Source organism: Ochotona curzoniae, unplaced genomic scaffold, assembly GCF_017591425.1.
Source record: "Ochotona curzoniae isolate NIBS_2020 unplaced genomic scaffold, NIBS_Ocur_1.0 contig_2210, whole genome shotgun sequence".
NCBI lineage: Eukaryota > Metazoa > Chordata > Mammalia > Lagomorpha > Ochotonidae > Ochotona > Ochotona curzoniae.
The window spans coordinates 21,665,988-21,908,325 of NW_024465369.1; the positions used below are offsets into that span (position 1 = coordinate 21,665,988).

Sequence of the window (242,338 nt, forward strand, 5' to 3'; positions counted from 1 at the left end):
GGAAAGAGCCTTTTCTTTAGAAAGCACAAGTGACTAAATTTCCTTCTAGAAATCTTTGATTCTTTTAAGGAAATGCATTTTGAGAAGGCTGGTTATTTCTTTTAATTTCAACATTTACAAAGCTGGCTGAGGAATTATTACCAATTGAACCTGAGTCTAAGAGGTTGCAGTAATTCCTTTGTATTTCCTTAGGGCAGGTCTTGTTGAGACGCATCCCAACCCACCTCCCTCTGACTGGATTCTGCCTGGAGGCTCTTCTTAATTTGACACCCTTAGGAGGTAGAACAAACAGGTGGTAGATGACTTGTATAGGATGTAACATCATTTACATATAACCATATGGTTGTGATGGAAATAAATTACAATTCCAACTTGAAACATGTTGTGTGTATCCTGAAACCAGCCGTTATTGCCTGTGGCTGAATAGGCAGGATTTTTCTCTGATGGTCAACAGGCCCTGGGTTGGTAAGGTGTTGTCCAGTCTCTGTGCAAAGAAGTCACAAAACAACAATAAACAATAATTGCTGCATGCTTGTGGACTTTGTCTTTGAAGGTGTTTGGAATGCAATTTAAGATGTATCTCAATAACTGACCATCAAAGGATCAGAGCTCAAAGTAAGATGGAATAGCATTCATTTTCTGGAAGAGTTTAAATTTTGTTTCTTTTTTATTAGACTAAGTGGAAACCACTTCAGTGTGGTTCCATAAGCTTTTGACTTTAATACTTACCCATCTAGTCCTGGAAAGTAATTTATTTCCCTTCCCATTACGGGAAGAGAGAAGAAAGGAGATGGTGGACTATGAAAGTGAGAGAAGACTGAAAAAGTCAACCCTCTCCTCAACTGACGTAGAAAGTGTGTGTGTGTGTGTGTGTGTTTCCTTCACTTGAATAAATGGCATCAAGGTGCACATGCTTGAAATCTTTCTAGCAATCCTTTCTTCTTCATCCTCACTCTCAACACATTGCTAAGGCCTAGGAATTGGCTCCCCTGAAGCATCTCCCCTTCTGTCCACCTCTTTCCAGTTCCTGTGCATACCTCCTAACCCAGGCCACCGCTGCCTCTTCTGCAGATCACTGCACTGGCCTCATGCCTGGGCACCTTGCCTGTATTTCTGAAGTTTCAGTGGGTTATTCTCCGGCTCTGATGTTCTTCTGCAGGTCTTTGAGTAAGGACCAGAGTCCTCAGCATAGTTTGTGAACCCCTTCATTTGCTACTGGACCTCCAGCCCACTGCTAGCCCTTGTTACAGTTATCCTGTATCATCATGTGTGGTTCCTCAGTTACACTAGGGCACAAAGTGGAAAGGCACAGTTCTTTGTAAAGTCTAGTGAAGGCGCTTAACTGAAGGCACAGGTGGGGCTGAGATCCACCCTGGCCATCTAGTTGTGTGTTGTGTCCATGCACCATGGGCAGCTATGAGCCTTTTTCTGGTTTATGTTGTGGTACCATAAAGGATCATGGAATGTTTTCATGCTCTTTTCCCTTCTAATTTCAGGGTCTTTTGCTATCCACTCTCTCCAAAACCCTCTTTCCCCTAAACTTCACTCTTACTCATAGTTCAAATCTCAAGCCAAATTACCCTTCATCTGGAAAGACTTCCTCTTCATCTTCAAACCAGATTTCTCCCAGTGTTTCTCCTGTGGCCTCCCAGAGCACCCTACACTGCCCCTTCAAAGTAATCGCCACATCTTGTAATTATGTCACGATTTGGGTTATTATTTAAATAATCCCTAATGCCTAGATTGAAAGAATTTTTAAAAAGATATATTTATTTCTATTGGAGAGGCAGATATACAGAGAGGAGAATCTTCCACCTGTTGATTCACTCCCCAAGTGGCTGCAACGGCTGGAGTTGAGTCAATCCAAAGCCAAGAGCCAGGAGCTTCTTCTAGGACTACCATATGGATGCAGGATCCCAAAGCTTTGGGCTGTTCTAAACTTCTTTCCCAGGCCACAAGCAGGGAGCTGAAAGGAAAGTGGAGCTGGCGGGATTAGAACCGGCGCCCATATGAGATCCAGACACGTTCATTGTGAGGACTTCAGGTGCTATACAATCGCACCGGAATCACCTGAAAGGATCCTAAGGGCAAAGACTGTACCTGTCCTAGTTACTGATATGTCACCTGAAACAGCACTAGTCCTCCTAGTTGTTCAATAAATACCAAAAGAAGAATAAACCCTCTACCAAGCGTTTTCCCTGTCCACCATCACTGAAACACCTGCAGGCTTTATTTAGTCATTTTTCAGCACAGAGTTCCCTGTCTTCCTACCCTATCTTTGCGGGGAGGAAAGTCTTCTCTTTCCCCCATAAACAGCTATTATTCAGCCAGAATCTCATATTCTCTCCATAGCTTTACCCTTAGTCAGAGCCAAAGCCCTTTAGATTTGTATCTAGATTTAATTTTGCCCTCATCATTCCTTAATTTTTTTCTTTAGAACTAGAGTTGTCCTAGGAAGAGACGAATGTGTTCTCACTCATTCTCTGTGTTGAGAATGTTTGTCCTTGATGGTGTGGGGTTATGTCAGTCCAGCTCATCCTCATTTAGGACACAAGTCTCCTTTATTCTCATGGCGGTTTGTCCTCTGCAGGTACTTACTGACTGCCGCCCCTACATTCTGAGTCTGGGCATGTGCTTATTGCTTCACTTATAACCTCCCTTCTCTGCTCACAGGATCTTTTTTTTTAAGATTTTTATTTTTATTATTTTTTCATTGGAAAGGCGGATATACAGAGAGGAGAGACAGAGAGGAAGATCTTCCATCCGATGATTCACTCCCCAAGTGAGCGCAACGGGTCGATGCTATGCTGATCCGAAGCCAGGAGCCTCTTCCGGGTCTCCCACGCGGGTGCAGGTTCCCAAAGCTTTGGGCTGTCCTCGACTGCTTTCCCGGGCCACAGGCAGGGAGCTGGAAGGGAAGCGGGGCTGCCGGGATTAGAACCGGCGCCCATATGGGATCCCGGGCGTGCAAGGCGAGGACCTTTAACCACTTGCGCCACCGCGCCGGGCCCTGCTCACAGGATCTTATCCTCCATGAAAAATCCTCAAGACCTGGATGGTCTTGCAAAACTGTCTACTGGTCATCTGTCTGTGTATAAGTAGACAGACATGTGTATGTTGGTATGTTTTGCCTTTGTTCAAGCCTTCATTACAAACATACACGTGTGCCTGTTCTTCCCAAAAGGATCACAGAGGACTTACAAATATAAATAAAAGCACATCAGCATAGTCAAAGTTAGTATACTAAGTGTGAAAGAAAATGGGAAAGCAAAAGAATGAGGCACCAGATGGTGAAAGCCTGAGCTGGCCCTGAGATGAATTCCATAGAGTTCTATGTATTAGCAGTCGGTGGGTCATCAGATGGCTTTAAGCTGCCTAATGAATGCTTCATGAAGAGAAGAAAAGTACAGTGTCTCTAAGGTAAAGCTGTGGCCTGACATCTTGATTCTGAGAGGTTATGGTGTACAGAGTTGAGCCTTGGTCCCAGGAGCACTCTGTCTGGGCAGAAGGTGGGGGATGGACCTTGAGGGGGTATCTCCTGTGTTTTTCTTCTTGTGCTTCTCAACACCACACACATTAGGACCGCCAGTGAGTGCAGTCTTGCAAAAAACACAACTTGAAATGCTGTCTACCTCAGCAGAAGCTCTATTTTAAAAACACCCCTGTTGATGTGTAGCCTGAGCCAGGAGTAACTGATTTAAAAGGACTGGGTGATTTGTGAATCCAGCAGGTGCTCTTCTAGATAAATTTGTAGACTTTTCCTACTAAAAAAGTCACATAAAGATCAAGTGCTGTTACTTTTATACCTCAATGCCAAGAACATGTCTTAATCCTTAAATACCCCCTTCAGATTTCTTGGCACACAGTAAGATTAATAAATTATATTCATATAAATGTATGTATAATCATATATACATTTATAGGATATATTAGAAATCATGTGCAATTATACCTGAATGATTTGGAAAAAATCTAATAGAATACTTTTCAAGTGAGGTTCCTCTTTACAAGATGTTTTCTTATATTTGCACATGCTCATGAACTACCCAGGACATAGAGATTGAGAAACATGGTGCTCAACTTACTTTCCTAGCTGATTCTTCACATCACATATGTGATGGAATCAAACACTTAAGGTCAGATAAGCATTCTTTCCTGCTCGCCTCCAACACCCTAGTCCTGTCATCCGGCCACGGAAGAAAATTAAAACTGTCAGACACATATTGAGTTTCATAAAGCCATGCTGTTTCTTTCCAGAATCCTGTGTGCCTCTAGATATATTGTAAGTAGATTTTTTTGAGGGTTTGATCTATAATCTGCACCTCAGGGTTGAAACTAAGTAAAGTCATCTTTAATTGTTAAGCTTTCCCTTTGTCCCTTTTAAAAGAAAATAAACCATATTTTTTCCTTCCTCAAATCCTCTAGGACTTGCTCTATCTTTTAAAGAGTCTTCACATAATAGCCAGTATCTTGGCAGGCTAATTCCTCCCAAAACTAATAACTAAGGGGAAAAAAACCCTAGATTTACAATCGACTTCATTACTCACTGCTCAAAAAATTCCCCTCATTTATAATTTGCTTTCCTACTGCTCCCAAACAGTAGTCATTCAATCTACATTTGATTTAACACTTAGTTTTCTAAAAATTGAGCCTAGCAATTTTCCCTCAAGAACAAAAGCCCACTTTTAAATAGTCACCTTTTTTTCTCCTGAAACCCTAGATATGGCTTAAATATTATTTTTTGTAACTCTAAAGTAGTTTAAAAATTACTAGGCAAACACCCCAGAATTCCAGTAGCGTATGTTTTGTAGAAGATTTGGCCTAGAATTACCACAACAAAATATAGTAATTTAGGATGGTGTCTACTTGTGCTTTTCTATATTTGTAAAATTTCTCAGAAAACCTATCATCTTTCATGTAGCTTAATCATAAAGATCATGAGATATTGTAAGTATTCCTTTCTTACGTAAATCACTTGGGTCATCTCATTGTTGCCCATCCTCTGTGAACATGGGAAGAATACAACTTAAACATCCGGGCAACTGTTTGGTGTAGAGTTAAGTTACTGGTTGGAATGTCTGTAACCCACATGAGAGTGTATAGGTTTAAGTGCTGGATTTTTAAAATCTATTCCAGTTTACTGTTCATGCACACCCGTGATGGTTCAAGTCGTTTGGTTCCTGCCAGCCACCTGTGGGATCTGGACTGCACCCCTGGTTTTGATCTGTCCCAGCCCCAGCTACTGTGGACCTTTAGGAGTGAAGCAGTAGATGAGAGTTTTCTCTTTCCTGTTCTCTCTCAAATAAATAAAATCTGAATTCTTATTTTTTACTTTGGGATCACTTTTTTTTCTAGTTTTTTTTTTTTTTTTAATATAAGTTCCTTCTGTTTACATTTGGTCCCAACATGGGAAAGCAGAGGAGGATGGCTCAAGTCCTTGGGCCCCGCACTGATGTGAGTGACCTAAAAAGAGTTCCTGACTCCAAATTTTGGAACAGCCAGCTTTGGCCATTGTGACCATTTGGGGAATGAACCTGTGAACTTAAGACCTTCTCTCTGTCTCTGCCGTTCTATAGCTCTGACTTTCAAGTATAATAAATAAATCTTTAAAAAAAAGAAAAAAAGGAAAGCAGGCTGTTAGTTACAAGAGGCTGGTGAAAAGCTGAAAGCTGTAGAAGGCATTGCTTAACTAGATAGAATTTCCATTTTGCATAATGAATAAGTTCTGGAGATGGACAGTGGTGATGGTTGTATAATAATGTGAACATATTTATTGCCACTGAATTATGTGTGCAAAAAGGAGAATATGGTCAATGTTGTGTATTTTTTTTACTACAACAACTTTTATAATTTATTTTAAACGTACAGATATGGAGGAGATAAAGTTGTGGGGGCAGATTTCTTATTTCCTTATTCACTCCCCAAGTGCCTGCAACAGACAGGAGGATGGAGCCAGGCCCTAACCAGGAGCTTGGAACTCTATCTGTGACTGGTACCATCACATGCTGTGCCATTCCATCCCCACACTCTCCAGGATTACAGTTAGCAGGAAACTGGAATCAAATCAGAAGTAAAAGTAGATACTGGATGTGGCATCTGAATAAGAATCTTAATTGTGATGCCAAACTGCTCTGCTACAGTAGTTTTTGTTGTATTATTTTTACAAAGCTCAGTGAGGTGCGGTTTGTGGTTTTTATAATATCAAATTCAAATTTACTAATTTCCCTCAAATTTTGGAAAGATAGATGTTGATTCATCCAAGTCATATAACACATCTATTATTAGTATATTAAAAAAACAGATTCACTATCAAACAAAATTATGCATGGGCCCAGTATAGTAACATAGTGGCTAAAGTCCTTGCCTTTTATTTGCCACCAGAATCCCATATGGGTGGCAGTTCATATCCTCACTGCTCTACTTCCCATCCAGTTCCCTGCTTATGGCCTGGGAAAGCAGTCAAGGATGGCCCAAAGCCTTGGGACTCTGCACCTGCATGGAAGATCTGGAAAAAGCTCCTGGCTTCTGATCAATTCAGCTCTGACCATTGTGACCACTTTAGGAGTGAACAAGTGGATGGAATATCTTTCTCTCTGTCTCTCCTTCTCCCTGTAAATCTTTCTCATAAAATAAATAAATCTTTAAAATATCCCTACTTCTGAGATACAATATGATTTTTTGACACATGTGTACGTTGCCTAATTTTTGCAGAGAAATTTCATGTTGTGTGGCTCATGAATACCGGTTGACATTCATATATGCAGTTCTCTTTCTAGGAATCAAATGCCAAAGAGCCTTGCTTGATGTGTGAAAAATCAGATCGTGATAGTTGGGTACTGCAGGGAGCCAGTTAGTCTAATGTTCTTATAGCACCAGCACAGGGGGAAAAAAAATCTACTAACAAGTCTTAAATCTCTGCATCAGCCAGTCCTAGCATTCTTGAACCAAACAGCACAGCTGACTAAAGTGATTTTTAAAAACACAACTTATCAGTCAGGATGAAGTGAGAAGATGTGAGCAACGCATCAAGAGCTATCAGAAGAACGATTAAATCTAAATTACTCAGTGAAGAGACACCAAAGAGTAGTTCCACCAGATTAAAGAGTATGGGTTTAAGCCAACATTTGTGTGCATCAATCTAATATGCACTGCCCTTGGTGTAAATGTTTTGGTACCTCAGTGACAGTAAAAGGCCAACGAATACAGCTATTTATCTTTTCAGGTTGTGATAGCACATATGGGACTCTACAAAGTCAAAATATGTTCTCAAAGGAGGAAACGAAGTGTTATGAAATACAAAAGACAACATATGAAAAGACTGAAAGGAAATATTGAAGTAGGAGAGAGAGTCATGTGGAAGGTAGACAAGTATGAAATTCTGTTATGAAAAGGGCTCTATGGAGGATTCTGCAAGATGGAGAGCAAATACTGTCCCCTCCCCACCATGTGACCGCATACACGTGCAAAAGTCATTTGAAATATTTTTGGAAGATAATCAAAGCATGTTAGTGCAAAAAAAGAGAGAGAAAGAATCTAAATCCCATATTGTGACCTGGGCCAATCCTTGCTGGCCTGGAGGCTTGAGTTCAAGTTTCAGGTTGACTGTGGGCCCCATGTTGGGTGAGTTGGGTGTGGGAACTGTGACCCAACGACATCTGTACTCTAGAGCAGGAGATACTCAGGAACCGGGTTTCTCTATACCTGGCAACCAGTGGGACCAAATGTGGAATTCCCTAAGAAATCTAAAATCTATGTCCAAATCAGGCTTGGAGTCTGAATTTGCATAATGTTTTGGGCATCCCTGTTTTCAAATATATACGAGACGTTTGTTCAAGGGACAGAGGTGCTTCTGGAGCTCCTGGCGTAACTAGGGTAAAACCCCGTGAGGAAACAGACATACCTATGTGGGAAGGGATTCTCACAAAACAACCAGCCTCGTTGAAGATGAATTCAGGGCAGGAAGTCACGGAAAATAAGCAAGTCACAACTACTGCGTGAAGCACTGGTAAAGTGTCACAAGGCATTGGCAAGATTGTAACCAAGAGTGCGAGTTTATCAGAAAAGGACTAAGAATGCAACAAGCAAAGAAACACTTAAAATAAATGCTTAAAAATTATGAGCGCTATAACAAAAGAATGAGAAATGACAAAATTGTCAGTTTGAATAATTATGATGACAGCACAGCACTAACCACATACAAGGCTCTCTTCCAAGTACCTTGTCAGTTCACTGCAACACTGGCATCAGCATACTGGGAATTATTATTTTCCCATTTTGTAGATGAGGAAACTGGAAACACAGAGAAGTTCAGTAACTTGTCTCTGCCATAAGAGTGACAGAATTTAGTTTTACATAAGAGAATTCTTTCACAAGAAGACAGGGTTTTAAGCCCCCTGTGACACTAAGAACCAAGTTTTATTTTCAAGTTCAATTTCAAATCTTCCAACTGAAATTTTAAATTAATAATAAAAAAAAAAAACCCAGATTCAGTGGCAGATGTCTGGCACGTCAAAGTGCCTGAGTTTAATTCCAAATTCCACTCTTGACTCCAGCTTCCAGTGAAGCGTACCCTGAGAGGCACTTGTGATGACTCAAGTGGATCACTGCCACTCATAGAGAAATTAAAATTGAGTTTATGGTCCCTGGTTTCAGTTTGGTCCAGATTAAGATGTTCTAGGTATTTGGAGAGTGAAGAAGCAAATGGAGGGCTCTTTATTTCTGCTGTCTGACTGTTTCTTTGCCTTTCAGATAAATAATACAATTTTTTTTGGGGGGGGGGAGGCTGATGTGGCACGGCCAAATACAGGCCAACCTCCTGTTTTTGTTGTTTTATTGGAACACAGCCATGCCCACAAGTGCACCTGTTATCCCTGACACACTTCATGTCATGAGAGCAGAGTTGTGTAGCTGCAACAGACAAAATGTCCTTGAGAGCTAAAGTATTTACTGTGCAGTTCTTCACAGAAAAAGTTGTTGATCTGGAGCTCTGGAGGCTCCAAGGCATGATTGACTGACACAGGGTGAAGATCAGACAGAGAAGCACCTGGAGTCTGGAGAGTGAGGAAGGTGAATGGAGAGGCCTCAGAAAAGCTACGACTACAAACAGTTCACATTCTACTTAAATGATGGCTTGTATGTAGGTCCTGGGCCTCGAGGCATAGACCACACCAGAGTGCCTGGGTTCAAGTTTCAACACTGGCTCCTAATTCCAGATTCCAACCACTACAGATCCTGGAAGAAGGCCTTGAGGACTCACGTGACTGTGTTCCTGCCACTCAAGTAGGAGACCTGGGTGGAACACTCAGCTCCAAGGATTAGCCAGGCTCAATCCTGTGTTCACAACATTTTCTTTCTTGTTTCTGCATCTCTTTTCATTCACCATCATGAACATTTACGTAGTCCAAGTTCTCGTTGATGTGACTATTCTGCTTACTGAGTTTGCTTGTATTTAGCAAGATCTTTCTCTAACCTTCTCTAACCAACCAGCTGCCTAGGCTGGTTGGTATGTATGTTTGCTTGATGCTACTTTAATGAAAAATATTGCAGACTTCATTTTTTCAGACATCCACAAACAACACACAGCATTGCTCTTTTTGGAGGATGCTTTGGGTTGAAATACTGATGCTTCATTTAGCAATGAATTTGGATATGTTTTCTAGCAAATGTGAGAAATCTAAGAACTGTTTTTTTCTAAATCTCTATTTGAACTGTCCTGTGCCCGGAAACAGTTCTTGCTCCTGGGAGCCCTGTAAGTTCTTGCTTCAGCATTGTTTATAGGAGATGTGGTCCGTAAAGGAAAGCACTGTTCATGCTGCAGAAGAGACTGAAAAGGAGCATATTTGGTTTTATGTAATGAATCCTTTGTGTATCTAACATGGTATTTGCTCAATAACAAACTATTCTGAAGTTCTATTATTTTCATCTATTTTTTGACTACCAAAAAGCATTTATATTTTTAAAAATGTTTCAATTGTCAAATAGATGAAATACATTTATGATATACAACATATCCCTTTATTCCTATAGTTGACCATTTTAAAGATAAGAAAATTTTAAATCTGCTCCCAGACATTGTAAATTGTGCTATAGGTTGTTATTAACTAAAGGACTAGTTGTGGTATTTAGCTTCTAATGGGTACTTGATAGGTATGAGGCAACATTTGTTAGATGGGTGGATTTTTTTTTTTCACTTTTCCTTAAACAACTTCCTTCCTGCCCTGTCATAAACCCCTTTTGTAGTCTAGTCTCCAAGGCTTCAATCAGTTTTGTGATACATTAGAGGCATATCATAGCTATGTCCACAGAGAACTCAAAAATCCCTTTGCGTGTTTGTTGTTCAGCCTGGAGAGAGAAGAGCATTTGCAAGAGTGAGGACAACCCTGTAATGACAAGAGATGGTCAGCAGGGCTATGGGGCTGGGCAGGAGTCACATATTGTGTTAAGAGCTTTGGGCTGGTGTGGTAGCCTAGCGGCTAAAGTCCTTTCCTTGCACCTGTTTGGCTCCCATATGGGTGCCGGTTCATATCTTGGCTGCCGTACATCCCATCCAGCTTCCTGCCTGTTGCCCAGGAAGGCAGTCGAGGACAGTCCAAGGTCTGGTGAGCCTGCACCCACGTGGAAGACCCAGAAGATGCTCAATGGTAGGAGCTGATGCCACCTGAAGAGTGAACCAGCAGATGAAAGATCTTTCTCTGTGTCCCTCCTTCTCTATGTAAATTCCACTTTCATATAAAAGTAAATAAATCTTTAAAAAAAATAAGTGTGTTTTCAGATGTGGTGAACTTTACCACAAATACAGGATGGCACTTCTGGCAGAGCAATTTGTAGGGAAAAGGAAATGACACTTTAATTTAGAGTCACTTGTTAGAAAGACATCCAGTTTGTGACTAGATCTTGAGAAGAAAGGTTCTGTAAGCCAGGCCAGGTGGAGCATGGTGAGAGTCTCCCTGGAGGGTTCACATTTTCACAAGTGTTTCCCTGTGAAAAAGGATTGACCTTCTATTCTTGAGTTGTGGGAGATATTTTGAGGGACACAGAAGATTCCCCACAGCTCTTGAATCACAGCATTACAATACTTGGATAATTCTACAACCTGATCGTGGTATTTGTCCTGCCAGGTAAGTATGATAATTCTACAACCTATGAAAAACCCAAAGAATTGCCAACACCACCTGATCCATCGAGGCATTTTCTCTTGCGTCTCCATTGGTTTCTGTGCCAACAGAATTCAAATGTGAAATATTTTGTGCTGTCTACAGGAGGCAGTTCACATATATTGAGGTGTCAATCGAATGTCCTTAGGCATATGTTTGAGAAGAATGGGGCTGGATTAGTGGGCCACAGAAACTAACATCACAGATACCATAAAGAACTGCATTCCAGCTTGATCACGCCCCAAAGGATACAAAAGCCAGCACAGTTAAGGGAGACAGCTAAATAATGCATTCTTTTATTCATCATGGGGCTAGATTGAGGAAGTGAGAATTGTTGCCAGTCTACAGGAATGAAAAATCAGCCAGGTCTGAACAGAAGAGCTCCTAGATGTTTTTGTTTGCTATGGGAAGAGTTCAACTACCACAAGAAACAATGTCAGCCACCTGGTGAAGCCACTTCACAAGCTCATCACTTAGAAGTTACCCATGCCCAGAGAAGTCTATGACCCAGGACCCTTCGTTGATGGCATCTGACAACTTTTCCTCTATGCCTGCAACCAGGTTATGTTTTTTCCTTTATCTGTGACTATGTGGAGGATGACAGATTTTTCCATTTCTCTGTATGAATTTTCATAGAATTGAATTAAACCATGGGTTTAGACTTGTAATAAAGTCGTCTTAAAATATAAAAATAAAGCAGCAGTGAGTCCAGTGAGTGTTGTACTGTCTCCCAATCCAATGTCAATCAACCATGTTATATTGATAGAACAACATGTATGAGAACGTATTCTGTTTGTGTTTCCTGGAGGTTCTCTTTCCAGAAAGCAGGACCCCAATCTGTGCAGACGTAACTTCATGTTATGCTGTTCTGGATTTCTTTTTGTCAAGCTATTTACTTTCACTTTCACATAGTTTTATTTCAGTTTAGGTTAAAATGAATATTTTAAATAATCTTTTCATACTAAGTTTGTTTATACTATTTCAATATTAACAGGACATTTTGAAGGCAGTATTTTGTTTTAAATATACTGTGAAGGTAGTCACTTGAGATTAGCACAATATTTATAAATATGTAAAGAGATGTAAGCAAATAGTTTCTGAAATTGTTTATAAATATTAGGAGATTTAAGCATATGTGGTGCTAAGTAATACTGACATATCTGAGGAAAATGCAAAAATAGAAAGAAAATGAAGCAGCTACTTTTTCACACACTTAATTCCCCGGATCTGAAATAATGAATTCTCTGACAAAAAATGATACAAATGAGATTGAGATCCACAGTCACGTTGGAAACGTGGACTTAAATACAAATTTAAATTAGGTCAATAGTAAAAAAAAAAAATGTTGCACCTTGATACCATTGAAGTCAATAAAGAAAAAGAAAATAGGTACTTGTTAGTATACAAAGAAGAATTCTTGTAGGAGCTAGAAATCATGGGGTGAGGTAGAATGGAAATTCCTGTGCCTTTGAACCTTGCATGAAAAGAAAAGAAAGAAGAGAAATGAAAAGAGTGGAGCTAAAGTGTGCCACTTCTCCCCTCTGCACAGAGGCACATCTGTTTTCCTGAGAGGCTAGGCTGTTTGTGGATTCCAATGTGGCAGTCTAGCCTGTCTAGAAGTCTTATGTTCCTGAGCTCTTTCCCCTCAGGATCTCTCTTGGTACTCAACAATAATATATCAAGTTCGCTGGCGAAGGCCTCAAGCAGACATAACCATCTTTCCAAACAAATTGATCAGATTTCAGAAACTGTGGGATTCACAAATCATTTTTCTTCTTAGATCAAATTTTATCATTTTGGGTATCTGATTATGGTCTTGGGGGGAAAAAAAAGATTGTTTTTGACTCTTCTCATGCTTTTCCCAGACAAAATTTGGATCTCAGAAATTTTCAACTTTCCCCAACTCTTCTTAAAATGTTTTACCTTCAAAACGGCTTCATATTTTACTTCTATGTCCTAGGCTTAAGAATCCAGCACACTTAGATGATGGATATATCCTAATGGGGGAAAAACAAAAACTCAAGGAAATACAGCTTTAATGAAACACACACATCTGTTTATACATGATGAATATAAGAGGCTCCATCCCCCCTTTCTATGCCTTTTAATAAAACAAGGACAAGGACTATACAATTTCTAGTGATATACCCTTTGTATAAAATTGTAATTTCAAGGGTATTGTAAAAATGTAGTTTCTGCAAAGCAGAGAATTAGTCTGTTGGGTCACTATATGGACCCCTCTGTACTCAGTTTTAAAAATACAACAAAACTTTTCACTACCTCCACTTTCCTTTCAGATCTCTCAGTTTTGGTGATGATATAATTTCAATTTATAATCACACACTTAATCCTAAATTAAATAAAGAACTCAACAACTATTAAGTAGATAGATCACTATTCCTCAGGGGCATAGTCAAGAATTGTGAATCATAATCAAATCCAAAGCTGTCAATTCACTCATATACATAACGTTTTTTGTACTTTATATATTAATTATGACAAATCAGGAAAAAACGTATTTGTCTTTTGGGGACTAGCTTATTTCATAAAGCATAATGGTCTCAGTTGCATCCCCTTTTTGGTAAAAGACATGATTTCATCCTTCATATACATTTATATGTGTATGTACCACATTTTCCTTACATATTCGTTAGTTGATGAACATCTGGGTGGATTCTATGTCTTAGCTATTATAAATTGAGCTGTTATAAAGGTGAGTGCACAGATAACTCTTTCATATGGTGATTTAATTTCCTTTGGGTAAATTCCTAAAAGTGAGTAGACTGCATTATAGAAAATCTACTTTCAGCTTTCTGGGGAATCCTGATACTGCCTTCCTTAATCATTGTAGTAGCTTACATTTCCTCCAACAGTGTTTGAGGGTACTTTTTCCTCCACATCCTTGCCAGCATTTATTATTATTACTACCTTTGAAAATAGACATTCTAACTAGAGGGATGTGCAACTTTATTGCAGTATGTATTTGCATTTCTGTGACAGCATATCATGAGCATATTTTCACATATCTTCACATATCTTCTGGTCATTTATATTACATCCTTTGAAAAAATGCTTGTTCATTCATTAGCCCATTTCTTAAATGGATTTCTTTTGTGGATATTTCTGGAGGGCTGTTCATATTCTGGATATTAACTGTGTATCAAAAACTATACAGTTTGCAAATATTTGCTCACAGCTTATCACCTGCTTCTCCACCTTGCTGAGTGCTTCCTTTGCTGTGCACAAGCTCCTTAGCTTGATTCAAAACCATTTGTCTTTCTTTACTTTAATTGTGAATGTTTCTGGGATCCTCATCCAGAAATCTTTGCCTATACCAATGTTTTGCATTGTGCTTCACATTTTCCTTTAGTAGTTTGGTGGTTTAAAATCTTAGGTTTAGGTCCTGGATCCACTATGAGTTGATTTTTGTATAGGTATAAAGTAGAGGCATTGCTTCTTCTTACTTTTACATGCAGAGATCCAATTTTCCCACCATTATTTGTTGAAGACTTTAACATTTCTCAAGGGAGTTATTTCAGCTTGTCAAAGCTCAGTTAGTTGTAGATGTACGCATTGATTTCTATGTTTTATTCATCCACGTGTCCATTGATATGTCAGTGACAGGCTGTTTTGATTGTAAGTGTCCCATAATATGTTGAAATTTAGTATTATGTTGTCTCCAGATTTATTTTTATTATTTAAGATTTCTTTAGCTACTTAAGGTCACTTCTGTTTCCATAACAAACAAAATCGATAAACTATTGGCTCAGCTATGGCAAAAAAAAGAAGACCAAAATTTTAAAATCAGAGATGAGAAAGGAGATATTACAATGAATATTATAGAAGTAAGAAAAAATTTTCAAAAATAACTTTGAAAAGCTATATGCAAACAAACGGGAAAATCTAGAAGAAACTGATATTTTATTTATTTGTTTGATTTATTTTGTCCAAGAAAAATAGATTTTTTTGGAACAAGCAACTTACCAAAATTAAGGCATGATGAAACTTAAATAGACCAATAACAATGACAGACTGAATCAGCCACAAATATTCTATCAACACGGAAAGCAAAAGACCGCAAGGCTTCACTACTGATTTCCACCAACCTTCCTAAGAAGGAATAACTGTAAATCTTCATAAACTATTCAGGACACTTGAAAAGGAGGGAATCCTTCCAAACTCCTTCCATGCAGCATCATCTTAATTCCAAAACCTCATGATACAATGGCACACTTACAGAAAAATATCTGTGACTAACATAAAAACAAAAAATCCTCAACAAAATTCTGCTAACTAAACCAACAACACATCAAAAGATCATCCACCCTGACCAAGTGAGATTTAACCCTAGGATACAAGGATGGTTCAACATGTGCAAATCAATAAATGTGATACATTACATGAAAACCTGAAGAATAAAATCACAGTGTCATCACAACAGATGCAGAAAAAGCATCTGATAGGCACATCACTTTCCTGATTCAAGTCAGCTGGGTTTCGAAGAGATATACCTCAACATAAGGTAATATTTGACAAACCAAGAGCCAGTATTATACTGAATGGAGAAAAAGTGGAAAGCATTATCACTAAGAACCAGAACCATTTCCTTCTCAAATCAGGCAAGAATACTCACTCTCACCACTACTATTCACTACAGCTCTGGAAGCAGCCAAAGCCATTAGGCTAGAAAAAGGATACAAATGGAAAAAGAAACTCAAATGATCCTGGGTTGCATATAATACAATCCTATTCACAGATAAACCCTGAAATTCTACTAAGATGCGATTGGACTGATAAGAGAATTTGGCAAAGTTGCAAGATATAAAATCAATACATAAAATAAAAAACCAATAGCTTTGCTTCTCAGCCTTTTGGCTAAGATCAAGTGTAAAAAATCAATAGCATATTTTTAAAAAGATTTACTTACTTAAAATATTTATTTATTTATTTAAATGTATCTGAGATAGAGTTAAAGGGAGAGACAGAGAAAATGATATCATCCATTACTGGTTTACGGCTGAGATGGCTGCAACAGCTAGGAATAGGCCCCGCTGAAGCCAGGAGCTTTATCAATCTCCCACACACAGAGAGGGGCCCAAGCACTTGGGACATCTTCTGTTGCTTTACCAGACCATTAGCAGGGAGGTAGGTTGGAAGTGTGGGCAGCTGAGACATATACGGGTGCCCATATGGGATGCTGGCATTGCAGATAGAAGAATTATCTACTAAGCCAAAAGGCCTAGCAACTCAATAATATTTGCACATTGAAACAATGCCGTGGCTGAGAATGAACTTTTAAGATCTCTCCCATCCACAATAGCTATAAAAGATCTCTCCCATCCACAATAGCTATAAAAATGTTTAAATGCTTAGGGAAAAATTTAACCAAGGGTATGATACTGCGGCAAAGCCCAACCAACCCTCACCCACTCAAATTTTTGCTTGCACCAGTAGGAACAGTCAGCCCAATCTGGCCCTTTGCCAATCTAGCTCACATGAGGACCACAGGTATTGCAGCCCTGCCTGGTCTGGTCAGCCCCGATCCCAGTGCTCTCCAGTGGGAGTGATTGTCCAGCAGGGGATATACAGAGAGGAGGAGAGACAAGAGAGGAAGAGCTTCCGTTCGATGATTCACTCCCCAAGTGAGCGCTACGGCCAGTACTACACCGATCCGAAGCCGGGAACCAGGAACGTCTTCCAGGTATCCCATGTGGGTGCAGGGTCCCAAAGCTTTGGGCTGTCCTCGACTGCTTTCCCAGGCCACAAGCAGATTTTAGCTGTATGGGAAGAGGAGCTGCCAGGATTAGAACCGGCACCCATATGGTATCCAGACGCGTTCAAGGCTAGGACTTTAGCCGCTAGGTCACGCTGCCAGGCCCTCCTAGTGGCAATTTTTTAAAAGTTTCTTGAGAAGAGGAACAGAGAAACATTACAGTACCTAGAGGAGATACTGGGGTTAAGGAAGATTCACTTTCAAAAAGTTTAAAAAAAAAACTGAGCTGAGGGAGAGCATGAAGATATAGCACAAGGCAGAAAATAGCTTTCTGTGGAGTTTCGAAGGTGTGAGACATGAAGCACACGTGGCAACATCTCTAGTTGAGGGAAGACTGCTCCCTCCACTAAGGAACTAAATAAAAAATGCAGAGGTGGATATACTGGCAGATTTGGTGCTAGGGAAGGGAGAAAGGGGAATTCCCACCACTTGGATTACATTCCTGCCTCTCAGCTGGAGACAATCCCATCACCCTTGTGATGTGCAGTTCAGTAAGGATATCTCATCCATAACTAATGGCATTGAAAGGAATTATTTTCTGTTTTGTTTTGTTCGAATACCACCTACTAAGAAATAATTTTTGTTATTACCACTATATACAGAGTAGAGTAACCAAAGAGAATTTAATAATTTCATGGTACATTGCTTAGTGCTATTAAGTCTGTACTCTTCAAGCCTACCAGGCAACTGGAACGGAGAAGATCCAAAGGAGACAGAGCACACATAGAGAGGAAGAAAATCAAGGGATTCTTATCACATTCCAGGGAAAATATGACTCCCACGTAGGTACCAGCATTCCTACCTCAGAAATTCCTGTAACATCGGGATATTGCACCCAAAATTGATTTAAAATATTATTTCTAAAATGTTTGAGAAACAGAGTTGCTATCTCCTGATTCATTGTCCAAGTCTGCACAATGGGTGAAGTGGACCAGGTCAAAAGCAGGAGCTAGGAATTCAGGCAGAGGGCACAATATGGATGGCAAGGACCCAATCACTGAGCTATAAGCAGTAAGGGATACAAGGGCCTCATCTGCCACTATGAATTCCTACCCCTACAATGATTTTAATATACTTTCATACTAAGAATTGTTCTTTTAACATCTTTCTCCTCTTTTTATGAGTTGCTGTAATAACGCAAAAAAAGCTGCCCTGGGAACACACTCGCATAAGTTTTGCATTGTTGCCCATAGAATGCTTTGTGAAGCTTTATTCTGAGGGACTAGACCGGCATCCCTTATTTCCACGAAATTGGGAACAACCATGAAAACATATTTTGCCACTTGCCCTGAGTTTTGTCTTTTATATGCTATTTCAATAACGGTCTATAGATTGTAACCCCTGCACTGGAAGTGGAAATATCATGGAACTGAGATGGAGAGAAAAGAGAGGATAGTCTTTAAAATAGTAACAACAGCAAATGTTAAACGACATTGATTTGATTGAGCAGCTACTTTTTCGAAATAAACATGATTTATGCTTGAATTTCATTTGAAATTTTCCTTTCTATAAAATTATCCATGTGTTTAACGATTTGGAACATTTGATAACATTCCAAATGTTACAAATTTTAAAACATTCCTTCCAAACCACACCAGTGCATTTTTTTCTCCAGACCAAGAGAGGTATTTCTCATGCTAGCAGTGCTATTTCTAATTTCTAATTTATTCTTAAGGCTAATTTGCAAAATGAAATTGTTTTGGATGATTGGTTTGCAGTAAACATGATGTACCAAATTGGTTTCTAAATTTAGAAGAAGGTTGAATCTCCTCTTATAATAATCAAGAAATAATAAAAGCATTAATGATAATGAAGCTTTCATAATTAAAAAGTCAAATTCTAAAACAACAAGTGGAAATGAATGCTAGCAGGTAGTAGCTACATATGGTATTCTCACAAATTATTATTTTAATCTCTTTCCGGAAAATAACACAACTCTAAAACGCAGTTTATTAAACGATAGTATTTGGAATGCATGTGCCATGATTGAGGTCCATAATCTTGGTGGATTTAGGACGATTTTATGTGACTTAAAGATACTTACATTTTGATATTTGATTATTATTTATAACCTTCATCTATACTCCTGCAACACAGTGGTTTATCTACTTCCTACTTCTTGAAGTCTTTATGTAGTGGAAGGTTAAGCTTCTACATTGGCAGCACATTTTACAAAAATTAATGGAAAATCAGAAAGGAGGGAGGAAGGAGGTGTGGGAGAGAGTGACAGTGATTGAGTGAGGAATCGAGGGCATACAATTAAAACTGTATGTATAAAATACATTAAATTTGTTTCTGTTATATAAATAAAAAGACATTTAGGAAAGAGTGCATATAATTGTAAAATCAAAACAGGAAAAGTTCTTTTAATAGATATCAGCACTTCTATTTTAGACATATTGTATCATTATTAGGATAGCCTCAATGATTGCTATCCATATAAATGTTTTTAAATAAAAAATTGGCTTACATCTAAGAGGATTTGAGGATAACATCTAGCTTTTAAATACAGTAGACTCCATGTCCCTTCTTGGAGGTTTTTGCGGACTGATTTTTGGCAAAATCTCTTGGGCATAACATGTGTTATGAAGTCCAGCTTCTCTAAGTGCTAATTCCACACGAAGTCTAGGATCAGAAATTATCTGTAAAATAAAATACAGTGTAAACAACAATTCATTGAACCAAAGTAAAAAACCATCACTTAGCTCCACATTTCTCTGCATAATATATTTTTGTTGGATAAACAACTAGATGACAATACTTTTTGTGAATGTGGTAACTACTTTCTGGTTATTTTTAAGAAAAATGCTTGGAGTCAGCACAGTGACATAGCCTGCTAGTGCTGGCATTCCATAAGGGTGCCAGTTCATGTCCCAGCTGCTCCAGTTCTAATCCAGTTTCCTGCTTGTGGCCTGGGCAAGCAGCAGAAGAGGACTCGAGTCCGTGGGCCTCTGCACCCTCATGGGAGGCTGAGAAGCAGCTCTTGGCTCTTGGTTTCAGATCAGTTCAACTCTGACCATTGCAGCCATTTGGGTATAAGCCAGTGGATGAGAGAGCTTGTTCTCTCTCCCCTCCCTGTAAAATCTGTATTTAAAAGAAAATATGTGACATCATCAATTATTGACATATTAGTGTTTTGCAACACAGGTTGTATAGACTTACAGGAACATTTCAAAAGCTAGCAGAAAGTGGAATTAAAGGGTAAGTTTATCTTTCAGGTAAAAAAAAAATGAAATACATGCATGGTATTTTCATATTACACATTTTCCATGAACTTTATGAGGACTCTTCATGGTATAAACTAGACAAAACATTCAAATTATTAAAAGTCAGAGTCAAAGAAGCTTACTTTCTGTACTGTCATTTATGTATTATTTCATCACTGGCTAAATTCATACAGCACAATCATTGATTGAAGAAAAAAAAAGGCTAGGCCATAGCTCTGTGCATCTGTCTTTAAACAGACACTTTAATTTCTCCACCATTTGACAATATGTAAACTAAGTTTAAACACATGGCCACCACTTGAAAAACAAAAAAATCAATAGATTTTTTTTCCCCAAAGCCAGATTTCTATTTGAAACAGAACTAGAAATGTCCCCATCAGTCTGATTCTAAGTGGGAGTAGACATATGAGTAGTTCAATTTCTGTTTTCACTGGTAGTTGAGAGGACCTTCTTCTTCCCCTCCTACAAGTATTAAATGCCAATAGACATTGCTTGGGATGATAGAAAATGACCTTGTATGGATTTTACCGATAGAAGCATTTTCTATGGACTTGAAAGTCCCTCTAGGGAATGGGATTATAAACTGTCTAAATCAGTCGCCTTTACCCCTTCCAGGAGCTCCTAAATGAACAAAAGTTATAAGAATAAAGACACATAATCACAGTTCATGGCAACAAGTGATATATACTATTTGGATAGTGGGGTGAGGATGATCTCAGTAAAGAGGATCTAACTCTAAAGTCCAACTTATTCTATTTCAAAGAGGAGGAAAGATCTAACCTGTAAAGGAGGGCACAAACCCAGAGGTGAAATAGGTCAATTTGATAAGAGCATGTGTACCATTGGGGAGTCCTGGGTACCGATGCCTCTCAGTCTGGGGAATGAACGTCAAAGGCTTGCAGTCCTTGTCAGTGCATCTTGAGAGTCACTATAGTATTTCTGCTGTTTTTAAAAATGTGGAATTAACTTTATTTATTCCAAAGACAGAGATATAGGGAGAGAGACTGGGAGAGAGAGAGAGGAGAGGGGATGGGAGGGGATGGGAGGGGAGGGGATGGGAGGAGAGAATGAGAATCTTATCAGCTGGTTGACTACCCAAAAATCCAGGGTTGTGTCACAAAATCTAGAAGGCCAGAATTCCATCAAGGTCTCCCATGCGGTTGCCAGAATGCAATACTTGAGTCATTACTTTTTGCCTCTTTAGAAGCTGGAATAGCAAGCAGAGTTGGGAATCCAGCCCAGGTACTCCAAAACTATGTGCAGTGGCTTACCTGTTGTGCCAAAATACCTACCCATGTTTTCTGTCTTCAGCATGAAAGTAACATAAACATCGTGGTTACATAGAAAAAAAATTATCTGTTCCTAATCTCAAAACAAATTATTGTGTAAGAGAAAAGATTGAGGCCAGGAGAGTAGTTAGGAGCCTCCTGTAATTATTTAGCTATGAAATAATAAATGTCTAAACTTGGCTAGCAATAAGGAAGCAATTACTATCAGGAACACTATGAAAAGAAAAATCAATAGAAATTAGTGACAGGTCAGACCTGGGGCTGAGGAAATGATGAGGATGAAGACAAGATAAACAGGATTTTGATTCTGAGAAGCAACAGCTCTGTGTTTTTGACCTGTTTCTCCTGCTCTTTCCCTAGCCACTCTCTTACACTCCCAAGGATCCATGTCCAATCTGTGTACAGGTTATCTGTAAGATCCAACTCTCTCTTCACTTCCACTGTCATAAGCTCATTTTTAAAGTTTATTCTCTTTTTCAGTAAACTTCAAGTGAAACTGAGACCTTCCTCCCATCCATATCTCTACCTCCTCAATTCTATCTAGAAGCAGTGACTTGCTTTCCTGCAAATGTACAGTATCAAATGTCACCCTAAACGTGAAACCAAAATAATCAACTTTTTCTCCCTGAGTCCTTCTGTATTGTCACATGCTTAATGGCAAGACCATGTGTAACTTATTGAATAACTAGTGTGTGCCAGGCTTTATTCTGGGCACTTGACACTGATCATCTCTGATAACAGCAAGGTCCTTGCAAATCATGCGTTTACAGATGAAGAACATAAGGATTTTAGTAGCTTACTCAAGGGCATCCAGTCAGCAGGTAATGGATGTGAATTCGAATCCAAAATACAGCTAACTTGGCACCACTGTCCCTTCTTTCATTCCCTCTGCTTCCATGCCAGAACCATTTATTGTCCTCGCTCTCCTCACTGCTCTGAAGATTCTGCCATCTTACAATGACCTCATCCCAAATCTGCTCTTACCAGGTTTTCACTCAATATACATAGTTAAAGCATAATATACCTGCTTCAGAGTCTCATGACTGCTTACAGAATAAGTACCCAACGAGTAAATAGCAAAACTTACCATGCTTTGGATTTGATGCTAATCCATGCTTCCAGTCTTACTTCCATAGATTGACTGGCCACATTACCCTTCTGTTACACTTTACACTGAAGGCTCATTCTACCCTTAAATGCTCAATAAAACTTGCTTTTTTTTTTTTTTTAACCTCAGCATTCTAAGACTTTTCCAGGTTCTGGTTTCAATCCTTCCAAACCCTAGCTTCCCTCCCTACTTCAGTATCTGGAATTTCTATACATTCTTAGAATGAATCCCTCAACAGGGCACACTCCTCAACCTTGTTTTTATTATGGTGGTGGTTGTTGTAAATCCTCTGATGTGAATTATGTTGCAGTTACCAAAAATCCTTGACTTAACACAGAGCTCAAAATTTCTTTTCTGATACTCTTGGTCAGGTAGCTCCTTTGAGCTGCCACAGCCCTTAAATCACCATGATGGAGTTCCTCAAAGTAAAATAATTTTTGTACATGCCTTTTCCCCTCTCAGAGTACTAGCTTGCCTCCTCCACAAAGCAAGGAGGTAGGCCATGTATTTCACATAAAATCAAAATACAGTGTATGTCATGACATAGTGTGTTTTCTATAAATGTTTATATGGTTAGTGAATGAATTATTCATACTTTTGTTCTTTTACAAAGTATGCAGTGCATAACAGAGGCATGATGAATCGCTTGGGCAATAGATGAATGGATGAAGTTTCCTGATTTTTAAATAAATTAAGTAAGTTTTTAGCTTCTCTTGCTATGACTTGTAAAATTAATAACTACGTTCTCCTTTCATGTCAGGAATATCCACTTATTCATCTGTCTTCCTTTCTTATTTCTACTCCTTCAACCATTCATCTAAACAATCTTTCTAAAGCCTCCTTTCAATTATAGGCACAGACTACAATGACTGCTAAGTTTCTAGAAATGGCTATGTAACTCCATAGCACCCAGAATTATTTTGTCATGAGTTCCAGTGTACTGCCTTCTGTTCATTTTCACTTCTGAAAACATGTACTTGTTTTGTCATGCCAGTATCACTGGTTGTTTAAAAGTTTTCCATTAGTTTAAATACAAATTTTAATGCAAGGGAAACTCTTAAATAATAAAACCAAAATTTTTCAAATAAAATTTTATAAAGTCTGCATTTTTTAAATTTACAAATTAGGCTCCAGCATCTCCCTATACCCCTCCCTAAATCCCTGCACCCCTCCACTAATTTTCTCCATGTCATCACAACAGTGTAGTCCTTCACAATCAGCCATAGTGCGCCATTCTACTGTTTAAGTATATCCTGATATTGTAGCAAAGAGTCTGGCATCTTATTGTCAAGATACATCCAAAAATTTCATTGGGAGTCCACCTTTGATTTGGAAGTAGAGATGCACATTATATTGTAGCTTTACATCTGTATGTGAAAGTCTCTACTACACAGTTACTATATATCTGTATCATGGAATAACAAAATAGATTTTAGAAAAAAAAAGCCTCAAAAAATTTTACAGGGAAAATAAAGGCAGGAAGTTTCTGATTTTTCACTAGTCTTCCATTAAAGTATATTCTCAGTGTGATGTCACTAACTCTCGTGTTTTAATTGTGATGTCATAAACCTATCATTGTACTTTCATAATGAATTGTGATATCATAAGAACTATCTGTGACATCTTAAGCCTATAATTGTGATGGTGGAATCAATTTTTATGATATAAACCATCATTGTGATGCTATAATCATTTGTGATTTCATAAACCCTATATTGTTTAAAGAAACTTGTGATGTCATAAACCTACCACTGTACTGTCATAAGCAATTATGAATTTGCCAACAAATGTAATAAAATTAACATTTTGATACCATAAAAAAGTAAGCTGTTTATTGCCCATTGTAATGATAGACTATTGTTACCACCAAGAATGGATAAGTTGATATTGCACACTATTAATTTACGTGTCTTTCATATATAAGGCCAGTAATAAAATTTTTCAAATGATTAAATTTAGAAATTAGTTTTCAGGGAGAGAACACTTTTAGGAAAATTGCTTTGTTCTAAAGTCACTAGCTGTAACGCAAAGTAAGAATTATATAATAATTATGTGTTATAATTTAGAAGTAAAAATGATGCTAATCAGAGTGATGCAGCAATGTGCAAATTGAAAACCCTTAGTATCTGACAACACAAACTTACGTACACTTCTTAGCATCACCGTTGTTTTTCTGTCAGTGATATGTATCCCCATAATTACCTGCTTTTCACTGTATGTGTTCAATGAGAAGAGTGGCTTTTGAAGAATAAATTCTTCCTGCATTTCAGTATCCATCCTAGCTTTGGATGCCATTGTATCTGACATCATTCTAACAGGATCGAATTCAGCGACAACAGCAACCTGGAAGATGAGAAAGCAAGGCTACTTCCAACCTGAAGTAAGCTAAACATTTCTGGACAAAATTATTAATTTGTAATCCCCACTAAAGAATGTTTTTTTTAAAGATGAAGCCTCAGAGGAAAGAGCAGAAAGAATATTAAATTCAAGCCAGATCATAGAAATCTAGTTGTAGACCAGGGAGATATACAAAGAGTTAAAACACACATGAAAGAAAATGTTAAAAGGCCATACTACAAATCTAATTGCTAATGATTGAATATTTTCATAATTTCAGATGAAAATCTATCATTCTCATAAAAATCAGAAAAAAGGTCATGAAATTTATGTTGGAGACAGAGGGAAAGACAGAACACTCCACCTGCTAGTTCACTCCCTAAATGTCTACATTGGCCAGAGCTGTGTTAGACCAAAGTTGGAAACTCAATTCAAGATTTCCACTTGGGTGGCAGGGAATTTTTTGAGCCTGTGGGTGTATCCCGGCAAAGGGCTGACATTAGGCATTAAATGCAAAAATTCTGATGTGGGACACAGATGTGTTAATCGCAATATTGACCATTAGACCAAATGACAACCCTTACAGTAAATGTTATATAGAAAATACACACACGGGCCCGGCGGCGTGGCCTAGCGGCTGAAGTCCTCACCTTGAACGCACCGGGATCCCATATGGGTGCCAGTTCTAATCCCGAGAGCTCCATTTCCCATCCAGCTCCCTGCTTGTGGCCTGGGAAAGCAGTTGAGGACGGCCCAAAGCCTTGGGACCCTGCACCCGTGTGGGATACCCGGAAGAAGTTTCTGGATCCCGGCTTCGGACAGGCATAGCATCAGCCGTTGCACTCACTTGGGGAGTGAATCATCGGACAAAAGATCTTCCTCTCTGTATATCTGACTTTCCAATAAATAAATAAATCTTAAAAAAAAAAAAAGAAAGAAAGAAAGAAAGAAATACACACACTTGGGGGCCAGTGCGATGGCTCAAATGGCTAATTCTTCACCTCCAAGTGCTGGCACCCTTATGAGCACTGGCTGTGTTCCAGTTGCTTCACTTCCCATCCAGCTCCCTGCTTTTGTGGCATGAGAAAGCAGTGGAGGATGCCTCAAAGCCTTGAGACCCTACACCCCTATGTGAGACACAGAAGAAGCTCCTGGCGCCTGACTCCTGACTTTGGATCAGCCCAGCTTCACCTGTTGCAGCCATTTGGGGAGTGACCCAGCAGATGGAAGATCTTTTTCTCTTTGTCTCTCCCTTTCTTTGTAAATCTGACTTTCCAATAACAATAAGTTAAAAAATAAAATCCACATATGCACTTATCTTGATAGTTAAGTTAAGAGCAATTATTCTCTTTAAACTCCAGTAGTTTATGGCTATGACGGGAATCCCTTTGAGCTTTCTACAAACCTATTTAATATGATTAAGCTGAGTTTAGAGTCCACGACTTTTGGGTAAGTTTGAATGTGTTGGTATTGTATCGGGCAAGAAGAATAAATTTACATTGTACCAGGAAGCTAGATTTCCAGACATTGTTATAAATTGTCATTTTTCCTGCTAATGAAAAGCTACAGTCATTTAATATCCCTGTCCTAGCCACTAATTCAAACATACATCTTAATGACAAGAAGCCACTGATTTGGTAAATTATATGCACCATTAGTAACAGTTGTCTGTCAGTTCCAAAATTTAACAATTATCATAAAGCACATGACATTTTTTAAGATCATTCAGAAAGTGTAGTGAAATAACTGGAGTTTGAATATACTGTGATGGCTTATAGACACTATGTAAATATCTTACGCTTTAATTCTAAGTATTGACCATAGACAGTTGGCAGACATTTCCTCCTGATATGGAAGGATTTCAAATCATGTGTTCTGCAGTTATCAACGACATATTTTGAGAAAAAAGCATTTTAGTAATTCTGGTATTAAGTCCTGTCCCAAAAGGCAATACTGCACAATTCTTTTCTAATGATTGGATAATTTAAATTTTGTAGCATGTAGGGTTAATAGGAATAACATTACTATGATTTTAATCTCTATAATGTATATAATCAAAGAATAAGAAATTTTAACAGTTGTGTATATATATATATATCACTATACTATCTCAAATTTACATGTTTTAAATTTTGCTTGGCATTTGCTAACTTCAGGATTTTGAGAAAGCATTTGGCAAGCATGCCTTTGTTATTGCTTTTATTAAAAAACAACTTTTATGGGCCCGGCGCGGTGGCGCAAGTGGTTAAAGGTCCTCGCCTTGCACGCCCGGGATCCCATATGGGCGCCGGTTCTAATCCCGGCAGCCCCGCTTCCCTTCCAGCTCCCTGCATGTGGCCTGGGAAAGCAGTCGAGGACAGCCCAAAGCTTTGGGAACCTGCACCCGCGTGGGAGACCCGGAAGAGGCTCCTGGCTTCGGATCGGCATAGTATCGGCCCGTTGCGCTCACTTGGGGAGTGAATCATCGGACGGAAGACCTTCCTCTCTGTCTCTCCTCTCTGTATATCCGCCTTTCCAATGAAAAAATAATAAAAATAAATCTTTAAAAAAAAAAAAAAAAAACAACTTTTATATTATGTATATTATTATTACCCATCATACATATTATATATCAATTATATTATATCTAGAATATATATAATATTGCAATATATTAATATTCAGTTCACATTTAAATATATCATATATCTATATATTTCATATTATATATTTGCAATATATAATAAAACCGTGTATTATCTTATATAAATTGTGTATAATTTGCATATTATGTTATATATAAAATTTATTGTATATAATGCACATTATATATAAAACAATTATTTATTTTTATTAACTTAAAAGGCAGAAAGAGAAAGAGAAAAAGAGAAAGCTAAAAGAGAGAGAAAAAGCCACAGTGGTCTTTAAAACTGGACCTCACACTTGGCAAATGATTGACAAACTTGAATTTGCATCACTACAAACCTATTTGGCTGTTATTTCTACTCTTCATTTGAGGAAAGCAGCTCAGAGGAGTAAATGAGAGACAAGTCTCTTCTGCTAGTGAACACCCAGCAGGTTATACTAAGGCTGAAGACTTCAGAGGACAATTCCACATTCCCTCCACTGACACGGACGCCATTCCCTAGGAGCTCGGAAAAGACTTATCAAGGGAGAGCCTTGAGCCTGTGAACTGAACTAATCGCTTTCTGATCAAGCTCTGAGAAATAAGCATGTAAAACCACTTTATCACATATCCTAAGTTCTCAGATTCCTCATTTTTACAGTCTACTTTCATATACTTTCTCCTAGTTTTACTAGGCAAGGAAATGGGAGGATTTTTTTTATCCATAAAAAGTTTTTTTTTTTTTTTTTAAAAAAAAGACTTATTTCTTTTTATTGGAAAGGCAGATACACAGAGAGGAGGAGAAACAGAGAGGAAGAGCTTCTGTTCGATGGTTCATTCCCCAAACAGCCACATTGGCTGGAGCTGAGCCAATCTGAAGTCAGGAGCCAGGAGTTCTTCCAGGTCTCCCACGCGGGTGCAGGGTCCCAAGGCTTTGGGCCGTCCTCGACTGCTTTCCCAGGCCACAAGCAGGGAGCTGGATGGGAAGTGGAGCTCTCGGGATTAGAACTGGCATCCATATGGGATCCTGGTGCGTGCAAGGCAGGGACTTAAACCACTATGCTATCACACCGGGCCCAAAAAGGGTTTTTTTTTTTTTTAAGATTTAAATATGTTTATGCACTGGGGAATACTTTCAAACAGAGTTTCCTACCCCGAGAGAATTATCTTACTCCTTCACATTCTGTGAGGCCAAGAACATCTTAGGACTAGACCTAGAGTTTCCTGTTGCAAATGGATGCAGTTCAACTCGTAAACTAGAGGTGATGTGGATATGATTAATTCTTGAGAGTTTTTTTTTTAAAAGGTGCTAATAAAGTTCTTTTAATATACTGAAAAACTGGAAATAGTTCAACATAAATCTAATTGCTCCCAGGAATCAACCTGAGTGTCTCAATTTGGAATAGTGACATTTTATGCAGCAGATGTCATGAACTAAGGCCCAGTAATAATGTTATTAAGAGCACTTAGAAACTTATTATTTTATGAACCACTCATGAAACTTTCCAAATGAAAACCACCTGTTGCCTGAGGGCCTCCAGCCGCCTTGCTCTCTCTTCTTCTTCATGTGCTTCCTGGAGGGCTGCCTCCCGTTTCTCCATCAAACGCTTTTCCAATAACTCTTGTCTATATTTGACCCTTTAAAGAGAGCACAGGGAGGTCAGCGAGGATTTGTAACAGTCCTGCAGATACCACGGGTGACGACAGAGGGAGGCACCTCAAAGGTGACATCACTGTCACACTTTAGTTTCACAGTTTGGGCTCATAGCCAAACAATAGAAGAAAAAAAACTTATATAAAATTCAATCTGCAGTCATTCAAATAACAACCAGAGACATGCAGGAAAGCATGGAGTAAAATTCAGTTCATCTGATTTCTCACTGAATTTATTAACAAAGCACCCTTGGAAGCCACCATGCAACTGACCTGTTGGCATACTCCTGGGTTAGTAAAACAATATTCTGATAAATTTTAATACATTTTAACATGCCAAAAGTCACATTACTTGTTAAACATGTATGCACTTAGATATAGAAGCTAAGCTATTATAATAAATTTTTCTTACTAAACCATGTAGATCACCACCCATTTTGTCCAGAATGCCCTGAGACGGCGTGTGTTAAGAATCTGTAAAAATTGCACTTTGACATCTGTAGATGGCAGCAAAAACATGAGTTTCTCCTAGAATTATATTTCCACCCCCTTAAAATAATAATTTTTTTTTTTTTACGAAACACTTTTAAACACTGGTTAATATCCCTCAGGTCTCTGAGATCTCTCCACTGCCTCTCTTTGGATAGTCTCCCTTCCCATCTTCTTGCCCAAATCATTCTTCAATTGTATTGTAGAAATGGGATTTATTTCCACAGGCATTCATCTTCATAGGCTCCTGGCGTATCAGGGGAGTCTGAGGCCATTGCCTCTGTCATCCATCATTACTGGCTAAAGTTGACCATTCCTTGTAGCACCCGTCACAAATGCCTTTTGCCCTTAGCATGCATACCTGCACATGCATACAAGTCATTTTGTAGACCCTTCATAGCTAGATTTTGACATTTCTTGAGTGCTTACTATCCACCTGATCTTAATTATTTTATATGCTTTTACTCATTTAGACATCACAGCACCCAGCCTTACCCTTGGTCTCCCACCCCACATGCAGTGACCCATTTTGTTCTCCTGCTTATGCTATGATTCCTCCACCTAACTCCCCATCTTTTGAATACCCATTGCATGCCAAATTCTGTGCTAGAGAACATGTTTATAGAGAAAGACTTTGCTCCTATGAAATAAACAACAAAACATGTGTAAGGACAAAACAAGATGTTTTATTTAAGGTGCCTCAAGAGAAGCACAAATAAAGTCCACTGGGAATTTGGAGATGATCACTAGATCACTAGATGGATTTTAGGAGGAACTTTCTGGACATAGCAAGAACGTCATGGAGGAGGTGGCATCTGAGCCAGATCTCCAGGTTAGTACTGGGAGAGGCAAGAAGGGCAGAGGGCAAGGAGGATGCTGTCTTCCAGGCAGAGAGCAAGTTCAGGGCTGGAATCGCACAGGCGATGCCTCCATGGCCTCACTTAGGCTCAGAGGCTTTGGGGAGGGGAAGAATTCAATGTAGCAAGAACAGAGTGAGCTTTGAACAATTATTGAAAGGCCTGGAGCAGCACTGGAGGGAAGATCCTGGCAGGCAGTTCCCTGGTTTCCTTAGGAAGATTCTCTCCTGGGGAGAAATATTCTCGGGAAACAGACTGCTGCCCAGGCTAGCAGGGAAGCAGAAGCACGAGTAGAAGTGGAGGAATAGAAGTTAGAAGGAAAACCCTCATGCCTTTTGAAGACTCTGGCCATCCTTCCAGCTGCTTCAGCATCAAAATTGGAATAGTGAAGACATAAGGTTTTCACCTGTTTTGAGAAAGAAAAATCATAGTTGTTCCAGTCAGGGAAGTCTGACTTGCAAGAAAGAAATTGTAAACAAGAGTTAGGCATTTACATCTGTGTCGGAAGGCAGACACACGGATTACTAGGAGGTTTACTCATCCAGAAGGTATTTACTGAGCACCTGCCACACACCAAGTGGTGGGCAGGGGTCTCACAGTACAACCTCAGCATCAGATACATACATGCTCCTGGCCTCACAGAACTGACAATCTAATAGTGATACAAAGACCTAGGCAATGCTAATACAGGGTAGTTGAGCTGATAACACAGTGAGGTACTTGGGGGAGGATCTAAGAGGAAGCTCTGAATTTGACACAGAAAAGGAAGTGGGAGTTCACCAGAGAGAGAGGGAGAGAGTAAAGAGAATGCTTCAGGCAGGAAAACAAAACAAACAAAAAACAACTTCCAGTGCCCTTAACACAGGCACTGGTTGGGTGGCAAGACCAGAGCAATGTTAATGGTTTCTTGACTTTGCAGTAGATATAAAGGGAGCATCAATAAAAAGTTGGAAGACATGAATGTATAAGCTGTATAGGAAATAAATAGCAAATGTTAGTCTATTGTATGGGTGAAGAGAGAAGGATTCAGTCTTGTACAGCAAACACTAGTGTTCCCACTAGTCTGGGAACTTGAGAAACAAAGCAGAGAGGGAAGTGGGTTTAGACACAGACTTGTCTTCAGCAGACCTTGAATGTTGAAATAGGCAAGTAGTCTATACTAACAGAACGGAACTGAAACCACTAAGACTGAATCCACAGTGAGAATGTGGAGGAAGAATAGAAGTGGACCTGGAAATGAATGCTAAAGAAAGACAGAAAAAGAGGAAATAATTTAGGGGAATGAGGGAGATAAATGGCCCTAGGGAACTAGAGAGAATGGCATCCAAGTGCACGGGAAAAACATGAGCTTCCCACACAGCTACTGAACTGAACAACAGGGAGTCTTTGGTGACTTAGGCAAGAATAGTAGGTAGAGTGCTTTTAGAATGAGATGTGGTTAAGGAAGGAAGCGGGCTGGAGGCAGCTCCTTTAGTAAGACTGAGCCAAGTGGGAAGCACAGACAGGGCTGTGACAGAGGAAGTGCAGAGCTCATCTGGGTGACATTCACGTCGGAGTGATGCCTAAGGTGACGTTGACGACCTTGAAGATTCGCCATTGGAAAACCAGGGAACACAGGACTCATATCCAGATTCTTCGGTCGTATACATGCTATGTTGTGAATTCAAACAATATTCCATTCACAAAGGGAAACTCTTGGTGCTTCTTTCTTCTGCTCCAGATAGAAAATATTCTCCTAAAGAGAAGTGATGCAGAAAAATTCCTGGGCAGGAGCCAAATGCTCACTTATTCATAGGGAAAGAAAACAGCTACACAGTGAAGTCAGTCATTTGGAAAAATTTCCACATAAATACTTTTAGCCATTTGAGGTAGCAGATTTTCTTCAAATTAAACTGTTGCTATGAAAGTCAATGTTGGGCAGTAGCAAAACTCAATAGTTTGAAAGCTGTGCCCTGAATTCCCAAACAGGAGCCATGGGTTCATTCCTCAGTCTCCTGTGTGCCGCCTGAATCTTCACATGTTGGAAATGCTGCAAAAGAGTCATTTTCAACTTCTCTTGGAGGAGGAGAAACATCATTTTGTGCAAAAGCAACAGCTGCTGCAGAATCAGGCACAGCATTAACAATAATCTGAGCGGGATTTTATTTAAGCCACCGGGACTGAGTGTAGTTGAAGGGACAGCAAAGCTTTCATGTAGAAACAGAATTTATATGTCACTTAGGAGACTTTTTATGTGTATACTGTGCTGCAAGAAATGAGGACCCAGACGCAAATGGTTTGGAGACATGTTGAGCCCTGGCTTTGGAGAAACTTCACTGAAGTAGTGGAACTGCAACATTATGAATGTGCCGCAGAGAATCTTGACCTTCTCAACTGGAATACAGCTCACGTTAGTCTAACCGAGAAGGTATCACTACACCAAGGACGGTGGGGTGGGCAGACTTTTGGAAAATGACACCTGGGGCAATTTCTGCAACTGAAATAATAATGATAATAATAACTTAAGCATTAAACCAAAAGACTATGAAGACATATCTTAATTAGGGTATTCTAGCCAACATCAAACTCCCTACCACCAACTACCAAATATTTTAGGGAAGCAATTTTTCCTTCCTGAATTAAAAGCATTTTACAATACACTTGCTACTTAGTGTTTAAGTCACATGGCTCACTCAAGGGAGAAAAAGAAATCATTAAAGAGGTACTTGCCAGAAGGGTTTCAGCAGCAGCCTCCTGGGAAACCTGTTTCTGCCTGTTGGAAAATTCACTTTTGGCTCAAATCCTACTCAAAAAGTTGTTCTCATCAAATTGAGGGGACCCCTCCATTAGCCTCAGGGTGCCTCAGCAGGAGAAAAATGCACAGATCAAAACAGGTGGGCCAGGTGTCAGCACCTCTCAAATGGAGAGGAAAAAGGCTGCCAGAAAATGGAAATGGCCTGAGCAGCCATTGACATCGAAGGACATCGCCCCTCTAAGAGGGGCTGGGGCTCCCCCACACCCTCACTGCCCATCTATCCCTCTCTGGTGGTGCTGGCCAAGGCCATGAGCCCTGATGCGTTTCTGCAAATAGCAATGTGAGTTCTGATACAAAACAGTAACATCCTGGTACAGACGGGCAGGGGACAAGAACAAAGAGGGCTTACAGTGCACAGAACCATGCCAGCCCCAAACAGAGGGCATTCTTCAGGTCCCGAGCACCTACTGGTTCTTTTGTGAGGATATCAGAACCCCGTTGACTGACAATGGTTATTTAAGCACCTACTACGTGCCAAACACTGTTCTAGGTGCTCAGTGGGGGAGACAGCGGGGTGGGGGGGGTAAAAGGACAACAAAGTCCTTAAGTGCTCAGGGCACAACAGTGGGGAGAGGGTCGGGAGAAGGACAACAAAGTCCCTGTTCTGTTTTTTAATATTTGTGGTTTGTGAGTGGTATAGGCATGCCTGAGTCAGCACCCCAGTAAAATGCACAAAACTGTTCTTAATAAATTACTTTTGGATTTACCGTAAGGTTACTAAATTATAAAGTCCCTTTCTAGATTGCTGTAAAATGGTGCTTAATTAATGCTTAAGTAGAGACACTGGAATTTTTAAAAAACTGGTATCAGTGGTTGGCATTTAGCCTAGAATCTAAAATGTCCATGTGCCATATCACGTCTGAGTTCAACTTGCAGCCCTAGTTCCCAGTCCCAGTGCACACCAAGGAAGGCATCAGGTGATAGCTCAAGAACTTAGTTTCCTGCCAATCCCGTGGGTATTTGAGCAGTGAGGCAGTAGATTAGAGCTCCTTGCTTTCTCGCTCACTCGTAAATAAAACAAAATAAAAAACCTGCTCTCAGGAGCTCTCCCTAGGCTAATGATTTCATAACCTGGTAGTAGGGTCCCAGTCTTGGTATATTTTTTTCAAAGTTCTGCATAATGTTTCCAATGAGTGGGCTGGGCTAAGACTCAATGCTAGTGGTTTGCAATGCTAACATCAGAATCATCTGGGGAGCTGGTTAAATGCAGACTCCCCCAGCTGCCTCCAAGGTCCCTGATTTCACTCCTAGTGAGCAAAGCAGACATCTGCATTTCCTGACTGAGCTTCCAAGTGGTGCTGATCCTGTAGCTCTGTGGACTATGAGAACAATGGCTCAGATAAATATACAGATTAGAGAAACTCCACTCGACTGTGGCTATCAACACATAACCATGTACAAATTATTACCTAGGTAGGGTGTACATCTGTGTATGCTGAATGTGAAAATTACATGTCTGGGAACGGACCCAAACTAGAAATTCCTGCTTGGTGCTATTGACATACAGGAAAAGATCATTTAACCCCCTCACCTCCCACATCCCAAGGTCCAACACATCCTAGGGCCTTCTAGGATCAGCATCACTGATGAGCAGTTACAGCAATGGCTTTTAGAAAACTGTCCTTGTGCTGGGCCAACTCTGGCTCATCCTAATGACAGAAATGACAAACCTTGGGCTACAGGCTGATGTTTAAGGGATGGCTTGAGGAAAATCAAAGGAGGAGGAAAGGAACTTAGAAATGAGGTAAGAGCCATTTTCTTTGAAAATAGTTGTTGCAGCTCTGGATATTTTGTCACAGTAGAAGCAAAAAACCCTAAATGAGAGTGAAGTACTTTCTCCTCCTGGTTGTAATCAGTTCCAATCTCACTGTCTGAGTGCACTTGAATTGGAGGTACAGAAATATCAAAGACTTGAACCTCGGACTCCGAGCCTGAAAACAGGACACAATGTGGAGAGGCAGTAGGAAAAATGCTACAACTATCATATTACCCCATCCCCCCAAATTAGCTCGAAATGCCCTGCTGCTACAATTTATCTTTTTGATCTACTGATTCCTTTCTGTCTCTATAATCATTTTATATCTTTACATATGATCAAAATCTCCCTAGGCTACTTTCTAATGACAAACTGGGGTACAGGCAGAAAGATGCGTGTTATCTAGATTGGGTTAAAAACTATACTAAAACAAACTAGAATCCTAGCCTAACGCCTTCTTTTTTTAATTACTAGCAAGTGTAAAGAATGTTAGTGTGAAAATCCTTCTTCCACTGCAGCACACACCCCACCTGATGATGCTCTTAGCTACTGCTTTCAACAGTTTTTCTTAATTGAAAACCAGTGCTCCCTAGGTGACACTACCTCTGTTGCAATCCCTTAAATACAGGATACCTGTAGAGAGGAGGCTGCCTTTTTCTACCTCCCAGGGACAATTTCAGACAAGTTTTCCCATTGATGTTGGGATGATACCAGCCTCTTCCTACTAGGATTCTTGAAATTACCTACTCAGATCAGCATTCAGCTTTAACTGAGAATTATGCAAAACTCTCCATTATCATCCATCGAGTCTGTTAAATAAGATTTAGGAGAACATGGGTTTGGACTGGACACCTGCACTGGGCCGTCCCCTTCAAACCAACACAGAATTTAATCACAGCAGCGCAGTTTCGGTTGGCTGCAGGAGACCCTGTAGCCAATTAACGGAGCTGTAAACAATTAACTAGCTTAGCTGCAACCAATTGCTAGTTGATTGACAGAGGTTGTAGCTAATTAAGTTGTTTGTTGGCGGTTTCTCTATAAATGCTTTCTGATCACGTTGTTCTGCTCACTGAAGTTCCCAGAACTTGTTTTGGTTTTGGGGGAAGCTGCCTGATGTGAGGACTATGCTGTCAGTACCTTTGCTCAAAAATTGGGGGGAGGGGGGAATGGGGAAGATCTCTTCAAAATGTAGTTTGGGTTAAGGGGGAAGATGTAGCTGGGCTAAGGAGTGAAATTGCTGGGCTAAGGAATTTCCTAAGACTTCCCTACCAGTATTCACCTCATTGTACTTCAAGAATCCCTGCTTTGACCAGACTTAGCTCAGCCTTACCTAGAGATGTTGTCCCACTAAAACCTATAACTGAAAGATCTTTCTGTGACTCCCTTCTTTAGAGCCAGCCTCTCCATGTGGAAAGGTGGAACAAGCAAAACTCTTGAGGCTTTAAAATAGAGAATGCCAGTTTCTTTAATGCTATATTTTGTTTAACCATCTTCAACCTATGACTTTAAGCTTTGACTTTTGAAGATACTTCCTAACTGAACCAAGTGTTAATATAGGGCTCATGTTTTCACCCTTGAAACTAAGGTCTTTCCACCTTTACCTTTTCTCTATGGTTAGGAAGCAAAACCGGGCTTTCCTCCATTCTCTGCCCACCTTGAGCGATTGTGTATTTCTTCATAAGGCATTGGGATGCTGTCCTTTGATTATCCTGCTTTTGTTTGTACTTATACCGACTCTAATTCCCAGTCTGTACTCCTTGGGTTCACACAGATTAAGTCAAACATTAACTGGACAGTCCAACACTGCCATGGAACCTCAGCTGCTTGGCATTCTTGCCTCTCAATAAGGAACTTTCTACTTCACTGGGAAGGCCACTAAGCATTCATTTTCTGAAAGTTATTTTATGATACAGTTCCAAAGGCACTGGGATTTCCCCTCCCTTCCTCTCATTGATTTCTCCTATTTTATCACAATAATATAGTCCTTCAGAAGACAGTCTGAAGTCCATTGCTCTGCTGTTTAAGTGTATCCTGACATTGTAGGTATGGTTAATGGCAGAGTCCAGCATTCTCTTGTCAAGATATATTTGTTTTATTAGGAAACCATCTTTGATTTGGCAGTGGAGATGCATACTGCATTGCAGCTTCACGTCTTGATAGTCTCTTATACAGTTCCTCTAGATGACTGTCTATACATTCATGTTTACCTATATATCTACTGATCTTGCATTTAAGCATTTACTTTCTCAATATGTCTTGCCCACCTCAACCTCCTCAAGACCCAAATTCACACATTCTCTGCTTTTTCAACCTGGGCTTTTTATCTGTTAAACCTAGTTGTCCCTAGACTATAGAAGAGTTCCAATACTTCTATTTCCTCACTCTTTCCAACCACCTCTCCCATAATTCTGACATTAGGTGAGACCTAACAAATAACTTAATGAGCTACAGCCTTAGTCAATCAACTAGCAATCGGTCACACCAAGACTAAATTGCTTACAGCTCCATTAGTTCATTGGGTACAGGACCTGACCTTCCACAACTTATTGAAGTTCCCTGTAACTGATCTTCAGTTTTCCTTAAATAGTGGTGGAAATGGTTCCCAACTCCAATACTATTTAAAGATGCTGTCTTTTACTAGTCCCTTTGCAGCAAAATTCCTCAGAAGCAGGACTGTCACCAAGTGCTCACTGCACCTTGATTGTAAACTCTGCTGTATTCTAGGTTATTTCTTCGTCACTGCATAGATGATGTTCCCCCTCATTTTGCCTGTGATCCCAAATAGCAGATCCAGTGTTCCTTCCAGACTTTCTCTTATGTCTGCAATAAATAACACTGAATTGCTTCCTGAACTGCTTATTTATGGGAACTGATTCTTATTATAACCAGTACACAAATATCTGCAGCCTCCACCTCCCTGAAAGCCCCAGATCTTTTGATTATCTATTTTAAGTTCAGCATTACCTTAGGACAAAACTGTCAAGTGGAACACTATTACATTGTTAGTCTACCTGCAACAGCTCCTGCATTACATATAGGGTGTATGAGTTGTATACAGATGGACTAAATGTGAAAACATAGGAGCAAACTTTATCCCAAATCTAAGCAGAAGGCTAGAAGGTTCACTCATCTGCCACTGGACTGAGCCAATGGTCTGCCTACCCAACTATTTGGGATTTGTTCTCTTCCCCCAAATGGGCAACTAACTGCAATATTTAAAATAGCTCCTAACACTGCTACAACAGTTTTTACCTCAAACACACATTTGAGCAATCCAGAACTCGCAGGGAAGCACTCAATGTGTAAATTCAAATACAGCTTTCTGGGACAAAGAAATATGTATTAAGTGATTGAAGTGACTTGTCATTTGAGACTACTAGATAAAATTTTACACACTGGGGGGAAATCTTCTAAATGTAGTGACTCTAATATTGGGAGAGCTTTTTTCTTATCCCTTTTATCTAGCAGTAACTGAATACCAGAGCCAACTGCCTACTAAAGCCAAACCTATATTTTAATAATTAAGCTGTACCATGGTAAACATGTCACTTTTAATCTCCAGCATCAACCTAGTCACATCCACCTTAATTTGCAGGATTGCCTTTCCACGTCCCATGTAGGTCTGTAGGGCTGTATTCAGGGCTCTCCCCTCCCTGGTGTGTAGGATTCAGATGTGACCAGCTACGGCACCTTTAAAAATATGACCACAGTGACTAAGGGAGTACAGGGCTTTTCAGCTGTGTCAGCTGGATACTGAAGAAAATCCATCTCTAAAATCACTGATCTAGAAAGATGTAATTAAGCCTGATGCTGCTTGTGCTGGTGCTCTGCCTCCACTACAAACACAAAGCGAATTCCTCCCAATGTTCAGGCATGTATGAGTTAAACAGGTGGAAAGGAACCTGAAGACACTGGGTTCTTTGGCTAAGACACACTCCTGGATTCACATTCTTTTTCATCAATCCTTTCCTGAACAAGTTAGAATCAGGATTTGTCAGGTGCTTCTAAGGATTCCTGAATAGCACACCAATCTTCTGTGTATAAGGCAATGTGTCTAATTATCCAAGACCTGTAGCTGCTCAGGTAGCAATTGATTGCTTTTCCAAACCAATGACCATGCAATGTTAATATCGCAATGGGTGTTAGCATGTGTGGCAGGAAGAAATGTGTTGAAGTAAGCATGGGGGAAATACTGAAAGTAAAGCAAGATGTTTTACAACAGGATCTCTCAAAAGTTTTCATAATGCAAGTATGCTTTATGAATCTGCAAAAGGAGGACTTGGTGTTGCTGTTGATCTAATTTTATCTGACAACTTAAAGCTGTTTGTTTGTTCTCAATGGAACTCGGTTTTGGAAATATTACTTGCCTTTCCGTGAATAAGCAGTAAGGTTGAAATCAACTAATGGACTAGCACAAATGCACTTATGGGTTATATCATAGTGATTTTTTTTAATGTCCTACTTCTGCTGGAATGGGCATCTTCTACATACAGTGGCCATGCCTTAGTTGCCATTCTGATCCCCCAAACTTGCAAAGTACCTAAATGAAACACTGGATAGATGATAAAATTGGAAAGCAATGGAAAACATTCCACTGATTATCATGACTTGGTGACTTTTTGGAGGCCGAGTAGAGTAGAGTAGGAATAACACATTGGCTTTCAGGAGTAAGGTTAAGAGGCCACCCATGGATATCAGCCTTTGTCCTAACTGCCACCTTAGATTCAAATGTACCAATCACACCTCTGCACTCAGAGCAACAAGAAATATGCATTTTGTACACAGTACCCACGGGGACCTTCCACTTGCCAAATGTCTTCACAGAGAAAAGACATGCCATTTGACACCTCATTGCATTGGGGCTCTTTGAACTTCTATGGCTTATGGTGCATGAACTTCAACTAATGTGTCATGCATTATAAAATCCTTCAAGATGCTACACTAACATGATCATTTTATCAACTGTGTAAGAGGATATTTCTGTTGGGCTTACTTTATAACAAAGTGTGTCTTTAAATTTTGGTTAAAATGTACGGATGAGCGTGGGTGCTTTTTTTTTTTTACTGAAGATTGTTTTAAATCCTTAAAGAATACTCATAAGATGTATAGGATTTCCAATGCTGAACATTTCAGTGTTTTTACAACTATAAATACTAAGAAGCATTTCTTTCAGCATGAAATATATATTAAAATGTGCTAATAAAATATCACTTATCAAATTGTTTAAGTGTTTAGCCTAGTTTAACACTTAGATATTGTGAGAAGTGATTTCTGTCTTTAGCTGTTTTCCTTCTCCTGGAAGCAGCCAAGTGTCTGATGCTGTTGGAATTAATTTGCCTACAGCAGTAATGTAGGGATGGCTTGGCCCCAAGATATAAAAACCCAAGCCCTCTACACCTCAAACAAATTATTTCAGTAAATACGAGTAACACAATTTGGCTTCTCTAATAATAGTGTTTGAAAGTTTTCCCTTCCATTCTCTTTCTTCTTTCTCGGGTCTCAGAACATCTGTAGAAAGCAAACATCAAAAGGACTGGAGATTTTTACAGTGACTCAGCCACCCACAGCAACAAAGTCAGCCCTGATCTTCCCCCTGCCTAGGAAGTGATTAGTGAAAAGGCTTCACAAACCACCTCTTCAACATTTGGGACTTAAAAAAACACAATGTAGCAGAAGAGTTGCTTTCATAAACACCTCTCGGATTGTGTTTCCTTTTCAAATGACCTTTTAAATCCCGACTCTAAAAGCCAAGAAAACACTTTGGCCAAAAAAAAAAAAAAAGGAAAACCATTTTTAATATGCTTTCACAAACCAAATGATAAACTACATTTATTGTGAGTGACTTTGATAATATATTTTTCCACCCTCGGCTCCCTCACACTTTCACCAGCTGGAGTGGGCGTTTTGTGGCACTCTTCTGATGCAGAAAAGTGGCTTCCCTTCGTCTCTGCCCCTTGGGAACTGAGCTCTGCAAGGGGTCTTTCCTCTAAAGAGATAGGTACCTCCAAACTGCCATGCACCCCGGAGTCCAGCCACGTGATGTTTGGATTTCCCAAGAGGGTGCCGCTGGCAGCGCCTGCTGCTCAGCTCTGAACCTAGGTTGCAGATCTTTTCCAGTGAGATGGTGCTGTTCTGGAAAGGTCAAGAATTGAAGCAATGGTGGCTTTCTCCAGAACTTATGCAAATCCATGACATGGTGTTGGTTGATGGTGGAGGAATTTCTGAGAAGTACATCCACAGATGGTGCCGTTGCATGCCTAATCACACAGCGTGCTTACACAACCCCAGCTGTGGTAGAGCTGACCACATGTGATCTGTCTGGTGTAGCCTATTGCTCCTAGGTTATAAACCATAACCATGGTACAGTCCTGGACACTGAAGACAGTTGCCACACAAATCCTTCTTGCTCTGGAAATGGAGACATAAATACGATTTTAAATAATTGGAGGAATTTTTCACCTTCATTATAACTTTGTAGGATGACTGTTGTAGAGCAGTCCTCACTGGCTGAAATGCTCTGTGGAAAATGGTCTGAGTAGTTAATCTGATCGGGAGCCAATTTGACTGCAGAAGGTAAAATGATAAGAACAGAAACCTAGATAGCTTTACAAATAATACACAGATACTGGACCCTTTAAAGGAGACATGCATCTTCTCAGAGTTACTCAAGGATGAAAAGAAACCTCCACCCACTCTGTAATTTGCCCCCTTCAGTTACAGATGTGCACACCCACATTCCATGGAATGTTTCTTTGCATGCCAAAATGGGGAAATTCATAGAGTAGGGTCATGGATCAAGTATCCATATAATAAATGTGCTTCTAACAACTCACTATCTATAAATTTAATAGTACATCTGAGTTATTACACACTATGCTTAGTGAGGGGTGGAGGAACACTGGAGAAAATGAAGGGTATGGTTCCTAAGCAAGTCAGAAATGTAAGCACAATGGACATGAGCTAACTTCCATGAAACATTACTAACAGATATACTAGCCAAGCCTTGGCCTGCCTGAACATAGCTAACAGGATGTCAAGGGTTGGGGGGAGTGTAAGGACTGTATCTTTGCTGGCATTTCTCAGACACGCCACAGCCCAAGGCTCTTCAGGACAGAGGTCTGCCTCCCTTCACAACAATTTCCCAGTAATTGAGCTCAAAATAGACCTGACTTTCCCACAGGGCCTAATCGTGGTTAGGCCCCCAATCAGCGGGGCCACAAAAAATATTTAGTCCAAGTTAAACAGAGCAATAGCCTAATGTTTCCCCTCAAAGGCAAGCAACTTATTCTATCCCAAGCTGCTAGGTGATCTCAGGGCCTGGAGAGCAAAGATGCTATTCGATTTTTTGTTAACTTTAATGTCCATAAGATTCTAATTCCTTAGTCACACTTGTCATATCTGAAAGCCAATTCAGATTTTCTCTCCAAGTAACTAAATGTTAGTCTTTGTCGTCCTCTTCCAGATGTCATCACTCCTATTTTCCAGGTTTTCCATTATTCGAGAGACATGTGAATTCCCTGAGGCTCCCTTCTGTGAATACATATCCTTCTGATGTGACATCTCTGGATTCCCTGAAGATTGCCATGTCAACAGATCTATCTTCTGCCTGTATCTTTGGTTTTGAAAATAGTTTTATCACTTTTTCCTGGCACAGACAGCTTTTCTGTTATGTGTCCTGGACTACTTCAATCCTGTGCATAAAAAAAATTCATCTGTATGCATTAGCATAATTGTAGACCAGCACAGACCTTTTGCACATAGGATGATCGCCACACATGGGCCATAGGAACAGCCTGCTTGGACCTGCTCCAACATAAAACCAGATGTGAAGTTTCAGAGAGCATGACCATGGAGCACTTTCATGAAAAGCTCCCAGCTATTTATTTTTTTCCAAAGACTTGTTCCCTCAAAAATACTGAAAAAATTCAAGTCCCCACACTCCCAGGTGGTAAGAATAATGACTACTTATTTTTTTTGAGATTTTGGAAGAACTACAAAGAAAAAAATCCACACCATTTGAAAGAATGATTCATTTTTCTGTAGGTGTAATTGATGCAAACTTCTGGACTCTCCTCTTTAACAAGACATTGTAAATGCATCAAGAACACTTCTGCATACATAGGCTTTACAGAAAAACAATAAATACATATACTTGTTATATTTAAAAATACCTACTATCATTTACTTGTATAAAGCTTCACAGTTTATGGTTACTCTGTATGTTATAAAGACCAATTCAGGATTAAAATTTCTAACCCAATATATAAAGAGCATTGCTCACTTCTGATTAAATGGCAAAGAGTATTAGCAACTAAAGTTAATTAGGATTACATCTCGCCTGTTTCCAACCAAGATTTAAAATGTAGCATTATACACAATTCACAACATTAACATCCAAAACACAAACAAGGTAAAAGAAGCATTGTTTGGAAGGACTGTGACAATTTGTCACAGTTGTACCATGAACCTGCCTTTCACAGCAGTCAGCACTGGCTTCCCAGAAGGGGTTGCTAGAACTGTGCACCTATACACATGGATGTTTCCAGCAGGATCTTTGGATTAAATAATATGATTGCATTTCTTAATGTGGTTGGTAAATCAATTACACTGGATTCTTCAGGTATGCTTTCCCCCCCCCCCCTAATGCAGACTCTTTGATCTGCCCTAGGCTCTCTGAGAGTTCTCACCAGGTGGTACTTCTGCTCTCTGAAGTTTAGAGTAACTGTCTTGTTGAGATAGGTCGTATTGCATGGAGACTACAGCAATACAGGGTATTTCTCAGTGCCCTGTTCTGGTAATACCTCCAAACTTCCCTAGCTCACTTAGTTTTGTTTTATTTACTTTGGATGACCTTAATATACTTGACCTCTGCTGACATGTTGCTCCCTTATAGTTCCCCTAGCTTGCTCATCCACTCTTGATTTCTGCTACAGACTCATGATGGTTGTGCTTGTTCCATAACCCATGGGTTGCTTCTTTTTTTTAATCTTCATTATTATTTTATGATACAGTTCCATAGGCCCCTGGGATTTCCCTTATCCCCTTGCCAATTCCTTCCCCCCTCTCTGAGTTCCCCTATATCATTAGTATAGTTCTTCATACACAGTCATATGTCCATCATTGCTGGCATGGACAATGGCAGAGAGTCCAGCATGATACTGTCATCTAGTAAACAGTTTCATTGGGAGTCCATCCTTAGTCTGGAAGTAGAGACGCATACTGCATTCATCCTCACAGCTGGATATGTTAGTCTCCATTTCTCACGATCTTCTGATAACTCTTCACTCCAGTGCAGGCCATGGCACAGGTGAGAAATCCTCTTCCAGTCTTTAGCCATGAAGACCTCCAGAGGAAGAATTACATTTTTTGCTCTTTAACGTTTCTGATTGGCTGACTTTGTTGGATTCTTCCCTGCATTTGAGGGTTACAACTTTCTCCATCCTCCAAAGGCTGTCGGTGTGCCTTCTGGCTTACGCTATTCAGGAATGCCATTTACATGACAACTGTGCATGTGGCATATCCAACACCAGGATGGTCCTAATTTCTGCACTATAATTATTCCCCAATTATGACCTTATTCCCTGTGAATGTTCACATTTCCCCTTAAAACACCACCCAATCCATTATCTTTTTTTTAAAAATTGTATTGTAAAACTGGCTAAAAGAATTTGTTTACTATCTGAGGAGTACACTTTGTCTCTAATTCAGAGCTTCTCTTTCTGGCCATCCACCAGGAAATTATTTTTCAATGATCAGCATGCTGTGAGTTTTGTAAGTTTACTGGCTTGCAAAGCTATTTGTGCTAATAAGCCACGGTGGAAACCAACCACACATCTAACCCCTTCACTCCACATATGCCTCCCAGACATATACTTCAAACTGGACACACAAGCCAGTATAAGCAGTAAGTGTCTGATGGATTTCATGAAGTTGAGATCTCATTTTTGAACTCTGGCAGTGATGAGGGGAAGGCAACTCCAGCTGATCTTGTATATCAGCGATGCACACAGGCACTCCACAGGGAATCACACTGATCTTCCCAGGAAACCTAGGCTATGTACCCTGCACACTGGAGCCACCTCTTACCACCCAGATGGAGCCAATTTTTTAATTTTTGGCATCTTGACAAACTAATTGCTAAACACAGCCATCATTAAACCTTGAATGATGTAAATTTATAATTATATTTTTACAACAAAGGTAACACACTCATTACTTCTACATATTTGTGTTCTTGATTTGTGTTCTATTTGTACGATTTGTGCTCTTGATTACATCTATCTATAGAAATATGTAATATTGTACAACTGCACGTCTCTTACTTATCACAGCAAGCAGTATAGGGCACAAATAAAAATCTGACCCAGGTCTCACTCCCAATTCTTCCCTGCCAGTTTTATTAGTACATTGTTAGCAAATGTCACTTATTAAAGAGAAATACAAACAGCTATGGGTTAAATTTTCCATCTTAAAACTTTTCTAATGTAACTACTTTTCTTTCAATGTGATTTAATGTGTCTCAAGCCAAGGCCTGTGGGAGCACAACCTATATCAAATAACTGACCTGAATAATGTTCATGTCAAGTTTTTATTGTTTCTACTCTAATATGGGGCAGACTTTTTTTTTTTTTTACATTTTCCTTATTGAAAACCCCTGCTCTTTTCCTTGTACTCTGCACTTCTGTGTCTGTGTCCATGGATACCATACAGTAACTGGATACTTAATCAACCTGGAAGTTCCTATAATTTAATCCCAGCTTAGAATCTTAAAACACTAGAAAGGGAGATCATTAAATGTCTTAAAATCGATACTTGAATTCTTAAGGAATGCATGAGGAGATCAGCAAACACTGTTATAGGATCAGAAAACTGACTCAGGAAAATTTAAATACATTAAGACTCCTCATGTGGCAATGATAAGGCTAATGGGACGCTAAAAGTGATCTTGAGAATGATGGCGCATTTCATACAGAGGAGTCATTGTTCTGTATTTCCACTCAAGATCAGTCAAAAGGGTCTCAACTTACAGCACTTTAGCGAAAGAACTCTGGGAGAATTCAGTGAAAGAAAATTATCTTAAATCCCTCCCTGCCCCAGGTGGTTCACTGTTTTAATCAATGATCCTATAGAAGTTTACTAAAGTATGCTGGACTTTATGCTTGGTAAATACTTCCAATGAAAGAACCTCAACTGAATTTAAACTGTGGTAATGCAACAAGGTGGAGAAATCCACCATGGGGAGAGGGTTCGGGGAGGGGTGTGGGGGGGAATCCCAGTGCCCATAACACTGTGTCACATAATGCAATACAATTAATAAAAAAAAAGTTCCCAAACTAGTAGAAGATGCAATGTCTCCTTACCAACCAATACAGATTACAGTCTTGAAATACTCTTCAAAGTTCTATACTCAAAGCTCTATACTCAATTGAGAATCACCTTTACCAAAGTTATCCCACACACAATGTACATATATTTAAGAGAATAGACTGAAGAAACAGGTCATCTAAAATTCTTTTCCTGATCATGCCAGTGAGATCTTACATTGGGGAACATGTAACAACTCGGATAATTTTTTTTATTAACTCATAAGGTTACTCCCACTTCAATTTTGAATCTTGGTATGTACAACTTCCTGTGAATTCCCAATTTCTAATATGACACTGATGATACAGTTGCTCTATAACATTCTAACATTCTGGAATTTTTCAATATCTGTTCATATATTACAATTGTGTGAAAATGAGTTTGGAATGGGTAGATATAAGCCACTAAATCATCTAACACAATTATAAAAAACCAATCTCAGTAGTTAGAATTAACCCTATCTGTGCCCTACAAGATTTAAGGTTCCATTTAGCCTCACATTTAATATGTGTTAATTTTTAAATTAAGTTATGGATTAGTATTAAATACCTGTACTTTCTAGAATTACTGCAATATTTCAACATATGCAGCATAAACAAATTTTACCAGGGAGCTAGCGTGTCTTCCTTTTATCACAGACTAGATACCTACTCTTAAGGTAGGAAATCAAAACAGGAACAGAAAACTAGGGGCAAGGACTTTGAGACCCAAAAAAGTTAGTTGAGTGTAATGAGGTGTATGAAAAGCTTTATGGGGAAAGTCAGGATCATGTCATGACAGGAAGGTACAAACTAAATGTCAGACTACACAAGATTTTACTAGTTCTAAGGTGTAAGATACTTTCTAAGTCTGCAAAGTACCTTCCAAATATCTTTTAATAAACATCCATGGATATGTACTTTAAACTGGTTTTCAGCTCATACGTTATTCTACATTAGAGCTCATGGTGTTACTGACATTTTCTGAAACAGTTTTAACAGCAAGCCCTGCCTCTTGGGAAAATTATGGGCAAATAATAAGGATGTCTTTATGACAATTACTGGTAAAAAACATAGTCATCTGTTTAGACTGTGACTAAGAGCAAGCACATTTTTCTCTTTCTTGGCGAACAAAAGGGTCAAATGCTACAAACCTCCTGCTTGGATTTAGGATAATTAACAGTTGGTGATTAAAGCACAGCCAGCTTGTCCTCTGTTCTCTGGTTTCATGAACTTGCTTTCATAATGACGTCTAATCAAAGGTTCATGGAAAAATATTATCGGTTTTATGTCTTGAGGCTTTGAAAAGCACCTCCAGTGGGTTGAGATGCTAACAAATCAGTCATTCTTCTAGCATCACAGATGGTTGTGATGGGAGGCGAGAACCTAACTGACAAAGTCCGCACTGCAATCCGAAAATACAGATGCCCAGGAGAAAGCTTAGAGTTACCTAGATAACTATGTCCTTTAAGCTCACACAAGAAACATTTTGTCTTTTTGTCTCCAGTTTTAGCTCCAGCTGTCCATATTTATCCCTATGAGCTGTCTGAAGCAATTTTAAAGTTATCTTTTAACGTGCTCCACATTTTGGACTTGTCTTAGTCACAAAATAGTTTTTTTTTTTATATAAATTTTAATATCTGAATGGCAGAGAGAAAGAACTCTCTTCCACCAGTTCACTCCTTCAAATGCCTGCAATGGTCTAGGTGGGGCAAGACTAGGCAGGAAGGTGGTCCAGGACTCCCAGATGGGTGGCAGGAACCAAAACACTTGAGCCATCATCTGTCTCGCAGTGTCTGCATTAGCAGGAAGCTAGAATCGAGAGCAGAGCCAGGATTCTAACACAAACCCTTGAATTGGAATGTGGCGGCCCAAACAGATACCTTCATCACCAAGCCAGCATCCATCCCTTAAAATCCAATGATTTGGCGTATTCTTTCATCCAAATTTCTTGCAAATAGATAAGGTCTCAAGTGGAGGCTGGAAGTTTATAAACTAACCTTGAGTTCAAATCCAATCAGTTGTTTACTTTTGTAAATAAAGTTGTCTTTGAAAGCAGCCACACCCACTTACAACGTGTCTGCTTTATGCTACTACACAATCATACAGTAGAACTGAACAGTCACAACAGACAATGTAACCCCAAACGCTAGGAGAATTTCAACCTATTTCTTTCCAACAGCAACAAAACCTTTCAATGCAGATAAGAAAACTGTTACTAATACAGGTAGTATGTTTTGATGAAACCAAATTCATGAGACAGAGCCAAATTGCCACTACTAGTGATGCTGATCAATTCACTTGGTGAGGGTGGTGAGTTCCAGATCTTTCCAGCATAAAAATCTATTTTACTATTTTAGTAAATAGATTTACTAAAAATCGATTTTTAGTAAAGTATGGAGTTGACAGTGGGTAAATCTCCTATTCCCCCCCAACCCCCAGAGGAAAAACCATCCTTTAAAGTTTTATTACCCATTGATGATGTTTGCCTGAATTAATACATTGGAATTGAATATGTTCTAAATTTACAAAAATTAGCTGGCATAATAAGATAGCCTAAGCTCACCTTTTAATTTCTCTGATTCAGGTCTGGAAACAGTCTTTACCCTGGCTTACCTTACTCCTCCCCAATTATCCCTGGCTTCTTTAGATGGAAAACGAGATTCAAAAATCAATATCTAGATATAGAGTATGCTCACTGCCATTAGAATATCATTGTCTCTGGACCCTTTTAGTGGTGTTGCCTAGAAAGAAAAATTAAGGCAAAAAACGCTCTTACTGACATTTTCATTTCACATTTAATTTTGCCTTTATTTGAAAAGCTGAGAGACAGACGACCCTTCTGCTGCTACAGTTCTCAAATACCTGCAACAGCTACAACTGTGCCAGATCAAGGTTCGGAGCCAGAAACTCAATCTAGCTGGCTAAAGCATGATCCAGGACCCAACCACTCGAGCCATCCAAGTTTCCTCCTAGAGATCATATTGGCAGATCACTGGGATCAAGAGCTGGAAATCCAATGCGGAAACTGATACAGCTCTCATGTACCCCAACCAGCGTGCTAACCGGGAGGTTGAATACTCACCCTTCATTTTGTATTCAATATTGCTGTTAAGACTTATCATTTAATACTGACATCTATTCTACGGAGTCGTGGTTCTGTTAACACTAATATGCTCACTTTGTTTCATTATGCCATAAATGTACAATGTTTGGGTCTCAATACCAATGAAAGTTTACGATTTCTTTCTAGTACCTTCTCTCTTTTGATATATCCAAGACATAGAATATTGTTTTTCAGAAGTTACTTGAAATATTTTGTTTCTCATTATCTTAGTTAAGTGGGGAGGGTTAAAACCTGACAATTGAGGAATTTGAATATAAAATGCATGTTAGATACTAAGGAGTTACTGCTCTGTTTTCATTGTGTAATGGTGATTATCCTTATTCTTAGCTAATTCATGACAATGATAGGCTCTCTTGATACATGCAACTTGGTTTCAAATTGCATTGTAAAACAAGAGGTATGTTTGTGTGGTATGAGACAAAGTATGTGAGTACAAATGATGACGCAAATAGAACAAAACATAAAATTGCAAATCTGAGTGGCAATTGTCATTCTTACTCTGTAAGCTTTAAAATTTACCAAAATTTAAGTGTGTGTGGGGGGTAAATACTATGAACTCAATATGTATTTAAATTTTGGTTTGTTTGCTTGTTTCTTTCTCCTTCCATCTTGGAGAAAAAGGAAGGATGTTTGCCTATTATGATTCACTCCCAATTTTTTTGCAGCAGCCAGGACTTGTCTAGATCAAAGCCACAAATCCAGAATTCCACCCGGGTCTCCCATAAGACTGGTAGGGTCCCAAGTACTTGAGCCATCTCTTGCCTCCTAGGATTCATTAGTAGAAAGTTGTATCTGAAGTGAAGCAACTAGAACTCAACCAGGCATTCTAATATGGAGTCAGACCTCTTAAAGCAGCAGTCTAGCCTGCATCACAGTGTATGCCCCCACTATGAATTTTAAGATGTGCCCCATTTTACACACTTTTCTCCAGTTAGGCCAAAACTGATGGATGTACACCTTTGGGAAAGAAACTAAAACTTCTTTCTCTGCTTTGACAGAGACCATACCCAGAGTTCAGAGCACTTCATGATGGAAGGAAATAAAGAAAAAAGGAAGTTCCATGAGGTACATGATGCATTAGGTGTGGGTATTATCAAGTCCTCTCAACCTTCCTTTATTTAAGCTTGGTTTATTTGAAAGCTAGACAGAACTCAAGTATGTAAGGATAGCTTATGTTAAATTCAGCAACTGATATATTCTAAATGACCAAAATTTTCAGTAGAGCTCACCAAAACCTTTGCAAGTTTTTGTTAGTACAGAGACTCAACTTTGCACAGCCCAGAAATGCCTTCTCCAAAAAAAAATAATTCTTATAAAAATGGCTCTTGGCTTACTGTTGGGCTCTGGTAACCATTATGACACTTACCTGGTGTCAGGTTAGTGTGACAGGCAATAAGACAGGTAGTGTAGTCTCCACAATCATGAGACTGGTATTTTTCATTGCTATTTTTAATAAACAAACGTAAATAGGTAACAGTGGGATTCCAGGTATACATAATGGTCTGGGTGTCACATGAGTCATTGGCCATAATGTGGAATTGCCCAGCATTGGATTTGGTGGAGTAGGTATGAAGACAGGTAGTTTCTCCAAATAGGTGGCTTCCCCTCCCACATGCTACACTCAGATTCTTCCTTGGCCCATTTCTAGTGGACCATGTTGCATTCCCAATGATGAGCTGGTGTGAGAAAAAGAAAAAGCCAGTTTTCCAGCTGTATGCTGGTCCCAGAGAGTGACAGAGTGCTATGGTAGATAAGCTAGCTCAGAAACACCTCTGAAAAATGGATGGAGACACTTTCCACATGAGTACAATCTCAAGAGGTATATTTCAGTGTTAATCTGATCTGAGGTAGAAGATGAGCGATGGTCAGATAAGCAATACTATAGTAACTGAATAAAAGAGATTTTGTGGACAGTAGCAAATAATACAGCCAGTTGGTTAGGGACAGGGCACTGAATAAAACTGAGGACTTGTGACAAGACCCAGGGAAGTAATTTTGGCTGAAAGTAATGTGTCCCAGTGGTTTCAGAGAATCTGGAGGAAGAGATGACCTCTGTGTGTCCTCCTCCCCAGCAGCTGGGTTAGTGCTCAATGAACTCACGATAAAATGTTCCCCTGATGGGAACAGAAGCTGTGCACTGTTCAACTACAGATTTAGCTTTAAGAAGGCTAACATGATTACTGTTTCTGAATTTTGGACAACTCTTGCTCAGTAACCTGACTGGATTGGTTGCAGCCTTCTCTTCGGCTATCTGAGGGAATATCATCTGATAGTGTGAAGTTCAGGGGATTTCACACCCAAAAGCCCTTCCCCCAGCAATATCCCAGAAAGGCTGTAGGGGGAAGAACAAATGGAAGGCCCACACCCATATCTATGCAGACTGGCCTTCAGTTCCCTATTGAGATGCCTGCCTGCCCTCTCAGGGACCTTCTCTTTGTTACTTTTCATTCTTCCTGTTGAAAACACAACTGCAACAAACAGGGCACTAGCCAGTACTAGCCAATTACAATATTATACCTTCCTGTAATGCAGAAGGTAGAGAATTTGGGGTGTCCTTTCTTGCTGCCGTGTGTTGGTGTCATATCTGTTCTCATGATACCCCACAAGAAAAGTCTTCTAAAGACTTCCCTTTCACACATGAGAAGTGAGGCAAAGAGCTGAATTGCATCAATTCACCCACCACCAGAATGCTGCTGTCCTTAGAAAATAGTGGAATTGCCAATCAGATTCAGATAGGGCAGGATCTGGGCAACACCAACAGTTTGTGGAACAGGGGATATTTTAGAGGATGTAGTTTTGTCCTGAAGCAGCGACCAAAATTTTTTTTACAAATCTAGAATGAATGCATGGGTGGGCCAATGAGACTAAAAGAGAATGGTGCTTTTCAGTTAACCCTAACAGCACTTTATTAAATTTCTGGTTCTTATTCTTGAAAGTCTAGGCTCCATTGGATTAAACCTCTATTCTTCACCAGGAAGAGAAGAATGGTTACATTTAATTAGCAACTACTGCAAATGATTGCCTTTTGTGGGTTATCATGCCACCAAGCAAATTGGCAGAATAAAGAAGAGGGTACATTTTCCTGGAACCGTTCACACCTTAGAGAGAAGTGAACCACTGTTGTTTACTAGAACTATTGAGGAGCACATGAAATTCACAAAAGTTCTAGGACACCTTCTGGTTCTGCATGGACAATGGTAAAAGTAACCATATAAATCTCTGATACCAAGGTAGCAGCAATCTATTGGATTAAGAACATCACTCAGCTTAGATGTTGACTGAAATGAACAGTGCATAGTCCTCTATATTGCGGGAGAAAATTCTTAAGTTTAAACTACCTTTGATTCCTCACTGAAGGGCCATTTAAGGAAGGGAAATATTCATTTGTTATATTTTATCTCTCTTTCACATGCAGAAACTTTGTCTTCTTCTTTAGTCCTTTCCTTATACTTTTTCATGATGTAATCTTTGTACCAACCTTTAAAATTCAATCCATAAATCATGGAGTGTTCAGGAGGGTTTCAACAGGACTGGGAGACAATAGTACAAAAAAAGGCATCACTGAGAGATCTTAGATTTGGTGTAACAGACGATCAAGTTGATTTCTCTTAGGGGAAAGCAAATCCTAGATGTAAAATGTGAAGTTACACTATTAGATGGGAAGAAATTTTAGTGGCTTAAACCTGCAAGGAAGGACAACTGGCATCTGTTGTATCTGACTTTCTTTTCTCCTACTAATTGTGTACTCTAGACGGCATTCTTTTTCTCTGTTCTCAGCTTCTGCGCTCCTATTTTTTATTTTTTAAAAGACAGATTTATTGTTTGAATGGCAGATTTTACAGAGAAGATAGATCTTCCATCTGTTGGCTCATTCCCCAAGTGGCTCAATGGCTAGAGCTGAGCCAATCCAAAGCCAGCAGCTTCTACATTTCCAACATGGATGGAGAGACCCAAGGACTTGAGGCACTATCCATTGTTTTCCAGGCTGTAAGCATGGAACTAGTTCCAGAGTGGAGCAACCAGGATGCACACCAGCATCCATATGGGATGCTAACACCACAGAGGATTAACACGTTAGGCACCAGCCTCTGTCTCTCACTTTCCTTTAAAAACATTGAGGAAGATCAAAAGTAACTACATTCCCTCCTCCAACTGTCCACATTGGGTCAGCAGGGCCCAATTTGGGAGCCTAGGACTCTAGCCAGGGCTTTTATCTGAGTTGCATGAGCCCAATTACTTGAGCCACCACTGTTGCTTCCCAGGATCTATGTCAGCAGCAAGAAAATGAAGTTAAGGTCAAGACTTGATATTGAACTCAGGTACTCTGATGGATTTTCCAGCTGATGTTTTAACCTCTTAGGTCAGCCCTGCCCTCCTTGTGTGTGCTTGCATTCCAGGTCACTCTCATATCTGCAGCTTGAGCATGGAACTGACATCAGCAGATACTTCACACAGAAACCAATGATGCTAAGTAGCAAGGCTGTGGAAAATCTGCAGTGGCCCAGGCAATGGCTGTAAGGCAGGATTATGAGTAAGGACAGGGTTGCTTGCAGAAATGCTAGAGCCCATGGACAGTGGAGAAAGAAGCAAACCATGGAGTTTACTGGTTCGTAGTAGTGCATCCTGGGATAATTTTGTGTCATCTTCCCAAACTGCATTCTTTTAAAGTTTGAGTCTGTGACATTGCTGGTCATTCTGTGAACTACCTGGGAATTTTTCCTGGAGAATCCAACTACCAATCACTCCTGCAGTTTTGCAAACTTGAACCCTTGTTAAGCAAAGTGGTTAAACTAAACATTTTTCCAAGATACCTCCCGGTTCTAAAATTGAGTCTACAATATCATTAAAATATAACAGAGAAGAATTTTGTACAGTGGTTAACCTGCTATTTGGGTGTCTGCATTCTGTATTGGAGTACCAGTTTGAATTCTGAATCTGCTTCCACTTCCGCTATCCTGCTAATCTACATTATGGGGTGCAACAGGTAATGGCTCAGCAGTTGAGACGATACTGTCCACCAGTGAGACCTGGACTGTTTCTGGCTCCTGCCTTTGGCCTTCTTTTGCCCCCTGGCTGATGCACGGGCATTTGGGCAGAGAACCAGTGTGTGGAGGCACTTTCACTCTCATCCTCTATCTCCCTCACACTCATAACTTGTTCATAATTTTTATTTCATTTAGTAAAAAACCCTTAATCCATGAATTTTTTTCCATAATAGACATTTTCAGGAATGCTTTTAAGATTCCCCTGCACAGCATCTGTGGTCACTTCACTGACACATTTGAAACAACATAATGATGAGCACTAAAGGGATGTAATACTCTTAATAAAAAAACACACTATAAAGCATTTCTGAATATTGCGCAAATTCACACTCAAATTCCATTTTATGACCTGAACAATTAACTGCAACAGATGGATGAACTGGTGTATAGTAGAAATCTTTCTGTAGTGAATCAAGATTTCTAAAAATCGGTTATAAACAATAGTGAAAGCTATTAAACAATACTTTTAAACAATGGGCACTATTCAGTTGCCTATGGTCTGTCTATAAATGTGTAGACAGACCTGCACACATCAGGAACTAACCTGTCATCCAAGACACTCAGCTGTGCCATTGCTATCCAGCTGGTGCTTTTTCTGCCCAGTGGCATAAGCCTGTTTAATCATCTTTGCATTAAAATGGTTATAAATTGATTTACCCACAAACTTCTTCAGTCACCATCAATCAAGTTCATTCAGGTGTGCCTTATTCAAGAAGTGCATGCCAATCTCCATCTGTGCCCTCAAACAGGAATACATACTTCCACAAGTAGTTCTGTCATACTAATGCGTAGGCTAAAAGTATTGTCATCCTTGATAAAATCACCTCAGTGGATTGGACGAGAGCAGGTAGGCTTACAACGATATCCCTTCCAGTCTGCTAATGGTAAGTTGCAAAGTATTTCAAATATTCATTTTAAAGGCAAAATGAACAATTTTTTCAAGGATTTTACTGTTTAATGCCTCACAGTGATCAAGGGGCTACATCATTTGGCAATGCCACTTGGAATGGGAATTTGGTTGACAGAGTTAATGAACAAAAACATCCCAACCACTTTGGGAAAATCTCATGCTGAGAAGCAAAAAAAAAAAATAAGTTTGTAAAATTTGATTAAGTCATATTCCTAAACATATCCTTTAAAATTGCCATCAGGCTGTGAACCTGCATTATCCTTAAATGCCTTTTAACACAACATGCTAAAATTTGCACATTGTTAGGAAAAGACATGGAAAACAGAAAAACATCTGGTTTTACTATTTACAAAATGGAATAACTGTAAATTTCCTAATATTGGCAGGCACCCCAAAACATACAAGATTAGCAAAGCCATTTACTTTTAGGAAGGCAGCTGGCTTTTGTCCGTCTTCCCAAAAAGTAATTGACTTCTGAAACTTCAAATTTTGCATTCTATCACACAGAAAAGTTATTTTGAAAAACAGTATTTCCACAAAACATGATGTTTCTCATGCACACAACACTTACATGCATATAGAAATATAGAAAGTTATGAGCAATTAGGAAAAAATTTATACAACTTTCCTCAGGATTTGCAAAATTAATAAGCTTTTCCAATAATATGAAGTTCTCTCCATATGAATTCCCTGAAATATTTAGAGAAGATAATGGGGAAAAGAGAAATTATAGGCATTTCTACCAAAGGCAGATCGGCAGAAAGAAGAGACAGAAAAAAATTTCCATCTGTTGGTTCACCTCTGCCCCACCCTGCCCGAAATGGCCTCAATGACTGGAGCTGAGCCAAAGCCAGGCACTAAGAACTTTCAAGTCTCACATGTAGGTGCAGAATCCCAAGATTTTGAGTCAACCTCTGCTGCTTTCCCAGGCCATAAGCAGGAAGCTGAATGGGAAGAGGAGCAGCCAGGACATGAACTGGTTGCCTATACAGGATGGACACTTGCAGGCATAGAATCGGCAAGTGAGCCATCAAGCCAGCCCTGAGATTGTCTTAAGATCCGATTTGCTTTAGCGCCCAAACTTCAGAAAGTGTGAGAAAGAATTTTTATACAACATCTCTCAAGGTTCACTGTGCTCTAGATTGCCCTGATGATTTTCAAACACTGCAGAGGCATGAATTCTACGCTCAGAAATATATAAATCTAATTTTGTCTGGGATCTGGCCTGGGAAACTGCACTTTGAAAATTTCCCTCAGGTGATTTAAATGTAAATTCATGATACATTAACACTCATTGACAAAATTCTCAGAGTCACATCTGCCCATTTATTGGTTATGTCCAGCTTCAGGTGTCTGGCTGTGGAATGTATCATGAAGAACTATTTACTAATTAAATCTGCCTTTCAGAAATCTCCAAAACGCCTGGCAGAATGAAATATACTTTTTTTTTGACCCAGCACAATAGCGTAGCTGTTAAAGTCCTCGACTTGAATGCACCAGCATCCCATATGGACGCTGGTTCTAATCCCAGCAGCCCCGCTTCCCATCCAGCTCCCTGCTTGTGGCCTGGGAAAGAAGTCGAGGACAGCCCATGCCAATAATGTCATGAACCATGTAAAGAGAAAAAGTTGGAACTATTTCTCTTTCATCTCTTATTTTAAGTGATTGCTCCTGGATGATACTCAATGGTAACAGGGTTAGGGGTTGTTTTGCTCTTCTTGTTTCAACTTGAAGTTTTGTGGTGCTAAATCTAATATATAATTTTTAAAATTTTTTTATTGGAAAGACAGTTATACAGAGAGAAGGAGACAGTGAGGAAGATCTTCCATTTGCTGATTCACTCTGCAAGTGACTGCAACGGCCAGAGCTGAGCCAATCCAAAGTCAGGAGCCAGGAGCTTCTTTCAGGTCTCCCACAAAGGTACAAGGGTGCAAGGTCCCAAGGCTTTGGGCCGTTCTCAATTGCTATCCCAGGCCACAAGAAGGGAGCTGAATGGGAAGTAGGGCTACTGAGATTAAAATCAATGGCCATATGGTATCCTGGCACCTGCAAGGTGAAGACTTTAGCCACTAGGCTACCATACTGGGCCAATGTTCAAATTTTAATTGTAACCTCTTCAGTGCCACATGGGTCATGCAGTAGCATCAATTTCTACAAGAAGGATTTGACTTTCTTTTTCACCACTCAAGTGATGCATTGTAATTTTTGTAGCATGTTAATTCACTTCATGGTGATGAAAATTTTTTCTCTTTGTTGTGGACTATGTTTACTTGTTTCATATTTAAGAGGATGTATAATAGAAGTGTAGCAGAGACTGATATGTTCAGATGTGAAAACAAAGCATAGTATGTCTCTCTGCATCCAGAACAAAGATGGACTCCAGTGAAACAGTTGGAAATATCCTAACAGTAGGATGCTGTACTCTGAAATTGTCCATGCCCACAATGTCAGGAAACACTTCAATAACAGTATGATGAACTTAATTCTATTCATGAAGGACCACCCACTGTAATTTAGGCGGGAATTCAATGGGTGGGGGGAGAGAAGATACAAAGGATGTAATGCAAGGGTAAAGCAAATCCTGAAGGATGCACATGTGCAAAATTTTAAATGTGCATGAAATTAAATGTCAATGCTATAAGGCAGGGAGAACCTAAAGGTTGACCTCCTAACTAATCCCACATTACCAGGAAAATTCTTTAGTATCTACCTACACTGTGCAGTATAGTTCCCATCAAACACCAAGGTAATGTTGCAGTGGAAATCCAGTCAGAACAAATCAAAATTTGCTGAAAGTGTAAAATCTATACCAGACTTCAAATACTGATTATGGAAAATTTTAAAATTATTAATTTTACATTAATGTGGCATACTGAAGGTTTAATATTTCTGGCTAATTTTGGTTATAATTGTCCCTCAATATCCACTGATGGTTTATTGCAGAACCCCAAGAGATAAACAGAATCTGGGATGCTCAAATCCTTTATTATAAAATGACAATATTTGCATATAAAACGAGCACATCCTCCCATGTCTTTTAAATCATCTCTAGCCATAATACCTGTCAATGCAAATGCTATCTAAATTGCCATTTTAGAGAATAATGTCAGTTTGAACATGCTTAGTACAGATGGAGTTTTAAAATTTTTTTTTGATTATTTGAATTCTGATAAGATTACTCACATCAAGCTCAATCCCACCTGTATTTTTATATTCTAAAGTGATTACTGGATAATATAAAATTGCATATGTGCCCCACATAATATTGGGCAACATTGCCTTATGCTCTGGAGTGTGCAAATGCATAGGGCACCATGGTCCCTTGGCACAGTTGCATTTGCTGACAGGCCAGCTATCTCATCTTCCAAGGGAGAGTGTGTTGGCTTCAACTTGGGTTGCTATTCGTCCTCTCTTCCCAAAAGTGATCATCTAAAATAAAGTCATTATGAAAAACAAAGAGCTTGAGGTAATTCTGGTAGAAAAGATTGCTGCTTCTTTTCCACCCCAAAGAAAAGGTGTTAAGGAAGAAAGTGAGAAGCTATTAAGAAGTTACATTCATACACTTGCTTGACTCATGAGGATTGATCTCAATATAAATTAATGTCTTTTATAAAAGTGACATACTGAATATAAATTTTGTTTCCTGATTTTTTTTTACTGCTAGGCTTACATTAGCATTTAATCTTTCACCAAATTTAATTTTTCACCAACAAAGAACAAAACCAATATTGCTTTGCAAAATGCCTAAAATATCCATATTAAAGATGGACATTTGGAACAGTGATTCAAGATCTCCACATTACTTCCCAGTACCTGGGTCCTGGTCCTCATTACTTCAGTTTCTTAATCTGGGTAGCTGAAATTTTTAGGTCCCTACAATCCATGTGGGAAACTCCAGCTGAGCTTGGGCTCACTGATTTGGACTGGCCCAGACCTGGTTGCTATGGCATTTGGGGAATTAAACTAGGACATGGAAAAATGTGTGTGTGTGTCCCCCTTCCCCTCCCTCTCTCTGCCTTTCAAGTTAACTGAAAAGAATCTTAAGAAGCAATGTTGAAGAGCAATACTCTCTAGTGGTGGCAAAGGACAAACTAATGATACATGCTGCATCTATAAACCCCAAAAACATACTAAGGGAAAGCACTCACATGCATTCCGATTTCATTAAATGTCTAGACAGAAATACATTGGTTTCTTTAGGAGGGAAGTAGGATCAAGAGCTATCAAAATGGGTAGAAGAGATCATTATGAAGTGACTATTATTCTGGAACACTATAGGGATGGTTCCTCCCTCTAACTTTATTCAGATTTATAATTCTACACTTAAAGAAGGAAGATGTGAAATTATTCTACAATTAAGAAGTTTATTTAATATAAAATCACCAGTGTTCAGCAGCCCCAATAAAGCTATCTGCACAGTTCTCTAAAATGACATGGACAGTCGGAAAATGGTCTTCAATTTCTTATCAACAATTTTTCCTTTGGCAAGCACGCCAATTTATTTTTTATGATAGCAAAAACAAAATGAACTACTTCAAAAACAGATAAAGGCCACGTTTGAGATAGGACCTAAAGAAACAATCTTTTTTTTTTTTTAAAGATGTATTTCTATTGGAAGTCAGATATACAGAGAGGAGAGACAGAAAGGAAGATTTTCCATCTGCTGATTCATTCCAAGTGGCCACAATGGCTGGAGCTGCACCAATCTGGAGCCAGAAACCTCTTCTGGGTCTCCCATGTTGGATACAGGGTCTCAAGACTTTGGACCATCCTCAACTATTTTCCCAGGCCACAAAAGCAGGGAGCTGGATGGGAAGGGGTGCCACTGGATTAGGACCGGTGCCCATATTGGATCCCAGCACGTGCAATGTGACGACTTCAGCTTCTAGGTTACCATGCCAGGCCCAAGAAATAATCTTAAACCTACAGCCCAAACACTTTTTTAGAAAATAATAGATTGAAAGTTTCAGAGAATCTTGTTTTCAACCCAGCAGACTTTTAAAAAGCTCCAACATCCTGTGGGCCATGCTCCTTCATCTTCCCTTAGACTCCAACCCCAGTAAAGTCAATCACCACACTGAACTGAAGTCTTACATAAACAGCATTTTGTGGGATTTTTTCACTGCCTCTTGCTTACTGAAGACAAATCTTTTTTCATGGGCCTACTGAAGGGAATTTATAGTTGGCTTCTCTGTCACCAGGGTCTACCTGTTTGAAAATAGCTTTCAAGTTTGCACGAGAAGAAATCTGTATATCTTTGCTGAAGGACCTGAGAGAAGACCTAAAACTGGAAGGCTATTCCACAAACATGCTGCTATAAATGTCAGCAATCTTTAACAAAACTTTTAAAACATCACTATGATTTGACATAAAAATAGCTGATATTTTTAAAAGAACAATGAGTGAGCACTTGTTCTACATAGCAAAACAGAATAATTAAAACAGCATGACATCAACATGGAAACATAAATATAGGTCTGTTTTCACTTAATCTAATCAAGATTTCATGTGGATTTTAAAGTATAATTAGAAAAATATATAATAAAGGTGACATTTCAAATCAGTGGGTAAGGATGAATCATGAAATAAATGGTATTGAGATAGTTGACTTTTAATTTAGAATAATAAAATAGAAGACTGATACTTTGCTCACAGTCATTCATGAAAATAAACTCCAGATGGTTATAGTTAATCTTAGAAGAAACATGAATATATACATGTATATCTATTCATTTTAAATAATATTTTAAAAGAATTAGGTCTATTTGCATGGATGCTATATTTGCTTTAAAGTTTGTGATTTACAAAAAGAATGCCAGACCAAGATTATATCTGGGGCATTACGTCTGGCCTGCTTCTGCTTGTCAAACTGATGAATGTTTCAGGAGCCCTCTGCTGGATCTGTGTACTCACAGTAGGGGTTTTACTTCACCTAGAAAAAGGTTTCTTTTTCTAGCTGGCATAAAAAAAATGTAATAAGTGCAACATGAGCTGAAAAGTGGTAGTTAATAGTTAGCTACTATAATACAGCAATCCATACACACATACATTTTTCATACATGGCTGCCAGTTATTCAATATGCTGTTTCTACAATCATCTGTGTGGCGATGTTTAGAGATGTGACCCTTGTGAATGGGTGGTACTATCATAAGGGGATTAGGGGCATTAAAGAAAAAGTTGCAGAGCTTGATATCTCTATCTCCAGGCCATGATGAGGATATGGCAAGAAGGCTGCCCTTTGCAAGCCAGAAGATCAGCCGACCCTCCTCCACTACCCCAAACCTGACCATGCTAGTACTCTATATCTTAAACTGTTAGTCTCCTCAACAGCAAGAAAATAGCATATCATTGTTTAAACCAGCCAGTCTATGATGTTTGCTTATGGAGATCTTAAGTGACTTGGTTATTCTTAGAATTCACTTATGTGTAAAAGCCCACGCCGCAAGGCGGGGGCAGAGCCCTCGGTTTCTCCTGGCCAAGGAGCAACAAACCCCTCATGAGTGAGTAGCCATGAGGGATGCCTGGGAGCTGGGCTAAAATCCTAGCTCCGCCCTGCCGCCAAAAGCAGCAGGCAGGACAAGTCGGGTGGGTTCCAGTCTTGGGGCAGGGGACAGGCTTAACCCCTCCTCAAGGTGGCACTTGTGGGGGGTGCCCCTGCCGGATGGAACCCCACTGGGGACTCCGCCAAAGCCCACGCTGTAAGGCAGGGGCAGAGTCCTCAGCTTCATGCGGGCAGTGTACCAAATGGTGCCAGGCTCTGCCTGCTGGCCACCCAGTGGCGAGCTCTGGGGTTTTTATGATATGAAATAGCTGCTTAGGGACACCCACAAATAAGGCCAGCTTTAGTGTAGGTGAGACACGAATTACTGGTGATTCCCAGGATCAGGGAGATGAAAATTCAGGTCTCAGTCCCACATTTGCCCTAAAGGTTTGGACTGAGCAAACCTTAGCCCACAGGCATGATTGGAAAACTGGGAGGAGCTCAGGACATGCCCAGCTAGGTTTTTGCACCAACTGGTCTGCATGAGACAGAGATCTGAGTCACAGTGTCTAAGGCAGGGGTCGTGACAGGTGAATAGGGCTGCATTCGGGTCAGGATATAGTTATTGTCTCCCTTGGCACAAGTGTGGACTGGAATAAGACACATCGGGCAGGGCCAGACTGCAACACCTTCTGGTGCTCTGGAGGACCAGGGTAGATGTGGGACAGACTAGGCTAGTTCTCAATCCCAACTGAGCCATATACGAGCCATATGGGGGTGTGGACAAGCTGTGGCTGGGCTGAAACATCCTACAGCAAGGACCAGAATGCGTTGAAGGCCAGTTAGGACAGGCCACTGTTCCTGCTAGGACAGGAGACAAACTGGCACATGGACCCACTGGTATGCACGAAAGCTGGTACTTGGAACGGTTCTGATGGAGGAGCCCAGGCAACTTCTCTGGCAGGACACAGACCCTGCAGGTTAGTGCAAGAAACATGGAAGGAAACAGCCAAGAGGTCATGGAAAGTGTCCCACTGGCATGCATTTGGCATGGGTCGGGGGCAGACCAGGCTGAATCTGTTCACATCATCCATTGGTAAATCTGAACACCAGAACAGAGTGTAGGTCAAACCAGGTTCGGTCGCAACAAAAGCAGTACACAACACGGAATGCCAAGGTGGGGTTGCCTGAGCCAGATGTGACCGCAATGCCCAACCAGCACACGTGAGAATCAGGGAGGGAGCGGGGAATCAGGGAGCTGGCAGGGGAATAAGGGATGGTTCCCTAGCTGAACAGCTACTCCCACTGGGGAGTGTGAGCTGGGTAGGGGGTAGACCAGACCAGGCAGGGCCACAGCACCTGTGCACCTCATGTAGACCAGATCGGAGGAAAATCGGGCTGGGCTGATTATTCCTACTGGTGCAATCTACAATTAGAGTGGGTGAGGGTTGTTGGGGCTTAGTCGCATCATCGGCTGGCGGAGCCTGGCACAGGGGGCTAGTCATGCCGAGTTGAGCCAAAGGGCCACCTGGAGAGGTCATAATTGGGGAGTGGGAGGGACTTGGGAGGGAAATAGTAGGCTCCTCCCTCTTGGGTTACCAGCCCTCCCCCCCAGGATGGCACGGGAACTAGGACGGGGGCTGGGGTGGCTAGACAGATACCCAACAACATCCGTGAGGGCTGGATGGATGAGACTGTTGGATGGAATTAGGTCACAATACCCGTTGACGTGTATGTGAACAGAAGGGAATGTGGGACAGACTGGACTAGTCTGCCATACATACTGGCAAGCCAGGGTAGGGGTTGGGCCTGGTTGGAGTTCCTGTGGGTCGCTCCGATGGGGCTGCAGCTCCCACTGGTTTGTGTGAGGGCCAAGTGTGTGCAGGGCAGAACCAGGCTGGACTGCAACACCCATTGGTTCCAGTGGAAGACATGGATGGAGACAGAACTGACCCAGCAACTGCAACCACCAGCTAGCTGATCAGGGTGATGGACTGTGCAGGGACCTGTGCTTGCTAGAACACGCAGGAATCTGAACTGGGAATACCTCAAAATTTCTTTGGGGATCTCCTGAGTTGAGATGCCGGACTCAGAGGCCTAACCAAGAAAAGACAGAATAAGTCAATCAACAACCTCAGCTATTTGTCGGCAGCGAAATACTGGGCAAATGGAAACTCTATAAGGGAATGTGTCAATCAGTGGATTCTTTGATGACCTCATCGTGCTTGGAGTGGCGAGACTGGTAGCGATCCATGAATGGTCAACTATCGAAACCACTTGAGCGAGTATCTCAGAGCGCGCCCCACATCCGGGAGTTGGGGATGGGTGGGAAACCGGGTGGGGCTTCCCCCTCTATATCCCCCTTTACCTCAGATACATGAAGGAAGCAGTATGGAAATGGTGGTCTTACCCACTTCCCTGTAGCCCTTGAACCTTTTTTACCCTAATTAGGTAAAGATTGTCAAAATGTAATAAAAACATTTATATATATATATAAATGAAAGAAAAGACACCAATAGGATGGAGTCTGGGAGAAATGTACCTCGCCTTTTTCCCCGGTGTGGTCACAGACAACAACAAAGCATTGCTTACCTGCTCCTCAGTATTCAAAGCTGCTAAGCCTCTGATATGCCAATCATGGACTGTCCACGTGACTCCCTTTAGTATCTTAGTTTCTAGCCAGTTAAGAGATCAGACAGATACAGCATGATCCAGGAGCAGCTCCAGTAAAAAAAAAACAGGCATTCACCATAAACAGCATCATTACTGCAAAGGGCTGGTCCTGAATCCTTTTGGAATGTGCAGAATTTGGTCAACATAGGCCTTAATTCAACATAGTTGAACTTATTGTGCAACAAAGAATTAATTAGCAATCAAGTGTTGTGAAAGATGTTTTGAAAGTTGGTAAGATCTTTCATTTCTAAATCTTTGTAATTAAATTCTTTCAAACGTTAAAAAAAAAGACTTCACTTTTGTGTGTGAAGAAAGTGATAACAGTAACTTTCAATTTCTCTAAGAATATTTTTCAATTCACAATAGTTAATGTATAGAACCAGCCCAAGTGGATGACTGGATAAAAAATTGCAAAATGTGTGTATGTGTGTATATAAACTATGGAATAATACTCAGCCATAAAAAGAATAAATTTTTTGCAACTAACTGGATGCAACTGGAAACCATTAGGCTTAGTCTAATAAGCCAGTCCCCAAAAGACAAATGTGTTTCCCCTAATCTGTAATAACTAATACACAGAGAACCAAAAGTGTAACTTATGAGATTGACAACCTGAGAACTGGTTATTGTATACAGCCATTGTATATACCACTGAAGAATAGTAATTTTTTCTTTTTCTACTTGCTATGTGTTGATAGCCTTACCTGACATGACTACAAAGCCTGTGACTACGAAGTGAAATCAAAACCTGCCAGGTAAAAGTTAGTGGGAGGTGGGGTAGACAGTATCACTATCCTCCCAAATCTGCTCTGAAACACATGAAATATTTTCATCTTCTATAAATACAAATAGTAACAAAGAATATCATTATTATATGTTTTATAGCTTTGCCAAAATTTGCAAGCACTTTGGCATTTTAAATTAGAAGAATTCATACAAAGTAACTGATAAGTATTCATCTAATAAAAGTGATTTGCTGTTTTAGGCAGAGTGTTACAATCAACATTTCAATTGATCCTTACAACAGTTTTGAACAGATGAGTAAATTGAGGCACCAACAGGTTGACTGACTCCCTCAAACCAATCTTAGCTGTACAAGAGGGAGCCAGGATTCTAGCATCAGCTGTATAATTCTGAAGACTTCCTTCCTAAACTTCAATGTATGCCAAGAAATTAAAATGGGAGGTTATGAAATTAAGAAATCAGTGAAAACTTTGCCAGAAGCAATTTCAATAAAATAAAGATAAAAGACATTTCAAAAGATGCAAAGGGGAAATATAATTAAACAAAATGAATTACTAAGCCATTTATATTGAACTACATGGAATTTCCAGTAATCAACCATTTTCACTTTTAATAATGACTTTCATATGGGTCAACCTCATATCAGTTTATTTATGGCTATCTTCTTTAAGAAACTTAATCTTAGAATTCAAAGATAGAAAAGAAGTAAATGACAGACATTTTCAAGCTCTCCAGCCTGTATGCATGTTTTCATGGCAGATCTGGGAGATGTTTCATGCCTTCTTATTCTGACATGAAACAAAGAACTTTGTCTATGGTTAAAATACCACACATGGGTTTTGTGAATTATATTGCAGTAACTCGTACACACGCAACCTGTACTAACCAACCAACCACAATGCTAGAAGTTTAAAAGAACACAGCTTTTGGTTGCTTCCAGAAATAAAAGTTATCAGCAATGTTGGATTGTTGAATTCTAACTAAGATGCACATGAAATACAATGATTTTGCAAACAACACCACCATCTTTTTTTTTTCTCCAGAAGAATTTCTCTTATATTTCCTGATATTTTTAGACTCCCTTCACTGATTTCCCACTGAATTCAAGTATTGACTCCATCATTATCTAAATTTACAACACTTCAACAGAAGCTCAAAGACCCTTAAGTTTAAGGCCTAGGACTTGAGGATGTACTGAGATCCTAACCCTGGCCTCCTGCCTTCTTGTCCTTAGTAATTTCTGCTATGTTGTAATAAACCTATTTTTTCTCCCTGTTATGTAATCTGATTTTCCTTTCCTTTTCAACTGAAATTCTGAATCAGCTAATCTTGATAATTACTGGGACAGGAAGCAAGAGACTGAAATGACTCTAATCAGGGGGCCCCTGACTATAAGGAGTGATTCTATTAGAAGCATGTGTCCTAAAGCTGGGGCTCTACATCTGTTTTCCCATGCTTTTAAATTTCCAGTTAGTTTTAGATGGCTCCAGCAGGCTTTTCATCACTGCCTTTGCCTTGCCCTTCAGTGTGTACTTGGTTGAGTGTTCTTGTTTCCTGTTTCTGAACTGTGGCTCCCTTGAATTGGGTCGCACTTGCCGATCTGGTTAATATTGGCTGCTTGACCTCTAAAGCTTGAACACTGCCTTTGCTATGTTTGTAGTTTTTTTTTTCCTCAATGAAAGATTATACTGTAAAATCGAGATGTGTGGAGACCATTGTGAATCTCACCCAAAAATCCTTTAAGACTGCTTAACATTGATCTCAGTTGGAGTTCTCTCTGCAACCTTGGTGACTAGAGGTGGGGATAGGGGTCACACAGTTTACAAATGACACTTCCAGATGCAGGTGAACCTCAACTTCAACATATTCATGGGACACCCAGTACTTCTTTTGCCTGTAGAGATCTGTGGCACCCACATGATCAATTTTTAATAAAATCTCTTAGCTATTCCCCTGATCAGATTCCCATTAAGTCCTATAAGAATGTCAGTGGTTAAATTCCTGGTTTGGCTTGCCTGCCCTTCTCTCCATTCCACAAGTGGAGTGCTTCATGCTTCACCAGTAACCATGAACTACCTTTGGTTTAGCCCAGCCAGCAACTTCTTGTACAGTTGGCAATAAGCACAGTCTATGCGACGGAATCTGAATGGAACAGTGGGAAATGACTCCCATTCCAAGCCAGTTTATTCCATGTGAACCTTTCTTCTACCAACAGGGGGTTCTTTACAATGTTTCTCTATCTGTTTATATAGCAGGGATTTCCTCACACTTTTCCTGTTCTGTCTTGCACTTTTCCTGTTCTGTCTTTGCATGGATCCTGACTGATACAGTTACCTTGAGAAAACCAATGTTTTGGTAGAGTCATATGCTAAATGTGACCAGGCTACTTGTTATCAAATGTCTTTTCTGGCTTTAGAATTACAGTTCTAGGAAGTACAGAGGGTTTGTTTTTTTCATATATGGAGTAAGCTCTAAGAATATTACATATAACCATACAGCGCTGTACAATTATGAATCTTTCTCTCCTGAGTCCATCACAGTAAATAGCAGGGTCTCTCCCTTCTTTTTGGAATAATGGTTTTTACCTCCTGGGCCAAAATATTAAGTCGCAGCAGCAGCCAGTGTTATTTCATGAACACAGTGGGCAACAAAACACCATAAAACTGTGAGGGTTTTAACTGGGATATCAAGAAACAAAATGTGAAAAACTAGAGGTTCCTTTATGAATGAGTTTAAAACATTATAGTAATCACTTCATCTACTTGTGAATATAAATATTGAATGGTTACATTATGTGTGGAAAAATGCTCCTTCTGAACATTTAGTTCATCTTAACACATGACAAAAGACTCCATTTGCCATCTCTGTTGGTACACAGATTAAATTTTTCTTTTACCTTTCTTTGTCTTTTACCGCCTGTGCAGCCATTAATTTCTTTAGTTCCTCTAGGCGCCTGAGATCTCTCATTTCCATTTCTTGCCACTTCTGTTCTTTCTCAGCCAAGTATTTTTTTATCTATTGTACAAATGTAACATAAGATTTCAATTAACAGATGTAAAAATGAGGGGGAATGCTATAACATTATCCATTGTTTCATAAAAAAGATCACATTTAAATGGCATTTCATCTTTTTTTTTCATTTGCCTACAATATATTTTCAACAGAAAAAATTAAAATATGAATGCAGATGCCTTGAAAAACATCATGGTTTAACAGATTCTGAAGCGGAAATATAACTTGTACTGAGATCTGAGCTTTTAATCATCAACTTTCAGGGAACCACGTTAAAAGCATGTTATTTTCCCTAAAATGTATGTTCTACCTGTTACTCAAGAATATTTTTAGACTTATGGTAATGCAATCTTCAACAAACACAGCATGAGAGCTATTTTTTACTTTAAAAGCATGGATTTATTTATGCTAATGGACAGCAGGATGTTGACAGCTCCATGCATCTGGGGAAGTGGCAGGAGATGGGTGGGAGGAAGGAGGAAGCGAACAAATTAGCAGAGTTGTGGTATAGAGTAGTTTTGAATTATGTGGTAAAACAAAGGTCGAGCTTATCAAGTACAAAATGATGAAAGTATTGTCTATAGCCTGCCCTTTTTATTTCTTTTCTCTGGAAATACAGGCAAGAATGAAAATGCAGTAAGGGCACATGTGCTGTCTGTAGAGGGATTAAGCCTTTATTTAGGATCCTTCAATTTGATAAGGTGACTGAACTCAAGAGTTTAATGGAAAGAAGCCCATCCTTCCACTCAACCCCACCATGTTGAGTCTGGATCAAGAGGATGGATCTTATTGATAAAAAGCAAAGTATCAGCAGGGAATAGCTCAGAGTGACCGGCAGCAGGGGGTCTGTTGGAAGAAGAAGAGTCTGCCTCACCTGCTAAGTGACATTTTCTCTTGTAAAAATTATCCTATAAATATAGTAGTTTCACTCCTAGAGAACCAATAAAGCATACATCATGGCCACAGCCAAAAGCAACACAGCAGCCACAATAGTGGCAGCCATTCGATGTTAACTGAATAACTGGATTACTTCAGGATGAAATGATAGTCACTATGGATGACTGAGTTTGTAGGGAGAATAGAGATGGAGCTAGAAATTGTGGGAGCATGAAGAATGAAGAATGAAAAGTAAGAGAATGAAGATCAGTGGAAAAGAGGAAATACTGATGAACAAGGAATATTCTGGAACCTTAACAATTCCAGAATCAATCAAGAAATTCTATGAATGCCAGATTAAAAAATATTGACAATAGTTATGCTATCTCTCTTTGGGAATTCTCAAAAATCTTAATTTTTTTGATATCTTTTAAATAATTTATTCCAGGATACAGTTCCATGGGCTCCAGATTTTCTTCGCTCCTCCCCAAATTCCCACTTTCCCCACTAATTTCCCCCATGTCATTACAATAATATAGTCCTTCACAATCAGTCATCCCCACTAATTTCCCCCATGTCATTACAATAATATAGTCCTTCACAATCAGTCATAAGTGCATCATCTCAACAGATACAGAGAAGGCATTTGTTAAAATCCTACACCACTTCATGCTAAAAACCTTAAGCAAGATAGACACAGCAGAAATATTCCATAACAATCAAAACAATATATGAAAAATCCAATGCCAGCATTATACTGAATGGGGAAAGCTTTGTTGGGTATGTTCTGTGCCAACAATTTTTTTCTTTTAGAATCCGGAATATATTACTCCATTCTCTTCTGGCCTGTAGATTTTCCTGTGAGAGGTCTCCTGTGAGTTTAAGTGGCATTCCTTTATATGTCAATTGACTTTTTTTCACATGTACATTTAAGGATCTTTTCCTTATATTTGATTGAAGAGAGCTTGATTATCATGTGTCTTGATGAAGATTGCTTTTGGTCAACCCTGTTGGGAGTTCTGTGCCCCTCCTGGATGTTGTTTCCCAATTCTTTCTCTAGATTAGGGATATTTTCCCTTATTATTTCATTAAATACATTTGTAAACCCAGCTTTTCTTTCTGCACCTTCTGGGACTCCCATAACTCTTATATTTGGCCTTTTAATAGTGTCTTTCAATTCTTGAATACTTTTTCTGGCCTGATCCGCTCTGCTTCCAGCTTTTTGTTTGCTTCCCCCTGGTGACAGGAAATATCTTCTAATTTTGAGATTCTTTCTTCTGCCTCCTTCATTCTGTGTTGGAGACTACACTGCACTTTTAGTTTGCTCCACTGTATTGTTAATTTTTGATTTATCAGCTTTCATTTGATTCATTTCCAGTGTGACATATTCATTACATTCCTTGAATGCCTGCTTTATGTGCTACTCATTGTTGATAAGAAGTTTTGTAACAAGTTTTCTGAATTCTGTATACCCCATTTTCTCCATCTTCCTCAATGAACTCTGAGGTTGGCAAAGGCTTTCACTGCTTTGCAGGGGAGTCTTCAGTAATATAAATTGTGCCTCTGTCTCTTCTTTTGCTCTTGGTCATTGTACTTCTGGTTATCAGATTCTTCTCCTTGGGGGAAGTTTCTAAGCTCTATCACCCACAGGTCTACAGTTCAATTTTACTTATTGCAGTTGGTACATGGCTCTTCATTTGCAGTCAGTTGTGCCACTCCCTCCAGCAAGTTCCAGGTCTGGGTTCTTAATGTTAAATTTCCACCATGGTCTCAATAGCCCCAGCTCCTGGCTCACTACTCTTCATCTCCTGTGATTCTGTACTGAGGTTGCACCGTTGTCTGTACAATCTTTCTCCCACTTCAGTTGGAGTACGTCCCAGGATTGTGGAGACACCAGCTGTCCTACACAGCTAGATTATTGCTGGTGCTGATCTTGCCAGAACCTGTTAGCCGTTAGGTCTGAGGTCCACACAGACCTATTTTGACCCATACAATGCCATATGCAGTATTATTTTCCTGTGGGACCTGTGCAATGCACTGAGCTCAGTGAGTTCTTTCTAGCTCAGCACATGCACAGCTCACTGTTGTCCCTGCAGACCTGTCTTGGGTACAACCTGTAAGATGCCATGTTCTTGCAGTTCATTGAGTCAGAATGAGTTCACTCCCAGCTCCTTGCATGTTTATTCCTGCCCCATAGCCCTTGCCTCCTTGAACAAAGTGGTGCCTGATATAGCTCTAGGAGGCAGGCTGGGCTAGGAAATACACCCTATTCCCACACTGCCCATCTGGGATCTGCTGCTCTGTCTCTGGGCAAATCAAACAGACCAGCAGGCAGACAGTTCTTGGTCTGGGTTCACCTGTGGAGCTCCCGGTAAATGTCCCTTCCCACCTGGTTGCTGGTGGAGTTCTGGCTGCTGGTGGAATTCAGATTACCGTTAGCTGAATGCTGCTGATGTATCAGTCACTGCAACACCATACTATTGCGTCAGCTGCCTTCCTGTGTCTGTCAGTCTCTGAGTACCCCTCTGCTGTTATTTTGTCCTCTTCTATTTCCTGGGATGTGCCCTCTCTGCTTCACACTGTGTAGTATTTCTCCATCTGTTTAAGCTTGTTCTTTCCCTATTCCACCATCTTGATTCTCCGATGTAGGCTAATTTTATTCTGAATTCTTTTCTGCATTATCTTTTTAGTAATGAATATGTATTTCATAATCAGAAAAACAGAGCTCCTTAAAACTTTTTAAAAATAAATATTTAACTATCAAAGAACATTTTTCTCTGGGTCCCAGAAATCTAATAACCTTTCCTTACTTTCAGCGTCAAACCTCAAGGGAAGGGCAGGCTTTGGCAGACAATCTCTTAATTCATGCAGACCAATCCTAAGCTGCTTGCATTTTCAGTGTTCTGATAACCCTTGTTGTGCTGCCCTGTGTGGCTCCTAGGAGTCTGTGATACCTGAGACTTCTTGAACTCTCAGGACCATTTATTACCATTGCTGTAGTGTAAGCTCCACTCCACCCCCGCACTCTCATGTTACTATCATTCCCAGTGCTTTCTACTGAGCCTCCAGGAATCTACGTATCCTCATACGTTATGCCATGTACATACTCATCCTTTAGAACACCACTTCTTCTTGTCACTGAAATTCTCTAGAGTGAGAGACACCCACATGCTGATGCCCCATGTGCCATGTGGCTGAAGAGTGGTTTGGGACATTATCCGTGTTACTTGCAGGTTTTGTACCACCATGATCCTTTCCAAGAACACTTCCTTTTGCTTTTGATATGCATTTTACCATCTCCCCTTCCTCGACACTGCACGTGGGGATTTTCAGGGCCCAGGTTACAGCCCTCTGCAGCACAGTCCTTCTGCCTTGAATGCCTTGGATCCTTACAGCTTCACAAGCCCTTGACATAATCCAATACAGAAAATCACCTTCTCCAAGATTCTATTTTCATTAAAAACAGTTTCAGCTCTAAGATCTTGAATTCTAAGCATAAATTCTATAGTCAGAACTGCTTCCTTCTCCTAACACTGAAAAACAGCTAGCCTTTAATTAACACATTTTTGAAGACTTTATACCCAGAAGACCAGTATTTCAGCTAAGCACCATAGAATACTTGCTCTTCTCTACCTCTCTACCTGTTTTATTCCTCACTCCTATTTATGATGTCTACCTCAAATTCACTGTTTTTACTGGTGCCTTGCAAAGGATCAAATATTCCTTTAAAACTTCGTTAGATGTTTCTGAATACTCGTTTATTTTAACCCTGAATAGTCTCAAAAACATGATTGTCCTTCAGTTGTTCAACAGACATTCTTTGAGATGTAATTGAAGCCAGTTTCTCTGCCTGTGCTTGGAACATGGTACTTAGAGAGAGTAAGCCTCTGTCCCATGGAACTGATACCTTATGGAAGGGAGAGAAACAATAATAGGTAAATGAACAGGCCAGTACACTGAGTGTGAACTTCTAAGATGGAAACAAGGGATCATTTAGAAAAGTTTGGAAAAAAATATTAGACATTTTAAAGACAATTGGAGGAAAACATGAAAGATGAGAAATTAGCCATGAGTGGGAAAATATAACAGAACTTTGGAAAGAGGGGAGAAGATAAGGCCAAAGCAGCTGTAGCAAGTGGTTTGTGTTAAGTAAGACATGGGTGAGACTAGAGATGATTAAGCCAGGATTTAATTTTAGAAATGAGAAAGTTATTAGAAGTTTAAAACAAGAGTAAAAAGCAGAGGGAAGGAGGGACAGTGGGAGTACAGGAAATGTCAAATGTTTAGAATTGTATCTATGAATTACACTGAATCTATTCTCTGTATTTATATCACATTAGCATGAAAAATTATTAGATGGTAAAAAATCAAAAATTAAGACAGTACTATATTATAACTTACATTTTAAAAATACTGCTCTGACTATTAAAGAATGGCTAATGGAGGAACTAAAGAGAAAGTTCAACGTTGAGCTGTGCTACTGACAGGCTGAATGTGTATGGAGAATGGAAGACGGCAATAAAGATGGTAGGTTTGCTTAACCAAACTGGTTAGGCAGTGATATCAAGAACTGGGATGGAATATTGGATGAATACCTGATTTTAAAGAAAAGACTCAGGAGTTCAGTTTTGGTGTAACCCTGAGACCTTTAAGTGGAAACATCTAACAAACATCTGTAAAATGGATGGTTCAAGGGAGAATTCAGTACTGGAAACCTGCTTAAAAATGGCCTTTGCCACAGAATTAAATATTCCTAGGATGAGAAATCAATAGAGGATGGTGATGCTTATCTAATTTTCGCACAGCCTTCTCTGTTAGAATGACTTAATTTCCCTCTTCTTCTGTCCCCATTTTGTCTTTAAGGCCAAAACAAATGCCACGGCCTCCGAGTCTGTCTCTGAACCCTCCAGGACAAATCTTAGCTCCATTTGGCACACCAATAGCCCTTTTATTATATGTCTTTCAATATCCTGCTTTGAATTCCTTTACATTTTTTTCCCCCATTTTCCTTTCTGGACTGCTACTGATGTATTTGCAGGCCTGTAGTAAATGCTCAATCTATCCTGCCCTAATCCCTGGTAAAACCCTCCTTTTTAAGACTGATTTTTATCATTGCCTTCTAAATCTCTTCCTAGCCCCCTACCCTAGACCTAGCTGGATGTTCCCTCTAATGCTACTTACATTTCCTTATCTTAGCATTTCCCATGTTTATCTGAATTATTTGTCTTTCCATTCATAGCACTTTGTTTCATGCCTGACACATTATGAGATTTAATTGATTACTGTTATGTTACTGGAAGGTCCAAAAACAACAGCTTGTGATGGAACCAGGCCAGCAGTTTTTATATGCAGGGTAGTAAAGGCTGAACTAAATACTTCCCTAAGGACAATTCCATTCACTTTCCATCAATTAATAGGAGCAAGAATGACTGGCTTTGCAAGCCTCAAATTAAAGTCAAAGAAAAGAGCATTTAGCCATCCCTTTGGACATTTGTTGAACACAGAACTTAAATATACCAATTTTTTAAAAGACATTTTGGGTGTTCTTTATGATACTGCAGTTATTGGAGAATCCAAGTTTGTCCTTTGTTTGATGTGAGGAGACCTCATGTGGAAGTCAAACAAAAAAAAAATTTCATTAGACTCTCTCTTATCACCATTGAGTATGTACTGGATGCAAGACAGTTCTTTTCACAGTCCCATGTTCTGTTCATTTTATAAAGTTAAGCCAGTAAAAAGCATAATAAACTGAAACTACTCTCCCTAAAGACTTATGAGCCAAAACAATGCTATCTAATTCTTAAAAGGTTTGAGATCATTTTTATAGCTTACCTGTGTAATCTTCTAGAATAACTTCACATTAAAAAGTCTAATCATAACAATATTGGTATGAGAGTGTGTCAAAGTTAAAGCACTTAAACTAACATTACAAACCATGAAACTCAAGATGGAATAAGAATTTCTGGCTTATACACAGAAAGGAGAAAATCAAGACTACAGCGCTATAGTAGAAAACAGCTGTCCTCCACTCTCAAGCTACCTGTAGATAATGAATCTGTGAACAAGTAGACTTCCATATGTTGCTCCCAGGTAGTTATCCTAGGGCCTTCATGATTTATTCAGCTGAAGGTCATAACACTTAACTGGATACCCAAGATAAAAAATAAAATGTTTAAAATACCCAGTTCCATTCACTTTAAATCATTAAAACATTTTTATTCCATTTTCCACACTCTAGTTAACATTTAGATAGTTCCTTGCAACCAAAAGAGCTCCTTTGGCCTGGATTATGCAATACCACACTATAAGGCAGGTTTGTGCACATAAAAAACATACTGGGACCTCTTCCTAAGAAAGCATCCTTTTAGGAGACATTGTCTGGCATGGAGGTTAAGATGCCTGTGATCCATGTTGCTGTCCCTGACTCCAGCCTCCGGCTGACGTACACACTGTGAGGAGGCAGGTGACGGCTCAAGTAGACGAATCCCTGATACCCACGGAGGAAATCTGGATTAGAATCCTGGCTCCCACCTTCAGGGTTCCCTAGCCCTGGCCACTGTGGTAATTAAAAATTTAAGCTTACTTCAAAATGTTTTTTCTAACTATTTCAGATTTGTGATGCTATTTATATCATAAAATCATTAGAACTGAAATGTGAAATATGACTCCTATCAATTTGCTAATCTGTTTTAGCCAATAATTTTTCATTCACATTTGTGTGAATTTCTAGCAGGTAAGCACCATTTTTTGTTGTGTGCTTACTGTTTATCTAGCACGAGATCTTGCAGAAGAGGGTGGAAGAAATACGTTTGCTAAACTAATACAATGAGAAGGATTATAAAAATGAAACATTGCAAAAATACCCTTCTTATATTGGCTCATATAAATCTCAAAGCAGTTACATTAGACAGTGATACCAGTTTTCAATCAATGAACCAATCTGTGGGTGAGGAGGGGCAATAAATCCTAACCTGCCAGTTCTCTAAATGAAGATGCCTACTGGAGCTAGAGTTAAGATGTGTGTAAGATTATGTTAGAGACAAAGACCTAGTCACTCTTGCCCTCAAAACATTCTGCCAAGGTTATCTCTTCTGTATTTCAAGATAGAGCAACCCTCTGTAAGCTTCAACCTTGGGCTGACTTTAGCTCATGAATAAAAGTTTGGCTTCAGAAATGACTTGCAAGGCATTCATAGTGTAAAAATTGGAAAAATCACTACAGGGCCAAGAAACCCAAGTGAGATGTTTTGTTTTCAAAACTGCCTGGCTGCTTGAACTTAATGGATCCCCTTCCAGATAGTTTATATTTCAACTTCCTACCAGTGCCCTAAACTTGAATGTTTTAGTCACCAAACTCCTAATATGTGGCAGGGACGAGGTTAAACTGTGATATTCTTTCAGGAGGGCAAATAAGAATACTGGTAAAAGCATTAAGAAATAAGTTTTGAGGTGCTGGTTTGGTATCATACAGGGTAATCCTCCACCAGCAAGCACCGGCATCCCATATGGGTGCAGGTTTTTGCCCTGGCTGCTCCACTTCTGACGCAGCTCTCTGCTGGTGGCCTGGGAAAGCAGCAGAGGATGGCCCAAAGCCTTGGGGGACTGTGTCAATGTGGGAGACCTATAAGAAGATCCTGGCTCCCAGCTTCAGATCAACTCAGCTCTGATTGCTGTGGTCATTTAAGAAGTGAACTAACAGATGAGGATCTCTCCATATCTCCCCTCTTTCTGTAAAATCTGCCTTTCAAATAAAAATAAGTAAGTCTTTCAAATAGTTTTGAAGGGTTAAAAACCAGGGACATATTTAAACATTTTTTGTGCAGGTGTGCTTATCAAAGCCTTAAAAAGTGGGAAAACCTTGGGAAATAACATATGTAACCCTTAAAATCTTAGTTTGACAAAATACACCACATTGATCAAACATTTTGCAACAAGTGAAAGTATGTGGGAGGAAAATAAGCAAGTTACAACAAAAATGAGGGCATGCGCCTAAGAAAAAAAACAAAGTACTATGGTTCTCACTAAGTAAATGCCTCTATATCCACATTGGTGGGGGTTAGAGGGATTTTACTAATAAGGGTTTTTGGTAATGTTTTCGAATTAGGGTGATTTTTTTAATTTATTCAGAATGCTTTTTATGCTCTCCAATATAAAATACCATACAAATGAATTGCTTTAAGTCTAGGCAAGGTGATCAACATTTAGAAGCATCTAGAGGCATGACTACTATTCATTCCTGAGGTTTCCCAATTCCTCTGTATCAAATTAAACAACAAGAATTCTCTAGCTATCACCTATATAGCATTCTTTATGACCTTGCATGTGGCATCACTTTCACTGACTCTAGATAAGTCTCACAGAACCATAATTTTAATTTTATGCCACAGATATTAAGAAGGCTAATGCAATATAACACAGTATCCATCAGACAGGTTCCATTTCATCGTTCCATATATCACGCCAGCTCCTGAGGTCCTGGGATTGTCTGTTATTAGCAGGTGAGAGCCAGATGCTTTCCTTTGACCTTCACCATGTTCAATTGGAACACCCCTCTTTGGTCTTGGTTTGCTAGCATACCTTTACTCCCATACTCCAAATTTCCTGTTTCATGTTCTCTCATTGGTTTTATATTTTAATGATTTTTAATCAGAAATACTTGGCACTTATCAAAACTGAGCTAAAATAACAAGAATGTGATAAGCGGACAATTAGCTAAGGATTGGAAAGTAGGGTAACCATAAGCAATCATTCAGGGTAAGGCGTCTTTTCCAGGTGATACAGAAAGTGATAGAGAAGGCTTGGCAGGTAGGACAACTTGACAGGAGGTGAGACCACTGATTGATTCAGAGAGTTAGCACAAACCCTTCAGGTAAGGAACTAGACAAATAACTCTCCCAGCCTCAGTCTCCTTCCTCATGCTCATCACTTTTGTTTTACTTGGCTGAATCCAATCGGAAGACTGAAACTAAGAAGTCACATATCACAACCCTCTGGGCCATGGAGAAGAGAGAATAGTGGTTATCTCCCAACAGAAAGATACCCAGCACCATAAAACTGAAGTCCTCCATGTGGTCTACTTGTGTAAATAGACAACACTAACCCTATTCAGCGAGTACACTAGTAACTTACATAAATAGCCCCCCACATCAGAGCTGTCTGTACACATTGCCCATAAGCTGTTTTCTGCTATGATGTAGCCTTATGTCCTTATAAAAAAATGATCCAAGACTGTATTCTGGAATAAACACATTACTTATCTCCCTTTTAATTGAAATGCCAGGTGGATTAAAAAATAACTGTTGTGTCACCTTTAGAAAGAAGGCCTATTTTCAATATGGACACTGAAATATTACATAATGATGGTGTCATGTGTTGGTGTTGCTGAATGAATTTGTCTGTAATCTTCTTTAATTTCTTTCTCTTCACCAGTCATTAAGAAAGGGAGTATACTGAGGATGTTGTATTTCAAAATCTGATGTGTTACAGTGAAAACTAATCAAACCTCAGAGTCATTCAATCATGACTTTAGAGAGTAGAGGTGATTTTTATAATCATTTAACCCAAACACCTAATTTTACAACTGAGGAGGCAATATCTCAAAACTGATATAACATGCACAAGGTCACCCAACTTAGACACCCTCTTAGTTACCTCAACATCAAAATATACTTTTATACAGCTCATTCATTAAATTCATTAATTAATTTAATATCTTTTGAAAGCTGTGTGCTGGGTACTGAGAATAGAGCAAAAAAGATAAATTATCTTTTGTGGGTCTTCCCTATAAGGAAACATGAAAATTGCCAATAAACAAATAGATGTCAGAGAGTAATAAATGCTAAAAGAAAAAATAGAGCATACATTGTGATAGGGATAGTGTCATTTTGAGTTGGATCATCAAGGGCATTATCTCAAAAGTTATTTGATGATACTGAAAGCTGAGCGAGATAGGCAGACAGATATATAGTGAGATAAAGATACATAGAGTGTAATAAGGAGGTAACTGTTTTAGTACAAAAGCCTATAGGAGGAACCAGTGCGGCAGCCTAGCAGCTCAAATCCTGCCTTGCACATGCCAGGATCCCATATGAATGCCAGTTCTAATCCTGGCAGCCCTGCTTCCCATCCAGCTCCCTGCTTGCAGCCTGGGAAAGCAGTCAAGGGTGGCCCAAAGCCTGGGGACCTGCATGGGAGACCCAGAAGAGGCTCCTGGCTCAGATCAGATCAGCTCGGCTCTAGCTGTTGCAGCCATGTAGGTAATGAATCATTGGATGGAAGATCTTCTTCTTTGTCTCTCTTCTCTGTATATCAGACTTTCCAATAAAACAATCAAAATTTTTAAAAAAAGTATATGGGAACATGTACTATGGTTATTCCAGAGGCCACCCTAGCTGGAACAGAACCTCAGCAGGGGAAAAGTGGGATAGGAGATCCAAGTAATATTGATGCAGGCAGAAGGCAGATCTTGCAGAGTCATGTATGCCAGCTAGGACTCCTGAATTTTTCTTTGGAGTCCACTGGTAAGCTTTTGGTAAGTTTCCAGCAGAGGGGAAACAGGATCTGAAATAGTTCTTAGAATGTGCAGTTGGCCTTCTGTATAGACAACAGATTGGAGGAGAATAGTAGAAACAGGAAAAGAGAAATTAGGACATTAGGAAGTCCAGTAACAGTCTTGACTGTTTTAACGGTGGGTCCTTTATTTATACTAATAGGTAAGGGGATAAAGAGAATATGAATCAAAGCCAATACCTAGGCTTTTGGCCCAACTACTGGGAGAATAGATTTAAATTGGTTAAGAAAAGTAGCACAAGAAAAGGAATATGCTTGAATGAAAAAGAAGGAATGAAACTAACATTTGACTTGAGATAGTAAGACAAAAGTTTGGAGTCCAAAAGAGAAGTCGAGCTAGAGATATTATTTCGTATTTCCAGTATGTACATGTATATAAAATTATATTAGTTTGGTGGAGGTCACCTATAACGTGAACACACTAAGAGGACTGCACTACTGGGACATTCCAGAGCTCAGGAGAAGACTGATGAGATTACTCTGAGGTTACTGAGCAGATAGATAACAGTGTGATAGAACAAAGAGATCATAGCTTACCAGAATTCAAGTGAATTGTGTTTTTAAAGGAAGAAGTCAAGATTAGCAAAATTATGATGCAAGTAAAGTGAGAACTAAGAACTGATCACTGAAATTAAAAGTGTGGAGGTCAGTGATGAACTTGGGAAATGTAGTGTGGCTGGACTAAAAAACAAAATCATTCAATAGCTGACAGACAGGGGTTTGGGACACAGTGTGTTGGCTATGGAATTGTGAGATTTTCTGAAAGGGAGTATGTTATTGAGGGAAAAAAATGTTTTAGATAAAAGTCATCATGGCGTATTTGTAGGATAATAGAAAGATCTAGATAAAAGGGGGAAATGATGGTGGAAGAGAGATTGAGCCAACCTTGAGTAAGATTCAGGGCACAAATGGAGGGTCTGGTCTTAGACAGGAATACAGACACCCCAAGTACTGCAAGGCGAGAGAAGGCAGAGTAATGGACACAGATCAGATAGATTGGTAGATTTAACTGAGAAGTCTCAAATGTCTAATGTTAAAAAAAAAAAAAAACAGAATCATGAAATCATGAAGATTTTCTTTATTCAATGAATGATTAGCAGCAGGAAGATGATGAAAAAAGGAATTTTTACATTTAATGCTCAACTTTGATCAAGTTGGAATAATTTGGTTTCTTGGAAATTGGTTAGCCATAGTTATTTACTAACTCAGTGAGAAGTCTTAGGAGAAAATTAACTAAAATAGACAGACATACTGAGGCTTAGTGAGGACATAACTGAAGTCCTTTTAGTAAGTAGACATGTAGTTCTTAAAGAGTTATAAAGTTATCAACAATTCTAGCTATTGAACAAATTGAGAAAAGACTAACGCTATGAAAATGACTCCTAAGCATAGTTTGAAACAGTTTTCCCAATTGATTTAATCATCATGAATCATGATATTACAATGTTTAAAATAATAATTCCTGAATTTAGATTGTCTGGGTTCAAAACCTAGCTGTACTGTTGGATGACTATGCGACTTTAAGGAAATTATACAACATCTACGTGTTTCCTCATTTATAAAACAAGAATCATATTAGCATTTGCCCTTTAGGGTTGATAAGATTAAATGACATAACATTGCCTTGCACATAGCAAGAACTGGTTAGGTGCCTGTTAATTAAATAAAGTCATTATGAATAAAATCAAATAATCATGAATAATTAAGGCCTCGCCAGAAAATATAGGCAAAATTTGACACATGAAGTTAATTTTTAAGACTCTCCCCTTTAATTTGCCCAGTGGGAAGTATTTTGCAGAAAAACAAATACATCTGGCCCTTGATCATCCAAGCTGTGTCTTGTTCCCTGCCTGATCTTAAAACTATCCCGACTAAGGATAGCTAGATTCCATCAGCCTTTCCACTTTGACAAGAATTTCTAAGAAAATTTTCACTTTCACAAGACAGTTTAAGCCAGAAGAGTGTCTTTGATTGCCATTCTGCCCTCTGCAGATAATCATGCTAGCTTTTTTGACATCCACTGATTCACATACTGAGAGCTGGCTCTGTTCAGTCACATATTGGAAGGCTAAAACCAGCGAATGTCACAAGCTTGCTTTAATGTTCATTCCTAACTTTCAACAGTAAAACAAGGAACATGATGAACATTTTAAAATTAGATTATTGCTGAATTATTCTGAATTATTCTGTATAATTAAAGTTCCATTCCACATGAATTTCTTCAGTCAGCCAGCAGAGGATCTTGATATTAAGTCCTCAGAAAATACAGTCTGAACCTCCAGATTATCTTGGATTACTAGCTATATACTCTTTATTTTTCTAAAGATTTATTTTTATTGGAAAGATTTACAGAGAAGGAGAGACAGAGAAGGATTTTTCATTTCGCTGGTTTACTCCGAGGCTGGCTGATCTGAAGCCAGGAGCTAGAGGCTTGTTCTGGGCCTCCAACACGGCAGGGTCCCAAATCCTTGGGCTGTCATCTACTGCTTTCCCAGGACACAAGCAGAGAGCTGGATAGGAAGTGAAGCATCTAGGACATGAACCGGCACCGATGTGGGATCCTAGATCATGCAAGACTGGGACTTTAGCCACTAGGCTACTGAGCTGGGTCCTCTATACTTCCTTTTACCATCCTAATATCCCAAGAGTTAATTTCCTAATTATGGAATTTTGGGTACTCTTATGTCTGGATCATCAGATCAATACATAAAAAAACAAATTATTAAATTCACTCCCTCTAACCTTGTGGGATCACATAGGTAGTGTCAGTCTTTGACAGAACCATAAAACAGAAGGAAATCATTCAGCAGGCTGCTCCAGACTGACACATTTGTTTTTAGCTCTAGCAGCAGGTGATTCCTTGAAAAGAAGATGTTTGCGCTGAGAAATGTGAGTGGCTGCTCATTACAGCAGAGGTCAGGCTGGTGTCCAGAGGGATTCAAACATCTGCCCAAGGTCCAGAAGTCTGAGAAGGTTTTAGTTGTACACAAATGTGAAACAAAGACTCTAAGCCAATTTTAGATCTGAACTGTGCTGTGGCGCTGAGCACTGTCAGTGTTTTCTCTGTGTTCACATTTCAGTTGGCCCCAGTGACACCTGACAAACTGACAACATGTATCTGTTAACTAATTTTGGTCTAACCGTGATCTGGTTCTACATGATGCTCTCCTCTTCCTGCCCCTTGCTTATCATTTCTTTCACATGTGCACACATGCACCATTGTAAAAGGAGTCTGTGTTGTACAAATCAAGGAGTGTGATAAAGGAAAAAGGCCCAGAAAAAAATGTGGAAGTCCCAGGCCAGGTCCAAAGGGTACCATTTCTGAGGCCAAGAGCCATGTTTTTGGGACTTGAATCTGATTTCTAAAGGCTCTTTCCTCACTACCTCAAGCCCTGCAATCTGTATCATCCCCGCTCCTTAACAGCAGAGTGTCTGATGGAGCTCAAAGACAATCAGCCACAGGCACTTGAAGGAAATAGCGGAGGACAGGTCTATATCCCGCAGTTCCTGTGGTGAGTAAGTGCATGCAATAGCAACTAAAGGTCAAATGGAAAAGAGAAAAATTAATAGAGTTGATGAACCCTATTGGAGTCAGCCAGGAAATGTCCATACTCTAAGCCCTGAACCTTTCCTAACTATGGCAAAATAAACAACTTCTATTAGCATCAGAGCACTAGGGAATAATCAGACTAGCACGGGGTGTGTGTAAATGGATTTTCCAAACACAGCTTAATAACGTAGGACTGCAAAATAAAAGAAGATCAGGGCATGCATGAGGACAGAAGCACTCTGCAAACCACCCAGGGAGAACACTTCCTCAGTGCTGCCTGCGAAGGAACTCAATTTTAAAGCCACATTCTAATTTCATGTGTATGAACATACACTTCCATATGCACATGCTGACATATACCCAATAAATATGTATATTTAATTTTCTGTTTAGTCAAGCTCAACTCATTTCAAATTCCATACAGTTCATTTCAGTGCATTCTGTCTTTTTGTATTAGCTATTTTTGTACCTAACAAATTTGGAGCTTAAAGAAATTCTTTATTCTTAATAAGCATCTATTGACCTAACAAGGAATTCCATATTAAATTTGCAACAGACTGGGTAAATACATTCCTTTAAAAAGTATCAGGAAAAAAAGAAATTTCATTTTGAGTGGGTAGACTTTTAAAACTGTATGAGGTCTGAAAACTGAATCACTAAGTATAGTCCACTGTCATCTTAAGGTACTTGGAACATTCTTACTAAGTAACTGAATGAGTGATTACCCTATGCCCCAGTGACACTTGACAAACTTTCAGGTGATACCAACCTGAAAACTATTGTTTCTAATTATTATTGTCTTTGTCTCCTTAATTACTGTCCTGTTTGATTCTCATGATGTTTCTGTATTTACAAAGGAGAGGCAGGGACAGACACACAGAGCTCCACCTGCTGATTAACTCTACAAATGTTCAAAATAGCCAGGACTGTTAGGAATCAGGAACTCAACTCAGGTCTCCCACTTGGGTGGCATGAATTAAATTACTTGAGAAATTACCACTGCCTCCCAGGGCATGCATTTGAAGGAAGCTGACATCAGCACTAGGAACTTGGAATTGAACCCTGGCACTCTGGTGCAGGATGCAGGGATCTTAAATTATCTTTGAATTTACTTTGAATTATCTTTGTAGTTATGACAGTAAGGGCATTGAATAGAAATAAAGCAGTGTTTGGGCGAGCTCTGTGTTAAGAAACATCACCACAAACAGAAGCACCAGATGCAGTGAGTCACACAGCAGGTCATTATTTGCACAATGGGAGATGGCCATGCAAAGAAACAGGAGCAAAGAGAAAGGGACAAACAAAAGGAATGTGCTTTTATGGCAAAGGAGCAGGTATTGAGAGTACAGGGATGTGGGGGATTGGCAGACGCATCAGTAGATGGACACCAAGGACACGTGGCTGCAAGAGACTGGTGGATAGGACCACCATTTACAATGCCATACAGCAGATTGGTGGAGAACAGGTTACAATCTTATGAGCAGCTTGGAAGACAACAGAACCCAAACCTAAAGAGCACGTAACTTCAAGGAAACTAAAACTGAAACTTTAAGGGAACTGAAGTGGATATCGAAATCAGTGCCAGGTCTAAACTGTCAGTGGTCCCACTGGTCTTCAAGGTCATCGTTCGCACCACTCCGCACACTGTCTTTTTGCGTTTTTAGAGAAGCATCATTTCAGTGTCAGGAGATGGCCCAGTCACTGCACTTTATTTTGGCAATTTGGGGAGAGAAGACAGCATGTTCTTCTCAGCCCAGTCTGTCATAAAACACCATATTTCCGGGAATCACTTTTCCCCTTCCCTGATTTGTAGCAAGCAGTTCATCTGCTGATAGGGAGTTTTGTGAAGTCTCAGCCCCTCCTGAGTGAGCCTAGATGCATAGATCTGATCATGGTAGAAGTATCAGGAATGCTGGGTGACCACGGGTGCTAGCTATTGTCTCACGGAAGGGCCTTTGGCATAATTGGATACTCTGATATTCTCATCTTTTCAAGGCCATTGTAAAGGACTGTATTCACACACACTCAGCCCTTCATGTCCTATTGCTGGCAATGCCCTCTTCACTACAATGTTGCCCTTCTGAATAGATTGAGAACTTCCGCAAGTACCAAGTTTGTATTCAATTTTTTTCCTTTTTAATATTCTCTCAATTTCTCTCTTCTTTTTACTAAAAGCAGCAAAAATAAAGCCAGGTAGTGCCTTTGGCACATTAGAAGTCTTAGTTTGTAAGGTAGTGTAGTCATTACTTATGGAAGCTGTTCTACCAGGCTGTAGCCCTTTTTCTCTAGGCTTTCAGCCTTCACATCACAGTGATCTCTTTGCTCCAGTTTCCAGTAATATGAATACTGCTTCATGCTGTTACTCCTCCCACATCTTTCACATCTGCATTTCTACTAACAACTTGCTTTGGATACTCTCATATTTTTCTATCATCCTCAAAAAAAAAAAAGCCCATGTTTTTTTCTGGTTTCATTTCCTGTCCAGGGACCAAAATCTATATTTAGTTTTTTAAAATGTTGTGTAAAAATTACCATAGATTTAACAGTTTGAATGCAGTATCTCGGAATTTTGTGAATCAGAGTCTATCACAGTATTTCTGCACACCCTGCTCTTGGTATTGCAGGATGGAAAGTAAGATTTTGACAAAACTTGGTTCTCCCCTGGAGAAAAGTCTGCTTGCGTCCAAGCCCATTTCTTGCTTTTCCTGAACATTAGACCCTAAGGGTCACTGCCTTGTTTCTTACCTACTAGGACTAATCTCAGCCTCTACAAGCGGCACCATTCATTGCCATGTGACTTCCTTAATCTTTCAACTGTCAGGGTGGGTCCTCCTTATACTTTCCATTTCTGACTATTCACTCTGACCAACCAGAGAACGCTCTGATTTAAAGGGCTCATATGATTAAGCTTGGTTTTATGAGTTTCAGGACCATAGCATCTGACCTAACAAGGAAAGTAAAATCCATAGTGTTAACAGTCCTGGTGATTATGTAGAGTGTGTATGGAGAGAAAGTAGGAGTGGGGAATCTCAGACCCCTGTTTGAAACTGATTTATTATTGGTTTTATTTACTGGTTCCTTTAAATACCTACATTGCTAGAGAGACCATGTTCAAACTCTTGAGGCTTTTCCCCCTCATCCTTCTGTACCCACCTCTTTGTGCTCATCTCTTTAGATCAGTACATTATTAGGTGACAAAATGCAGCAGTGGAACTTTTGGGGTTTCATGACAAACTGTTCCCATAAGGACCCACAAATTCTGGGAGAATGGCTTTGCTCTGAAGAAGGGCAGTGCTCTGGATTGTCCCCTCCACACACAGCTTCTAGATCCTTCTGAGAAGCAGCACTATGATAGTTCTCCAGCCTCTATTTCCTTTATGGAAACCTAGCTCTTTTATTTTAGACTCTTCCCTCCTCCAAAGGCATCTGTAGGATATACTGGATTCTAGGCATGGTCCAGACCACCTAAGAACGTGAAGGAACACCCAAATGGCAGGTTCTACCAAAGCCTGGGTATTTGTTTTCTGCTGGTGAGATGTCACAAGAGAACATGCACAAAATCATAACTCTTTCCCCAGAAACAATCTTGATGTGAGGTTGACAGTTACACACCCAATGGAAGTATCTCAACTTCCCTGATAAGGCTCTCCAGTCTTCAGTTGGGTATGTGGATGGCTTACTGTGTTAGATTGAGTTGGCACAAATTTGGAAATAACTATGATGTGCTAGAAGAGGTAAGAGATGTGTCACCTTTCTAATTGAGATTCTCATAAATTCTCCACTCTGGGGAGCTAAATTAGAAATGTGCTTGCCTTGGACTCAATGGGACTCTAGGCATCATCAGAAACAAAACCTTATAGGATGCAGAGTAATTTTTATTATGCAAGCCACACAGTTACAGGTGAGAAAGGTTGTGTGGAGACAAATATTAAATTTGAGGTATTTAAAAGACAAATCTGGCACAGGCATTTTGCTTCTTAAAATAGCCCCTTATGGAAAGGCATCAGCTATTGATTTTTATCAAGACACTGGTTTCAAAAGTAGGGAAATGCTTCTGAAAATTACTGATATTATCTAATGACTTGCTAAGCAAGCACTGATTCCTTGAGCTTTGAGATAAAACTACAGAAACTGAAATATTATTTTTAACTATAATTTCAAAACATTGAAAAAAAAACAACCTAAGAATCTGGATACCTACAAGGGTAAGCTTCAATGCTGAATACAAACTATTACTACAACAAATAAGCTCTTGAAAATGTTCCTGGGGATAAGAATGAGGAAAAAGATTATCTCTTCCTACAGAAACTCTATAGTTGGGTTTTTCACATGACACAGTTTCTCTATCTTGACTCCCACTTACTCATGAGAAGCCAGGTGGGTGAAGTAGTAGGTGGGAGAGAAGCAGAGTGCCAGCTGGCGAAGCAGCATGCCTCAAGTCAGGGAAACTGGTGACAAAATTTCCTGCCAAGCTTCTGTTAAACTCTGAAGATGCAAAATTTGTCTCCAACATATAAAATACTTGAAGAATGCAGTTTGTAGTTACTAAATATAAAAATATCCAGAACTTTCAATGTGTCAGTGTTGATGTGGAAATCTCTTCTCTTAATTCATACAGAGAAATTCTTGGGAAATCGTAGCACAACAGCTCCACTCACCCACACACTTACATGCATGTTAAATCCCAGAGTTGAAAATAGAGAACCCAGGTTAGAGCCATAAAAGGAGCCGAGGCCAGAGGACTCACAGGGAAAACTGGGACTTGATGAAAATCTCAGCTTTTGACTGCTAGTGTGGGACCTATCCACACAGGAGCTGAAAATGCATCACTCACTAAGAGCAGGGAGGCACATGGTATTTGTCCAGACCCATGGGACTTGATTCACTAGCACCAATTCTCAGGAAGATAACAAGGGGACTTAGATTCTGCTTGAGAACCAGAGGAGTAAAGGTCAAAGACACAGCTCCAGGTTGATGCTTAGCACAAGTTCTAAGAGTCGTTCTAGGCTTCGGCCATAATGTCCCAAATCTAGGAGGATAGTAAAGCAATTGGTCTTGAGGCAGCAACATGCAAAAGGCCCTTCAGAGAAACATACATAAAGATTGCTTTGCATGGATGCTGTAATAGGCCACAAATTATAAAGGAAAGCTTTGATAACTTCAATTACTTGACAACTTAAAATTGCTAGGAAAATACAGACAACACTGGTAAAAGTAAAAATTAAATGGCCAATGGATTAATATAATTACATTCTGCACAATTCACTGAAAGTACTGTCTAAAATTCATAAAGAACCTACACAGATTCATGCACTTGTTACTCCCTTGCCATCTTGGTCAGCATAACTGCCTAGTTATTCCTGCCATTGTTTGTCTTGATCTATGAAGCTGAACGTCAACCCCCATTTGCAAAATCAGAAATCTCTCTTTTGTATTTCAAAATGTCTTTCTTTCCTAGAAATGTCACAGACTGCAAAGAAGACAGTGACAACCCTTGATCCTCTCATGTGCTCACTCATGCCAACACCCCAATCAGAGATGATTCCACAATTAAATGCAGTTACTCTCATTCCCAATATATGACTTATTTTACTTGTACATTTTTTTAACTCTCACAAGATGGAAATGTACCTGTACATCTTTGTGTTATTTAAGATGACACTACATGTAAACTAATGCTTAAAAACACAATACCTTTTACGGTTTTGCAAACTGAGAGTTAGGAAATGCAATGAGAGAGGCCTAGGTAAAAGACAGCTACAAGGGCATTGTTTTCCAGTGCTACACTAGCGTAACAACAAATAAGTTTCCCCAGAGAAAGATTAGGTTCCCGTGCAACATGAAACATGGTCAACAGTCATGAGCTTCTGAGGTGCATACAGCTATGCTCGAAGTGCCATGCTTAGGTCCTAGGAAGTGAAAATGCCGTTGCTAATTGAGTTCAAAATATAAAAATTGTCAATTATGCTGTCTAAGCTGTTGAAATTGTCAAATGATCCTGTAACTTCTTGGTATGCTGTTTTGCATACACTGCCTTTGTATCAACTTGCTGATTTAAAGGCACAAAACAAACCAAGAACAATGACAATGAAAACATTTCAAGATAAAGAAAAACTGGTTTATTACCTAAAGGTTTTACTTGTCTCATACTCCATCACCTTTGGAAGGACTACTTTCTTTTTCTTTAAGATTTTTTTTTTAATTGCAAAGGCGGATATACAGAGAGGAGGAGAGACAGAGAGAAAGATGTTCTCTCCGACGGTTCACTCCCCAAGTGGCCGCAACGGCTAGAGCTCAGCCAATCCGAAGCCAGGAGCCTGGAGTTCTTCCACGTCTCCCACACGGATGCAGAGTTCCAAGGCTTTGGGTCATCCTCAACTGCTTTCCCAGGCCACAAGCTGGATGGGAAGCGGGGCTGCTGGGATTAGAACCAGCGCCCATATGGGATCCCAGTGCGTGCAAGGCTAGGACTTCAACCACCATACTATGGTGCCAGACCCAGGACTAACTTCTAAACTGGGGTTTCTCTGACCTACGTGGCAACTCACAACATAAAATGTCAACCAAATTCACAAAACTGAAGCTTGCCCAGCAATGACTATAAATCACTCAGCACTGCAAGCAGCTTTTCAAAACAAACATTTTTTCAACCCATAAATCAATAATATTGTATTGCTTTCATTGTGTTGATCCTAAATTAATTGCCTTTTTGCAAATTATTTCTATAAAAGTCAGCAAGTCTATAAAATCCTTGGCAAATCTGATATAAACTGTGTGGCACAGAGTGACAGAAAATTCCTGATTTCTCTGCTTCACTCCAAAAGCTCATAGCAGCTGGGGTCAAAGTGGGGAGGTGGGTACTCAATCCAGAATTTCCATGTGGGTGGCATAACTGAGTGAGCTGAGTCATTCGTGCTGCTTTCCTAGATCCACAGTGGCAGGAAGTTGGAATTGGGAGATGGAACCAGGAATCTGACGCAGATTGTGGATCTCTGAAGTATTAGGCTAAACACCCACTCCATGAAAACTTAAGTATTTCTTTTTTTGCTTTGTTTTATTTTTACTGAGAATTTTTTTTTTGTTTCGTTGCAGGAACAAACATAAATGCCTAAGTGCTTCACATTAAGCAAAAATAACCCTCAAAGATAATCTGTCTTTGCAGATTATCCACAATTACTGATCTTAATCAGAATTTTCTTAAATATTTTTAAGACTGTGAGACATTTGTTCAAAAAAGGAATGGTGAATTTGTGTTAGTAAATGAAAAACCAAAATGGCTAGTAAATAATCAAGAAGGAAGCATTTTACGGGATTTTTGCTTCCCATTAATTGTACTGGCCCTAGCATATTCTACCTAAAAGTGCATTTTTGGCAACCTTTGGACACCTTGCCATGAACTAAAACGCTATTCCAGTCAGCCCTAGTCTTTTCAATGTTCTTTTAATTATTCATTTATTATTTTATAATATAATTCTGTAGTCTCTAGTATTCCCTTCCTCCCACTAATTTCCATATATTATTATAATAATATAGTTTTTCATAAACAGTCCTAAGTCCATCATTCTGTTATTTAAGTGTTTCCTTAAATTGTAGGTATGGACAATGATGGAGCCCAGCACCCTATTGTCAAGATATAATTAACAGTTCAGTGGGAGTCTTTGGTTTGGAAGTAGAGATGCATTTTTCATTTTGTCTCCATATCTGGATATGATAATCTCCGTTACACAGTTACTATGCATCCACTTAAGTGAAAAGCCATAAAATAAAATCAACGACAGGAAGAAAAATAAAAAATTTACAGCATGAAACTAAATAATATGTGACCAATGTTTCACTGTAGAAATGAAAAGATCAAAATCAAAAACCTTAAAGAAAACGATGCTACTGTATGACCTATGTATTACTGAAGAAAATAATAAGGGAACAGGTTATGATGAAATAAACAAATATCAAAACCATGGGATGCAGCAAAACCAACATTGAAAGGGACATTTAAACACCAGGTGTTTACAAAAAATAGAAATATCTCAAATGATCTAATAATGGCATCTCAAGGACTTACTTAAAAGTGAACAGGAAGCAGGAAATGATAAAAAAAATCGCAGCAAAAATCAATGGATTTGAAACTTAAAAATTACAAATCATAATGAGAAAGAGCCATTTTTTAAAGAAGATGAGCAAAACAAACTTCTAGCCAGATTAGCAAAGAAAAGCAAAAAAGAAAAACCAAGTAAAATTAGAGATGAAAAAAAAAAAACATCAAAGAAACTCAAGGCTCAAGGTGATCTCTCCTTGCTGGTGGATCTTTTTATCATTATGTGGAGTCCTTCATCTCTTTTAAGCTTTTTCATGTCGAAGTCTATATTATCTAAGAATGGGTTCACCAGCTCATTTTTCCTTTCCACTATCCTGGAATCTATTTTTCCATCTTCTAACTTTCAGTTTCCACATATCTTTGTTAGTGACATATGTTTCCTGTAGCTACAGATAGATGGGTTTTGTTTTTTGATCCAGTCTGCTAATCTGTGCTGCTTGACTGAGTTTAAGCCATTTACACTCAGGGTTAATATAAATAGGTAGTAATCTGGTCCTGTTATTGCAGCAACTGGTTGTTCATTGTTTGATTTAGTATTCTTTTGTTATTAGGAGGTTTTCCACGTTTGCCTTTGGGTTTGGAGGGTGCTGTTCCTTTTCTTTGTCAAGAGAACATCTTTAAGTATCATTTGTAGGGCAGGTCTGGAAGAGGTGAATTCTTTGAGCTTTTCTTTACTGTGCAAGAATTTTCTTTCATTTTCAAAGACAAAAGCTTTGCTGGGCAAGTTATTCTTGGCTGACAAATTTTTCCTTTTAAATTCTAGAATGTATCATTCCATTCTCTTCTGACCTGTAGAGCTGCCTGTGAAAGGTCAGCTGTGGGTCTGATTGGGGGTTCTTCTGTATGTCAATTGTTTTTTTTTTTTTTCACATGGGTATTTAAGGATTTTTTCCTTATGTTCAACTGCAGAGAGTTTGATCATCATGTAAGTTCTCTCCCAGCTCAGAGCCTGTTCTGCTCATTGTTGTTCCTTCAACTCCACAGCCCTTACCCCAGTACATAAAATGATGCCCAATGTGGCACTGGTGGGGATCTGGGCCTGCTGGTCATTAGATCTGGGTTCTACCCAGATATGAGTAGAAGCTGTAGGGATACCAAGTCAGTGCTTTTTTTCCCTGTGGGACCAGTGCAATGTGTCTAACCAGAAATGAACTCGCTCCTAGCTCCCTCCAGCCCCATAGCCTTTTCCTCAGTACATAAAATTGCACCTGATATGGAACTAATGGGGGACATGTCTGTGAAATCCACCCTGTTCCTGCACCCATCTGCTTGGGCTCTGTCACTCTACTTCTGCTCATGGTCGAATCAAGCAAATCAGCAGGATGGGCAGTTCTCCTGAGCTCCCAGTGAACTCCCCTTCCCACCTGGCCACTGGTGGAATTCACCAACCACCACAGGGGTATCTGTTCACTGCAACACAGCTCTGCTCTCTAATGCTTCTCCATGTCCACAGGTCTCCAGGTGCCCCTCTGCTGTCATCTTGCCCTCTCCTATTTCTTGGGATTGTGGTCTCTCTTGCCTCACCCTGACTAATGATTCTCCATCTGTTTGAACATGTTCTTATCCTATTCTGCCATCTTGTTTCTCCCTTGTCTTTTCAAGGTTCTTTCATAACCCAAGACTTAACACTTAAAAGCTTTGTTGCTTTTCAATCAATAATGGTTCTTATTTTTAAATCATTTTCCATGATATTTTTGTAAGTATAGGGATTCCCTTTTTCTTTTCCATCTCTTTATCCCTACTATACCCTACACACTCTCCATATTATTACATTAGTATAATCCTCCAGCAAGAGTTAAAAATTCAACATTATGCTATCCACATGTACTATGGCATTGTAGGGATAAAGGCAGAAAACCTAGCATGAAGGCTGTACCAACTTTTATGGAAATTGTATGGAGAACACTTAACCAACTCAAAATCTGCATACCATATGATCCAGCAATAGCACTCCTAGGAATATATCCAAAACACCTGTTTCATGACAAACCAACATGTACCCCTATGTTCATAGCAGCACAATCAGTAATTGCAAAAACATGGAAGCAACTGAAAAGCCCATCAGAAGATTGGATAAGAAAGCTTTGGTTCATGTACTCCATGGAATACTACTCAGCTATTTAAAAAAACAAAATGCAGTTCTTTGTGGCTAAATGGGCCCAACTGGAAACTATAATGCTAAGGGAAATTAGCGAATACCACATGTTTGCCTTAATTTAACCTGTAATTTTTGTTTGTTTGTTTTTGAACCTGTCATTGATACTGTCTCAATCCATGTGTTTTGAAGAATTGAACTTGCACTATTTTTAACATATTGTTTACTCTATACTGTGTCAATTAATTCCATAACATTGTGTATTGTTGCTGATGTTTTGTTGGGGCTTTTAACTGACCAGGACTTTACTCTGTTAGCTCTACCTTCAGACCAGAGAAGGTCTCCCCAAGAAGCCGCTGAACTTATCTCGACAATAAGATGCTGGACTCTATGCTAGGTATATGTTTGCAATGAAGGAATCTCAACTGAACTTGAATTGTGGTTATGCAGTAAGGGGGAGGAATCCGCTATGGGGGGAGGGTTGTGAGAGGGGTAGGGGGAATCCCAGTGCCTATAAAACTGTATCACATAACACAGTGTTAATAACAATAAAAAATAAATAAAAATTTCATAGGATAAAAAAGCCCCTAGCATGTATTATTGAGGTTTATTTTTAACTTTCATTAGTAGTCCTCCCTTTATTTGAAAGTAGAAATGCACACTGCAACAGATCTTCACTTCCAGGTATACAGCTCGTGTATAGGAAATATATATATGTAAAATTTACCCATTTATCTGAATATATATATATATATAATTTACCCCTATATCTGATATACCTGTTTTATATGTTGCATGAAAGCCGCCTTATATCAACGAGAACTCATGATATTTGTTCTTATGAGATTGGCTTATGTCACTGAGCATAGTGATCTCCAGTTGGGACCATTTTGTTAAAAATATTATAATTTCATTTTTTAATGACTGAGTAGTATTCCATAGAATAAATGTATCACAGTTTCTTTATAATCAAAGATGCCTATGCTGACATAGTTTTAAAAAGTGGGTTCTCATGAACACATATTTTTGAAGCCCAAAACTACAGTAAGACTACACTAGACTTCTAAGTGTTTTCAGAGATGCTGTGAGACTTCATGGCAAACACCAAGACTGACTGAGGCTGGATTAGGGGTTTGAACACTCATTCACACATTGATATTGACACATTTTATACCTCTCTTTTCTTCTCTTCCCTCTGTAAGAATTCCTTCTTCTTCCACAGCTTCTCCTTTTCTTTTGCCTTTTCTCTTCTTCTCTCAGAAATTTCCACTTCTAATCTTGCTACCTCTTCCTGGTGGACTCTCCACTGAAGAACCTGAATTAAAGAAAAATACATTGTCTCAGAAATCATACACACTCTATTTCACAAGAGATAAGGTCCCATATTAGCAGATATCAATTTGTGTCCAAATGTGCTTTTAAAAGCTGTGTGCACATGCAAATGCTAGATGTATGGCTGTTGAAATATATATAAAAAAGGAAAGAGTGATTTTAAAGTCTCTTTCAGAAACTTTCATTGACATTCATACAGTAAAATTCTAAAGAGTGTGATTTGATTCCATAGGAGCTGTAAGTCCCCAGTCCCCAGAAATTGTGTAACTTTCTGCATTTTTTGTGTTTCTGTTGAAAATGTCAAACCAGTTAATGTTCAGGGCCCAGGGCCTGGTGCAGTAGCCTATGGCTAAAGTCCTTTCCTTGCATATTCAGGGATCCCATATGGGTGTTTGTTCCTGTCCCTGTGGCCCCTCTTCCCATCCAGCTCCCAGCTTGTGGTCTGGGAAAGCAGTCGGGGATGGCCCAAGGCTTTGGGACCCTGCACCCACAAGGGAGACCGAGAAGAGGCTCCCGGCTCCTGGCTTTGCATTAGCGCAGCTCTGGCCATTGTGGCCACTTGGGCAGTAAATTAACAGGTGTAAGATCTTACTCTCTCCTCCTCTATGTATATCTAACTTTCCAATAAAAATAAAATAAATATAAAATATGTCCAGCTGGTATGTGCAAAATCTGGCATTGGGAGAGGTTCTGATGGAGGAGCCTGGGCAACTCCTCTGGCAGGACACAGACCCGGCAGGTAAATGCAAGAAATATGATAGGGAACAGACCAGAACAGACCTTGGAAAGTTACCCACTGGCATACATTTGGCATGGGTTGGGGGCAGACTAGACTGAATCTGTTCACATCATCCAATGGCAAATCCAGGAACCAGAACAGTGTGGGTAGAGCCGGGTTCAGTCACAACAAAAACCAGTGCACAATACAGAATGCCAAGGTGAGGCTGCCTGTACCAGATGTGACTCCAGTGCCCAACAAGCACACGTAAGAACCAAGAAGGGAGGGGCAGAGCCAGCAGGGGCAATATTGGGTGTTCCCTTGCTGGACAGCTATTCCCATTGGAGAGCATGAACTGGGATGGGGGAAGATCAGACTAAGCAGGGCTACAACACCTGTGGGCCTCATGTGGACTAGATCAGGGAAAAGCCAGGCTGGGCTGATTATTCCTATGGCTGCAATCTACAATTAGAGTGGGTGAGGGTTGTTTGGGCTTAGTCACAGCATCAGCTGGCAGAAACTGGCACCGGGGTCTAATTCTGTTAAGTCAAACCACAGAACTACCTGGAGTGTGCACAATCCGGGAGTGGGAGAGGCCTGGGAAGGAAACCCTCCCTCTTGGGTTACCACTTCCACGGGAGGGCACAGAAACTAGGACAGGGGCTGGGATGGCTAGACAGACACCCAACAGCATCTGTGTGGGCTGCATAGTGGAGCTGGTTAGATGGAACAAAGCTTTAATACCCATTGACATGTATGAGAGCCGAATGGGGTGTGGGACAGACTGGACTACTGCTACACATACTGGCAAACCAGGGTAGGGCGCGTGCCTAGAGGGGTTATTGTGGGTCACTCCAACTAGGCTGCAGCTTCCACTTGGTTTATGCAAGGGCCGAGTATGTGCTGGGCAGAACCAGACTGGACTGCAACATCCATCGGTTCCAGTGGAAGGCAGGGCTGAAAAGAGAACCAACCCAGCAATTGCAACCACCAATTGCAACCACCAGCTGATCAGGGCCATGGACTGAGTGGGGCCCTAACCTGCTAGTACATACAAGAATATGGCCTGAGAACACCTCAGACAAAGTTTCTTTGGAGATCTCCCCAATCAAAATGCTGGACTCAGAACCTTAACCAAGAAAAGAGAGAAGACAGAACAGGTCAATCAACCATCTCAGCTATATGTTGGCAGCAAAATATGGGGCAAATGGAAACTCTGTGATGGACTATGCCAATCGGTGGATTCTTAAAGACCTCATAGTGCTTGTAGTGGCAACATTGGCAATGATTCATAACTGGTGAACTATCAAAACCACTTGAACAAGAACCTCGGAGCATACCCTACATGCAGGACCTGGGGAGGGTGGGAAATTGGGTGGGCTTTCTCCCTTAAGTCCCTCTTCTAAACATGAAGGAAACAATATGGAAATAATCGTCTTACCCACTTTCCTATAGCCCTTGAACATTTTTACCCTAATTAACTATGTAAAGATTGTCAAAAATATAATAAAAAAATTTTTTTTAAAGTCCAGCAATAGAAGGTAGCTTAAATTAATTATGGTACCTTTAAGTAATGATTTGCATTGAGAAAAGGTGTTAAGTCTTTATACCCGCTGACACAGAAAGTGTTCACAATCTATTACTGAATTCATAACATGAGAAATTACATTTTTTATCTAAGTAATGTAAAATGTCATCAATGTGACAATAGAAAGCAATCTACCAGTATGATTTTAATAACTATTTCCTGAAATTTAAAATGTTTATTTGGAATTATTTTTGTAATTATGAAACCAATGAAACTAATGGAATAAAAGCATTTATGATGTGGTCCACTAAACACCTGGCTGAGGAAACAGCAACAAGAGAAATACAGAGATGTGCAACCTATATTTTAGAAAATGAATGTCTCCTTTCTCACTTATTTCCATTTATTAATAGAAATATATAAATGAAGATTGAATAAAATGTCCTTACATATGATTAGTCATTTTAATTAGCTAATGTTTTTGCATTTACATTATTCAAACGTTTGCATTGTTTATCAAAGAACTTCCTATTCCTTGTTTTCAAATTCATTTCAGTTGCCCAGCCTTCTGCTTCTCCCAGGCACCTATTTTCCTTCTTCTAAGCAATCTCATGTCTCCACAGATCACCTCTCCTGGTGTCCTGCTTCCACTCCCTTCCTTACTGTTATTAATCTTCTATCTGTAACTTGCTCCAGTGAAATCCAAACGTCAAGTGTGGCGAGCAACAGTCCCTGAATATTCAAAGGACAGTCCCTCATTTTTGTTCCTACAGTGATTGCTGACCCTGTTGGCCCTCTCTTCCTATGTCAAACTCCTCCCTGCCCAAGCCAGGACCATGGCTCCCCTATTTCTCCACTAACACAGAGTGCTCAAGTTATCCTCCTTCCTGTGCCTATGTTAATATCCCCAACCCTATCTGATCTCCTTTAACCTCCAGCCCCTCCTGAGATGATCAGTATTTCAGGTGCTCACCCTCTTCTGTAAGTTCAGCAATTCTGTGTGTCTGACAACAAAATGTAAATTTTTAGCTCTACCTTTTGTTATGCAATCTAATCTTGCAATAACAAATTTCTAAATACGTGCTATTTTCATGAGCACTTAAAACTTCAATATTTCTGTTATACTTAACATCTGCAATTTTGACAATTTCACAGCCAACCCTTTGTATCTTGCCTCTTTTTCAAATATCCTAGTTTCATCTTGGAGCCTAACTAAACCCTGTAGTTTGGATTTTTAAAAAATATTATCTTCATTTATATATACATTTACATTTGTCAAAAATAGTAAACTCACAAGTCTAATTCACAAGGGATTGATTTCCAAACCATTGAACTTAATTGTAGTTTCCTAGATTACTCCTAATCTTTCCAGTAAGTGTATTTAGGAGACCAGAGTTCACAAGGGTGATGTCAACTGAGAATTTAAGGATTTAAATTTGGTATTTCCACTTGCAACCATGCCTCATGTGATCTCTAAGAATGGCCCTCACTCAGCCACCCATTCATATTTTTAGTTTTATGGAGTGATTCACACTAAAATCCCACCTGCTTCATAAAATGCTCATTGTTTTCCTCTCTGTTGAAACACACCACAACCAATGCGCCACTCTGCTTGTTTCATTTCCCACTTATAACTAATCCGACTATTTTGAAAGTTTCATCCCTCCTGTGAGCACAGTCCATAGCTCTGCTTCCCGATGCTGTACCTTTTACTAGGAAAGCACTAAAACACTGGGGGCTTATGAACATTTTCATTTAATTCATCCAGCTGAATATTTCAAATGAAACCTCATAAGAAATGTTAATATTTAAGTGTTCCAAAATGCTGATGAAATACATCCTACTTAATGATCATTAGTGAGTATAGAAAACTTCACAGTAACATTTAATGACAGTTAGTAGAAAACTTTCTAATTAATGGAACTGATTGGCAACAGCTGAATACCCTGAATACTGTTAGCATCAGAGAAAGTAAGTGGATATTTTACCTCCTAATTGAAGCACACAGGATCCCTATGAACTTTTTGTTGCAAAGGATAAAAAAGAATCTAATCAAATCTCTAGAGCTGCTTATTAAGTTGTAGGAATTTCAGTCACCAGGGAAACATAATGTATGATTGTATATAGGGACACAAAACAGCAAAACAAATTTGAGAGACTTTAAAAGGCTTTAAAAACTATCCAAATAAAAGGACAATTATTAATGGAAAAATCTAAGAAGTATATTAATCAAATGTGACATGTGAATTGTATATTCATATTCTTATTTGAGTAACTCAAATGAAAATGAGTTATTTTAATGTTGATTGGCTATTGATGCTATTAAGGAAAGACTGCTAAAGTCTGCAAACATGATAAGCATATGGTTATACCATTTTAATGTTAATTTTAGAGATATATCAACAATCATAATGATATGATTTCTAGGATTCTCACTAGTATCCAAGGGGCAAATGAGAGTAGGTGAGAATTTAGATAAAACAAATCTAAGCTGATATACCTTTTTTGTTTAGCATTAAGCAAAAACAAAACTTAAAACATAAAACATATGCTCAAAGAGACAACATTGAAAACATCATAAGCTCAAGTTTCTAAGACAGTAAATGATTTAGAATGTATTGTACTAATGCAAAGAAAAATATCAGGGGCAAGGACTGATGTGTTGGTTAAGTTGCCACTTGGGATGCCTTCATCTTGTGTTTGCGTGCCTGGGTGTGGACCAAGACCACTCTTCTTCCAATATTGCCTCCTGCTAATGCCTGATATGGGAGACAACATATAATGCCTTGATCTTGGAACTCTAACACCCATGTGTAAAATGAGGATTGGGTTCCAGACTCCTAGCTTTAGCCTGGATCAGTCCAGGTTTGGTGGGAATTTGCAGAGTGAAACATCACATGCAATCTTTCTTTCTGCAACCCCTTTCTTTCAAATAAAAAAACATTTTTTAAATGTACTCCTAAGAAAAGGAAAGAGAACAAGCATACATTTAGTCTTTCCAAGTACCAAGACTATTTTTATAAATTTAAATGGAAATAAATTTAAGTATTATACTTCTCATTTTTTGGTGTAAGAGTAACTTATGGGGCCTATCATTTAATAGTCTTTACAAATATTACATCTTGTAAAGAATCAAAGTATAAGCAAATATCTATAGATGGAAAATTTCTGTTCTGTTCCTGAAGGCAATTATCATACCAAAAACAAATAAAACCCAATCAATCAAGCTGAGGTATTCAGTTTATCTTCCATTACAGGTATTCATTCTTCAGTACCACAAGCCTAAACTGATGCTGCTTTTATACTTGAGAAAAGTTTTCTTTTTTTCCAAATGGATGCATACACCATAGCATGCTGAAGAAATTGCAAGTTCAACAACCAAAAGTCAATGAGTTGTAGGTGTGTCAGATAGCACATGAACAAACAAAAAGTAGATCAAGATATCAGCCTTTGGAAACTAAACCACTTAATATTGCAATCATGGGAACAGTGAAGGACCAATAGATGTTTGTTTGCCTGAAGTCAATAATTTATAGCAGCATCTGTAATTTTAAGTGTACCAAATGAAAAAAAATAAAAGTATTGAAGTTAGAGTTGTGAGATCTTGACAATGAGAAACAGGGTCAGCAGCAATTGGTATCTAAGCAATAAAGTGAAGCCGGGCTTTTCAGAATGTACAATGAACAAGGGAAAGATCCGGTGGGAATCCTTGCTGAGACGGTCAAGGGATGTGGATGGCTCCCATATGGAGAAAATGACTACCAATTACAACATTTCTGAGATGCCTAAGAATAAGAAAAGTAGCAGGTGGGCAAAGGAATCAATATTCACACCAGAGACTTCTGAGGGAACAGTGAGCAAAGGAAGAATAGCTCAGGAAAGCATTTTCGTTTTATTCTAAACGGTCTGCTAATTATATAGCTTTAAACAGCATTTGAACATAACTGTGCAACAATAATAACCATGAAAGAACATTACCTCAGTGGCAGTCAGGAATATGCAGCAAGGAAAGCATTATTTAGATTATTAATGACAGGAAATGTTTCCAGGTCTTTAGTTAATACCTAATTTAAGAGTCCTGCCAAAGGTACAGTCTTTGATGAGAATTTTACCTAGCAGAACACAAATGACATTGAAAATATGCTCATCTACCTCAAATAATCAATTAAAGTTTCATAATGGAAGTGGTTAACAGCATTGTAAGTACTCTGCTCTTAAAGGTAAAATGTTCTAAGAAATTAATAAACACATAATTGTACACTCTCAGGAGGAATAAAGAAAAAAGAAAAACCTAAAAAGAAGCCCATGAAAACTTCAAAGTAATAATTGGAATTAACAGCAAGGCAACAATATTAATACAATTTTATATCCAAACTGAGAGCTTTGGAAAAAAAATTGTTATTATAAGGGGATGATACAAAGGAAAGGAATATTGAACACCCGTTTAGTCCAGTTTCTGCCACTGTCAGTATTGTTACTTTGAACTGAATAAATGGCTCACCCAGTTTTCTCACATGATAAAGGCCAGGACTGGAGCAGAGGACCTCTCTAGTTCCTTTCATTTCTCTTATTCAGATTCTAGTCTGTATTGTCCTTACATGACAAGGACTCCATTTATGATGTGTTCTGCAATTTTCATATATCTTACTTGCAGTTTTTCTCAGCAACTAAGATGAACTGCAACAGAAGCATCAGGATTTTGTAGATCTTTAAAATTATTGCAGACAACTAACTATCACTATTCCATTAGTTGTGTGTGCGACAACAGTATGTGATTTGGTGCTTTATGGAACAACAAAAAATGCCAGAAGACTTGTGTCTACAAATGGCAATAATAATATTTAAATTTCTGTTTGTATGAGCTCATTATGTGCCAGTCCAATGCTTTATAAAGATATTCAAAACATGTTTTGTGAACCTTGAAAAAAAGACTGTCTCCTTCACCCCCATCCTAATTTCAAACCTAAGTTTAGATATCATTCTCCCCAGTAAGTCTTGCCTGACCCACCATAACAAAATCAGTTGTCTTTTATCTTCTCCCTTAGCACCTTTTCTTTGCAACAGGTGTCAAACTTTTTGGAATGGCCTTTTCCTCTCTATTAGGCTGCTAATGCCTAAAATATAGGAATCTACTACATCTTACTCACAAATTATGTCTCCAGAGCCTTGCAAAGGAACTAGTGCCTAGGAAGGGTTATGGAGATACTTGGTGGGTATATACATAAGGTTCCCTCCAAGTATATGCTTAGAAACTACAGTAACAATGTTTTCCCTTCTGCACTTCCTTCCCCCCACTGCTCACCGCCCCCGTCCCCCTGTAGATTGATCTTTAGAAATAAAAGCTTCCAGGCCAGGCACAATGGCTCAATTGGCAAAATCCTCCCCTTACAGGCATTGGGATCCCATATGGGTTCTGGTTCGTATTCCAGCTGCTCCACATCCCATCAGCCCCCTGCTTGTGCAGGTTGGGACAGCAGTGGCAGACAGTCCAAGTCCTTGGGACCCTGCACCTTCATGGGATATCTGTAACAAGCTTCTGGCTCCTGGTTTTGGACTGGCTCAGCTCCAGCTATTACAGCTGTTTGGAGAGTAAACCAGCAGATGGAAGACCTATGCCTCTGCCTATAAATTCACTCTGTAAATTCAGATTCATTCTGTAAATCTGCCTTTCCAATTAAAAGAGCTTCCCCATCCAATCATGTTACCTTTTTTAAATTCCTCAACCATCAGACTCCCATCCATTGCCCAGTCCTATCTCCTATTACAGGGTGTTGTAAATTTTATCTATGTTTGTGAGATGAGGAAAATATCCAGAAACTTGTAAGAATTTTCAGCAACTAACTGATATTTCTGTCAAGATTATAGGACATGTGTAAAAAGTAGCAAGTAAATCTTTTTCTGTCTTTTCCTTTAATCTTACCATTAAGCTACTGAGCTCACTTCAGCTGTGTAAATTTCAAATTTTCATTTCATTAAATCTTTAACGGTGTGCTAGCACCATTAATTTTTTTTTCTAAATGTCCCATCATTTTTCAATATTAACTTCGTAAGCTTCTCTATCTTTCGTGCTCCATTTATGTTTAAACTCTGCTTAGGAAATACAGTATATCATTAAAGCCTTCTGTTCTCCACTTTGCATTTTTTGCGAAGTCTTTCCTTTTGGGTTCATAACCATCACTTGGCTTTCCTGTAGCTTTGTAAGTGCATTTAAAAAAAAAAAACACCTTTCTTTGGTAACTGCTTTGAATTTTCTGTGGCTTTTTTATTAGCCTTTCTCAGAATAGCAAATATTATGCACTGACATTATCTTGATGATTCCATGTGTTCTCTTTTCAAATAAAATCTTTCAATGTTTTATGTAATTTGTCCTGGATGGCTTGACCTACGTGTGAATCAAGACTTCTAGAGTAAGAAACAAACTAAATGCCATTAGGTTAAAAAAATTATCCACAGGTACTTTTCCCTAAGAGAAAGCATTTACAAACATATCATCCAATGTGTTTTATGAGGCTGACAAAGCCAAATTGTCTGATGGGGAGAGTGAATGCTGGACTAAGAGTCAGAGGATTGCTCACCTGGAGCTGAGAGATCTTAAACATTACTTCCCAGTTCTGGGTTTCAAAATCTCATCTAAAAAATGAAGAGGACTAGATCCACACTTTTCTAACAACACATTGTTATCTAGTGAATCAATTTTGTGTATAGCAACCAGCATCTTTTTTAAGGTAAGAATGTTACAACCAAGAAGCAACAATCCATCTCATGTCAATGTAGTAATGCTACTTCCGGGAATTTTTGTTTCTATTCTCTTTGCTCTCTGTTTGACATTTCTCATTATTGGTCACAGTCAAAGAAGCATGAATAAAACACTGGGAAACCTTCTATAATCCCACCTCATGATACAATTCTTTGGCTCTGAGATACAAAGGCTGAAGTTGTTATGTTGCTGTCATGGTGGCACAGCCCTTATTTCTTTGCAATCATCTCAGCAGTTCAGTAAAGACAACCTAGGTTCTAAAATCACAAATTTGAGTCCTACCTCTGTGACTTATTAATGATCTGTGCAGCACACTGCTTTAACGACTTGGAGCCTCAGAACAATGTAAAACAGGATAATGGATACGCATCTTTCCCAGGTTGCTGTGCACAAGCATGAGACTCAGAAACCATTTTCAGTCTACATGTCTCTGGCATCCCAGCTTTCCAAATCCTGTTGCTTGTGCTGACTTTCCCTCTGACTATCTCTTGGACACATTTTCTTCTCAACACCAACAGTGCCACAGTCCTAATCCTGGAGGAGCACCTCCCTTCTTACAGCTACTCTTGCTCCATTCCCTCCATTTATTCATGCCCACGTGATTATTTGCAAAATGTGTGCTGGCTCACAAATCACCCCTGCCAACACTGCCACCTCTGTCCCACATCCTTCAATGAGTTTAACTACTCTTGAGGGGCGAAATCTAAACTTCCAGGTATGGACTACAAGCCTCTAACTCATCACACCATACAATTACGAAGTCATGCTCTGTGCTCCAGCTACACCAGCCACGTGTAGACCCCTGAGCAGGTCACTGTCCTAAGCAATGTGGGCTTGGAACATGCTATTTCTTTGGGTTTGGGTGTTCTTGCCTCCTCCTTGCCTCCCCCAACCCTTTTCTAACCAACACTCATTGAGTCTCAAATTTCAATACAGTGTATCAGGGCAGTTTTACCAATCCATGAGATCAAGTGACTTGTATGCATGTTCCCATAACATTGCCGACTATTCCTTGAGATACTTATCACAGTCTGAAATTCAATGTTTAGGGGTTTTTTTTCCCCCTTTGGCCCCGGAGTTGCTTCTCCACTAGACTGGGATATCCATGAGTACTGAGTATATCCCTGGCTGACTCATTGATGTGTCCCCAGTGCCTTACATACCACCTGGAATCTAATAAATGCTCAGTAGATAGTTAGCTGAGGTATGAAAGCAAATATGCTAAACAAATGCAATCTACCTTCCTGGAATGCTGCAGTGGTTCCTTGCAGCTTTCTGAATGTCAGTGTCACTTGGGATCAATCCATTCTGTATATATTGTTCAACTGAATTAACTTTACTGGGTTAAGTTTCGATTAGGACAACTACTTTGAGAGGAGATTTTGGGAAAAGTGAGACTTCTACTCAATATGCAGGTATCTACCCTGTTATATAGAGGACACTGATTTATTCTCCTTTAATTCCCATAAACTATAACAACATTTCACTCTCAGAAAATGCCCATTAAAACTGTTAAACAGGGCCCGGCGCGGTGGCACAAGTGGTTAAAGGTCCTCGCCTTGCACGCCCGGGATCCCATATGGGCGCCGGTTCTAATCCCGGCAGCCCCGCTTCCCTTCCAGCTCCCTGCCTGTGGCCTGGGAAAGCAGTCGAGGACGGCCCAAAGCTTTGGGAACCTGCACCCGCGTGGGAGACCCGGAAGAGGCTCCTGGCTTCGGATTGGCATATTATCGACCCGTTGCGCTCACTTGGGGAGTGAATCATCGGACGGAAGATCTTCCTCTCTGTCTCTCCTCTCTGTATATCTGCCTTTCCAATAAAAAAATAATAAAAATAAATCTTTAAAAAAAAAACTGTTAAACAGGTTAGGTCGCGATAAAAACCAGTCCACACTACAGAATGCCAGGATGAGGTTGTCTGTACTGGATGTGACTGCAGTGCCCAACCAGCACACGTAAGAACCAAGAAGGGAGGGGACAAAGCCAGCAGGGGAATAAGGGGTGGTTTCCATAATGGACAGCTACTCCCACTGGAGAGCATGAACTGGGATGGGGGAAGATCAGACTAAGCAGGGCTACAACACCTGTGGGCCTCATGTGGACTAGATCAGGGAAAAGCCAGGCTGGCTGATTATTCCTATGGCTGCAATCTATAATTAGAGTGGGTGAAGGTTGTTTGGGCTTAGCCACAGCATCAGCTGGCAGAAACTGGCACTGGGGGCTAATTCTGTTAAGTTAAACTGCAGAACCACCTGGAGTGTGCACAATCCGGGAGTGAGAGACCTGGTAGGGAAATAGTGGGTTCCCTCCTCTTGGGTACCACTCCCACAGGAGGGCACAAAAACTAGGACAGGGGCTGGGGTGGCTAGATAGAGAGGCACTCAACAACACCCGTAAGGGCTTGATTGTTGAGCTGGTTAGATGGATCTAAGTTTCAATGCCAATTGCCATGTACAAGAGTCAAGGGAGATGTGGGACAGACTGGACTGGTCTGCTACACATACTGGCAAACCAGGGTAGGGGGCAGGCCTGGTGGGGGTTATTGTGGGTCACTCTCACCAGGCTGCAGCTCCCACTGGTTTATGTGAGGGCCAAGTATGCGCTGTGCAGAACCAGACTGGACTGCAACACCCATTGGTTCCAGTGGAAGGCAGGGCTGAAAAGAGAACCAACCCAGCAATTGCAACCACCAGCTGATCGGGATGATGGACTGTGCTGGGCCCTGTACTTGCTGGTGCATACGAGAATCTGGCCTGGGAACACCTCAGATGAAGTTTCTTTGGGGATTTCCCCAATTGAAATGCTGGACTCAGAACCCTAACCATGAAAGGACAGAAGATGGAACAAGTTAATCAACCATCTCAGCTATAGGTTGGCAACAAAACACCAGGCAAATAGAGACGCTATGATGGATAATATCAATCCATGGATTTTTCAACGACCTCATTGTGTTTGGAGAGGTGAGACTGTCAGTGATTCATAACTGGTGAACTATTGAAACCACTTGAGCGAGTATCTCAGAGCATGCCCCACATCTGGGAGTTGGGGATGGGTGGGAAACTGGGTGGGGCTTCTCCCTCAATATCCCCCTTTACCTCAGATACATGAAGGAAACAATATGGAAATAATAGTCTTACCCACTTTCCTGTAGCCCTTGACCCTTTTTACCCAAACTAAAGATTGTCAAAATAAAAAACAAAAACAAAAACAAAAAAAAACTGTTAAATATATTGTACTCCTTACTAACTTACTTCAAAAATATGTTCACTAACCACGTCCTAGGTTACCAGCTCCCTGAGTTCTGTCATCAGTGTTTGTATAGTTCTACGTGGTCTATGAAATCCACTACAGTGTTTACATTTGTAAAAGGTACTTAAGAAAATTTACTCTGAAAGAAACTCCCAATCTCATAAATATCCCATAAGATAGCTGATGTGTAGTCATTTAGATCAGGGCTTATGACGACTGCCTCCCACACTAGACAAACTGAATTTAGTTTCTAGCCATGTATCCTGCCTCTAGCTTCCTGCTATTGCGGACCATGGCAGGTAAGAGGAATACTCAAGTACTTAGGTCCCTACCACATATATGGGAGGCCAGGATTGGTTCCTGGCCCTCAGCAATTATGGACGTCTGGGGGAGTAAATGGGAGAACTCTCTTTCTCTCTCTTTCTCTTTCGCAACCTCTCATAGAGAAGGGTAATTAAAAGCTATTTCTTTTTTTGAGATAACCTTCTTCTGCTGAGTCCTATGTCTAATTTTAACACTGAGGATTTTTCATAAAACCACCCAATTACAAAATCAACTCCCCTTTTGATTCTGTGATTTTCTGTTTATGATGATCCACAGTTAAAAATAAAACACAAATAAATATCTATCACATTTACCTAATATGACATCTGCCTACTCAATGCAAATGAAATGGATTAGAGAAAAAAGTTTTCTAAAATCCTTTCCTGTAATTAGGGGATTATGAAGTCTAACGAATGAGAGATGTGTATTACATAAAGTACATAAATATTAGTAAACTATTCTTAAATTTACAATGTTATGGTAGCATACCCATACTTCAAAGCTCTGATGTTTGCTTTAGAGTTATTATTTTAATGCACAGAACCTTGAGAGAACTATAGCGCAGAAACCACTGGAATGCTATCTTTTTAAGAGAAAAAGACCATTTGGGGGCTATAAATTTGAGACCACTGCTGAGGACAAAAATTACAGAGGATTATAGAATGGGGTCAAAAGTGATTACAGTTTATGGATTTCCTAATTTATAGGATCCAAACAGGAAGCCTTCAATGAGCACCCTTTCCCCATCCAAGTATAGTCCTTTCTAGATATAGCACGTGATCAACAATAAACAATTAAAAGAACTTGACAGCCCTTTAATCTCTTCTGTGAGAAACTCATTATATCTTACCTATAAAGGGGGCCAGGAAGGGAAGTCAGAGATCATAAGAAGACTAACAAGAAGAATTATAAGAGAAAGTCATTTCCATTATCAGCAGAACTACATTCACTGTCATGTTAGCCATAAATGTTTCAAACTAGATATACTGCATTTTGATTATATGCCTAAATGCCTTTCCTCTGGAATGAAAAATCAGAATATACCAGAAAAAGAGAAGCATATCTTCAAAGAGGGGAAAAAAAGAGTGGGTAAGGAGAAAGGAAGATTAAAATGCAAAATTGAGTCATTGTATCCATGCACAGGGGCCTTACTCAGATTATCCCCCAAAATGCTAATGGAAATTACATATTGTAATTTCCTGAGCATTCACAAGACGATAAATCCCATCTTGAACTTCTTCCAAATAGACTGTAAGAAAGAGGCAGTAGCTATACTGGTATTACAATATGTTCATGGAAATGAGAAAACTTCCTTTCCATAAAGTCTTAGTAAACCTCTAAAATGAATATTCTAAGTAGATAAACACAAGAACAATGTGCATCATTTTGAATTCATTTGTCTTATGTTCAAGATTTCAGCAGTTTTACTTCTAAATGACAACTCCATTGAAGCTCACTTATACATCCCTCCAACTTCCCCAATCTTCTAATTACTTATGCTACATATATTCTTTGGAGGAATAGCTGTGACCCCTCACATAAAATTCTCTGCTCTCAGCCAAGGAGACAACTCTGTCATAATCCATAAAACTGTATTAAATTGAACAAATACAAAGCATGAGGGTGTGAATCTAATTATACTGGGATATTAAGAAATTTGAATTTAGTCTTTCAAGTCTATATTGTATGAATCACATGTTTTTGCTTACAGATAATTAGTTTCAGATAGGAAAAAATGCTATCACAAGAGCTGACATAGCTAATAATTCCACACATCACTGTGTACAAATGTCTCATTGGTTTTGTAATGCATTGAACATTCTCATAGGAGTCAAATGAATGCCATTCCAGGTTTTTCACATGTGAGCTTCATCTAGGTCCCAGCAGTCCCATGAACCCCATAGGGAGGAGTGCCCACCCTTTAAAAATGCTGCCATTAGTATTTAAGACATTCTGTGAAAATGATAAACTCTAGAATTAAATGAAAGCATTTTAAAGTAGTAGTAAGTTTTCAAAATCAACAACACTTATTGTGCACTGCCAGTGCTTCGATTGACTCCCTTCCTCTGTATCCCCTAGAGTTGTCAGGATTTCCATTTTGGTTCTTTCTCCCCTGCCGAAATAACTGAACTCTCCAGTATCATGAATGTGCTCACTGCTCATGGCTCCAGAGCCATATTCACAACCACCTGTTGGGTAGCAACTTATTCTATGAATATGAATATAACTGCAGAAACACATTTCCCTCAGAATCCAAATTGGTGGCATCACAGAACACCCAGTTGCCAATGTAATGACCACCATAGACCCCTTTCTCTCCATTACTCTTCATATTCACTTCACTAAATGGCAATGCATTTAGACCTTCAGCCCCCAAATTGCTACGTTCAAATAAACATTTGTCATCTCTTTCCTAGGCTGATCATTATTAAACTGGCTCCCAACTTTCCATGCCAATCCAGCCTTCACATCATTACTGTGTACAATCTGGTTCATATTATCTTCTTGCTTCTAGCCTTTCCATTCCTCTTCATTGTCTCCAGCAGATCTGTAAGCCCAAATATTTTCAGAAGTCAGACAACAGGAGTTGAACGAGACACCACATAGAGGCACCTAAGAAAAGCAGCTGCTCTCATGCCAGTCACTTGGTGCCACATAGGAAGGAGTATAGGGCTCAGTCACTAGATTGTCTGGTTTCCCAAGAGTAGTTGGAAGTCTGGATCTCATGCACAGTTGATAAAATTTTAATGGTTGGACTAGTGTTGTGGCACTGGCTGCAATGCCAGCATTTCTTATGAGAGCCAATTTGAGACCTTGCTTCCCAACTTCTGATACAGCTCATTGCTAATGAGCCTGGCAAAGGAGCAGAAGATGAAAGATCTGAAAGTAGACTTGAGCTCCTGGCTTCCGCAAGGATTGTGGCCAATTGGAGAGTGAACCAGCAGATGGAGAATCTCTCTCAGGTCCAGCGCAGTAGCCTAGCAGCTCAAGTCCTCGCCTTGAGCTCACTGGGATCCTATTTGGGCACCGGTTCTAATCCCAGCAGCCTTTCTTCCCATCCAGCTCCCTGCTTGTGGCTGGGAAAGCAGTCAAGAATGGCCCAAAGTCTTGGGACCCTGTACCTGTGTACCAGAAGAGGCTCCAGGCTCCTGGCTTCGGATCAGCGCAATTCTGGCCATTGCAGCCATTTGGGGAGTGAATCAACAAACAGAAAATCTTCTTCTCTGTCTCTCCTTCTCTCTGTATATCTGCCTTTTCCAATAAAAATACATAAATCTTGAAAAAAAGAAAATCTCTCTCTGCATATCAAATAAATAATCCTTTAAGAAAAATTTAATGCTGAGAACATATCCAAATACTGAAAAACAATCATGCGAAGCTCCAACTTGAAATATTTAAGCTATCCTCTTTCAACTTCTCTGTGACAAAACCCCAGCTGATAGCATAACCAGATCCTCTGATAATCTGTCAAATAATATTCCTTTCTTCTCTCTGTACACAAGTTGTGCTCTACCCATTTCAAACTACATATGGTTCTTCAATTTTTCCCTGTTGCTTTTAGCCTTCATGGTTTTGAGTAATACCTCCTCCTTCCAGAATTCCCGCTCATACCTTCCCAACTCTTGTTCTTCCAGCAAATTGTTGTTCACTTTTCCAGTCTTGGCTTGAGCATTTGTTCTTCTGTAAGAACTTCTCCAGCCCATTCAACAATCAAAAAACTGTTCTGCCTTCATCACTGCTAGCCATTGCATTTAGTGCAATCCTACTGAGCTGAAGTCATTTATAGTTGCACCCGCTGTCTGGCAATAGAGCTCTTTATGGGTAAAGGAATGGAAAGATATTATTTGTGGAGGCAAGGAAGGGGCATCATGGTATAGAAGGCTAAGCCTCTGCATGCAATGCTGGTTTAAGTTTAAGATGCACAATGTGTTGATATAATACTTATATACTTTATTACAAAAAAGTTAGTTATATCATCACCTTACCTACTAACTTATGTTATTGTTTTTACCACAAAGCAAAAAAAACCTTTTAACTATGCAAGTCAGTTTACAATATAATTATTATACTACATATGAGATTACATGAACTTACACATTCTAGAACTAGAACTTTGTACCTGTTGGCCGAACTCTCCCTTTCCTCCCATGATCCTTTTCCTAATAACCACTACTATACTTTCTGCTTCTGTGATTTCAACTCTTATAACATCTAAAAGAATGGTAGATCATGCAGTGTGTGTTCCTCTGACTTAATTCATTCAGCATTATGCCACAATGTTCTCTATTATCACAAATGGCAGGATTTTCTTCTTTCCTATGACCCAATGACTCAATATTTCATTGTGTATATGTGTCCCATATTTCCTATATCCATTCATCTGTTAATAAATACTAGACTGTTTATATAGTGACTTTTGTGAATAATGCTGCAATGAATTGCACATAGGTAGTTCTGTATGGTGCTGATGTCATTCCCTGTGGGATGCCAAAAGAAGGATCACAAGCAGTTGTCTTCATTTTTGGAGGAAGCTCCATAGTACTTGCTGGTACTGCACTAATTTACATTCCTACCAACATTCTTTTCCACCTATTCTCATTAACATTTGCCTCTTGTCTTTTTGACAGTCATCCTCTCTGGAATCAGATTGTAGCTCATGGTGTTGTTGATTTGCATTTTTTCTGAAGATTAAATATGTTTTCATGTATTGTTGGCTCTTGGCTAGTCTTTTAACTTCAACATTGTTGTCAGCTAGCTGCTAAAAGATACATGCCAGGATCAACTGAACCTCACCTTACTTGCACCGAGTATCTTTCATTTTCTGCCTTAGCATATCTCTTTCCCTAACCTCCATGTGAAATGTTTGCTAAAACCTGTTCATTCGGATGCATTTACAACCTAGGCTTGCAAGAAGGATTATACCCTATTAAGAAATCTCTGGGGACTGAAAGCTGGTAATACAAACTTCTCCCTTGGAATTCTTGGAAGACTCATTATAAGACATGTAACTAATCATTTAAACAGGACATTTTAAAACCAAAGTTACAGGCCCAGTGCAATAGCCTAGTGGTTAAATCCTTGCCTTGCATGCATTGGGGTCCTATATGGGCACCAATTAGTGTCCTAGCTGCTGTTTTCTATACAGCTCCCTGCTGGTGGCCTGGGAAAGAAGTAGAGGATGGCCCAAAGCCTAGGGACCCTGAAACCAAATGGAGACCTAGAAGAAGCTCCTGGCTCCTGGCTTCAGATCAGCTCAGCTTTGGCCTTTGTGGTCACCTGGGGAGTGAACCAGTAGATTTTTCTCTCTGTCTCTCCTTCTCTCTTCTTTTGCCACAAGCATAAACCTTTCATCTGGTTTCTCTATTCTCCTAGCAATTTCTGCTTGGGATTTTTGGTACCCTATATTCTTTACTATCCTATAGTATACTAAATTTTATTAATTTATCCTTTGTTTTGCTTGGTCCTTATTTTCTTTACCTTTTTCACCCATCTAAGTCCACAAGGTGGATCTGACATTCAGCTAATTTAGTTAGTACCAGGATTAATTATAAATCATTTTTGAAAAGTTGTGAGAAACCCTACTCCATTGCTGGTGGAGCTGCAAATTGGTACAGCCTTTATGGAAATCAGTCTGGAGAACACTCAAACAACTCGGAATCTGCATGCCATATGACCCAGCAATAGCACTCCTAGGAATATATCCAAAACACCTGTTTTACGACAAACCAACATGCATCCCCATGTTCATTGCAGCACAATCAGTAATTGCAAAAACATGGAAGCAACCGAAATGCCCATCAATAGAAGATTGGATAAGAAAGCTTTGGTTCATCTACTCCATGGAATACTACTCAGCTGTTAAAAAAAACAAAATGCAGTTCTTTGTGGCTAAATGGGCACAACTGGAAACTATAATGCTAAGGGAAATGAGTGAATCCCAAAAGATTAGATACCACATGTTCGCCTTGATTTAACCTGTAATTTATTGTTTGGTTGTTTGTTATTTTTTGAACGTGTCATTGATGCTGTCTCACCCAGATGTTTCGAAGAATGGAACTTGCATTATTTTTAACATATTGTTTACCCAATACTATGTCAATTAATTCCATAATGTTGTATATTGATACTGAGGCCTTGTTGGGGCTTTTAACCGACCGGATCTTTACTCTGTTAGACCTATCTTCAGACCATAGAAGGTCTCCCCAGGAGGCCACTGAACTTATCTGGACAATAAGACGCTGAACTTTATGCTAGGCATGTGTTTGCAAGCAATGAATCTCAACTGAACTTGAACTATGGTTATGCAGCAAGGTGGAGGAATCCACCATGGGGGGAGGGGTATGGGGAGGGGTGGGGGGAATCCCCAGCGCCTATAAAACTGTACTACACAATACAGTGTAAGCAACAATAAAAAAAAATAAATAAATAAAATAAAATTTTAAAAACCATAAGGAAAAAAAAAAAAAAAAGAAAAGTTGTGAGAATTTTCTGACAACCTTAAAGAGTTTCAAAATATTTACAGTTTGAATTTCTGGAATATTACAAAGAACAATGTTCAACTTAGGACTTCAGAGTAATCACAGAACAGTCTTGGTAACAAGCAAGACATTTACCTAGAGGTAGAGAGCTAAGTATGGGTCTGTTTCCTAACTGGAAAACTCTTTGGCACTACATCTTCACACCTCTTATTCATATAAGGGGAAGGACAGAGTTTTGTACAAATGGAACAATGTATCCCTGAGGAAAAGTCAAAAAAGAAAAAGTAAGCAGCCACTGCTCCATCTTTCACGTTTTTTTAACTTAGGTAAGCAAAGGAAGAACATCTAATGTCTTAGCATATATCAGGAGTCAGAATCGACCCTAGCCATGGTAGTCAGACTTGCTGATGGAGCTTGTCCCAGAGTGCAAGCTACATAGCCCTGTGCTAGAGTGATCACTGCAGTGGACAGGGCAGCTGAATGCAAACCTGATGGGAGGGTGTGTCTTCCCAGGGAATCTAAGCAGGCAAGCTTTAGGAAACCTGGCTCAGAAATAAATGCAAAAATGTCTCCCATGGCCCTGCTCATTCACTGGGAGGGCACAAAGCAGTGGCATCCAGAGTGTATTTTTTGGCCTTAAAAAAAGTTATTTCAGAAAGTATAGTTTCATGCTGAATAGGAGAGGTGATTAATAGTTTGAGTTAATCATTACACAAGGGGCACATCATCAAAACAAAACATCATGTGGTAGCCAGTGAACACATGATATTACTATTTGCCAATTTAAAGAAAGAAAACAAAGCCTTGGAGATATAAAGGGCATATTCATCATGACTTAGAAAGATGTTGATGAATGCAAGAAGTAAACAACTATGAAAAAGGGATCAAGATAAGATTTATTCTCTGGACCACAACTTAAAATTCTAGTGAAAATCATACAAAGAAGAAGAACTTTGTAGGAGTTTTATAGACCCGATTTAGGTGTCACGCTAAAAAGGGCCTAAATGTACATGTTGGTCAAAACGTGCATGGCAGATGGGGAACACAGAGAGGAGTGTTTGACAGTAGTAAAGAAATACACACATGCACATCAGCAGACATCTTTGACCTGCGGCTCCCAGTTAAGCAATATTGTACACAAATTTACTTCTTCATTATGTTCACCTCTTCCCATCATGCAATGTCCCCAAAATATGTTGAGGGCTTAACAACAGCTGCAATAACAGCTAGCTAACAGGGATGTGTTTGACAGGCATTTACACCTTTCTTAGTAGACCTCAGAGGACGAGTTGCCATCTCTACTTTGCAACCACTAAATCAGCAGCTACTCTTACAAAACCTCTCCTTGAATGCCAACAATCTCTCCTGATATTTGCAAAACCAGCACAACCTAAGCAACCCTGCATACCTGCTAGTCTTTTTGTGCCACAATGATTCTAGATACTCTGTTCTCTACAGAAATTAGTTACATTCGTTACTTCTGGATTTGAAGGACTCCATGCCAGTTTCTCCAGCATTACCACATTTGCATCTGTCTCAGGCATCTGAATACTTGAATCATAGATAAAAGTCATGTGAGTATAGCCTCTAATTATATTCAGGATTTTCCTTGCTACACATTCTGGAAAATATTATGTCACTAAAACAAACAAGGGGATGATTTTTTTCCTGCAACTCCATGACACTTGCTTCAGGCTTCAAGCTTAAGGTCGCTGAGATTCACGGCTATATTCCAGAAAAGCAGTACCTCCAATATACAGATATTAGAAGCTAGAATTCATCAAGTTTTATGCAGAAATTCAAGATTTTACTGGGAGGTCCTTAAATGACAATGACATGAGCCTCTGGATACAAATAAAGCCCTCTCTCCCCAGATTCTGCCAAGTCTGGATTCTGACTCTTCAACAAGCACTGCATCAACAGCACAGGCATTATTGAGGTGTTGGAAATGCATAGCTTTAGCTTTACCCCAGACTCTCAGTTTAAGATTTCCAAGTGATTCATGCTTATCTTAAAGCATGAAAATAAAATGACCTAGATTATGTCCCTGAATGTACTCATTTTACAAAAGTAAACCCCAAAGAAAGGGAATCAAGATGGCAGAATAGGGAAAGGACACGTTTAAATAGATGAAGGAACATTAGCCAAGGTAAAGCAGAGAGGGCACATTCCAGGAAATGGGAGAGGACAGATCAATGGCAAAGGAGCACCTGGAGACTGACAGACACGGGAAAGCAGCAGAGACAATGGTGAGGTGTTGCAGTGACAAGATACCCCAGTAGTATTCAGCAAGCAGTGATCTGAACTACACCAGCAGCCAGAACTCCAACAGCAACCATGTGGGAGGGCAGTTCACTGGGATTTCAGGAGGTGAACCCAGATAAAGAACTGCCCTCCTGCTGGTATGTTTGATTTGACCAAGAGCAGAGACAGAGCAGCAGATCCCAAATAAGCATGAGGGAAACATTGTGGATTTCAGAACCAACAACTCCCAGTAGAGCTGAACCATGCTATTTTGTGTAGGAAGGCCAAGGCAAAGTGGGATAGAACTGAGCATGCACTAAGCTGGGAGTGAACTCATACCTGGCTCAGTGAATTGTAACAACCTGACTCCTACAGGTTCTACCCAAAATAGTTCTGGGCAGCGACCAGACCTAACGGCCAGCAATTCAAGAACTCCATGAGTGGCATATCAGCTACCATTTTATTTAGTGTGGCAAAGGCTTTGAGACTGCAGGGACAACAGTGAACTGTGCATGCACTGATCTCAATGCATTGCACTGGTGAAAATAATACCAACTTTGACAAACTATGACTCAAAATAGGTCTTTGTGGCCCTCAAACTTAAAGACCAACAGGTTCTAGCAAAATCAGCACCATCAACAATCTAACTATTCAGGATACCCGGTACCCCACAATCCTGAGAACTGCTTCAAGCAGAAGTGGGAGAAAGGTTGTACAGACAACGGTGTAGCCACAACATGGGATCACAGGAGATGGAGAGTGGTGAGCCAGGAGCTGGGCTACTGAGACCACGGTGGAAATCTAACATAAGAACCCAGACCTGGAACTCACTAGAGGGAGTGGCACAACTGACTGCAAACAAAGAACAATGTATCAACTGCAATAAGTAAAATTGAATTGCAGACCTGTAGATGACACAGCTTAGACACCTCCCCCAAGGAGAAGAATCTGCTAACCAGAAGCACAATGACAAAAAGCAGAAGAGACAGAGGCACAATGAAACTATGTGGCAAAGGAGTAAAAGCCTTTGCCAACCTCAAAGTTCACTGAGGAAGACATTGAAAAAATGGGAGATACAGAATTCAAAACACTTGTTAAAAAGCTTCTTATCAACAATGAGAAACATGCAGGCATTTAAGCACTGTATCACAGAAGAAATAGCAACACTGAGACAAAATCAAGCCAAATTGCCAGAAATGAAGGACACAATAAAAAAAAATTTAAAATTCAGTGTAAAGTCTCAATAATAGAATGAATGAGGAAGAAGAAAGAATCTCAGAATTGGAAGATATTTTTAGTCACCAGAGAGAAACAAACAAAAAGCTGGAAGCAGAACTGGGTCAAGCTAAAAAAAATTCAAAAATTAAGAGACACAATTAAAAGGCCAAATAAAAAGGAGCAGGAAGAGAAGCTGGGTTTACAAATGTATTTAATGAAATAATAGTGGAAATTTTCCCTAATCTGGAGACAGAACTGGGAAACAACATCCAGGAGGGATACAGAACTTTCATCAAGGTTGAACAAAAGTCATCTTCACCATGACACATGATAATCAAGGTCTCTTAATTGGGAAGACAGAGTTGAATGGAAGGGGGAGAGAAGGAGAACTTCCATCTATGGGTTCATTCCTAAAATGGGTGTAACAGCAAGAGCTGGACCAGGCTAAAGCCAGGCTTCCCACAGGGGTATACAAGCTCAAGCATGTGGGGCATCTTTTGTTTGCTTCCCTGACACATTAGCAAGGAGCTGCACTGGACGTAGAGCAGCCAGAACTCAAATCAGCAGCCATATGGAATGCTGACACTGTAGGCAGCAGCTTAACCCACAGTGACACAGCATCAGCATTGCCATTGAACTTTTAAGAGAAACAGCTGCCACATGGATTGGGTCAGGTGGATAACCTGATGGCTGTTTTCAAAATCAATTTAGGGCCATAAGGCTGGTGTTGGAACAAGAAGGGCAGGAGTGTATGATAACCCAGCCAACTCTGACAAGTGGCAGGGGACTAGAAGGAAAACTGTACAAGTAGATTCCCATGGAGCAACAGTGAGATTTCCAGAAGCATGCAAAGTCAACAATGTCCAATGATACAACGCATACAACCCAGTCAGTGGAAAGATCAGCCACAAATTTTGTGTACAGATGGGAACAAAGAAGGTACTTCACTTTGCCTTGGCGTGAGAACTGGAGAGAAAGGAATGTGGAAAAAGAAACCATTCCTCACTTTTTCCCGAACAACATTTTCCTTTTTATTCCTACTTCTCCATGAGGGTCCCATAGTCTTTGAGATCTAGTCCCAAACCTAAAGCCAGTGAACTATGCCACTTCTGCTAAGCTATTTTTTGTGACTCAACATCCTTCTATAGATTAGGAATAATAACTTGTCCTCATAAAATGACTCAAATATATGTTGAAGCATTATGCAAAGATAATTAAATCATTACTGTTACAGTGTTTAAATTTTGATGATATATCTTCCATTCAGAGCCTCTGTCTGCACACGTGGGAGCCATGCCATTTGCTTCTAGGCAGTAACCAGGTTTCTCCTTTCTCAAAAAATGAAAGAGCTTTTGGATATTAACACATCTCTATGGCTCCAAACAAGGGAGTTTGTGTGAGCAAAGGGGGCTTATACTTCTCTGGCTTTTGGAATTCCTTTCTTTCCCCATCAAATCCCTGTTAATCTAGTTTCATAGTCAAAGCATATTCTTTGGAGACTTAGTGACAGCTGCAAGTCAGAGTTGCCGTTAGTTATATTTATTCATTGTATTTTGCAAAAGATTCTTGAGGGGGAAAAATTTAAGTTGAAAAAAATCTCCAGAGTAGTAGTTATTGTTTCAGAAAAAGTGTAAGCAGTGATGACAAAAATTTCTATCATAGTGTCTCTCGCACAACCAGCACTGAGGCACAGCAGTGTATGTTCCCCATCAGCAGTGTCTGCCAGGATTCAAAGTTCATGACCAGAGCAACAATCCACCTTCAAATAAAAACAGTGATCATTTAAGCCATATATTTCTGAATAGAGTCATTTACTAAGAATGTTTAAATTCTCCCCCAATATAGTCTGATTCAGTCAAGTTGAAGAAGTAATGGGTAAAATACTGAATTATACATTATTTATATAACATGAAGCTTCTCAAGGGGTTGCTCGGGTGGGAATGAGGTATTGGAAGTTTACTGGGTTTGAGTTTGAAACTGCCTTATACTGTTGAGCCAATGTTAAGGTTAGGTTAGGTGTGATTAGGAGAGCTGAAGTTCCATCTAGACATACAACCTCACATTTGTTATCACTCTTTAAATCATTTGGAAGACTGTGAACTAGGGCCAGTGCTGTGACATCGTGGGTTGTGCTCACTGTGATACCAGCATCCCATATTGGAGGGCCAATCCACATCTAAGCTGCTCTGCTTACGCCTCAGCTTCCCACTGATGCACCTATGAAAGAGGTAGAAATTGGTCTAACTGCTTGGACTCCTGCAACCCAGTTCGAGATCTGAATGGAGCTCCTGGCTTAGGCCTGGCCCAGCCCCATGTTTGTGGCCATTTGAGGAGCAAACCAGCTGATGGAAGATTATCTATCTGTTCCTCCCTCTCTCTATCATTTTTCTTTTCAAATAACTAAATCCTTCAAAGAATAAAATAATATGAACTAGAAAAGGCCCTCAAAAAGATCACTTATACACAGATCACATGGTACTGGAACAGACTTGAAGAAGGCTTCTGAGGTCATCCTAACTCCCTTTGTTTTACATAGCCCACATTTGGTCTAGGATACATCCACCTTGTAATATGACACATGGAGAAAATACGAGGCTTACTAATTTTTTATTGGTCTATGAATACAAATTACAAACTGCTCAACCAGTACTTGAAATTCATTCACAGGTGAAAGACCAGTACTGATATACCATTATTGCATTTTACATGCAAATAATAGAATTTTTTAAGAAGTAAATAATTTAATCTGATTCTCTTCTTTGATAAATGCAGAAATTGAGGCCTTGGAATATAATGTGATTTTGTTTTCCTAAGCCCACGCACACAATTAACACTAGGGCAGAAACTAGAATTCAGGAAACTTTCTTAAGAAGCCAAAATCATTAGTACTAATTATAATATGCAGTCCAATTTGGTTGGCAAATTAATACTGCAAATGTACATTATTCAGGCATATTCCTAGTGCCATTGTGTGCCATTGTACAAAGTAAACGAGTACATAGCACAACTCAAGGAAGTGGTGTCATTTGTACAAATTAAAGTTGTACACCACCTGAATGACGGCTCCCAGCAGGGCTGACTATTTTTCATGTAGAAAAAGACATTTTGGAGATTAAGGGAACTATTTTAAATCACCCTATATTTCACTGTGTTAATAATGTTGATTCCTATACAGTTTATACCTACTAGGAATGTTCCAAATTAGCCTAATGTTTTGTCATAATCAAAGGCAAATATGATTGATTTACAGGTTTGTCACTTTTTCTCTAACTCAAAAATAGAGAAAGTAAAACTACATCCTAAGAAAAGTTGACTAAAGGCCAAGGGCTATGCCCTCTTTGAATGTGGTTATCTGGGTCTTATCAATTCTTTGTGTCAAGAAACAAGCTTAGAAGGATTAAGTAACTTGCTCAGTGGTAACTAGCTAATAAGTGACCTAGATTAGGCATAAACCAAGTTGGTTCAATCAGCATCTCTGGTCCTATCCCCAAGTCCAATGCTTGACAACATTCCTTAACTACAGTGTCTCCTTATAGCCAGATCCATAGATATTTGTTTTTACATCAGCTCACTCACTTTCTTAAAAACATGGTTTTATTAAAAAAAAAAAACCTAATAACAAAAAAAGTAAGTTATTTAAGGTCAAACTTTCTCCTGAGAAACTAAAAAAAAAAAGCCAAATTTAAAATAAATTTCATAAAAAGCTAATAAGATAGTAAAAGATTAAGCAAGGAGTGAATTTCTCTTTTTAAAGATTTATTTATTTTTACCGGAAAGGCAGGTCTACAGAGAAAAGGAGAGACTAAAAGATCTTCTATCTGCTGGATTTTTTTTTTTTCGAGTCAGTTCTTACATATTTAATTCCCATTTATTTAAAGTTCCATCAGTCTGTGTACACTATTTATGTTAAAAACACAGGAAGCCGGGGTTCCTAGCAAAAATATACATTTCCATTTTGGAGACTTCAGACACTGAGAAAGGCTGTATCCTCACCACCAGAGCTGGGCTGGCAGGGTGGGCAAGCAGGGACGGGGGTGTGGCGGGCAAGGGGGTCAGGCACAGCAGCCCTGCCCTTCAACCCAAATCCCTGCTCGGCTGGGCACAAGGGAGAGGGGAGAAATCTGCCTGTGAAGGCCCTAACAGGAGCCGGGAGGCCTGGGTTCCAAGTCCACTCACCTACCTGTCCTTGCTGGGCCCTTGCCTGTGCAGGCCTGCTGGGCGCTCTGCCCTGAGGCTCAGACATCGCCCTCTGACCTGGGCTTTGGCCCTACTTCTTAGGTGAGTGCCCTTCCATCTGGGAGAAGGCTGGGCAGGGCCAGAGGAGTGTGCCCCAGCCTGGCAAGTGCCCCTGGTCACCAGGGGCTGGGCAGGGAGAGTTGCAAGAGACCAGGGGAGGTGGGGGAGAGCAGCATGGCAGGGGCCAGTATATCCTGGGCTGCTCCAGTTGTGAGCAGGAGCTGGCTGGCTCAGCAGGGCGATCTTGCCCACACAGCTCTGCGAACAGGGCACAGCTCTGCCTGTCTACCTGCAAGCCCTCCCTCTGTGCACCCACCACCAGAGGAAGGGTAGAAGCTGGGTGTGGAACCTGGGATGCAGTGTTCAGTGCCATGTTGTGCTGTGTGCAGGTAGTGGAACTTCATGGAGTGCATGGGAGCCGGGATGAGGGGAGAACAGACGATTCCACTGAGCTGGCCAGAGAGGGGGAGTGGTCACATGGGCTGCGATCATATGGGCAGCTGCCCCTAGGCGTGTGGATATGGCTGCTGATGGAGGACCTCCCTAAGCCTTCCCTGGGGGGTCAGAGCTAGTGTGATTCACTCCCCAAGTGGCTGCAATGGCCAGAGCTGAGCTGATACAAAGCCAGGAGCCAGAGGCTTCTTTTGGGTCTTTCATGTGGTTGCAGGGTCCCAAGGCCTTGGGCCAGCCCCGACTGCTTTCTCAGGCCACCAGCAGGGAGCTGGAAGGGAAGTGGAGCATTCAGGATACAAACTGGAGTCCAAATGAGATTCTGGCACATGCAAGGTGAGGATTTTAGCCAATAGGGTACTGTGCTGGGCCCAAAGAGTGAATGTGTTCTTTTGGAAACCTGGATAGCTACTCAAATTCACTGATAATTCTGTGAAAAACAGAGAGATAAGCAGTGGGACATGCACCAACTGAAGGCGGAGGGGGCAGTGTTTGCATAAATTAGAAAAAGCCTGGGTGTTGAAGGTCTGTCTGTACCAGTAGAAATCAACTTTGGCTTGAGCTCATTTAACCAGAGGCAGTTGTCAACTTTGTAAGAGCTGCAAGAGCAGAAAATGGCATGCAGATTTGCCAAGGGTTAGAGGTCTGAGTGGAATATTATCTGCTAAGGGCTGAGAGCCTCTGATTGGAATATTTCAGAAATCTTCAAGCTTTAACGCTGGGCTTTTTACACTTTCAGGAAGCAGCAGATTCTCTGAGCATAATATCACTTTGGCATCAAAATATTCAAATGAGCATTTTAAACTCAATATCAAATAACCAAAACACAAGTTACATGAAAAGATGCAACATGAAACAGAACCAATAAAAACCAAAAAGTATCTGCAAGAATTTCAAGAAACAGTAAAACAACAATGCTTACTCTATTCATGGAGATAAAACTTGAGCTTAACATTTTATGGAATGATTTGGAAACTGTGAAACATTGACATAAAAAGCTGTGAAAAGGGGGGGAACAAAAATTCTAGAACTGAAAAACTATAATAATCAAAATTAAGATTCAGTGGATGATTTAATAGCAGACTAGAAATAACTTAAGGAAAAAAATGTCAACCTGAAAAATAGGTTAGAAGAAATTTTCTAAAATAGAACTAGAAAATAGAAAGGCACTGTAGAAAGAATGTAAGCATTAAAAATAGAATGCATTTATAATGGTGCATATACATATATGCAAACATATATATATGTACATACATATATACATGTGTAGACTTCATATATATATTCTGGCACAGTGGGTAAAGCTGCCTCCTGAGATGTCAACATCCCATAGGGTGCTGTTAATGATCTGGGGAAATTAGTAGAAGACGGCGCAAGTGCCTGGGCTCTTGAATCCCATCTGGGAGGCCCAGTTGCTACTCCTGGCTTTGACCTGGCTCTGCCCCAGTTGGATTATAGCCATTTGGGGAGTGAACAGGTGAACTAAAGACATCTCTCTGTATATCTCTGTCTCTTCCACTTTCTATAACACATTTTGAAACTAGGAACAAAGATGGCCTTAGACAGCACTTCTATTCTGAAAGAATCATAGCCACGTAAAAAAGTTTATAAGGATTAAAAAAAATTACTATGGGCAGTCAGAGTGCCTGTTAGCACCAGGTTTTGCCCGTTGGCCACCTGCTGATGAACTCTGGGGAGTTGGGGGTGTGAAATTACTGCTTAGGATAAGACCACCATACATGGCAGGTGAGGAATGAATCCTGAGGAGTCCCAACGGCTGGGCCACTGTGCTTGGAAGTGAATGAGGGGACTGAGACCTGGTGGTTTTGAGGGAAAAGACTGGAATATCTGTATGGGTCAAACTGATCCACCAGCCCACATGGGAGTCCCGAGATGGGCTTCTTAACACAGAACATCACTGACTACCACATGTCAACCTACATGAAAGCTAGGGCTTGGGGGCGGGGAGGTGTCTGTCTAGCAGGGCTAGATCCTAGTACCTGACTGAGTGTTGGAAACAAGGGACGGGTCACATTAGGCAGAGCAATGACACTAACCAGCACATGAGAGAACCGGGTCCAGGGGTAGATCTGTGGGGAAGATGTAGGCACAACCCTGTGGAAATACAAGTCCTGCTAGTTTAACAGTTGGGGTGCCCAGGCTACAACACCCACTGGCAAACACTGAGGTGATATGTTCCACGCTAGACTGGGCTGCAGCGCCCAACCCGCACATGTGGCACCCAGAGAGGATGGGGTGAACTGGCAGAAGGTTGCATGGGGCTCCCCTGCTGGACCACCACTCCTACTGGTGAGTGAGAGCAGACCAGATCAAATAAGACATGTTGGCCTGCAGGTGAGCTGGATCAGGGGAAAGCAAAGCTGGTGTTCTTACTGGTGCATACACAATCCAGAATGAATGTGTGTGTGTGGGGGGGGGGTTGTGTTGGGCTTTGCCACAGCATCAACTGCAGATGCTGGCATGGGGGGTGGATGGGCGGTAAATTCTGTCAGGTTAAACTGCAGAACTATTTAGAGAGTTGCAAGGTCCAGGAGTGGGAGTGGCCCATCAGGGAAACAGTGGTCACCTCCCTCTTGGGTTGCCACTCCAACTGACAAGCATGAGAACCATGCATGGCTAAACAGAGAGCGGCACCAACTGGCAGGTGTTTGGGCTGGATAGTGGGACTGGTTGAATTAAACTGGGCTTCAGTACCCATTGACATGTATGAGAGCTGAACAGGACGTGGGACAGACTGGTCCAGTCTGCTGTACATATTGGCAAGCACAGGAACTAGGGTAGGGGGCAGGCCAGGTGGAGGTTATTGTAGGTCGCTCCAATTAGGCTGCAGCTTCCACTTGTTTGTATGAGGGCTGAGAGTACAATGGGCAGGATCAGGATGGACTGCAACACTCATTGGTTTGCATAGAAGAAAGGGCTTGGGGACAGAACTGACTCAGTAACTGCAACTACCAGTGTGTGCGACAGACTATGCCAGAACCGGTATTGGCAAGCACACACAAGAATCTGTTCTGGGGACACCTCAAATGAAGTTTTTGTGGGGATTGTCTCAACTGATTCGCTGGACTCAGAACCACAACCATGGAGAGAATTGTAGGATCCATGGTCTGACTGTGGAGTGCACGAGTCAGAGCTGGGCCTCCTCAGTGGCTTAGATGGAGCAGTGGACAGCATAATCAGGTGCACATATTGGATGTGGCAGTATATTGGAGCCTGAAGAGGACACCTGGTACCACAACAGAGAATGGAGGATAGAACAAATTGATCAACTATCCCAGCCAAGTGTTGGCAGTGAATATCTGGGCAGACTCTAAGGTGAACTACGTCAGCCAATGGATTCTGAAAAGATTTCATTGTGCCTGGAGTGATGAGCTCGGCAGTAAATTTTCAGAACAGTTAAACCATCAAAAGCTCTTGAGCAGAACCCTTGGAGCTTGCCCCACATCAGGGACCCTGGGGACCACATCTGGTGGCTGTCTGCCATCCCAGGATATGGAGGCAGTTGGGAGGCTGGGTGTGGCTTCTCCCCTTATTTCCCCCTTTCAACCAGATGCAGGAAAGGAAAAAAAAGAATGTGGAAATGGTGGACTCACTCATTTTCCTGTAGTCCTTGACCCTTTGCACCCTAATCAACAATGTAAAAATCATCAAAAATAAAAATAAATAAGAAAAAAATCACATTCCCTAATTTTAATGATATATAGGTTTAATATAATGTACAGATAGATTATTGGAATTGACACATATTTTAGTATACCAAAGTCACATATAAAATCAATATACATTATATTTTTCTAGCAAAATTCAACACAAAATTCTTTAAGATATCATTTTCAATAGCATAAGAAACACCAAGAAGCAGAATTAATTTTGCAGGAAGATGTATAGGACCTCTGCAAAGGAGCAATAGAATTTGATGAGAGAAATTAATGTTAAAGAAAAGCTTAGATAAAATATATACCATTTTGCTTATCTTATAAAGTTCATTTTTGTAAATTTATGTATTCATTTGTTGCAATTTCAGACAACTCTCAATTGGATTTACTTCTTGGAATTTGGCAGTTTCTAAAATGTAAATCAAAGGTCTAAGAATTAGTCAGGCACTTAGAGCAAATCTTTTTTTCCTTCCTATCACAGATCAACACTTGTTATAAAATATAACTAAGGCAGGACAATGTTGGCTCATAGATTTCAAGCAGACAAATGAAACAAAATCAAAAGCTAAGAAACAGAACCACACGTTTTCAGCCCCTTCGGCTTATGGCACAGATGGAACTGCAAAGCTGTGGTAAAGACAGACCTTACAATAAAAGGCACTAAAATAAATAAAAGAGTATCTTTATTTTAAAAAAGTAAAATTAGCCCTTAGCTTATACCACCAAAACACAAATATTCCAAGATTATAGGCCAGGGTATCAGAGTTAAATACAGCACCTTCAGAAGATTAAAAATAGGTAAATGACTTCGAAATCTGAAAAAGATTTCTTGCACAAGATAAAAAAGCACTAATCATCAAAGTTTGATAAATTCATTATGTGAAAATTTAAAATTTTTCTTAAGAGATATGAAAATGAGATGCTGACTAGAAAAGTATGCCATAAAACACAGATAACCCACAAAGATCTAATATCCAAAATATGTGTTAAATAAGTATAATTTTTATGAAACAGACAACCCAATAAGAAGAAAATGGACAGAAGACTTAAATGGACAACGAAATAAAGACAAAATCCAAATAGCCATTGAATCTAATCAAAGTCCTTCACTTTGATTAGAAATCAGAAGCATAAATTAAAACTACCGTGAAATATCACAACACACACCAGATGAGTTAAAAGATACATATTGAGAATATAAATATTAGCAAAGATTTGGAACTGTTTGATTCTATTCACAAGCTGGGAAACCCTGGGCAGGGAAGGCCATGCTCTCCTATGAAGCCTACATTGTTACTGCTCGTATTTCCTATCATGACACCCAGCCTGCATTACTACAAAACCATTCTAATGGATCCTCTAGCTTCTCTTCTCATTCTCAAACTAGCAGTCAGGGAAATCTTGTCACATGAGTGAAGTCGGACAACACCATCCTTTGCTCACTCCAACCACGCTGTTCTAATTGCTATTCCTCAAATAAAACAGGCAGGCGGGGTCTTTGCACTTACTGCTCCTTCACTCTAGAATATCTTTCCCCTAGACATGTAGCAAGATGTATCATTGTTTTTGGAATTTTACTCAAGTTCAATCTTTTCAATATCTAAACTATAAAACTTTCCTTGTTCCTGATGTCATATCTTTCCATTGCTGAATATACTTCTTTAATACTTATCACCATGTGTTTTATTTAATTTTCTTCTTGGTCATTCTGACTTTCCTTAGAAACTGTGTTATAAGAGGTTGGGAATCTGGGGATTCTTTCCACCTTTGATTTCCTATTAATTAGAAGAATAACAGCATACACTCAGCATTGAGTAAATACTGAATGTATAAACAGAGCCATCCATCCAGTGATGAAGCAGAAACCTAACCACATCAGCTCTTGCTCCTCACCCAGTTCTTCCTGTTTAATCTTCTAAATATCTCTATGACCTTGTCTTCATCTGCATCAGCATTACCTTAAATCAGACTACTAACCCGTTTAACATAAACAATGAAAATGGAAGCCTAATGGCCATTTTGTCCTCCAAGCCTCCCTCCATAGACTGTACTCCCACGCTCCCAGCCATCAGATTAATCTTAACTGCATCTCCTTTGAGTGGCTTCTCATCACACATGAAGACCACAAACCTTGACATCTTACACAAGCCCCTGCAAGATCTAGCACACACCCACTTCTCTTTATTTCTCATTACTTCATGCCCACACTTCAAAAGAAGCACCACTAAACTGCTATTGTGCCCTGGCATGTTTCTGACCATATGGAAGATTGCTTTGTCTTGTTCAGGGACAGGAATGTCCTCTAGCTTCTCATCCTTCAGGATTTTGTTCTGCTTTCTCTTCATTGTTTACTGCTGCCCCTCTGATGGGCTGGGCTGTGAGTGTTCCACTGTGCTCACAGTTTCATAATGCCACTTTTTGTGGGATTTGTCACACTCTACACTAGCCAAATGTTTATATGTGTCCTTTTATGGGAATCTGAGTCACAGAGGGATATCTTACTCAACTCTGAGTGCTTAGGACCTATTCAACACCTTGCACAATGTAGTTACCTAAATACTAGTTGTTCAGTAAATGAATCAATCATGCCACATATGAGTTCACTTTTTTTAAAGTCCATGGAAAACAAAATTAAAATATAAATATATTTTGATGGAAAGGCTTTTGAAATCCATGTACACAAGGGAATTAAATTCATGAAAAGTACATGTTATGAAGAAACTACACACCAATTTCAGGATCTTTGCAACCTAAGATGTTCATCTTTCCACATAATTATTCAGGTTCCCTTGTAGAAAGAAAACTGTTTTGTAATAATCACTAGGTGTATTAGCAACAAGCAGTTTGTACCATTTTCAAACAGTCAGACATTTAACATATGTCATTTACAGAGAGCCCAGAAGAATTGCTTTTAATGTGTCTCCTACAGTCCTTTCCTGCCCAGAAATGTGATTCTCTTTATTATAAATGCCTCAGGCACTGACAGATCATTTTTCACATTTTTCTTCAACTTTTGGCCCTTCACTTGTCTGCTTCTCTTGCCCACAAAAGAACTTCCAGAAATTCAGCATCACCGAATGAAACACTTGGTATAATGAGATGACATAGGAGAAATTCAACATTAAATTATTTTACACATTTAAAAATGAGGATTTCTTGAGTAGTTTGCAATAGAATCTTCTAATAGAAATACATTTGGGTACGAGCAGCCTAGGAACAAATCCCAAGGCTGTCTCCATCACAGAGTACTCCACGTTCCTATGGGTAGCAAGGTACTTGGTATATTCTATCTATCAAAACAGAGATCCCCTCCATAACTAGGACAGATAATTCTCCATTTTTACATAGAGTTCTAAAAAAACAAATCCCACATTAAAGGGATATCCTCAGTTGCCCATTTACAAACAATCTATCCTTACATTGATACTCTTTGATTAAAAAAAAAATTCCTGTGACATTTGAAGTTAAGAGCAGGGAATCAGGACTTAATTATTTCTAGCCACTTATTTGTTCATTCACTGCTTATAGTTTCCTATCAAACAATGCCAGGCTGCACAGGTCAACTACAAATCAAATCCTCCCTCTGAGCTTCTAGTTGAGGAAGAATATATTTAGAAATAAGAATGAATTCTAGTGTTAAAAAATAATAATAATTTTAAAAAACCATGGTATTGCCATGAACAGACTTTTTCTGAAGTCACCAGGGCTAACATATTGGTGCTGATTTGTGTCCCAGCTGTTCTACTTCCCTTTCAGCTCCCTACTGGCCTAGTAAAACAGTCGAGGATGGCCCAAGGCCTTGGGACCCTGTACCTGCATGGGAGACCCAAAAGAAGTTTCTGACTCCTGGTTTCACAATGGCTCAGCTCCAGCTGTTGTGGCCACTTGGGGAGTGAATCATCGGACAGATCTTTCTCTCTCTTTCTCTCTTCTCCTCTCTCTGTAAATCTGGCTTTCCAATAAAAATAAATAAATCTTTTCAAAAATACAAGTGAATTATCAGAGAACATAAACTGATAAAAAAGATATCGCCTACAGAACATACCTAAGAGGATAGTTTAATACAAATAAAACCCGCTAAAGGGCATATGTTGTTTATGAAGTACCTAGCAAGGATTTGCATTGGTGTGAGATATTAGCAATGCAGAGATGATTCTTCCCTTCATGTTTAGAGCCCAAAAATAGATAATCATCCACCTATTATAAAATAAATGAGATTCAGGAAATGAGGCACAGGGGTCATGTTAGGGGACTGCAGATGCTAAGTAATAGCAAATCGAGAGAAAGTTGCACTGTTAATACATCATTATGCATAGATTCATATAAAGTAAAAGAAACACACTACATCTGCCTACATTCTAGGGTGAGCCACATAAAATTGCTAATAGCTATTTCTGACCTATAAAAGCAGCACCTTAACAATTTGCTGTGTTGGTTCCCAAAGCAGTTATGTTCATTTATTACACAAATATGTAACAAGCACAAAGCAGAGGTGAATCCACAGAGGAAGAAGAGTTGATGGGGATTGAAGAGAGCTAAGGACAATAACTATTATTTAAACAAATCTCTTTTTTTCTCTTGATATTTTCCTGTAGGGAAAAAAATGGCCATGGACAGCCAGGGAACTGTGCACTTCAAAGTGCTCGTTGGCTTGCGCTTAGAGAAAGGAAGCCTTAGTGAATCTTTATGAGACTACCTGAAGCAGAAATAACCTCCCTTTCAGAGAGGCAGGTTCCTCCAGACATGGCCAGACTCTGTAAACGGACCTTCTCCTTTGCTCTCTCCTTTAGTCACAGTAACAATCTCTTAATTTTGCCTGGACATCAACTGCCTGAAATAGGCTCTAACATCTCGTCAGTGGGTGTAATTCCTGGAAAACAAGCAAGAAAGGCATCTTCCTTTTCCCTCCTCCTTACCAATTGTGAAATTTCCTCCATCCCCAATCCAATGGCAATCACAGATATTTTTTTGTTCCTGCAGTTTTGCCTTTTCAAGATCATACAGTGGCCTGCACAGTGGCTAAAAAGGCTAATCCTTTTCCCTGTGGCAATGGTCTCCCATATGGGTGCCAGGTCATGTCCCGACTGCTCTACTTCCCATCCAGTTCCCTGCTTATGTCCTAGGAAAGCACCAGAGGATGGTCCAAGTCCTTGGGGTCCTGCATCCATGTGGTAGACTCAGGAGAATCTCCTGGCCCCTGGCTTCGGATCAGCTCAACTCTGGCCACTACAGCCATTTGGGCAGTGAACCAACAGATCAAAGACCTTCTGTCTCTCCTTTCTTTGTAAATCTGCCTTGCAAATAAAAATAAATGTTTATAAAGAAGAAAATCACATAAATGGAATCAAACTCTATACTTCAGTTTGTCATAATACAGATTTCCATGAATTTATTAGGATCATTCCTATGCAGACTTCAGAATTTTTTTCTATGAAAATATTTATCATTTAATTCCATTTCTAAAAACTTGGTGAAATACCCTGACATTACATAGCACTTTTTGTTTGATTTCCTTTTCTTAGATAATCTGAAAATACACTATGCTATTTCATTGTTTGTATCTATATTGCATTTTAGTTCTAAGTAATACCCCACTGCTGGACACTATCAGGTTTATTTATGCCTTCTTTTGTTGAAGGCATTTGACATGCTTCAGTTTTATTAACTGCAAATACAAATGTTATAAATGTCAAGGTACAGGTTTTTGTGTCAACATAGTTTTTTATTTAAAAAGAGTAAACATCTATGAGCAGTATTAATATGATGAGTGTGTGTTGAAAAATATTTTAAAATTACCCAAATCGTGAAGTGGCTATATTTACACTCCCAACACCCACGCAATGTATGGGAATTCAATTTATCACATCTTTATTAATGTTTTGCATGATCAGATTTTTAAATTTTAATTTTTAGTAGGTCTATACTGAGATCCCAATATGGTTTTAATTTTTATCACTCTAATAACTAATGATGCTGATCATCTTTTCATGTATTTCTTGCCAAAGATATTTGGTGAAGCGACCAAATATTTTGCTCCTTTTTATAATTGAGTGTTTTTATGTCACTGGATTGAAAAAAATCTTTGATACAACTCTTGCTTAAAAATGTTTAATTTTTAATTCTGTATGTATCCTCAATACATATTACACATAAAATAGTGCTTTGAAATCCTCAACATATTTTAATAACTCAGAAATCTTTTTAAAATGATTTGTATTTCTTTGAAAGGCAGGGTTATGAAGAAAGGCAGAGAGACAAACTTCCATTTGCTTTTTCTTTTTTTAAAGATTTATTTTTATTATTTTTTATTGGAAAGGCGGATATACAGAGAGGAGAGACGGAGAGGAAGATCTTCCATCCGATGGTTCACTCCCCAAGTGAGGTCGATGCAATGCCGATCCGAAGCCAGGAGCCTCTTCCGGGTCTCCCACGCGGGTGCAGGGTCCCAAAGCTTTGGGCTGTCCTCGACTGCTTTCCCAGGCCACAGGCAGGGAGCTGGAAGGGAAGCGGGGCTGCCGGGATTAGAACCGGCGCCCATATGGGATCCCGGGCGTGCTAGGTGAGGACCTTAACCACTTGCGCCACCGTGCCGGGCCCCATTTGCTTTTTCACTCCCCATATGACTGCATCAGCTAAGTTTGTACTGGGTTGAAGCCAGGAGCTGGCACTTACTCTTGGATCATCTGTTGCTAATTCCCCAGGCACAATCGCAGGGAGGTGGATTAGAAATGGGGAAGTTATACCTCCTTCCCTTCCTCAATCCCCGCTCTTGCCTTTTTCCCATTGATTTTTACAATATGATAATTTCCGTTTACTTTATAATCAGAAGCTTTATGCATCAGCAACCATTATGTTTTGCAAATAAAGTAGAAAGACCACTGTTGCATTAGAATATAGATAGGGGTTGTACACAAAAATCAAGTCATATGATGCCAGACTTATTGTTATACATTGTAGGGTTGGTGGGTTTATGTTTTTCGCTTTTTTGTTTTGTTTTGTTTTTGTATTGACAATTAGTTACACCTATCAGAAAAAATGATATTTGTCTTTTTGGAACTGGCTTATTTCTCTAAGCATAACATCCATTTTGTTGCAATGACAGATTTCATTATTTGTATGACTGGAAATATCCAATTGTGTGTTTATGCCACATTTGCTTTATCTAGTCATCAGCTGATTGACAGACATCTGAGTTAATTCCATCTTAGTTATTTTGAATTGAGCTGCTATACACATGGTGAGGGGAGGTGAATAAGTATTTCATCTGATGACTTAATTTCCTTTGGGCATATTCCCAGCAGTGGTATGGCTGGGTCATATAGTGCATTTATTTGCATCCTTTGATGCATTTCCATACTGTTTTTCATAACTGTTGTACTAGTTTGTATTCCCACCAATAATCTATTAAGTGTTCCTTTCCCCGACATTCTCATCAGCATTCATTTATTGATTGTTAGATGACAGCCATTCCTGGGGTGAAGTGAAAACTCATTGTGGTTTTTACAGGCATGCTTTCTCATGTCTGCTGGACATTTGTATTTCATCCTTTGATAAATGTCTGCTCATTTTCATAGCCATTTCTTGGCCTCACTGTTTTATTGCTGTTTATATATCCCAGAATTAATTCTTTAACAGATGCGCAATTTGCAAATATTTTCACCTATTCAGTCAGCTACCTCTTTACTATATGGAGTGTTTCCTCTGACAATTTGACCATATAAGGTCAAATTTAGTTTTAAATCCTTGATCCAACAGGGAGGGTTTTTTTAAAAAATAAGGTATATGCAAGAGGTCTCATTTTATTCTTCTGCATACAGAGATCCAAATTTCCCAACACCATTTGTTGAAGAGACAAAATAATTTTAGCTTGATTGTCAAAGACTACTTGGTAGTAGATGTATGGATTGATTACTGGGCTTTCTATTCTGTTCTGTTGATCTGCATGTCTATTTCTGTGTCAGTACCATGCTGCTTTGAGTATAACTGCCTTGTAGTGTGTCTTGAAATCTTATATTGGTATGTCACCAGGTTTGCTTTTTGTTAAGATTGCTTTAGCTATTTGGGGCCACTTGTATTTGCATATGAATTTCGGCATTATTTTTTTTACATCTGTGAATAAATGTCCTTGATATTTTGTGATCACACTGAATCCAGAAATTGCTATGGATAGCATGGCCATTTTGCTTATGAATCATTTTGAATTAATTTGGAGCAATGATATGTGTACTGAAGTTGATTTATGCTTGCCTATGGATATTGGGTGGTTTGTGTTGTTCTGTTTTGTTGTTTATGCAAAAGACTACTATTTTATAATCAAATTAGCCTTCTTTGTTAAAAATCAAGTAATTTTAGATATATACATCTGTTTCTGAATTCTTTATCTCATTCTACCAGACACATCTAAACATTTTAAATAACCTATATTTCTTTTCAACTGGCATTAAAAAGTACTGGCTTTCCAACTCCAGATTATAACTTTTCCTCTTAACTTTCCCAGTCCTTGAGATTGTGGCTGCCTTAAGCTTTATTGCATAAAGTCAGTGTAAAATTCAAACATCTATATTCCAGACCAAATATCTCCATTTGCAAAAATATCTCCATTTGTAAGATGTTATTATGACTTGCCATTGAAATATAAGGCTCTCATTACAAAGAACATTAAAAAATAGAGCCTCTTTTAAACTTTACAAAATAGACCCCAATGCAGACAAACATGCTTTTAAAATGAAGACATTTTTAGAGTAGGACTACTTGGAATATTTTACTTGGAACTAATATATAGCTACATCAAGTCCTTAAACCCTGAGGAATTTCAATTAACTACCTGCCAAGAGCCACTCATAGCACAATATAGCTGTTTAGAGGAATACCATCTGCTGCTGTGACCAAAAATCACTCTGACACTGAGCCTATGGTTGCTCAGAGCTCTCTTACCTCTGCTGATAATAAATCCATGGTCAACCACAGGGAACTTCTAGGAATGTCCCCAGCTGCAAAGAGTTGGGAGAAGCCGGTAATACAGAGTGCTCATCACTAACACTAATCATGCCGATGGTGCATGGTACAGTTGACCTCGCCACTACACACGGGGGAAATGCATTCATTAAATTGGCAGAAGCTACCGGCCCCTTGCCAATTCCTGTGGACATCCAAGTTTCTCCAATTTTAATGTTTTTCTTCTCTGTTCGTGGAAGTGTTACATGGGAATCACTAACATCAAAGAAGCAACCTATTACATCCCCCATGACTAAGGAAATACCCTCTCAGATGATCACAGAAATAAAACTTACATCTGTGGACATTGTTAGGTGGTGAAAGCATTTTTCTTCCTCTGTATTTAGTCATTCACGCCACCTTACTGATGATGGATACATTTTTTGTGGTCTGTTCTGCCCTAAAGCTGATCTAATACTGGGCCCCATGTGCCAGCGGGATCAAATCCAGCTTGGACCAGCACAGTGATGACTCATTACTGGTTCTGGCTGCTTCTCATGTTTCACCTACAGTCAGGAAGCAGGCCAGTTAGAATAACATTGCAGGACCCTGACATCATCTGTGACAGTGTTCTCAGTTGCATAAAAACATAAAACACTCTACTTAAGCAAGGAATACTAATTGCTGAATTTTAAGCAGTTCACAAAATCTCTGGGGCAGAAAAGCAATTCCAGGCTAACCTTTCAAAAATCATACACAAAACATCTCAGAGATGCTCTTGAACTAGCCAGAATACTGTGGCACAAGGGGGAAGTTGCTGCCACCAATGTTCACCCAGATCATCATGCCTTTGTTTGTGACCACACCAGCAGAATGAATCTCCATGATACATCTATCTCTTTACACAGCGTTACCATTTGTTCTCAGTACTTTTGCCATTATGTGTCTAAGTACAGTCTTCATGTTGATCCATCTTGAGGTTTGCCGAACTCCTTATAAATACAGATTGATGCTTTTCATCAGAAATAGCAAGTTCTTGGATGTTATCTATTAATTTTGAATCTTCATTCTGTCCTTTTTCTGAAACTCTTTTTTTTATGATTATATTTTTGACACTCTTTACATAGTTAATTAGGTTAAACAGGCTCAAGGGCTATAGGAAAGAGGGTAAGACGATTATCTCCATATTGTTTCCTTCATGTTTAGAAGGACCCTCCCCAGGTCCTGCATGTAGGGCATGCTCTGAGGTTCTTGTTCAAGTGGTTTTCATAGTTCACCAGTTATAAATTGCTGCCAATCTTGCCACTCCAAGCATGATGAGGTCTTTGAAGAATTCACCGATTGGCATAGTCCATCACAGAGTCTCCTTTTGCTCCGTATTTTGCTGCCAACTTATAGCTGAGATGGTTGATTGACCTGTTCTGTCTTCTCTCTTTTCTCGGTTAGGGTTCTGATTCCAGCATTTTGACTGGGGAGATCTCCAAAGAAACTTTGTCTGAGGTGTTCTCAGGCCAGATTCTTGTATGTACTAGCAGGTTAGGGCCCCACTCAGTCCATGGCCCTGATCAGCTGGTGGTTGCAATTGCTGGGTTGGTTCTCTTTTCAGCCCTGCCTTCCACTGGAACCAATGGATGTTGCAGTCCAGTCTGGTGCTGTCCAGCACATTCTCGGCCCTTGCACAAACCAGTGGAAGCTGCAGCCTAGTTGGAGTGACCCACAATAACCCCCACCAGGATCGCCCCCTATCCTGGTTTGCCAGTATGTGTAGCAGTAGTCCAGTCTGTCCCACACCCCATTCGGCTCTCATACATGTCAATGGGTATTAAAGCTTTGTTCCATCTAACCAGCAGCCCACACAGATGCTGTTGGGTGTCTGTCTATCCACCCCAGCCCCTGTCCTAGTTTCTGTGCCCTCCCGTGGAAGTGGTAACCCAAGAGGGAGGAGCCCACTATTTCCCTCCCAGGCCTCTCCCACTCCCGGATTATGCACACTCCAGGTAGTTCTGTGGTTTGACTTGACAGAATTAGACCCCGGTGCCAGCTTCTGCCAGCTGATGCTGTGGCTAAGCCCAAACAACCCTCACCCACTCTAATTTTGTTTGCACTAGTAGGAATAATCAGCCCAGCCTGGCTTTTCCCTGATCTAGTCCACATGAGGCCCACAGGTGTTGTAGCCCTGCTTAGTCTGGTCTTCCCCCATCCCAGCTCATGCTCTCCAATGGGAGTAGCTATCCAGCAAGGGAACACCCAATATTACCCTTGCCGGCTCCACCCCTTCCCTTCTTGGTTCTCACCCGTGCTTGTTGGGCACTGGAGTCACATCTGGTACAGGCAACCTCACCTTGGCATTCTGTATTGTGCACTGGTTTTTGTTGTGACTGAACCCGGCTCTACCCACACTGTTCTGGTTCCTGGATTTGCCATTGGATGATGTGAACAGATTCAGTCTAGTCTGCCCCCAACCCATGCCAAATGTATGCCAGTGGGTAACTTTCCAAGGCCTGTTCTGGTCTGTTCCCTATCATGTTTCTTGCGCTTACCTGCCAGGTCTGTGTCCTGCCAGAGGAGTTGCCCAGGCTCCTCCATCAGAACCTCTCCCAATGCCAGATTTTGCACATACCGGTGGTTCCATGAGCCAGCCCTACTCAGTTCACATCCTGTCTTAGCAGGAACAGTGGCTTTTCCTGACGGGCCTTCAACCCAAACTGGTCCTTACGGTTGGATATTTCAGACCAGCCGTGGCTCGTCTACACCCACATATGGCTCACACATAGCTCAGTAAGGGTTGAGACCTTGCCTAGTCCATCCCACATCTACCCTGGTCCTCCACGACACCAGAGGGTGTTGGAGTCTGGCCCGGCTCAGTGCATCCAATCCCAGTCCACATTTGTGCCAAGGGAGACTACAACCGTTTCCTGTGCAAAACGCAACCCCCATTCCAGCTCTCTCACCCCTTGGTGGGAACCTCAACTCAGCCATGGTTGTCCCCTTAGCTCCCCAACCGGGCCTGTTCCCAGCCATAGATCACCCACATGCCAGTGGTTGCTCTGACTCAGCTTGGCACAGTCCCTCACCTGTCCTGTCCTTTGCCTTAGACACTGTGGCTTAGCGTTCCTGGTTCATGCAGACCAGTAGGTGCAAGAGCCTAGCTCAGCATGACCTGTGCTCCCTCCTGGTCTCTAGGTTCGCTTGTGGGCTAAGGTTTGCTCAGTCCTGCCCAGTCCACCCTGTTCCATTACCAATTGACAAGTTAGCCAGCTGTTGGAGCTACTTTTTATACATACAATAAGTCTGTTACCATATATTCTTAAGCTTTCTGCCTTATTCTGCTCTTGGTTTCACTGTTTTCTCATTAGGAATAATTTTTTCCTGAGTTTTTCACTATAGGATGTCCTGTTTTTATTTTTTAAACTTAGAATTTTTATCATTTTGGCCCATTCACCTAAAATTTGTACATTTTATACAACACATACATTGTGCATATTAATACAATAGAGAGAGTTTTGCCAATGATAAAGTGGGGAAAGAAAAGTGTATGGTCATTTACATGTGTTACTTAGTGAAGTAACATATATAACTAAATATTCAATGAAATTATAGCCACACAATTTTTAAACTCCATAGATTAACTTCCACAAATAAGACAAAATATCCATCTACATTTCTATGTTTCGCTTTTACCACTTAGCAACCTGTCTTTAAAACCACTAACCTATTTTTGTCGTGTCTATTTTGCTGCTAAAAATCCATCTAGTGGATTTATAATTCATATTGTAAAGACACTATAGTATTTTAATTTTCTCAAAGCAATGTTGAGTCTTAGGAAACCAAGAAAACCCCTCAGATTTTACTAATGCTTTTAGACTTTTAAAGGGTAAACATATTTCACTTTTGCCCATAAATGTGGAATACAGCTTCTACCTCTTGCTTTGTGCACGTTCAGAGGTTGCCCGAGTATTAATCAAGTATTGGGCTAAAATGCCAGTGCCTACAACTCTCCAGAATGTTCTGTGAATTCTGAAATTTCTACAGCCTTTTCAGTGGCTATTTCTCATTATCCTTTCAGTATCTCTTCCTGTGCATTCAGGGCTTGTGAACATAAAAGGTATTTTTAAAATATATTTTAAGGGCTCTTTATCTGCCACATCTTCCTCTCTAGTGCTGTGTCTGATACATCTTGGCTGCCTTGCATCCCCTACTCCAATTCCTGCTTCATTCACTTGTTAGAACTAGCATTTTCTACTTGGATTATGTTTCTCCCCATCCCATACTGAAACATGACCTCCTGAATATAAAGTGATTATGACGCTCATGTTCAGGGATTCACTTGCTTCAAGGACTTTGTCCAGGTGCTGGTTGTCCAATATCTACAATTTTGAAGTATTTTGATCAGATTTTATGATTGCTTATTACTCAAGGGTGATTCAGCTATCAACTATTCTTCATCTCTAGAATGGAAGCTCAGAAAACTATTGAATTAAACAATCATTTACATCTGGTTCATGGAACCTTCGGAATCTATTCTCCAAAAACAAAGAAGGATCAAAGTGGGAAAAAAAGTATTTTGAAAGGAGTTGATGCAATGGGAAAACTATTCAAATGCAAAGAATGGATGGAAATTGTATTTATTAACAAAGTATCTTCTACCTCCGTATTTGCTCATTTCCCTAACTATACTGACTTATTGATAGAATTTTCACAAGGAGTGATGGGGTCACAAGGAGCACAAAAACATGATGCACTGCAGAAAATCAGCTGAGGTTGTTTTATGTCTGCAATGTACCTCAGTTTCACATGGAGCCAAGTTTTATTTTAAAACTACATCAGACATCTCAGAGTATTTGATACTGAAATCAAGTTTTTACTTTACTTCTTAATGACTCTGCACATCATATACTTGTTTCCACAGTAGTCTTCATAAATCAGGTTTAAAAAGAGAGAGAGAGAAAGAGAAAGTAATGAAAACAAAACTACAGAGGGAAATATTGAGGAGAAGGTAAAGAAAAGCCTGAGGCTTATATACTTCAACAAAATGTGCTGAACACCCATCATGCATCAACATAAAAATCCATCATGGGAAAGAGAAGGGAAAAGCACATAACAAAATGAAGAAAGTGGTATTCCTGCTTGCAGATGTTTTAGGACCATAGATTTTATTATTTTTCTTTTTAGTGTGCCATAGCCACAATCATTAGCAGCCAGGATTTACGTGCAAGGAATGCATAGTGGAAACAGTTTAAGGAGTGGGATCCAAATTATTGACACATGCAAGAAAGTCTGGTCATTATTGTAAGCAGGGTCCTGTCACTGAAGAGCTGTCATCAGCATATGAAATAATCTAAATTCCATTTTACATAAGCCATTCTTCCTGCAACTTACAAGATTTTTATAAGAGTAGGATGTGAAGCATGGCCAGTAAGGGATGAGTCAATAGTTTAGGAAATATTGCCAGAGCCCAGTGATAGAAACAGGCAGATAGTTGAGATAAACTTTTCTAAAGTTGATATCTATAAGGATGATGGAGTGCAAATTGTTTTTAAATTTTTTAATTATTTATTTAAGCTTTTTAAGCATTTAAAAAATTTTTATAATACAATTCCATAGACTCTGGGATTTCTCTTTCCTCCTCCCTAAGTCCCCTCCCCCAAGTAATTTCCCCTATATTATTATAATAGCATAGTCCTTCATAAGCAGTCATAAGTCCATCATTCTGCTATATAAATGTATCCTGACATTGCAGTTATGAACAATGGCAGAGTGTCCAGTATCCTATTGTCAAGATATGTTTAACATGAGAAAATTAAGATTCTGTTTTGGATATTGAGTTTTACATGTAAGTACAATCAGCATATAACCAGATAAATGTGAATCAAGAGAGAACAATGTGTGAAAATGGAATGATTTGAAAGTAATTATCATATAAAAGTTAAAAAAAATCATGATGCTCTTTGTGGCAATAAAATAGGAAAGAAAAAAGAGCATGGCAAAAAAAAGAAACTTGAATAATACCAAGGATTTAGAGGCAGACAGAAATGCAAACACAGCAAAACTAAGAGCCACTTAAAGAGTCTGAGGGCATAAGCAATGTCAAAAACTGAAATGATCAGAGACCAATGCTCTGACATGGTATGTCAAACCATCTGTAGGACTGGCATCCTATATGGACATTGGTTTGAATCCTTCCACTTCCATTCCAGCTCCCTGCTAATGTGCCTGAGAAAGTAGCAGAGGACAGCCCAACTGCTTATTTGTCCCTGACCCACATGCAAAGACTCAGATGGAGTTTCTGGTTCCTGTCTTCAGCCTAGCCCAGCTCTTGTAATTGCAGTCATTTAGGGAGTGAATGAGCAGATAGATGATTTCTCTCTTGTGTCACTCTCACTCTTTCTGTAACTTTGCCTTTCAAATAAATAAGATTATTCAAAATTCCTTTAAAAGTAGATGTATCAACAGACAGATAACATGGAAATTTACTAAAGAAACAGGATCAACACCACTGACTGAATGAAGTATCATGGAAGTACTGGGTGTCTCTGGAGAAACAGAGAATTGTAATGGAATGGAGAAGTCAAGAAGACCTAAAAACAGTACTGTAGATTAATCTTTCAAAATATTTATTTTCAATGGAAAGACAGAGATAGGAGATTCAAAGGGGTTGACAGGTGAAAAACATTACAAAGCATAATGGAGACCAAGGTCAGGAAAGGAGAAAAACAGTATAATCAAATTTCTACTGTAATTAAATGGGTCAGTTCTAAACACTAGAGAGCAGGACTGGACTTTCATATGCAGGGGACGGACATCTCACACTATTTCTCTGCAAGAGACAGAACAGAGGTTAAGGGAGAAAGGAATTCAGGATGTTTTCCACTCCTCAAAGATGCATTGTCTTTATAAAGCAGAAAATGATGTGTTTCCTGTGAGTGTAGGGATGAGGGTTTTAGTCGTTGGCAAGGCAATTGAGGGCCAGAAAAACCATAGGAAAAATGGGAAAACTAAAGACTGGTGTAGCACCAATAGTCCAGGTAATGATTCTTTAAAAAATGTTTATTCCAAATATGAACTATGAGATAATTCCATGTTCATTCATGGGATTAGAAATGAGGATTTAAAAAGATTTACATATTTATTTGAAAGGTAGAATGAAAAGGGGGGAGACAGAAAAATCTTCCATATATTAGTTCATTCCCCAAATGGCCACAATGGCAGGGCTAGGACAGGGCAAAGACAGAAGTCTGGAACTCCATCTGGAACTCCTGTCATCCACATGGGTGACAGGAGCCCAATTACTTGAGCCACCTTTCCCTGCCTTCCCAGGTGTATTAACAGGCAGGTAACTTGGAAGCAAAACAACTTACATTGGTGGCTTAGCCAATGGTACCACAACATCCTGGCACCCAAAGTGAGGTTTGATGATGTTTGATGTATTGGTCATTATGCATATCGAACATGATGTGGACATTTCCCTAGAAGCTTTCACACATCCAGCATGGGAACCAAGAAGCCAACTAGGAGATAGCTTTGGGAATAAGGTTCTCTGCTCATGTTGAAGAAACATGACTATTCAAAGAAATGAGGAATCAGAGTTTAAGATTGGACACTGAGGAATAGCTATAGTCTGGGAAAAGGTAGGGAACAAAGAGTAGGTTTTGTGAGGCCATGATGATAGTGTTTCTCTTGTACTTAGTGTGAGGCCTACATTACTCTATAACAGCAATAGCTACCGACAGGAAACCAACATAAAAAAGAGAGAAACTATGTGCATTTTTTAAAAATTCCTCTAATACCTTTCTCAAAAGACACAAATCATCTAAATGATCACCCAAAAGCCTTTTTAAATTCAAAGGCTGAAAGTAAAATTATGGTTAAATGTTTAATTAATGTTTATTATTCCTAATGTATTCGTTACAGAAAGGCCAAATTTATGATGCAAAGAAGCAATACTTTTCACACTCTATGGATCTAATATACAGCTACTAGGACCTACAATATAATAAATAGTGTCTATTATGTGACAGGATTCTTATATGCAAACATGTGTGGAATAAGATAATACCAGATTTCAAATTGAATTAGCTGCTGTGAACCTTAGGCAAGCCACTTCATCATCCAGGATTTAGCTTTCAAATTTATAAAGTGAAGGGTAGAAATAAATATCCAAGTTGCTTCCAGATAAAAAAAATCATATGTATAATTTAACATCTTAAATACCTGGAATTTATTGACTGACCCTTTCCTCTTATGATATGTATTTTTAGCTCCAGCTGTAATCCATTAAGCCTCAGTCCTTCATCAGAAACAAAAATCCCAATAACACCTTCTCAATACAGAATCCATTTTGTCACAGTTCTTTATTTTTACTCCACATGTATTCTTCAGTGATTTAATCCTTGCAAGTTCAGAGATACTTATTCACCCCTTGTCTCCTTTCTGTCGCTGTAAGAAAATACTGAGGCTGGATAATTTACAAAGTAAAAAGGCCTATTTGGCTCTTGATTCTGTTGGCTGGAAGACTCAAGTAGCAAGGTACCAAGATCCTCTGGCTATATCAAAGCATGGAGGAGAAATGGAAAGGAAGCCGATTGTGTGCAGAGGAAAGGTTAGGCCTTACTTTACAGCAAACTAATCTAAAGAGGGCTCACTTGCTTCAAGATATTATCATCAGATACCTTTAAAGATAGTGCTCCCTTTACCTAATTATTGTTCTGGAAACTGCCTTAAGGGTTCATTTGTCCACCCTGGAGATCAAGCTTCTAGCATTTAAGGAGGGTCTACCCAAATGACATGCAAACCATGGCTAGGTTTCTTGTAGCCATGCCTCTGAAGAGACTCCATATCAGTGCTGTATCTCGAGGCACATCTTTGATTCTAGTAGGTGTTTTGTCAGCTGCCACCTCTGTGCATGGCAACAGAGATTGATATTGTAATATAAAAAGCATCTGTTGGAATGCTGGATGTATAGGAGAAGTCAGTAGAGTGTGCCTTCTACACCAAACAGTATAGTGTATAGGAAAAAATGCAGCATTCCTTTATTCCCCATTCAAATATTCTCCTGTCACATGGAAACAGAGTTCATGGTCTACTACTGGTTACAGACAGACTCATTGGTAACTTTTGAGTCAGTAAACACACAGGCAAGATTCAAAGTCCAAGTGGTTTGTTTCAAGGGATTAATCAACTATTCCCTCTTCATACCATTTCCTCTCAACCACTACATGCTTATGCCATCAGCGTTCCAGGTTGTGGAGAGAAAATGGAAGGAGACGTAGGAGAGACAGGAAACTCATGTTCTCATTTGACTGGTGACTGACACTGTATAAAGTAAACGGCAGGTTTTTCTGTGGTGATGATTAGGTGGGCTACTACCAAAACTTGCCTATGATGTGGCTTATGTAAATGTTCCTTTGACCAGCATTTTCATTTGCCAGATTCCCACTCATTGTTGCTATACCTCACTGATTTTGGGGTTACCTCATCAATGGCAGGAATCTTAATGTTCAGAAAAGTTTTAAATGGGACACCTTTGACAACGACCCTCTGTCACTAGCCAATGATTTCTTTGATTGAGGCATCTAAAACATTGATGAGAATATCTCATCAGTATATCCACTAAAGGATAGAAAGTTTAAAAGAATGTTGCTTCCACTTTTTAAACTGCAAACAACACCAAATCACCTCTGTAGTAGCGCTTCACTTAGACTTGTCAGAAAGCAGAAGTCATGGGGGCAATACAGGTACCTAAAACTTAAGGAAAGTCAGATATAAAAAATACAATGTCAAGACAATCAAGATAGGGAGACAGGGTTAGGACACATTTAAACAGATGGAGAAACACTAGCCAGTGTGAAGCAGAGGGCACACTCCAGGAAATAGGAGAAGACAGAACAACAGCAGAGCAGCACCTAGAGACTGACAGACATGGGAAAGAAGCAGACACAATGGTGTGGTGCTGCAGTGACCAATACACAGGTGGCAATCAGCAAAGGGTGATCTAATTTGCACTAGCAGGCAGAACTCCAAGAGCAACAAGGAGGGGAAGGGATGTTGACCAGGTCAGGAGATGAACTCAGACAAGGAATTGCCCATCCTGCTGGTCTGTTTGACCAGGAGCAGAGACAGAGCAGCAGGTCCTAGATGGGCAATGCAGGAACAGGGTGGATTTCACAGTCCATTCAGCCCCCTAGAGCTGAATCAGGTGCCATTTTTTCTAGAGCGAAAAAGCTATAGACAAGACTGAGCATTCAATGAGCTGGTAGTGATCTCATTTCTCACTCAGCGAACTACAACAACGTAGCATTCTACAGGTTTCAACCAAGACAAGTCTGGGTAGCCCTCAGACTTGACAGCCAGCAGATCAAGAACTCTAGTAGTAGTACATTAAGTGCCATTTTGTACAGTGTGGAAAAGGCATTGAAACAGCAGAGACAACAGTGAGCTGTGCATGTGGTGAGCTAGAAAGAACTCACTGAGCTCAGTGCACTGCACTGGTTCCACAGAAAAATAATACTGCATATGGCATCATATGGGTCAAAATAGGTCCGGTGGTCCTCAGACCTAACGGCCAATAGGTTCTGGCAAGATCAGTACCAACAACAACCTACTAGACAGGACACCTGGTGTCTCCCTAGTCCTGGCACGTGCTCCAACTGAAGTGGGAGAAAAGTTGTACAGACAACAATACAGCTTCAGCATGGGATCACAGGAGATGGAGAGTAGTGAGCCAGGAGCTGGGGCTACTGAGACCATGATGAAAATCTAACGTAAGAATCCACACCTGGAACTTGCTGGAGGGAGTGGCACAACTGACTACAAACAAAGAGCTGTGTACCAACTGCAATAAGTAAAAACGAATTGAAGAGATGTTGGTGATAGAGCTTAGAAAACTTCCCCAAGGAAAAGAATCTGCTAACCAGAAGTACAATGACCAAGAGCAAAAGAAGAGACAGAGGCACAATTTATATTACTGAAGACTCCCCTGCAAAGGAATAAAAGCCTTTGCCAACCTCAGAGTTCACTGAGGAAGACATCAAGAAAATGGGGGATACAAAATTGAAAACACTTCTTATAAAGCTTCTTATCAACAAAGAGAAGCATGTAGTACAGGAGTTCAAGAAATTTAATGAGTATGTCACACTGGAAATGAATCAAATGAAGGCTGATAAATCAAAAATTAACAATACAGTGGAGCAAACTAAAAGTGCAGTGAAGAGTCTCCAAAATAAAATGAAGGAGGCAGAAGAAAGAATCTCAGAATTGGAAGATATTTCCTGTCACCAGGGGGAAGCAAACAAAAAGCTGGAAGCAGAGCTGGGTCAAACTAAAATAGGTATATGAAACAATAAGGGAAAATTTCCCTAATCTAGAGAAAGAATTGGGAAGCAACATCCAGGAGGAACACAGAACTCCCAACAAGGTTGACCAAAAGCAATCTTCACCACGATACATGATAATCAAGCTCTCTTCAATTGAACATAAGGAAAAGATTCTTAAATGTGCATGTGAAGAAAAAACAATAGACATAAAATAATGCCAATTAAACTTACAGGAGATCTCTCACAGGAAAATCTACAGGCCAGTAAAGAATGAAGTGACATATTCCAGATTTTAAAAGCAAAACATTGTTAGCACAGAAGAACATACCCAGCAAAGCTTTCCTTTGTCTTTGAAAATCAAATAAAATTCTTCTACAGTAAAGAAAAGTTAAAAGAATATGCCTCTTCCAAACCTGCCCTACAAAGGACACTTAAAGGTGTTCTCTTGACAGAGAGAAGGAATAGCACCCACCAAAACCAAAGGCAAATGTGAAGAACATCCCAGTAAAATGACAACAGAAGACTTAATCAATTAACAACCCATTACTAAAATGAGAGGACCAAATTATTACCCATTCATATAAATACATTCATAACCCTGAATGTAAATGGATTAAATTCATCAATTAAACATTGTAGATTAGTAGACTGGATTAAAAAAACAAAACCCATCTATTTATTACCTACAGTAGACACATCTCACCAACAAAGATCAGTAGAAACTATATCTCATAGATTTTTTTTGCTTCATCTGTTCAAAACACCTTCTCTCATTAAACTCTACATTGACTCATAGATCATACAGCAGCATTATTTTCTTCAAGAAGATTCTTGATTTTCTTATTTCTTCAGTGACACATTAGTCATTCAGCAGCATGTTATTTAACTCCATGACATTGTTAATTTCTTCTTTCTTCTGTTGATTTTCTATTGTGGGTCTTCATTTTAGGGGATGTATAGTAACTGTGTCATGGATACTATCATATCCAGATATAAAGATACAATGCAGTTTGCATCTCTTTTTCCAGAGCAAAGTTGGACTCGCAATGAAACTGTTAACTATATCTTAACAATAGGATGCTGGACTCTCTGCCGTTGTCCATGCCTGCAATGATGGACATATGACTGTCTATGAAGAACTATATACTACAGTAATAATATAGTGGAACTCAATAAGCAGGGGTAGGGAGTTTGGGAAGGAAGGAACGAAAATCCCATGGCCTATGAAACTATCAGAAAATGAAAATAATAAAATAATAATTTTTTAAAGATACAATATGAAGACTAGCTTACCTGTGGCAGAACACCTGGGAAGGCAAGGTCACTAACAAAGTGAATGGAAAGATGACAGCTGAAGCTTTGTGCAAGTCATTCTAATTTATTGATTCCTATTACTGTAACAATTTATAAGAACTTAGGGGTATAAAACCCATGGGAGCCACAGATTGAAAGTGACTTTCGCACTCATAGATTTCCTCCACAGACCTCTTGAGGTGCTAAGAGAAAGAGCATGGTAAGTGTAGGAAGAGAAGTCTTTCTATGGATGCTCAGATCTTTGAGATAGCAACAAGAGCCTCTATCTGCTGAAGAAAAGCAACAAGAGCTATTGGAGCACAACTGAAGACCCCCTGCAGCTGGAGGAAGGAAACAGAAAATCCCTCTTCTCTTAGGAAAAGGGCAAGAATTTCCTCAGAAGAACTGCCACAGGCAGAGCCAGAGTTTGTGTACATTTTAAAGATATTCAAATGGATAATGAACATGTGAAAATGTGCATGGCATATTTAAATATAAACTAAAACTGTAATAAAATACCAATACTCAGGTCACCAAAATAAAATTAAATATTGGCAGTTCCACAGTTGGTAAAGATGTGAAGCAATTGAAACTGCTTTTAAGCTTGCACGACCCTTTGGAAAAATATTTCTGTGTTTACAAATGTTAAAAGCACTTGAATCTTCATAACCCAGTATTCTGTTTTAACTATTCAACAGAAATTGGTAGACAAGTTCGTAAATTTTCACAGCATCATCACCATTACATCATGATAGCAAGTCTGAGATCAATCAAGTAGTCATCAACAGGAAACCATACACATGTATTGTGGTATATGTGGTATATATTATAATCAAATATTATATAAAAACCAAATGATAAATAACATGCAACAAGGATGAAACAGGTACAATGAATGCAAGAAATACAAAAGAGCATACACTTATAACTTGCTCTGCTTGAAGTTCTGTATAGAAAAAGTTCATCTAAAGTGATGAATTCGGAAGAGTTATTATAGGTTGGGGGTAGTGTATACTGAGAAGATCCATGAGGAAGCTTCCTGCGTTGCAGGCAATGTTCTATATCTTAGTCTCGGTGGTGTTCACTTGGAGGTAATCACCAAAGCGTCATCCCAATAGCATATTGTACTATTAACTGCATGTAGGTTTAACTTAATGCAATACAATACACAGAAAATTTAGCAGCATAGCTCAAGAGCTAATGATAATGCGTGCAAATTGAGTAAGCACAGAACAGGAATACAGTATGAGGACATGTCATAGCCCCTGACCCTGGGTTTGTGGTCAACTTGAAGATGGATATGAAACATGAATTAACTCTAAGTAGATCAACTTTGATGTAGCTTCTATTCCCATTAGGTTCCATGCTCATGCAATGGAAACAATTAAAGAAAAAAAAAAAAGAAAGAAATGCAGAGAGGGCATTTTTCCCACTAATGTTTTCAAACAGACATTGTGTTTTTAAATGCTAATTACTGATATCACATTTTGCTTACCAAGATACTTTTTCTACATAAAAAAACCCCACCAAAATGTCTTATTCTACCATCAATCTTACACTACATTATTTGTCAATAAATCAAGATGTGTGTTTTCCACAAATATATACATTTATACACAAACACACAGAGACACACACACAGATATTATATCAATACAATTTGTTTTCAGTGGCCTCTGCCAACACTCCTAGGGAGACCAGATCTACATCAAGCCTCTAGCGCTTAGACACCTGTGACAGGTCTGAAAGATTCAGTTGCTCGCAACATAGCAGCTGTTCTAAGTTGCAGACCTGCCATGGAGGCAGCTCCTCTCTATTCCCTGTGGGCTACCCACAAATTTTTCCAAACCATCCTCTAGTCACCTTTATTGAGTCTAAGGAAGAAGAAAAATTCATTTACTTAACTACGTTTTGCTGAGCACTCACTTGCACATAGTCTAGCAATATGCCCCAACACATCTCCATGCAAAACTTTTTTCCACTTGCAAGTCTTTACCTCTTACAGCTCACTGATGTGTGAGATCTAAGAAGCTTTGTACCAATGTCAGATATTTGACAATTGGTTCTAGATTTGAGGCTAGCACCTTTCTCTGGTGCTCAGTATGTATAGATGATGTCAGATGTCTTTATTAAAACTTCAATATTAACATCCTGTCATAATAACTTTAGGTTAAGGCCAATGAAATAAATTGTTGACTATTTTTGATTGAAAAGAAAGACAATTTCAAGTTGTCTAAACTACTTTATTCAAGATAACCTTTGTAGGGAAACTGATTTTTAGGTTATATATAAACAAGGAAGAAATTCATTTTTCAATGAATACCCAGATAAATATTAAAATATCTTCTGTGAAGCATCTTACCTTGGCTTTCAGATCAGCACACAACTCTTGTTGCTTTTTTCTGTCTTTCACCAAGCTGCTTTCCATTTCATAAGCTACACAGGCCTCAGCAAGGGTCAGCAGAGCCTTCTGTATAAAGTCTTCCCTATGCTTATGCCAATTTGACATCAGGATCCTTCGCTGCTCCTGAGCAAAGTGATATCGGTCATAATATTTCTCATGTTCAACCTAAAAATGATAGACACTATCAAAATAAGCCTTTGTTTTGCAGCATAGTTATAAAAATAAGCACAATGAATTCTGACCAAAGATTTTGTTAAAACTTGGGACAGGTATCTTCATAGTAAACAGAGGAATCAGAAACCAAGAACTAGCTTCAGAGTGCTGAATCCCTGGATAACTAGTGACTGCAGACAAGATTCAAAATTCACATCTCCAAATCCTTAGTTTCCCAATATCGGATGGAGTCAGAGCAGGTGGTTTTTAAAATAACCTTTTCTTAAAAATATCAATGGTGCCTTAAGCATAAAGCAATTTTCCACTCATACAACTTTTAAAGTAACCTGGTTTTGTTTAGTTCTAATTTAATATAATTTAGTTTTAATATTTTAACAGCTGCATTCAAAGTCTGTTTGACAACGTGCTAAATTATATAAAAGATTATTGTAATCTTTTTTATTGTAATAATTCTGAGCAATCAGCTTTGCATTTCACTGCTGAAATACTGACATTAGGATATTTAAATACAAAATCATGGCAGCAGAGATGCTTAGCTAGTTGCATCCTAGGAACAGGATTTCCTCACATACACAGAAGAAGCTCGAGGAGATCTCCGACACAAGAGGTGCCAGAGGCTTTGAGAGAAGACCAGGAGTGAAGAGCGCTTGAAATAATTGTTGGCTTTTCAGGCTCAGAGCCATTTACCTAATTAGTTTTCTGTTGGCTAGTGTAGACCACAACTCTGAATTTGATACATTATCTAATTCCTTCACAGCATGGAAAAAGAAGCAACAAGCAAGATAAGGTAGGTACCCCCCCAAATATATAAGAAATGGTTAATATACAATGAAGCCAACTACAGTCTCAACCCAGGTATAAACTACTAACATCTATGCCATGAACGGCTTAGCTTTGTACTATAATACCAAAAGCATGTTTAGCATCTGTCAGACATTCAGAAAAGCAGCCTACTTCCCTGAAGCCCTACTCACAACAGCCAAGACATGGCATTAACCCAAAAGTCCACCGATAACTGACGAGGCAAAGAAAATGTGGTACATATGACTGATAGAATGCCATTTTTAAAAAGTAAAATCCAGACATTTACAGCTAAATGGATAAAACTAGAGATTGTTAAGTGAAATAAGCCAGATATGGAAAGACAAACATCACATGTTCTCTCTCACGTGAAGGCTTTTTTGAAAACAAAGTTGATCCAACTGCAGAATAGTGGTTACTACTGGCTAGGAATAGTGGGTGAAGAACAGATAGATTATGGGCCCAGGAAACGTAACCAGCAAAACTTTCCTTTGTCTTTGAAAATCAAATAAAATTCTTCCACAGTAAAGAAAAGTTAAGATTATGCCTCTTCCAAACCTGCCCTACAAAGGGCACTTAAAGATGTTCTCTTGACAGAGAAAAGGAATAGCACCCACCAAAACCAAAGGCAAATGTGAAGAACATCCCAGTAAAATGACAACAGAAGACTAAATCAATGGAGAGTCCCTTTGCTAAAATGACAGAACCAAATTACCACTCATTCATATTAACCCTGAATGTAAATGGATTAAACTCATCAATCAAACATCATAGATCAGTAGACTGGATTCAAAAGCAAAACCCATCTATTTTTTGCCTTCAGGAGACACACTTCACCAACAAAGATCAGCAGAAACTATATCTCATAGATTTTATTTCTGTTTTGCTTCATCTGTTCAAAACACCTTCTCTCATTAAGTGAGAATAAAGACAGCCTCTAAGAAGTTTGGAACACTATTGAACAGATGTTCAATTTGTGAAGATTCTTGAGGGCAAAAAAGAGGAATTCTGGCTTAGGAACCTATCCAATGATGCAATAGTTAGAAACTTCCAGAATATGCAGAAAGGCATGGACATCCACCCACAAGAAGTCCACAAGGCCCTAAATAGACATAATCAGAAAGATTCTGAACTACAACACATCATAGTCAAACTCTCACAAGCACAATTTAAAGAAAGAAGTCTAAGATTTACAAGGGCAAAGTTCCAAATCACATTTGAAGCAAACTATTATAATAACAGATAACATTCAGCAGATATCTTACTGGCCAGGAAGGAATAAAAGAGTGTATTCCTAATTCTGAAAGTAAATGACTACCTATGAAGAGTATTTTACTGAGGGAAGTTGTGTTTCAGAAATTAAGGAGAAACAAAAAATTTGCAAGAAAGCAAAAGTTGATGGAATATATCATCACCGATCAGCCTTTGAAAATATATTTAGGGGAAGCCTCTATGTAAAAGCAAATGAAGTACAACAGCAATTATGAAAACATATGACAGGATAAAATCCATGACAGGAAACCAATAATGTAATCCCAGAGGTTATGCCACAACTTCTCACGTCCTATTGCCCATCAGAGTTCCAATTTGAGCAATAGCTATTCCACTTTCCATCCAAGTTCCTGCTAATGTGCCTGCAAAAGCACTGGGTCATGCCAGAAGTACTTGGGCTCCTACCACCTGTGTTGGAGACCAGGCTGTTGTTCCTGGCTCATGGCTTCCACCTGGTTCAGGCCTGGCTGTTACACCCATTTTCGGAGTGAACCACAAGATGGAAAATTCCCTCTACCTCTCCATTGCCTTGCCTTGCAAATAAATAAGTAAAATCTTTATAAAATGCAATACAGAAAACCGACAGAAAAAGTACATTCAAAATACACAAAAGAACTTGTTTTAACTTAGTGTTAAATCATTACTTGCTACTGATTATCTCTGACTATAAATAGGCTAAATTCCTCAATTAAAAGATGCAGACTGGGGCCCAATGCAGTAACCTAGTGGCCAAAGTTCTCGCCTTAGATGTACCAGGATCTCATATGGGTGCCAGCTTGTATCACAGCTACCTTCCATTCCAGCTCTCTTCTTGTGGCTAGGAAAAGCAATGAAGGATGGCCCAAAGCCTTGGGACCTGGCACCTGCATGGGAGATCCAGAGTTAGCTCCTGTCTCCTGGCTGAAGGTCTTGGCTTCAGATCAACTCAGTTCCAGGCATTATGGCCACTTGAGAAATGAACTAGCAGATGGAATAATTTTCTCTCTGTCTCTACATCTCTCCCTGTGAATCTAACTTTCCTTAAAAAAAATAATAAATCTTAAAAAAGATGCAAAATGGATGAATGAGTTAAAAGATGAAAACACTAATGCTGCATGCAGAAATACACTTCATCAATAGGCACTCATACATACTAAAAGCAAAAAAGATGGGAGAAAATATTGCATATAAACAGAAACCAAACACAAAAAGGAAAAGTTACACTTGCATCAGACAAAACAGATTTTAACAGAACAACTGTGAACAGAAAAAGTAAGTTATTAATGACTCAGGGATTAATTCAACAAGCAGATATGGGGCAGGCATTTTGGTGTAATAAGCTAAGCTGGTGCTTTGGGCACCCACATCCCATGATAGATTACTGGTTCAAGTCCTGGTTATTCCACATCCAATCCAGCTCCATGTTAATCTGCTTGAAAAGCAGTGGGTGATGGCTCAGGTACTTGGGTTCCTACTACCCACATGGAATATATAGGATACCTGGGTTCCTGGCTCCTAGCTTTTGCCTTCTCTAGCCCTGGCTATTGTGAGCAACAGTGAGGTAGACCAGTAGGTAGATCTCTCTCATGTGCTTGTTTGCATTTGTTCTTTCTGTCGGTGTGTGCATACATGCATGAGTCTCACTCTGTATTTCAAATAAATCTTTTAAAAAGCAAGATGCATGTATGTACACTTTATGCCTGTTGCTCAGTTTAATAAAACATTATTAGATCTAAAGAGAAAAATAGGAACCAACACAATAAATGACTTCAACAACCCACTTTCATTAATGCAGAGATCATCCAGATTTTAAAAAGAGTAGAAAAAATGTCAGAGTTAAACTACACCATAGACTAAACAGACCTAAGACATTAGCACAGCATTCCAATGAATAACTAGAGTATACATTCCTTTTATTAGCACATGGAACAATCTCTGGGATAGACCACAAAGCAAGTCTCCACCAATTCGAAAACACTGAAGCATATCAACCACTTTTGTGATCATAATGGAATAAAACTAAATGTTAATGACAAATGAAATTCTAGGAACTATACAAATACATGGAGATTGAGTAACACATTATGAATAAACAATAGGTCTTTTAAGAAATCAAAAGGGAAATTTTAAAATGACTTGAGAGAAATGAAGATATAAAACAACATACCAAAACTAAGAGAGATACTGAAAAAGGAGAAAAGATGGAAAATCATAGCAGTAACTACATAAAAATAGACTTCAAATAGACAACGTAACAATGCATCTCCTAAATCTAAAAAACTCAGAGCAAACAAAAAACCCACCTTAAAGATGAAAGAAATAATAAATAACACTGCACAAGTAAATGAAACAGGAACTAAAAATTTCAAAAGATCAATGGAAAGTTGATTTTAAAGAACAAAATCAATGAATATTTAGCGAGACCAGGAAAAAAATAAAGACTCAAAATGAGATGAATATGCAGATATTGCAACTTACACCGCAGGAATAGGAAGGACTATTAGGAAGTGTCAATAAACTCGAATACCTGGAAGAAATGTAATCATTTCTGGATACAAATAACTTACTGAACCATGAAAATGTGGAAACTTGGAACAGGCTAATAAGAAGTAATGAGATTGAATCAGTAATGAAAAGTCTCCCAAAAATAAAACCTCATTGCTGAATCTGCTGAAACTGACAAGGAATAACTGACAATAATAGGAAGAAGAAGGAATGCTGATTTTAGCCACAGGAAGATATAAGGGAGGGACAAAAATGGAAATACCACATTCCCTGGAGATAGCTGGAAAAATATTTTCCATGGAGAGCCCACAGAGCAGAGACCCTGCAGAGCACTGAGGTAAGCAGCACACTACCGGTGACTCCCACAGCCAGAGCCCACCAAGGAAATGCTGTCCTCAGAGTAAGGCAAGAGGAAGCTATGACAGCGCGTGGTTCACTGGTGCTTTGTCTTATGGTGGATTCGGAAACCTCCAATGACTCTGAGGACAGCCCAGGGATGTGGTGGGGACAGGAAGTCCACATTTCCTCTTTTCCGTGTTCCTTCCCTCCCTACTCCAGTGAAGTTGCCAGACTCAGTGTGCTGAGCTGGAGCTCCCACCTCTATCTGGTGGCTCACTCCGGAAATAGGGTAACTTTGTAGGGCAGAAAACATCCCCTCTGTGCTCCAAGATTATGGAACTGAAAAGAATAAGTAGTAACAGTTCTTAAAGTGTTCCAGAAAGTTGAAAGAGAAGTGGCATTTCCAAACTCATCTTATGAGACAAAATGACTTTGATTCCAAAACCAAACAAGAACACAACAGAAAAAGAAAGCTGTGGACTAATATCCCTCATTAACATAAACCTAAAAATACCCAACAAAATGCAAGTCCATTGAATCTAACTTTGTATCAAAACCACAATTCACATTTACCAGCTAAGATTTTTATCACAGGGACTCAGTATATGAAAATTAATAAATCTTGCACATCACATCAACAGAGTGAGGGATAAAAGTCATGATCACTCCAGTAAAGGTAGAAAAACATTCTGCAAAATTCAATGCCCATTCATAATAAAGACCTTAAACAAATTTTATATAGAAAGAATATGTCTCCATAATAAAAGCCATGTATGTCAAACCCACAACCAAAATCGTATTTAATGGGGAAAATGTAACATCATTTCCTCTGAAATGGAAACATAAAGGAAGGCTCACTCTCAATGCTCCTATTTTATGTATCAGTGAAAGTCTGAGCCACAGACAGAGCCATTAGCAGAAGAAAAAGAGTTAAAGAGCAAACAAACAGCAAAAGAAGTCAAAATGTCCCTTTTTGCAGATGACTTGATTCCATAGACAAAGATTTAAATACTCCATCAAGAGACTCTTAAAATTGTTATATTGGGTAAAGCTGCAGAACACAAAATCAACACTTGGTAGTATTTTTATAAATTAATAACAGATTCACTGAGAAAAAAAATCTATGAAAGCAATCAAAAATAATTACAAGAAAAAAAATCTTAATATTGGCTTAATGAAGAATGTAAAAGACTGTGGCAAAGAAACATTTTAAAACAAAAATAAAATGGAGACACAGAAATACCTCCCACATTCATGGGTTGAAAGAATTAAAGTTATTAAACTATCCATACAGGTGCCAGTGTTGTAGAATAGTAATCCCCACCTGCTGTGCCAATATCACATATGGACACTAGTTTGAGTCCCAGCTGCTTTGCTTCCCATTTAGCTCCTTCCTATTGACCTGGGAAAACTGTAGAGGGATAGTCCAAAGCCTTGGGATCCTGTACCCAAGTGGGAGACCCAGGAGAAGCTCCTGGCTCCCAGCTTTCCCAGCTTCAGAATGGCTGCAGCCATTTGGGGGAATGAATTAGTGAATAGAGGATCACTCTCTCTCTGATTTTAAAGTAAAATAAAATTTAGATAAATCCATACTATCCAAAAACTATATACAGACCAATGCAAATATTAATGACATTCTCCTGAAAATTAGGGAAAAAAGAAAGAAGCAAAAATCATCCAAAATAGTCAAAGCAATCTTGATCAAGCCAGTCTCATTGGTCACTCAGTACCATGTCAATTAACTTCATGATACTGTAAATTTCCATGTTTCTTCCTGTTGTTGAATTTGTGTTGTGGCTTTTCATTGGAGGGGATGATGTTTTGCCAGCTCTCCTTTCAGATCAAGGATGGTCTCCCAATGAAACTGTTGAATTTATCTGGACAATAAGATGCTGGACTCGGCAATGTCCATGCCCACAATGATGGAATTATGACTGGTTATAGCTGTAATGCTGTAATAATATGGAGGAAATCAAGATGGGGGGAGGGCTTGAGGAGAGGTTCGGGGATCCCAGAGCCTATGGAACTATGTCATAAAATGAAATAAAGTAAAAATATCATATGTTCTTTCTGATATAAGGCAACCAAGACACAAAGTATAATATATAAGTATATTAACATAGATATAAAAATTCCCAACACAATGCAAGTACATTACATATAACTCTGTATCAAAGACACAACTCACAGTTACCTGATGGGATTTATTCCAGGAAATCATGTAAATGTGTATAATATATATATATATAAACAAATATATATCCATTCATGAGCTATGCAAGGAAGATCAGCATATGTACCATACAGTATGTGTCTCTACTTCCAAATAAAAGTAGGACTCTGAATAAAATTTTTACATGTGTCTCTAAAATATGATACTGGTTTTTTTTTTCTACCTTTGACTGTATTTTTCATGTCATGATACATTTAAATGTCCAAAAATTTAAATTTGTAACTTATATTAAGGGATTATACACTATTGTGATAATACGGAAAAAAATGGCAAAAATGGGGAAAATCGGGCCCGGCGCGGTGGCGCAGTGGTTAAGGTCCTCGCCTTGCACGCCCGGGATCCCATAAGGGCACTGGTTCTATCCCGGCAGCCCCGCTTCCCTTCCAGCTCCCTGCCTGTGGCCTGGGAAAGCAGTCGAGGACGGCCCAAAGCTTTGGGAACCTGCACCCGCGTGGGAGACCCAGAAGAGGCTCCTGGCTTTGGATTGGCATAGTATCGGCCCGTTGCGCTCACTTGGGGAGTGAATCATCGGATGGAAGATCTTCCTCTCTGTCTCTCCTCACTGTATATCTGCCTTTCCAATAAAAAATAATAAAAATAAATCTTTTTAAAAAATGGGGAAAATCTGGAAGGAGAAGGAAGAAATAAAGAGATGAATCCCTATACTTTCAAAAATGTATTGTAGAAAATAATTTTTAATTAAAATAATAAAAATATTTTAAAATAAAAAGCCAAATCTGAAGATATCACAATACCACATTTCAAAATACAATACAGAGATTTGTAACTAAAATAACATGGTATTGGCATAAATCAGACTACTAACCAATGGAACAGAATAGAGGTCCTAGAAATTAGTCCATTTGCCTAAAGCCTCCCTTCACAAAGGTTTGAAGAACATATACTGGAGAAAAGGCAGACTCAAAAAGTGACTCTGGGAGAACTGAATATCCATACGCAAAGAACTGAAACTACCCCATCTCCCACTGTATACAAAAAAACAACCCAAAGAAGTAAACGTAAGCCCTGAAACTATGAAGCCACTAGAAGAAAATTACATGCCCAATGGTTTTTTGGGAAGTCAGTAGTAGTACTGCCAACAAAAGCAAAACTAGAAAGAGGATTATATCAAACTAAGAAGCTTTACCATAAGAAAAACAATCAACAGAGTGAAGGGCCAAACGAGAATTAAAGAAAATATTTGTAAACTATGAATCTGAAACAGCAAAATCGTAATCCAAATTAAGAAATAGATGAAAGGCTCAACAGGCACAAATGACAGCATGAAGTATGTATGGCCAACAAATACCTGAATGTTCGATAACCCCTGTAATTAAGGGATTTTAAATCAAAAGCACAATGAAATATCACCTAACTTTATTAGAATAATTCAACAAAAGGAAAAAGAATTGAGACTGGTGCAGTGGTGCAGCAGGCTCAGCTTTGGCCTGAAGTGCCAGCATCCCATATGAGTACTGGTACTCGTCCTGGCTGCTCCACTTTCAATCCAGCCAACTCTCTGCTTATGGCCTGGGAAAACAGCAGAAGATTGCCCAAGTACTCGGGTTTGCATCCACATAGGAGACCCAAAAGAAGCTGTGGCTCCAAGCATCATATTAGCTCTACTCCAGCCATACCAGCCATTGATGTGTGAACTAATATATGCAAGATCTCTCTTTGTCTCACTCTCTCTGACTCTCTCTCTCTCTCTGTTGTGTGTCCTCTCTGTAACTCTTTGAAATAAAAATACAACAAATCCTTTTTTAAAAAAAGGCAAAAATTATAAACACTAATGTGGATATGAAGAAAAAGAACACTTACACACTGTTGGTAAAAATGCAAATTAACGCAACCTTTATGGAGAAACAGCATGGAAGTTTCTCAAAACACTGTATGATGTGGCTACTGTTTTTCTGGATATATATCTCAAAGGAAACAACATGAACATACAGAGTAGATACCTAGATTCCTATGTTCATTGCAACATTATTCACAACAATCAAGATGCAGAATCAACCTAGGTGTACCTAGATTGTTTTGGTAATGAGTGCCAAAACACACACAGAAGCAACAAGTTTCAGCGTTCCATAGCAGAGTGGTGCAGCCAGAGCTCACAATAATCCTTTATATCTTATATAGGATTGTTATATATTTATATATTATACAATATATAACACATTAATATTTATATATTATATAGGATTATATATTATAAAGGATCATATAATCCATTATATATTATATAAAGGACTGGAAGAGGGACTTCATTGCCTCCAACCCAAGTAAAAGAAAGGGAAAGGCCACCTGCCTGGAATGATCATTTTATGCTATATGTATGTATTGAAATTTTGCAATGTACTCCATAAAAATGTGTAAGTCTTACATGTTAATCTAAAAAAATTTAGAATAAAATAATTTAAGAAACAATTTTTTTTCAAAGTTGAAACTGAGGTCAGTGATTGAAAACGTTAGTCAAAGTTGTACAATTTATTGCTGTAATTTTCCATATTCAAGCTAATGGATTATTTGATTAAAATGACATGTTTTAGAAGGAAAGGACATATATACTGGCAGAGTCACATACCAACCAACTCAATGTAAAAAGTAAGTGTGAAAATTTTACCATGCTAATGGTGGGAAAAATATGCAAATCCATAAAGTTAAAAATGATAGCTGGTTACAGAAGCAAGTTGGAAATAAAGATTTAATTTAAGAATTGTAAAAGTCCCAGTGAATTGTTAATAATGCATATCCACTTCAAAATAAAGGCCAGCACAAAACCAAATAGAAATCAAGAGAGAATATGGTCCCACTGAGTGACCTTCCCTTCATTATCTTCATTCAGAAACCAAGATAACAGAAACAGAAACTGTTTGGTGAGTGCATGGGTTCTCCACAGGACTGACACTATACACGAGTGTTGATGTTACTGCTTAATTTAAAGTAACCATAAAATGGAAGCAGATGTGATAATATTTTGTTACACAGTTCATTTGAAAGTTGAGAATAAATATCCTCATTTAAATATGTTATGTTTTTTGTAGAATTGATGATGCAACAACCTTCATTTTTTTGCCTTTCTCTATGCCAACTAAAGTCATAACAATAAACTTTCCAGTTCCTTCTACAGAAAATTTAAGTCATGTCCCTGAATTATTAAACGTGGACATTTGTGTTCCTGATGAATCCAGGGAGTATAGGCAGACAAGTGGTGGTGGAGAGACTATAGGTAAGTGTCTGACCTCAAGGCCAGTGTCAGCTTCCCCCCATTGGAGGGAATGGCATCTGGAAGGTTCTGTGAATTGCAGGACCTGTGAGGGTAGGCAGGTGACTATGCAAACACCTGGGTTTCAAACACTAGCCAGACCAGCCTTGAACTTGGAGGCTCAGCAAACATAATATATATATATATATATGCCGTTTTAAATACGTGTGTGTGAGGGGATGTGTATCCACTGAACAACTGATTGCTAAAACAATGTAACTTCCCATTAGATAGTGAGGTTCAGCACTCACCAAATGCCGCCTAGATTTGTGAGGAAAGTATCTTTGTAACATATCCAGGTATAGAGTCCTTCTGCCATAGAGATCTCCAGGATACTGATCCAAAACAGCCTGATAAATCCAATTTTCTTCTTCACTGAGTTGGAAGTTTCTATAAACAACAAAAATGTCATAACATGGGTTATACCACTGCCTGAGATGCCCACATTCTGCAGATTTACCTGTAAAAGCAGCAGATGGGGCACAATTATCTGAGTTCATGTCTCTCACAAGGGAAACTCAGATGAGGTTCCTAGATCCTGGTTTCATCCTGGATCACCCCCAGCTTTGGAGGCATCTGGGGAATGAGTCAGCAAAAGGAAAATTTCTGTTTCTCTCTCTCTGCTTGTCAAACAAATAAGCAAATCTTTTTAAAAATAAGTTAGCAAAATCCTGCACAGAGTGAAAAGGTTGGAATATCAGCTTGAACACAGAACTGAATTAGTATCTCTTTAAATTCTGAGTTTATTTGCATATCATATTTCTGCTTACTAAATCTGAATAATCAAACATAAATGCAATCAGAGGAACATCATCAGAAAATACTCTTTGATCTAAGATGGAAACTTGCCATTGTTTATTGCTACTGTTAGTCTTACACTTCAAAGTCAGTTGTATCATTCGAAGAACTTTCATATGCCTCTATTCCTCTGGAAACCATTTGACACTTTATTTATTTATATGATACGGTTTCATAGGCTCTGGGATTTCCCTTCTTTCCTTCCGAAGTCCCCTCATTCCCACTGACTCCCCTTGTATTATAACAGTACTATAATCCTTCATAAACAATTGTAAATCCATCATTCTACTCTAAGTTTATCCTGATATTTTAGGTATGGACAATGGTAGAGAGTCCATCGTCCTATCAACTATTTGACAATTTAAACAGAACAAAACACAAAAATATTATACTAATTCATTGAACTAGTAAAATTTCCACTGTCCTCATACAAGGTTACCTAGTATCTCTGAAACACTTCTTCATTCTGGTAGGTAGTAACAAAGAATAAAAGCTGTTTTTCAAAGAAAACTCAGCTCCATCTGCTCCACAATGGGAAGGAAAAGAGGGTTGGAGGCATTCTACTAGGAAGCAATCCTTTGGCACAACATAATAATCTATTGGAAGAAAGAAGTTAAGTGGCCTTCACTCACTGAACACAACAAACACTTGGATCCTGTCTGAATCAGTTATGTATATATACAAATACCACATCCCCAACTGAGATTTAAGACAGGAGAAAGACTTGTCTGAGCAAATCTGGCATTTAAGATACTTTTACTTTTTAACGGACAGTATTTCAGGTCCTCTCTCAAAGAACTAATTTTACACTTGATCTTAGCCAAAAGGCCAAGACGCGATCAAGAACTAATTTTTATTCATTGGTGACAAGAATGCATTTAATAGCTGCGTTGGACATATAGAATACTACAGAAAAACAAAAATTCCAAGTCCTCAGTATTGTTTTGAAACTGTTTTTATAATCAAAGGAAACTGAATACAGTTTGATTTTCCACCTTTGATTTCAAGTGTTGATGGATGTGTTCTGGGGATGGGGTAATGATGGAATCTAGATCCAATAAGCTGCTCTTCTTTCAAATTATCACTCATGTACATGATGGATGCTGTTGATGCTTTGACTAGATAGCCTGTAGTAGCTTTAATTCCCATCAATGAGATGGTCTGTGTCTTATCTGATAGATGCCCCCTCCCTTCTCCAGAAAACAATCAATAACATGCTAACAAGGATTGCACCAGGTCATCCCACTTGACTCCAAAAGAGGCAGGCTGTGTTCCTGTGTTGAAACTTTGTAGCACTCTCCACTTTACAGCACTCTCACTTTCCACTGTCTGATCCTTTGCTTTTACTGCAGCCCTGAACAGTCATTTGCTTTTGGCATTACTATTTCAGCTTTCTAAGGAAACCAGCCTAAGAAAATCTACAAGTAATCTTACCAACACTTCTCAAAAACAGTGTAAACCTTTTGATAAATGGAGAAGTATTTCTAAACCAATTGCTCTGATGAGCTCTCCCATTGAATGTTGGTGCCAAATTGTGACAGTCCACAAAGAGAAAGTGAGAAAAGAAAACATTTACAGAAATGCTTTTCAAATAAAAGCACACATTAAGCAATGTACGCTGCTATTAATAAATACAGCAGCAGGAGAATTAGAGGCACTCAGTACATTTTTATACATTGCAAGAATGGATTAATTAGGTACCATTTTAGTGACAACGTTAAATTCACTGAAACATACGAAGCAATTATAAAACATCAAAGCTAAATATTTCAAGCCAAGTGCACCATGCATAGTCATCACATCCATTTTGACCTTCTTGCTCATTTCAGAAGCCTCATATCCCAACAGCTTTTTCTCGTTTCCACAATTACATAAATTGGAAGCCATTTTTTTCTAGCACATGTAGAATAAAAGTGAAAAACATGCTCAAGAAAAATAACATAAACACTACCAACATTATCATTTTTAGAGAATTTCTTGTGGTTCCTGGGGCTGCAGGCTTAAATCATAAGGCAAATATTCACAGAAGCAATAATAATGGCCAAGTCATAGATTTCCATTAGAATGCTGCTTATGAGGGACGGCAGAAAACTGGCACATGCCTCCTGGACACACAGGGACCTGTGGACAGCAAAAACCTAAGAAGTATTTTTAAACATAATAGTCTCTTCACTGTAACAAAGTAGCCATTTTCTGGAAACATGGCCCTTAACCTCTAAGACAAAAATAAAATCCAATACATTCTGCATTTCTAAATCTAAACCTAGTCATTTATCTTTTCTAATCTAACCCTCATTTTTTCTTTGTATAGAAAAAAAATCCATGTAAAATGGCTGAGACTAAAGTTAGCTTTCACCTTTCAAAGTTCTTGTTCAATGGCTGTGCTGGTGATTATAATGACAGAATCAGCCAAATTGCAACGAGTGAACAGCATTCTGATCTCTTAACTTCTTTGTGAGTTTCAAAAAATAACTAAAATTTCAATGAAAATCTTAGAGAAAATGATTATCCTGAACATTTATAATTAAGAACATTTTTTGATGTTTTAAAAAGATTGCCACTTTCTGAAAATTCTATTTGCTTTGTCCATCCAAATTCTCTCATTTAAAGCTTTTGGTAGCTGTCGTTGCTAACATCACACATCACAGTCCTTACAGTTTACAGGTTTATTGAGCATTTCTTACACTTAGGGAAATATCTGCCTGAAGAAAAATGAGTTATTTACCATGAAATCCCATTCATCATTCCTGCCTCATATACTGATATCCACAGATGTCATTTCATTGTGATTTCCCAGGAAATGACAAGATAAATTTTCTTAAATTGACTCATAACTTAGCTACTAGTCCTCATCATAACCCAATTTAATTGGGAGGATGACATCATCCTTGGATCGGTGAAATTGGCAGCATTTCAGAACTCTCCAAACTACTTGAACAGAACCCTTGGAATATGTACACGTTGAGACTGTGGTTTGATATGAGGTGGTGGTTCCTCAACCCTGTGTACTGGGACATATGGAAAGTCATGAGCGGTTTCCCCCGTTGTCTCTCCCCTTCCCCTAGGAACAACAACAAGAAATAGCAGATTTGGAAGCTATGAGTTCACCCAATTTTCCCTAAACCTGGATCCTTTCCACCCTGATCAATCATGTAATCATTATTTAAAAATAAAATTTAGAAAAAGAAAGAAAGCTATTGCAGTAACACAGGTGAGGCACAATGAGAAACCAGTCACTTATGAATTGAATGGCAAGCAAAGAAGTCAGGGCTTCACTCCAGCATCATTCACTTGGGGGAAAAAGTAGTAAATTCAGTTTTAATTCTCTTGGGTTGGGCTGAGTCACAGCTTTATTTGAATGTTTATATATTTATTTTTCTGTGTCTGAGAATTTGTGGCATCCCCATAAAAGAAAATGAACCAGAACAGACTTGCATAAAACAATACATGCTCCATACAATGTAGACGTTAATTATATGTCATAAGAAGACATAAGAGATAAAGCAATACATGTGGTTATTTTTGGTGCCTTAAGATTGATGTATAATGATAACCTGTGGTATATATGTGAATTTTAAGAGAAAATCCTACTCCTTTCTGGAAAACTCCAATATGCTAAGAAATGACATTTATTAAAAGGATAGTTTTATAATTCACCAGCAGATTAATGTGGATAAACAATAGCACCATCACAATTCCTTTGTCAGACACCATTAGATCTGATCCTCTGTAAAACATAACTCTACTGTACTTGTCTATAGGGTTTTCCAAATCAGATGCACCCAAACACCCAGGAGCAATTCAGCTCCTGAAATTGTCTCTATAAACATCCCATTGTCTAAATACGAATCTTTCTAAAACAAACTTTTACTATTTCCATTTTACTTGAAAGAGTAGGAATAAGATAGACCTAAGTATGCGCAGAGAGAGAACAGAGACATCTCTGCTCTACTGGCTTAGCCTGCAGATGTCTGCAACATCCATTACTAGGCCTGGTTGAAACCAGGATCCAGGAACTCCATCCAAAACTGCTGTCCAGGTGACAGGGACTCAACTGCTTGAGCCATCATTTGCTGCTTCCTGAGATGCAATTAGCAGGAAACTTCATTTGCAGAGTAGCCAGGACTCAGCCAGGCAGGATGACAAGGGATAAAGGCATCCCATGTGTGGCCTTAAGTTGTTGCAGTAAATGGCCAAGCTTAAAGACAAATCTTTGATTTTCCGTCTGAAATCTATGCAGCTCTCTGTTCCCAGACACATTTCTGACTGACAGAATTTGATCCTCTGTAACTTCTCTTCCTAGGAGATCCATTCCTAATTAGTGGTTCTTACCTCAAGCTAGCTAGGTTCCACTCAGTCTGGCTATGCAGGTGGAAGCTGACACACAGAACAAAATAGACCTCCAAGAACCTGTTCAAAACTTACTGAATTAAGTAATAATAGTAATAATAATAATAATAATAGCCACTCACAGAGTAAAGCCAGAACTTCGATCAGTTAAGGCTTCATTCTTCTCATTAGTGACAGCAAAGTGAAAACAAATGAGTTCTAAAGAAATGATTCTAGAATTTCTTTTTAAGATTTATTTATTTGAAAAGCAGAGTTAGAGAGAAAAAAAACATCCATCTGCTACTCACTTCCCAGATATCCCCAGTGGCCAGGACCAGGCCAGGCCAAAACCAGGGGCCAGAAACTTCATCCAGATCTCACACATGGAGGTAGGGATCCAAGTGCTGGTGACAAACTCTGCTGCTTTTCCCAAGCCATGAACAGGGAGCTGGATCAGAAGTGGAGTAGCCAGCATGATGGGATACCCACATGGGATGCTGGTGTTGTAAGCAGCAGCTTTACCTGCTGTACCACATTGCTGTTCCTGCCAGACGTTGTTACAGAATGGATAGCGCATGGGAATCTGATCAGAAGAGAGGCCGAGTGATTTATTTGGAAGCTGTGCTTTCCAAACAGCAAGCTGACTGTACTCACATTTTTTTTTCTTTTTGGTTTACATAGAAGACTTACTGTTTTTCTTAGAAAGTATATTTTTTAAAGTAGAAGAGTGGAAATGAAGGCCATCTACTTAAACAGCTCTCCTCTAACACTATTTAAAGAGGAACTATAATTTGTAGTGAAAGTTTCTGAAAAATATAATCAAATCAAGATAAAACAGCCTGTTTAAAATGTAATGGCTCAGCCATCCATATGCTAGGTTTTTCAATAATTGTATGCAGCCTAGAAAATACCACAGCATCCTGATTTTATTCAGGATGTACCTTGCTCCACTCACCTCCTTTCCCACTTTAGGGCAATGGAACCGCATCTCCAACCCTGGGAGTAAATTTGATCAACCTGAAGCCATTCACACACATGCATTCGTATGTTTTTGACTTCTCTAGACAGCGTTTGGCAAAGAACATGGACAAAAAACCCCCACAATTCTAGACGAGAGAATGTGAAAGGAAGTCAGAAGCAAAGGTTTCACAGTTCCTGGGAGTCACAAAGGTCTGTTTCGGACCGTGGATGTTGTCCTGTAACTGCAGAATGGAGATTAGCACCCTGGGAGTGAAGATACGTTGCAGTACAAGTCTCTACTCCTAAATACAAGGAGGACTCCCAAGGAGACAGTTCAATATAACCTGAGATTACGACACTAGATTTTCTACCTTTGCCTATGCCTGCAGTGCCATCACACACTTAAGCTGAAGAATGTTAACCTTGTAACTTATTAAAGGACAATATGACTGTGGTAATATGGAGGAAAAGAGCAGGAGGGGAAAGCAAGGAGGAAAGAAGGGGAGAGAGGGAGGAATTCCTGTACCTACAAAACTGTGTCACAGAAAATAGAATGGAAAGGAAAGTGAAGGAAAAAGGAAAGGAAAAACCTGGAATTGCCACCTGGCAGGGAGCCTTCTAGCCTGCAGTAAATGACATAAGAGAAGGCAGAAACCAAACCTCACCAGACAGACTTGGGACTTCCCTGCCTCTGCACTTCTTTTTTTTTTTTTTTTAAAGATTTATTTATTTTTTATTGCAAAGTCAGATATACAGAGAGGAAAATCTTCCCTCCGATGATTCAGCCCCCCAAGTGACCACAATGGCTGGTACTGCGCCGATCTGAAGCCAGGATCCAGGAACTTCTTCCGGGTCTCCCACACGGGTGCAGGGTCCCAAAGCTTTGGGACATCCTCGACTGCTTTCCCAGGCCACAAGCAGGGAGATGGTTGGGAAGTGGAGCTGCCAGGATTAGAACTGGCACCCATATGAGATCCCGGCGTGTTCAAGGCGAGGACTTTAGCTGCTAGGCCACGCTGCCGGGCCCGCCTCTGCACTTCTTAATGAAGACAGTGCTCTGCTATTTCAGTGATTTTTAAATGGGTTAAGTGTTAAAGTTAAAGGTAACCTAATTTCTGGCCAGATGAAGAAAGAACAATTACTTTTAAATGTGGCATCCTAATATAGATTTGGTAGAAAAGGATTATGAAGGCTGTGGAGATGAAGGACACACAGACCTAGCATGCCCCAGACCTAAATGCTTTTCTACGGCTGAGAGCAAAAGTGCCACTTTGAAAATAAGACAAAACACACCTCAAGCTCAGATGAAAAGAACTGGTAACAAGCAGATCATTATTTGCTCGAACTTTTTTAAAATCTTTATACTGATCCAAAACCATGCCCCCAGGAGAACACTTTCCTTTTTACTACAATCAAAAATGTTCTTGCTCCCCCACTCTCACCCCAAAGGTTGAATAGTTACTTTACATAGCTTTTATGAATGATTTTTTCAGATCCAAAAGCAAGAATAATAAAACTGATAAATTTCTACAGGATATGAGAAAAATTTAATTAACCATCACCAGAGCACCTGAAATTTTAATTGCCATATAAAAATGCCATAACATCAGAACTACCAATAATCATGAAGAAATTCTAAGAATGGATTAGAAGAATATTGGCCTTTTTCTCAGTGGTTTTTTTTTTTTGGACATTAACAATGCTCAATTTTATGCTCATTTACAGGCACTGATATGAAAGAACAACATGAGCTTGTGAATGTAATGATTATGATTTCTTACATTACTAGTTTTTCATAGTGTCAGTTCTAATGATATGGTTTCCTCAAAGAATCATAATTTACTGTAGCTAGAATTCAAGGTGCAGAGAAAGCTAGTTATGAGCAATTGATTTGATATATAAAATAGATGTTATAATTCTTCTCATGTCAAAATTGAATGCTGTTATCCATAGAAATTTTGCTCTTACCTTTGCATATTGCTACACATATTATTTTAATAACAGAGTCAGTTTGTATCATCCAGGTAAAAAAATAACAGATGTCAATTATCCTGGACAGGAATCTGTCAAGTTGCTATGTTTCCATTTTCTCCAACTGATTTACTCAAGATTAATCTGATTTCATACCCAGTGAAGAATAGAAACCTCTTGAAAATTACTTTCACCCCTCTGTGCTGTGATACATTTTTCAGTCTCTTGTATATTGAAAAATGAAGCTCCTGCATCATTAAACTGTGTAATCTCTTGCAGAAGCAATTGCATCAAGAGGTCAGTGATGCTAACAGTAAGGGCTGTTGAACTAGGCCTTTATAACCATGACCTGATTTACTTTTCACAAACACATAACATGCTAGTAAATACAATGACGCAAAGGCAAACTCTAAGACAAATCTGGAGCACATCCTATAAAAACTGGACCTATTTTGTCTCTTGATAAAATACATTACACCATGACCAAGAGGATTCAAAATACACTTTACTCCTACAACAAACCCAACACTGGTTGAATTAGCACCAGTTGTGGCTTTGAGTTCAGACAAGAGTAGTTGAAAATAATTACTGTGATTCTTCTTGATGCAATTAAAGAAAAGCTGCTAAAGATACATGAAAAATGTTAAATAATTGTGTACAGCTATTTAGACTGTTAGCAATAAACTCTAACACCAGTTCTGAAAATCATGTTGAAAGAAGTCAAGGAAAAAGTGGAGTTGCAGTGACCCAGGATGTTCCCTGACTTGATCATCTAACCAAAGTGAGCGAGTACACACTGAAAGTGCAATAATGATGCTTCTGTGTATGAGGAGTCCTCCCCTCGAGGAATCACTTTAGCACACAACCAGCCCAGGGACTGGACATGCCCAGTGACTGAAACTCTAAGAACGACACGCACCTGGGAAAAAGACTGGAATGTTTCCTCTTGTGACCTCCTCAAGTGAACAAATGCCAGTTGTCTGCTGTTTCTTTCATTCTCTTTATTCTGCCTTATACGTATCAAGTAACAATCATACCTATGAGCATTTGCTTATTTCAAATTACACTTCAAGAAAATTTAACTATTGACCAGATTTGCTTTCTTAGGTATTTCTTTGGATGTTGATTTTATCTATTTTGCCTTGTTCAGCAATAGAGGATATGGTTTACCTTGAAATACAGGAAAAGTCAGATTTTTGTCAAATTTATGCATGACTTTCCCTTTGAGTAAAACTTTCTTGAGGATAGTAAAAGGGCTTTGTTACCCAGAAAAAGAATGCGAAGTGAAAACTGGTGATATTCACAAAGGACAGCAATTTACAAAGACCTGACAACCAAGTTCAAAAAGTGAACCAGTCGGGATACAAGTCTACCAATGAAAACATACATTATTTTTAGATTTTGAAAATGCATTTTAGCAGCACTCTTAAACGTAGCATCACTTAGACATTATTATGTCCTTGCACTCAGCAATTTCTAGAAATCTATTTCAATGGAATAATAATGGAATTACCCCAAATACAGTAGAAAAGTTGCCCATTCCAAGGTTTTCTGAAAAAATACTAAAACATAGAATTAATAAATGTCCAAAAATAGAAAATGGATTGTATTTATATAGCAGAATTCTACTATTGGTGGTATGCCTCTAGTATATAGAAAGTTGTAAAAACATTTAACACATGACTAGAACATAGAAGAAACTAAACATCTATTGAATAATGCCGGATATGATTCAAAATAGGAAAATAGATATGTATCCAGTATTGTTTCATTTTTATGAACAGCATATGAACATCTGAAATATATAAAATGTTGCAAGAAGATATCTCTGGGTGCTGGGAATTTAGATTCATTAAAAGTTCTTTTCTTGTTTGCCTCTACTTTAAAAACGAATTTTCTTAATATATGTACTTGTTTCTGTATTAAGAGAAAAAATCCATGAAAAGTCCTTAGAGAACTGAAATTTATTAGCAAGTAGAGTACACTGAAATAATTTAGTTGAAAACATATGAAACTACAGGCATTGCATATACAGAGGAACCAAATTTGTTAAATCTTTGTGGATTTTAAATAAAATTTAGATTAAGATATCATAAAATAATAGACTATTAATTATGAACCAAGATAATAAAATTTAATGTGCCTATCAAACAATAAAGTAGAAATTACTTGCTACTGCTTTACAGCTTTTTACACATATTGACTTCAGATATGACATAACCAAATGGAGCATCAGATAATTATGTCTCATCTATATGATTAATTCATCCAAATGTTAGAAAATTAAAAAGCCACAATCTCATCTGAGTGTAAAACAAGCAATTAAATTGTCTTCATGTTATACACAGCCCAAGCAGAATCTAAATGTCGTTGAAAATACCCTGTATAAGGTCATTTTAAAAATGTTTTGGAAAAAGGGAATATACTGGGGCCAGCATTATGGCATAACAGGATGAGCTCCTATCTACAATACTGGCATTCCATATGGGTACCAGTTCAAGTCCCAGATGCTCCATTTTCCAATCCAGCTCCCTGCTAATGACCTGAGAAATTATTAGAATGAACCAAGTGTTTGGGCATCTGCATCCATGTGGGAGACCAAGGGTGGAGCTGCATGCTCTTGGCTTTGAACCACTGAGCCCTAGCTGTTGCCGCCATATAGGGAGTGAACCAGTGGATGGAAGATCTTCTCTGTCTCTCTCTCTCTCTGTCTCTTTCTCTCTCTCTCTTTCAAATAAATAAAATTAAATCTTAAGTTTTTTTCAAATAAGTGTATTCTTTCAGAAAATGATCTAGCACTCAATGTGATTTACCAACGCCTTGGCACAGGTGAGTGTTCAAAACTGTATGGTATGTGTGCAAACCCTTCTGCTTGGATTGGCAGAAAGGCATACTGTTGCTCAGCTCTCTGCAAGACAGGGACTGTAGAATTGTCTCAGCTTCCTTAGAGCTGCAGTTTCCTTATTTCTGAAGTGAATCTATAAATTGGGCAAAGTGAGAATTAAATTCATCTGTACCTTCAGTCAGAGGTATTCATTAATATGAATGGTCTGCTTATTCTTAGAAGACTTATTTTGCTGTTTAAAAAAATTGTTTTCCTTTGTGTGTATGTGAAAGGCTGAGAGAGAAATAATTAGAGACAGAGATATCTTCCATTCACTGGTTCACTGCCTAAATGTCCACAATGGCCAACTAAAAGCATGTCAGTTTTCAAACACAGTAGCAAGATATACCAAATTCTTTCTTCTAGCTATTTTGAAATACGGACTACACTGGTATCAATGCAATCACCCTACAGCAATATGGAGCATATGAATTTATCCCTACTAACACTGTACGCTTTCACCAATCTCTCTCCAGCCCCTGTAACTTGATTTAACTCTCTACTGCTATGAGATTAGATTTTTTAGATTTCCTATAAGGGGTATCATGTAATAATTGCCTTTCTGTGTTTACTAACGTTATGTCACCTAATGTCTTCATATCATTGTTATGGCTGAATAGTATTCCATTGTGTATATGTGTCACATTTTTTTCAAACATTTGCTTTCACACAGATTTCACTTTCTTTGGATATATGTCTAGTAGGGTAACTGCTAGAACATATAGAGTTTCTAGCCTTAATTTATTTTTGTAATTTTATTTTATTCATTTGAAAGTTCTATGCCTTCTCTGTACCAAGTTTTTATACAGAGTGTGTGGAGGGGGAGGGGGAAAGGGAAGCTGCTTGAGATAGAGAAATAATCTTCCTTCCACTGTTCATTACCCAGATGGTAGCAAGAGCTCAGACTGGACTTGGCTGATGCTTAAGCATTTTGGGCCAACTTGTACTGCTTTCCCAGCCCATTAGCAGGGATGCGAGTTCCTCTATCCTTAATTTTTCAAAAGCAACCCTACTGTTTTCTGTAATAGTGGTACAAATTTACATTCTTATCAACAATACATAAGGATTCTGTTTCTTCCACCTTTCCAGTCTATCTTAAACACAGCAACTGCCAATGCCACGAACTCACTTCCTCTGAGCACCTTCTCACATTGTTGCTCAGAGTTAAAGCTGAAGAGTTTAAAGCTGAAGGATTTAAAACTTCTACTCTCAACTGCTCAACTTTAACCTCATTTCTTGATCTGCCTTTTATTCCTTACACATCAGCCTTACCAGGCTCACTCACACCTCAGTGAACATTTTGACCCCAAATATCTAGTAACTTGTCTCAAACCTCTATGACCTGGGTTTAGTGTTACTATCTCAACAAGACTTATCCCCGACTTCTACCCAAAACTGCACAAAGGGTGACTGAAGAGAATGTAAATTAACTATTTACTTCTCTTTTAAAGAAGAAGAAGCAAATACTAGGAGATTTTGAATGCTTTCACTATAAAGTTGAAAGCTGAAGATGATAGATATTATTTATACTGATTGGAATCACACAATGTATATGTATGTTAAGACACCTCATAAGCAGGCACAATTTTAATAATGTATGTATTTTGGCAAAAGGCCTGGGCTCACACTCCATAGCAAGCAACAGCCATACAGACTGGTCGCCCATGTCCTGCTCTCATGCTGTCCTGAGGGTGAAGGCTGAGGATATATCCCCCTGTGCATATTCTGTGGATGGATCAGGGAGGAGGATAAGGCGATGACCCAGGGATGATCAGGGAGGGAAGATAACTGAGGGAATATGTTGCAGGTGAAGAATGACTTCTGAGGGCTCTCATCAACAAAGCCAGTATACTTGCAGGTAAGTGACGTGGCTGAGACCAATGGATTTGGAGGATGGAAGACACAGGACTTTCATGGGTCAGACTGATGCACCAGCCCAAGTAGGAGATCACAATGGGCTAGTTAGCATGAATCACAGGTGATCACCACTCACTGGTGTACCCTAAAGCTAGAGTTTTGGGCCTACCTGGCAGGGCTAGATCACAATAACTGCCAGTGAGAGTTGGAACAGGGAATGGATAGTGTTACATTGGACCATGATATGAACCAGCACCTGAGTGAACCAGATTTGACAGCAGATCCTGTGGCAGTTATGTGGAACTATAACTCTTGTGGAACTATAATTTCTGCTAGCTTGCTTAAAAGCTGGTGTGATGACAGGCTGAGCTAGGCATAATCATGGAACCCTCCCACACTCATGGTTGCTGGGGTTGGGAACAGGCCAGATAGGACAAGGCTGCAGCAGCTGCAGGCCAGGCAACAGACATCAAAATTTGTTAGTAAGAATTGTAAGTGCAATCTGCCCATACACAACCCTGACATCTTTTCTATCCTAATAGATTTGTCATAGTATTTGTCATCTTCTAACCCACTACTATAACTTACTTTTGTATTATTTTTATAGTTTTTTGTGTATATCTCTAACTTCATGATTATGTGTATTCAATAAATATTTCTGAAAATGTGAGTGATAAATCATCTTTTCAACTATCTGCTCTTCCCTCTTGGCTTTTAATCACTCAACTATTTACAGAGTGTCTTTCTACACTTGATCTTAGCCAAAAAGCTGAGAAGTGATACAAAGTCTCTCTCTCTATTAGGGAATTGAATCTTCTCCCTATATTAGGGAATTGAATATTAGGGAACTGAACCTGGTAAGTTGCTTGTGGTTTCCTGTTGGGAAGTAATCTTGACTCCTGAAAATCATCTTCCTGAAAATAATTATTTTAGAATAAAAAACATATGCCTATTATTCAAAATGAAAATGGTGAGATGAAAACAGAATACAATGAAAATATCCTTTTACTTTACCCCAGACAAAGGCTTCCTTTCCACAGAAGCAAAGATGTTACTGGCATTTGTGCACTGTGTCAAAGAAAAGCAAATGTGCTGTACAATTGCGTTGTTCACTTAATTCTGTATCTTAACCTAGCCCTTGGATATTGTTCCTTGTCAGTATATGTAAGTGTTAAACTTTTAAAAAACTACAAATATATTGCATGGATGCACGATAATCTAAGAAAGTGTCACCTGCTGATATTAAGGCTCTTGATCCATTTTTGCTGCTACAATAAATTATTCTAAAGATATATCAAGAGTACACAGTTAAGTATACCAATAAGATATATTCTTGAGACACAGAAACTATAGGGATAAATGATAAATGCTTTCATAGGGCCAGTTGAATTCTTCATAAATAACTGAATAATTATTTAATAAATAATTAGAAAATGAACAACTAGGAAAGAACAGATTGTGCTGCTAATGCTAACTGTGGACTTTGCATCCCTAATGTACTGAGATATTTTTATTTGAAAAGAACCAAATAAAAAAAAGAACCATTGGGAGTCACAATGGATTGGGACAATAATTCATACCATCTATATGAATTCTCATAAGACCTAACTAGAATCAAAAGGGAGACACTATAAATGTAATGGTAGATCTTGGGAAATTAAAAGCACAGTTAATACCATAATGGAACATGTAATTCATTGCTCTAGCTAGAACAATACATTTCTAAATAAACTCTCTACCCACTAGCCCCTGATAACTATTGCCCACCACCTCTAGATTTATTTTTAAAATATTCATTCTACTCCCTTTCTCCCGAAACAAACCATTGCTGATGGATTTTTTTTTCTTTGCTAATGTATCATTACAAACTGCCAGAATATTTACAAAACGTTTTCTTCAGTGGATGCTTTTCATTTGGTTGGATGCATGTATGCCCCAAACCTTCTCAAAGGCAAAGACAAATTCAAGATTCAGCTGTCTACTGAAGGAGTTTAGCAGAGACTATTGTATATCAATGACTATTCAATAAATATTCATCAGATAAAACACAGCATCAATTATGTAAGATGTATTCAAGATAATTAGGTGTGGCACGAAGGCTATTCAACTAGAATTTATGAACTTGATTGTGTTCCAAAGTACATTCTTATATCGCTTTCATAACATGCCTCCAAATCTCTCTTCACTGTTTTAATTTTCAATTCAACTCAACTGAATAATCACTTCTTCACCAGATGCTGTGTATCTAAATGTACTAGATGCTAAGAATACAAATGTAATTAATAAATTACTTCCCTTCAAGCTATTTATACTCTATTCCACCCTTACTAGAATGCCCCCTTTACCTACTTTCTGCCTATTCTAACTCCAACCATTCTTTTTCTTTTCAAGATTTGTTTCATTTTTATTGGAAAGTCAGATACACAGAGAGGAGGAGAGACAGAGAGGAAGATTTTCCAGCCGATGATCCACCCCCCAAGGCAGTTGAAATGTCTGGAGCTGTGCCAATTTGAAACCAGGAGTCCAGAGTCTCTTCTGGGTATCCCAAGCGGGTGCAGGATCCCAAGGCTTTGGGCCATCCTCAACTGCTTTCCCAAGCCACAGGCAGGGAACTGAATGTGAAGCAGGTCCCCAAGGCTGACTCCACTTGCCTCTAACACACAAAGACCAAAAAGAGTTCTAACTAAGAGTGAACCAGAGAGCCACCGATTCCAAGGATTTAAGCCTTTCCTTGTCCAAACACAATTAGTTTCACATAGAGGAGTTGCACACACAAACAATTCATAGGAAATAACAAATGTTTGTCATATTCCTTATCTATCATTAAAAAATAAATTCCTATTTTTAGTTTACTATAAATTGTGCCATCAATAGCTTTCCTCTCTTCTTAAATACATAGTCTTTGTGGAAAATATTGAAGTCAGTAACACACAAAAAACTGTTGTACAAAATATCCCCTATGAACTATATATAGCACTGCATAAAGTAGACCACAGACCTGACTTAAGAAAGTATTGCTAAATTTGTCCTTTGAGTAAATTTTAACAAAGAAGACACTAGAGAAGATAACCATGGCCAAGCTGAATTTTAAATCATTCAATCTTTCACATGCCATTCAGCAGAGGATTATCATTCTCGGGATACCATTAAAAGTGCACTTTCTAAAAACCATACAACATACACAAAGAAGCTTTGTGTGAAACATACTCTGTATTGACCATAGACAAAATCACAGTTGACTGCAAGAAACATAATTCTATGGCTACATTCTCCTCTGTAACGAATTACTAGTTTAGATTTTTAAAATTTTACCATAGAGAGCTTCATAACATGAATTGATGCAAACTCTCTTCCCTATGAAACAGAGAGTTCAGTAAGAGTAGTCTTTCCATCTTGATTTAGCCTGATAAATACCTTAATCATTCCATCAAGTTATTTTATTCAAATTATATAGTAACTACGAAACACTAAACTGAAAGTGAAGTCTGATGTTGAACAAAAATTTGAATTCACTATAGAAAATGGACATAATTCAGGTAGTTTCATCACCTGAGTATGTCTCCCAGCTGCAGATCAACATCATGCAGTTTCTTTTGATATTTCTCTGTAAAGTTGCAGAACTCATTAATGATTGCAGACTTCAAATCAGGGTATGGGCACTCTAAAACTTGTAGTTCAATTGGAAGTTCAGTAAGCATGCTAATTTCCTCTTCCAAAGAATAATCCAGTATCTGAAAAGAAAAAAAAATACATATGGTTATTTTATTTAATGTGAATGAGAAATTGATAAATAAGTCACTAACTGCATCACACTTACTTTTCTACTCCAGTCCGAAAGGTCTGTTTCTATTTTTTGTTGCTCTAGGTTAAGTTTGTCGAATACGGTTTTCAATTGCTTCTTCACAGAGTCAATCTATTGGGCAGTTAGACAAGAAGTATGCAAATTACTGTAATTCATCCAATATTTATATTGAAAGACACAGACTTGCTCTCAAAAGCCAATACATAATGGAAATCTTTCGAGTACCTGTGGAAGAAGTTTTTAAAATTCCAGCAAAGTAATGCTCATCCAGCAAAGTAGCCACAAAGAAACATGCAGACACATGGGAAAACACCGGCACTGGGGAGGTGGGTGGGGATGGTATAACCAGCTGCTCCCACATGGGGATGTTGCTTGGGAAAACATCTGGTTCTGTTTCAATTAATCACCCTTTCCTTCCCTTGTACCACTGCCTCTAACACCCAGTTGAGCATGGAATTTAAATTTTATATGAAAGCAATATTTATTTAACATTTATGAAAGCAACATAGCAACATTACAGAGCAACTGAAAAATGAGAAATACAAATTAGAAACCTGGCACAGCTATACTTAGGATATACTATGTTTATATGCTTAGATATACCATACTTATGGATCTTACACTATAATGAGACATGGCAATCAACAAACTGATAAACCAAATAGACTGATACTCTTACAGATACAAGCAAGCATCAGGAAGGTGAAAGACATGGAAGACAGTGATATGAAAAGAAGTGACTGCAGCTGCTCAGGAAAGGTCTCTAAGATAATGGATACTTAAACCAAGACATGAGTGGCAGAAAATGGCATGGATGACACACAGGGAATAGCCACTGCAAAGGTTATTCCTGAGATGGGAATGAGACTAGCTTAAAGGAGGCATGGAAAAAGGTCAAAAGTCAGGATCCTTACTACAGCTCTGCTGGAAAACGAGCAGCGTCAGGAAGGAGACGCAACTGGAAAAGCATGAAAGGGGACCAGAAGAATAGGAGCACTGGGAATCAGCAGGAACCCATGGGAGATTTCAGCAACAGGAAGACTGAATTGCTGGGGTGGAATCCCAGAATGCCCTGCGAGGAAGAGCAGGAACGAAGGCAGGGAGACCAGTTACTGGGTCACTGTCACGTCCCGGGTGAGAAATTAGGAGGCTTGGGCAGATGTTTGCATATATATCAGCTCTGGAGTAAACAGACTGTTCATTCTTTGTTTAAAGACACAAGATACACATTTGCTTCTTATCTCAAATAGTTCCAGTAGGGATAAAAATAAAATATTACATTGTCAAAAAATGAAGGCAACCTACTGACCTCTTCTAGCACTTCCACAGAGTTAACTTCAGTGTGGGGATGTGAAGGCGGTAAGAGATGATGCTCTCTGTACTTCAGATCTGCCCTCAGCTGCTGAAGGGGATTTATCACATTTTTAAGAAATATGCACCAGTGTTCTGATAACTCTTGCTCTATAGTGAAACAAAATTAAATCAAGGAAACAGAGTACAGACATTTTTATTTCATTAGAAGAAATAAAAATACGTTAATGTTAAAAGAACATGAAGTCATTGCCCATTTTCATTCTTGAAATCATAACTGCCATGTAAATACAATATCAAAAACTCACCAAAATTTGTAAGATCGCAAAGACATTTGCTTCCAACATTCTCTTCATTGATAAAACATTTTATTTCAGATTCAGTTTTGATTCTGAAATAGACGTGATCACAATCACTTCACAACAATCAACTAAATGAGATTTTGTTCATTGGTTTGTTTATTCAGATTATATATATAAGACCTTGCTATACAATGAGATGGAAGATGACAGAGTAAAAGCACCAGCAAAGGCGTGCACATGGCAGGTGCCGGCACTGCTTCAGCTGGAGAAAGCCAGGTCATTAGAAAGCCACTGAAGGATGTCAAGCTAATCTTATCTATTCAGACTTATTTCAGAAGGATTCCCAAGGCAGTAAGATAGAGAACAGAATGAAAGGTGGGCAAATAAGGGAAAAGGAAAACAAGCAGAGGGAACTGGGCAAACCTATACCAATAAGGAGGTTATTTATAAGGTTCAAAAGTGGGAGTTGTGTGTTTACCAGGAATCCAAATACTCTCATCTTACATTAGAATACCCGGGCTCAATTCCTGCCCCTGGTTCCTGACTCTAGATTCCTTCTAATAAAGGCAATTGGCAGTGATGGCTCAAGTAGTTGGGTTCCCGCCACCCACATGAGAGACTTGCCTTGAGTTCTTAGCCTCTGGCTTTGATACTTGGCGCAGCTCTGGATATTGTGGGCATTTGTGGACTGAACCAATGGACAGGAACTTATTCTATTCCTGAACCTCCTTCTTATCCCCTCTTTTTCTCTATCCCCCAAGTTCCCAAGTTTATCTATACATAGACATATATATGTATGAATTTTTTGATTTAGAAAAAATGAGATTCTGAATAATGCAAACTGAATTAGAAGTATATTTATTTTCATTTACTAGGAAGAATGTAAAAATTCTAAAGATCCTTTAAAATGTTTTTTAAAGTCATTTATAGAGTAAAAACAAACAATTCTACACGAACATCTAAACATATCTGTCCCTTGCTTACAGCAGCTTAAATTAAATCACAGAAAGGTGTTTGGATTTATTATTATTAAAATATAATATTAAAATGGCATAAAATAAGATACAGCAGTAATTATAATATTTTGTGTAATTTTTGAGATAAACATCTAGTCTTTTCCTAACTTTTTTGTATTTGTAAAGTAGTGGATAATGAATAAAATCTGAAGCTGGGGTAGCTGCTCAACACCAACGTCATGGAGCTCAGGAATTAGACACATGGTCTCCAATTCTAGCTGCATAAAGCTAGCTTAATTACCTTGTGCAAATACTTTTAATAAAATAGAGATAGCAATGATACCTATTCTGTAATGCCATTGCAAATCTTAAGTGAGACATAAAATGTTGTGTTTATTATGTCTCACATATTAAATTGCCCAAGAAACACTTGAACATCAGTGTTTTGACCTTCTGTAGGTCTCAGATTCTCCAACACGGTCTCTTGCAGTAAGGTCTCAGAATCATTTACTTCATATGCGCAGGTGTCCACTTTTAAATGTACACAGGCACGGACATCTTAAACTGCCTGAGTTGCTGGTGATCTGGAAAGTTTCCACAGCTGTAGCCATTTCTCCAACCCCTCTCCCAGTACTATTAGTTTTTCATTTCACTGACCAGATATTGAAATGAGCCAACATACTAGACTAATAGCACAGGAAATTAACCAGGGATTATTCTGTTTGTCCAATTATCAACTCTTGTAAATCTCAAGACAATAAAGTTTTTATTACACAAGTGTTCCTCATTTCAGTTGTTTTTGTGTAATTCTGGACCAGGTCAGCCAGACGAACTTTCTAGAATAGCATGTGCATGCCTCTTCCACTTACCTCAAGAACTACGTAACACACACATCAAGGGGAATATGAAACAGCCAAGTTTTTTTAAAAAAGTTTGCACTCCCATTTTTAACCTTTGAGCTTGCATCACTGAACAACATAATTAAAGCCTCCAAAAGCTTTACTGTTATCATATTCTGAGTTATGCAAATATATTTTTAAAAACCTTTCAGGAGGTTTAAACATCTCCCACCAAAAAGCAACTTCCAGAAGATGGATGTAAGATTCATCTCAGAAAGTAGTGATGATGTTTATGTAAATGTTTTCTGTTTTAAGTTTTATGACATACTGTAAAACTTTCTGCAATCATAAGCCTTTTACTTCACATGTAGGAATCACTTTCCAGAATAAGAAACTACTTCCATACGAAAAGTACTTAAGTCAAAGGTAATGAGGTTTGAAACTTGATAGAGAATAAGACCAGATAAAGGACCTATTTGATATAATAAATGCTTAAAATACACATTTTATTAAAAATCCTTTATAGGAGCTGGTGCAGGAGCTCAGCAGGTTAATCTTTTGTCTTACAGTGCCAGCATCCCATACGGACACCAGTCTGTGTCCCAGTAGCTCCATTTCCCGTCCAGCTCCCTGATTATGGCCTGAGAAAACAATAAAGGATGATTCAAGACATGGGAGAGCTTGGGGGGCCATACTAGCAGAGTCACTGGGTTCCAGACAAACATAAGAAAATCATGAGACTTTAGTTTGACCCACATTTACATTGCAACTTAAACTCTGATTGTAATGGTAGCTCTTAATGATCTACGTCTACTCCTTGGGATTTCCCCCATTCTCACCTGGCTTGATTTAGTCTTTGGTGCTCTTGCCACCACACTTGCTTGTGCTGTTTCATTAGCCGCTGTTCTTTAGATAACTTTGAAGTCTGCAGTGCTTTTCTGATCTACATTTGGAGGAACAAAAGAAGAGCAACTTCCAAGTCTCAAAATAGTGTTTGCCAACTGCAGTGTTTAATCTGCATCTTCCAAGCTAACTACTTGATGCTTTAAAATACTTATTCATGCATTTTCTCACATTATATCCTTAAATGCAATGATAAAAACCAGGGAGGGAAAGTGAAAAACTGGTTGGAAATGCTTGGAACTTTAAGAACTGCTTTAAAATTATGTTTGCAAAGAAAGGTGAAGTCATTCCATTTTCCATTCATACTGTAAATAATATCTTGAATTCATTTAGCCCCAGGACATTTGTCAAGGGCTTATCCCACCTAGTCCACATTTTGGATACATCTTCCCTGGCAAACATGACAAGAATTATCATTCCCATTTTACATGTGGAAACACTGAAGGTAGATAAGTTAAAGAATTCGGTCATCATCATAAAGCTTGTAAACATCAGTTACACAAAATCTATTATATGGCTTGATCGTCCATTGATTTTTTCAGTGGAAGCAGAAGAGAGATTACTTGGAAAAATTGTTAGGAAACCTGACTTTAATCCTGTACTCAGAACTTGCTAGAAATAGCAGCCTGAGAAAATAATTTTGGTCTCGCAGTTTTATGACATTGTAAAGAATAATTGTTTGCATTTCAGCTGCTATTTATTTTGAAGTCACTTCACAGAACTTCAGTAGCTAAAGATTATGCAAGCACTGAAACCAAAACTTTAAGCTAAAATTAATTATCCCTGAATTTTCTTTTGAAAAATTTAGCACATCCTGGGTACTGTGGGAGCATCTGCTGACCAGCTGTGTCATGCTGGGGTGTGCTTCCCTGAGATCCATCCCTGGTTATCGCCCTCATCTGCTCCATGTCACAGAGCAACCCCATGTTCCTCAGGCGACACTCTCTGTAGCCCAAGAAGATTGATAGGAGGTTGGCAGGGAGCAGTGAGGTGAAGGAGAAGCCAATGGATCAGCCCACTACAACCCTCACCTTCTCTGCTCTCAGAAGACTATAAGAACACCTGCAGTTTCCTCATGAAACTTTCTTCTGGACAGTCCCAACTACTTCTGGACAAGCTCCGCCTTACAATGTGGTTCAGCCCTGCTGCTTCACTGGGTTTCTCTGATTTGGGATAACAGTGATCTCCGGCAGCTGTCAATATTGTGCTGCCACTGTATCACCTGCATATCCATTTTCTACCACTTAAGATTCATCTACTATAGAGCAACCTGCCAAATATTTATAGCAATGCAAAGCACAATAGTGAAGACACAGAAACAATCCAGACATCATTCAACAAATGAATGGATAAACAAACTATGGTACATCTACATTTACTCTGTGGACTACCACTCAGCCATAAAGAAAGAATGAAATCCTGCCATTTGCAATAAAATGGTCCTAACCGGAGACCATCAATGCTTAGTGAAATAAGCAAGACCCAGAAGGATAAATATCATATATTCTCTCTGATATAAGACAGCCTTTAGGCAAATTACAAAATAAATAGATGTAGTGTAGCCATATAAACTACAAGTGTATACACATATACTCTCACAGGGGGATGGTATAGTGGAGACTAACATACTGGGAAGTAAAGTCACGTCACATCTCTGCTCCTGAATAAGGTAGGACTTCCATTTTGAAACATGTAAAGCTACCTGTAGAGCATGAATCTAGATAATCTACCTCGCCCCATACCTAGAGGACATGATACACTTAAACAGCAGAAACTGATCTGTAACTGCTACTAAGGGACTACACTACTGTAGTCATCCAGAAAATAATAACTGGGTAATGAGAAAATGGGGACGGAGAAAGAGGAGTGGAAGGGAAAAATCTTACAGCTACAAAACCATATCATGGTAAGTAATGAATAGATTTGTTTTTAAAATAAAGATCTATCTACTCTAAAGCCTCAGGTGGTGTATTCTATATTAGATCTTAAATATCTACAAAAATGTAAGCTAGTAACAGGGTGAAATATGCATATTTCATAATTTCCCTGTGACTTGAGTACTTAACACCTTAAAGAGTTTAAAAGACCATACTTTTACCACTTTTTCCTTCCTTTCTTCCTTTCTTTATTCTTACTTTCTATGAAATCTATTCTCTATATAAATAAAAATCCAATTGAAAATAAGAGAAAAAGAAATTATCAGTACTGAAGAGAACTTCAGAAGACACCTTCTAAAAAGCAATGTTTATAATGCATGCTACTTTTGGCTGTCATTCACAGATTACTTTAACCTTGAGTTTATTTGTTTGCTGTGCTGATTTCCAATTTAAAATTAGGGGTACAAAAAAACAAATGAGCACAAAGATTACTTGACTTCAAATTCAAAGTCAAACTCTTTCCTCGGAAGACCTGATAACTGCAATGATGAAATTTAGGAAAAGGTACATTTTTTTGAAAAATAGAGGATATTGCAGAAAAATACTCACCTTATTCTGAAAAAATACAAGTTTTTAGTATTTCTAAAGTATGACACATGAGCGCTTCCCTTAAGAATGCCTAAAGCAGGGCCCAGTGGCGTGACCTAGCAGCTAAAGTCCTCGCCTTGAACGTCCCATATGGACACTGGTTCTAATCCCAGGGGCCCTCCTTCCCATCCAGCTCATTGCCTGTATTCTGGGAAAGCAGTGGAGGACAGCCCAAAGCCTTGGGACCCAGCACCAGTGTGGGAGACCTGGAAGAAGTTCTTGGATCCTGACTTCGGATCGACTGTTGCGCTCACTTGGGGAGTGAATCATCAGACGGAAGATCTTCCTCTCTGTCTCTCCTCTCTGTATATCCACCTTTCCAATAAACATAAAATAAATCTTTAAAAAAAATCTATCTGAAATTCACTTAGTCAAAAGTATAAAAAACATACAAGCATGAAAAAATCCATGGCAGTGCTATTTGTAATAGAAAGCGATGGGAGTACAAAATTCCATCCTTAAACAAGCGAGATACATGACATCTGAATCTGAACAAGTCGCAGGAACTGGCTTACTGTGCACTGGATATATGAGGCAGAACATCATGGTAAGTGACATCACCAGGATATGATCATCATCCTTCACACTGTAAGAATGCATAAATTACAAAGAATCATACCTGGGAAGGGAGGGACTCTAAACAGAAGAGCCAGTTATAACATGTGGATCTTATTTAGCTGCTGTTTCGAATATTCTTTAATAAGAATTTTTTGAGGGACTAGAATTGTGGTGCAACAGGTCAAACCCCTTCTTTGGATGTCCACATCCCATGGCACAGTACCTATTACCAGTCTCAGCTCCTCTGCTTTCCAGCTTCCTGGTAATGTATACGCTGGGAGGGGGCAGGTGATGACTCAGGGGCTTGGGCCTCTGCCATGCACACAGGAGCCTTGGATTGAGTTCTGGGCTCCTCAGCTCAGTCTGGCCCAATCCTGGCTGTGGCAAGCACTTGAGAAGTGAGCAAACACGTGAAAAAAAAAAAGTATCTCTCACTGTCTTCCCTGCCTTTCAAATAAATTTTTTTTTACAAATATAGGAAAAGAAAAAAGTTGAGACTTAGAGAATTTTTATTTATTTATTTATTGGAAAGTCAGATATACAGAGAGGAGGAGAGACAGAGAGGAAGATCCTCCATCCGATGGTTCACTACCCAAGTATCCACAACAGCCAGAGCTGTGCCAATCTGAAGTCAGGAGCCAGCAGCCTCTTTCGAGTCTCCCACGTGGTTGAAAGGTCCCAACTCTTTGGGCCATCTTCGACTGCTTGCCCAGGCCACAAGCAGGCAGCTAGATGGGAAGAAGGGCTGCCAGGATAAGAACCAGCACCCATATGGAATCCAAGCATGTGCAAGGTGAAGACTTTAGCCGCTAGTCTACCACGTTGGGCCCAAGACTTAAAGATTTTTAACACTGATAATATACTTTTAATTATTAAAAATGAATAAATACACATGCAGTGATAGCATTTTTAAAGCCCCAAAACTTTACAGATACATGCAGAATATTTATGTGTGAGATATAATGTCTAAACCTCTCTTCAATGCAAAGTGGTACAGAGGGATGTTTGTGGGTGGGAGAACATAGGAAATAATGATCAAAAGTTGATCATTACTGGAGCTGGATATCACATAGAAATTTATTACATCAGGGCCCAGCACAGTAGTTTAATGGCTAAATTCTTTACTTTGCATGTGCTGGGATCTCATATGGGCATCAGTTCTAATCCTGCTAGCCCCGCTTGCCATCCAGCTCCCTGCTTGTGGCCTGGGGAAGCAACTGAGGACGGCCCAAAGCCTTGGGACCCTACACCTGCATGTGAGACCCAGAAGGAGCCTCTGGCTACTGGTTTCAGATCAGCTTAGCTCCAGCCATTGCAGCCCCTTAAGGAATGAACCAGCAGATGGAAGCTCTTCCTTTCAGTCTGTATTTTCCCTCTGTAAACCTAACTTTCTAATAAAAATAAATAATTCTTTAAAAAATTTATTATACATTCAATCTGATTTCACTTACATCCACAGTTTCTCAAAATAATGTGTTTTTATTTAAAGAAGAATTAATAGATGGACTCTTGAATGGGACAAGAATAGTCATTCTTACTAACTAAAGAAACAAATATAGCAATAATTTAAAAGATCTTTTTTATACTTGGTAAGATGAGAATTAACAATTACATGATTGTAATTAACAATTACATGATACTGTCGTTTCCTCAGCCTATATTTACTATTTGGCTTCAGGGTCAGTCTCAGCCTTTGGAAGGTGGATCAGTCAACGTCGATTTCAGCAAATCTTTTGACATCCCTCAAATTGTTCATGATCAATGACAAATTGATTACACAGAGGACTATCACACTAATCAGCTGTAAGCGTATCAATAACACAAATCGGGCATGCAGCTAAGCATTTCAGATGAAGCAATGATTTCTTTGCATGCCTTTAATGTTGACATTCTATCATTCAGTTCAAATATACTTATATTTAATACTGCCAGAAAAGAGGGCTGTATTAATAATGAATATCAATTATATTGCTTTTGGATGTACAAAATGAGCATTTTAAAATAGTAAAATAAGCAGGAAACACATGAACATTTAACATTAACATTAATGCAAATATCAAGAATGTGTTATGTAACATTAGAAAGAATCATCTTTTTGAGAAAACAAAATAAGACTAACATGGATGATAACTTTTATTCTAGATAGTGTAGAACAGTAGAGTAGCATTCATAACATTAAAACATTAAACTTTAAGGGCCATTGTCAAGTCACTGCTTAATCTGGTACCATGTGAGTTCCGGCTGATGAACATCCAATCCATCTCCCTGCTACTGTTCCTGGGAAGGCAACAGAAAATGGCCCAAGTGCCTAAGACCTTGCAACCATATGGGAGATTTGGACTCCTGGTTTTGTTGGTGAGTAAACAAGCAGATGGAAAATTGATCTCTCAAACTCTCTCTGTCTCTCTCTCTCTGTCTCTTTCTCTCTCTCTCTCATACACACACACGACATATATATATTGAATGAGCAAATGATACATCATGCTCTCCTTTTCTCTAACTCCTTCATCCTAATCCACCACCTTCCAGAAACTCTGCCTTCCTAATAAATAAGTAAATCTTTTAAAGTAAACTTTAAGGATATTTAATTTTAATTTCTAATTATTTAATTCCATGTAAGCCATAAATCTTTTTTTTTAAAGATTTATTTTATTTTTAGTGGAAAGCCGGATATACAGAGAGGAGAGACAGAGAGGAAGATCTTCCGTCCGATGATTCACTCCCCAAGTGAGCACAATGGCCGATGCTGTGCCAATCCGAAGCCAGGAGCCTCTTTCAGGTCTCCCACGCGTGAGTGCAGAGTTCCAAAGCCTTGGGCCGTCCTTGACTGCTTTCCCAGGCCACAGGCAGGGAATTGGATGGGAAGCGGGGCTGCAGGGACCAGAACCTGCGCCCATATGGGATCCCGGGCGTGCAAGGCGAGGACCTTAACCACTGCGCCATCGCGTCAGGCCCTGTAAGCTATAAATCTTTTAAGAAAAATCATATTTGGGAACTACTCATGTATAACAAAAATAAATTGAAAACAAAATGTCAACTTGCTACCTTTAAATGAGAAGGGAAATATTCAAAAATCATGTACAGCAACATTCCCAATACATCTTGCTTAATCTAGACACAACAATAAAATGAAAATTCTATAATGAAAAAGTGTTAGAAAATTATGAAGTATCCAGGACAGTTTGTTATCATTAACCAAAGTTCAAAACAAAATGAACATGTTTTAAAAGATTAATTCTTTATCTTATGAATCTGTGAAGACTAAAAAAAAAAATGAAACAAAAAGCTTATCAAAATGATTGCTACTGACTGTGAGCCAGTTTAATAGTTAAAGAAAAAAATTATTTGAGAGTTTTCAAGCTATGAAGCTATGAATCCATGGTGCGAAGTTATTTCAGAAATTGTTACTGTAAAGCTTCTTATTGAATCATATTTGTTTATGAAAACAAAGGTTAGGGATGAGCCTGAAAATGCCAGTCAGGGTCGGTGTTGTGGCACAGTGGGTTAAATCCCTCACTTGCCAGCTTGCATCACTGCCCTCCCCTATCATGCTGCCACTTCAAGTCCCTGGCGCTCTGCTTCCTATCTTGGTCTCAACTGATGCACCTAGGAATGCAGGAGAAAATGGCTCAAACACCTGGACCCCTGAAACTCATGAAAGATCAGGGTAGGTTCCTAGCTCCTGACTTCAGCCTCGCCCTCCGTCGTTACAGCTAATTCACGGAGTAAATCGGCAGAGGAAGGTCTGACTCTTATTCTCCTTTGCTCTGCTTTTCAAATGTATCCTTTAAAATGAAGTAAAATGCCAGTTAAAACTCACAAATCTATAAAACAAGGACCAGAGATGCAAAGAAGTAGTTGACAAGGTTAAGGAATTATTTTCCCCCTGTCTAGTGTTCAAATTTTGAAACCACAATAATAATTAAGATTATTAAATGTTTATTATTTGGAGGAAATGTGTCGTCACTAAGAAATGTTCTCTATAATACTCAACCATTCTACCCTTCCATATTCAACCAAAAAGTTGTCTGTGCTATTTTAGTACATCTCAGATGAAAGGATGAATATATATGTATAATATTTATACACACATATATATGTGTATACGATATATAAAATAGATACACATATGAAATATATGTGCAGATAATTTAACATGACAAAGGTTTCAAGGATATGCTTGTGGCAGTGTCTTTATTAAAGTAATACTTTAGGAAAGAAATTTGGAAATAGGTCTCAAAAACATCAAACAAACAAACAAACAAACAAACTAGACTTTCAGTCCAGATAGCCAAATCATGAGAATTTTACCTGTGGAGGATAGGAATTCTAAACCATAAAAAGTCTCTCTCCACAAAGGCGTTCACAGTAAAATGACTTCCAACACGACACAAGCGAAGCCTTGCACAGCCTAACGAGAAGATGTGATCATGCATCTTTCTATCTGGAGTAATTGCCGCCCTGGTTTTTGCTTAATTACTTCTTACTGATCTAAGATCCTCATTCCAATGTTACTTTCTCAGAAAGGCCTTTTCTAACTACATAGTCAGGACCAAGCCTTGGCAGCATGTTTTGTTTTCATTGCAGTTTATAGCAAATATAACTTTATTCTGGGCTTATCTGATAAACAGTGACTCTCTATCGTCCCCCAGGGTGGTACTTAATCAAAGTTGGGGTTGAATTTTGCAATTGTATTTTCAAGGCAAAAAGTGGGCATATAATACTTATTGCTTGGAACAATTAGTATATAGTAAGTATCATAAGGGTTATATAGAAAAATATTAAGGTAAAAAGTATACAGACTATCATACCTTGATTATCATGCAAGAATACATGAATTAAGTGTTTGTGTTTATACAGGCATGCAAGCACATTCGATGTATATACAATATGTCAGAACAGAAATCAGATACATGAAAAATTATGATGATAGTTATATAAATTCCTTATATAAATTTCTTTAAATTCCTCAACAAATTGTTTTCAAGTGGCATCTGATCAAACACATAATATCCCAAATTTTGAACAGTCACCTTAGTTTGAGAGAATATAATCTAGAGAATAATTTTTCCAGAATAAGGTATCAAATGTTCCCCCAGAATCATGAGTTACACTTTGTAACAAGTATTAACAAAGAGCTATGCAAACATGAGAGAGAAAATGAAAATTTTAAACACAAATAAAAACTTTGCTTAACACATTATTTGAAAAACCAGTTGTTTAACGTAACCAAGCAATGACAATGCTGCTGTTAAGAAACACTGTTGTTTGCACAAGGGAACTACATTTCATGAGTAATCCTACACTATACTTGGCCCTACATTAATGTTCAGAATTATTTTCTATAATCTCCTGTTGAATCTAGCATTTGTTCACCTTGTTTCCACATGAGACAAACATAGAAGAGAGAAAAGGGGAATTCTAGAAAGCACAGCACTTCAGAGTACCTGAGTATAATGGTGCCAAAGGAACTTAAGTCATATATGTTGTTCACATATTGCACTTGCTAGCAATTTTTATTATTCAGGTTGGATGTTGCTGAAAGCTAATGAAATGGCCTTCTTTCCAAAAATAAACTTCAATTCAGACCTCAAGGCATTGTTAGTAACGTTAATTGAGAAATTCATATAAAATAACAGGGTCCAAGGCCTATGTTAGCTGCTGTTTACTATAATACTTGAGAGACGGTAAAACCTATTTAGAATGTTATTTATTTTCACATTTGCAATGTAAATATCATTATGCATCCTAGGAATCGATTTCCCTCAACTACACACACACCACATACACACACACCCCTCCTCACCTTTAGCTCTGATGACGCAGAAGCTAACTTCTTTGCTTCAGTTAAAGCATGCAATTGTTGATAGTCCACTGGTTTGTACTTTTTACTTTTTATCCCATTTTTCACTCGAAATACCAGATTATCTGCTGTTCATAAAAACCACAAAAATGACAAATCCTGGTTTCAGGAAATCAAATTATAGGTAGGCTAAAATGTTAACTTCATGTTACTTTCAAGTATTTTAAATGCAAATTCAAGAAATAATACAGTACATTTTCCATAATATGTTTGAAACTCTATTTCTAGAAACTCTTAGAATTTGGTCATTACACTTTGTAAAAAACTGTAATTTTATAAGGGCATTGAGGGCATATTTCCATGTAAATTAGTATATTATGAATTTTTAAAAAGTGTGATGCCAAGATACAAAGTATGACCACTGTTGAAGCATTCTTTCAAGCTTAAAGCAGGAATGGACTTGGGATGTATCAAGTTAAACCACCACCTGCCGTGCTGGCATCCCACATGGCCTCTAGTTCAGATCTCGACGCTCCAATCCCAATCTACCTCCTTGTTAATGCACCACGGAAAACTAGCAGAGAATATTTGCTCTTGGTCTCTCTGCAATTCTAGCTTTCAAATAAATAAATAATAATTCAGTTAGAAAATACCTGAGCTAGCATTTCTCTGAGTTGTCAGGAATGGCCTGTCTCTCATATTCACGTTTTCCATACCTGTCAGAGAAACAATAACAGTTACAAGTTTGCAAGGTTATTTTAAAAGTGTTTTTAAAGATGTGATCATTCAAGTATTTTTAAAAGTGAGGCATGGGGGTTGGGTATCCGACACCACTCAGTGTGCCTGCAATCCATACCACAGTGTTTGAATTCCAGACCCACTTTGCTCCCACTTCCAGCTTCCTAAAAATGTATATACCAGGTGGTAGCAGGTGATAGCTCAGGTAAATAGGTTCTTGTTATCCATAAGAGCAGCTCAGATTGAGTTTCTGGATCACAACTTTGGTCTGGCCCAGGTATAACTATTATAGGAGTGAACTTGACTATTGCATGCCTTTAGGGAGTAAGCAACTAGAAGCAATACCCTTCTCTGCCTATCTCTGTCTCTTTGCCTTTCAAATAATTCTACCAAAAAAAATCGTCCTAAGTGGAGCACAGGTCTGAATAGGACTGGAAAAATATTAACTTTATTCTCTTAGAATTTGTTCCTTCTTCCCACAACTCTCCCTTCACTTGTGTTTTTCTTCTGTACTGCACATTTTGATCACTATTTCCAATCTTTTCCCTTTAGGACCCTTTGCTGTATTATCCCATCTGAAAAGTATGGTGATTAAAAGGTTATGTGTATTCTATCTTGAGTTATTGAAGGAGGGAGGAACACATGTGGGATCCCATATGGGCACCGGTTCTAATCCCAGTGACCCTGCTTCCCACCCAGCTCCCTGCTTGTGTCCTGGGAAAGCAGTTGAGGATGGCCCAGAGCCTTGGACCCTGCACCCACATGGGAGACCCAGAATAGGCTCCTGGCTTCGGATCGGAATAGCATTGGCCGTTGGGGTCACTTGGGGAGTGAATCATCGGACGGAAGATCTTCCTCTCTGTCTCTCCTCTCTGTATATCCACCTTTCCAATAAAAACATAATAAAAATAAATCTTTAAAAACAAAAAAGAGTAACACCCTGACACATCTGCCTTTGAAGAAGGACTCTTGGTCCAGCTGTCGGAGTGCAGTCTAAAACAGCCTCCAACTGTCACCTCCTTCAATGTGGACTGAGCTATGGAGAAGAGCCTCGTGATACCTTCGCTGGGGCAGCCATACCTTACAACTAAGTAAGGCAGGAGTATAAGCCAATTTGGGTCCAATGTAAGTCACAGACAGACAATATTTGCAATAGGCCCTACTTCAAATTCGCATAGAATTTGTTGGATCTGCTTGAAATTGATTCTTCATTTTCCCAATTCTACTTCTTCCTGATTCCTTTCATGGATGTGGAATCCCGATAAACATCTTGCATTCCTAAGTCTACTTCAGTATCTGCTTCCTGGGAGCCCAAGTTGTGATAGATGCAACTGCAATCATTTAGGATCACCTTCAGGATAAAAGGACCAATCAAGTGGTTCTTCCAAGAAATACTTGCTAAGGTTGTGTTCAGTATCCACTGGATTGATCTAACTGTGCCTAGAGACCTTTGCAATAACTAAACATTTCTAAATGCAGGAAGAAAGAACAGACATCAATGACTTCCAAAAAGCTGCCCAAGTTATCATGACAAAAGATTGCACCTTTTTAACTTGTTGGTTGGAGTTGTGGGAGGTGAGTTGGTTGAGATGTCTGTAGTGTGGACTGTAATTCAGATTGTTAATTGTCAGTCCTCTTGAATAAGCATACAAACAAAACGAATTTTTCTTCACAAGCAGATTGGACCTGGTCTCCCTGTCAATGTTGTCACATTCCTCCTTAAAATGGGTTATTTATAAACTGCTGATCTGTTTCAAGCATTTTCACCATAAACTTCATAAACCTTAATGATTGCTATATTCCAACCCAACCATCGTGATAAATGTGACATTTTGCTTCAAATTTAGCAAAAATCGTGCTTTCTTTTCAAACTGATATCTTCTTAGGGCCTCAAACTATATCCTGCTTAGATGTTACAATAAGCTAGCACAAGTCTATTTGGCTGAAAAATATTTTGAGATCTATGCATAAGTTATCATAATACACATTTTCCATGAATATTTAACACCGCACATACTGCTTGAGGAACTCAATCAAAAGTGGGTATTTGATACTAGATGTCTCATGACAAACTCACAAGAACCACAAAAGCAATCTCTAAGCCCATACTATAGTGTCCCTCTCCCTAATATAATATTTCAGCTTCTTTTAGTTTGCCCTACTGACATACCCAGCAAGTAAGAGTATCATACGTAAATGTCATCAACAACCTCAGTTAAATGATAAAGTTAACATGGAGCAAGACCACAGAAAGTGGCAGAAAACTGAACTGCATCCTGTAAACAAAGACACCAAATACTGCATTTTTCTATAACACAGGTACAAGCCACAAAAAGCAGCTATATCTGGCAAGTGCCTTGCACTGCATAGTGGGAAAGCTAAGGAAAGCCGGAGTATATGGAAGAGGAAAAATATAAAAAGAGCCTCACTAATTTAGTGCCATGAGAACTGCACTGATCCCACCTAATAATCCATTCATCTCTTAAAAGTTCCACCACCTCTCAAGGCCATTGCATTGAGTTTTCAAGGGAAAGCTTTGTAACTCACCAAATGTGTCTCACCATGTTTACACATCTCAAATTTTAGTTAAATTTATAAGAATATTATACTTGGGGCCCGGCGGCGTAGCCTAGCAGCTAAAGTCCTCGTCTTGAACGTGCCAGGATCCCATATGGTCGCCGGTTCTAATCCCGGCAGCTCCACTTCCCCAACCATCTCCCTGCTTGTGGCCTGGGAAAGCAGTGAGGATGGCCCAAACCTTTGGGACTCTGCACCCACATGGGCGACCCAGAAGAGTTTCCTGGTTCCTGACTTTGGATCAGCGAAGCACCGGCCGTTGTGGTCACTTGGGGAGTGAATCATCGGACGGAAGATCTTCCTCTCTGTCTCTCCTCCTCTCTGTATATCCGACTTTGTAATAAAAATAAATAAATCTTTAAAAAAAAAAAAGAATATTATACTTGGAGCAAGCACTGTAACACAACAGGTTAAGCCTCCACCTGCAGTGCTAGAATCTCCTATCAAATTGCCAGTCAGATCCCCAGCCACTGAGTTCTTGATCTAGTTCCCTGCCAACATGCCTGGGAAATCAATGGGAAATGGACGAACCAAACCCTTGGACTCCATCACTGATAAGGAGGTCTGGATGGAGTTCCAAGCTCCTGGCTTCAGCCTGGCCCAACTGTGACTGCTGTGGCTATTCTGGAGTGTGAATCAGCAGGTAGAAGTTTCCTCTTTGTATCTTCCATCTACTCCACCCATAACTTTTCCCTACAAATAAATCTCTCAAGTAAAAGAGAACATTACACTGGAATAACAATGTGTCTCAAAAAAGTTTATGATAAAATGTAATTAAAGGAACGCCCCAGAATATTGTGATAATCAAAGTTTCAACCCAAACAAATCTGTCTTCATGAAGTTGAAACCTACTTTGGTTCCAACAACACAGAGTACCAAGTAGACACACTTCTTGGGTCACATAGCTTAATTCTTATATATAAATTATAAATACTACCCATCTTCCAAAAATGTTGAAGGTCTCTTAATTAAGAGACTATTAAGCTGAGGTGTTACAAAATAAATTATAGGTTTTCCTATAATAGAACATTGATTTCACATAATGTGATTTGAAAATTCATTAATAATTGGATTAAACCCATTTCTCATTTTGGCAATTGAAATGATTGAGGCTTAGGGATAAATGACAAAAATCACATGCCTAATCATTTGCAGGAAAACATCAGATTTATAATTAAAAAATCTCTCCAAATAAAGGCTTTTTCACTGCTGACATGCTGAAATCACTTAATGGCAAGGCTCATCTCAACTGTTGTGCACTCTATCTAATGGGAACTTTGGACACATCTGCTAAAAAATATTAATGTGTAGAGCTGCAGGGTACTGACCCAAGCCCCACAGGGCATATAAGAAATATGTCTATCCCATAATTCTAAAAATCAGGAAAAATGAATAATATCTCTGCAAGAACACATTTCAGATTGTATGCTATGAACCTGTACTAAAGCAAATACTTTGATTCCAAAAGAAGCATTTGTCATCTAGGTCATTTCAATTTTATGCTTACTAGTGAGAAATTGAGAGTGGCTACTTTCGCCTATAGTCAAAATTACTTTTGGCTAAGTAACTGCTTCTTTTTACAGATTCTTCCTGTTTAAGATTTATTTATTTTTATTTGGAAGTCAAATATACAGAGGATGAGAGACAGAGAGGAAGATCTTCCATCTGTTGATTCACTCCCCAAGTGACTGCAATGGCTGGAGCTGATCTGATCTGAAGCCAGGAGCCTGGATCCTCTTCCAGGTCTCCCATGCAGGTGCAGGGTCCCAAGGCTTTGGGCTGTCCTCCACTGCTTTCCCAGAACACAGGCAAGGGGCTGGATGGGAAGGAGGGCCCCTAGCATTAGAACCAGTGTCCATATGGGATTATGGCATGTGGAAGGCGAGGATTTTAGCCACTAGGCTATCATGCCAGGTCCAACAGAATTTTTTTTTCCCTCATGAGCAGTGTAATGGAAACTAGAATATTAGAAAATGAAAAAGTGTGCCAGTAGTCATCTGACTCCCAATGAAACTGTTAAGTATAGGTTGACAATTTGATACAAGATTTTCTTCCTTAGCCTAGACCATTATAACACTGATTAACATAGTGCAGGACAAGTGGTGACAGCCAAGTGCAGCTAATGCCAGGTGTCTTCAGCAGTAATGTCCGTTTTCACTGTAAATGGACACTTGCAAGAAAACACGTATCAGACCACTGAGCCCAATGCCAGATGTCCCTTCAGAATGCAATTGTTGTTTCTCTAGCAAAATCTTTCAGAAACTGTGTGTTCAAACAGCTAGTAAAAATGAATGAATCTTCAGTCCGTGGGTGTGCACCCTGAAGCACCTGTGGAGCATGACAGAATTTTTCATGTTAAATAATTTAAGAGCACTTAGTATTGGAAATTACTCCATATTCATGTGATGTGACATCTTAAGAATTACTAGAGTGTTCTCAGTGAATTTAGGTAGTGAATTTTCAATTATTGAAGATATTTTTAATCATATATTTTCATGAGAAATTTCTCAGCATATAGGAAAAACACTTTGCTATATAGTGTAATAAGGATAGCTTTCCAGTGGCTAGAGGGTTGAAAAAAATTAATATAAAGTGAATTTGTACAGATTTTTTTAAAGTAACTAAATATTTGTTAAGTAAAACAAAACTTGTACAGAAGGAATGCAATTTAATTCTGCACACCCAATGTATCATAGGGCAAATCTGGAGAGTTAACTTGTCGTCACTCTTGGTTTATTCTGTTTGCTGGAACATAATTTCTAAATGCTTACCTTTCTTATAAGAAGTAAACACACATTTTAAAAAGGACTGAACTAAAATGGTAGTCACTGCACTAGATGTTGAGAGATGTTGCCACAGAAGCCGGAGACACAGTGATTAAGGTACCTCTTTGGATGCCTGTACTCCACGTTGGAGTGCCTGGATTTGAATCCCAGTTCCACTCTCCACCCCAACTTCCTGCTGATGCATAGCCCAAGAGACAGCTGTGATAACCCTACTGTTTTCATCAATGCCATCCATGTGAGAGAGCTAGTTTGAGTTCCTAGCTCCTGGCTGTGACCTGTCGCAGCCACAATGACTGCAGGGATTTAGGCGATGAACCAGTGGGGGTAAATATCTTTGTGTCTCTATCTCTTTGAAAAAAAAATAAGAAAATCACATTTCATGACAGGATATATTAAAGTATATATGTCAAATGTCATAGAATTTTTAAATGCTTACATTGAAATATAAGGTGCTTTTAAATGCTGCGTAGAAGACAAAGAAATATGATAAAACTTTTTCCACGTACAAAAGTGTTGGTAAAAATAATGTCAAATGTATAGAAATTATGTGACAAATTTAAAATCTCCAAACTTACTTAGTCAAATATTCTGCTGTATTTAGCCCTAATGGTCATTTTCATGGTTTTAGTTTGAATCCTTTCAAAAATCTCATATGCATTTGCATAATTTTCATATAAATGAATGGCTATATATATATGTATACACAATTCTTAAATGCTTGTCATTTAATAACATAACATATTCATCTTTCCATAATACTCTGTGCATCCAAGGGGTTTTTAATCTGTGTATCTTCAATGGGTACAAAATGGCATATGTTCATAAATGCACATGTACATACACACACATGAGGATACTTAAAAACATTTGTGGAAGAACACAACTAAGAGGTAAGGTTAATTTTCCACGAACTTTGTGCAGTGCTCTTGTATTCATTTTTATTAACTTAACCAATACAAGAAAGAAAATCTAAAACAAAAAATTCTTCCCCTTTACATCAACACGTCAATAATCAAAGGAAATCTACAAAATTGCTGCGTTGTTCCTAAGTCATATAAATTGTTTATAAAGCAAATTGCACCCACAGTCAGCCTTTATGACAGTCCTTTCTTTTCCTGTCTACAGCAGCTCAAATAAGACAGTCTAAACCAACCTTATCCACAATGCTTTAAACACAAATGTACTTATCCACTTGCTTCAGCAGACTGGGGAGCAGATGCAGGCAGAAAGAGTTAACCAAGGCAAAAGATCTAGAAGGATCCAGTCTGGGAGACTTCAGATTTGCAGAATGGAGGTACCTATGTAAATCTCTCAGGCCTTTACCTCTACATCCTCACACTTAGTTTAAATGCTCAGGAAGTGCCAGGGAAATTGTGTAAATATATATACCAGATTTACAATGGGTAGGGGAAAGGGAAATACATGAGTCCACACTGCTTGTCTCAAAAATCCTCATCAAAAGTCATAAAAGAGAGTTTTGAAGTTTGGCAAATCAACTTGGGAAACTAATTATTTATAAGGAAATACAATTTTCAAATTTTCCACTCAGATGCAAGACCTTTAAGGGAATCTCCATTTTGCAGAGATTCATCCCTTGACCTCAAAATTTGATTTGCCATTTTAGACAGTGTTAAATTTAAGATCAATTGTGAGAATCAACTTTCCTATCTGATATACCTGGATTAAAGGAAAAGGCTTACCTGCTTCTGTAGGGCCCCTTTCCTGCTAATTTCTCCATCAGCAGTGGAGATTTGTATAATTTATCATATGACTCTTTCGTGTGGGTTTTTCAGTATTATTTTTGTTTTCTTCTCACCCTAGTTAGCATCACACAAATGCTTGAATGAATGATGGTTCTAAAACTCAAGGAATGCTTTTAAAAATTCAAGGAAAAGGAAATCTTTAAATAAGATTATTTTGGTGCAAAAAAATGAAATCCATTTGTACAAGGGTCATCAAAAACTTCATCGAAGATGTGTATTTTTACAAAAACTATACACCAATTTCAAAATACTCTTCACCCAAACAAGCTCATCTTTAATTTCATGTTTCCATAAGTATTTTTAATTATTTTTACACTTCTGAGAACTTCCTGACATACCAAATCACATCCAGGATAAGATTCAAACAGTATAATACTAACAAGGACTCCCTCTTATAAGCATGCCCTTTGTTAGCCATAACTGTATGTATACTCTATACTTAAGCACTACCAAAGCATGTATAGATTCCTAAATATATTGTGCTTGTGGAAACCTGAACACTGACACTAACAAACTTGTCCAAATCTTAATCATCATGACTTACAAGCATGTTATGTTACATGCAAAGGGAAACAGGTTGCAGAGGAAAAACTTTAAGCAGCATATCAGCTGACCTTAGAAAGAGAGATTACCTGGTTTATCTTGGTGGAGTCAATCCAATCCCAAACATTCTTATGACAAGGGAACCAGGAAGGTCATGGTTAGAGAAGGAGACATGATGCTTAAGTACAGATCAGAAAAGAGAAAGCCTTAACAACGACAAGCTTATGGTTATAGTTCTGCTGATGGAAGAAGAGGCCATAACCCAAGGATTGCAGACAAATTTCAGATGCTGGGGAAAAAGAGAAAAGAAACAGATTCTCTCCTGGAGATTCCAGAGGCAAACAGCCCTACCAACACCTTGACTTCAGCCCAGGGATGCCTATTTTGGATATTGCCTGCAGAATTATAAGACGATAACTCTGTGTTAAGCCAATAGATCTGTGGTAAGTTGTCATTACCAGTAGGAAACAGGCGCAGTCATCGTTCACACAGTCCCATCTTTGCACACTCTCTCTTTGCACACTCCCATCTTTGCACACTCACTCTTATCTGAGCAAGCCTTGCCTTTAAAGCCAGTGTCTACTTATTCTAGTCCTTCTTCATTGTGCTACTAGATTCTTTTAATCTAGAAAGAGACAATTTTCTCCTCCCTTTTGCTATTATCTTTAGTGTTGTGATATCTTTAGTGTTGCACATACATGCATGTGGATTTCTTCCAATGTTTATTGAATATATATCATATATTAGATTCATGATGATAAATTTTATTCAGACTTCTGCAGAATCCTTCCTTGGTCATGCCTCTCTATCACTATTCCTTCAACCTTCACAGCACACTTTACTATGTGGTATTTAATTATGCAGTTACTCATTTGCTTATCATTCCTTTAGGAAGCGTGCTCTATGAAAGCCAAGTCTATAGTTGATCGTATCTTTCCAGAGTGCCTGAGATGGAGTCAAGCCTACATCAGATACTCAGGCCATATTTATGGAAAAAGCACCATGTGATTACATCAGAAATCATGATCCTGATCCTAAAACATGTTGGTTTTAGAAGCAAACACATGTTTTTCACTTCTTCCTTCTTGGGTATTCAATATAGGGTCACCTTCTGAGATGAAAATAATTATGAAAAACAAATTCTGCATCAAAATGGGAAGTCCATTGAGGTTTATGTGAAGGAAACATAAAGAAGCTGACTCAGTCTTGTTAAGTTGCAGTATTATAAATTCATGTGAAAGGAGTTGGCATGCACCCCTTGAGGAGTTATTCAGCTGCCAGTCATTGCACCTAGTTCACAAGAAGAAACCTGTACCATGTCTGTATTTATTAGCAATATAAGGATATTTAAATTATCTTACTTTTCTAAGAGCTTAAGTGCAAAAAAGGGATCCTTTGTATAGTGTAAACAGATCTTTTGGTCTTAGCTCCAATACACATTACCAAAAGCAAATCTCACACCATTATACATAATCCATAAATACCACTACAGAAACATACATAGACACAAAATATGAATTTATCCCTATCTCTTTTTAAATGTGTGCTAATCTGTTTATCTGAGAGAAAAAGTTAGAGAGATAGAGAACTTCCATTGATTCACTCCTCATGGTCACAATGGTTGGGGCTGAGCCAGACCAATTCAGAAGTCAGGAACTCCCTCCAATTCTCTCATGTGGGTGGTAGGAGTTCAAACACTTGGGCCCTCCTTGGTTGCTTTCCCAGATGCATTAGCAAGGAGCTGGATAGGAAGTGGAAGAGTCAAGAAACTCCAACTCAGGTTCACATGGGAAGCTGGCATTGCAGGCAGTGGCTTAACGTGCTACACTACAATGCTGGCTCCTCCTTCCTCTCTTTGTCATTCTAATTCTTTCTCCAGGAAAAGGTCTAAATAATACACATTGTATAGCAAAGTGAAAAGGATCCTACAATTAAGAGGCCCATGCTACTGAAAACTTCAGATCTGTGTATAATGAAATCTTTGTATTTCATAATAATACATACATACAAGTTCACATATTCATATAATCAAAAATAATAAACAGGGGTCTGTGCTGTAACATAGTGAGCCACCACCTATAACATCAGCACCTCCTACGGGAACCTACCCATTCATGCTGCAACTACTCCACTTCCAGCTCCCTGTGAAAGTCCTGGGAAAAGAAGTTGTTCAAGTGCTTGGGTCCCGGTCACCAACATGGAAGACCTGGCTAAAGCTGCTGGCTCTTGGTTCCAGCCTGGCTCTACCCTGGGTGCTGTGGAATAAACTAGTGGATTAAAGATCTCTCTCTCTCTCTCTCTCTCTCTCTCTCACACACACACACACACACACTCTTTCTCTTTCCTTCTTTCTCTGTAAAACTGGCTTTCAAATAAATGAAAAAAATCTTTTAAAAAAACTAACAAATATTATTGAAAATACATTATTTCTGGCTATTGTTTTATAGAAATACAGCAACAACATTAGAGTTTGTAGGATTGTCTATTGCATTCTGCTGGTGAGAGCCCTGGTAGCTGCACACCCATCACACCCACTTCTGAACCTGCTTGGCTCAGAATGCTTCCCAGAGCCTCTTGAACTTACTAAGTCACAACAACCCCATGAATCCTAGCTTGATTGTCTGATTAACTTCATCTTGTTTTTTTATAGTTACATAATTTTAATACCTTTTTTGTTGTCCTTTATAAGAGAAATTTCTTCTGACACCTTTTTTTTTTTTAAAGAAAATGATACAGAACTCAGTACTTTTTATTTTAATTAATGGTCACAAATCCTTTTCTCCTTCTCTTGATTACAAGCTTGTTCATTAAAACTCTAAAGCCAAGGCCACAGCAAGGTTATAGAGTTCAACAACTAAATGGAATTTGTATATGCTGCTAAAGAAATGTTCTCAACTGCAGCTTGAAGCTGTGGCTGACAGAGCTAAGTGCTAATGGCTAGTCTGTCTTTCTTGCCTGACAGATCCCAATTCTGTTTGAAGCTAAAATACTAGCTTTCCTTTGGTACCCTTGAGGGTCTAAGCAACCATCTGATACCACTGAGATAAAAGTAGACGTCTGCTGGAACATTTGGACAAAGATTTGTCTTCCCATATAGGTGCTCCTTCCCACTCCACTTCCCAGACCTTCTTCCTTTCTCCATGTTTGAAATGTGAATGCTAAATTACAAATGGCCTGGTCTGTGCCTGCCTTGTGAGTGTCACTGTGAAAGATACATTCTAACTACTGCACAGAAGAATATAACAGAGAGCCTGTGAATTGATATGAAGAATCTGTTCTACTACCCCTGGACAACTTCCCTTTAGACGCCTTAGGAGAAAAATAAATCTTCACGCTTTTACAACTAGGTTCTATTCTTTTTAGCCAAACAAAATTCTCAACTCGTAAATATTGAGATAATGTAAGGCACCCAGGAGATTTGATTCCTTTCCTTATAAAGCATTATAAAAATTGTTCTAGAAAAAAATAACCATTGATACAGGATAAAAGACTAGCAAGTATTACTGAATTGCTCTTCCATCATCATATGAGAAAATTACATCTAGCAAAATTTCCTATTTTAAAGCTTGAATAGAATTGCATTATAGTTTCAATATAGCTGAGAAAGTATGAAAAAGATGTGAAGTCAGTTCCGCAAAAGGAATAGGAATTACACTATTAGAATATAACATGGAATAATCCATCTGGGCATTTACAATACTCCAGAATAAATCATTCTTTCTATAACATGTCTGTCAATTACGCACAGAGCAATTTTCTTCTAAAACACTTTACAGAAAGGTTTTTTTGTTTTAATTTTAATACAAATTATTAACCCACCACTCTTCAATCTTAAGGACTACAAAACTCTATTAAATGGGCCTGGTGGTGTGGCCTAGTGGCTAAAGTCCTTGCCTTGAATGCGCCGGGATCCCATATGGCCCCCATGTGAGACAAGGAAAAAGCTCCTGGCTCCTGGCTTCGGATCAGCACAGCACCAGCTGCTGCGCTCACTTGGGGAATGAATCATTGGATAGAAGATCTTCCTCTCTATACTCCTCCTCTCTGTATATCTGACTTTGTAATAAAAATAAATAAATCTTTTTTAAAAAAACTCTATTAAATGACAGTACCTGGAAGTTGTAGCCACTAATACATTCTCAATGAGTGAAATAATTATTAACAGGTAAGAAATATTAATGCATTTTGTTATGGGCAGTTAAATTTAAGAATATATGTAGGTTAAGAAGTGAAGACATTAAAAAGAAGATGGAAGAAGGAGTAAAACAAGATGAGAAACAAGCTTTACTTCTAATTCACTTTCCTACCCCGCCCCCCGCCCGGACCACCATTTAGTTCCCTCCATTTGGGTTAAAAAACAAAACAAAACAAGACAAAACCATCTTCCCTGCCAAAAAAGTCAAGTTTTCAGGTAAGATGTGCTGCAGTGCAGTGGTCAAGAGTGTTCCTGCAGAGGAGGCAGAGCAGTTGTTTTGAAGCATCAAAGATTGGCCCTAACACAGGTCTAGCTTAAACAATCAGCAAGAGGAAGTGACTAACTCAGGACCCACAACTGTGTTCTAGACGAGGATAGGTCTGGTGCAACTGGACAGGGAGAGTGTTATGAAAAAATCAGTCTTGTTTCAGTTTTCACTTTTCATTTCAACTGAGCCGTTTACACAGGAGAAAGCAAAGGGGAGAATTCTATGTTTCATCTTCTCCTTAAAAAAGATTTATATTATATGAAAGTTCCTTCATAAAAAGTTCAATGAGGTCTTATAAAGCTTGGAAAACTGGGGAAAGAAATAAACTTCTTACCCTCACAGAGAGAAGGGAGAGTTCTCCTTTCGACTTACTGAGAGCATGGGTAAAGAGGGATAGGTGAGAACAAATTATCACATAACACAGGACAAACAGTAACGATTTGGCTGCCGAGGATTTACAAGCGCCATCAAAATGCTTTGGTTCAAAATGTAATAGTCAATAACATATAAAATAGTCAGTAAAATATACCACTTCTTGTTAGTGGTGATCAAAGGCACACAAATCAAATTAGCAAAGTTCTAAATTAGATATGTAAATGAATAGGAAATAACAATAAATGAATGCACACACATATGCATTGTTGGTGGCATTTATAAGCAACCTAGGGCACTGTTTGGCAGAAAACTCAAATTCTTAATTTTTTATCAAACCACTTGACCAATGACAATGTTGGTGATTTATACCAAAGAAAATGTGTGCAAATACCACCTTTATAAGAAAACAGAACTATTTACTAAGAGAAAAACTAGAAATTATTTTAAAATAATTTTAAAATTAATAATAGGGTAAATTAAATTATAGATATTTCATAAAACAAGAAGTTTTTTTTTTTTTAAAGATTTATTTTTATTATGTTTTCATTGGAAAGGCAGATATACAGAGAGGAGGAGAGACAGAGAGGAAGATCTTCCATCCGATGATTCACTCCCCAAGTGAGCGCAACGGCCGATACTATGCCGATCCGAAGCCAGGAGCCTCTTCCGGGTCTCCCACGTGGGTGCAGGGTCCCAAAGCCTTGGGCCGTCCTCGACTGCTTTCCCAGGCCACAGGCAGGGAGCTGGAAGGGAAGCGGGGCTGCCGGGATTAGAACCGGCGCCCATATGGGATCCCGGGCGTGCTAGGTGAGGACCTTAACCACTTGCGCCACCGCGCCGGGCCCAAAACAAGAAGTTTTTAAAGAGTGCACCATGAAGTAGATGTGTTGAAATTACAATTAAATCAAAGTAACATCTCTTCAAAATTTAAGTGCCCCTCAGCTCTGGAGTAACATTGAGCTTTGACTGAAAAGTTGGATTCTAACTCTACCACTGTAAACCATCTGTGGGACTATCAGCAAATTACTAAATCTCAGGAAAGATTCAATTTTGTAAAAAGTATCCACTCCTCCAAATTGATCTATCCAATCTCAACTGAAATCCTAGAAAATCTCAGTACCTATCTGCAAATCAGCAGGTTGTTTTTAAAATATGTGTAGAAGTGCAAATGACAAAGACTGGCCAAGGGTATCTGGATGAAGAGACCAAAGCTGGAGGATCTGCAGCTCCTTATAACTAAACCCATCAGGAAGCTACAGTAATCAACAGACTGTACTATTGGAGCAATAGAAAGGCCAATGAACAGTATAAACAGGCAAGACTCATGTGTGTGTGGGTGCCTCTCCGTGTGCAAATGTAATCAGCTGATTTATACCAGCGGTGAGACATGCTGCTGTGCAGGGAGCAAAGAACACTATTCAACAAACAGTCCTGAGTTGGCTGGCTATCCATACGGAAAAAATAATTCCTGACCCCCTACCTCCAAGGATTCACAAAAATTAATTCCAGGTGGATTTACAGATCTAAATTTGAAACAGAGAAGACAAAGTTGTTAGAAGAAATCACAGAACAACGTATCTGTGACCCGGGAGTTGGCAAAGATTGTCTTTTAAAATGCTGGTCATCAATGGAAAATGTTATAAGTTGGGAAATACTAAAATTAAGAACATATGTCTATCCAAAGACACAATTAAGCAAGGTAAAATGCAATTCAAAGAAGCTAGAAAATTTATGTAGCATAAAAATATTCAACAAAATTCCAGAACCTAGAATACATATGTATTTTAAAACATACACAATTTATTTAAAAATAAATAAGACAACACAGTAAAAAATGGAGCAGAAGGCCTGAACAGGCATTTTATAGCAATAATAAAAGGCTATCTAATTGTCCAACAGACATATTAGAGGCATTTAAATATTCATTAGCACACAATTTATAAAGCACAATATTTTTGTAAATATACAGATAGCTAAAATGAAAAAGAGGTAAAATACCAAGTGTTTGTTAAAAAGTAGGGCAGGAGCTGGCACTGTGGTACAGTGAGTTAAGCCACGGCCTGCAATGCTGGCTGCCATATGGGTCCTGAATCAAATCGCAAATGCTTCTGATCCAACCCCATGCTAATATGTCTGGGAAAGTAGCAAACGATGGCCCAGCTTGGGTCCCTGTACTCATTTGGGAGATCCAGATGAAGCTCCTGTGTTCTGGCTTTGGCCTGGATCAGCTCTGGCCACTGTAGTCACTTGGAAAGTGAAGCAGTGAATAGAAGATCCCACTCTTTCATACATACAAATGTGTGCGCGCACACACACACACACACACACACACACACACACACACTTTCAAATAAATAAAACTCTTTCAAATAAATAAGAATTTTAAGAGGGTGGGGTGTGAGGGCAACCACAACATTATACACTATTGGCAGGAGTGTGACTTGGTACAATCTATTAAGAAAATCATCTGCCATTCATGAACTACGATCGTACTCCCTCATATATATCCTCAGTGGAAATTTGCACATATGTTCACCTGGACACATACACAAGAAAGTACATAGAATGCTTGCCTTAGTAGCTACAAATTAGAAACCACCCAATGCTGTAATTGGAATGCTGGTATCACCTGAAAATTCAGCTATTGAACTTAATCCCCAATGTGATTGTTTTAAGAGGCATGACCTTTGGGGAAATTGTAAATTATGACATCTCCCTAATGAGTAGGATGAATGCCCTTATAAGACAGATCGAAGAGAGCATGCTTCCCTTCCCATCACAAGCAGATTCAGGATCACGGGCACATCCTAGAAGCAAAGTACAAGCTCTTCCCACACACTGAATCTGTTGACACTTTGATCTTGGATTCACCAGTCTTCAGAACTGTGAGCAATACATTTCTGCTCTTTATAAATTACACAGTATAACACATTGTGTTCTAGCAACTCAAGAGGACTAAGACTTCAGGTATCTAACAACTGTATGATAAATTTATGTATGCTCACAAACATAACCTCAGGCTTTTGTTACTAAGTATGGAATCTGTGATGTGGAATGGATAGTGAAATAATCATAATGCTAGAAAATTATGCTCAACATCAAATCCAAAGCAAATATGTATAAAAGAAAGGCAAAGGACAGTCATCATTCTTTGAAGTATCTGTTGAGTTTATTGCTCCAGGACACCTTTCATCACTTCTAGCCCAGGCTAATTTGACATGACAAAGTGACAGAGTTGACAAACTTGATTAGAGGTGCTTAACTAATTTTAAAACCAAACCTAAACATTTAAATAATACAGCATATTTTACAGATGAAAAGTGTTATCACAAAAACCAATATGATTGATGACATATGTATCATGCTCACATATATAAATTCTAAAGCAAGATACAAATCAAGAATACTTCTGATTTTATTTTTAAAGTTCATATAGTTTTTAAATGTGTTCATATGTATTTAATAAATTAATGCAAAGCCACCCAAACCAAAATGCAATAGTATTGATCAATGTTAATAGAATGATTTTTAGTTTCTGCTTGCACTGTATCTTATACATTTTTAATGGAAGAAAGATTTATAGACTAATTTAATATTTTGAGAACACAGAATTTACCAAAATCTTAAGTGTGTTATAAATGCATATTTCTCTGAAGAAAGGCTCCATTTTGGAGGAAGTCACTGCCCTCATTCATGATCAACATCCTGAATATTTCAGAATGTCTTTCCTATAAAACATGGCCTTCTTCTAAATTGCCACATGGTAACTATCAACAGCAAGAGACTTCATATCAGTAATATTTCTATAAACTAATTCTAAGATTCCATTTGAGTTCTGTCAATTGTTCCCTAATATCTTTTACATAGAAAAAAAAAGTTCAGGCTCAATTATTGCATCTAATTGTCAGGTCTGCTTAGTCTCCTTCAGCCTGTTTTCCATCTGTCTGCATCTTGCATGACTTGACACTTTTGAAGATTGCATGCCAGCTGTTTTGTAGAATGCCCTTCAATTTGGGTTTGTCTGATGTTTCCTCAACGATGAGGCAAAGGTCATGGATCAGTGGTAGGAATATCTCAGATGTGCTCTTCCCATTCCATCACCTGGTTTTCATTTGACCACTACTGGTGATGCTCCCTTTGAACACCAGGTATTATTGGTCAGCTTCCCACACTATAAAACCACTCTTAAATCCACTTATAACAAGTAAGAATTTTGTGGAGAGGTACTTTGAAACTAAAGAGGTGTAACTGCTTGTTAAACATTTAACGTATGGGTCAGTTTCTGTATTCTATCTGTATGGATTCCATTTTATTCACTGGGTTACAATTCTTACTGTATTTCTGTATATTAATGTTCAAGTTATCCCAAATTCAGCCAGGGGAAACCTCTTCATGTTGCCTTTCATATTCCATGTTTTCTAAATCAATTTCCATGATACTCAGTGGTGAAGATGCCAAGTGGGATGAGTGCACTCTGTATCAGAGTACTTGGTTTGAGTTCAAGCTCTGCTGCCAACATAAGTTCTTGTTAATGTCTGCCCTGGGAAGCAGAAAGTGCTGGTTCCAGTACTTAGGTTTTTCCCACCCACATGAGAGAACCAAACTGAATTACCACCTCCTGGCTTCAGTCTGGACAAGCAAAATAATATAAAAATAAGAAAATAAATTTAAAAAGAATGAAAGCCACACTCATCTATTATCTCACAGTTCTGTAGGTTGGAAGTCTGGCATGGCCTGACTATGTTCTTTGCTTAGAGTATGACAATATTGAAATCAACATAGAAATTAGACTGTTATTTTCCAGATATTAAAGAGACCCCCACTTTGAAGCATATTTTTGGTCTCAGTAAAATGCTCTTACTTGCCATACTGAGACAGAGGACCCCATTTCCTTGCCAGGCACTATAGTCAGTGGCTTGTATCACAGCCTTCACCTCTAAGCCAGCCTTGGATAATTACCCTTATATCAACTTCCTCTCAATCTCTTTGGCCTCTCCACCCAGATTTAAGGGACTCTTCAGATCACTCCCACATGCATAACCTTCCTTATCCTAAAGTAGCAATCAAGAATCTTAATTACATCTCCAAATCTCTCAGGCCGTGGAAGGTAACATCAGGGGAGAGATGGTTCAAAAGTCACACCCTTAAGAGATTTGAAGACTGTGTACAATAGGAAGCAAGCAATTTTGAGAAATATCTTAGAATTCAACGGACTATGTAAATAAAGTGGAAGAACAATGGCTGTCATATGTCAAACACCATGCATGGATTAACTGGCAAGTACACAGAAATCTTATAAAATCTGTGATTCACAGAAACAGGAAGGATACAGTGAAAAGATACTCTGAAAAATCATAAAGTATATACTGCTAAAATTTTTTGGCAGCCAATGAGACAATGTGTATCAAAAGCCAGGTTCTTCCAACTTTAGACATTTATCATAATCATACAGTGAGACACCTACAAAGATATATAAAAGAAAATATGAATTTTAATATAATTTATAATAATGAACACATTTTTTTAAATCCCCCAAATCTCTTTTTAGGAGATTGGCTAAAGAACACAGCAGAGCTTTCCAAAGGAGTATAAGGAAACTTCAAAAAGAAATATGGAATTCAATCCTTATTTTGGTACAAAAAATGAAATTCATGTAGAGTTTTTCCATAACACATTTTCCATGAATGTTTTTGGAAGATCCCTTATACTACATAGCCTTAAAAACAGAAGCAAAATATTAAGAAACACATGGCTTGAAAAACAGTGAATGAGAGAGTACATTTGCATGTTGTAAATAAAATGGAGTTATAAGTTACAAAATTGAACATACAGTCTTATCCACTTTTTGCACAAACATCAAATGAATCACATCTTTATTTCTGCAAAGCGACAATTCAGCTAAGTTTCTATGTCGTGTCATGCTAAGTCTTAGCCTTATATTGCTGTAGCTCAAACAAGGCTTCCAGCAACTTCTTAGGAAAACCCAACATCCTGTCCCGAAATTTAGCCCTTTTGACAACAGAGTTGCTGGGAAGAAGAGAGACCATGCCCTGGTCATGATCTCTTGGGTTGTGCCAATCTCCCCAAATGAAGGAACTGTGAATTGTCACATTGGTTATCTGTGCTACAGCCTCATGCAAAACCCTAATGTACAAATACAACGGTCTGGCCTCTCACTCTGTAAACTCAAATAATGACATGGTTAGACTATTTTAGACTATGGATTTGATTTTAGCTACAATGTGAGGCAACCCAGAATTCAAAATATGTGTATCAAAGAGGGGTAGTGATGATTCAGAACTGAATTACCAAAACAGCACTAATAATGTACATTGCAATGCTACTAAATGATACAAAATTGCTCTACTTTATAGGTGAGAAAACCGGGGTCAAAGAGATTTAATAACCTGCTGAAGGATGCACATTTAGGAACGATAAAGTGAAGGCAAAATGTAAGAGTTATGGGGAATCCAGAAGGCACAAAAGAGAAAGATCTATTCAATGAAATATTAAATGAAAGCTTCGCTAATTTGGAGAAAGATTAGGGACACAACATAAGGAGGGGCAGAGAACTCCTAACAGGGTTGACCAAAAGCTATCATTGCCATGAAATTAAGCACTTTTCAATTGAACATAAGCAAAAGATCCTTAAATATGCAGGTAAAAATTAATTAAAATTTAGAGGAGCCCCAATTAGACTCATAGCTGATCTCTCACAGGTAACTCTACAGGCCAAGAGAATGGAGTGACATATTCTAGATTCTAAAATGGAAAAAAGTGTTGGCCCAGAATAATGTATCCAGCAAAGCTTTCCTTTGTCTTTGAAAATGAAAGAAAATTCTTCCACAGTAAAGAAAAATTCAAAGAATACACCTCTTTCAGACCTGCCCTACAAAAGATACTTCACGATATTCTCTTGACAGAGAAAAGGAATGACATCTACCAAAACAAAAGACAAACGTGGAGAACATTCAAGTAAAATAACAACAGAAGACTAAATCAATGAACAATCCATTCCTAAAATTACAGGACCAAAGTACCAGCTGTTCACATTAACTCTGAACATAAATGGCTTAAAGCCATCAATGAAATGTCATAGATTAGTAGACTGGATCAAAAACCAAAACTCATCTATCTGTTGCCTACAAGAGACACATCTAACCAACACAGATCAGCAGAAACTGTATCTAATGGATTTTGATGTTTTTGTTTTCATTTCTGTAAAAGTTTTTTTTTTCTTGTATTAAATTCTTCACTGTCTCACAGGTTATACAGAGCACCATTTTCAAGAAGGATCTTGATTTTTATTTCTTCAGCAACACTTTAGTAATTTAGTAGCATATTATTCAACCTCATGGCATTGTAAATTTCTATTTTTCTTCCTATTATTTGTTTTGTTTTATGGCTTATCATTTAAGGGGATGTATAGTAGCTGTAAAATAGAGACTATCAGATCCAGATGTGAAGATACAATACAGTATGCTTTTCTACTTCCAGATCAAAGATTGATTCCCAATGAAACTGTTAAATACATCTTGACAATAGGATGCTGGATTCTCTGCCATTGTCCATGTCTGCAATATCAGGATACACTTAAATAGCATAATGATGGACTTATGACTACTTATGAAGAAATAAACTATTATAATAATATAGGGGAAATCAATTGTGGGAGAAGTGATTTGGGAAGGGGTAAGGGAAATCCCATAGCCTATGGAACTACATCATAAAATAATAATGAAATGAAAAAAAAAAGGTTCAAATGGAACCAAAGTTGAGGTTAAATAGTTTTTCCCATTGTTCTCTCAACCCAAAGGAAGATGTTACAAAATCCAAGATCGTTGAAATTACCATTTCTAAACTTCCTGCAGTCCAGGCCAGTTTCTTCTACTTCATTATTCATTAGAACAATTCTTAATGCACACAAATACTTCCAGTTTCCAGGCCTCTAAAAATCACAATGCTTCCATTTCTTCAGTGCTTCCCCCATTTTCCCTCAGATTCTTCCAGCACGTTTTACTTTTGTCACACAACAGGACTACGTGCTCTGCATTCAGCTTCTTTCACCTTTGATTTCAATGCATCTCCACTCCAACAATCTGCCTCTTTCTTGTTAGACTTGCTGCCAATATATCTCGGGTAACTCAACATTGTTTGTATTTCTGCTAAAAACTAGTCTTGTTATTTACTTGACCAAACATTTGTACTCAATAGAGTATTTGAAATAAAAACAAAATATCTAATTTTTCATGGAGAATTTATAATCCTCCGAACATACGTTGATTTTTACCAATCTGAGAAACACCTCCATACTACATTTCATTTTCTATACAATTTGAGGGAATATATGCAAAAAATAACTGTTCTTTAATGAACCTGATTTTAGTCAAATATTCTTTCAGTTATTTTAAATAAGAAAAACCTGGAACAGAAAAGAAAGAAAAAATTATATATGCTAGAATCCCTCTAATGTAGTGAAAAAGACAAAGAGATTGTAGAATATTTATTTGAACTGATCCAAAATCAACTTCAATTCTCAACCCACATTCTTTTAAAGATGAGCCAGCTCATTGCTCATGCAAAAAGCACTTATTTGGGCCTGGCGCAATAGTTTAGCGCTTTTAGTCCTCTCCTTGAATGTGCTGGGATCCCATATGGACACTGATTCTAATCCCAGCAGCCTTTCTTCCCATCCAGCTTCCTGCTTGTGGCCTGGGAAAGCAGTTGAGGATGGCCCAAAGCCTTGGGACCCTGCACCCATGTGGGAGATCCAGAAGAGGCTCCTGGCTCCTGGCTTCGGATTGGCTCAGCTCCAGCCATTGTGGCTGCTTGGGGAGTGAACCATCGTACAGAGGATCTTCCTCTCTGTCTTCTCTCTGTATGCCTTACAGTAAAAATCAAGAAATATTTTTTAAAGCACTTATTTTTATCCAACCCAAGTAAAACTTTATTATTCTCATTTTAAAATAATGTCACCATGCCACTATGTGAAGAGTATTCTATAAGTCCACCACGCTATGTACTTATTCCTAAATCTTTGTAACTTACTAGAATTCTTCCTCTCTCCAGTGTCGTTAGCATTTTCTCAAGATCCAAACTTGATTTCCAGGACAAGTCTTCCTATTTTCTAAATTCAGCACAAAAGTTTAAATGAAATAGTGAAGATGAAACAGCCTGTTCTAAAAACGGGCTTGTACCAACTCTGGACTTGATAAAATAGTGCTATTGTCAAACTTGACTCGGGTCATGCTTTGCTCTGGCTGGTGGAGGAATAGGAGCCTTATTTGTCCAGAAAGAGAAAGGAAACACTACACTGATCATTCTTACACTTCTCACTGATCAAGGTCATTTCTTAGTACTTATATCAGAAAAAAACTCAAGTTATCTAGTGCTTCAAGGTGTCCTACTTTACAAAAGATTTATTTTAAGAATTTCAACCCTATTTACATGCTTCTTGGGATTACAATGGATAGAAAGAAACTGCCTTTTCCTTAAGTGAAAACCTTTTAAAAGCACAAGGAATGTTTAAAACACCTGTATAAAATCTTGAACCTTATGCATTCTATTTCTTAGAGCCTCTTGCAGAGAGAGCTGGAGGGGGAGCAGGAATTTTTACACAACAAGAAGGAAGGACCAATAAGAGAAGAGAAACGCCGATGGCCAAATAGGCCAAGAGAATTAAGGAGGAGGAAAGATTTGGCAGGGAGGCTAAACACAGAATCAAGGAAATGAGGCTCAGGCAGAGGTGATGGGAATAAAATGGGGAGGGAGTGGAGAAAGGAGTGGTAGAGTTCCAAATCAGTCACCTAGAACAGACATTTTTCAAATGCATTTTAATAGCCCAGCTCTTTTATAAACAAAATTCCTTTTCCAAGATTTTAAACCTGAGGCCAAAGAAAGCTTGAAGTCAGAATAAGAGTTCTAAGACATAAAGTTTAACAGCTGTTGTAAACCATGTCTCCCACTCAAAGAAACCTATCTGCAGAGTGTGCAGCCCGCCTGCTGAGACTGAGGTGGTGTTTCATTGCCAGACCTGGAATGAATCTTGTTCTTTCCCTGGCTTCTTTTGTCTGCCTTTGTTGGTATCCCGGAGCCAATACATTTTCCTTTGGCTTAAGGTACACATTGGATTGTAACTAAGATTATGACATGCACACTCAGGAAATGGAAACACTTGGCAGAACATAATTTACTGCTTACAGTACTCCTAAGCATCTCCAAACAGCATCCAAGGGTCCCAACTTGGACACTGAAAACAACTGCCTTAACTAATAGCTCTTATGTGAGACTGGTTTTTACAGGCATCAAGAGGCATAATATGTGGCTGGTGTCAGGGAAAACTTGCAAATACTTCGTTCACTCATTGGGAAAACATTCATCAGATTCTTACTCTGTGCTATGTAGTATACTAGACATGAGAGCTACAGCAGCGGACAAGGGGCCCATACTGAGATGCAGTGCATTAAGCTGCTACCTACATCCCTTGTTGCATCATGGACTTTCAGCTGCTCTGCTTCTGATCCAGCTCTTTGATAATGTGACTGGAGGGGCCTGGCGGCGTGGCCTAGCGGCTGAAGTCCTCGCCTTGAACACACCAGGATTCCATATGGGCGCCAGTTCTAATCCCGGCAGCTCCACTTCCCATCCAGCTACCTGCTTGTGGCCTGAGAAAGCAGTTGAGAACGGCCGAAAGCTTTGGGACTCTGCACCCGTGGGGGATACCCGGAAGAAGTTCCTGGATCCTGCCTTCAGATTGGCATAGCATTGGCTGTTGTGCTCACTTGGGGAGTGAATCATCGGACAGAAGATCTTCCTCTCTGTCTCTCCTCTCTGTATATCTGACTTTCCAATAAATAAATAAATAAATAAATAAATAAATCTTAAAAAAAAAAAGATAATGTGACTGGATTAGAGCAGAAGGTGGTCCAACTTTTTGACTGCTCCTGCTACCCATGTGGGAGACCTGATGAGAATTCAGGGTCATGGCTTTAGCCTGGCTCAGCCTGGCTCAGCCTGGCTCAGGTCATGGCTTCAGCCTGGCTCAGCCTGGCTGTTGTGGCTGTTTGGGGAGTAAACTAACAGAGATGCCCCTGTCTGTCTCTCTCTCCTCTTCCTCACTCTGGATATAAAAGTTATGCTCCCTGCATTAATTATGCCTAGTGCCATGTTCTGCTTTTTGTGCGCAAGAGCCATGAATTACAGAAAGACAAGCACCACCTGTGATGGTAATGCAATCACAGTTATCTGTGTTTAAAATGGATATTCTATATTTATCATGATCACTTAATTAGAAGATAATATTGTTTGTGAAATACATGTGCTATTAGTCCTGAAAAATATTAGGCCTGCTTCTAAGTACCATAAAAATCTTAGAAAATATTTAACAAGATGGCAAAGAATTAAACATTTGCTCCCAACATAATGGAGCTTTTGTTTAAACTACTAGTTGCTAAGACTGCTTTTCCTTTTTTTTAAATGGGAAAATGATATTTTCTGTGCTTCTGAAAACATATTGTTACCTCACAATTGCTTTTCCCAGCACTTAGCATTCTTTATGACTAACAATGATTAAAGGACCCCACATTCTTTCCTTGGCCTGGCAGTATCTCTCACTCCCATGAGGCAGGACGTGATGACCTCAGTAGCCACATTCACATTGTCAAGTCATGATTTTACTGCACACTCAGGCAGAAATCCACTTCCTGCTTCTGAGTCATCAGAGCCTTCTGTCTGGGTTCCTCACCTCCATCCAGAGAGTGTACTATGCAGGTTTCTTCCTCAGAGCATTCACCTTCCTATATGATCTTCCATTCACTTACTCATTTAACAGTGACTGAGCATGTACCATGCAGCACTCATTGCGTTAAGTACTGAAGTCATTTTGATAAGGATGAAACAGCCTGTGCCTTCCCAACATCTCTAAGCATAATTCCTCTAAATTCTTACTAATAGACTCTAAACATTTTGTTGTATACTTCTACTGAGAAACATTTTAGTATATTCTGGCTATATAGATATTTACCACCTAAAATTATTATAAATCATTTCTGTTATGCTATAACTTTCACCTGTTATCTCAGAATAAAATAAAACCTTTAAATCATGTTCTTCGATAGTCAGTGGAAGTCTGTATTTTAAATGATGATAACAATTCTGAGTCTCCCGTGAGATGTGCTTGGCTAGCTCTTGTTCTTAACTACAACAGGTGTGAGGGCAGAGTCACCGCACGTCCTTACACACAACCACAGCAAGCAGAGCTGCGGGGGAAGTCTTTGCATAGGTACAAAGAAGCCTGCTCTGGCTTTTCCTTGTCATTTGTTCTCTTTTGAATAGAAGTATTATCTACAAACCAGATATTCTTTTTTAAAGATTTTTTAAAATTAATTCTTTTTGGATACAATTTAGTTGGTGTTGGGTTCTCCCTTCCCCCTCCTAAAGTTCCTTCCCCTCTTCTTTGTTTTCCCATAAAGGTTCACAATGTATGTCTTCACGAATTTTCCCAAGCCCATCATGCTGCCGCTACAGTGTCTCCTGACCGTGTATGAGACAGTCATTTCGGTGTGCGTTGATTCTTGAATGCTGGGGCCCTAATGTAGGTACAATGAGGATTAAATCTTCATTACTTATGGGCAGTACCAATAACAGTGATAAAGGGGACATTGACTATTGCAGGTGATTAAAAATATCAGCCTCTTATGGATGGTTGATTAAGGAATTACATCACAAGATTTTGTTACAGAAGGTACAGGTAAGTGTGAAGTGACATATAGTAAGTTTTCCATATAATATCCCTAGATTTGACATCATATTATGTTTTTTTTTAGCTCATGGGATATAATTTATTTCATTTTATTTATTTATTTTTAATATATTTTTATTTTGAATTCTGAATTATATGGTACATTTTCATATAGGCTGGGATTACATTATATTATCTTATATTAGAGCACACATATTATATCTGATCTTTTGGGATTGGCTCATTTCCTTTAGCATAATGATCTCTAGTTTGGCCCATTTGGCCACAAAGTAATGGCATTTCATTTTTTTTTTTAATAGATAAGTAGGACTCCATAGTGTAGATAAACCACAGTTTCTTTATCCAGTCTTCTATTGATGGGCATTTAGGTTGCTGTGTTGCAGTGAACACTGGGGTGCATGTTGCTTTGTCGTGTAACAGGTATTTTGGATATATTTTTAGAAGTGGTATTGCTGGGTCATATGTTAGGTGAATTCTTAATTGCCTGAGTGTTTTCCATACTGACTTCCAGAGTTGCTGCACCAGCCTGCCTTCCCCGCAGCAATGGAGTAGGGTTCCTTTTTCTCTGCAGTTTCACCAACAGGTATTTTGGGTAGTTTTCTGTACATGGCCAATTCTTTCCGGCATTTTGTGTAACATAGCATTGTTTTTATTTTAATTTCCCTTAATGCCATAGAGTTATAGCATTTTTTTCATGTATCTGTTAGCCATTTAAATTTACTCCTTTGTAAAGTGTCTGCCCATATCTTGTGCCCATTTCTTGACTGGTTTATTTGCTTTGTTGTTGTTCTGGACTTCTTTGTATATTCTGAAAATTAGCCCTTTGTTTCCCATGTACTGTGCAAAGATCATCTCCCATTTTGTTGGTTGGTTTTTTACTTTGTTGATTATTTCTTTCGCTGTGCAGAAACTTCTTAGCTTAACATAGTCCCATTTGTTTATTTTGGTCTTGAATTAATTGCTTTTGATGTTTTTTTCTAGGAAGTTTATGCCCACGCCTATATCTTGCAGAGTATTTCCAACTTTTTCTTCCAAAAGTTTGACGGTTCCTGGGTGTAGACTTATATGTTTTACCCATTTATTTTTTTTTTTTTAAGATTTATTTTTATTATTTTTTATTGGAAAGGCAGATATATACAGAGAGGAGAGAGAGAGAGGAAGATCTTCCGTCCGATGATTCACTCCCCAAGTGAGCCGCAACGGGCCGATACTATCCGATCCGAAGCCAGGAGCCTCTTCCGGGTCTCCCACGCGGGTGCAGGTTCCCAAAGCCTTGGGCCGTCCTCGACTGCTTTCCCAGGCCACATGCAGGGAGCTGGAAGGGAAGCGGGGCTGCCGGGATTAGAACCGGCGCCCATATGGGATCCCGGGCGTGCAAGGCGAGGACTTAACCACTTGCGCCACCGCGCCGGGCCCATGTTTTACCCATTTAGATTTGATTTTTGTGTATGCTAAAAGGGGTGGGTCTTGCTTCTTATTTCTACATGCTATAAGCCAGTTGTCCCAACAGCATCTATTGAAGAGACCTTCCTTTTTTTCCTAGATTATTTTCTGTTTTCTTGTTGAAGATTAGACAGCTGTGCATGTGTGGGTTCCCTTCTGGATTTTCTATTCTACTCCACAGATCTACCTCTCTGTTTCTGTACCAGTACCAAGCTGTTTTGATAACTACCACCCTATAATATGTCTGGAGATATGGAATTGTGATCCATCTTGCTAGATTCGTATTCTTTAGGATAATTCCGGCTATGTTTACTCTGCCCATTGAGGAACATGGTATTTTTCTCTACTTTTTGAAGTCTTCTTCTATTTCTTGTCTTAATGTTTTGTGGTTTTCCTCATATAGGTCTTCCACATCCTTTGTTAGGTTTATTCCTAGGTAGTTCATTTTCTGCTCTGTTATTTTGAAGGGCACCATGCTAAACCAGGGATTCTTTTATTTTGAAGTCAAAGAGAGCTCTCAACAACTGATTCACTCCCTAGACGCCAACATCAAATAAGAGGCCAAAGCCAGGAAATCAACCAGGGTTTCCCACATGAGTGGCAAGGACTCTGCTATTTGAGCCATTATGGCAGGACAACAGAACTCAGAGTGCAGCCAGGACTTGAACCCAGGCACTCCAGAGGCAGGTGTCCTAACTGCCAGGTCAAATGCCCAGCCCCTGCGAGTCCTTATAAGAACATATGTAAAATACATGTGCATCCCGTGAGGCAGTTTTACTTGTAGGAATGAAAACATCAACCTGTAAATCTTCTTAAAATCAGATAAAAGTAACTGCTACACTTCACAATATGCAAAGTGTGAACAAACACATGAAAAGTGACCTGACATAAAGGGGAAAGTACTGAAGATGTCAGGAAAGTACTGAAGATGCATTAACGATTGCAAAAATTTTGCCATATCAGCTTACATTGGAAATAAATGCAAATAGAAGTTCTACCAGTGCCTGGATTTCCTGCACTCCATACTGAAGAATATGAAACCTACATCATGACATTAAAGACCAAATAATGTGTTACTGGAGTATAGAGGGAAGGCAGCCAAAGTTTGTTTGTTTGGGGTAAAAGGCCGAATTTTAGAAGTAGAGCAGGTGATGTGTAAGGCAAATCTTGGACAGTGTGGTGGTTTAATCAGGTACAAGAGAGAAATGTGGATATTTAAATCAAAGGAGCACAGTAGTAGGTTGTGTTTGGAGTACTTAAGCAAGCAGTTCTGTGTGACTAGAGGTTAGAGAACCAAGTAGGCAGCCTTGAGTATAGACTGAGAAAGGGATAAAAAGAGGATAGAGAGAAATTTACTGGTGCCAAGAACACTTCAATTTAGAAAAGGGCAACCAAAATGAAAGAGATGAGCTGACAAGAGAGCAGATCACAAATGTGGATAGGTTTTTAAAGAGAAAACATAGAGGAGCACGTATATTAACCACATTGCTGTAGACCCGATTTCTTGGGAACTAAATAAATGAGTCTTATCTTCCAAGAATACCACTGAGAGCATCGCAGTTCACCCATAAAAGCCCTTCCTACTACCAAATATCTGTGAGCTAGACAAATGAAATAGCTGAAGTCTTGGTTCACTTTCTGCCGCTGTAACTTAATATGGCAGACCCAGTGATTTACACAGAATAGAGGTTTGTTTTGCTCAGAGTAAGGGTGGGGCACGGATATCTGCTCAGCAGCTGGTGAGAGCCTCCTTGATGGGTCATGGCATGGCAAAGAACATGATGAGACACAAAAAGCTTGCCAGACAGAACAATTTCATACCAAAGTCACTCCCAGGATAATCCATTCATCTGTGAATGAACTAACCCAGCTCCTCTCAAATGTCTCATCTCTCAAAAATGCTGCATTGGGAACCAAGTTTTCAACACATGAATTTTTAGGGAATACATTCAAACAATCATACACATAAAAACTGAAGTCATGTGATTATCATTTGTCATTATCATTTTATGGTCAGTAAGCATTCTGAATCCTTACACCCTGACAGCCCTCCTGGTAGACCTCATATTCTTCAACACCTACAAACTGCTGTGAGGACCCACTGAACAAAGTGGTGTGTGAGTTTTGAGAGATGATTCAACGTCACCAAATCTTGTTCCACTTACAATCACTGCCCAGCAGTTTTTATCTTATTTACAAAGAGTGCTTATTCTATGCCATTAGATGCATCCATTCAAACTATTTTCTGAGAAATTCTGGCTTTTCAAAAACAATGTATTACAGTGTGTTTTAATCAAAGCAGCAATTTCTACTGACAAATAATTAAATAATTGAGATGAGCATCTCAAGTTACTTCTGCCTCACAATGCAACATTAGCATTCTGCAAAACCTATTTTCAAAATGAATGAAAAGGGGAGGAAACAGAATTAGTCCGGGAATGTCAAAGAGTTGGGAGATACAATAATTTGTGTTGCAAAATGGCATGAAGAAATTCTACAGGGGTTAGCACAGTCATCATGAAGGGGATGTCTTGGCAGAACTGTCTAATAAGTAACAGCCAGGACTAAGGCTTAACAGATGTCAGGGAATTCTTAGCACTGAATCTCTCTGAGGTCTTCCAATTTCTCATTCCCACTCACACAAGCAAAACACAAACTGCAGAGGAATCGCATACTCCTCGGGGAATCAGAACCAAGAAAAAGAAAAGATCAACTAGGACTTGGGAAGGAATTCTTTTCTTTCTTGTTTTCCTGTGCTTGACACTTTCAGGTGGTCTTCTCAAGATAAGTATAGACGTTCACTCAAGAGCAACTTGCTCTCCTACTTGCCACCATCTTTTGACCACTACGAATTGTTTCTTTCCCTCTGCTTCGGTAACTAAACTCTGTTGTTTGTTCTTCTAAACTGAGTTATCTTCATAGCAAAGCTTCAAATAATGCATAAAACACCATCATAACCCTCTTAGAAGCAGCCATTTGTGATTATTTCTTCAGCTTGATTTTCTCCTTAAATTGTTGATTGGCTGTTTTTATTCATCAGAACAAAAAAACCTTTACCTTTTTAATTATATATTTTATTTTATAGATTTTGTTAAGCAGAACCCCCCCAAAAAATCCTCATTTTTGAATTACATATTTTATTTTACAAACACAAAGTATGTCTTGAGTCTATTTATAGCCAAAAAAATCTACATTCTTATGCCATAAATATAATAAAATAGAAAGCATCAATAAGATGGTTTTGTCTACTATGGAAAAACAGCTCCAGGTTAAATATAAAGTGGTAGGAAGCTTGTGCCCCTGGTCCCTTGTCTCCTAGGCAGCCAGAAACCCACTATGGGGCAAAGGGCCTATCCCAAGTTCCACAGCGCAGCCAACCCATCTGCACAGTGGCACATACCTTAGAATGGTCTCTTCCTCCTTCATGTTGTCCTGGAAAGTTATCATGAGCTCAGCTAGTCATGGGGTTTAACTTTATGTTAATGTGTGAAGGAAGGAAAGTTACTTAAGTCCATACCTTCCCAGGAGTGAGACTGCTAACACAAAAGAGTCTCTAAGGGCTAGAATTTCAGGCTGGGTGATGAGGTGAAAAGAGAAGAGTTTCTGGTGGTGTGGAGAGATCATTTTGATTAGTGGAATAACTTCCCTCAGTGAAACTGGGCATCACACTGAACAGCAATGAAAGACTATGTGCGGGCAGGGCTTGGTAGCTTAATGCCTAAAGTCCTTGCCTTGCACGCACCGGGATCCCATATGGTCCCTGGTTCTAATCCTAGCTGCCCCACTTCCTATCCAGCTCTCTGCTTGTGGCCTGGGAAAGCAGTGGAGGACAGCCCAAAGCCTTGGAACCCGGCCTCCACATAGGAAACCTGGAAGAAGCTCCGAGCTTCTGGTTTCAGATTAGCTCAGCTCAGGCCTTTGCGGCCTCTTGGGGAGTGAACCATTAGACGGGAAGATTTTCCTCTCTGTCTCTCCTCCTCTCTGTATATCTGACTTTCCAATAAAAATATAATAAATCTTTTTTTAAAAAGGAAGCCTACCTGAGTTCTGGTGTGATACAGACTTTATTGCCATATTATACTGTGTGGCAGAAGACATGGGCAGGGGGAGCAGGGGCTTTGCAATCACAGATGTCTGGATCCAAATACCATGCTGCTCCTCACTGGTCCTTGGCAACTGTGACTGTGATCTTTTAACTTCTCAGACCATTCTCAAATGTTAGACAGGGATGCTATCCAACAAAATGGCACACACAAAGGGCTTGATACATTGGGTTATGTTTCTTTATCACCCTCTCTGTCACTCCGCCTTTCAACTAGATATGTTCTATAAAACACAGGGTTATTGTTATTTATGTTTTCTTTTCATATTTACACAATAATCAATTGGGATTGTACATCCTCTACTAAACAGAAGCTGATGGAGTGGCTGAGGGTCCGTCCAACCACTGGCCAAGAGAAAACAAAGTGCTTCAATGAACAGTGTCGTTTCTCTCTGAGATGCTTACAATATTCCAGAATACCACTCCCCACCATCACACACACACAAAGGGGTAACGAAACAGGCTAACTCTGATCCCCAGGCAAAATTACTTTGACTTCATACTGTTTTGTTCAATGTTTTGAAAAACTGAATGAGATGATAATATTTAGTCATCAGGACATACCACTTAAAACTCTGTAGTTTTAATCTTTTCATAATTCATGTTTGAAAAATATTATGCCCTTATGAGAACAAACACTGAGTAGCAGCTGTTCTCTTCAGACAAGTTGTATGTTCTGCTGCACCCCATAGTCCCTACCATGGCTTACAGCACCCCAACACAGAGGAAGAGCAGGCACTGTCATTAAGCACCCAGCTGCTATGTCCTCTGGCCACCACTGGACCCCCTCCACTGGCATTCACCCAGGTTCTGTGAGGCAGCGACCTCCGGCCAGAAAGCTAAATACCAAGTTCCAGGATGTGAAGCAGAATATTCAGATTCCAAAATCAGGCACACCAGATTCAAATACTGATTCTCCTCCAATTTACTCATTTTGTGACCTCAGGCAAGTGAGTTCAACCTTTATAGCCTCATGTCCTTCAACCATAAAGGAGACACAGACACATACAGACTCAGCTCACATGGTTCTCCTGTGGTTTCAACAACAGGACTGTGCCAAGAATTTCCTCACATTTGATTGCAAAAAGGGGGGAAAATGTTAACTACTATGACAATGACAACAACTCTCACTACTGCTGCCAGTACTGCTACCACAATTACCACCAGTAGTACTATGAGCACTACCAAAACTACTATTATTGAGAAGAGTCAAAATATAGACCAGTTTTCTTTATTCTTGTTTCTGCTTTCTTTTCCTAGCAGTTGAAGTTCATTTGCAAAGACTTGTGTTGCACATCACCTTCCAGAAGCGAAGCAGAGGTAGGTGTTTGGCACAAGCAAGACAAGGCTCTATATAGGTGCCCACATTTCATATCAGAGTGCACCCAAGTTCAAGTCCTGATAGCCCCTTCTCTGCCCCCTAATTCCAGCTTCCTGCTAGGGTGCACCCTGAGAGGCAGTAGGCAATGGCTGAATGACTCTCCAAATTCTCTCCCTCCCCCCACCACTGATTTCTCCTATATCATTACAATTGGATAGTCCATCATAAGCAGTCATAAGTCCATCATTCTGCTAGAAATAGGCTTTATTTAAATGGGGGTGATGGTAGTAAAAGAGATATTTCTACCTGTCACTAACCATAAGCACAGGAATCTAAACTGCAAAATGTAATGAAAGCTCCCATGAAAACTCTTAGAAGCAGCAAGACACAGCCAGCCAGACCATATTCAAGTCCAAGTGGGAAAGGCAAGAAATCTCTCTCAATATCTCTGTAAAGCAATTAGCAGAGAAAAGAATAAACCATCCAGATGTGAAGCTAGAAGAAATCAGAGGAGCCAGGGAGGTATCCAGTAGCTAGAACTGATTCGAAAAAGACAAACCCTTCTCCCTGGGAAGCAGTTGGGGCGGGGGGGAGGTCGGGGGGGAGAGGCGAGCAAGAACACAGGTGAAATAGTAACCAAGAGGAAATGGAGAGCAAACTGTGACCACTGCAGCCCAAGCCAGCCCTCAGCACTCAGCCAGAGACAAGATGAGAAGACAAAAAGGCTCACATAGATGTGGCATGGCATGCAATTTGAAGCTGCCTTTGCTTAGAGTTTCCCAAGTGAAGGAAAACAACAGGGCCATTCAGTTAATGTACCTGAAAACCCCCAGGCGGGACTGGCACTATCAGCACAACAAGGAACATCTGTCCTTTCCAGAGTGCATTCATAGTTATTATTTGATTGCATGTGAATTTTTAGTCTCCTAATTTGCAGATAAAGAATGAAAAGAGGTCGATGGTTTAAAGGCATCAAACCAGTTAAACTACGGAGATTGCAAGAGTGCAATTCTTGTGGAAGCAAGTATGTGGCATGCTTCAGTGCATTGTTCACAAATGTCCTGCCTTGCTCATGATGCAGTTTTCAGCTTTGTTTATTTAAGATTTATTTATTTTTATTGGAAAGGCAGATATACAGAGAGGAGGGAAAAACAGAGAGGAAGATCCTCAGTCTGATGGTTCACCCCCCAAGTGACAGCAACAGCTGCTGCTGTGCCAATCCAAAGCTAGGAGCCTCTTCTGGGTCTCACACGCAGGTGCAGAGTCCCAAAGCTTTGGGCCGTCCTGGACCACTCTCCCAGGCCACACACAGGGACCTGGATGGGAATCAGAGCCACAGGGACAAGAACTGTCATCCAAATGTGATGCCAGTGCACTCAAGGAGAGGACTTTAACTACTATGCTATCATGGGAGGCCTCAGCTTTACTTTTATAATTATCTTTGAAGTGGGCATTGTGTCTAGCAGTCCAATTACTGATTGGGATGCTCACGTCCCCTGCAGGAGTGCCTGGGCTTTGGTCCTGATTCCACGCCTAACTCTAGCCTCCTGCTGTATCCTGAGAGGCAGCAGGTCAGTTGGTTCAACTATTTGGATCCCTCCTACCAGTGCTGGAAACCTGGCCTGAGTTCCTGGTTCCTGTTCTCACCTGATCCAGCCCTGGTTGTTGGTGGCATAGTGAACCTGCAGATAGGAACTCTATCTCACTTTCTTTTGCTTTCTGTCTCTCAAACAAATTTTCTTTATTTGCTTTAAATAAATTTTGCTTCGTAGTTTGTGTTTTTGCTTCTAATGCAGATCTGCATTGGCTAAATCTAGAACAAAAGTGTCCAAAGAGAAAGTATTTCAAAATCTGAATCAGCAAAGATAAAGAGATCAGCTTTTTGGAGTTGGGGTCACCAACAATTCCAGCTGCAGGCTGGAGTTCACCCCAATCTCAACACCATTACTCCAGAGCACTATGACTGGGGATTATAATGTGGTAACATTTCCTGAAGAGATTTTATAATGTCCTCTAAAATACCTCCATCCTCTCACTGACTGTATTAATCTGGTATTATTCTGGAGGAAATGAAGGATTACAGTTAAGTACAGACCTTTTAAAAGATATAGAAAAATGTAACTCAAAGGAATATTTTTTTGCAAGGATTTGGAACTTTTCTATTTAGATGACAAAACTTTGCCAAGGTCTTTCTGGTTAATACTAGGTTTTTAACACTGATTAAAAAGAAAATGGACTATCTTTTTTGTGTGTGAGGTGGGGGGGGGGGTCATGAAATTTTTAAGAGATTTTCCATAGCTGAGGATAGAACATGTCTTCCAGTTTATTGAACTAAATAATGTGGTTTCTTCATATCTGTTTGGAAGTGAATAAATCCTAACACTTCAAGCTAAGAAAAGAAAAACAAGGAAAACAGAAACTGTCTCTTGCAGTAGGTATGCAGGGTGCTGAGGGAGGAGCAAGGGACCTAGACAAGTCTGAAGATGCTGAAACTAAAAGTCCCTATACGACTACAAAGCAAACTGAATAAAACGGACTCATTTTTTTTTATCAAGCATAATCATCATAAACTTTCCCAACTTCTCCCCATTTTTTTTAACATTTTGAAGTTTCACAGTCAAAACATCTGTATAATCCAATTATATACAATCAGTTCTGGGAGATGTTGAAATTTAGTAATGTAGAGATTGTAAAAACCAGTTTCTAAGTTTATAAGAATGAGATATTGGAGCACGATGTGACCATGTACACACACACAGATACAATGCTTTCATGCATGTGTACAACCATGCACCTACACACCTTCACTCCTGAAGGTACAAAGGTGTTCATTTCAATCACTGAAGGAAAGTACGTACAGCACATACGAAATATCTATCACACAATCCAAAGAAGTGTGTATTTTTAAAGCTCTTGGCCTTCACGTGAACTGAACAACAAAGCTGTTCACAAGCCTGACAGAGAGCGGTTTCATAGCTTTCTGGAAGTGAAGCAGTGAGCCACTGTCCCTAATGCACCCCTCAAAGTCAACAATTAGAAACAGCATTTATGGGCCCAGCGCAGTGGCACTAGTGGTTAAGGTCCTCGCATTGCACGCCCGGGATCCCATATGGCCGCCAGTTCTAATTCCTGGCAGCCCCGCTTCCCTTCCAGCTCCCTGCCTGTGGCCTGGGAGGGCAGTCGAGGACGGCCCAAAGCTTTGGGGCCCTGCACCTGCGTGGGAGACCCCGTGGGAGACCCGGAATAGGCTCCTGGCTTCGGATTGGCATAGTATCAGCCGTTGCGCTCACTTGAGGAGTGAATCATCGGACGGAAGATCTTCCTCTCTGTCTCTCCTCTCTGTATATCCGCCTTTCCAATAAAAAAATAATAAAAATAAATCTTTTAAAATAAAAAAGAAACAGCATTTAATGCAACATCTGAAAAGCCATAATAAGGCAATCCAAAGAAACTTAGTGATTTCTATAACTGGCTGCTGCCAATTTAACTCGGATACTTGTCGACACAGGTCTTCATCATATTAGAAATGTACCAACAGCTTCTGTTGTGGGGATGGTAGTTGAACATGCTTGAACCCAAATCCTGTTTCTTCAACCACCACCCTCATGACTTGTAATGTATTCCTTCACCTTGCTGAGCATTCAGAGCCTTTTGTGATACTATAATACCAATTGCCAAATGGAAGAGTTACGCAAATAGAAGAGTTATGGTATTATGATACCCATTGCCTAAGGGAAGAATTATGCACTCTGCAATAATATAAACAATCAGATATGTAAAGCACTTAGCATGGTGCCTTATATAGAGCAAATGCCCAATAAATGCTTGTCAGTGTTTTCATTGAGAAATCTTATAGTTACAGCAACTATAGGATTTATTATATAATCAGGATAACTTTGAGGCTGAAGGGGGACTCTATGAGAAGCAGGTGTAATCACAGCCTGTGTAGCAAAGCCTAGAATCAGTGATTACTGGAAACCAAGAGCATCATGTTCACACACTGTACAGTGTGAAATCCAAAATCATATTAGCAAACGAGGATGCCTGAGCAATTGCTAAAGGGAAATGTGAGCTGTGAGGGAAACAAAGGGTTTAGTTGGTATGATTTTTTGACATCAGTTGATATCATTACATCAGAGACAATCATTTATATAAAACCATTTTTTCAGCGTCCTAAATTTAAACAAATTTTTACAACATAATTTTATATAAAACTTTGAAATTACAAGCTTGTAAAATATGCAGTTCTTTTTTCTCAACTTTAGTAAGGGTTTTCTTTTTAACATTTATTTATTTATTTAAGATGATATTAACATAGTTGATCAGAGTGGGATGGATCAAGGGTTAGGGAAACGTGGGTGTGATGTTTGTTTGCAAATTTTCTATTTCTCCTTCCCGCTTTGAGGGGCAAGGAGAACACGCAGTACTAAAACATCCATAACCATTCCTCAGATCTTTATGCTCCTCCCCAAGGGCTGCCTTTAGCACAGTTACCATGCTAGAATTTAAATTAATACAAAAATAAAAACCCAGCACAATGGCTATCTACATCATGAATATAGATAGGAGTGACCTGGACAGTGAAGCAGGACGTTGTGGTCACTGCAGAGGACTCAGGGCCCCTTAACACAAGCATTTGCTCCAGCAAATTGGCCAATTCATTCTGAAAACTTTTAAGTGTACAATCAACTGATGTTTATTTAAATTCATCTTGTTAATTTTGATAACTTTAAAAATCTTGTGAAAGTATATGTAAATAATTAAAACAATCCTTGGTGATGGAGTGAATTGTCAACTAAAAGATTCAACAGGAATTGCAGGAAAATTTTTGCATTTTGTATTCATCAAGCAACAATGAACAGATGAACAAAAAAACCACAGAAAATGGCTCCACACGAGATCAGGAGAAATTTAGAATCATGGATGGCATGATCACAAGACTTCTTGAACACATTCCAACATCATTTTAACTATTGAACCACATCAAGCATTACACATTCAAAAAAATTGAAATAATTTATAATTGAATGCTTTCAGAAAATAAAATACTGTGGAGATTATCTTGAGCTAATTTAAGCAGAAGAAATTAAATCACTTTTATAATTTTGCAATTATAATTTATATTAGTGATACTGTATGATGATTAATATGCAAGAACAAAGAAAACAGGCTGGGTATAATTAAGAAAAATCCAAACTGATACAAAAGGAAGACAGACATGATGCATATTTAAGCAGCAAGATCATATTACCCAGATTATCACCAAATTATGAAAGGTAGAAATAGAGCAAAAGTTAAAGTACTTAAAATATGTGCAAAATTTTTATAACTGATATTGTTTGTGAGACTAGAATGTGTTAGATAAGCCTTAATGAACAGTTCAATAAGACTTTATCCCAGTTTTAAATTTTCCCATACAAGTGAAGGGCTTAGCTCATTTACAGATTTCATATATGCTGGTCTAGTACATAGATTTACTGGATAGTATATTCACTATATGCTATAATAGTTTATAGTCATATGGAAGAATACTATGATTAGAATAATATGAAATAGTTGCATGAATCATGTATGTACATATACTTGTATGGTGATTTCTAGAACTTTCTATGAATAAAAAAAAAACTTCACCTAGTTTTAGACTGTGATTGGTGGGATCAACCCTTTCTGCCACTTTTAATCTCTCCCTGTGCTTCCTCTATGGCATTCTTGCCTAGATTCACCCTTGTGTGGTTTGATGCCAATTACAACATTGTAGAATCTCTGGCTTGCCAGGGACCTGAAAAATAGCCGCACAGACCCAGAGGCTCTCTTCATCCCCTCTACTGCCTCAGGCCTCAGTAGAAATAGGATTCTGTGAAACAGGGTGAGTGGATAGAAACGGTGACTACAGGAATCTCAAACTTCAGCACCCAGGTGTGGGGCTGAAATAAAACGCTATTGTGATTCCTAAATCACATTACACAGAGGTAAGATGCTGGTCCTCATGTTTTCCTTCTAATTGTCTTCCCTCCATTGTAAAGCACAAATATTCAATATTTTCGGGAAGTCTTTCTAAAGCACACAGTTGTGTGGCTGTAAGCAGGCAGGCAAAGTACATTTCCACACTGCCATCAAATGAGTTTTGCCTGGATTAACACAAACATGGCTTCTTTCCTGAACTTCCCTTTTCTCGGTCTTCCCACTTCTCTTCCCCACACAGTAGCTCTCTTTCTGCCCCCTTGACCTCACCTCTAAGACCTTAATGGAAACACGGTTCTTTCAGCGGGGTTTTTGATACAATTTTCAAATTTGTGTTGAAATGGCTCTCTGCAGCCATCTGCCACCCAAGCTGTTCATATTCCTTCCTGAATTCTCTAAAACCAGGGAGGGATCAAGGACATACACTGACAGCTTCTTCTGAATTGACCCCTTTGCCCCAGTCTGCTGCTGGCTTCTGGGCATCTTACCTCCTGCCTCCCAGCCTCTTCTTTCTCAGATCACATATCCATCAGGAGTCAGCTTGTCTCAAGTTATCTCTGTTCCTTATTAATCCATCATGAAACTGTCAACTCTTTGCTCTTTCTATAAATAGTATACCCCCAGACTAGAGTTGTATCAAAATAGGAGATTATTTTCAAAGGGATATATTAAAGCAAAAGCAGTACAATGGCAATATATGTCCTGTAGGACTTCAGAAAGAGGTACACAGAGTTAAGACAGCGAACAAGCTATTGTATTTCCGACAGTATAAACCTGATAGAAAAAAATATATTAAAGGTAAAGTCAAAAGACCTGCATATAGGGCAAGATTTAAAAAGTGGAACTCAGCTGAAGCCTAGAACTTAAACTAATCTGTGGCTGGAATCCATAGTCCTTTGCCAGAGTTTGTAGAAGCCTTATAATTACATGCAAATATTATTGTGTGTTAATTTTCCTGAGGAAAGATTATACAGAATTCATCAAATTCTCAGGGGGAATCTCTGACCCAAATAAGGTTAAGGTTTTGAAGGAAAGTCAGGGACTAAAACACCAAAAGAAGTTCACTTTGAGCCACTGATAAAATTATTTAAGGCTTACTTGATTGTTTAGTTATAAAGATTAAATTCTATTGGAAGGATACATCGTAAAAGGAGACTCTCATTGCTGGGAATATATTAGGCTGTCCAAGAAAGTTTTTCAAGTCCATTCAAATAATTTCAAAATGACTAAAAAAAAGGAGAAAGTATTTTTCAGTCATATTGAGATATGACTGAAAAATCAAAACATAAATATTTAAGGTAAAAACTGAATGTTTTGATATGTGCCAGAAATTTAGTAGAGCTAATTAACATATCCATCTCCTCATAAACCACTTTTGTTTTTATGTTGGGAGCATTTAAGATACACATCTCTTTAGCAAATTACAAATGTATAATACAGCACTGTTCACTATCACAGTGACATATCTTAGAGATCCAAAATGCACTCATCCTATATAACTAGAACTTTGTACTCTTCGCCAATCTTCCTCCCCAAATTCTTAGTGGCTACCATTCTGCTCTCAGCTCCTAGGAGTCTGACTGCTTCAGCTTTCCATCTGTGAGTAAGATACTTGTCTTTTTATGCACAATTTACGTATTTCTGTAGTGTATCTCCATGCATAATTTTTAAAAGATTTATTTAGTTTTATTTGAAAAGAAAATTTACAGAGACAAGATGCAGAGAGAAAAGATCCTCTGTCTGCTGGTTCACTCCCCAAGTAGCTGCAATGGCCGGAGCTGAGCTGATCCAAAGCCAGGAGCTTCTTTCAGGTCTCCCACAAGGGTGCAGGGTCCCAAGGTTTTGGGCTGTCCTCTTCTGATTTCCCAGGTCCCAAGCAGGTGCTGGAAGGACATGGAACAGATGGGATACAAACTGGCACCTATATGGGATCCTAGTACATGCAAGGCAATGACTTTAGCCACTAGGCTACTGTGCTGGGCCCACATAATTTTTTTTTAAAGATTTGTTTATTTATTTGAAAGACAGGGCAACAAACAGGGGACAGGGGGTAGGGAGAAGGGTGACTGACAGAGAGATCTATTCTCTACTTCATTCCCTAAATGGCTGCAATGGTCAGGTCTGGGTCAGGCTAGAGCAATGAGCCAGGATCTCCAGGTCTCCCCCAATGATGGCAGAGACCCAAGCAATTAAATTATCTTCCCCTGCCTTCCGAGGCACATTAAAAGGTTACTGGATTCGAATCAGAACAGCCAGATCTGTAAGCAATGTTCCAATATGGGATCCCAGTGTTGCAGGTAGCAGCTTAACCTGTTCTGTCAAAATGTCAGTCCCTGTTAACAAATTTTTACCTACTGATTTTGATACTAGGGTTAAAATAATTAATAAATTATATTGCAAATTTACATTATTCTGAATATGACTACAATTTTATATCAGCAGGCTTTATGCTTTCCTGTGTCTGCTTAGCATATTTTCACTCGAATTTGAAGAATTCCCTGAAACAATTCTTGTACGTTCTCTCCCTTATCTTTACTGGATGGTTTTCTGCCAGACATAGTAATATTGATTGGATTTTTCTTTCTTGCCACATATATCATCCTATTGTGCACTGCAAAGTTTCTTCCTCCAATGAAGCCAGTAGTAGCTTTATGAATTGCCCCCAATAAGCCAAAAGTCGCTTTCCAGTGTGGTTCCAAATTATCTTCGCTTTTTTTTTTTTTTAATTTACTTATTCGGTCCAGCACAGTAACCTAGTAGCTAAAGTCCTCGCCTTGAATGTGTCAGGATCCCATATGGGTGCCAGTTCATATTGTGCCTGCTCCACTTCTCATCCAGGAAAATATTTGTAGAAAACACATTTAGGTCTAGTAGTAGATGACTTATTACACTTAAAGTATAGGAAGTAATTAAAGGAATTTTAATACAAAAAAAGCCAAATGTTAAAAGAAGCAGCATGGAGCCAAATAGTCACTCTCAAATACATTATTCCATTAAACTAGTGGATTTTTCATAAAGCAAATGTATTTTCTAACATATTCATACTCACCCCAGGGAAATTCTTTAGAATGGAAACTTTGTTGTTCTGAGCCAGCTTATTTACTCTACAGTGCCATTTTAACAAAAATATGCAGGGAGGAAATTTTTCAATTTAAAGTGTTGAGTTTTTAAAAAAGTAAAGTGATAATCAACTCAAGTCTAGAAACATTTGGTTTTTCTCTTACTTTTAAACATTTGAATGACATGAATCAGGTGCTTGTAAACTTTCTATAAAAGGCCAGATTGAAAATATTTAATGCTTTCCTGGTCCTACTGTTACAATGACTCAATTCAGCTGCGCAGCACAGAAGTCGACAAGGGCAAACACAATCTAAACAACACTGTTCTGATAAACCATTATGGATGCAAAACATCTGCTAAAGAGATTTGGTCTTTGGGCTATAATTTGCTACCATTGGGCTAAATAATTCTCAGGAGTTTACTCTTTCAAATTTTTTATCATATACAACTTACTTCAAAGTGTTTAGATAAGACGTAATAAAAACAGGTATACCAAGAAGTTGGATAGAACAGGAAAAAAAAAAAAAACAGGCTGAGAGAAATTGAAAAATTTTGTTTTAAGGAGGATAGCCACCCTTGGGCAGACAGAAAATCATTTGTCAAAATCAAGCTGTACAGGGCCGGTCTGAAATCTTTTTGATTATTGGTGCAAGAACAGTGATAATGATAATTCTAAAATAATAATAAAATGTTATTTTATGTAATAACAACTTCAAACTGTGTATCTTTTATTTATTATTCATCTTTTAACTGAGTAGCAGAGAGATAAGCATGGAGTTGGGGAGAAAGAGGAGAGAGAGAAGGTGCTTGAAACTGCTGCTTCGATTTCCCAGTGCCTGATACAGCGAAGGCTGAGCCTGTGTAAAGTCAGGAGACTGAACTTAATCCAGATGCCCTTTGGGTGACTGGGACCCATGGACACAAACTATCATCTTCTAGCTTCCATGGTGTGCATAAGCAGGGAGCTGCAATCAGATGCAAAGCCAGGACTCAAACCCAAGCGCTCTGACATGCAATGCATATGTCCTAACAAGCATCTTGACTGTTGCCCCTGGAATAATCTACTGAATTAAAGAGTTGAGCACAAAACCCAAAATGTTTCATCACAAATGTTTTCAAAGAATACAAAATACAAATGCACACAAAGAAACTGACTTAATGACTATTTTATCCTGTCTTACCAAACCAGAAATGCTATTTTCCCCTGAGTACTTTCTCAGTTATGTTAGAACTCAAGCTCTCCAAAGGATCTTTCAGAGATGGGAGGATCTGTGTTTGCTCCATTCATTCAGCTCGACACTTCACGGTTACAAATAACAGATATGCTCATGTGGACAACCTGCAGTGTTTACTGCCCACAGCCTGAAACCGTAGGAATAACACAAGTCCTACAGTACAGAAGGAGCCTTCTAAAGACTATCTCACTAAACCTTCCCATCACCCTTGAAGGCAGGTCCTATTATGTCCACATTAGACATGAGGACCCTGAGGCATTGGAAGGGAGGTAACTTCTTCATGGCCAAGCAGCTCATCGGTACCAGAATGAGGGTATTCAGATTCTACCACCTTCTGCCCCTCGCACATTCTCAAGGACAAACAGACACATCCATGCACTATGGTGTAGCTTTTCTGACATTCATTGCTTACATCATAAAAAAAAATCGGTATGAAAAGACTTGAATGCCTCTACCACCCAAGAAGAAGTAAGGTTGACAACAGTCAGTACTCCATTGAGTCCTGTTTATGGATGCACAGAATAAATTTAAATCCATAGTTCATTTCCTTAGAGCTGCAATTTAACCAGTAGCCTTGAAGTTTGTTTGGCACACAAATATCGTCTGTATCACAAATGCCACAAATATTTCCCTGTGCTAAAGGAATATAGGGAGCACAGTGTGGTGGCCTTGGTTAATCACACACCTCAAGTGAGAACTCTCCCTAAGAACAAAGCTGATGGACAGCCCTAGCTGCTGCTGGATGAGAGCGTTCACTCTGGAAACCACACTCCCCCAGGGCTGCACAGGCCAGTGCTGTGCTCCAACAGCCTGTCTTCAACAAGCACCTTTTGCCTGAGGATTCCGTATCAGCCTGGATGAGATTGTCTTAGAACTACAGTACAATTTGAGGTTTCCTACCCAATCCTCCTTCTCTCCTATCCCAGATGCCAGATTTACATTTTGACTTCATGGTTCTTGCTATTTATTCCTATTCTCTCTGCAGAGGCAGTTCTCTATAAACAGCCTGTTAGAATTCTGTCTTGCACTCTTTCCTTGATGGACCTGAAATGATACAGATATGTAATATATTGAGCCTCTTTTCAGAGTGTTAATAGGTCCTAAAAATTCTATTTGTCTGGTGAGAACACCAGGTTAAGAACTTTGGTAAATGGTACTATGAAAAAGAAATCAGAGATGCATGTTAGGGCAACATTTATATAATTCTTAGAGTAATAATAATTTAGGCAATAATTTTTTAAACACGTGTTTAAGTCAAATCTCAGACAATTAATTATATTTAGGTAACAACTTGCTTAATTTGTTAGTTTTTGAAAAATTGAATCAAAACTCAGAGCACTACAGCAATGCCACATAGTTAAAAATTTTTTAATGCTTTCTGAAAAAGAGGTTTTTCGGTGATCCTGAATCCTGAATCCTAGAGCTTTTCCAGATTTTCTGAATAACCTTTGAGTCGTTAACCTCTCCTGGCTGAGATTGCCATTTCTCTAAAATGAAGGGGAGGAATTAAGTAACTTTCAGAATTCTTTTAATTCTAAAACTGTGGATAATACAATTTTTCTGATGGCATAATTAGTAGTGTCAGGGATGGAAAATTAATCCTAAGTTAAATATGACCTCAATAATATCACTGCAGAAGAAAATGATGCACATTCCATTTTTAAGTTTATGTGAAATCCTCAAGACCTGGTCACTGTCCCCCTTTCCAATCTTACAAACTGTGTCTTAGCAACATCTTTCTTTTCCTGAAACTGTCCAATATCATTCCTCTTACCCCCCATCTCAGCCTGTTGCATTTGTTTGAAAAGGCGTTCTGGGTGGTTTTCAAATAGCTGCTTCCCTTTTATAGTTCAACACTTGGTTTCCTCCATCCAATCATCTTATGTGTTACTTTAGAATCCTGTCTAAAGTAATAACCCCGACCCCAGGCACTTTATCAGAACACTGCACTATCTCATCAACAATTCTTACATTTTATTGGTTATCTCTTCATCTTTGCCACCAGAAACATTGGTCTGTCATCTCCCTTATTGTATTGTAAGAGACATGCAACAGACACGGATTACAAGCAAATGAGTGATGGCACACAGGAATGCTAAGAGAAAACACATGTTTTAACCTTAATATGCTAAATTAGTGGTAAAAATCATCTCTTTCCATTTTTTCAGGGTCTTACGGAAGCAGACTATAATTTGACTTTCGATATTACCTTTCCACACTTCTAGAAGAGACTCCAGATATGATCAAGGGGTAGTAGCATCAAGATTGGCTCAGGGCTAAGTTTTTTCTATGGAAGTCAACAGTATGATGATCAATACCACAATTATGTTCCAATTAACTAAACTAAAAGACTTAAATTACCTAGCTTTTAATGTTTGAAAATACATATCAAAATAATTCCATTGATTTTCATAAAATTGAAAATGACAATGCCTAGTAATAAAATCATCAAAGAACTCTGAAAATTTAATTACTGTGCAAGGGTTATAACAAGAATGAGTCATAGATGCTTAAAGAAGTCATTTTAAACAAAATAATCCTGTAATTGAATTTGATGTCATAAAGTGAAATGAACAGATAAATGCAATATCAACTCAGTTTTCCATGATTAAACCAGTAACTAGCTCATGCAGAAGAAGCACAAAAGACAATACAGGTTGTTGAGTGTTTGCATTCTGAATGTGAAAATTACTTTGACTTTGAGCAATTTCTTTAATACCTTTGGACATCAACCTTTTAATTTATAAAGTAAGACTAGCCATGTCTGATTATTTATTTTATGATAACTAAAATTCTAAAGCATTGGACACTAAACTAGACATGTATGAAATAATGAATGGGCAGCTAACCTGAAGCATAAAAAATGTACTCACCAAGTAAGGCTATGATGATCAAACTATGTGTGAGAAAGGGGAAAGATAACAAATTAACTCAACAAGGCCAATTCCCCCACTAGGAATTGAATGTTACCCCTTTATTTGTTAAAACACACAATCGGTATATTTAAAATCAGAGATATTTTTAAAGTAAGACTTTTTCTATACTAAAAGACAAATTGCAAACAGGAATCAGATGAATTTTTTTAATCATATTAAAATAAGTAATAGTTTGTCCTCACAGTGAGAGTTTACCCGAAACCAAATTTGTTAGTGATATTATTGTCAATGAAATACAAATCTCATTTTAAAGAGGCCATAGACCACCATTCAGAATTTATGAAATGATGATGCACATTAGACAATTATTCACAAAGTGGTCACCAAGCTTTCAGTTTGGACTTATTATGCTCATGACTCTGTCAAAATGTAAAGGTAATCATTGGGTAGTTCATTCATTCCAAAAATACTTATATTGTTCCTGGTGCTAAGAATGTTAATCTTATATGCACTGGAGAACAAAAAGGCAGTGGCAATCAGTGTTGCACAAATATTGTCCATTTTCTGCTACCAAAATGAAATTGCATAAGCTGAGTAATTTATAAGGAACAGAAATTTATTGAGTGCATGATTCTTGACGCTGGCATCCCTTAAGCGTGGTACCCACAGGTGATGGTCTTCCAGGTGCATCATGGAGGGCATACAGGTAAAGCAGAAGACATGCTAGCTCTGGTCTTCGATTCTTGTAAATCCACTAATGTCATCATGTGGCCCCATAACTCATAATCTCATCCAATCCTAATAACCTCTCAAAAGTCCTATTTCCAAATACCAATGACATGCAAATTTATGAACTAAGTTTCCAAGACTTGAATTTTAGGGGGATATATTTTAAACCCATAACAATTATCCATGAAATGCATGTTTAAAAGGAAAAAGGGCTTTTGTGGAGAGATAAAAGAGGTGAAATCTTCAGGTAAATACGCTCTAAACAGCAGAAAAAAATATGGTTTGAGGGTTTAAAAGGCCATTTCAACCAAACCAAACTCCATGTGTTGAGATCCTAATGCAAAGAAGAAAGGAGCATCATTTAAGAACTAAAAGAAAGTGCAACTAAAAAAAAAAGTCAGGGACATTATGATTAAAGAAGCAGTAGGAGAGACAGATATTAACAAATACATCTAGTCACTAATGTCTTGTTTGGGATCAGGACCTTTATCCTAAACTCAATAATAAGATGTGGAGAAGGTTTAAAAAAGGAAGTGATAAATTCAGATCTGCTTTAGCTTGGCTGTGGAGAACAAATTTAGATAGAAGGATAAAGGGGTTCTGTAGGGGCCAGTTAGGAGATGGTTATAGGTGAGATCGACTATATTTAACTAGAGCTAATTTGTTACAATGGTGAGAAATGAATGGGGTCAAAAGATTTTAAAATGTGAAACTGCTGAACTTAGTGATGAAAAGAATATACAAAGACCTGATCAGAATATACAAAGAATATACAAAGACCTGATCAGAAAATTTTTTCTGCAGAAAAATAGACAAAAGAAGCAGTTCTAAATATCTTCCTAACAAATCAAAGCAGATGGAGTAGAGGCAGAAATGAAACAATGTAAGTGCGCCCGGTTCAGGGGCAAATAATTGGGAATGTGCACAGGTAACAAATGCAAACACTTGATTTTCAGGTGCTATAGAAACAACCAGGTAAGCTGAAGGTGTGAAGCCTATACAAGAGGCCTAGGCTGGGAATAGAGACTTCAAGCTCTCTGGCGACTTCTAATGTTACTGTAGGTGAGGTATCCCAGAAAAAAATATGAGACCCCAACGGCCGATGCTATGCCCATCCGAAGCCAGGAGCCAGGAACTTCTTCCAGGTCTCCCACATGGATGCAGAGTCCCAAGGCCTTGGGCCATCCTCGACTGCCTTCCCAGGCCACAGGCAGGGAGCTGGAAGGGAAGCAGGGCCTCCAGGATTAGAACCAGTGCCCATATGGGATCCCGGGCGTGCAAGGTGAGGACCTTAACTACTGCACCACCGCGCCGGGTCCATGACCAAAGGCTTATAAATAATTAGTTGCATGAACAAGTAAATGACTATATAATAATAGGAAAGAATGAACTGCACTGCAAATATACAACAAAATGGCTAGATCTCAAATTAGCATTCTGGGTGAAGACTGTCAGACAGAAAAGACGTGATATCATTACATTGGTACAAAGCCAGTCTAATTTGTAGTGACAAAAAAGCAGATCAGCAAGCTTGGGCAGGGGCAGTGAAGAAAATTTTGGAGATGATGGAAACATTCTACTAGTGCTTCAATGGGTAATTGTCAATATTCATCAAATTATCATCCTAAAACAGGTAAAATTCTGTCCCACGAATTATACACTTCTATGAAGCTACTCTAAAATTACATATGGGCCCAGCATGGTAGCCTACTGGCTAAAGTCCTTGCCTTGTATGCACCAGAATCCAATATGGGCACCGATTCTTATCCTGGCAGCCCTGCTTCCTATCCAACTCCCTGCTCATGGTCTGTAAAGGTAGTTGAGGATGGCCCAAAGCCTTGGTACCCTGTACCCGTGTAGGAGAAATAGAAGAGGCTCCTGGATCCTGGCTTCAAATTTACACAGCTCTGGCTGTTGTGGCCGCTTGGGGAGTGATCCATCAGATGGAATATCTTCCTCTCTGTCTCTCCTCCTCTTTGTACATCTGACATTCTAATAAAAAATTTTGTTTTGATCTTTAAATTATGTATGCCACCTCTATCCCACTGTGCAAGTTTGAAAGACACAAAAGAAAAGAAAAAGAAAAAGAAAATGAAGACCCATCAGGAAACTAAATAATTCAGAAATTGAAGACTCAATTCCACATTCTTCACATATTGCAGTGCTTATGAGTACTGACTCAAATCAGATTACCTGTGTTCAAATTTCAGCTACACCACTTAGCAGTGAGAAACTGGGAAACAGTAATTCATTTGTCTCACAATTTAATAAAAAGTAGGAATAATCATAGATCCCCTGCTTCAGATTATTCTTAGAGGATCCAGATGAAATACAATGAGGTCTTCAAAGAAACCTCATAGAAAATGAGAATTACAAAACCTACTCACAGATTTCACAAATGATTGCTCCCAAATAAACTTCTCTTTTAACTTCAGTTCTCTTACGTGAAGCAGCCTTATTGTGTAGAAGGTGGTTAGAACTGTGTTTAGCATGCAATGAATGCGGTATGTGAGCCGTTAATGTGCAAATCAAAGTGACTACAGACACTCTCCAGACTGTTCGCATTGTTTTTATTTGATGATTGGCTGTTCAGTATCCTATTAAAAAGCAAATGGAACACAACTGACACAAGGAATTACCCCTTAATCAGTCTATGTGGGAACAGACAGACCAACAATTCCACAGAAAAGCAACCTAAATTTATGACATGTGAAGATTAGGTGAGAAAACTATGTTTGGCATAAACTAGCAAGATTTTCAATATGTCTTTGTCTGTTTTCAGAAATGTTAATATCTACTTTGTTTCCATGTTTTTCTCTTGAGCTTCAAGCTCAGTATTTATGATTTGGAAGGTACATTTTCTACTAAAGCTTTTGTCAATACTGTTTAGTATTGTTTTCTTTTCATTCCAGAAGAGTATGAGACAAACTGAAATATTCATTGATTTATCAAGATTTAATTTCATCCACATTCATGTATGTGCAATGTCACAATTTTCTAAATACTATACAATTTTGTCTTCTTTTCAGAAACAAAACTGATCCGACATATTTGTTATACTATATTTTATGTATAGTGTCACTTAATCAAAAGATTGAAATACCTCCTACTTTTTAAAAAAGCGACTTTTTAAAAAAGCTATGCACTCAATTATTGGGGAGAAAGTTCTTTGAACCCAAATTACAGCATGTGGCTCCCTTTTCCTTACAGAAAGAGCTCTCATATTTTAAAACCTCATTTTGGTACAGAACAGAAAAACAGCCCTATTATAAAAAACAAAGACTTCTTAAAGGTAGTATTGAAAATAACTGATTGGCTTTTGTTCATTACCAGCTAAATATATTTTGTGGTTTGAAAGCTCTAAGAACAGACTGCTTCCCTTAGATTGTCAGCAAAGAAATGTTTTCATCAATTAACAGCCTTTGATAAGAACAGTTTTTCTAGTAGTTCTTCAAATGAAACAGTATATAAATAGGCCTGTACAAAGGGCAGCTCCTGAGCTTAGAGTATAACAATGACAGCAAGCCTGTTTAGATGCGTAGCAGCAAACAAAATCTCATATTTCAAGCAGAAAATTTACATGGAGAACACTGTGCCATGGTAGCATTGCTTCCAATCAAATGGAAAAAACAAATCACCAACACATCATGCCTGTGCTTTTCTTCAATATGTTTTTGCCTAACTTCTACAGCCCTGTAAATAGCAAGGAAAAGAGCAGGACTTAGGAAATTCTGTTCAAAAGATTCAGGACTGTCAGAAGATGCTACTCCATTGACGTGGTGCTGTTCCCAGCTCCAGCTTCAGCTTCTTTTCCAGCCTGTGCTTTTATGTGTCAGTAACAATTACTATGGACCAGATCCTATCCTATAACTTTTATTCCTCCCACTGCTAATTTATATTTCAGATGAGGAAACAGACACCCAACATCACACAACCACAGGGTGGTGGAGAACACATATACCCCCGCTCCAGACATTCTGGCTCGAGAGGTCCCACATCTGATCTGTCAACTTTACCCTCTTCCCAAGAAGCGTGAGGACTTGACTTAGGCAGTGTTTTCTCAACACACATAATTGTAGACCTCTGTCACAGTTTTTTTTTAGTAAGCAACTACTTCCTTGTTAAGATAAGGGTAAGTTCTAGAGGTAGGGTAAGGAAGGAAACATATAAGTAAGCCCAAAGTGAAGAGACGTGTCTTGAACAACAACAAAAAGGAACACAGCTTATGGAAAAATGAAAACCCAGATTGCTGTGAAAACAGACTTTTGGTCCATAGCAAAGTGATAAACCAGTTGGACAAATTGCTTCTAAGAGATAACACACACCCAAATTTAGAGATTGTGCAACATTTCATCTTATGCATTCATTAAACCAGGCCCAGAAAATATTTTCATCTGTTGGTTACAATTTACAGGTGAGTAAACATGGGGCCAGAGAGATTAATATATTTGATGCAAGACTTAAGGAAATAGGCAGGATTGGGTAAAGCAAGAACCCACCCAAATCTCTGGTTTGAGACCAGTGCTTTTCCACCAAGTATATTAAGCACAATTTGTAAACGTTTGAAGCACCGTTATTGTAGTCAATAGCTTGATACACAATTTCCAGAATATAAAAAAAAATCACAATGTATTGTAAAAGAAGATTAAATACACTTGTAAGGCTAACATCATCACTAACAGTGACAATATTAAAGAAGTATAGATGAAGTAGTCATTTATTTTTGTATCCCAATGATTTATCTCTGGTATTATAAATTTACAGTATTTTAGCCCTTGAAAGTCTTGTCATAAGTATATAGACACACAGTAAAAAAAAAAGCTGACAATTAAAAACCAACATTGAACTAAAATACTAAAATTCAAGTAAGTTTGACCAAACAGTTTTTGATTCACCACACGCAATAAGTCAAAGGAACACTACTTTAAAAAAAAAAAAAGATTTATTTTATTTTTATTGCAAAGTCAGATATACACAGAAGAGGAGAGACAAAGAGGAAGATCTTCCGGGCGATGATTCACTCCCCAAGTGACCACAACAGCCAGAGCTGAGCCAGTTCGAAGCCAGGAGCCCAGAGCCTCTTCCAGGTCTCCCAAACGGATGCAGGGTCCCAAGACCTTGGGCCATCCTTGATTGCTTTTCCAGGTCACATGCAGGGAGCTAGATGGGAAGCAGGGCTTCTGGGATTAGAACCAGTGCCCATATGTGATCCTGGCACATTCAAGGCAAGGACTTCAGCCACAAGGCTACTCCACCAGGCTCAGGAACACTATTTTTTTATTTTTTAAAAAGATTTATTTTTATTATTTTTTTAATTGGAAAGCCAGATATACAGAGAGGAGAGACAGAGAGGAAGATCTTCCGTCTGATGACTCACTCCCCAAGTGACCCCAACAGCTGATGCTATGCTGGTCCGAAGCCAGGAGCCTCTTCCGGGTCTCCCACGCGGGTGCAGGGTCCCAAAGCTTTGGGCCGTCCTCGACTGCTTTCCCGGGCCACAGGCAGGGAGCTGGAAGGGAAACGGGG

At 39.0% G+C, this 242,338-nt stretch overlaps 1 protein-coding gene across 1 annotated transcript; it reads right to left on the bottom strand.

The window, feature by feature from the left end:
• Nucleotides 1-19,421: 19,421 nt before the first annotated feature.
• CCDC148 (coiled-coil domain containing 148) lies at nucleotides 19,422-216,693 on the bottom strand. Its single transcript, XM_040971994.1, has 15 exons — nucleotides 216,570-216,693; nucleotides 190,734-190,796; nucleotides 190,084-190,208; nucleotides 181,131-181,234; nucleotides 178,503-178,585; nucleotides 178,193-178,344; nucleotides 176,899-176,994; nucleotides 176,631-176,812; nucleotides 160,534-160,672; nucleotides 149,673-149,879; nucleotides 94,735-94,875; nucleotides 68,261-68,379; nucleotides 29,013-29,130; nucleotides 24,753-24,893; nucleotides 19,422-19,568 (listed from the first exon to the last, which is right to left on the bottom strand). The coding sequence occupies exons 1-15, from the start codon at nucleotides 216,691-216,693 to the stop codon at nucleotides 19,422-19,424; spliced, it is 1,941 nt and encodes a 646-aa protein (XP_040827928.1).
• Nucleotides 216,694-242,338: the final 25,645 nt, after the last annotated feature.

Excerpts from the sequence above, each read along its gene's own strand:
- CCDC148 (XM_040971994.1), bottom strand. The coding sequence starts at position 216,693 with ATGTACAGAAAACTACCCAAAATACCTGTTGGTGAAACTGCAGAGAAA. Across the intron at positions 181,235-190,083 it reads CTGCGTCATCAGAGCTAAAG|ATCAGAAAAGCACTGCAGAC; the intron begins GTGAGGAGGGGT and ends CTCCAAATGTAG. Across the intron at positions 160,673-176,630 it reads CAGCTGGGAGACATACTCAG|AAACTTCCAACTCAGTGAAG; the intron begins GTGATGAAACTA and ends TGTTGTTTATAG.